The following is a 243,793-nucleotide window of genomic DNA, read 5'->3' on the forward strand; positions in this document are numbered from 1 at the left end:
AGACTATGGTGAGAGAAACCTTTGCTTTGAATTTACTTAGCTTGTTAAGTTAGCTATTAGTTGCATTTTACTTTTATTTTCTTGTAACCAATTCTGAATTTTATGCCTTGTTACTTGTAGTCACTTAAAATGTACCTTTCTGCTGATAATAAACTTATTTTACTGTTTTATTTAAACCAGTGTGTTTGGATTGAAGTGCTTGGGAAACTCCACATGAGATAGAAAATGATATGCACAAATCTTGTTTATTAATAAAATGGCAGGCTTTATATGAGCTTGTATTGACCAGGAGAGGGCTGGGCAGCGTAAGACACCTATTTCTGGGGGAAGGTCTGGAACTGAAAATTTGCTGGTGTTGCTCTGCAGTGTAATTCATGAATGGCTGGCCATAGCACTTGTACAGTACAATTGGCAGTAACTTAATGCTGGAGGCTGTGAGTGGGCAGACCAGGAGTGGTAGCTCTCAGAGAAAAGCAGTGGAAAGGGCACTCCAGGTTGGATAACTGAGGGGATATAGCTGTTCATTGGTCCAGATTGTACTCTGGGTAATGTCACAGCATCATAGTCATCTAACAGTAGACGCTTCATCGGTGCATTCTACCATGATACAAATTGGTAGTGACTAGGAGGCCTTTGTGAGCAAGGGCATGTGATGGAGCGGTCTGGAGATGGCAGTGAGGTGCTGCATCCCAATTTCCACAAGTGCACATTCATCCAGTGACGTAACCATGAAATAAGGCAATGTATGTCACTAGTCTGTTTCTCCATGGTGTTCAGCTAATGCACCTCAGATGCTCAGCACCACTGAGAAACAGGCCACAAATATATACAAATAACCAATGCGCTATTCTGGATTTTTTTGAACAGTTTTACTGTATTCAGCTTGTACCGTACAACTGGGGTGGGGCACAGTGGTTTGATCCAACAATAAAGGTAGTTTATATGTTCTGTCTTTTTTTAAACTGTCCTGTGCCAGTTACTTAAGCTTCAGGATATCTGCAATGTTTTCACATCAAATTTAAGGGGCTACGACAGAAATACATGATGCTTTAGAAATTACTTTGTCAACTCCAAGCACTTAAATTGACTTATCTATGGTCTCATAGTTGTGAATCGTTAAATGGCATGTTTGTAAGCTGTGCCAAAATACAAAAGCATCTCTCATGCAAGTGATATGCCCTAGATGAGTCCAGAACTGGATGCCATTGCTGATAGTTATTTTGAGAAATCAAAGGGACTTTTGGAAGTAGAAGACCAGCGGCGTGTTCATCATATATCATATAATGCAGGCACCATGCATATGCTGCTGGTGGCACCAAACAGGAAAGCCTCCCGTTGCATGTTATAAATTATTTATTGTGCTGCAACTGTTGCTATTGGGAAGAAATAAAGATATCATGGAGCTGAACCCATCACGGCAATTAAGAGACTAGATTTATTCAATGCATAATTCAAACAAGATTTTAATCAGATGTTTTAACAAACCAATAATTAATTTCAGTGGGCCTGTTTCATCCCTCGTATGATTCCATTTACTGAATGTTCCCACGTATGGAAGTACATTTGTACTACAGTACACACTTAAGTATTTCAAAGTACTTTACTTGTATTACTTGTATTGTCAAGAACATAAATAAAGGCTGGCTAACCTAATGAGGAGGGCTTTAAACTAGGTTTGATGGGGTCAGGAGACAAAAGCCCAGGGGGAAGTTTAAAACATGGAGATCTGGGAGAAGGGTCAGAATCTGCGAGGAGCATGGCAAGTTATAGCAGGGATAAGTTGAGATACAAGAGAGAATACAGGGGGAAATCAAATCAGTATTGTGAGAAGTATGGGGAATAAGCAGGAAGAACTAGACTTTAGTTAATTAACACATTTATGGAAGGACAGGCAAGGAAAAAGGAGGAGGTGTTTCCTTATATCAAAAATATATAGACTTGGACTGAAGTTGAGATGGAAATAGAAGACAGACTTGTTGAAAGTCTGTAGGTAAGGATAACAGGGTTAAAAAACAAGGGTGGTGTCATGGTAGGGGGTCTACTACAGACCACCTAACCGGGAAGAAGTGGATGATGCTTTTTATAAAAAACGAACAAAATCACAGGAGTTGGTGATGGGAGACTTCAACCACCCAGACATCTGTTGGGAAAATAACACAGCAGAGCTCAAATTATCCAACAAGTTCTTGGAATATATTGGAGACAATTTTTTATTTCATAAGGTGGAGAAAGCTACCATGGGAGAGGCTGTTCTAGATTTGATTTTGACAAATAGGGTGGAATTGGTTGAGAATTTGAAAGTAGAAGGCAACTTGAGTGAAAGTGATCATGATTCTAAGGAATAGTAGGATGGAAAAACAGCAGACTAAAGATAGTGGATGTAAAGAAGGTAGACTTTAGCAAACTCAGGGAGTTGGTAGGTAAGATCCCATGGGAAGAAAGTTTAAGGGGAAAAACAGTTCAAGAGAATTTACAGTTTTTCAAAGAGACATTATTAAGGGTACAAGAGCAAACTATGCCACTGCTTAGGAAAGATAGGAAGAATGGCAAGAGACCACCCTAGCTTAACCAGGAGATCTTCAATGACCTGAAACTCAAAAAAGAGTCCTGCAAAAAGTGGAAAGTAGGTCAAATTACAAAGAATGAATATAAACAAATAACACAAGTGCGTAGGGACAAAATTAGAAAGGCCAAGGCACAAAACGGGATTAAACTAGCTAGAGACATAAAGGGTAGCCAGAAAACATTCTACAAATACCTTAGAAGAAAGGGGAAGACCAAGGACAGGGTAGGCCCGTTACTCAGTGGGCAGGGGGAAACAATAACAGAAAATGTGGAAATGGCAGAAGTGCCAAAACACTTTTTTGTTTCAGTTTTCACCAAAAAGCTCAGTAGCAATTTGGCATCTAACTTAATGAATGCCAGTGAAAATGAGGTAGGATCAGAGGCTAAAATAGGGAAAAAACAAGTTAAAAATTACTAGGATATGTCTACAATAGAGACCTTACAGCAGCTGTGCCCTATAAGGTCTCCTGTGTAGCCGCTCTATTTTGACAGGAAAGAACTCTCTCGTCAACATAATTAAATCATCCCAACGAGTGGTAGTAACTATGTCGGTGGGAAAGCATCTCTACCAACATAGCGCTGTTCACATCGGTGCTTCTGCCTGTGAAAATTATGTAGGTCAGGGGGTGTGGATTTTCACACCCCTGGCTATCAAAGGTTTTACTGACAAAAGTTCTAGTGTAGACATAGCCTTAGCAAGTTAGATGTTTTCAAGTCACCAGGCCTTATGAAATACGCCCTAGAATACTCAAGTATCTGTCAGAGGAGGTATCTGAGCCATTAGCAATTATCTTTGAACAGTCATGGAAGACGGGTGAGATTGCAGAGACTGGAAAAGGGAAAATATAGTGCCCAGCTATAAAAACGGGAGTAAGGACCACCCGGGGAACTACAGACCAGTCAGTGTAACTTCAGTACCTGGAAAGATAATCCAGCAAATAATTAAACAATCAATTTGCAAACACCTAGAAGATAATAAATTGATAAGTAACAGTCAGCAAGGATTTGTCAAGAACAAATCATGTCAAACCAGCCTAATACCTTTCTTTGACAGAGTAACAAGACTTGCACATAGGAGGAAGCGGTAGATGTGGCATATCTTCACTTTAGTAAGGCTTTTGATACTATCTCGCAAGACCTTCTCATAAACAAACTAGGAAAATACAACCTATCAGGTGGGTGCATAACTGGTTAGAAAACCATTCCCAGAGAGTAGTCATTTGTGGTTCACAGTCAAGCTGGAAGGGCATATTAAATGGGGTCCTGCAGGGATGGGTCTGATTCTGTTCAATATCTTTATCAAGGATTTAGGTAGTGGCAGAGAATACGCTTATAAAGTTTGTGGATGATACCAAGCTGGGAGGGGTTGCAAGTGCTTTGGGAGATAGGATTAAAATTTAAAATGATCTGGACAAACTGGAGAAATGGTCTGAAGTAAATAGGATGAAATTCATTAAGGACAAATGCACAGTACTACACTTAGGAAGGAACGAGCAGTTACGCACACACAAAATGTCAGCTACTTGAGTATTCTAGGAAGTATTTGCCCTTTTCCAGAATCTGGAATCTTCCCTGCCTAGGAAGTAGTACTGCAGAAAGGGATCTGGGGGTCATAGCAGATCACAAGCTAAATATAAGTGAACATTGTAATACTGTTGCAAAAAAAGCAAACATCATTCTGTGATGTATTAGCAGGAGTGTTGTAAGCAAGACATGAGAAGTAATTTTTCCGCTCTACTCCATGCTGATTAGGCCTCAACTAGAGTATTGTGTCCAGTTCTGTATGCCACATTTTAAGAAAGATATGGACAAATTGGAGAAAGTCCAGAGAATAACAAAAATTATTAAATGTCTAAAAAACATGACCTATGGGGAAAGATTTAAAAAATTGGGTTTGTTTAGTCTGGAGAAGAGAAGACTGAGAGGAAACAATAGTTTTCAAGTACATAAAAGGTTGTTACAAGGAGGGAGAAAAATTGTTCTCATTAACCTCGTCGGATAAGACAAGAAGCAATGGGCTTAAATTGCAGCAAGGGAGGTTTAGGCTGGACATTAGGAAAAACTTCCTAACTGTCAGGGTAGTTAAGCCCTGGAATAAATTGCCTGGGAAGGTTGTGGAATCTCCATCATTGGAGATTTTTAAGAGCAGGTTAGACAAACACCTGTCAGGGATGGATGGTCTAGATGATAATTCGTCCTGCCTTGAGTGCAGAGCACTGAATTAGATGACCTCTTAAGGTCCATTCCAGTCCTACACTTCCTTGATTCTATAATATCGTAATTTGTATATATGCATGCATACACATATAAATATATAATGGAAATGAAATGTATACATTTACATTTATAAGAGATTTAATTGTTATTCCATGCTTATTTGTCTATAAGAATAAAATGTACTTGTTTCTCTTTTTCTTTCCCTTTCAGTATGTGCTTACATTATTTAGGTAATTGTCCATATATTGACCAGACAATGGCACAGAATAAGGGAGCTGAAAGTATATGCGCTTATACTTGTACTTTTAAATACATAAGTAATATTTCCACCACATACTTGTACTTATAAGTATTTCCATAATTGGGTGCTTGCACTTCTATTTATGTCCTTTTTATCAGTAATTATGACTCACTGGCTTTAATGTAGTTACATCAAGGATTAATTTAGTGCATAAGGATTCCTTTTAATACAGTTTACTATAGTTGGTTCTTCTGTCTTGGCTTCCATGATCAATGAAATGAAGTTTTGTGTGAGCATTTTAAAAAGGTTTAATTTTCAAAATGAAAAAATAACATGGTATAAAAGGGTCATTGCTAAGGAAAAAGATAACTTTCCATAGCCGTAGAAGGAGAGAATGGAGACAATGAGAAATTCTCTACATATGTATGAGTAAATATATATAAAGACATGTCTACATACATACACATTGTACATACAAATAATCTGGCAGGAAAATAGAAAAAAAAATAGAAAATGCTTCAAAACCAAAACAGTTTTCACAGAAGTTTTCACATTTCTTTTTCCATTTTCTGAGTAGCTCTAATTTGTCTGTGCATGCGTGCATGTGCACACACAAAAAACCTCACTAACTCATATTTTGCTAAACTGCACCCTATGTAATTTGCATGGAAAATTGCCAGTCTCCTCACCTCCCAGCTAAGATTTAACAGCAGATTTTTGGGGGAGGAGGGGAATCTAATGTTACTAAGACTTTGTTATTTTTATAAGCTATACTATATTCACTATATAAAATGGTGAAATTAAATGGCAGTTGACAAACTAAATTCACATAGTACATTTTGGGATGCATTATCCTTGTTCTCTTATTGTGTTTATGTACTTACTGATTTGCAAAATTTAACAATATGCAAAGGGTATTCCAGATCCAGATAATCTCCTCAAGACTGTACCTGTGCAGTGGCTCAAGTGGCCCTTTGGAGTATCACCCACAGAGGTGGTGGCAAGTAGCAATCCTATGCATGCCTGAAGGAGAGTACAGGGACTCTGATTGCAGCCTGTCCCTGCACTGACTCCTTGTATCCTCCCCCTCCTACACAAACCCATGGAGGAGCCAGCTGCTATCTGGCCTAAACTTCCATTTTGGCATTTAAAGGACCTCTGATATGTATGGGTGTCAAGCTTGAATTTGCATCGACCCACACAGGATTTGCTTGCACAATCGGATAGGTACATGCTCATTTCTGTTTGCATGCACAAATGCAGGATTTGTACACAACTCAGAAACCTTTAGAAAATTTTACTGTAAAAAGGTTTTGTGTTTGTTTGTTTTTGAAGGTGCAAATGACTTTGTGGTTAAGTCCGTGGACTGGACCTCAGGAGATTTGGCTTCAATTCCTGGCTTTTCCATAGACTTCCGGTATGACCTTGGACAAGTCACTTAATCTCTCTGTCTCTCAGTTCCCCCATCTGTAAAATGGAGATAATAGAACTTCTCCAATCATTTGTCTGTCTTGTCTATTAGCTAAGAAGCTCTTCAGGGCAGGAGCTATCTTTCACAGCATTTCACTGCCCAAGCACAATGGGGCTCTGACTTCAGTTGGGGCCTCTAAGTTGTGCTATATATTTCAGTAAATAATGACAGCAACCACAAAGATTTTTGCCTGCATCTGCACCTGCAATTGAACTGCAAGTACAAATCTCACTACTTTTGCCTGGACCTGTTAGTGGACACAAGTCAGGAAGTTAAAGGCTCACATACTTATTGCTGCTACTAATTTTTGCAGGTGCAAATTTTAAAGGTACAGATTATAGCCTCAAAGAAGGGCTTAGGTCACAGACCTTGGAAAATTTACCCCATAAATGTCTAATTACAAGGAGCAGCTAATCAATGTCCCTGTGTAATTTGTTTCTTTTGTTTTTAAAGCAGTAAAGATGGAATATATTGACCAAGAAATTAAATTTATTGGAATTCAGTGAGTCATGTGACACAATACATCATAGCTGGAAGAGTGAAAAGAAAAATAGGAAGGAAGAAAGAGAGAGTTCATTCACTGGTTAGGCTAGTTCTCCCCTGCTAAGAATCAGGCCTGCGGTTGAGAAAAAGGGCTTAACAACTGTATTGCATTGTAGGGACAAAATACTTCATATATTCCATAATCAGCAGGACAGGGGGAAGAGCCACTGTTCAGGAAATTGGTATGTGAAAAGCCATTGCTTCCTTGACTATACACAGCAAAATTCTCTGTGGAGATGGGGACCAAATTCTTCCTTTTATAATCATCATAATCCACCAGAAATAATATATAATTCCTTGTAGCTGTACGGCTGTCCCACAGATGGATGGTGTAATGTGTCCCTACCTTCCCTTATGCCCCCCCCCACCTTTTCCTCCACTCATTGGAAGTTCCTGTAATTGTCACTTGGTAATGTATATTCCAGCACATGGCCTTACAGAGGTAATGCTGCATGCTCATTTTGCACTATAAATGATGTGTACTGCCTTATGTCACAAACAGTAAACCCTTTATACCAAAAGCCTGCTCATTTTCACACCATTCGTTGGTTCAGTAACAGTTGTCCAGATTTTTTAATTCAGCCCTTTACACTAATCCAGCAACTGCTGGTCTTAGACAGGTGCAGGGATCAAACGGGCTCAATAAACTAAAACATCTGGCCTGAAAATGATAATAGGCCCTTTTACTCTCCAAGTCATAGGAGGAATGTGAAGTTTTCGAATGTTAAATCATGCAATTAGCCCCTGTAATAGTCAGTTCCAGAAAGAAAGAAAAAGAAAGAAAGAAATCACATTTCCACTTTTCAGTTACGTTCAATGGTGTTGCTTGGTCTCCTCACAGAATCGTCAGTCTAAGATTTAGAAGACTGCAAGCTGACCAAATAAAGGTGCAAAATGATTCTGTACTAAAAATGGGACCTTGCCTTAACAATATTAGGGCTCAATTGCGCCATAGACACAGCCCAACATTGGGGACCAAGGACCGACGAAAGGGCAGCTCCAGGAAGGATTTGTGCTTCAGGAAGGCAGATTTGCTGCATGAGCTTGCTCGTGCGCAGAATACACCATTCATTTGGCCAGTGCACTGACCCTCCCTCAGCAGGCTCTTGTGGAGGGGCAGGGCTGTGCCCTGCCACCCCACTCTCTAATTTATAGTCATGTGTGCCTAGAGGGAGCAGTCACTGTGGATCCCCCAAGCATGGGGAGTGCAATCAGAGCTGATCAAAAATATTTCAGACATCAACATTTTTCAGCAAAAACAAGGAACAAATTTTTCACCAAAAAATGTTCCCAATTTTTGACCTGCTCTAACCGCAATTCTGACTGTACAGGATGTGCAGAGTGAGGCAACTCCTTATGTGCTCCCCATGCACCAGGGCTGGCCACCAACCTGGTTTGGTGAAGAGTGGGAAGAATTTGGCCCTAAATCAGTATGGACCAACACTACAGCACAGTGTTAGCAGTCACTCTGCTTGGCGCTGCTTTGAAGGTGATGTATAAAATCGAAGTCATGGCTAGCGCTGACCAGAGGCCAAAAATTCCAGTTTTGCAGCAACTTTCAAGATTGCAACATTGGTTTTTGTTCAACCTTGGAATGTTCTCAAATGTTTTTGTGAAAATGTAATTGTGTTTGAATCCTGGAAGAAATAGATGCATGTGTATAGCCTGGTGGCTGGGGCACTGCAATGGGTTGTCATAGACCCATGTGCAAGTCCCTGCTTTTCCTGATTCAAAGCAGGGTTGTTCTATCCCAGGTCACGCCTCAACCACCAGGTTACAGAGAGTCACAGAATGTGCCTCAATAAATAAACAAAACAAATATATTTTGGCTTCTATTACATTTCATTTCATCAAAAATATTCTGATCAGCTTTAGCCCTGATCCCCTATAATCATTGACCATCCCGGGGCATATTTTGTAAGAATAAGTGTCTTAACCCAGTATCCTAGCCCAATTGTAATTTGGGTAGCTCTGCTCTGTCCAAATGCCTCCTGTCAGTTACTGTTGAATATGGCAGTCTTCTCTCGGCTAGAGAAAAAGGCTCATTTTGTGGATAACACACAGAACTGGAAGCCAAAAGACCTGGATTATATGCCCAGCTCTGACACAAACTTTCTGTGTGACATTGGGCAACGCATTTGCCACCAGGTTTTCAAGAGCACTGAGGGCCAGATTTGCAATTGTTTAGTACCCACAATTGGGCCAGATTTTCAAAAGTCCTCAGCTTCCCTTCTTCAGCACCTGAAGTACCAATCTCTTTTGAAAATCTGACCTCAATTCCAGATGCTGAGCTCTTTTGAAAATGCTGTCCTTAATCTCCTTTTGCCTCGGTTTCCCCATCAGTAAAATGGTGATTATAATACCGAGCCACTGCATTGTGAAGGACCCAAAGGAAACCTTAAAGCTGCTGATTTAAGATAAAAAAGAACTCCACCTAGAGACGTGTCTGGGGAAGGGGACTACACACAGGACATATCCTTCTTTGACTCCACTCTTTCATGTGTAAATCATGTCTGTCAGGAGGGAAAATGTGTCTTCCTTCCCCCACTCCCAGTATTACAGGGACAGGCAATCCAACATTAAAAAGTCAGTGTTCACTCAGAATGGCATCATCTGAAATGTGTGTTCTAATTCCGGTCTTTAAATCAATTTAAAATCTGCTATACCCCTGACTGATAGTGTTCCCTCTGGCACTCCCTCTGCTTGTTGGCATGGTACTAGGCTCCACCTTAGCCAGTCTAGCACTCCTCAAGTCAGGGCTGATAAAAGGGATTTATGTGCCCGGCCAGAGCTGAAGCAGGGCCTCAGCATTCACAGAGTCTGGAATTTCCCCAAATTTCTATAGCTGATTTCCCACCCACTCAGGTATGCATGGCAATGCCAACAGGGGTCTACTAGCATATGCTAAATTGTCATTCATAGACGCGAGTGACATCTGCATGATTGAAGGGAAGTGATAGAAATGGGGGAGATTTTAGACAAGTTTAGAGTTACCTCAGTAACCAGAATGACCTCAAACAGCATCTTCTGGATAAGGGGCACAGGGCAGAGAAGGTGAGGGGATCAGACCAAATTTCTCATATGCTGGACTGAGGTACTCATCAAGGATCTTAACTCCCTTCCAGGTAGATTTACTTGGCCCCCAGTCCAGCCAAAAGGGTTCAGTAGTGAGAGACACACTGTGGGTGTAACTCAAGCTGTGGGTTGGTAAATGCTAGGCAGCAGAGGATCTGAGTTAAAAATGCAGGGACCTCTGGCAGAGATCTAAGACGACAGCAGCTGAACTCCTTGCTGCTGTGGGATGGGGTGAATGCAGAACAGTAGCTGAGTGCCTCAGAGCTGACTCCTTCCCAAGCATGACATGGTTTTGACCACCACCCTGCATATCAACCATCAGTGGGCTAGGAGGCAGAGACATCAATCAGATGGAGAGTGAGGTTTCATGAGCTGATAACACTCAGGACATGCCCTTGTTATTTGAGCTTTTTCTATAAATCAAATAAAATGTTGGAGGAGGACCTGAGACCTCAAAATCATGTCAGAGAGAAATCTCTTTGAAATCATGCACAAGGGCAGATGAAGGATGCCTTGATCTTATTTACTGTCTTTATCTACCTTTAGCACTGGAGGCTAAGAAAACGCCTGTGATCATTGGATGAAAGACACAAGTATAAGGGCAAAGTGCTATATTATTATATACATACTTATCTGAATAAAACTAAATCCAGGAAATGTTCTAAGGCCAAGATCCTCAAATTATTTACGCATCTAGCTCCCCTTGATTTCAAATGGGAGGTAGGGGCCTAAATAACTTGGAGGATATAGGCCTAAATGCCTTCCTGGCGATATGTTTGCTAACAATAAATGTTCCTTTAGTTTTATATTCATTTGTGGTGATATTTTTCCCCACATACAGATAGGGAAGCCAGAGTAGGTTGCACACAGCTTTTATATTCCATTTATACCATGTACTCAATCAAGGCTGCGCTGATATGAAGTAAAAAATATAACTCTGAACAATTATCACTCACTTGTTTTTACTACTGCAGATAAATGCTACTCTAACATGTCATTTACACATATCACCTCAGGGCCAGAAGATGAATGTGGTGTGCACATATTCCAGATGTGCACATATGAATACGGTATGCACATGCTAATTCCAGATGTGTTCTACAGTCAGAACTAATGGCTTGAGGTTTATTTACGAATTTAAAGGCATTTGTGGCACTCTCCATCATTAATGAAGGAAGCCTCACAACACCGTTGGCATGTTGATACCATTATACCACACAAAGGTTACATGGCTCAAAGAGCATCATGCAGGAAGTTTGTGGCAAAAACCAGGAATAAAACATAGGTCCCCTCACTCCTAGTCAGGGAAAAGGACCCTATTTTGCTCAGACAAGCTATACCTTCTATTAATATCTGATTATACAGAAGTTACTGTATATGTTCACAAAACAAAGGTATGACAAGAAATGAGCTGATATAAGCACTTTGGAGGAAAACAGGACTATTGGCTTCTGATAAATTACAGAAAAATGAGAGTGTGCCTTGATTGTGTAGCACTTACTAGAAACCACCAATACAGACACCAATCCTGCAATTTGAAACATGCATGCATCCCTCAGAGACCACTTGATGTCACTTGGGCTCTGCATGGGTGCAGTAGAGACCATTCACACGTTGCATATTGTGAGATCTTGGCCTGTTTTAACACTGGCTACTAGTAGTGGAGGTAAAAGACAATCAAACCAAGGATCCTATCTTCTGTTGCTAATATAGAATAAAAGCTATTATTTTTCTAATGTTCTGTATGTATTTTAGAGTCTCCTCATTCATCCTGAAAGCTCTCCCACTCTGTTACTGTCTTTTTAGAACGGTGTCCCTGGCCTCATGAATCTTTCAGTTCAAATGCTTACATTTAGTACAGTAAAATCCATCCTATATGTCTCTGTTATAAATAGAATACTGCCACCACCTCTTGTAGGAGCACTTTAAATAGCATGCCTTTTCTCACATATATTTAGCTCTTCAGCCACAGTAACATATCGTCACTTCATTACATGCCAAAGGTAATGTCATCCAGGATGACATCACCAAATATAAACATTGGAGTGTTGCAGAGAAGGGTTTCTCCTGTTGCTCAGCTAAAACATGCAGAGTTTATGTTCATGGGAGAAAGAAGAGTCCTTGCATTTGCAAGTGCTACTTTGCAAAATTCACATGCACTGAACCCTAACAATCCCTCTCTATATCATATGCCCTCAAACACATTTTCAAGCACTAAGCACCCACAGCTGGGTAAGATTTTCAAAAAAGCCCAGCTCCTTTTTAGGCACATTAAGTAGCAGGCAGATTTTCAGAAGCACTCAGCATGCTGTTTTGAAGATCTGGCTATAGGTCACAATAGGAGCTGCTGAGTACCTTTGAAGAACTAGCTCCAATTGTAAGTACTGAGCACTTGAAAATCTGGCCCTGAGCTGTTTTTGAAAAATCTTGTCTCTATTGTCTTGATTTTGCTCTTAGTTACACTGATGTAAGTCAACAGAATTACATTGGTTTAAAATTAGTATACATGAGACTGGAGTCTGGTCCCATTTTCTAAAGCATAGTCTAACAAAAGTTAGATTTCTATGTGGCCTCTTTCATGAAAAATCTATATTTCTCCACTCTGAACTAGAGCCATTCCATTCTAGCTTCTGGAAACCAAAAAAAATCTCCCAAACACTTAAGAACCATGCAATTAGCCTCACCTCCAACTATGAAGTTTCAAGTACAACTTATAAAGTTGTCTTTAAATTTTTGTAGATATCCAGAGAGTACAAACATTTCCTGCCCAACTCTAATGAAAATTTTGCTGCAACTTTAGCTGTTGAGTAACTGCCATCACTCAATGAATAAAGAATGAGGTTATAAACAGTTTGTTTGCATTTTGACCACTGATGCACATTAACCTGTTGTTTTCATGGAGCTGTCCAGATACACATCTATGTCTTTTTTCCTGGATGATTAAGTTTAATTTAGAACCTAACAATGTGAATGAGTAGCTCAAATTATTCCTGCCAATATACTATACTTCACCTTGCACTTGGAAGGTTGCCTCAACATTGGACCATGTGGGTCAACAGTAAATTTTACCTGCCATTGTGCTGCTCATTCATCTAGTTTTGTGAAGTGCCTCTGTTGTTCCTCACAGTCTTTACCAACCTAAATAATTTTGTGCCTTCTCCTAATGTTGCTACCTCAGTGTTCAGCACTTTGACCAACATTCATTATAGAGGGGAACCTTGGGGTGCTGCTCACTCTCAACCTTTTGATAGACTGAAAATTGACTATCATTCCACTTTTTGTCCTCTGTCTTTGTCCTTTGTCCACTGGCTGGGAATGGCGAACCGCAGCCACTGTGAGCGGCCGTACCTGCGGAAGCTCAGGTAAACAAAAAGAAAAGGAGTACTTGTGGCACCTTAGAGACTAACCAATTTATTTGAGCATAAGCTTTCGTGAGCTACAGCTCACTTCATCGGATGCATACTGTGGAAACTGCAGAAGACATATACACAGAGACCATGAAACAATACCTCCTTCCACCCCACTCTCCTGCTGGTAATAGCTTATCTAAAGTGATCACTCTCCTTACAATGTGTATGATAATCAAGTTGGGCCATTTCCAGCACAAATCCAGGTTCTCACCCCCCCTCCAAAAACCACACACACAAACTCACTCTCGCAGCCCATCAGGGGCTTACCCTGAACAAGCCGTGAACCAAGTTTGGAAACCCGTCTTAGAGAAATGTATCTGTCTCATCTGGCCATGAATTAAGAAGCAGGAGAATAGGTCCATCAAGGGCTATTAACCAAGATGCTCAGGGACGCAGCCCCACGCTCTGGGTGTGCCTAAACCTCTGACTGCCAGAAGCTGGGAATGGACAAAAGGGGATGGATCACTCAGTAAATTTCCCTATTCTGTTCATTCCCTCTGATGTACCTAGCACTGATCACAAGGCTAGATGGGCCATTGGTCTGACCTAGTGCGGCCATTCTTACGTTCTTCACCTCTGACCTAGCCAGGTCCCAGCCTACGGAGGCTCTGAGGGACTGAGAAAAAAGAGTCTTGAATTGACACCAGAAGTAAACTGGAAGCAAGTGTTAAGTGCACAGCACTGGTGTGCTGTGTTCCTAAAATGTCAGGTTTAGGATGTTGAGGGTATTCCATCAAGGTGACAAAATATGTATGATTGACTGTGACATGATACCAAAAAATCTGGACATGAGAAGATTAACAAATGTTAGCTCAGTCATACAATGAAAAAGGAAAGATAATGTCTTAGTTGCAGAGATAATTATTCTTGACAAAACTTTGTAAATGAGATTGATTTCTTCCAGTCACCTAGTATTATTCTGACAGTTTTAACATATTAACCTATTCATTACCTTAAATAATTATTCATAAAAATATCTTCCATGTTTATAGCTATTTAAAATCCATTGTAGCATAAATATAATTGCAGGGGGTTCAGGATTTTCAGATTATTAATATTAACAGGTTTTCAAAAATTGTTCCTCCTCGACCAAAAGAGAGCAAATAAAACAAGAATTTTGGAAGTCAATTACTGTTTGGATTTTTTCTGTTTCTTTCAGAAAAGGAACCCACTTTAAACAACTGATAGGACCTGGGACAGCCCTGCCAACCCATCTGTTCCCAACAGAGTATTCACAGCATACTCTCAGAGTTGGATACCAGCCTTCTCTAGAGAGCAACAGATATAGCATTCCAGTTATAATATTAATCAACACTCAAAGGTAGGCATTTTCTGTGGTTCCAGCCTCTCTCCTTCAAAAATGTGTTGCAAAATGTTAATGCTCACACTGTGGGTTACACTAGTAACCCCGAAGTTTACCAGCAAATATGGCTTATTCGTTATGCTTCTGATCCTGCTTCCATTAAATCAATGGTGAAATTCTCATTGCCTTCGAACAGAGCTAGATCAGGCCCTCTAGATGCAAATCCTGCCATTCTTATTCAGAATAAGAACTGAGTAATAATGACAGAACTGGCAGCCATGTTATCCATCTCAGCACCTAGGCTAAGAATTGGATGGACATGGAATTAAGCTCCCTAATCCCTCTAGGGCACATCTGCACTGCCATCGGCAGGTGTGACTGGAGCACATGTAGGTGTACTTAAACTAGCTTTGATTAGCTAGCCCATTTAAAAATAGCAGTGAAACTATGGTAGTACCACCTAGTCATCAGAGCGTATACCCAGGGTTCCAGGAGGGCTAGTATTTGGTGGCTAGTGCATCCTGCCATGGCTTCACTGCTATTTTACGCAAGTTAGCTAGATCAAAGCTAACTGTGTTATTCCTACATATGCAGCAATTCCTCAGCATGGATGCAGTTGTACTGGCATAAAGATGCTTTATACAGGTGTCATAAATATAAAGGGAAGGGTAACAACCTTCCTGTATACAGTACTATAAAATCCTTTGGCCCAGAGGGAAATCCTCTGTTTTTTAATCTGATTGCCCTGTAAGATTATATTCCATTCTAATTTTACAGAGGTGCTTCTTTTATCTTTTTTCTTTATAATAAAGTTCTGTTTCTTTTAGAATCTGATTGGGTTTTTTTTAAAGTATCCTAAAAAACCCCAAGATTGTTCTGTGCTCTTGTTTATTCTCAAGCGTCCCCAGGAAAGGGAGTGTGGGGGCTTGGGGGGATAATATGGGGAGTAGGAACTCCAAGTGATCCTTTCCCTGAGTTTGTCGAAATCACTTGGTGGTGGCAGCATTACCTAATCCAAGGTACAAGGGAGAATTGTGCCTTTGGGAGTTTTTAACCTAAACTGGTAGAAATAAGCTTAGGGGATCTCTCATGCAGTCCCCATGTCTGTACCCTAGAGTTCAGAGTGGGAAGGGAACCCTGACATGGTGGCAGAGCGGTGGGATCATTTTGAACCAGAGATCATTTTGAATCAGAAGCACAAACCTTAGGAATTTTTTTTCTTCTTTTAGGTGCTTGGGGAAAGCAGGAACTGAGAACAGCTGGAGAGTTTTTTTTCCCCTTCTCTCTCTCTTTGCCTGGAGGCAGAGGTGTTAGGGTTTTTTTTAACAAAGGTGTTAGCTACAGCCAGGAAATTTACAAGCAGGTTTTTTTTCTTTTTAGCTCTCAGGTAAGCTAAGACGGCATTTCCAACTACAAACCGACCATGCTGCGCTGAAGTGGCTTCATACCATCAAGGATAATAACAAAAAACTTCTTCGGTGGAGTTTAGCTCTCCAAGATTTTGATTTCGACATACAACACATTTCAGGAGCTTCTAACAAAGTGGCTAATGCACGTTCCCGTGAAAGTTTCCCAGAATTAACTGGTTAAAATTGTCCTTGAAATGTGGAAAATATTGTTAGTTTTTATATAGTCAGTAGTATATCTAAAGGTACATGTGTCTTATTAACTCTGTTTTCTCCTAAAGTTCCAGGAAGAAATCACAGCCAGTGTGGAACCGGCTGTCCAACACTATCTGTGATATGGGGGTATGTCATAAATATAAAGGGAAGGGTAACAACCTTCCTGTATAGAGTACTATAAAATCCCTCCTGGCCAGAGGCACAAAATCCTTTTACCTGTAAAGGGTTAAGAAGCTCAGGTAACCTGGCTGGCACCTGATCAAAAGGACCAATAAGGGGACAAGATACTTTCAAATCTGGGGAAGGGGGAGAAGATTTTGGTCTGTCCGTTCTGTGTGCTTGCCGGACACAGATCAAGGAAGCAAGCAATCCAACTCCATTAGAATCGGTAAGTACTAGCAAGGGAATGCGTTAGCTTCTTTTTGCTTTGGATTGTGATTTTCTCTGTGCTGAGAGGAAGGTGTATTCCTGGTTTTCTTTTTGTAACTTTAAAGTTTGTCCCAGAGGGAAATCCTCTGTGTTTTTGAATCTGATTGCCCTGTAAGATATCTTCCATTCTGATTTTACAGAGATGCTTCTTTTACCTTTTTTCTTTATAATAAAGTTCTGTTTCTTTTAGAATCTGATTGGGTTTTTTTTAAAGTATCCTAAAAAACCCCAAGGTTGTTCTGTGCTCTTGTTTATTCTCAAGCCTCCCCAGGACAGGAGGTGTGGGGTTTCGGGGGATATTAGGGGGAAGTAGGAATTCCAAGTGGTCCTTTCCCTGAGTTTGTCGAAATCGCTTGATGGTGGCAGTGTTACCTAATCCAAGGTACAAGGGAGAATTTGTGCCTTGGGGAGTTTTAACCTAAGCTGGTTGAAATAAGCTTAGGGGTCTCTCATGCGGGTCCTCATGTCTGTACCCTAGAGCTCAGAGTGGGGGGGGGACCCTGACCAGGTATAACTATTTCTGTTCAGTAAGGGGAATAACTGTATTGGTATAAGACACCTTTATTGGGCAAGGCACATCATCGCTCTGAATTACTTTCCCTTTATGTAAAATGGAGATGATACTGACCTTCCTTTCTAAAGTGTTTAGAGGTCTACTGATTAAAAGACCTAGATACTATTCATATACTAGTATCACTGCATCTCCACTAAAGGAGTTTACTGGTATAATTATATTGATTAAAAAAAATCAACCGCCTCTCTGAAATATTTTTACCAGTACAAGAACCAGTCTCAGTTTCCTAAAAAGAATATTACTGAGCACTAATAAAACCACAGATCCCATCCTAAGGACAATAAAGTTTTAATACCTCCTTAAGTACTAGGCTGCTGGGCCAACTAACAAAGAATCATAGAACCATAGAATATCAGGGTTGGAAGGAACCTCAGGAGGTCATCTAGTCCAACCCCCAGCTCAAAGCAGGACCAATCCCCAACTAAATCATCCCGGCCAGGGCTTTGTCAAGCCTGACCTTAAAGGCTTCTAAGGAAGGAGATTCCACCACCTCCTTAGGTAACGCATTCCAGTGCTTCACCACCCTCCTAGTGAAAAAGTTTTTCCTAATAGCCAACCTAAATCTCCCCCACTGCAACTTGAGACCATTACGCCTCGTTCCGTCATCTGCTACCACTGAGAACAGTCTAGATCCATCCTCTTTGGAACCCCCTTTCAGGTAGTTGAAAGCAGCTATCAAATCCCCCCTCATTCTTCTCTTCTGCAGACTAAACAATCCCAGTTCCCTCAGCCTCTCCTCATAAGTCATGTGTTCCAGTCCCCTAATCATTTTTGTTGCCCTCCGCTGGACACTTTCCAATTTTTCCACATCCTTCTTGTAGTGTGGGGCCCAAAACTGGACACAGTACTCCAGATGAGGCCTCACCAAAGTCGAATAGAGGGGAACGATCACGTCCCTCGATCTGCTGGCAATGCCCCTACTTATACATCCCAAAATGCCATTGGCCTTCTTGGCAACAAGGGCACACTGTTGACTCATATCCAGCTTCTCATCCACTGTAACCCCTACGTCCTTTTCTGCAGAACTGCTGCCTAGCCATTTGGTCCCTAGTCTGTAGCGGTCCATGGGATTCTTCTGTCCTAAGTGCAGGACTCTGCACTTATCCTTGTTGAACCTCATCAGATTTCCTTTGGCCCAATCCTCTAATTTGTCTAGGTCCCTCTGTATCCTATCCCTACCCTCCAGCGTATCTACCTCTCCTCCCAGTTTAGTGTCATCTGCAAACTTGCTGAGGGTGCAATCCACACCATCCTCCAGATCATTAATGAAGATATTGAACAAAACCGGCCCGAGGACCAATCCTTGGGGCACTCCACTTGATACCGGCTGCCAACTAGACGTGGAGCCATTGATCACTACCCGTTGAGCCCGACAATCTAGCCAGCTTTCTATCCACCTTATAGTCCATTCATCCAGCCTATACTTCTTTAACTTGCTGGCAAGAATACTGTGGGAGACCGTGTCAAAAGCTTTGCCCAAGTCAAGGAACAACACATCCACTGCTTTCCCCTCATCCACAGAGCCAGTTATCTCGTCATAGAAGGCAATTAGATTAGTCAGGCATGACTTCCCCTTGGTGAATCCATGCTGACTGTTCCGGATCACTTTCCTCTCCTCTAAGTGCTTCAGAACTGATTCCTTGAGGACCTGCTCCATGATTTTTCCAGGGACTGAGGTGAGGCTGACTGGCCTGTCGTTCCCAGGATCCTCCTTCTTCCCTTTTTTAAAGATGGGCACTACATTAGCCTTTTTCCAGTCATCCGGGACTTCCCCCGATCGCCATGAGTTTTCAAAGACAATCGCCAATGGCTCTGCAATCACATCCGCCAACTCCTTTAGCACTCTTGGATGCAGCACATCCGGCCCCATGGACTTGTGCTCGTCCAGCTTTTCTAAATAGTCCTGAACCACTTCTTTCTTCACAGAGGGCTGGTCACCTCCTCCCCATGCTGTGCTGCCCAGTGCAGCAGTCTGGGAGCTGACCTTGTTCGTGAAGACAGAGGCAAAAAAAGCATTGAGTACATTAGCTTTTTCCACATCCTCTGTCACTAAGTTGCCTCCCTCATTCAGTAAGGAGCCCATACTTTCCTTGACTTCCTTCTTGTTGCTATTATACCTGAAGAAACCCTTCTTGTTACTCTTAACATCTCTTGCTAGCTGCAACTCCAGGTGTTATTTGGCCTTCCTGGTTTCAATCCTGCATGCTCGAGCAATATTTTTATACTCTTCCCTAGTCATTTGTCCCATCTTCCACTTCTTATAAGCTTCTTTTTTGTGTTTAAGATCAGCAAGGATTTCACTGTTAAGCCAAGCTTGTCACCTGCCATATTTACTATTCTTTCTACATATCGGGACGGTTTGTCCCAGTAACCTCAATAAGGATTCTTTAAAATACAGCCAGCTCTCCTGGACTCCTTTCCCCCTCATATTATTCTCCCAGGGGATCCTGCCCATCAGTTCCCTGAGGTTGTCAAAGTCTGCTTTTCTGAAGTCCAGGGTCCGTATTCTGCTGCTCTCCTTTCTACCCTGTGTCAGGATCCTGAACTCAACCATCTCATGGTCACTGCCTCCCAGGTTCCCATCCACTTTTGCTTCCCCTACTAATTCTTCCCGGTTTGTGAGCAGCAGGTCAAGAAGAGCTCTGCCTCTAGTTGGTTCCTCCAGCACTGGTACCAGGAAATTGTCCCCTACACTTTCCAAAAACTTCCTGGATTGTCTGTGCACCGCAGTATTGCTCTCCCAGCAGATATCAGGGTGATTGAAGTCTCCCATGAGAACCAGGGCCTGCGATCTAGTAACTTCCGTTAGTTGCCGAAAGAAAGCCTCGTCCACCTCATCCCCCTGGTCCGGTGGTCTGTAGCAGACTCCCACCACGACATCACCCTTGTTGCTCACGCTTCTAAACTTAATCCAGAGACACTCAGGTTTTTGTGCAGTTTCATACCGGAGCTCTGAACAGTCATACTGCTCCCTTACATACATGCCTAGTAATGATATTTGGCCTGCTAGAGAGTGGTCCGCTGGCTCCAGAGACAGAGATCGCATATGCGGTCCTTTCACCAGCAGGTATGAAGAGTGCCACTCCTAATCATGCTGAGCAGTATCTTACTCCATGTTGAACTCAGTAATTCATTTTTTACCATTTCAATTTGAAACTGAAAATAGAGGAAAGATATTCTCCCTCTTCTCCAGACTGCTTTGTGTTTGCTGTCATTAGATCCATAGGCCAAGGTTTTCAAAAGTGACTAGTTATTTGGAGTACCTCAACTTTCAGGTGCTCAGCTTGGGAGAATTCAGTACAGAATTCCTTTCGTCATCTTTCACACATCATGGACATATGAAATGTTGTAGTTAAAGCACAGGACCTGGAGTGTAAATGAATAGTTCATGCTGTGTGTCTTTGAGACCTACTATTTTGGGAAAGTCACTTCACCTCTCTGTGCCACAATTACTCCATCTACCCAATAGGAAAAATAGCACATACCTAGTCCATGTGGAGGCTTGATTCATTAATGTTGGAAAGTGCTTTGAGATCTTTGGATGGAGGGCACTGGAGAAGTGTCATGGGATTACTACTGTACTACTAAGTCATTGTCTCGTATTTAATGAAAGCGTCTTTGAGTAGTAATGCAGACCTATTACTGGAATTAACACTCCCGCTCAAATTTGATAGTGCCCTTTATACAGGATTTTCATTTGTATTCACAGAAAAACGTAAATAAGTGCTCAGGCTGGCCAATCTATTTCCCCTGTAACTGGCAGCATTCACAGTCACTTTATTGTATGAAATAATGTCTTGTTTTCTCCTCCCTTTATCTTGCTTGTGCCTGACCTTCCATTAAAAGTTGCCTGGAAACTGCTTAGAGAACAATCAGTGGTGCTACTTATTGATATCTTCCTTTTGTGCTTTCTCTGCTATGCTGTCTTTTTTATTCCTTTCTAGAAGCTTTAAGCTAAAAGAAGATGAAAAGAAGCCTAAGAACCAAAGCCTAATTTTTTTTTTGCATTAAAAGGAATGAAAAAAACCAGCCTCCCTCTCTATACACACTGACGCATTAGAGGAAGAAAGAAATACACTCCTAATAAAGGTTCCAGCAGGTCTTTTCCTCATATGTTTTCATGAAGTGCTTTACACATTCTACTAAGCACCCTGGTAATTTAAAATTGGAGCTATAAAGTAAGTCATTTCCCCCTAAATCTACCTCACAATCGCTCCTGTACATAAGTGTCAGACAACAAATAGCTATATAGTATCCATTTTAGCAGACAAGCATTGTAAAGTCAGTTTACACTCTTTACTAATAGAAATATGTAGTCTCGAGGACTCAGAGGATTGGCAATAAGACAATAATGTATATACTTTGTATATGAAATAACACCTGAAATACAGATTAGTGGTAACTGCTGGTAGATGATGGCTTTTTAAAGGCAGATACTGTAGATGAAGATGTCAAGGCATATACCCAGAAAATCAGCCATAGGCATCAATTTTGTGGGTGCTCCAGGGCTCAAGCACCCACTGAAAAAAATCAGGGGTTCTCAGCACCTGCAAGGCCCATTTAATCTTTTGTGGGCCCTGGCGCCCGGACCATGGCCCCACCCTCTACTCTGCCCACACTCCACCCGGAGGCCCTGCCCCCACTCAGCCTCTTCCTCCTGAGGCCCCGCCCACTGCTTGCATGGGGAGGAGGCGGCGGAGAGGAACACCCACCAGCAAAAACAAAAGTCAGGGCCTGTGAAGTCAGCTCAGAACAGTGTTGTGATTTCAAGAATTATGTAGTGAATGATGAGAACCCAGCTTGGCTTGCCTGGGTAGTTAGGCAAAAAAACAAAGGCTGAGTGCTGTCCCCACATGGGAAGTAATGATACCCCAGCACAATGTGATCATAAAGTGTCCCTGTACAAATATATAAGGCCCCGTCCTGCATGCCCTTATTTTCACAGGTATTCCGTCTTGGCTCAGGATGGAGCATTGCTGTGACTTGTAATCTTAATGAGCAATACCACTGTACTGAAATTGAAAAGAGCTGGTGAAGTGGAATCTATGAAAAATTAAAGGCATCCCTGGAGATCCTCTCAAGTTGTCAGTGTGGCCCTAAACTGGGCAATGCTTGGACGTGCTGTTTGTTTCTTTTGCTAATAAAAATGCTCCTCAGTAGAAGGGCTTAAAGCATAAGGGATCTTTTACACACATGTGCATTACATTTTTCTTTACCATTTCTACAATAGGTCTTGTATCTTCCCCAGGACAAGGTACAGGTGCAGCTTGATTTGTTTTTTAAACCGTCAGCACTTAAGTTGGGAGTTCCTAACCCACCACGTCCCCAGAGGCTGTATTAGGAAAATACTGTACTTTAGTTAAGTATTATATTATCTCTGTCTTACTAGCTTACAGGATACTACAGTGTAAAATACTGAATTATCTAGTCTGATATAATATAGTTACTCATACTCTACATTGTGTAAAGTATTATTGCAGTCAGTGCACTTGGCAGGCACATCAAGTAAACTATCCTGCGAGATGCTAAGTGCCTCCAGAAAGGTACTGAATAGAGCTGGGGTTTTTCTAAATGTTGAAAAAAATGGGGGAAATAGATTGTGTGTGTGTGTGTATTGTGCTGAATGTCCTGTGCTCCCATTTAAGATAATGAGAATTGAGTAAACACACCCAGGATAAGACCCCATCTATCTACAGTGTTTGATCTAATTGCTGAAACTACCACTACTGTTAAAAATACAAAACAAAGTAGGGCAGTAAGAGAAGCAGGAGCCTATTATATTATCTACTTTCACAGGGTACTCTGTTGTTATTAAACCAGTTACAACGAGCTATCAAAATACTCAGGCTATGTCTGCACTACAGCCGGGATTGACACTCTGAGATCGATCCACTGGCGGTCAATTTAGCGGTTCTAGTGAAGTCCCACCAAATCGACAGCAGCTCACTCTCCGGTCAACCCCTGTACTCTACCCCCGATGAGAAGAGTAAGGTAAGTCGACGGGAGAGTTTCTCCTGTCGACCCCCCACAGTATAGACCCTGCGGTAACTCAAACTAAGGTACGTCAACTCCAGCTACGTTATTCACGTAGCTGGAGTTGCGTCGCATAGGTTGACTTACCATGGTAGTGTAGACATAGGACAGGCTTTCTCCTACTGAATTAAGTGGCAAAACTCCCAAAGATCTCAATGAGGCTAGGATCAGGAACTCAGTATGCAGCAATAAACACTACAGTACCTCCCCTATGATGTTATACTATGAGAGCTTCTTCCATCAAGCTGTTATGTGAACTGTGCACTTCCTATTATATTTATTTGTCAACCTCATCCCAGCCTGGCCTGCTTGTTTGCCACATCCATGTTACACCTTGTCTTTCAAATTGTAAACTCTTTGGGGCAGCGACTATCATTTACTCTATGTTTGTACATCATAGCCATCATTTGCTATGGGGCAAGGAGGGCAGTTTCCCCCTCTCCAGACTTTTTGTAGGTCTATATGCTTCATTATGTCTTCCACTTCCTCTGACACCCTGCTCCTTCTCCCCCGCCCCCATCCCGACTTTGGACTTGGTCACTAGGAAAGCAATAATTGCCTAGCTTTCCTCATTCGTGATGCTATTTGGGACAGATGTAGCCTTATCTATAGTTATGGGTTACTTTCACCAATTACCCACTCCAGAGTGAGCATGTACACCTTAATCTGTGAGAGTTCAGCCCCCAAGACTGACTACCGTAGAGAGGTTATGAATGGAAGGTGACCCCACAGGGCATAACAGAGACTACACAGTACTCTTTCTATAATAATTACTTTTACTAACTAACCAAACAAGCTTGTAAAGGAAAGAGAGACCAGTACAGAATGAATAATATTTGCATTACTTACACCATGCCTCACCATCATCAACATCACTTCTACCAGTAGCCATCATCCTGGCATCTCCCTTACCCCACCACCACCAAAGCAAGCAGGCCAGGATAAAAGCTTTTATAACGTGTTAGGCAGATGCCCACTGGGGTTCATACATATTTATGACATTTTTAACTCCTTTTCCTTAGTTGAACTTCCACACCCCACTACTTTTGGGGTGTCTTGTTTTTCATAGGCTGAACTCATTAGTTCCCCTTAAAGTCATTAATATTTACGTCACCTTATCACCATAGTAACATTTCACCCTCACTACCAATGGTCATCTTGTGATGTCTACGGTCTATGTGTAGACATTATTATCCAAACTCGGCAGTTATTCTAAACATCAGCATATCATTAAACAAATACAAGCTCAGCAGATTTATTATTACCTTACTTATGCGAATTGATCCTAAATCCTAAACCCTAACACGTCTAAGCCCTGTGGGGACTGTGTTACAACATTAATTAATATTTATATTTCACCTTATATCCTATATATATGATACCTTTTATCCTACGCAGAGAATGTTCTATACACTGAGACTTCTCCCCTTCCCCTGATTTTTTTATGAAATGACATCCCTGTTTGCATAGCACGTAGAGGCACTACCAGGCTGTAGCCTTTAGGTGCTATCACACTATCAAAGTTAAATAATTATTATAATATGCAATATATTATGATCATATCAAATGCTAAATTCACAGATTATTCCTTTCCAGTTTTCATAATGAAATGTATCAAAAAATAATTCCTCAACCTCCTACCTAAGCATGGAAAACGTAGCAGCATTTTTGGGTGTGGCCTGAGAGTTTCCAAGTAGTGGGACTTCATTTCTGGGAACTTGGCACGGAATATTGGCCCCTCTGAAGTCAATGGCAAAACATCCATTGGCTTCAGTGGCCCAGAATTTCGCCATGGGGTCTTTTTCCCTTCTACCCAACCTAATGAATATGTAAACACAGTCAATGATTGAGAAGCATGGATTCTTGAAGCTGTTTTGTATTTTGAAGACATTTACCCCTCAAAATTCTGAGCTTTTCATAACTTTCCCCATTCTGCTCATAACACAACAGAAACATTATAACCATGACTGGCAGTTCTTTCAATATTCTCCTTTCAAAACCATGATACTTGAAGATTTTACTTGTCCTATCAATATGTCCTGATTTCTGTCCTCTCACCACTGATCAAATCATTTGCAAGGATGGGCGTGACGCATGGGATAGCGGCAGGACAAACTAACTTTTAACCCATGCTTACACTTCCATTCCTGTTGCAACTACAGCCATTGCCTACATAGAAAGTAAAAACATTTACTACATTAGTTTTTCAATATGATTTAGTAAGTGGAAACAAGGAGGAGCCAGTACCATGTGATCAGCCAGTTCTCCTTCCACATATTACCATCAACTGTTCTTCAGATCAACAGTGACCAACACGCTTGATCTAAAGCCCTTATAATGAACACCCATTTTTGCTTCTTCTGATACTAACATAACTGATTCTCCAGTCTTTGAAAGAACCATTATGAAACGTCTGACTGGATTTCTCACTGTCACGGTCTGACAGGCTTGCAACCTGAAGGTCAGTGACAAGATACATTCAAACCAAAAGACATAATCATCTGGGATCAGCTTCCAGTCTGTCTCAAATGAGGAGTTCTGCAAAGGAACCACATGGAGTTCTTCGCATATCTTTACATAGCACTATTCCTTGGACTTATCCTCAAGATAGGAGTCAAGGTTAGACCTATCAGTGTTACAGAACCTATTTCTGGGTGAGGAATTCCCCAATTCTTCTGACTCTAGCTATTTTATTTTATTTTTAGGATGACTCTATTTTTGCTCTCTTCATCTTCCATCATGCTGCTCAATCACTCAGCTTGCTTAAATCAATCTGTAATGTCTCACAATCCTACTTAGCTTTGACTAGTCTAAACAAAGTTGTATTTTGTTGGAAAATTTCACCAGCTTACTGGCCAAAATTATTTAGAATCAGAACCAACCACGACTTGAGCTCAGCTAGAAAAAGAGCTTTTCTGTTATTTACAGAGGACTGAACTGAAATTCTCCTGAAAACACCAGCAATGGAGCCCCATTCTTTTTTCTATTTTTCCAAAAACCTCTTGACCTTAACACAACGTGCAAATGCTGTTTTGGTATATGTCGCCTTATGGAGAAATGTATAGATCCAGGATCTGCTCCTACGTGTGTAACTGGGAGCATTGCTGTTGGTCAGGCCCAACATATAGATAAGTTCTGGATCGCAGTTTTAATGAAAAAATAAAAATCCAGTGCAAAGTACATTAGCTGGTTTGCACAACATTTTGTATGTATATGTATAAAGAAGGGGAAATGCTTGGTTTGCACTTTGCAGCCTTTATATTCATTTTTAAATGGTTTCCTAAATATATTAGATCAGATTCTTTCAGGGATCTGAGTCAGACCTTGTCAGAGAGACCCCACCTTGCAAAGGAGGAGTTCCACCTTGCAAAGGAGGAGTTGCTGCAGTGCAAGGTGTCCAAAATCTCTCCATTTGAGGGCCCAAAGGCAGACACCAAAGCCTCTGCCATGTGACTTCTGTGTATCCCCCCAAAGACAGTCAGACTGCTCTCCTCCAAGGATAATTTCCCCAAATCCATCCTACAAGGCAGTAGACCAGTCTGGTACAAGAAGATACAGTTTGCACCTCATTCTGCAGCCTGAAATGAATCGGACCCAGTGTATTTCTAACTCATTAACAGAAATAAGGGATGGCATAGGAGAAAGGAAGTGGAAACATCCCCGGGAGCACACAGAGGAGGAGAAGGAATGGCAGTGGGAAAATAGCTCCCTGCACCTAGATTGGTATAATCTTTCCAGGTAGTGACAGACTTTCAGTTGTTTTGCAGGATTACTTTAAAAGCCTGTGCCCAAGGGAAGTCATATAGAAGCCAGTTAAACTCATTTCTTTAAATTTTTATATACACAAAAATAAGAAAAGCCATGCTCAGCAGAATGGCAGACTTCTGTTCTGGTGCATGTCCTCAAGTTTGAGATCTGGCAATTTTACTGTCAGCTGCTGGACAGTTCTTTCTCCACGCAACTCAGTACCTCTGAGCTTCACTACATTTCTCGCTCTGTCACCACATTTCTGCACTTTCAGCTTTCATCACAGTGGTGCCAGACTCACTCTGAGCTGTCAGAACCTCTCAGGTTTTTTTCAACCAGGTCCCTGTTTCTGTGTAATGCAATTTCTAGCTCTGTGGTGCCAAGAACGGTTGCATGCAGAGTTTGGTATGTGCAGCCAGGTGACCTTTGGGCAACAGCCTCAGGTTTTTAGCCTGTTCTCACACAAGCTGGCAGGTGCTACCCCATGTATTGTTGTTCACTGCCCTCACTATCCTCTAGTTCCAGGAGTTAGTGCACTCTCAGGGACCATCAATAGGCATGGCCCTGGATGCTTTGTGCAGCCATGGCCAAGACTGAGCATGCAGTCATTTGTGTGGTACTTGGACTGTGCCTGCTCTCACTGGAGCAGGTGGTTCTATAATGCCGGCTTGATGTGTCCCATGGCATTTTGGATGGCTGTTATGAGGTCAGAGAATGTTGCTGCTGGGTCAGAGTGGGGACTGTCCTTCAATACACAATTGCTTAGGAACCCTCCTCTTGCCTTCCACTTAGACCACTAATGAATGCGTTGAGTTTCGTTTTGGTCCCCTTATTCTATAAACACACCAAATTTCTGATTTATGCCCCCCACTTTTGCCCTGCCTCAGATAAGACCATTTGGACCTACCTCAGAGCTTCACCCACTCACACCACAGGGGTACCTAGTTGCACCTGTCTTACTTATGCGGATGCCTTTTCCAGCTCAGAAACATTTGGCAGAAAAAAATGTGGGAAGGATTAAATTTAAAATCAGCCCCTGTATTTGGAAACAATAGTCGTGGGTTTCTGTGCACCTGTGTGTATTACAGAGCCATAGTTCTGACACAGGCCAGTTCAGATATACAGTCTGTCTTTTCTGAGCTAAATGGAAGTTGGAAAGCACACTGGCTAAGTCAGTGAACAGCCTTGTGAATCAGTCTGCATACTCCATGCTTCTATTATTTGTTTGAACTCCAAATTCAGGTATCCCTCCTAATTAATGATCATTTCAAGCTGTTTTCAAAAACCCATTGGATTTTGATTAGCCAGCAAATAAAGATGGCTTCATTTTCTCCTCTGGGCACATAGTTCCCCGTCTCCTTAGCAGTTAATTGAGTAGGTGAATAATAGTGCCCTCACATTAACAGGCTGCACAGGGAGGGTGATGACTGTTTGGTCACCAAGAGAACTTCACTGACATTAAACAACACTCATCAAATACGATCCAAAAAGGAGAAGAGAATCCACATCAGTGTTTCCTGCTACATCCAGACCTGACATTTCCTAGGCAGGTGGTGCCATAAAAGCACTACGCACAGCCTTTCTTTGCAATGAATACTCCAGCTTTTTCCTCTTCCCATATCTTGTTGATCAAGTGGTTACAATAAGGAAACACAGACAAAAGCTTTTTGTTTTTTCTTAACTGAATGAGCCAATTTTTGCCCTCATCTACACCCACTATATCTCCACTGAAGTCAATGGAGTTGCTTGAGCAAAGCTAAAGGTAGAACTGGACACAACATTGAGATCTGTCCTTATTTTTATTTGTCATCAAAATGATGATGTGCATTTCCTCCCAGCTTCAACAACTTTATTACCAGATGTGTTTATGTTTCATTCCTTTTGTATTTATTGTTCAGTACATAAAAATTACACCTAAACAACATTACAGTTGTAAAGTTAAATGATCTAAAGTCAGGAAATATTTTAGTTATAGTTGCATGCACAACCTTAACTCTGCCCCCTTGTGCATATGTATTATGATTTAGTACGTGAACATGTGATAAAACATGTTCTTAAATAATACAATATTATTTTAAAAAATAAAGCCTTAAGATGCACATTTGTAGCATCTTGTAGTAATGGGTACAAGTCTGCATACAGGAAGGAGCACGTGGTCATACAATCATGCTATTTCTCAGAATAAATAATGCAATATAGCATTTTTTCCATAACTGTAGATATTCATGTGTAGTGTATTGTAGTTACACTGCTAGAGCAGATTTATTAGACATGCTTACACAGTATTTGTCAAATAATTCAGAATTATTCTATTTAAAAAAAAATCTATTCAGTCTTGTAAAATGCATATAATACAGGGTGAGATGGGTTGCCCCCCATCCAGGGTGCCACCTGGTGTACTGGGGTACCACTGAGCCCTCCTGTTCCACCAGCCTGAGCTCCCTTACTCTGACCTGCTGAGATAGGCCTTCAAGCCTCCTCCAGCACACACACAGGTAGGGACACACCCAGCTGCAGAAAGATGCAGACACTGAAATCATCTCCGCATGGGAATTGCCCAGTACTCAAGTGCATACCCCCTCTGGGGTGCAAACCCAAAATGATAACCTCTTGCGCTGCACAGACAACTGTACAATGTAAGCTCATGAAATTTGCTCCCTCCCTCAACGTGGAAGAAGATATGCACAGCTTTTTGCCCCACCCCCTCCCCAGTTATGAATTCCACAAACTGGTTTTAGAGAAAACAAAAACAAGTTTATTAACTACAAAAGACAGATTAAGTGATTATAAGGGATAGCAAACAGATCAGAGCAGATTACCTAGCAAATAAAACAAAAATGCAATATAAGCTTAGATACTAAAGAAACTGGTTATAAATAGTAATTTCTCACCCTAAATGTTGTTTTAGGCAGATTGCAGAGGTTTTTGATGGCAGACTGCTCTTGCTTGCAGCTTAAAACTCCAGATATTTCTTTCACAGGCCAAACACCTTTCCAGCCTGGGCTCAGTTCTTCTCCCCTCCCTTTGTCTTTGTTTCTCTGATGTTTTCAGCAGTCATCCTCCGCGGGAATTCAGTGAAGAAAGAACCCTGATTAAGTCACTTCCCTGCCTTAAATATGGTAAGAACCCTTTGTTTTCCAGTGTGGTTCCCCCTGACAGTGGAAAAATACTAGTATTCTATCATGGAGTCCAGTACCAGGTGATGTGATCACATGACCCTGCAGTGTCAAAGTAGCCATGAGTCAGAGGTTCTTTGTAGCATCCCAGGGAACCTTTCTTAGGAAGGTGGGAGATTAGCATCTTCAAAGACCTACTCTTCTCCCTAATGGTCCATTGGCTTGTCCCCAGCTAACCAGCCAGACTGATTGCATTCTGTCTGATGGGCGTTCCCCAGGTGCAAACACTTTTGTAGTACAGATGTATAGTCAATATTCCTAACTTTAGATACAAAAATGATACATGCATACAAATAGGATAATCACAGTCTGTAAATCATAACCTTTCCAGCAATACCTCACATGACCTATCCTGCATAAAATACATCCTGATTAAGACACAATCATATCATAATATTACTATGAAAAATGTGGGGAGCAGCGTCACACAGGCTATATGAGATAAATGATTATGCATTACTTGTTACATTATATGATAATGAAGTATAGTGTATTTTATAAGATTAGATAAACAAACACAAAAGGGTTTCGAACACAGTCAAATCAAAACATGTTTTTGGATGTGACCATCTAGGCTTGGAAATTTTTTTCTCACTTTTTTCAATTCTAGCTGAGACCATCAGACTAAAGGTGTGAGAAACTTCTGTAATAAAATCAGGCAAAACAAGCCTGGTTTCAAGTTTTGTTACAATTTTATGGAAAATGTGGACCATATTTCATGTCAATCTGGGCTGATCTCTGCTTTCAGGTGAAAGCTATGAGGTAAAGTTCTTAGTTTAGCCTGGGTCTCATTTGAACTCAAAACTCAAAGCATAACTGAAGGAATGAAAACTCACACAAGTTGAAATTGAAAGAAAGGTCAATGGAAAAACAAGCGTCCCAAAGCTCTTCATATAATTTATCATGCCTAACCTCCTTTTAAACTAGAATTTGGCCCTTGGTTGCCAGAAGTGACCACCAGGTGCACTATCCCACTGAATCATCTATTTTTCTTTGTTGGGCTGTTTTAATTCTGAAGATTTATCATCAAAAAATAAAGAAACATTTGAAAACAACATTCTTCACCCTACCATTCAACTAGCAAACAAATGAATGTTAAATAATGACTCAGTTCTTTAAAGATGCATGCTTTTATCAATATACGATATAGGTAGCAAGAACATAACATTGATACAAAAGTATATGTAATGTTTTTTGACAAGCCAACAATGATATACAGGAACAGAAGCTGATATCACTTACTCCAATGTAAATCTATTGACTTCATTGGCATTACTCTGGATTTACACTGATGTAGTTGAGATAAGAATCAGGCCCAGAAAATGTTTACAGTTTTTATTCTATACAGGTTCTTATCATGATGGGAACATCCAAGCCTACAGTCATTCCATGCAAACGTTGCAATATTTTGGCATCCCTAGTGCAGCGGTTGGAAGACTTGTACTTGGAAACTGTGTGGTAACATTCTAATCTCTCCTTTGGTTTAATATTCCGTATTTTGTCTGGTGTGTGTATATGGGAGTTGAATTTGTCCTATAACAAAGTCAGTGGGAATTGAGGGTGTTCCGTTCATTTCAAAGGACCCTTAACATTACACAGGATTAAGTCCTTACTATTTAGTTCCTTGGGAAGAAACCTGTGTGCATGCTGGAGAAAAGGGATCAATGTGTTAAGAGGTGGAAGGCAGATGCCTAAGCTAAAAGAAGGAGGATTTGTCTGCATGTGCTGCATTTGAGTTCCCTTGGCCTTGGAATGTATTAAATAAGTCATTGTAAACAGAACTGCCTACATAAAGGACTGAGTATAACCAAAGTGTGTTCAGTGTGCTTAAGCCAGCTCCTCAGCCTTTCAAGGGATGAAAGGTGTTTTTATCACTAGCTCCAGGCAAGATGCAGATACCAAAGTATTAGAACCTGGTGGCTTAATTTTGAAAAGCTAACATGTAGAATTTGGAGGCATTCAATGGGCAAAAATATTTTTAAACACACTATGGATTTCTTTTATTAGTTAGTTATTTCTGTTTGGTGAATTGCAATAATTTCATAGCATCTAACCAGAAAAGCTCTGGACATTTTCAGGGAAGCTAGAGGACTGGATGAAGCTATAGTTTGTGATGCCTATGTATCTGTTCAAAGGTATTAAAAGATCAGTAAGCCTACTATATAAATATTTTTATTTGGGCAGCCCAGCAATCTTAATAAGATTGCTGTACAGGGATCTTAGACTAAGTCCTTGCTTTCTCACCCTGGGGGAGTAAAAAAGGACCTTGCATTACTTCCTAATGACTCTCTACCAAATGAAGGAGCAGAATTGACAGGCTCCATAGGGAGCTATCTCCAACCCTTCTCACTAGAAAAAGGAGCACTTTAGTATGGGCAGCTGTTGATGAGGAATAGCTAGAGAGCAATATCTGGAGGAAATAACAGAGGACACCACTTGCAAAGGAATATTGTAAATTAAAATAGACATGATGGATATACTCAGCAACATGCTTCAACTACCAGAGTAATTTAGCTTCGTGTGTGAATGTTGCTACAATCATGAATTAATTTGATAGGTATTGCTTGAATAATGGTTTTAGGATTTGGTCTCTTGTTTGTAGAGCATGTTCTTCCCTCCCCCGCAAGCACAGATATAAGCTGCCAGCCCCCATTTACATTGTCAGTCATCATTTCCCTCACTCTGTCTCACAAACTCCTTCCCCATAAAACAAGATATACACACTACACAGCATACCACACAAACCAGAAAAATAAAGCTTTTGGATTACATTACACAAATCTGTAAGCATAAAAACCACCCACACGCAGGAGTATGAAGCTCAGGTTACAGGATTTCTCCTTTGCACAACATAACGAAAAGCATTTTAACCTCTCTTTGCAATGTGTGTACATTCATCAGTCCCCACCGTGAGACAGAACTAACTGACACCTGTCAACACATCACTTTTTCACAGCCACAAACATCCTCCCTTCCTTTCACAGATTCCCACCTGTACATCCCCTGTGCAGACTCCCACTCTTACGTTTCCTTACATCATGATCCCAGTCTCATAACATTTAAACTATTTTCTCTCCTCTTACAAGGTATAAGAGAACAAATCAATAACAGCAGCCCTGAGGGCAGTATCTTTGCCTGAGGGAGAAAAATATCTTGTGTTGTAATTTATCTCCCACTCTACAATCCTTCCCCTCTAGGAAGCGACTGCCCTAACAAAGCTGTGGGTGCCTGTAGCCTTCTGCGACTCAGGACCAAGACGCCCCCTGTCAGATGGCCTGGCTGGTGGTTACACAACTGCACAAATGACAGTTCAAACCTCCTGGGTGAGAGTTCAACAAATAAGCAGGCAGTCTATAGCTCCAGCCTCCTGGCCAAGGACTGCGCAGTCAAACTCTCGATGGCTCTGGCCTTCTAGGTGGGGGCTGAGCAATTAAACAGTCTCTATCTCAGGGCTCCTAGCTGGAGCAATCAACTATGGTCTTTGGTCCCAGCCTCTGGGTAGGACACTGCACAGTTAAACAGTCTATAGCTCAGACCTCCCAGGGAAAGGCAGATTAAGTAACACTTCCTGGATGGGCTGAGCACTGAAACAGTCAAAAGCTCCAACCCCCTGGCTGGAGCAAACAACAATAGTGTATGGCTCACGCCTTCTAGGATGAGGGCTGAGCTGGCCACAGTCAATGGCTCGGGCCACTTGGTTGAGGGCCAAGCAAATAAGGCCAATATTTCTGGCCTAAAAGTTAGTGCACGTCCAGCCCCATGTGCACTCGGCCCACCCTGCTCCACCAGGTCCCTGGTCCTGTCGTGGGTCAGCAGGGGGAACGTGGAGTTGCTGTCTCCCTCCCTGGCAGCACAACAGGAGCCAAGTCTCATTTCCCTGGGCTATTTCCTACCGGCTCTTGGGGGCGCTGCTCCATCGTCCATGGGGCCTGGCTCCCAGTGTCGCTGTCAGACAACCCTTCTTCCACTCCCTACGATGTGTCATCCACCTCCCAGGGCAGTGGCTTGCCTTTTCTCCCTGCTGCCGCTCGCGGGCTGTGCTGCTGGCCAGCTCCCTGGGAGGGACATCTGCCTTCTTCCTGATCCAACCCCAACTGAGCTGCAGGGCGCTGCTTTATGCTTCCTGTCCTGCCCTAGCACTTCCTGCGAAGGGAGCTACACCCAACCGGGTGAGTTAACCCCCTCTGTACCAGAGTGAGGCCACTCTGCCTCACTACAGTGCTTTTGGAGCATTGTTTGTGAAATTTTGCCTATACTGCTCTTCTCTTGATGGACATGAATAGCCAAAAAACTTTTAGACCCCAATTCAGAAAAACATGTAAGAATTTAAGACAATGGGATTTAGGCATGTGCTTAAGTGCCTACAGAATAGGGATGGGATTGCTCCCACGCTTGAAGTTCAGCACATGGTGAAGCCTTTGCTAGATTGGGGCCTTAATATCCCTATTCATCCAAGGCAGACACTTGTGCTCACAAGCAACTTTACACATGCAGTTAGTCCCCAGAGAAGTCAAAACAGGTAAATCAGATTTGGGGAAGTTGAGGGAGCAGTGTTAAAAAGTTTAGGACGCAGTATTAAAAAGTTTCAGCAAGAAAAAGGCAAGTTTTCTGAGTTTTGTGATATTTGAAATGGATTGTCTATATACTAGTATGCAGAAGTGCCTTCTACTCACACGCATGAAATTAAGCATGTGCATAAGTGTTTTTGGGATCAGGACCTTAGACTGTAAATGCTTCAGGGCAGACAGAGTCTTTGTTTTGTGTCTTGCACAGCACTAAGCATACTGTCATCAAAACAATACAAAAATCAGAAACAATGTCCTGTAACATGTATCCAACAAACACCTGCCAACATTTGTTTAGATAAAAAGCATTTTTATACAATAATCATGCTAAGGATCACGTTATGATAATGTGTGATTTTTGTACCATGAATAAACCATTGCTGAGCATGCTCTTAAACATAAGCTTTGTCCTGTATTTTTCATACAGCATTTATTTTATTTATTTTATTGTTACAGAAGTGTCTACAGACCACAACTGAGATCAGGGACCATTGTGCTAGGCACCAAGCTTGCAATCTAAATAGACATGACCGACAAAAGGTGGGAAAGAAAACAGAGGCCCAGAGAGGTGAAATAACTTGCCCAAGGTCACAGAACAGGTCAGTGACAGAGCCAGAAATCAACTCCAGGTCACTAGATTCCCAATTAAGTGTTTCACCCACTTGACACCACTAGCTCTCTGAGACACAAATGACCAGCTTCCCAGAGTAATGCCAGTAGTACAGTAGTACTTGTGTGGTTTTTACACATTAAAATGTCTCACCTCCCATTGACTCCAATGGGATTTGGATCAGAAACTTAATGTGTGAAAGGTTCTGTTGAAGAGCAAATGATACCTTAGTGTAAAGATTTTATTGCAATATTTTCTATTCAATATGAAATGTTTGATCACATATAAGAGCTAGGTACTATTACTATTATTGTGTAACTATAATCATTTCTAAATTTATTATGCATCTGGCATAAACCTTTCTCTGAACAAGCTATTCCAATCAATCAAGCTCTTATTTTCACAGTATATTGATCTGAATTACATACCTTTAGGTGCCATTAGGCCACTGTGAAAACCATTTCGTTTTCCCTGAGGCAACCTCAAGCTGACCTTTAACTGGAAGTGCAAATCACTTTAGTCCACTGCAGGCTAGCAGTAATCCTTGCTTAGTTGACGTTGCTTTTGGGCATCTATTGCTTTGATTTAAAAGCCTATATCTCTGGGTGTCTCCTTGCCTCATGGATTGTAAAAATAAATAAATTAAATAAAAAATCATCATAGCATTAGCATAGTTACCAGCAAGTTTGGAAAATGATGATGTATTTTTTTCCTAAGCCTTTCTTTTAAACATTCACAGCTGTATTCTTAAAGAAATTCTTAGCAAATACGAAGATTTGTATTAGTAGAAGGGAAGAAAACAAAGATAAAAAGTGTCCTAATGGAACAAACAGGAAGTGTTTGCCTTTTCTTGTTAATAGTAGTATTAACAATGGATATGCAACACTTGCACAGCTTTCCCATCTTCAGAGCACTTTAATTATTGTTAAGCATGCTTGGAGAACCACCGTTTCACTCCCCTGCTATAGTGTTGGGCCATTCTCTAGAGTGACCAGTACTTCGTTCGTACCAGGGCTTGCCAGGGGCTGAGCCCTGGCACCTCTAGCGTTGGCCATTCATACCCCCAGCACCTGAGGGCTCACCACATCCGTTATGAAAGTAAAAAAAATTGTTTGAACCCCAGCACCTAATTGCTTGAGCCCCAGCACCTCTTTCATGACAATTTAAGCATGGAGAGTGACACTTACTGCTTCATGTTTACACTCAACTCTTTTGTTAAGATGAGACCGAGGCATTTCACAAAAATCTTTTTAAAAATGTATACAATCACCTTTAATATTTCCTAAGTGTTTATTGTTCTCAATATGAGAGAAATAATAGTATTGGGGCTTTTATACCATTGAAACGTGAGAAGGTTATAAAAGTCTCAGGTTTAATTGCATTTGTTGGACTTTAAGGACCACATTTTTAAAGCCAACTTGCAGGCACACATACTCCCACATGTGTCTCCTCCTCCAGTCTTAGGGTATGTCTACACTTAAAACACTACAGTGTCACAGCTGCACTGCTGTAGCACTTCAGAGTAGATGCTACCTATGCTGAAGGGAGGGATTCTCTCATCAGCGTAGGTCAGGGATTGGCAACCTTTGGCATGTGGCCCGTCAGGGAAATCCGCTGGCAGGCCGGGATGGTTTGTTTACCTGCAGCGTCCACAGGTTCGGCTGATTGCAGCTCCCAAGGGCCACGGTTCGCTGCTCCAGGGCAATGGGGGCTGCGGAAGCGGTAGCCAGCATATCCTCAGCCCGCACTGCTTCCCGCAGCCCCCAGAGGTGGTAGCTAGGTCAGTGGAAAAATCCTTCCACCTACCTAGTGCTGTCTACACTGGGGGTTAGGTTGGTACAGCTACATCTCCGAGGGGTGTGGATTTCACCCCAAGAGACATAGCTATAGATGTAAGTGTCTAGTGCAGACCAGACCTCAGACCTCCCTCTCTCTGCTATTGCAAGCTAAGGTTGATGGAACTCCCCTTGTTCCAAGAGAGATTCAGGGGTCAGGGAGGTGACAACCCCTATCTAGTCTTTTCTCTCTATGACTGGCAAAGAAGTTTTGGGGATGGTGCAGACAAGATGGGCTTGTGCTCTCTCAGCTGCTGGAGAAGGAGTGAGGTGCACAGCACTCAGGACTGGATTCAATATAATGTCATGCAATGTTTCTACAACCCTAGATACAAATGTGCATTATTTCCTTCTGCAAAGTGCAATTTCAAAGCTTCATTACTCAGCTGGATTTTAATCAGTTTTCTTTGGAGGCCTCAAAGCACTCTATTCCTGTCATCCAAAGTGCGGTTCTTTCCCTGATACATTTAACATTATGCCCCCCAGCCATTCCAGTTTTTGAACTATTGAAAAGAAGAATTTTTTATATTATGGGGAGAGTGCATGAATAGGTGTTCATAGTGGACACTCTTCCAACCCTGGCTCTAGGTGTTCCATCTAGCTATATAATGGCAGCCAGCTTTGTGGTAGCACTCCAGCTATAAGATGGGTTAAAATGGTTTGGAAACTTCTGAGCATGACCTGGTTAAAGGGAGACTTTAATTGCTGCAAACTGCTTTGAACTGTGTTCCAGTGAAATGAGTTGGGTCACTCAAGAGACAGGAAGCACCACCTTTTGTCAATCTGTTTCGTAGCCCCTTCTTAATGCTGTATTTTGTTGCATAGATGCTTACCTATGTAACTATGCAGTGGCAGTGAACTTAAGTACTGTGCAGAGTACACAGGATGGGGACGAATCTACAGGACTTACACTAAATAGGCTGGATAGCACAGTACATCTTGTCAGAATAATGCCAGTCATCTGGGAGGAAAGGCTATTATTGTTTGCACTGGCCTTGCAGCTCTTCCCCTACTGAAGGATTTGTGGGAAGACTAGGATCAGACATCAGTCTCAAAGTAAGCTGCTCATCTTACTCAAATGCCAAAGCAAAATTATAGGTGCCACAAAAGCCAAGAAGGCTAGAAGTCAATCTACAGAGAAATTTAATAACCATTTTAAAAACATGCCCAAGGTTTCCAGTGTAACGCTGTCCATCCAACTAGGTGACTGATTTTGATGGTCTCTTGAGAGCCAGCACGTCGAGTAAGTAAAACAAAGTATTGAGTGTCAGAAGACCTGGGTTCTACTCCTGACTCTACCCCGTTGACTCTCTGCATGGTCTTGGGCAAGTCTGTTAACCTCTCTGTGCCTCAGTTTCCCCAGCTACACATTGGGGATAATAATGATCAACTTTGCAAAGTGCTTTGAGAGCCTCATGTGAACGGCACTTTGACTCATGTGTTTCACTCATGTGAAACAAAATAGAGTGTTGTTTCACTGCAAGTAGAAATGGCAGCTCCAAAGCAAAGGGGGTGACCAGCTTGGATAGTGATATGGGTGACAGTGAAAAATAAGCTGGATAAACAAAACCATTTCAACACCACATTATTTCAAGAAACTAGAAATGACAAAGTAAGAGATAAGAGTAACTTTCAGTGGAGATAGAGTGTATGGGCCAGAGGCAGGCTCCTTATTCAGCTCGGCTAGGCCTTGACTCAGCAAAGCAGTTAAGTACATGCCTAAGTGCTTTGCTGAATCAGGAGCTTATTGGACCCAATGCCTAGGGGCCACATGGATGTTGGTCTAAATCTCACTCGTGGTAATTTTCAGGCTGCATGTACACTCAGAGGGCGTCCATCCCCGGGAGACTGTGTGCTGGTGAACAACTGGCGTAAACACCAGCACCGTAACTGAAGAGATCAAAAACTGTGAAGTGGCAGGGGAGACTGAATAACAATGTATTTGTTCATCATTCACTTTCCACAACTCTGCTCCCTTTTTTGACACACTTCAAGCGAGTGCAAGTTAAGTTCTTTTGGGGCTCATAAAAGTAGGGCACCCAGCAAGAGATTTTAAATGGGAAGTGAGACTCCTTGTTGGCAGCTTGGTTTCTCCATATTCTTCCAGCCATAAAGATCACATTGTTGCATCAACTTAAGAGAAATCTTTAGACTGTGGTGAACTCCATATTCTCCTAATATATGCGGGGTGTATACACACACACACACACATACACACACACACTCTAAGATTGTAACACTGGAAACTGTCCCCTACTCCTGGGCTTGCAGCCTGGCTAAGATTTAGCTGGCCCCCTGCTGATGTGTCTCTGTTTTCTTCTCAGCTGTCCCATCCAGCAGCCACAGTTCTAGAGTTACAGGACAGTTTCTAACTTTGTGCCTGTCCCAAGGCATCAGGATAGAGGCACATGATTTGTAATTTATGAGGACACCCATAGAGCTGTCACTTTCAAGGCAGGTGTTGTGAAACTGGCAAGCAGCCTGAGCAGAGAAAAAGACTGACCTCACCCTGAAATAATGGTGGCTAACATGGTCACAGGACAGAAAGCATTGACATAAGCAGACTTTAAAAATAAATAGGTCATCCTGCTAGACTATGTCGCTGTCTTATACAAAGAAGTCCTGAGGTACCAATTTATAGTAAAAGCGAGAGAGTGAATGGATATTCACTGGATTTAGAAAAGAGCAGCATGGTAATAAATAATTTTTTAGCCTTTACATAAGTATTTCCATTATGCACCACAACCAAAATTGTAAGTTTTCTCACGTATGCAGAAGTATAATATCATAACAGACTGTCTTTCGATCTGCATGCTCAACCTGCAGCAAAAGCAGTACACACAAGTATTTCAAGGCATAGGAAAGTTGCAGGCTATATGGTATCAAAGTCCCACTTCAAAAGAAGGAGCTGCAGAAAGGCAGTAACCATCCTAGTGACTTTAGCCAGCCTTGTTCTTCAATTTGTCCAAATCTGAGAAGGCCTGAACACCTGCAGCTCCCACAGAAGGGCAGTCACAGTATCTCGCAGGAGGCATTCAGTACCTTATGGGATCAGGCCATTTTGTGGGTGGGTAGGGTGAAATGGGATTTGTGTTAGATTATTCAGAAAGCACAAACTCCTAAAGACATTTTTTAATATATGAAGAAAAATCTTAAGTATAAGATTAAGTATAAGAATTCACCACAGTGATTTCATGGGGTTGCATTCGTCCAAGTGTATGCAGAATTTTATCCTCAAGGTGCATTTAGGGTGCTAAACTGAAAGTGACTTGTAATTTAGGCCCAATCCTCCCTTGTGTGTCCTGAAAAACTAAACCCATACACACTCATGCCCCACGGGGAACACTTTCTTCAGAAATTACACAGTTCCTAGGCCAGAGTTAAGAGCCAAGGTTTTGGTTTGGACCCTATCTCTACTCATCCTCCATGTCTTTTTAATACAGATTTACCAATCAGGGTAGATGTGATGGGGTGTGCACCCCACACAGGACTGGAAGGGGTTAAGGTGGCCAGATGGACCAATTAACTCCACAGGCTGCACCTGGAGGAGAAGCCAGGGAGCAGGGAACTGATTGGAAGCAGGGTCAGCTGGAGGGGCCTATATATGCCAGAAAGCTGGCACTAGAAGAGGCTGCATGGAAGTAAGTTGCAGCTACTCTGTGGAGAAGTGAGGTGTGGCAGGACTATACAGGGGCAGTCCACTGTTACTCTCTGGGAGGATGGAGTTGGGAGGCTGACAAATCCAAAGAGTGGGGAAGCTGGGAAGGTAGGAGAAGGCTCAGGGGAAAAGCAGCAAGGAGTGCAGACCCTGACTGCTGCTTAGAGGGTTCCTGAGCTGGAATCCGGAGTAAAGCACAGGCTCAGGTTCCCTTATCAGCCACTGGGGATGTGGCACATACCAAGCAGAGGATAGTGGACTGCCTGGGACAATTTGTTCCTGGGAAGACTTTGTTCCCTCCTCCCCCAGAAGTGAGAACTATGCAGTGATCTGGCTGGAGGGTCAAGTCCCAAAAAGGAGGCTGCAGTTCCTGGAGTGGGAAGTGCCTGCAAGGTGTGAGGGTGATGGGAGAGACACCATCAGAGGAGAGTGCAATATCTGGCCAAAGCTAATCCCCAGAGTGATAAGGAGGATGCGCCACATCCAGCGAGTGGACTTTGTGACAGGAGGCCAATAGTAACCCTATAGTTTCTTGGCATCCATATTCAGCAGATGAATAAAGCTTCTAGGGACAGAATCCATAGCAGGTCCTTAAATGGAAACTATAGAAGATACCTCTCAAGATCCAGCAGGTCGAAAGCGATGAAGAGATGTAGGGGACATGTGTGTGGACGGCAGCTCAGTGCAACCTGTTTAAAAAAAAAAAGCTTACCTCCAACTGTCCAAAGTATACAGATGATATTTATTCAAGATTCAGTACTCAGAAGAATCGAAAAAACATTCTGCAAGGGATAGGCAGATAACGGGACAGTATGCTGCCTTCTTGGAATGAAGGCACAAGACGTCACTCGAAGACTGGATAGGTTCTGAAGTCAACAGGCAAGGAACTATTGTTTCATATTAGCACAAATGTTACTGCATCACTGGATATCTCACAGATAATAGATGACTTCAGGGAATTTGGAAACCTGTTGAAGAAGAAAAATATCCAAGCCATCTTTTCTGAGATCCTTCCTGTCCCAGGAGCAAAGGAAGAAAGAAGGCAAAAGATTCTGGAAGTGAATCACTGGCTAGGTAAATTGTGTAGGCTGGAGGGTTTTGGTTTTGTGGAACATTGGTCTACCTTTCATGGGGATAGGGGTCTGCATAGTTTGGATAGCCTCCACTGCAGTAGAAGGGGGACCAATCTCCTTGGAACAGGCAGGCTAGAGTAGTCAGGAGGGGGTAAAACTAATAACAAAATGGGAGGTAAAAAGAGGGAAGACATGAGCACTCAGCCCAAAATCAAGATGTTGAAAACAAAATTAATCAAGGAACCAAAGGACAGAATGTGAAGAAAAAGTTTTAATTGCTAATGCTAGGAGCACAGGTAATAAACAAGAGGAATTGGAATTGCTCATTTATGAGCATAAATTTAATCTAGTTGGCACTACTGAACCTGGTAGGTTGATTTGCACAACTAGAATATTAGAATCAATTGTTATAACCTTTTTAGGAAAAATTGAGGGGGCAAAAATGTGTGGGGTAGTGGCACTCTGGCATTACCAGTTTCTTAGTCACTGATAACTCAGAAGAAAATGATCTTAACTGCTTAGGAATTAATGTCCTAACAGATAAAGCACAAGATGCAGTACTGGTTGGCATTTGCTACAGTCCAGCAAATCACACTATGGAACAGTGTGACCACTTCCTTTCACACCTATCTGTAATGCGTAGGAAAAAACCTGGATAATTATGGTGGGGCTTCAATCTGAGTGACATATGCTTGAGGTCTTAAATTTCTAAACATAATAGATGACCATTTCCTAACTCAAAAAGTGTGGCAACCAATACAGAAGAAGTCTATATTAGACTTTGCCCTAATAACAAAGAACTGATCACAGAACTAAAATTTAATGGTAGCTTAGGTACAAGTGATCATGACTTGATCACATTTATAATGTTCAAGCAAAATAAAGTCCAGACCAGTAACATATACACTTGGTACTTTAATAGGGCCAGTTACATGAAGCTGAAAACAATTATGAGCCAAAACAGCTGGGAGGCAGAACTTAACCAGAAAAATGTGAATGATAGTTTGGACTCATTTCAGAACATCTTATAGATGCCCAAAAAAGGCACATGGAAAAAAAAGGCGGCTGTGATGGTTAAAAAATGAACCTAGTTTAGAGGGTAAGTGAAGGCAGCTGTTAAATAAATGGGAAGATAACAGTAATGAATATAAGTCCGAAGTCAGGAATTATAGAAAATCAATAAGGGAAGCCAAGGGACACAAGGAGAAAGCTATGGCCAGCTAAGTTAAGGACACTAAGGAGTTTTTAAAATGTATTAGGAACAAAAGGAATCCTGAGAATGGTATTGATCCGCTAGTAGATGGAAATGGTAGAATTATCAATAATAATATAGAAAAGGCCAAAGTGTTGAGTAAATATTTCTGTTCTGTATTTGGGGGAAAAGACGATATAGTCTCATCATCTGGTGACGATAACACATTTTCCATTTTACTAGAATCTCTGGAGGAGGGTAAACAGAAGCTACTAAAGTTAGACCTTTTTAAATCAGCGAGTCCAGATAATTTGCATCCAAGAGTTTTAAAAGAGTTAACTGAGGAACTCACTGAAAATCAACATTAATGGTCGAGTAAGTCTTGGAGCACTGAGGAAATTCCAGGAGACTGGAAGAAAGCTAATATTGTGCCATTTTTAAAAAAAGGTAAAAGGGATAGCCCATGTAATTATAGGCCTGTCAGCCTGAAATCCATCCTAGGCAAGAAAATGGAGCGACTGATAAGGGACTTGATTAATAATGAAGTAATGTGATTAACGCAAATTAACATGGAATGGCAAATAGATCCTAATATTTTAAATGAGATTATAAATTTGGTTGATAAAGGTAATAGTGTTGCTGTAATATACTTAGACTTCTGTAAGGTGTTTGACTTATTACTGCAGGACATTTTGATGAAAAAAACTAGAAAGATATAAAATTAGCACAAATTAAATGCATGTAAAATTGACAGGTCTCAAAAGTACTGTAAAAATGGCAAATTGTCAATAAGCTATTTCCAGTGGGGTCCCACTAGGAATGGTTCTTGACTCTACACTATTTAATATCTTTATCAATGACCTTAAAGAAAGCATAAAATCATCACTGGTAAAGTTTGTAGATGACACAAAAATTGGAAGAGTGGTAAATAACAAAGAGGACAGATCATTGATTCAGAGCACTCTGGATCACTTGGTAAACTGGGTGCAAGCAAAATATGCATTTTAATATTGGTAAATGTCAAAATATACCTTTACAAACAAAGAATGTCCACTTTACTTATGGGATGGGGGACTCTATCCTGGGAAGCAGTGACTCTGAAAAAGATTTGGCAGTCATGGTGGATAATCAGCTGAACATGAACTCCCAGTGCAATGCTGTGGTTAAAAGAGCTAATGCTATCCTGAGATGCATAAACAGGGGAATCTCTAGTAGGAGTAGAGATTGTTTTACTTCTGTGTTTGGCTCTGGTGTGACCGTTGCTGGAATACTCTGTTCTATTCTGGTGTCCACAACTCAAGAAGGATGTTGGTAAATTGGACAGAGTTCAGAGAAGACCCATGAGAATGATTAAAGGGTTAGAAAACATGCCTTAAAGTGATAACTAGATTGAGCTTCTTGAGTTTAGTTTAACAAAAACAAGATTAAGGGGTGCCTTGATTACAGTCTAAGTACCTGCATGGGGAACAAATATTTGATCATGGGCTCTTCAATCTGGCAGATAAAGGTATAACTCGATCCAATGACTGGAAGAAGAAGCTAGGCAAATTCACACTGGAAGTAAAGGATAATTTTTTTTTAGCAGTGACTGTAATTATCCACTGAAACAATTTACCAAGGCAGTTGTGGTGGATTCTCTCCATCACTGACAATTTTTAAAACAAGACTGGGGTGTTTTTCCAAACAATATGCTCTAGGAATTATTTCAGGGAAGTTCTATGGTCTGTGTTATACAGAAGCAGACTAGATGGTTACAATGGTTCCTTCTGGGCTTAGAATCTATTAATCTATACTTAGCTGCATCCAGCTAACCATGGGCAAAGCAGGAGGACCCATCGGGGAGCTGGATTACTGCTCCCTCACTCTTCAACTCCTCAATGGGAGGAAGGTACTCTCAGCAGGAGATTTTTCCACTCCCTTTACACCACCTGAGCAGTGCAAAGGGAAAGGAGCAGAGCCAAGAATCTGGCATTAGCGCTCAGCAGGAAAATATGGTGTATTGAAAACTGTGTTAAAATTGCAAGCCATCACTTTGAATTCTAAGATGTTTCCTGGTCCTCTTTGCAAGCCAGGGGACTTTGTAGGGAACTGTGTGATCAGAGTCCCTGCAGTCAGTCTGCAGCAAGGCAGGTTGAGCTGTGCCTCTCTCCCTTAGTTAGCAGCCTGCTATGTCTCTCTCTGTAATTGTTGTGTGTTAGAATCATAAAACTATAGGGTTAGAAGGGACCAAAAGGGTCATCTAGTCTAACCCCCTGCCAAGATGCAGGATTTGTTGAGTCTAAACCAGCAGACCCCAAAATGTTGAGGGTCATGCCCCCCTCTTACTCCTATCCAGTCAGGACCGGGGCCACAGCTCGAGGAGAGCCCAGCAATAAAGGGGCTGAGGCTGGGTTTGCAGCAGCTGGTGGTGGGTCTCAGGCCAAGAGCAAGGTGGTGGCCAAGGGCCAAAGCTGGGGGCTGGAGCCACAGCCAGGCTGTGGTGAGGACGAGCAGCTGGGCCCGCAGCCAGCTGTGGCTCCATTCCCAGCCTCATCCCCAGGCCGGAAACAGAGCCATGGCCGAGACTGGGGTTGGGGGCAAAGCCATGCCAAGGCTGGGGACAGGGACGCGTGGGGCCAGGAGCCATGGATGCAACTGGGGGCAGGACTGGAGCAGGGCTGGGTGGCTCTCCATCCCCCCCAACCCCTGTGGGGGCTGGCCTGGGCCCTGCCACACACACCCTGGACGGTCCTCCACACCCCCCTCAGGGGGACGTGCCCCACAGTTTGGGGCCCTCTGGTCTAAACTATCCAAGACAGATGGCTATCCAGCCTCCTTTTGAAAGCCTCCAGTGAAGGAGCTTCCACGACCTCCCATTGTCCTACTGTTCTTACAGTTAAGAACTTTTTCCTGAGATTTAATCTAAATCTGCTGTGCTGTAGTTTGAACCCATTGCCTCTTCTCCTGCCCTCTGTGGCAAGAGAACAACTATTCTCTTTTTCATGGCAGCATGTCAGGTATTTGAAGACCACTATCATGTCTCCCCTTAATCTCCTCTTTCCCAAACTAAACTCACCCGGTTCCTTCAGCCTTTGTTCATATGGGCTTGCACTTCAACCCCTTTCGTCATCTTTGTCACTCACCTCTGAATCCTTTCCAGTTTCTCCACATCCTTTCTATACATTTGTTGGATTTCTGGATTCTAAGAAATAAAGAAGTGTTGTTACAGCTTTTCAGGAAGAGTATTTATGTTTTGTTTCCAACTCTTCTCTGTGTATGCTATGAACATAAAAAAATAGACATTTGCATTTCTGGTCATGGAAGAATTAAGTTCACCCGATGGCCAGCATTACAGTTTTCTACCAGAGGTGCAAGTTTACAACTCTCTTTTCTCAGCTCTTGATCCCAATGGCGAAGCCATCCCTGGAGGTCATACCTGCATTAGCAGAACTGGTTTACTTGGCCAGGAGAATATAGAAAGTATTGCCCAAACAACTGTTGTCCCAGGTGCCTTTGATTCACCTCATTGTTCATTCTTGGTCACATGGTGAATGACCTTAATCTGGGTAACTAACTACCCTAAAAAGCCCAGTCTCATAGGTATTAAAGTTTTACTCAGGCCTGTGAAGTAGTTACTCAGAGCAAGACGTCATGTTATATGTGGCTAACATATTGCTGTCTCACTCTTGCCTAGCTCCATGCTACATCTTAAAAACATTATTAGATCACAATTTCCAAGATAGCAGCTAACCATTAATGATGTCAAATCTTTCTTGTGCAATTTAGGCACCATTTCTTGTGCCTTTTGTTTTAGCTTGGGCCAGATAACCTTGCACTTCTCAGAAGCACTGTGCTTTCCTCTTATGTTTTGCTTTCCACCTGATGTTTGCATTAGTTCACCACTCCTAAACTTCCTCTCTGTTCTGCTCAGTCTTGCTAGCTTGGTTTTGAAGATATTAAACTGCATAGCAACAGCAGATAAGATCACAGCAGGAGTCAAAAGACCCATAAGTAGTTTAACATTCTCAGTAAAGGAAAGCTTGTCTCTCCTGGTAGCCATTTTGTAAGACAGGCCAAGACAAGCGAAACAGCTGTGAACAATTTGCAGCATTTCATGCCCTAAGTAACATTTCTAATTGTGATTGACAGGCCAATTGAGGATGAAAAAATTCCCAACAAAGCAGCTTCTGCAAATACAACTACTGTATCATATTAAAGTGACAGATCACCTAATTATCTTTAATAGAATTAGGAATTCATACCCAGTTTCTTCTCTGCTAATATGGCTAATTATCCATGCCCCACTACAGTAGCTTCAACTATATTTACCTTTTCTACATAATGGAACAACACTTGTGTTTACCAATGCATTTCAAAACAAATATGAGAAAGCCAGGATGACCACACGCACACACGAGTTCTGAACTGGTACAAACCCAGCTCTCTTGAGGGTTTCTTTGTCAAACTAAATCAGTACAACTCAGAATTATAGCTCCCCCTAACCAACTGAGATCCTTAGGGACACTTATTTCTAACTAGGTAACTAGAGAGGGGTCACAAGTCACAGATCCTTTGTGCATCCTAGCACTAACCTCAGCCGAAGGGCTTGTCTATGCGCACGGCAATGTGAACCCAAAGGGTGTGAATTATAGAGCACTCTAACTGCCCTGTGTAGCCCCTGCTGACATGCTCTAAAAGGTACCAGGTGCACACAGATGGGGTCCCAAAGTACTATGTTAACACACACTAGGAACCTTTTAGAGTGTGTCAGCAAGGTCTACATGGGGCATTTAGAGTGCAAAGTTTTAGAGTGCTCTAGTATTTACACCCCTCTGGTGCTCATTGCTGCACTGTGTAGACAAGGCTTTAGGTGCCTAAGTCCAAGCTTTTGGTGCCATTGCAATCCACAAAGCTTCTGTTCACTGCTGCCTAACCTTGCAGGTGCCTAAACTTACTCAGTGCCTACATTTTCAGAGTAAAAGTTCCCCAAGAGCCTGAGTTTCTGCTTCTGAGCATGTGTACTGCTTCCTCAGTCTGAGCATCCAGACACCTATCTCCTACCTAAGCCCCAGTGTGATCCATGAACAGGGAGAAGATAGGCAGAGGAGCCCTAATCAGGGCCCAGTCAGGTAGGCAGCCTCTGAGCACACCTACCCAATCAGGTCCCATTCAAAATCTGGCCATTGGTGGTGCTGCCAACCTTATAACTTTTAGCCTAGTTGTTAGAGTGCTCGCATGGAATGTGGGAGCCACAGGTTCAATCCGCCCCCCCCTTCCCTGAGGGGGAAAAAGGATTATGAGCAGGGGTCTCCCACCTCTCAGGAGAGTGCCCTAACAACTGAGCTATGGGATATTCTGATGTTAATCTCCCTCAGTCTCTCCTGCTGAAGCTGTTCCACTGTGGGTAAATACTTAAATAATTGTAGCAGGGAGACTGGACCCTAGGTCTCCCACCTCCCAGGTGGGTGCCTTACCCACCAGGCTGCAGAATAATTCTTACTCATGCTCTCTCTGGCCCAGAAACACTTTAAGTATTTATCCACAGTGGAATAGCTTCAACAGGAGAGACTGAGGGAGCCCCATATCTGACTATCCCATAGCCCAGTCATTTGAGCGTGCTCTTCAGAGGTGGGAGACCCCAATTTTAATCCTCTCTCCCACACTGGCAGAAGAGGAAACTGAACCTGAATCTTCCAAATCTCAGGTAAGTGCTGTAAAGTGGGATTTAGGTGGTTACCACAGCCCTGTTTGGTGTAGAGTGACTTAGGTGCCTAACTCATTCCCACAGGAAACTACTTGGGCACCTAAGCTGCCTGACTCCAGGGGAGGAGTTCTCAGTTGTGAATCACTAAGCAGAGACAGGTGCAGCCCTGCAGCTAGACTTAGGTGTCTATCACCATGAGAAGAGTGAGACAAATCCCTCCCCTCCACATCTCCCATTGGCTAATTTAGTCGGCTATGTACCTTGTGTGCTGGCTTTTGTGGATTGCATTCTTAGGCACACATCTCTCCTCATGCATTGTACAAGGAGCCCAGGTACCTAACTCAGGCTTTGTAGATCTCATTGTTGTGTCTGTGATTTTCTTGGTGCCTAAAAGTTAGTTGTTGCAATTGCAATGCTTAAGTCCCTTCATGGATCCTGGGCATATACTCCCAGGAAAAATGTCACTTCCAAAGGGACTGCACATATAACAAGATGCTACAAAACCGGTTTCTTCAAGTGGTGACCAAACAAACTCTGAGACATTTATGGACAGTCTGAAGGTTCTTTCCATAATATCTGTTCTGGATACGTATAAGCCAATGATCTTTTTCCATTCTGTTTTCTCCCTATTCTGTATCTGTTTTACTTTTGTATCATTGAAACTAAATTGAATTGTCATTATTAGTCTGAGAAAATTACTGGCTGGTGGTTTTCACCCAACAAAAGGATCAGAGAGAGCTTAAACATGGAAACCTATGTACTGATCAAGAATACAGAGAAGGCTGTGGCCCTTTCTCTAAAGCAGTGCCGCATAAGGCCTTGATGATAGCAGAGTAGGTACAAAGCTTCATTATAGTGCTGCATCCTGGTCTCGATGATATGTACAAGATCCAAATGTCATCCCAGGATAAAGTCCTAATGGGTGTCACTTTTATTCACCGCTGTTCTGTCATTATCCAAGCAAAGTCTCAGGCGGGAGATATTGGAATGATTAATTTCATCCGGGCTATTTTGAAATGTAACATTTGAAACCACAGGTATGCAGAGCTGATAGCTGCAGATATCTATTTCTTCACATGAATGCTTTTAACAGAGTCGCTGAAGTATTAGAGAAGGCACCATCCTGCAAGCCACATGTCTGTGTAGAACTTTTGGGAGGCTGATAAGACAAGCAAGGTCTGGCTCAGGGAACTCAGCCTATAGTTCTTCACTATAAAGAATCAGGGATGGAGATAATTTGGGAGTGAATGTGACTAAAAGTTAGATTTTTTCAAAAGTGCCTACGTAATTTAGGAGCAGAAGTCCCACTGGCTTCTGATGAGACTTTTGCTCTTAAATCATGTAGGTGCCTTTGAAAATCCAAATCTAACTGATCAGAAGTCTGCAGGTTGGAGGAAATTAAGCAGCTGTGATGAGAAGTGTGGAAAGTTTGCCACGGACAGGTAAATTGAAAAAATGCAAAGAAGGAGTATGGTAATCTGCTCACTGATTCATTAAAAGTAGAGCTATGCTGAACTTTGCTGTTTCAATTCTCAAAGCTATGCATGAATCTTTTCTTTATCTCTGATCTATGTGGATTCCCACCAACTGAAAACTGAAATTCAGTAGGAATAGGTGTGTTTAACCTGCTTTTTGATCAGCACCCATAGGCGCGTGGAGGGGGGGGTGCTGCAGCACCCCCTGGCTGAAAGTGGTTTCCATCATATACAGGGTTTACAGTTTGGTTCAATGGCTCTCAGCACCCCCACTATAAAAATTGTTCCAGAACCCCTGTCAGCACCCATAAATCAGTTTAGGTTTGCTCAAAAATAGAGTCAGTGTCACTCAGAAGGACCATGAACCTTAGTAACCCTTTCAATAAACTGGCCTGAGTTTTGAGTTTGTAATCAAACCACAAGGAAGGTGAGATTTGCATGGCTTGGAGTCTTATACCAGAAGCCAAACCAAGCTTTCACTAAAATGAATGGAGATCTCCTAGTGACAGACAAAGCTGCTGGAACCTCCTTATAGCTCTGCAGATATCCTGACTCTACTATAGGTTAAGTAAGTTGGATGTTTGTAGGGATACCTACCAGCACACAGATTAATTAGATATTTCTGGGATATCATCCCCACGTCTGGCTTTTTGAAATCTAATTTCATGCAGTTTATGCATTATTCCAGTCACATGAAAGCATTCATTACAGAGATGCCAGTCATGGCACAGTGCTTAAGGTTGCATAATTTTTGCACTTAAAGCAGGGATTCAACTTCTTTGTATCCCATGAAGAATACAGCACACCCTCCCCAACATTATAACACTTGCTCTTTGCATAGAGAATGAATTTTAAAATGAAGGTGCTCACAGATATACAATATTGATTGACAGCAGAAGTAATTTCCGGTAGAAAAATGGCTGAATTATTTCAGGCACACTTTTAGTTAAACATTATATATAACTTCTGTACGTGAGACAGATTAAAATATGTGTGAAAAAAGCAAGGTTTAGAAAGGGGATTTGGTACGCTTGTGCTCCATTTCTAAATAACTTAACAAGTCAGTGGAGGAATGGGTATGGTATTGTTTCTAACCATAAGAATGTAATATTTCCCGCCTTGTTCTTAAATATTTTAGCTTGCTAAAATTTAGTGAATGAAAAGGTATCACTGTTTTCCATCTAAACTCGTGTTACAAAAGCCCCCTGTGAAAGCATGACCATAAATTCTCCATTCCCAAACATTATCTCCAAACTGCTTTGTCACACCCTCTCCACATTCTTTAGAATTTGCAGTACCACAAGTACAGAGTTTACTTTTACAGCCATTGATTCATAGTACTTGAGCTGTTTAGTAGTGAGGAGGTGCTTTTAATCACTAAAGTTCCCCCTTTCTATGGTATAGTACTTTGTTGTGGAACTATAAAGCAGATGTCTTTATTCTTCCATAACCCTGCTGCCAAGTGTGTTTATAGCTCAAATTTTAGCAGGAGAATATACATGAACATCTAAGGCACAGTAAAGAATCAGTATGCATATGCACAAACTTTTCTTTGGGGGGCTGTTTCTCACTATTGGGTCAGCTCCTTTCTACCCAGCTGGGTGGCCAAGAAAATAATAAATTTGATCCATGCAGAGCAGTTGGTTTGGAATGTCTCATTACTGGGAGTCAAACACGGAATCAAATTGACTAAATCCTTTTGGAATTCCACAAGACAGCAGTTTTCCTTAAACTCTGCTCAGTAACATTTGCAATTCTTTTTGGTTACATTAATGTACCACACATTTTCCTATTCATTTCCCTTTCACCTCATCAGGAGTTTAAAAGATTTTCTTCTTATCAGTGTGCGGAATTCCTTCTTCCAGTGTACTCTCAGGGACTTCTCTTTTAGGAATCTTTCCCTTGATTAGACTGAGCCTCGAACAGCAAGATTCTGAGTAACTTGACTTAGATTGGCACTGTAGCAATGGGCACTCATACCAGGCTTGATCTGAAGTTAAAACAGAACCAGAATCTTGTAAATAAAACATATTTAAAACTATTAAATGCTGGTGATTGCTACAGACACCACAACACTCTCTGCCCAAATTAGAATTTTGAAAACAGCTACAAGAACGTACGGAAGAATGGAACCTACTCAACATTCTCTCACTCATTTCTAAAGTCCCTCTTACCTAGTAGAACGTGAGTAGCTTAGAATGAAGCTTTAAAGCCTGTAGTCAGTGTCCTCCACCAACTTTACGACCTGTTTAAAATAACCTTTTAAAAGGGCCACATCCGTTCTCCACAAGAATATGCTGTTTTGTTCCCTCCACAGAAAGCTCTTCCCAAGATAACTTTGACATACTAATACCTGCTCCTCCCAGTAAGATCCTACTAAGGCAAATGTCACTGAAGTCTACCGTTAAACCATATTTTATTTTAAAAAATCATAACATTTGTTATTGTTTTCATTAGGATAGTACCTAAAGGCCCCAGTCCGGTTCGAAGTGCCATTGTGCGTGGTGCTGAACAAACGCAGAGTAAGAGACAGAGCTTTCCATCTATCACATCTTACATCTAAAGAACCATTTAAAACACCTACTTGTTTGTAATATGTGAAGTCCCTGGCTCTCAAGATCAGACCTTAATAAAGAAAACACCATGGTGCTGTAATTACTTGCAAATATGTTAATATGACCTTTTTTGCTTTAAAAAGAAACAAGAAAACATAAGGTCTCTGTGAAGTAAAGCTTGGGAGGACTGAGTGGAATGGATAGCTCTCAGTGGAGACCTTGTGGGCTCATGTTTCACAACCCTGTCTGTCCCCATTAGCTCCGGTTGCTAGAGTGTTTGACTGTACTACCCATTAAAATTTTGCACTTGGCCCATTCCCTCACCTCTTGTATGCAGCTCTCACTTCAATGCAGCACTTTTCAAATTTCTTAATTTAGAAACACACTGTACCCGTCATTTACAGAAGGACTAACTCAGATCACTTGGAAGACAACTTCATCTGACACAGATATGAACTATATGCAAGAGACCCTGCTTATTCTTTGATTTGGCCACAAATAAGATTTGTGAGTTGCTGAAATGAGAGTCAAAGTACAAAGAAACCCATGAACTACGATAATCAAAATAGTGACTGAAATATACAGAAAAATGTGATTTGGCAAGTTGGCTTAGAAGATTAATGAACACTGAAAGATATAATTAAATATTTGTGAGCTATAATTAATCAGAATGAACCCTCTATTCTCAGTGCTCAGTATTTCACTGATTTTTGCAAATCAAGTATCGTTGTAATGGCCTTACATTTAATCCCTTTTATTTTGCATATAAGAACAATTCTGAACTTTTAGGTTTAGGTCACAAAGTTGAATGACTAATGGGTCTGAGTACTCTGTTGACTAAGACCCTAATTCAGGGATGCACTTAAGCAGGTTCTTAAGTCATTCCCTATTCAGGAAAGCACTTGCTTAAGTCCTGTTGATTCCAGTGGGTTTTAAGCATGTGGTTAAGTGCTTTCCTGAATCAGGGTCTAACAGTTTAGATTTAGAGAAGCTACTCTGCGGTACTTTAAAGCCCATTTTGTTCAGAGGCAATTAGTGGCTCACAAGAAGCAGTGACAGCGTAGTAGCAAGTATGGAGTTTAATTTAGCTAATAAAACAGAGTAACACAATCAGAGTAACACAATCAGGTTTACAGGGTTTGGCTGGGAATGAACAGCTCAGGATATTGGTAATTAGATACAAAACCTTTCACCTATAAGCCACGGGTTAGAAGGAGGCCCAGATCGGTAGTCATCAAAAAGCTACTGCCACTGATGGTTGTTCTCTAATATGTGAAATGAGTTGGTGGTCTCAACCCAGGTGTTCACATAGCAAAAATCCCCATCACTAATTGGCACCCTTAACGGCCAAGGACTGATTGAGCATAGAAATGTCACTAACAAGAACTGGACTATTCTTGACTCTCGGGGTGGCTCTTCTGAAACAAGACATACAGATGGCACAGCATGTACAAAATTTGTATTGCCAATTAGAACTGGATGAATCAAATATTTTTTTCAGTTTGCTGGCAATTCGGAAAAATCAGGGGAAAATGTGTTCCAAGTCAAACTGCAAACAAAATCAAAAAATTAAAAAAAAAAATTTAGGTCAAACAAAATGTTTCATTCGAGCCAGAATGAAATGTTTTGGTTTGATACAGAAACATTTAAATTTTTTTTTACATAAAATTAAAGAGAATTTTGAAATGAAAAGTCATGTTGTACCAAACCCACCCCTCTCCCCCTGCAATTTTTCATTTGGAAATAATTGAAATAAAATGCTTTTTTCACAAAATTTTAGGTTTCTGTTTACTGAAACAATTTGGAAAAACCAGCACAAATTTTTGAAATGTTTGTTTTGACAAATATGCATTTTTCACACACAAAAAAAGTCTTCTATGAAAAAATTCATACAAATCTACTGGTGGTATCTGTGCTGTACACGTTGCACAGACAGAGGACTTTAGACTCCAGGGGTGAAATCCTCATCCTATTAAATTCCATGGCAAAATTCCCCTTGACTCCAGTAGGAGCAGAATTTTACCCCAGGACTTTAAGACCACCTTGTGCATGCATGAAATAACACTAAGCTCAAAGGAAAAAGAAAGACTAATGCACAAGGCTGAGTATCTGCCCATGCAGTATATACTTAGCAGATAGTACTCAGCTACTTCTGAGATACCAGGAGTGGATAATCTGGCTCATTATTTCTATTTTATACATGAGTAAAATGAGGCTCAGTGTGATTATGGGACTGCCCAAGGGTGACCCAACAAGTTTGTGCCATACCTGGAAATAAAATGAAGGCATACTGATTCCCATCCCCCTCCTGTGATCCTTAAACCACACATACAACCAAACTCAAACAATGTTATCTCAGATTTTTTTTGGTCAAGATAAGGAAATGGGAAGAGGCAGCAAATTTCCCATCCCAATAAAAAAGAAAAAAAAACGAACATAAGAATCAAATATTTTTGACTGATTGTATAGAGCTCGTCAAAAGATGGAAAATGGCATCCACTGAGGAATGCTCCAGCTTTGATCCAGTTGAAACTCATGTTACCAAATTGTCTCGTACAAATTCTCAGCCACCACTAATTTGTTACTTGCAGGCCCTCTCCTTCTCCCTAAAAATGACAGATGCTAGTGTTAGCATAATAATCTGCACAGATGAATCCCACCGCCCTCCCAGCCTCTAACTTGCCAGTCCTGCTGAAGGCTTCAAGGCATGGTGAGTTAAGCTTAAGATTCTCAAGATTCCCCACAACATAGCAGCAATGCTTTCGAGAGTTTCTGCAGCTTGTTATGAAGGATGCCATGCATGATTACTGGAGGGTATATTTGCATTGAGTCTGAATGCTTGGCACACTTGAATCATAAACAGAAGGCGAGGTAGAAATAGATGGAATAATCTGTTTACACTTGGAGTGATGAAAATGATTAATCAATTAATGTTACTAAAATACAGTATCTTATTAGACAATAAAATGTCAATAAATAAAACTAAAGTGGCCCATGGGCATTTAGGTTGAATTATGGTAAAATATGACAAGTATTCAAATTATGAGGGACTCCTTTTATGTTTACATTTGTGCATTTTTCTCTGGCTATTAGTGGAGCTGTATATAATTTGATCTCATTGACACAAGCGCATTCAGTTTGGAAACATATTCTCCATCCCCACGCCCAACTTTCAGTCACTATAACAAAATTGGAATTTACTCCTGTATGGGGGTTAAGTGTTAGTCAATATTTTTAAGAGGAAAATTGCACCTAAAATGAACCATGACAGCATACAGTGATCACACAAAAAGGGCCAGGCAAAAAAACCTGTTTATAACATGACAGATTCAATTAGTTATTCGATTCACTTAAGCAGTTCAGTTAGACAATTATAGACAGCTACAGATTCCATTACATAACTATGAAGCAATGTCCCCAACAACTTCTATTTGTGCATCCTTCTGTCTGTCCAGAATCTCTAACCTGCTTTTCAGTCTCCTTGCAAACACAACTTGCTCTCCTTGTGCAGGATTTTCTCATTCCTCATCTGTGTTCTTTGCATTCTGGAATGGGCTCTGCTATCTCAGCCTCTGATCCTGCAGTCAGATCCTCAGGAATAGCAGACCCTCTCATCAATGTGTAGCCCAATTTAAATAAATAGGGCTCTGTACAGACATTAGGGTCCATCCATGGGGCTCTGCTTGCAGGATCAGGAGCTAAAGTCACCTGTTTTAACTGTGTAAGGGCCAGATCCTAAAGACCTTACTCAGGGCTAAATTGTCCCAAAACCCTCAGGATGAAAATCCTGGAAAGAGTCCCTCTCAGAGGCTCTCTGCGATTGTTACATTGGCAGGGACAGGGCTTGTGCAGGAGGCCAGGGCCATATGTGAAGGAGCCTCCTGTCTCCAAACTGGCTCTGGGCCCTTGATGTCCTCCCTCTAGTCCTAAGTAGTGCAGCTCCTTTGGAGCTGTGCTAGCTGGGCCTCCCCAGGCTGAATCACTGGTCCCTGGAAATCTCCACAGGGACAGTGAGAGGATGATGAGCATCTTCTTCAGCTCCACCACCATGCTGTTCCACTGAATGTGGACCTGCCTTCTCCTCTGTGGACTGTTCTCTGCAAGATACCAGAACGATTGGAGGTTGTGGGGAACAGTACCAGCGGGAGACTGAAAACCCCTTTCTGTGTAGAGAGGGATGAGGTCTTGATATGGCGGAGCCCTCCTCACATGGATCTCTGAGGCACAATCAAGCCCTCATTTCTTAGTAAAGACTCCTATCAAAGTCAACAGCACTTTTACCCGAGTAAGGACTGCAGCATGTGAACTGGCCCTCCGGGACTGAATTCTCCATGCTCTTGACTTCAGTGGGAGTTTTGGGTGCGGAAAGAATCCAGGGACCAGACCTCACACAGGATAATAGTTTTGCTTTCACAGATAATTTTCAATCTCTGACAAACATCTTTCAGAACAAATTCAGATTCTTTAAGATAAAGATAATCGCTTTAGAGATCCAGACTAGCAAGCTCCAAGTTAAGGCTGATGCAGTGTATAATAGAAGGAACAACTTGTCTAAACTTGCCTGTGTGCCATTTGAACAAGCCACATTCATTGCTCCTCTATCTAAAGAAATATCAAACAGCTTTGATCTGTACAAAGTGCAAGCTGGTCTCCATATTGGAAGAGAAGATTGAAGGTCTGGAGCAACAGATAACGACCCTGCGTTGCATACGAGAATCTGAGGATTTTCTGGACAAACGTCAGGATATGCTTCTACAGGCGCAAAGCTCTAAAGATTTAGAGCAGGTTGCACAGCGGAGCCAAGAGGCCAGTGAAGAAGCTTGGCAACATGTGACCTCCAGAAGAAGAAGGGGGAATGTCCGAGTTCCAGCAATGCAGACACAGGTAACTAACCGCTTTCATGTTCTCTCCACAGGTACCATTGCGGAGAGTGGACCAGACGATACGTCTGGGGGGAGAAAGCAGAAGGAGACTCCGCTGGTTGGAAGGCATGAGATGCGATGTCCTGAGGTTGGGGGTTCCACGACCACCACTCCCAAGAGAAGGAGGCGGGTGGTGGTGGTCGGGGACTCTCTCCTCCGGGGGACTGAGTCATCTATCTGCCGCCCTGACCGGGAAAACCGAGAAGTCTGCTGCTTGCCAGGGGCTAAGATTCGCGATGTGACGGAGAGACTGCCGAGACTCATCAAGCCCTCGGATCGCTACCCCTTCCTGCTTCTCCACGTGGGCACCAATGATACTGCCAAGAATGACCTTGAGCGGATCACTGCGGACTACGTGGCTCTGGGAAGAAGGATAAAGGAGTTTGAGGCACAAGTGGTGTTCTCGTCCATCCTCCCCGTGGAAGGAAAAGGCCAGGGCAGGGACCGTCGAATCGTGGAAGTCAACGAATGGCTACGCAGGTGGTGTCGGAGAGAAGGCTTTGGATTCTTTGACCATGGGATGGTGTTCCATGAAGGAGGAGTGCTGGGCAGAGACGGGCTCCATCTTACGAAGAGAGGGAAGAGCATCTTTGCGAGCAGGCTGGCTAACCTAGTAAGGAGGGCTTTAAACTAGGTTCACCGGGAGAAGGAGACCAAAGCCCTGAGGTAAGTGGGAAAACGGGATACCGGGAGGAAGGACAGGCAGGAACGTCTGTGAGGGGAGGGCTCCTGCCTCATACTGAGAATGAGGGGCGATCAGCAGGTTCTCTCAAGTGCTTATATACGAATGCACAAAGCCTTGGAAACAAGCAGGGAGAACTGGAGGTCCTGGTGATGTCAGGGAATTATGACGTGATTGGAATAACAGAGACTTGGTGGGATAACTCACATGACTGGAGTACTGTCATGGATGGTTATAAACTGTTCAGGAAGGACAGGCAGGGCAGAAAAGGTGGGGGAGTAGCACTGTATGTAAGGGAGCAGTATGACTGCTCAGAGCTCCGGTACGAAACTGCAGAAAAACCTGAGTGTCTCTGGATTAAGTTTAGAAGTGTGAGCAACAAGAGTGATGTAGTGGTGGGAGTCTGCTATAGACCACCGGATCAGGGGGATGAGGTGGATGAGGCTTTCTTCCGGCAACTCGCAGAAGCTACTAGATCGCACGCCCTGGTTCTCATGGGTGACTTTAATTTTCCTGATATTTGCTGGGAGAGCAATACAGCGGTGCATAGACAATCCAGGAAGTTTTTGGAAAGCGTAGGGGACAATTTCCTGGTGCAAGTGCTAGACGAGCCAACTAGGGGGGGAGCTTTTCTTGACCTCCTGCTCACAAACAGGGAAGAATTAGTGAGGGAAGCAAAAGTGGATGGGAATCTGGGAGGCAGTGACCATGAGATGGTCGAGTTCAGGATCCTGACACAGGGAAGAAAGGTAAACAGCAGGATACGGACCTTGGACTTCAGGAAAGCAGACTTTGACTCCCTCAGGGAGAAGATGGGTAAGATCCCCTGGGGGACTAACATGAAGGGGAAAGGAGTCCAGGAGAGCTGGCTGTATTTCAAGGAATCCCTGTTGAGGTTACAGGGACAAACCATCCCGATGCGTCGAAAGAATAGTAAATATGGCAGGCGACCGGCTTGGCTTAATGGTGAAATCCTAGCGGATCTTAAACATAAAAAAGAAGCTTACAAGAAGTGGAAGGTTGGACATATGACCAGGGAAGAGTATAAAAATATTGCTCGGGCATGTAGGAATGAAATCAGGAGGGCCAAATCGCACCTGGAGCTGCAGCTAGCAAGAGATGTCAAGAGTAACAAGAAGGGTTTCTTCAGGTATGTTGGCAACAAGAAGAAAGCCAAGGAAAGTGTGGGCCCCTTACTGAATGAGGGAGGCAACCTAGTGACAGAGGATGTGGAAAAAGCTAATGTGCTCAATGCTTTTTTTGCCTCTGTCTTCACTAACAAGGACAGCTCCCAGACTGCTGCGCTGGGCATCGCAACATGGGGAGTAGATGGCCAGCCCTCTGTGGAGAAAGAGGTGGTTAGGGACTATTTAGAAAAGCTGGACGTGCACAAGTCCATGGGGCCGGACGAGTTGCATCCGAGAGTGCTAAAGTAATTGGCGGATGTGATTGCAGAGCCATTGGCCATTATCTTTGAAAACTCGTGGCGAACGGGGGAAGTCCCAGATGACTGGAAAAAGGCTAATGTAGTGCCAATCTTTAAAAAAGGGAAGAAGGAGGATCCTGGGAACTACAGGCCGGTCAGCCTCACCTCAGTCCCTGGAAAAATCATGGAGCAGGTCCTCAAGGAATCAATCCTGAAGCACTTAGACGAGAGTAAAGTGATCAGGAACAGTCAGCATGGATTCACCAAGGGAAGGTCATGCCTGACTAATCTAATCGCCTTCTATGATGAGATTACTGATTCTGTGGATGAAGGGAAAGCAGTGGATGTATTGTTTCTTGACTTTAGCAAAGCTTTTGACACTGTCTCCCACAGTATTCTTGTCAGCAAGTTAAAGAAGTATGGGCTGGATGAATGTACTATAAGGTGGATAGAAAGTTGGCTAGATTGTCGGGCTCAACGGGTAGTGATCAATGGCTCCATGTCTAGTTGGCAGCCGGTGTCAAGTGGAGTGCCCCAGGGGTCGGTCCTGGGGCAGGTTTTGTTCAATATCTTCATAAATGATCTGGAGGATGGTGTGGATTGCACTCTTAGCAAATTTGCGGATGATACTAAACTGGGAGGAGCGGTAGATACGTTGGAGGGCAGAGATAGGATACAGAGGGACCTGGACAAATTTGAGGATTGGGCCAAAAGAAACCTGATGAGGTTCAGTAAGGATAAATGCAGGGTCCTGCACTTAGGACGGAAGAACCCAATGCACAGCTACAGACTAGGGACCGAATGGCTAGGCAGCAGTTCTGCGGAAAAGGACCTAAGGGTTACAGTGGACGAGAAGCTGGATATGAGTCAGCAGTGTGCCCTTGTTGCCAAGAAGGCCAATGGCATTTTGGGATGTATAAGTAGGGGCATAGCGAGCAGATCGAGGGACGTGATTGTTCCCCTCTATTCGACATTGGTGAGGCCTCATCTGGAGTACCGTGTCCAGTTTTGGGCCCCACACTACAAGAAGGATGTGGATAAATTGGAGAGAGTCCAGCGAAGGGCAACAAAAATGATTAGGGGTCTGGAACACATGACTTATGAGGAGAGGCTGAGGGAACTGGGATTGTTTAGTCTGCAGAAGAGAAGAATGAGGGGGGATTTGATAGCTGCTTTCAACTACCTGAGAGGTGGTTCCAAAGAGGATGGTTCTAGACTGTTCTCAGTGGTAGAAGATGACAGGACAAGGAGTAATGGTCTCAAGTTGCAGTGGGGGAGGTTTAGGTTGGATATTAGGAAAAACTTTTTCACTAGGAGGGTGGTGAAACACTGGAATGCGTTACCTAGGGAGGTGGTAGAATCTCCTTCCTTAGAAGTTTTTAAGGTCAGGCTTGACAAAGCCCTGGCTGGGATGATTTAATTGGGGATTGGTCCTGCTTTGGGCAGGGGGTTGGACTGGATGACCTCCTGAGGTCCCTTCCTACCCTGATATTCTATGATTCTATGATCCCTTCTTGATGTAGCCTGGATCTGATCCCTGCCTTGGTGTAGCATGGTTACCCCGCTCTGGCCCTGAATGGGTTAAAGCAGCCCTGGAGAGGGCTGCAGCTTGGGAAAAGCTAGGCTGATTGGGGGAAGCAGCCACAGCTAGGGCCACGCCCCAATCAGGCCACAGCTGGCCCTATAAGAGGGCTGTGGGCCAGAAGCTGGGGGAGTCTCACTCTAGCCCTGGAGTGGGAAGGGCTAGCTGCTTGAGAGCGAGGTACCTGAGCTGGAGAAGGGCAAAGGGAGCTGGGGAGCTCCAGCCTGGTAAACCCCCAGGCTGCAGGCCTTGATAAAGGTCCAGAAAGGTATTGGGGCTGCAGAAGAGCAGCCTGGGAATAGGTAGAGGCAGCTAGTCCTAACCACTTGCCAATGATGAGTGGCATTACAGACTGCAGTCTGCCCCAGTGAGCGGGGGCTAGATGATGACTGGCAGTAGCTACTGAGGCAAGGTGGGTTTAGAGGGTTGGGGGTTCCCCAGGGAGGGGAGACCCAGAGTGTGTAGGTACTGCTGGGGCAGAACCCCAGGGTAAAGGGCACCGGGGTCTGGGAGGGACATGGGGCCAGTGGTAGGCAAGACACCAGCCTGCAGAGAGTGCTCCGTAAGCTGGAAAAGAGCTAATTTCCCAGACAACCGGCAGGAGGCACCATGCTGGTGAGTCATTGTGTTGCTACACTTGACTTTATAAGGCTGCCTCTAATCTTTCCCACAGTTGCTACCACCCATGAGCATCCTAGCGCAGACAGGGATCTGGGCAGCTGCTGGTACTTTAAGCATGTTTGTCTAAGATATTAGAGCAGGTCTATATGACATGGCACACAAAATGCAAGAGGTTTATTAGAGCCCTCGGTGCACCAGTACTTTTACCTCTGATGGAGTTGGGCCAGCATAAACAACTATGGGAGTTTTAAAGAAATAGGCAGAGTGTAGAGAATGTCTAAAAGACATTACAATTACTTATGTCTCACTGCATAGATGTTAATAGCGTTTGATGCAAAATTAAGGCCATCTTTGTCCTGCAGATTGCAGTGATGTAAAAATGTCTAAAACTGGAATAAAGTTTAGTGGCTGTAGATGAGTGTGTGTTACATGTCCCCCTGTGGTTTGGGTGTCCCCCCCCCCCAAATTATTCCTGATTCACAGAGAATTTGAGTCTGATACAGCCCACATGTGGAGGTCTGTACATTTCTACCAAATTTTTAGTACAGCTTTGGTATTACTGCACAGTAAAAAGTTATGCTTGTGTACCCTGCTCCAGACCCAAGGAGCATAACAGGAAAGAGGAGAAGATGGGGAAAGAGAGAGGAGAAGATGAGCTAGATATCCCTGAAATTCTCACTGAGGGTCAAATTTTGTTCTCAAACATATGCATGCGGAGATACACATGGATATATTACAGAGCAGAAATTGGAGCTTAGTGTGGCTTGAAGTCTAATATTGTGTGTACATAGATAGGACTTGATTCTCAATTACACTAAGGCCCCTCAGAGCTATTCTGGTGCTGTAAAGGGCCCTTTGAACGGACAGAAACAGAATATACCCTGCACAAACTGTCCCTGGACCAGCTTGGAGCCTATATAAAGGGTCTATGCTGGTCCTGGTCCCAGCCCCCAGACATGAAGGTGTATAATAGAAGGCAGGCTAGGGGACAGGAGAAGCCTGGGCTGGAGCACACTCCACTATGTCAATTCTCTGCTTCCTATGGCTTACAGAGGCCCTGGGAAGCAGACCATAAGCTAGACCAGCCCCAAGGCTGCTCTGACTTATATTGGGAGCCAGGCAGACCCTTGGCTGCCCCAGAATGCACTGGGAAAGGTGGCTTAAAGCCCATCTACCTCCCTGCCCATTAGGGCCATACTGTAGGATAATATAGTTTTAGATAATGTCAGGGCACCTCCCTGCTACCCTCCTGTTTTGAAACATGCCAGGATAAAGCTGAGTTGAAGAGGCTAAGAGTGCTGCTCAATAGGGTCCAAACCTTCTGGGTGAGAAAGCAGTTGAGACGATTTTGGCTTTTTGTGAGAATCTGGGCATCCCTGCAGGGGCACATAACTTATTATCTTGGCATAGCAGAATACTCTACTCAATTTAAAACTCTCCTTTTTTAGGATAGCCGTTAATTTGCCAGTTCCATTTGGAAATAACACACATCAGGTGATTTTTTTACTGCAGCCACTTTCAGGAAAAAATTAACAGCACAACGTATAAAACTGTTCAGTAAATTGTTTTGCCATGACAGAGTTGGAGGGAGTGGAGAAACAAATACGGTGGGAGCAGGGTGTAATACTGCAGGCACTATAAACATTCAAGGAGGAAAGCAGTTGCAAACTGATAGTCATTTGTGACCTCGCATAAAGACAGGTGACATATGTTGTGCCTTTGTAGCTCTTTATTGAAAATTGAAGAATGGGAAAATTAATGACAGATGAGAAGTCAATAGTGGGGCTGGGCATGCAGGGATCCAGCACAACTGGGAGAGGAGAAACAGCAATGGGGCAGGAAAACGACAGTGAGGAGCTGAAGGATGCATGGGGCAAGGGAGACTAGCAGGAGTAACTAGACAGAAGTGGGAATGATAGCCAAGGAACAAGCAGCAGGGGGAAGCAGAGACAGTGGGAACAGATGCAGGTAAGCAAGGGAATAGGGAGAAACTGGGCAAATGCAGGGCAGGGAAGACAGGACATGTTGTGGGAGAATTGATGAAGCAGTGGGAAAATCAGGATTGGGACCTTGCATCAGTGTAACTGAGAAGAATTTGGCCCCCACTTCGGAATGAGAGAAAAAAAGAAACATTATTGGAAGGCAGCAGTGGGGAAGGGCAGGTGATTGCAGTAGAAGCAGGGCAGTATGGAAGGGGAGAAAAAAAATTTTGTACTTGGATTGTAATATTACTTTAAAAATCAGCATTTTAGCAAAACAGGGCTCTATAGGTACGCAGGTCTTTCTGGTGTTGCCAAATCCATTTAAATCTATTCCCATATAGTTGCATTGAAAACCTATTGGAAATCGATTCCTGTATAGTGGTGTTTGTTATAATCCCCCCCTGCTTGACTTATGACTTGTAAGTTGCAAGTAGTATCTGGATATATGTAAGAAAACAGTGACAAATACGAGTTCAAAATCACAAGAGTAGAAATGTATGAACTTCACAGGCCTTTGTACTTCAGGGATGTATACAGACTCTAGAAGTCAGCTAAAGCCTGTGCTGTGACGGGGCATCTCTTCTCTGTGTCTCCAATAGAGCTAGAATATTGTTTAACGATAAAAGCGCGAGGCTCACGGTTCTAAGGAAGATCTTACAGGTGGAGCAATTTTGTCAACACTTGCAATTTTAACACAAGTGTTACATGTGAAGTGTTTCTGAAAGCCTTAGCTTCTAAAGTCCTGGGATTATGTGAGCATTTCAGCTTTCTTTTCTTTTGCTTTTTTAAAGTAAGTTTCTAGCTCTCATGGTCAGAGCTTGAAAACGTGACTCAAATTTGTGTATTGTACAGCAATAAAAATATAATTAAAAACAAAAGACAAAGAACCCAACATTTTTTAAAAAAAAAAATAACAATTTTAAAGCCAGTCTCATGATTTTGATGGCCTGCCACCAGGGGTGCTGGAACAATTTTTATAGGGGGGGGTCCTGACAGCCATTGAAGCAAAATGTAAACCTTGTATATAATGGAAACTACTTTAGGCTGGAAGTGCTGCCACACCCTTAGTTCCAGCCCGTATGCCTGCCACTGGATTTTTGAACACCAGGGGTTGGTGATAGCCCATAAGGGCTGAGTCAGCCTTTTTGCCAATTTGCTTTCTATTTAGTTTTTTTAAATGCTCACTAAATGTCCCTCTCCTTAGGCATCTTTCAGTGAACTGACCTCCTTTAATGTGACATTTTTTTTTATGATAACTGACAGACCCAGACCAGTGGGATACAGGAGTCTGGTAGAAGGCAAATATATTAGCCATTGGATGAACAAGTCTGAGTGACCAGAGCAGGGGCTGCCCTAGAGCAATCAGGAACCTGCCAGAACCAATTAAGACAGGCAAGCTAATCAAGACACCTGGAGCCAGTTAAGAACTTTCTAGATTAAATTATGGCAGGCAAGCTAATCGGGACACATGGTTTAAAAGGACCTCCCATCAGTTAGTAGGGGGGTGTGCCAGGAGCAGGGAGTGAGAAGGCGTGCTGCTGGAGGAGTGAAGAGTTCAAGCATGATTCGGCTTCAGGAGGAAGATCCCGCAGTGAGGATAAAGAAGGTGCTGGGGGGAAGGCAATGGGGAAGTAACCCAGGGAGTTGTAGCTGTCACACAGCTGATACAGGGAACATTGTGAACAGCTGCTATCCACAGGGCCCTGGGCTGGAACCCGGTGTAGAGGGTGGGACCGGGTTCCCCCGCCATCCCCCCAACTCCTGATCAGTTGCAGGAGGAGTTGAACCTGGTCTGTGAGAAACACCAGAAGGGAAGGTCTAAATTGGAAAGGGATCTGCCTTGTCCCTGACCCACTAGGTGGGACACAAGAACTGTGGGGATTGTTCTCCATTTCTCCACCCCCCCCCAAGCTGGCCAGTGATGAGGTTCGCTGAGTCGATGGCAGGTTTGAGCCACTAGCAAGAGTGGCCAAACTGAGGGCTGCTGTGAAATCTCTGAGGCAAGCAAATCCGCCAATAAGCGCAGGACCCACTGAGGCGGAGGAGGAACTGTGTCACATAACACAACACTATATGTCAACCTCTGTGATAAGTAAAAATGTACTTAGAGCAGAGACTCTCCACAAGGCTTAGATAAATGCTAGTTCTGACCAAGCTCTTTTGTTGCCATTACCCTTTTAGTTGCCACATTCTCTTTTAGCAATTAAACCCTGTATTGTGTCATATGTGGCCACATGGACATAAAGGTTCCATGGAATGTCCATGTGCTGCTCTGTTCCAGTGTTCATGTAACTGGTAATGTACGACAGCAACATTGTACTAGATACACACACACTTCCAGGTCTTTTTAAAGGACATGGCCAAAGGTTATGTGGCTTCAACTATTCAAAGTATTTGTTTCCCTTATCACTTGACTGGGTGAAGTGCATAATCGCTTTGAGAAAATGGAAAAGGAGTACTTGTGGCACCTTAGAGACTAACCAGTTTAATAAACTGGTTAGTCTCTAAGGTGCCACAAGTACTCCTTTTCTTTTTTCTTTTTACGAATACAGACTAACACGGCTGTTACTCTGAAACCTTTGAGAAAATGGTTTGTTACTTTTTTGTGGCAATTGCCTGAATCTCAGCCTGGGTGTCGCAATTGGATTCCCAGATACTGAACCAGAGCCTCAGACATCTGCACCCCATGGTCAACAGCAGCAATCAAAACTGTGACTTTAAGCTCCTGTACCAGCAGCTTGACTTTGAGGGTTGCTTAGCACCTAGAGCACCATTGACTTTAGTGGGAATTTTGGATTCTCAAGCAAGTCTAAGAAATCAGGCTGCAAAAGCCACAACCTCTGTCATTTGAGCGAAAATAATAATTCTGTAAGCACTTACTAAGAAGCAGGCTCTTCTTCTGCTATCAGCGGCTAGACACTAGAGAAAGATAATTGCAGGCAATAAGCCGGTATGTTATCTATACAGTCCAAACCTTCATCAGCCAATAAGATGCTTCCTTTCATAAAAAGTCTCTATCGTTTTAAAAATAAAATTATTTGTGGTTTTAGAGAAAGTTCATTTTGGAGAATGCTCCAGCTTGAAGAACATCTTTGGTCCTCTGGAACAATGGAATTCTGCCCAATAAGGGTAAATCTTGTCTGTGCAGGGGACTGAGTTTTCTCAGGGACTGATCTAAGATCGTGGAATGAACTGCCACAGGTACTAAGGATGATCATAAACCTCACTACCTTCCACTCCAAGTACAAGGCACATTTCAATGACCTTATATAAATACACAGCAATGCACACATTTAAAAATTGGGAAACAAAACAGTCTACTCCACACCCTTCTCCTCCTGGGCAGAGGCTGAGAGAATGTGACAGATGTTAGTCACATTGCTTAATGCACTATCGGCAGACACTCAGATACTACAGTGATGAGCATGGTGGAAGAACCAATATAGACTAGAATTTTAGAATATCAGTACATTTGAACTGATGAAATGAAGGGCTGTAAAACAAGGCCAGACGTGCCTGGTGCCCAGAATAGCATTTTGCCAAACAAAAAATAAACTGTAATCATTTCTTTTTGGTTACACATTGTATGACACTATTTTGTCCATGGCTGGTTATTTCTAAAGATAAAGCAACTGCAATGAAGGTTTGTGATCCTTTTCATTATGGCCCCAGGTCAGCAGACTATTGAAGTATGTCATAATTTAAGCATACACTTATGTCCTTTGTCAAACAGGAATGGCTTGCTGAATTGAGGGGTGTGGCAGCCTGATGATGTTAGTGCAAGAGATGGAGAGAGCATGAAGCCTAAGAAATGCACTTCCATAAAACTGCAACTTTGCCGGGCAGCAACAGGCACTTCTCCTTTTACATGGGCAGCTGCTCCAGAAATACTCACTTGTTTACTGTCTACAGCACATGGGTGGTGAGAGCATGCCTCTGAGAGTCCACCAAAATGCATAGGAAAATGTAATCCCGGAGCCTGTGACTGGTATCCTGCTGTCAAGTGATCCTTTCATTTTCATTGATTCTTTGCTAGTTTATGAACTCTTGTCTATTTTTTCCCACGTTATAAACACTGGAGCCTGTAGAAATGAGTGTCATTCTCCCCCTGCCTGTCATACACCTTGTTTCCAAGTATGGTCACTATGAGGGAGCTGTCACTTGGAGCCTTTGTGGAAAATTAATGGCAGACAGGGAAGGGCAAAAAAGACAGGACAGATGGCTCTGTCACCACCAGCAGCCTGATGCTATGAAAGAAGTTCAGTGTCTGGGTAAATGCCACTCTGTTCCATACGCTTATTCTTTCATTGATCCAATTGCCCCTTCAGCAGCTGTCTGGCTTATTTTTTACATATTTTTCCTTGTTCTTCTGCTTATCCGTTAAATGCACTTAGCACATTTAAGAGGTCAAGTTTTGAGTCAGCAGCTAGGTGCTGATGGCCTGAAATGTTGTTTCATTATAAGCATATTGTAATTCTGCTAGAGGGAGCTGGTGCTGAATACTTTTGTTCTGAGTCTTGTTTACTTGCTGGTCACCATCTAGATCGAGTCAGCTGGAACCTGAAGGGCAATGTCTAAAGTTCTAATTACGGAGGCTAGCGGTGCAGTGATGTCAGCTCACTTTATTCTTTAAGTAGCGTTACCTCTGGTTTCACTTTCACAGTGAAACACCTGGTGTTAAATACTGGGTGTACTACCGGAGTATTTAAAAGGCAGTTTATCTTCTCATTATATGAGTGGTGCCAAATGGCACATGTTCATTTTATGCTCATAATCAAGTGGAAATGTAGTTAAGGCACTGTACCTTTAAGATGGGGTGAAGCCTATAAATTAGTAAATCAGGATGAGACATCTGACTGTGGACAGGGGTTTACAGGGAGACAGCATTAGATTCCATCCTCTGGAGTAGCAGAGCTATAATCTGAATCCCCTTAGTTATGTAGTCATAGTCCGTATTAACTGTCATTATAGTTAAAGTTCTACACCGTCTGCATCTCTACACGAGTCAGGTTAGAAACTATTTGCCTCATGACTACTCATGTGCAAAAACTGGTACTTTGGTGATACTTTTCCTAATTTGATCCAGAATGAAGATTTGTTCCTTATGCCTCAAAAAATCATGTGGAAATGACAAAATTTCCATGTCTGGATGAAGTTATGTAACTAGAGAATTACACTCTTGCAAGTTGAACTGGTGAGAGTGAGCTAATGCAAGCTGGGTGGTGCAGTGTCCTAGTTGATGAATGCAGTACTGCCCATATACAGCATTCCCAGTGTAGTCCCTCATTATGAGGGATGATGGGAGATCCTGCAAGTTCTTTTGGGTACCCAAAGGAATTCTAGGTGATGGGAGTTAATATACCATAACTCATCAGGAATTGCTGCCATTCCTGCAATGTGGAAGGCACACAGGGGGGGAAGATCAGAACAGTTTCTTTGTAGTGAAAGCTTCATTTGTCCTGAAAACTAGAGCTGAGCATCTGGAGAGACCCAAAGGTGGTGGTGGGTGGTTTTCCAGCAAAGTCTGAAAGCCACTGTAGAGTGAGAACTACCACTCTTGAAGACAGGTACAGAGAGCTTCCTCCTAACCAGCTCTGGACCCTGTTTGATATAGACTTCTACCAGGATGAGTTTCACTTTTACACTAGGACCACAGCCACTGCTTAGTTCAGTCCCACTCTGTGAAGTTCTTGTTCCAGGATTGCAGCACCAGACTGCCAAGATGAGAGCATAACTTATGTGAAATACATTACCAATTATCCTATGGAAGCTGGCTACCCCAGAGGTAGTTAATTCAGGCAATATTCTAGCACCAGGGATCACACGCTACCCATTTGGTCCATTCCTGTGTGGCCGTAAGGGCTTGATGGCCCAAGAGTCCAACATCGGAACAGACTTGATGAACTCATGTAATAGGGGGTCTGCCTCTGAAATGCCCACCCCTTGGTTGGTGGAATTTTATCCCAGATGTTACAATCCACCCAGAGAACAGCATTCACCGGAACATCTTGTGGCATTCTCACTACAGCGAAAGGCGCCGTCTGCAGATAATGGCCCCAGTAGTCTGTAGACTAGAGCGACCATAAACATCTGCATTACAGATGAAGTCATTCCACTTTATGCTCAACATATGATGTTAGCATTTAGTGTGGAAAGCCTCCAGAATTGTCCAGTCTGAGGGGCATAGTGTCCATGTTTCGCCGCCATACAACAGTACAGGGAAGATACAGCTCGAATAGATCCTGAACTTGGTTGTCATGCAGAGATGATGTTGGTTCCATAGTCATTGTAAACAACTCATGGCAGATGCCGTGATGCTAATACAATGGAGAACCTCCATGTGAGAGTTGGAGGAACTGGTGAGTATAGAACCCAAATAGCAAAAGCTGGAGACTGCTTCGACAGTTTCATTATTATTCAGCTGGCAGTATTTAAAATATCAATGTTAAAGAGTGGTTACTATTTATTTGGGAATAATAGGCACATCTTATTGACCTGGTATTGTAGAAGTGAATTTTCTGTTAACTTCATGTGCTCTGCTTTGTGCTATAATTGAAGACTCCTTGGAGACTTCAGCTAGTGCAGAATGTCACGGCCTGCCTCCTTAGCAGTGTTTCCTACAATGGATGTACTACACCAGTGCTTTAGAGCCTGCACTGACTTCCAAATACATTCAGGATGAAAACTAAGGTGTTGATTTTTAACCTGTACAGACCTGAGTAGTTTGGGTGCTGGCTATCTGAGAGAACTATCATCTCAGTAGGAGAGATCAGCATTGGCATAGGCACTGACTCTGGGTGCTCTGGGGCTGTAGCACCCACGGGGAAAAATTAATGGGTGTTCTGCACCCACCAGCAGCCAAGGTCTCCTCCCCTGAGCGCACCGCATCCCCACTCCTCCGTCTCCCTCCCAGTGCTTGCTGCCACAAAACAGCTGTTTCACAGCGTAACAATTTCCAAGAGGGAGCGGGGAGAAGCAGGAACACAAAGCGCTTAGGGGAGGAGGTGGGGGAAGTGGCTTGGCTGGGGTGGGGATTTGGGGAAGGAGTTGAATAGAAGCAGGGAGGGTGTGGAGTTGGGGTGGGGACTTCGGGGAAGGGGTTGGAATGGGGGTGGGGCAGAAGCAGGAGGGGGCAGGGCAGGGGTGGACTCGGGGCGGGGGGGGGAGGTCGAGCACCCACCGGCATCAGCAGAAGTCGGCTCCTATGAGCATTGGGGCTTTAGGTCAAACAGTCTCACAGATTAAATGAGAGGGGATTAGTGGCACAGTCCTTTCAGTGAGGAGCCATCAATTATGGAACTCATTCTCTTCCTTCATGGGACAGAGCCCAAGTCAGTGACCTTTAGAGGATCCTATAAGGTCTATCTCCTTTCCTAGGCTTTCTGTAAAGGACAGGGGTGGAATGGGGGGGTGAAGTGAATGGCCAGAGGAGGAGTTCTCAATGTTTAGTGCAAGTGGAATTCTAATATGGGTAGGGCCATCGGTGCTGCCTGGATATCCCAGGATCTGGGCTGAGCAACACATAGAAGCTTTGTCAGAAAGTCTCTGCCTGCAGAGTTTGGTAAGTCTGCTAAGGAGTAGCTCTGCCTGCAGCCCCTAGAGCTTGTAGACTGCAGAGGAGTCTTGGACTTGGTGAGTCGGTCTATCCTGCACATTTTATAAGCTCTACAGAAGTACCAACTCCAGTGAGTCTGTCCTTTCCTGTGTATTTGTAGTTTCTGTAGGTGTTCTGGCCCTGGACTCTAAATGATCCTGTAGAATTTATAAATCCTGAAGGCCCAGAGATGGCTGGAGGGGTTGGGGCCAGATCTGTAAAACCAGCACAACTCTTGAGCCTGGTGACTCTCTGAATTGTGGATTTATAATATTTGTAGGCTACCTGAGCCACAATGGCCAGTTAAAAGAAAAGGAGGACTTGTGTCACCTTAGAGACTAACCAATTTATTTGAGCATAAGCTTTCGTGAGCTACAGCTCACTTCATCAGATGCATACTGTGGAAAATACAGCAGATGTTTTTATACACAGAGACCATGAAAAAAACCCAGTTAGTACACTAAATCAGTGGTTCTCAACCTTTCCAGATTACTGTACCCCTTTCAGGAGTCTGATTTGTCTTGAGTACCGCAAGTTTCACCTCACTTAAACTACTTGCTTACAAAATCAGACAAAACTACAAAAGTCACAGCACACTTACTGAAAAATTGCTTCCTTTCTCATTACCATATAATCAACTGGAATATGAATATTGTACTTCTATTTCAGTGTATAGAATATAGAGCAGTAAACAAGTCATATGAAATTTTAGTTTGTACTGACTTCACTACTTTATGTACTTTTTTATGTAGCCTGTTGTAAAACTAGGCAAATATCTAGATGATTTGATGTATCCCCTGGAAGACTGTTTTGTACTCCCGGGGTACACACCTTTGGTTGAGAACCACTGCTCTAAACTAAAGCACTTCTTGTCCTATCTGGGCCCTGATATGTCGTTATCCTCAGCTTTAGAGCACAATTCAAAAATTTTTTGTTGATCCACATTTTTTGCCGTTCCTCTTTTACATTTTTCTGTGCTAGGCTTTTAAAATTCCTGTTTACTGAGGGGTATTTCTATGTCAATCTTTCCATTTCTTGCAGCCCTTTTAGTTGTGTTGTGCACCATTTCATTCCCTGTTATCCCAACATGCTCTGGGACCCACCCAGGCGAGTGCTACATGTATCCCCATCTGCACTAACTCTGTTAGTGGATTTAATCAATGACATATTTCACCTTTACATAAGAAGATGACACCCTTTTGTATTGCCGTAAGGCCTGATATGAGTCCAAAAATAAGAGCCCCACTGCTAGGCCTTCCATCCCAGATCCAGTTTAACACTAGCATTATTGCTACTAATTCGGCTGTCATGACCACTACAATATCAGATGTTCTTTTAGACATGCTAATTCCTAATTTTGGTATAAATACGTTGTCTATGCTCTTCCTGTTTTTCCTTTTTTTGACCCACCTGCATATATTTGACAAACTGCTCCACTTTTCATCTTTATACTGGTATAATTCATTTTATACCTATTCTCTCCTTTTTGCCATTAAGTTTTGACTTAGCTTTTCCTTGTCTTTCAACTCCTACATCCACAGTTTAACTTGAACAGCATGTGGAGTTCTAATACTGTGTGCTATAGTTTGCCTATTAAATTCCCAAGAGTCCATGTATATTTGGTTGATGTTTTCATCATTACAATTCCCATTAACTTTGGCCCAGGAAGTTAGGTCCAGTAGTTTCATTTGTAGTGTAACTAGCAGTTCTAAAAAGTGCTTTATATAGCTGCGTGACCGGTCCGGCACTGCAGCACCCCTTTGTGGCAGGGGTGGATGTGGTGTCAGGGGCTCACCACTCTTAAGTTCCCACACCCATCCCTTTAAGGGTGTCCCGATGTGGCCCAATGGCCGGTTTCCCTGTGCTCACCCCTTTGTTGGGGTAGCGGGCCCTGCCGGTCAGAGTCCATGTGTCGCACCCCGCATATCAGGGCCATGTGGCTCAGCAGCCAGAGTCCATCCAACTCGCCCCTAGTATCAGGGCCGTGTGGCCCAATGGCCAGTGTCCATCCAACTCACCCCGAGTATCCGGGCAGCATGACCCAAGGGCCCGAGTACATATGACTCGCCCTGAGTATCAGGGCAGTGTGGCCCAGCTGCCAGAGTCCATATAACTTGCCCCACGTATCAGGCCGGTGTGGCCCAGTGGCCCGAGTCCATAGCCTTCCCCCTCTCAGGTGGGGAAGTGTAGCCTAATGGCCGGAGTGGTAGGGGGACCAGGGCCTGCCCTCTCCACTGGGTCCCGACCCAGGGCTCGCCTATTGGCGGGGTTCCCCCTTGCGCTTAGCTCAGTGGGGATCCGCCCAGAACACGCCAAGTGTCCCTGCGTCTTTAACGCTGCTTGTCTCTAAAGTTCCGCTGGGTCACTTCCTACCCTCAACATCATGTTCCCCGGTGCGGGGGTGGTCCTCCGGTCCATCCCCTCCCGTTGAGACCTCCATCTGGGACACAAGGTGCATCCCAGCTTGGCTGGATCCTGGAGCATTGGCTGTCCCTCCTCAGGAGCTGGCAGTGTGCCTCCTTCTCCTCCAGTGGTCAATCTGGACTGAGCAGCTTTGCAGGCTTTTATACCTAGTCTCCAGCTGGAGCATGCCCAGCAGGGCTTCCGGGGCGGGGCTTCCTCTGCCAGGAAGGAAGGGTTAACCCCTGCGGTACCAGTGCGGGGCCACTCTGCCCCATCACAGGCTGCTAAAGTGTTGTAATGTACCACATGCAATTTGTGCTTGTATTAAATCTCATTTTTTAAAGTTCTGATTTTGATGCTGACCCAAAAACTTGGCAGCCATAGTTGATAACTGGTGCTCTTCAGGCTCTGTATGCCATCAGAAGCATTTTCTTATCTGCCCCCCTTCCCGCCCTGCCCTCAGTTAGACTCGGCAATACTTTTAAGCAGGTTGATCCTTCCTTTGTATTTCTCTCTAACATAGTCGATATGACCTTTCTAAAGTAATTTAATATATATTACCATTAGGCATTTAAACCTTTTAGCTATATCTATTTGTTCCCCATTCAGATATAGTTTTCATTCCTTTATAGCTTTCCTTTTTTGTAAAGATCAGTCCTTTGGCTTTAACAGTGGCAAACTTGGAACCCTATGCATTTCCCCAGTTAGAGGTCTCTTGTAACACTTTGTTGATTCTCTCTTCTGCCACCTCCGTATTCCTTCTCCTAACCCACAGAACACAATCCTCTGCAAATAGAGAAACACCCACCCGGGCCCTTATTTGTTTTGGAAGATAATTTACCATAATATTGAATAAGACCAGGCTGATAACTCTTCCCTGAGGTGTCAGCATTCGTCTGCTCGCCTTTCCTCCTTTTAAGTCCCACATCCTGGACAGGTGTCCCATGGCAAGGCTAACTGAACCATGCTGACTGGCCCAACCTCTCCTGAGGGGATCACCCTGTTGCAGAACCCGTCTTTAGTTCCTTCTGCTATTCTGCCAGCTGTGCCCTGATGCTGCTGCCATTCTCCCCACAGCCTTGGCTCCCATTCGGAAAGCTTCCCCCAGCTACACAAAAAGCATGCCAGGTGCTCTACCCCATGACACCCTTCTTAGATCATTTGATGGAGTGGAGGGCAGACATTTTACACACACACACACACACACACACGTCTAGTGCTGGGTCTTAGGTGGGTTGCTTTGGCCATAGATTAGAGCAACCTCGCTGATATAAATACTAGAAATTTCACTGTCACTTTCTGTTGAGTCTCAGTGTTTTTCCAGGAGATTCAGGCACATGAGAGGGCACCAGAAATTGGGATGCTCCTGGGAAAAGCAGGGGACTTAACAGGGTCTAATCAGATGCTGTCCAGACACATATGAAGAAAATCTAAGAAGAAAAGAGATATAAGAAGCATGGTGGAAGAGGAATACAATCAAATACAATGGTTATATAGAAACATTCACTTTTTTAGTTATTATTAATTAATTATTATTATAAATAAACAATGTCAGCTATCCCCATTGGTACCTCAACCACGCCATCATTCACCAGCGGCCTTCTTTCAGGCATTGCAGAATGTGTGTCTTGAGGAAGGATTTGAAGAAGGAGAGGGTAGCAGCCTTAGGGGTCAGTTCTAGGAAGGCATTGCATGCATAAGAGGCAGAGTGGGGGGAAAAAAAACACAGATGTTTTGTGAGACCCTGACACACCAGCAACAAGGCTGGTATCACTGAAGGAAGAGATGCAAGTGAGGTGATAGGAGATAAGCAAAATAACTGTTAGAATAATTCCTCTGACAAAGCCACTTTTTAGTTTCCCAGACACAGAAGAAGCATCTCAAGGGACTCAAATCTCAGTTATTACTTTTTAAAAATTGAAACTCACAGTTGGTAAACAAGGACAAATGGTTTATTTCTAAAGTACTAATCTGCCATCTGAGGTTTCACTAGGGAACAAGCTTTCGCAGTCAAGTTACAAACCTGTGGAAAAACAAAGGTCATGAGTCTCCTCTCCACTTCATTACAGCAAGACGGGGTGCCACACTGGCTTAAAATTAGCATGGCCAGGTCCCAGAGATTCCTACAATGGAAATTGTATCATCATCTTAACTTTAGCTGCTGTTCTAATAACACAAGAAGTCGTAGGAAGGCCATCTAGGTCTGTTTCCCTGAATTAAAATGCACCTCAGCTGACATCTGAATCATAGGAGCCTAAAATGATAAATTACACACAGCTCTGACACTGAACCTTGGTGCATCTCACTCCTTTTGGTTTTTAAATATGTCTACCCTTTGTTGGAAATAAGCATGTGTTGTCACAATTTGGCTGCCTAATTTTAATGACTAACGGGGTTTGCTTATCCCCCAGGATCCAGATCCAGGCCAGAAATAGGAGACAGAGGGATGGTCATGTGTTTGACAAGGAGCTGGGCAGCAGGCCAAAACACATTTGAGCCGGATGGAATTTCTTGCCCCTGTGAAAATGCAGTGCTAAATCTTCCTCCCCCTCTCCCCTCTTTACACACAAGTGGATCTCTCTAGTACAGTGAACTGTCACCCGAAACTAACAAGGAGGATGTGTCTCCCAGCAATCTGAGCTTCGGTCAAAAGTTCATGACTTACCAGCCCTATGCCAACTTGGACCAAGATTTCTGGAATGGTTAGAAAAATATTTTAATGTATTTCACCTTGCTATGCTAGTTCATTAATAACCTCTAAAAATGCAGAGAGTGCGGCCTTAACATTCCTTGACATCCTCAGCATATGACTAAGAATAATGAAACTTTTTTTACTGACAGTGGAAGCACTCTGTGAACTCTCTCTTTTCCCTGGAGTTTCATGGAATCTTTGGCAAATGTAGCACATTTGCCATGTCCATTTTTACGAGGTAGTAACTGCTGCTTAGCCATTCTTAGCTGAGGCTAGCACTTTGTCTATGTAAATCAGCTGTGGTTCCCTCCCTTTCCCACCCCACCCCCTGGCTCCTGTCTATTTTGGGGGATTATTCTCCCATAATATTTTGTTCATGCAAAGCATAGACATGTGCATGATTTCTTATATTTCCTTTTTACCCACTTTGTTTCAAGTCTCTCTATGGGCTCCTAATATGGAGACTTGGCAAAGCACTGAGTTGTTTCCATGTGAGGATTTTATGGACTGAATACTGCATTGAGTGGAAAAGCTCAGCAATCAGAAGGGGGTACAGAATGCCTAACGTGCCATTATATAATATAAAACTAGTGTATAAAAATCCACATCTTTAAATGAACATTTTATGGAAATTCCTATCTTTACTTTTTGCTTATAGCATATCTTTTTCAAATCATTCTCTAGACACACACAGTGGACCAAATTCTGCTCTATTATATCAATGTAAGTCCAGAGTAACCACATTGCCTTCTGTGGAGTTACTTGAGATTTGCACTAGTATAACTGAGTTCAGAATCTAGAGTTATTCCTGGTTTCCATCTGTAAAGAATCCAGAATTAAACTAATGGCCCACATGACAGAAGAGACAGGACCAGTAGTGTAGCTAGGGGGGGAGCGGGGCAGCGGCCACTCTCCCAACGGGCAGAAGTGGCACCTTTTTAATTCTTTGGTGCCTTTTTAATTTTTACTCACCCGGCAGCACTCTGGGTCTTCAGCGGCGGGTCAGGCGGTGCTCCGGGTCTTCAGCAGCACTTCGGTGTCAGGTCATAGAATCATAGAATATCAGGGTTGGAAGGGACCTCAGGAGGTCATCTAGTCCAACCCCCTGCTCAAAGCAGGACCAATCCCCAACTAAATCAGCCCAGCCAGGGCTTTGTCAAGCCTGACCTTAAAAACTTCTAAGGAAGGAGATTTCACCACCTTCCTAGGTAACGCATCCCTAGGTAAGGTCCTTCACTTGCTCCAGTCTTCAGCGGCATTGTGGTGGCCGGGGGTGGGGGTCCTTCAGTGCCGCCGAAGACCAAAGTGAGTGAAGGACCCAACGCCGAAGTGCTGCTGAAGACCCGGAGCGCTGCCGGGTGAGTACTAGTGGGTGGTGCCTTTTTTATCTCTGCTCCCCCTGTTTTCTCCACCTGGCTATGCCACGGGACAGGACCAGATGTTCAGAAATGTTCAGCACCCAGAAGCTACCAAAAGCTGGACAAAATCGGATGACCACTATTTTACATTGTGATTTGATGAAGCTATGGAAAAGAATACTACCCCTACATCACAGCGCCCTTCTTTAAAGTGTGAAGTGAAGGGCTTGATTCTGGTCCAGATCATTCCCCCCACTCCATAGCCCTGGGCAGTAGTTGTCAGGAATCGGGGCCTACAGCAGAGCCAGTCTCTGGGCAACCTAATGAGTGCAGCTGGCTTGTAATAGGCTGCCTGAGAGGCTACATCCCCTGATTGGTTGGAAGAGTCAGCAGACCGGCTCTTAAGCAGCAGTGGCTGCTAAAAGCATTTGCCCATGGCTGTGGTAGTGTCTGCCTGGTTCTCAGTCCCGCTCCTGCCTTGTTCCAGCCTTGGACCCAGCCTTGTCTCACTCCAGGTGACCTGGCTCTCACCCTCAGCTCCAATTCCTAACGGCTGACTTCCACTCTGGCACCTGGCCTCTGACTCCAACTCTGACCCTGGGCTCTGATTCCTAACTATCAACTCCTGCTCTTACCACTAGGCCGGACTGCTCACATGCTGGTCACTGACAGTAGTGACCCATCACACCAAATTCAACCCCACTGCATAGCAGAACCCCAGAGCTGCTCTAATTTTTACCACGAGTCAGTTCACCTCCAGCCAGCCTCAACACTGGAGAAAGGGAAAGGTGGCTTAGAGCCATCTTTTCTGCCTTTAACCACTGTGCTGAGCATCCAGCCCATTGATTCTAAATTGTCCCTTTTCATAACTGAATTTCATCACTCCTAGCAGTATCCACCACTCACTCCAGTTAATTATACTAAATAATTCCTTTCTATCTTCAGTATTTACACTTTCCAGACATTTCTAGTGGCAGTGAAAAAGATTTTCTTCACTTTTTTTTTGGAAAAAAAAAAGTAAATGTAGATCTCGTGAAAGGTACAGGATTCACCTTGTATTTCTTTCCAATGATCTCACTATTAACAATTTAGCCTCCCAACTACCCTGTGAGGATAGCAAATATTAGAGTTTCTTCTTTATCCTCGCATACCTTCAAATGCACATGGTGTGCACCAGTTTATACCATTTATTCTGGTTTTGTGCTGGTCTGTTCAGACCAGTGTCATGGTGATGGGGATTTGGCTTCTTTCTCTCTTGTTCTGTGCAATGTTTTCCAAGGTTGTCCTCTTTTTCTCTTTCACAGTGGTGTCCATATGCCAGGAAAGTCATGTTGGTGGCATCCTTAAAATGTGTCTGTCATAAATATAAAGGGAAGGGTAACAACCTTCCTGTATACAGCACTATAAAATCCCTCCTGGCCAGAGGTACAAAATCCTTTTACCTGTAAAGGGTTAAGAAGCTCAGCTGGCACCTGACCAATAAGGGGACAAGATACTTTCAAATCTGGGGAAGGGGGGGAAGATTTTGGTCTGTCTGTTCTCTCTGCTTGCCAGACACAGATCAAGGAAGCAAGCAATCCAACTCCATTAGAATCAGTAAGTACTAGCAAGGGAATGCGTTAGTTTCTCTTTGTTTTGGCTTGTGATTTTCTCTGTGCTGAGAGGAAGGTGTAATCCTGGTTTTCTTTTTGTAACTTTGAAGTTTGGCCCAGAGGGAAACCCTCTGTGTTTTTGAATCTGATTGCCCTGTAATATTATCTTCCATTCTAATTTTAGAGGTGCTTTTTACCTTTTTTCTTTACAATAAAGTTCTGTTTCTTTTAGAATCTGATTGGGGTTTTTTTTGTCCTAAAAAACCCCAAGGTTGGTCTGTACTCATCTTGTTTATTCTTAAGGCTCCCCAGGAAAGGGGGTGTAGAGGCTTGGGGAGATATTAGGGGGGAGTAGGAACTCCAAGTTGTCCTTTTCCCTGAGTTTGTCGAAATCACTTGGTGGTGGCAGCATTACTTAATCCAAGGTAGAATTTGTGCCTTGGGGAGTTTTTTAACCTAAGCTGGTAGAAATAAGCTTAGGGGGTCTCTCATGCAGGTCCCCACGTCTGTACCCTAGAGCTCAGAGTGGGGAGGGAACCCTGACATGGTGACAGAGCGGTGGGATCATTTTGAACCAGAGATCATTTTGAATCAGAAGCACAAACCTTAGGAATTTTTTTTCTTCTCTTAGTGGCTTGGGGAAAGCAGGTGCTGAGAACAGCTGCAGGTTTTGTTTTTTATTCCTTTTCTCTCTTTGCCTGGAGGCAGAGGTGTTCGTGTTTTTGTTTTTGTTTTTTTTAACGAAGGTGTTAGCTACAGCCAGGAAATTCACAAGCAGGTTTTTTTTTCTTTTTAGCTCTTGGGTAAGCTAGGCAAGCAGAAGCTAGGATGGCAAAAAACAAGGTCCAACAGAAACTAGAATTAGCTAAATTTGAAGCTGAAGAGAGACAAAAAGAAAATGACGGACGGATAGCCTTAAAACACTTGGAGTTGGAAGCAGAGGAGAGGAAAGAGGCGAAACGCTTGGAGGCAGAGAAGCACCACTTGGAGACAGAGTTAGCAATGAAGCGCATAGAGCTGGAAAAGGCTAAGCTGAATTTCCAGCTAACCCTACCAATCCTTCTCTGGGTACCACTCCCCACTCAAGGAAATTTCCCACCTACAAGGCAGGCAATGAGACAGAGGCCTTCTTAGAAAATTTCGAAAGAGCCTGCCTTGGGTACAGCATCTCTATAGACCAGCACATGATGGAGCTGAGGCCGCAGCTCGGTTGATCCTTAGCAGAGGTGGCAGCTGAAATGCTTAAGGCATTCATGAACAGGTATGAACTTTTTAAAGACAAGGCCAGGATTCGAATGGGGCTAATGCCCGAGCAGGCCCGTCAGCGGTTCAGACCCCTAAGGTGGAAACCAGACGTGTCATTTACCCGACACGCCTACCACATTGTGAAAAATTGGGATGCCTGGATATCAGGAGTAAGTGTTAAATCTCTGGAAGAGTTGCCCTTCCTAATGCAAATGGAGCAGTTCTTAGAGGGTGTTCCTGAGGAAATAGAAAGGTACATCCTAGATGGGAAGCCCAAAACTGTAATCAAGGCGGGGAGGATTGGAGCCAAATGGGTGGAGGTGGCAGAAAAGAAAGAAACTAGTAGCAGTTGGGGCGAATATCAGAAGGGGCAACCTGAAACAAAACTCTATCACCGGGGGCAACCCAAGGCCCCACCTACATCCCAAGGAAAATCCCAGACACCTTATTGTCCCACTAAACCATTCTTCAGCAATCCACCTTGCCCCAGTGACCAGTCAACTGGGCGATGTTTTAAATGTAATGAGCTGGGGCATGTGAAGGCCAACTGCCCCAAGAACCCCAACAGATTGCAGTTCATTACACCACAATCACACTAAAGGTCCCCAGGCCCAGATGCCACCCAGTTGCCTCCCAGATACCCTCAGAGCAAAGGGAAACCGTGAGTGTGGGCGGGAAGAAGGTTGTCACGTGGAGGTACACTGGAGCACAGGTGTCAGCTATCCACCAGTCCTTAGTGGACCCCAAATTCATCAACCCAGAAACCCAAGTGACAATTCAACCCTTCATGTCAAACTCTTTAAACTTGCCTACAGCCAAGTTGCCTGTCCAGTACAAGGGCTGGTCAGGAAAGTGGACTTTGGCAGTCTATGATGATTATCCCATTCCCATGCAGCTGGGGAAGACTTGGCCAACCACGTGAAGCTAGCAAAGAGTGTGTGGATGGTCACCCGCAGCCAGGCTGAGCAAATCTTCACAACTAGCTCTGTTCCTGAGCCTTCTACAAGGGCCCAGTCTGTGTTACCAGAGACTCAGACTGAGGTGGTGGAACCAGACCCCATGCCAACATCTGCAACAGTAGTAGTGGATCCAGTCACAGAGACCCAGCCAGAGCCAGTCCCAAAACTGGATCCGGCGGAGCAACCAGCACCAGAACCATTGCCAGCACTTGCAACCCCAACACCAGAGGGCACTACTGAGCCCGCACTGGCAACAGCAGCTAAACCTGGGCAAGAGGCTCAACCAGAGCCTGAAACACAACACAGTGCACCAGCGGAGAGCGGTTCACAGTCAACAGAAACAGCCCCATCCCCTACATCGCTTCCAGAGGGACCAAGCCCAGGTCCACAATCCAGTGAGGAACTGATGTCTGCAGCATCAAGGGAACAGTTCCAGACTGAACAGGAAGCAGATGAAAGCCTCCAGAGAGCTTGGACAGCGGCATGGAGCAACCCACCACCTCTCAGCTCTTCTAATCGATCCAGGTTTGTTGTAGAAAGAGGACTTTTATACAAAGAAACTCTTTCTGGTGGACACCAGGAAGACTGGCATTCTCAGACAGTTGGTAGTTCCAACTAAGTACCGGGTAAAGCTCTTGAGCTTAGCCCACGATCATCCTAGTGGCCATGCTGGGGTAAACAGGACCAAAGATCGTTTCGGGAGGTCATTCTACTGGGAGGGAATGGGCAAGGATGTTTCTACCTATATCCGGTCTTGTGAGGTATGCCAAAGAGTGGGAAAACCCCAAGACCAGGTCAAAGCCCCTCTCCAGCCACTCCCCATCATTGAGGTTCCATTTAAGCAAGTAGCTGTGAATATTCTGAGTTCTTTTCCAAAAAAAGACACCCAGAGGAAAGCAGTACATACTGATTTTCATGGATTTTGCCACCCGATGACCATAAGCAGTAGCTCTAAGCAACATCAGGGCTAAAAGTGTGTGCCAGGCATTAACAGATATTTTTACCAGGGTAGGTTGGCCCTCCGACATCCTGACAGATTCGGGAACTAATTTCCTGGCAGGAACCATGGAAAGCCTTTGGGAAGCTCATGGGGTGAATCACTTGGTTGCAACTCCTTACCACCATCAAACGAATGGCCTGGTGGAGAAGTTTAATGGAACTTTGGGGGCCATGATATGTAAATTCGTAAATGAGCACTCCAATGATTGGGACCTAGTGTTGCAGCAGTTGCTCTTTGCCTACAGAGCTGTACCACACCCCAATTTAGGGTTTTCACCATTTGAACTTGTGTATGGTTGCGAGGTTAAGGGGCCATTACAGTTGGTGAAGCAGCAATGGGAGGGGTTTATGCCTTCTCCAGGAACTAACATCTGGACTTTGTAACCAACCTACAAAACACCCTCCGAACCTTTTTAGCCCTTGCTAAAGAAAACCTAAAAGATGCTCAAAAAAATCAAAAAGCCTGGTATGATAAACATGCCAGAGAGCGTTCCTTCAAAGTAGGGGACCAGGTCATGGTCTTGAAGGCACTCCAGGCCCATAAAATGGAAGCATCGTGGGAAGGGCCATTCACAGTCCAAGGGCGCCTGGGAGCTGTTAACTATCTCATAGCATCCCCCACCTCAAACCTAAAGCCTAAGGTGTACCATGTTAATTCTCTAAAGTCCTTTTATTCCAGAGAATTAAAGGTTTGTCAGTTTACAGCCCAGGGAGGAGATGACACTGAGTGGCCTGAAAGTGTCTACTACGAAGGAAAAAGTGACGGTAGCGTGGAAGAGGTGAACCTCTCAATGACCCTTGGACGTATACAGCGACAGCAGATCAAGGAGCTGTGTGCCAGCTTCGTGCCAATGTTCTCAGCCACCCCAGGACAGACCGAATGGGCATACCACTCCATTGACACAGGTAATGCTCACCCAATTAAAGCCCAACCTTACTGGGTGTCTCCTCAAGCCAAAACTGCTATAGAACGGGAGATCCAGAACATGCTACAGATGGGTGTAATCTGGCCCTCTAACAGTGCATGGGCATCTCCAGTGGTTCTAGTTCCCAAACCAGATGGGGAAATACGCTTTTGCGTGGACTACCATAAGCTAAATGCTGTGATTTGCCCAGACAGTGCCTCGGACAGATGAGCTATTGGAGAAACTGGGATGTGCCCAGTTAATCTCTACCGTAGACTTAACCAAGGGCTACTGGCAAGTACCGCTAGATGAATCCGCCAAGGAAAGATCAGCCTTTATCACCCATGTAGGGCTGTATGAATTTAATGTGCTCCCTTTCGGGCTGTGAAATGCACCTGCCACCTTCCAGAAACTTGTAGATAGGCAACTGCAGATTCTCCCAATCCTGCTAGGAGACTATCTTGACGATGTGGCCATATTTTCTGACTCACGGGCAGAACACCTGGAGCATCTCCAGAAGGTCCTAGAGTGCATACGAGAGGCAGGACTAACTGTTAAGGCTAAAAAGTGGGCCTAAACAGAGTGACTTAGGCCTAAACAGAGTGACTTACCTTGGACACCAGGTGGGTCAAGGAACTATCAATCCCCTACAGGCCAAAGTGAATCCTAGCCAAAAGTGGCCTATCCCAAAGTCCAAGAAACAGGTCCAATCCTTCTTAGGCTTTGCCAGATATTACAGGCGATTTGTAGCGCACTACAGCCAAATCGCCACCCCACTGACCGACCTAACCAGAAAGAACCAGCCAAATGCAGTTCAGTGGACTGATGAGTATCAGAAGGCCTTTAACCAGCTTAAAGCGACACTCATGTCTGACCCTCTGCTCAGGGCCCCAGACTTTGACAAACCTTTCCTAGTAACCACAGATGCATCCAAGCATGGTGTAGGAGCAGTTTTAGCACAAGAAGGACTGGATCAAGAATTCCATCCTGTCGTGTTTCTCAGCAAGAAACTGTCTGAGAGGGAAAGCCACTGGTCAATCAGTGAAAAGGAATGCTACACCATTGTGTACGTGCTGGAAAAGCTACTCCCATACATTTGGGGGCGGAGTTTCCAACTACAAACCGACCATGCTGCGCTGAATGGCTTCACACCATCAAGGACAATAACAAAAAAACTTCTTCAGTGGAGTTTAGCTCGCCAAGATTTTGATTTTGAAATACAACACATTTTGGGAGCTTCTAACAAAGTGGCTGATGCACGCTGCTGTGAAAGTTTCCCAGAATCAACTAGTTAAAATCGTCCTTGAAATGTGGAAAATATTATTAGTTTTTATATAGTCAGTAGTATATCTAGAGGTACATGTGTATTATTAACTCTGTTTTCTCCTAAAGTTCCAGGAAGAAATCACAGCCAATGTGGAACCGGCTGTCCAACACTATCTGTGATTGCAGGGGGGGGGGGAGAGGCATGTCATAAATATACAGGGAAGGGTAACAACCTTCCTGTATACAGTACTATAAAATCCCTCCTGGCCAGAGGCACAAAATCCTTTTACCTGTAAAGGGTTAAGAAGCTCAGGTAACCTGGCTAGCACCTGACCAAAAGGACCAATAAGGGGACAAGATACTTTCAAATCTGGGAAAGGGGGAGAAGGTTTTGGTCTGTCTGTTCTCTGTGCTTGCCGGACACAGATCAAGGAAGCAAGCAATCCAACTCCATTAGAATCAGTAAGTACTAGCAAGGGAATGTGTTAGCTTATTTTTGTTTTGGCTTGTGATTTTCTCTGTGCTGAGAGGAAAGTGTATTCCTGGTTTTCTTTTTGTAACTTTAAAGTTTGGCCCAGAGGGAAATCCTCTGTGTGTTTTGAATCTGATTGCCCTGTAAGATATCTTCCATTTTGATTTTACAGAGGTGCTTCTTTTACCTTTTTTCTTTATAATAAAGTTCTGTTTCTTTTAGAATCTGATTGGGTTTTTTTTTTTAGTGTCCTAAAAAAACCCAAGGTTGGTCTGTGCTCATCTTGTTTATTCTCAGGCCTCCCCAGGAAACGGGGTGTGTGGGCTTGGGGGGATATTAGGGGGGAGTAGGAACTCCAAGTTGTCCTTTTCCTGAGTTTGTCGAAATCACTTGGTGGTGGCAGCATTACTTAATCTAAGGTACAAGGGAGAATTTGTGCCTTGGAGTTTTTAACCTAAGCTGGTAGAAATAAGCTTGGGGTGGGGGGTCTCTCATGCGGGTCCCCATGTCTGTACCCTAGAGTTCAGAGTGAGGAAGGGACCCTGGCAGTGTCCTAAATATGTCCATCTTCTTCTTATCATATCTGATCTTTAGATCGGTTTGCTCTACTTACAATTTCTGATGTTGCAAGAAACTATTTCAAATGGACTCTGAAGATCTTCCACAGGCATTTACTTTGGAATGAGTTTATCTTTTTATTGACTTCTGTTGTAGATTTCCGTGATTCTGTTCCACAAAGAAGGATAGATGTGACATGAGTGTTAAAACTCGTATTTTTATGTCACTGCCAGTCTTGCTACTTTTCCAAACCTTTTCAAGTTTCTGAAAGTTGTTTGCTGCTTTTGATATTAGTTACTTGACATCTAGCATCATGTCACCATCACTGCACATTTCACTCTCTAGATAAGTAAAATTACTTAATACTTCTAGTGTTTTTTCATCCACTCTACTGGTTACTTTGGGGACATGGATAGCCATATATTCTATCTTCCCCTTGTTGATGAACAAATAAATTTGTTTTGCTGTGTCTATCAAAAGCTGGGTCTTTTCTTCCAGTAAGTGATGTGTTGAACTAAGCAGAACAATATAATCAACAAAAACAAGGTCATCCAATTGTGCCTTATCATTTGTCCATAAAATTCCTCAGTTCCCTTCTGTGGTTATTTTCCTCATGACACAATCAATACTCGGGACACAATACACCCTTGCCTTACACTCGCACCTTTGGAGTGCCTTGTCACTGCAAACCATTGGCTGATGTTGTCACCATCTCTGACTGCACATTTAGCATTGCCATATAGATCTTTGATTCTAATTATTTTTGCCTGTGTTCTCTAGTATGCCAGTCTGGGGAAATTGTGGCAAAAGCCTTCTGGAAATCAATATTAAGTTTGCTGTGAGGAGTGGGGGGAATGGTGAATTTTTTTTCAAAATATTTTCCTATATTTTTCCCTAAATTAGAAAAATTTTGGAATTTGAAACATTTCAACCTGCAGGTCAAAAACTGGGGGCGGGGTTCCAAAAATGTGTCCAAAATGTCTTAAATTAAATTTCAAAATTCAACAAAAAATTGAACAGCTCTAGTGAGGATTGTTAGCCCCTTGGGCACCCTCCTATGCTGGAAAATAGACAGTGAAGGCATGGGACTATGCAGCCTGGGAATACCTTGGTCAGACAGGAGAGGGACATGTGTTGTCCCTGTGAACTGTGACAGGGAAGGTTTCAAAAATGTCCCAAGTGTAGACAGGGAGCACACTTCAAATGGTGCAGAACAGTGCAGCAGCAGGCTTAGAAGAAGCCTGCTGGGAAAGGCCCTCAGTAACCTGAAGAGAACTAGAGAGGAGGAGAGCGGGAAAAGACTGACAATGAAGGAGGAGGGAGAGGAACATTAGTGCCCCTGTGTCATGGAGGGGGAAGCATTCAGTTAAGAAGTTTGATTACATCAAGGAAATTCCCTGTGAACACGACAAAATTCAAAATGATAATGAGCTCCTACTACCGCCTGAGACACCTTAAAGAGGCCTGATTTTCGGCACACTTTCTGGAAATCTGCTCCCTTTAAGTTATGTCTATTTGGGCACCCCAAAATTGACACAAACTTAGGCTCTCACCTGAGTGTTAAGTTCATAATGGTGATTATTCGTATTACCGTAGCACCCAGGAGCACTAGTCCAGGACCAGGGCCCCCATTGTCAGGTGCTGTGCACCCCCCCCCACCCCAAACAAATAGACAGTCCCTGCCCCAAAGAGTTTAGAATCTAAATATAAGACAAGACAGACAGAAAGAAGGGGGAAACAAGGTGACAATACTGTCTAACTGGACAAGACAGACACAGGGTGGCCGAAGTAATAGAACGCACCAGCAAAGTGAACAACGTGATAATGGCAATCATGTTACTTCTACATTTTGGGTGGGGATCTGCTAAATGGGAAGGAAAAAGGGTGAGGGGGACAGGGCAAGGGAAAAGATGGGGCAGGTGTAGAGTGAGGCTGAGGTAAAGAGACTGGGAGAGTTGAAACAAACAGCCAAAACAACATAGGGCAGAGAAAGTCATCAAACCCTGTAATTCCAGTGGAGAGGAGAACACATACCACCAATGGCTGTAAGCAGAGGAAGCATTTGTGCCCATTCCTATGCCTCACAAGACTGAGGGAGAGCTTCAAGGAGCTTCAGGAAAATGGGGATTATCCTTATCAAAATATAATCTACATTGATGGCTCCAATCACTGCAACAGCACTAAGCTGTGTTCTGAACTGCTGTTGTGGAATAGTGTTGTGCTTGTGTAATAAAGGAAACCCTTCTCCCGCACCTGAGAAGATGCCCACTAGGAACACCGTGCCATTAATTAAGCTGTAACTACTATCTTGTTTCCTTTCTGTGCAACAGCAATCTATGCTTCTTGCTGAAAGAGGCCTGAGAGCTGTGTACGGAACTGCAGGAATGTGTGGACTGTGGAGTTTGCATGGCGTTGGAAGGCGAGAGACTGAAGTATGGCTTGGCAAGCGCATGGTGGAAAGGAGATGAACGTACTGAAAGACATGTATGTGTACTCATGGGTTCAGAAGGCTGGGACATAACAGGGCATGTGGGAGAGGGAAAAAACCCCACAAAGGAATTCCTAAGGGGTTCTTTTCTCCTTTTGAAAGAGGAGTTGATGGCCGACTCTTACCCCCATCTTCTTACCCATTTCTGGTTTCACTGGGACAGATCCTTAGTCCCTGCTCCAACTGCTTTGCAGAGGCCACAAAATTGTTCTAATGTGGCAACCCAGATACAGGGGAGTCCTTAGATTAGCGGAAAGCCAGCATGGCCAGTTTTATGCCACTCTTCCTCTTGCCCACAATGTAGGGACAAGAGGGGCTGGGACTAGAGTGCCTGGTGAAACTGATCCCATGATCCCCTGCAGCCAGGATAACACAGAGCAGCCCTTAAGCTTCGTATTACTACTTGAGCTGGGGGCTGTGTTAGCCCCAGCAGCTCCAGGTTGGGAGGGACCTGAAAGTTAACTTTGAGCCGCCTTCCCATCCCCTCTGTATTTGGCCCTCTATTTTCAACTTTCTTCTTCCTCCTGAAAAATGCCCCCTCCTTTTTGATTAGTGAGTTGTTTATTAACCAATCCCAATTTCGACTCTATGACAAGTAGTTTTGATGAATAGTTTTCAACTTATTGGCTCTTATGAACTATCAGCTCTAAATATTCATTAATATTTGTGTTATGCAATTGGTCGCTTACGTCAAATAGCATTTTCCCCCTCTTCCTGCCTAGATGATGAAGCATTGGTGTTGTGGTTTAACAAAAAATAAAAAGGAGTTGGTAAACTAAATTCCATAGTCCACAAATGAGGAGTGGGTAAACTCAGTTCAATCTCTACTACATAACTGCGACTAGGTTTTAAAAAGAGGCTAAAAGTGAACGGTGAACAGCAAACCTCTGGAAATGAAATTTGAGATGAATAAACTTTCCTGTCAAATGTCAACAATTGCAAAAATTCTCTGCTACCCAGAGCTCATCTGATTACTCACAGCAAATACAGTTCATGAGCCCTGATAAACTGCACTTGCCATCTGTATTTACAAAAAAAAAAATCACAAAACATTTTTAATAATCAACCAGCATTAATTTTAATGTTCCCCCAATCTGAACACTTTTCATCATTATTCTTTAGTAGCAGGGATATTGCTCCACCTAGATACCAGAATGAAAGGTGCATTCCAGATACCCAAGAAACTGGTTGTAAACGCTATTTTAGTTGTACAGGACTAATTCAGACAGGTAATTGGACATATTACATTGGACAGGGAAGTGGAAGGTTGGACATATGACCAGGGAAGAGTATAAAAATATTGCTCGGGCATGTAGGAAAGATATCAGGAGGGCCAAATCGCACCTGGAGCTGCAGCTAGCAAGAGATGTCAAGAGTAACAAGAAGGGTTTCTTCAGGTATGTTGGCAACAAGAAGAAAGCCAAGGAAAGTGTGGGCCCCTTACTGAATGAGGGAGGCAACCTAGTGACAGAGGATGTGGAAAAAGCTAATGTACTCAATGCTTTTTTTGCCTCTGTTTTCACTAACAAGGTCAGCTCCCAGACTGCTGCGCTGGGCATCACAGAATGGGGAAGAGATGGCCAGCCCTCTGTGGAGATAGAGGTGGTTAGGGACTATTTAGAAAAGCTGGACGTGCACAAGTCCATGGGGCCGGACGAGTTACATCCGAGAGTGCTGAAGGAATTGGCAGCTGTGATTGCAGAGCCCTTGGCCATTATCTTTGAAAACTCGTGGCGAACGGGGGAAGTCCCGGATGACTGGAAAAAGGCTAATGTAGTGCCAATCTTTAAAAAAGGGAAGAAGGAGGATCCTGGGAACTACAGGCCGGTCAGCCTCACCTCAGTCCCTGGAAAAATCATGGAGCAGGTCCTCAAAGAATCAATCCTGAAGCACTTACATGAGAGGAAAGTGATCAGGAACAGTCAGCATGGATTCACCAAGGGAAGGTCATGCCTGACTAATCTAATCGCCTTTTATGATGAGATTACTGGTTCTGTGGATGAAGGGAAAGCAGTGGATGTATTGTTTCTTGACTTTAGCAAAGCTTTTGACACGGTCTCCCACAGTATTCTTGTCAGCAAGTTAAGGAAGTATGGGCTAGATGAATGCACTATAAGGTGGGTAGAAAGCTGGCTAGATTGTCGGGCTCAACGGGTAGTGATCAATGGCTCCATGTCTAGTTGGCAGCCGGTGTCAAGTGGAGTGCCCCAGGGGTCGGTCCTGGGGCCGGTTTTGTTCAATATCTTCATAAATGATCTGGAGGATGGTGTGGATTGCACTCTCAGCAAATTTGCAGATGATACTAAACTGGGAGGAGTGGTAGATACGCTGGAGGGGAGGGATAGGATACAGAAGGACCTAGACAAATTGGAGGATTGGGCCAAAAGAAATCTGATGAGGTTCAATAAGGATAAGTGCAGGGTCCTGCACTTAGGATGGAAGAATCCAATGCACCGCTACAGACTAGGGACCGAATGGCTAGGCAGCAGTTCTGCGGAAAAGGACCTAGGGGTGACAGTGGACGAGAAGCTGGATATGAGTCAACAGTGTGCCCTTGTTGCCAAGAAGGCCAATGGCATTTGGGGATGTATAAGTAGGGGCATAGCGAGCAGATCGAGGGATGTGATCGTTCCCCTCTATTCGACACTGGTGAGGCCTCATCTGGAGTACTGTGTCCAGTTTTGGGCCCCACACTACAAGAAGGATGTGGATAAATTGGAGAGAGTCCAGCGAAGGGCAACAAAAATGATTAGGGGTCTAGAGCACATGACTTATGAAGAGAGGCTGAGGGAGCTGGGATTGTTTAGTCTGCAGAAGAGAAGAATGAGGGGGGATTTGATAGCTGCTTTCAACTACCTGAAAGGGGGTTCCAAAGAGGATGGCTCTAGACTGTTCTCAATGGTAGCAGATGACAGAACGAGGAGTAATGGTCTCAAGTTGCAATGGGGGAGGTTTAGATTGGATATTAGGAAAAACTTTTTCACTAAGAGGGTGGTGAAACACTGGAATGCGTTACCTAGGGAGGTGGTAGAATCTCCTTCCTTAGAGGTTTTTAAGGTCAGGCTTGACAAAGCCCTGGCTGGGATGATTTAACTGGGAATTGGTCCTGCTTCGAGCAGGGGGTTGGACTAGATGACCTTCTGGGGTCCCTTCCAACCCTGATATTCTATGATTCTATGATTCTATGAATGTCTTTAGTTCCTGCCTAGAGCCCTGATTCAATAAATTACATACTTAAGTCCAGCCCTATTCAGGACAGCACTTCAGTACATGATTAACTGTAACCATGTGCTTCAGTCTCATTGACTTTTCAACAGGATTTCAGCACATGCTTAAAGTTAAGAGAATGCTTAAATGATGTCCTAAATAGGGATATTTTCTTGAATTAAGCCTAAGTTTTTATGTTATTTATAAGAAAAACATCTAGAACATCTTGATGTGCAAATTGTATGTGCTTAGCTGAGGCTTCACTTTGGGGTCACGCCTCCTCCAAAGTGTTAACTCACAAACTTCATGCTCCGTAGCATGTGCGGGTAGAGGATTCTCTCTTAAAGCTGAAAATCACAGTCCTGGTACAGAGTGTAGATTATAGTCTGGGGTTTGACACATGTATTACACTGTCACTGTATGGCATTTGACACATTACATTGCACTGTGTGTAGTTTGATATATAGATTACATTTCCACTGTACAGGATTTGGTGCACATTACACTTCCATTCTGAAAGATGTGGGACACAATTAATTGTGAACAATTGTCCAGGACATTTACCCCTTTCTCTGTTCATGAATCATCCAGCACACAATCACAATTTTTTACAGATGTGTTTGTTACTGGCGATTCTTTGACAAATAATTCAGAGTACATATCAGCTGATGAATAGTATACAAACTGTATCCCAAGTTTGATAGTCATGGTTCAGTATTCCACATATGGGATTGGCCACCTAATTTATATGATATTTTTCTGTTCCCTGAACAGAGGCCAAAGGAGGAGGGAGAAGAATATATCTGGAATAGGAGGCTGAAGGGACGCTGGAGATAGCCACAATGTTGCCTTTATTGCTTCTCATAGGCAAGCAACAGCACAGGGTACAGAACTTAAACAGCATAAGCTGAAATTGCTGGTGCAGAAACCCAGCTGCTGCTCAAGCTGATCGATTTTATGTGCTATGGGCCTGATTCTCCTTTCACTTGCACCACTGTAAACCAGGAGTAAGTCCAGTGAAGTAAATGAAGTAACACCACTGTAAATGAAATTGGGCCCAGCTTTCCTGTTCCTGTCCTGGTTTTCAGTAATGAGGAAGGCAAGGCTGCTCATGGAAGTAATAAATGAGAGAGAGCCCCAAGGCTTGGGAGAGTTCAGGAGCCAGAGTTATTAGAGGGAGAGAAAAGGGCTGAGGACATCTAGAAAAGGAGAGCAGAGCTGGGCTGAGAGCTTCATGGGTGGGATGCCACTAAAGGAGGGAGTGGTGAGAGTTCTAGCTGGGCGGTGAAGCCAGATCAGGCTGGTGAAAGCAGAACATAGGAAGTCAATGGAGGGTCACCTACAAACTTCCCCAGGCCAGTAAACCATGGGCAGAGGGCTGAAGGCTGAGAGCAACAGAGGGAGATGCCTGCTGGGTCTAAGCCAGAGAATTGAAGCCAGAGGGCAGGGTGGGCTGAAGTCTGGGGAATGATGGAGGGCATGATACTGAGTGAGAACTACAACCATACCAGAGAAGGAAACAGAGAAGAGAAGCACCCCAGGTAAAGTGGCTGGGGTGAGGTGCGGTAAGAAACCCTGAGCCATACCTGAGAGGTGAGTCATGGTGAGAGATGTCAGAGCTGTATCTGAGACACTTAGTGGGTGGGAGATGCTGGAGCTGTACTTGCTGCATCAGACTGTTGGGATTTGAAGTACTGTTTGGACTGTGCTGAGGAATTCTGGGTTATGGTTGGGGGACTTCTGTAATAAATTAACCCCACAAAGGTTTATTTACATTCAGAAAGCTTGCATGGAGTTACTGGGTCCTCTGGAAGAAGAAAACTGAGACAGGAGCCTGTTTGCTGGGCTACCCTGTGGCCAAAAGGGAGCGCCCTGGAGGCAGCAACTCTGACAGGCCAATATAAGTGAGAAGAAAATCAGACCATTTTTTAGTTTCTAACATTTTGTTACAAAATAACCACAGTGGCTTATAGTGCACATTGTTTTCATACATACGTATTAAATGAAGGTGACAAATATAAAAATAAGTACAGCAGAGCTGAGGCTGTATAGGTTGAGTTACAGTAAGTACAAATGCTAATATAAAAATTATATCAATGACATTTTCTTTATCCTTTTGTCCTATTTGACCCATCTTTCCTCAAATAGCTCAGCTATTCATCTTCAGGAGGTAACTCCTTCTATTCCTCTTTATTCTTATTTGTTTTTTCTTGTCAACCACATTTCCATAGATAGCATTTAGTTCTACAAGCATAGCGACTAGGTGATTTTACTGTCTGAAGTCACAAACATTTTAAACAGAATTTGTTGACCTTTGTGTAATTTCAGTAAATTAGGATATTTTCCTAACTCCATAGTAGGAGGAATTTAGGGGGACGTCTGTCTGAAATCACATCAGTGACCAGAAGCTATACAATTTAGGACAAACCCAGACGATAAAAAGATGTTTCACTATCCCATGGCACCCTCTCCAGTATTTTCTTATGAAATTTCTATCTATTTTATTTTGCAAGTCTAGTGTGTAAAAATATTTACCCATCATTTTCCACTGGCATTCTCTCCAGGCCTAGACCAAAGCCCACTGAAGTCAGTCAATCGAAAGACTGATTTAATTGAACAATGGATCAAGTCCTCCATGAAGGGAAACATGTACTGTTCATAATGGATAGTATTATATTAAGGCTGTCAATTAATCACAGTCAACTCACGTAATTAACGCAAAAAAATTAATCGCGGTTAAAAAAATTTATCACAATTAATCGCACTTATAACAATTGAATACCAATTGAAATTAATTAAATATCTTTTGATGTTTTTCTACATTTTCAGTATTGATTTCAATTACAACACAGAATACAAAGTGCACAGTGCTCACTTTATATTATTATTTTTATTACAAATATTTGCACTGTAAAAATGATAAACAAAAGAAATAGTATTTTTCAATTCACCTCATACAAGTACTGAAGTGCGATCTCTTTATCGTGAAAGTGTAACTTACAAATGCAGATTTTCTTTGGTTACATAAGTGCACTCAAAAACAAAACAGTGTAAAACTTTAGAGCCTACCAGTCCATTCAGTCCTACTTATTATTCTGCCAATCACTAAGACAAACAAGTTTGTTTACATTGACGGGAGATAGTGCTGCCTGCTTCTTGTTTACAATGTCACCTGAAAGTGAGAACAGGCGTTCGCATGGCAGTTTTGTAGCTGGCGTTGCAAGGTATTTAAATGCCAGCTATGCTAAACATTCATATGCCCCTTCATGCTTCGGCCACCATTCCAGAGGACATGCTTCTATGCTGATGATGCTCATTAAAAAAATAATGTGTCAATTAAATTTGTGACTGTACTCCTAAGGGGGAGACTTGTATGTCTCCTGCTCTTTTACCCACATTCTGCCATATATTTCATGTTATCGCAGTCTCGGATGATGACCCAGCACATGTTCATTTTGAGGACACTTTCACAGCAGATTTGACAAAACTCAAAAAAGGTACCAATGTGAGATTTCTAAAGATAGTTACAGCACTCGACTCAAGGTTTAAGAATCTGAAGTGGCGTCCAAAATCTGAGAGGGACGATGTGTGGTGCATGCTTTTAGAAGTCTTAAAAGAGCAACACTCTGAGGTGGAAACTACAGAACCCATACCACCAAAAAAGAAAATCAGTCTTCTGCTGGTGGCATCTGACTCAGATGATGAAAATGAACATGCATCAGTCCGCACTGCTTTTAATTGTTATCAAGCAGAACCCATCATCAGCACAGAAACATGTCCTCTGTAATGGTGGTTGAAGCATGAAGGGACATATGAATCTTTAGCGCATCTGGCACGTAAATATCTTCCAACGCCAGCTACAACAGTGCCATGCAAATGCTTGTTCTCACTTTCAGGTGACATTGCAAACAAAAAGTAGGCAGCATTAGCTCCTGCAAATTGTAATCAACCTTGTTTGTCTGCGTGATTAGATGACCAAGAAGTGGGACTGAGTGGACTTTTAGGCTTCAAAGTTTTACATTGTTTTATTTTTGAATGCAGTTTTTTTGTACATAATTCTACATTTGTAAGTTCAACTTTCATGATAAGGAGCTTACAGTAAGGTACTTGTATGAGGTGAATTGAAAAATACATTTTTTTTACAGTGTACATATTTGTAATCAAAAATAAATATAAAGTCAGCACTGTGCACTTTGTAGTCTGTGTTGTAACTGAAATTAATATATTTGGAAATGTAGTAAACATCCAAAAATATTTAAAATAGATGGTATTCTATTGTTGTTTAACAGCGCAATTAATCTTAATTAATATTTTTAATCATGTGATTAATTGCGATTAATTTTTTTAATTGCTTGACAGCCCTATAGTATATCCTTCCAATGCTCTGGAGAGATTTGCTGGCTCATTTCCTTTTCCCAGGCTAACTTCATATTGTCAATATTACCCTGAAGTTCTGGGGAGGGAGGGAAGTCCATACAACTTACCTATTTGTGTTTTCTTATAATTATCTTATTGTTTCCTTACATTAAGTCACTCACTTTCTCACTCTCCAGTTTATCCCTGCTGTGATGGATCAGGATGTAGGCAATCTTGCCTAGTAGTCAGAGCAGGAGTCAGATATAAGGGGCAAAGCAGGCATCCAGGTTGGGGAACAAAACCTAGGGTCAGTACCAGAGTCAATTGCCAGTTACCAGAGCCAGGCATCAAACCTGAGTCAGAACCAGAAATTGAAGCTGAGGGTCACAGCCAAGGTCAGAGGCCAAATGGCAGAGCCAAGGGTGAAGCCAGAGTCAGGGTCAGAAGTCAGAGGCCAGGGTCAGAGCCAAGTATCCATACAAAAAAGCCCCTCATCTGACTGCTCACACTAAAGTATTTCAGAAGTGTTGTGAACATGATCAAATTGGAAAATAATTCATAATTTGATTAAATGCTTGTGCATATTTTGTTCATAATATTCATCCAGCTCTATGGGCCTGTTATAATATAATATAACATAATGGGATCTGGTGCATGCACTATGTTGGCACTGCATGGGATCTGGTGCATTCATTACATGGTTACTGCATGTGACCCACTACAGTTTTGTGTTGTACTTTTTCCATTACAGCAATAAAAAAGGAAAGAAAACAGACAATATTTTTGCACTTACTGGTATAGGTGTCATAGTTATTAAAACATTTGACCTTAAAGTCCCCTCTATCTGACAATGAAAATATCTGACAATCCATAAACGTTCTGTGTATGTATGAGATAATGTGCCAAATTCATGCCTGTGTTATTTCACTGAAGTCAATAAAGATGCACATCAGTTTAAATCAGATCTGAATGTGGCTTAGTAATCTGGAAAGAGTGGCCAGCTGTATGTATAGGAGCTAAGGGTTTAAATCTGTTCCTATTAAAGTCAATGGAAAAAATTCCATAAGGTTTATTGGTGCAGGTTCAAGCTTTATATTCAATGTGTTCTCACACATGTTTATATATTCCCTCATGACAACCCTAGCTTTTTCTTCCAAGACTGCAGAATGATTTCTTCATCTGCCACAATCAGTAGAGGAGAGACAGGTGATCCATCCAGCCCACTAACAGACATGCTCTGTTAGGATTGGATGGGGAAAGTGATTGACATGCACCAGGTGCTGCATTTAGTTCCAGGCTGTATCTCTCAGTTTAAATACATCATTGAGTAAAACTCAGCACGTACATTCCAGCTGCTTAATAGTGTAGCACTAGAGTAGACATGTCACATATACAAACATGTGCACCAAACAATATGGTGTGTGATTAGTATGAAGCTAACTGTTAATGACTAGATTCATTGTTCCTATAACAAGAACATATGCACTTAATGGAAAGATGTGACTTAACCATACATTGTTTCTGAAACTAAAGTAAAATCAAATAAACAAAAAACAAGTTCAGACCCTTAGAACACTGGAGGAGACAACAGAGCCAGTAAGAGACCTCCTCAGCATTCTACTTGACCACGCTGCATTTTAGCTTTCATTTCAATTAATTTAGTGATCATGAATGGTGCCACACTAACAGTCCTTGAGTCTGAAGTCCTTTCTGAATCCAGATATATTCAGAGAGTGAATCTAAAAAAGTGCCCCAGGAACACAATGATAACATTTGCCAAAGCCTTAAAAAAAAAAGTTGTAGAAACAGCTTCCAGGAGAACTGCATGCAATGCTTATTGAGATGGGAGAGTAGAATGATAGTAATATTGATCTTTATTCCTGTCATCAGGATTGGGTTCAGTGGATTAGACCCCAATCCAGCAAAGCGAATTTAAACACATGAGTAGTCCATTTAACTTCAATATCACTACTCACACACTTCAAATTAAGCACATGCTTAAACATATTGGGACTTTAGAAAATAAACACCATGCAAAAATGGAAAGCCCATTGAAAAAAATTAACACTATACTATTTCAATAAAGCACATGTGAAATGGACAAAGAACTAGTTAACTGACAGATCTCAAAAAGTGATCATCAGTGGATAGAATAGTGAATAGATAGTGAATAGATAGTGAATAGAAGTGTCTCTAGTGGGGTTCTGCAGGGATCAGTAGTAGGCACGATGCTATTTAATGTTTTCATCAATAATCTCTGTGTAGAGCAGGGATTCTCAAACTGGAGATTGGTACCATTCAAGGGGTCACGAGGTTATTACATGGGGGGTTGCGAGCTGTCAGCCTCCACCCCATACCCTACTTTGCCTCCAGCATTTACAATGGTGCTAAATATATAAAAGAGTGTTTTTAATTCACACTCAGAGGCTTGCTATGTGAAAGGGGTCACCAGTACAAAAGTTTGAGAAGCACTGGTGTAGAGGCAGTAGTCCTTGCAGAGGAAGCTGTATGAGCAGCAGGAGAGTTTGTTGTCTTATTACAGTCAATTCTTGAGGCAGAGTTGCTCTCTGGGAAATGGACATTGGTGTTGGGCTGGGATTCCTGAAAGAAAGGCTTGCCTTGCATGCTGTTTAACCATCGCTGTTTCAGACCTGGTGTACTTATGTAAATAAACCAAGTAACGCTTAGAATATACCCAGACTCGGCATCACTGATTTCTCCTTCTTTGGAAAGCCAACATGCAAGGCCCTGGACATTTGCTACCACTCAGTGCAGAGGCAATGCAGGTGTCAGAATGGGATATCTGTGTCGAAGATATAACACTATTATAATCATGCTTGCAACATCCTAATGCAGAGAACAGAGGGGCTTTCCCTTGTTGACAGAAGTATTTTGAAAGACAGCCACAGAGGGACTGTGCATCCCAAAGATTACCTCCCTCCAGCACAAGGGCTATCATGGAAGTGAAACCCCTACAACCCCTTCCACACCCAAGAAATAAAATGATAACGAGTGAGAGAACCTATGCACTCTTTTTTAAAGGGTCTAATGCCATCAATCCTTCTTTTCTGCTCCCACGGCCACCTATCATACACATCTACAGCTATTTTATCGATGGGGAAACTAGGGAGCAGAGAGATAAAGTAACTTGCCCAAGGTCACACAAAAATTCAGTGGTTTACCCTGGAATAAATCCTTCCCAGTCTTTTGACTCCCAGGCCTGTGCTCTGGCTACTGAGCCCTTTAGTGTTAATTTTATTCCCAAGTATGGAATATATTGGTCCTTAATGGAACAAAGGGAAGAAGTAAAATTAGCATAATTGAATAATTGTAAAGGGTCATAGTCAAAAAATTTAGATATAACTGTCTTTAATGTGATTTTAGCTGGGGGTTGGCTGTCAGAACAGTTCCTGTCACTTGGAACTGGATAAAATCATTTGTAGCAAAATTGACAAATATACATTTTTCAGCTATCAATGTTTGGTGATAAAATTCACTTTGAAAATGCCAAACATTTTTAAATACAAAGTTTCCATTCTTTTTAGTTAATATGTGCAAATTTGTCATAATTTTGTGAATGTTTGGTAAGATCTACATAATATTTTTTCTTATTTTCCCAGGTGTGGAATTCTACTTTTTGATTGATTTCATATGCTTGAGAAGCCGCTAAAAGTTCATCTCTTTTCACAAACCACAATATGAACTATTCTAGACGACTGGATGTTTCAGGGGATTGAGAATGAGATATGGTATCATTCACTTCTGCATCATAGATTCATTTCCCCATCAGATGAGTAGTAACCAACAGTTGTTATCTTCCATTCTTCAGGTTAATAGTTATGAAATGTAAATGTACATAGTCTTCAACTTAAAGCCAATGCAGCTACACTTGTTTACACCAGTGGAGGATCTGGACTATTCTTTTTGCTCTCCCCTTTAAATAATATTAAATTTATAGGTATCATCTTTGCTGGAATTTAGAATTTTTTAGTATTATTGGAAGGTTTCACCCTTCCTGTATGAAGATTAACCCTTTCCCCTCTTTGCTGATCCAGTCCTTTGGTTGTTGTTTCAGTCATCTTTAAATTAACAAATGTCTGATTTTGTGGTTGAAACTATCCAAATTCCTAAGTATCCTAAGAGTGTGAGTCTGACTCTGTTCTTCTTTTGATTTGATATTATTTTTCTTTAGTTAAAACATGTGGAATGAAACATTTCAGTCCCAAATTATTTACAAAGAAAATGGTTAGAAACAAACTTAAAACTAGAAGGATCAAGATCAGAGGATGACTTCCAGCAAATAAAAAACAGGAACAGTTCCACAAAGGGAGGGACAAATTATGTGGCAGACGATTCAGTGATGGTTTAAACTACATGACCAAACCAAAATATGAGTAAAGGAAGAGCAATCAGGGATTTTTTTTAAAAAAAGAAGAGAAAACTGGAAAAACAAACAGATATTTGGGAAGAGAGACACACAAACGATAAGAGTCAAGGTGGTGGGCGGGACAGTCATCACAGAATAGAGCACACAGCAAGACTAACTAGAAGTGTAGATGAGAGGAAAGGATTCAGTGTTCCTGCTGAATGATGATGGAATGGAAAAATCAAGGATGGAGTTAACAAAAGAGTTTATTTTCTGATTGCAGGTCTGCAAAGTGAGAATAGGGGTGGGGATGCAATGCAGGAAGAATGAAACTGACACAGGACATAGATCCATCTAGCTTGGTTATCTGCATTAGGACAAAAAGATATGAACCACAACTGAAACTAGGCCTTGTCTACGCTGAGTTTTTTTCTGAAAATCTCCCACTATTGCTGTCGCACAAGTATAGCTCTACTGATGCGAGTACCATAATTCCCAAAAGATACAGGTGCACCAGTGCACTATAGTCTAGGCAGGACTCAGGCATTTTTACCACTGGTCACAACATCTGAGGCCTGCCTACACCACAGCTTCCATCCGTGCTACCACCTCTGGAGAGACGCTCATTAGGAATAAGAAAATGTCCTTTTTTCCAGTAAGAACATTCAGAGTTCCTCAGAAGCAGGTGAAAGAGGAGGGGTTGTCACAAGCAGGAATAGTTTGAGGACAGTGGGTGTGAGAGAGTGTGATGAGTGATCAGGACAATTTGAGAAAGATGCATCTGTTGCAATCAGGAGCAGTTGGAGGGGAGGGACACAGTCAGGGGCAATTTGGGGAGTATTTTGTTTGTGTGTCACAATCAGGAGCAGTCTGGGGAGGGGTGTCACAGACAGGGGTAGTTTGAGGAGGGTATTTCCCTTGCCCATTATCTGGGCTACGCACTGTTTTGTCATATTTTACACAATTTTCATTGCAGCAGGAAACGGCTAAAAATCAGTTCCCTGCCCCGTCAGCTTGGGCTGGAACCTGACTGGGCGATGTCTTTCCTCCCCCGGCCTGCCTCCTCCTGCTCTCCGGAGCCGCGGGGGGTGCATCCCCCCCCAATCCAACAAACACACCCCGGCCGGCGCGCAGCATCCTGCCTTAAAGCTCCTCTGGCTCCGAAAGCCTGCGCCCCGCCTCGCTTTGCAGCTTGATTTCCTCTGCAGTGTCAGCGGCGCCCAGGAGCGCGGGACCTGCCCTCAAAGCCCCGGGCGGATCCCTGCTGCAGGGGTCGCTCCCGCCACCCCATCCCCGTGGGAGAAGGGGCTGCTTGCGAACAGCTGGGCTGGGGGAGCCGCAGGCCCGGGCTGAGCCCCCCGGGGCTGCGATCGTGCTGGCTGCTGCCCTCCTGGCTTCGGGGCTGCTCCAACGCCAGCTGTCCCGGCGCCGCCCCATATTCCTCGGGCGGCTGGGAGCTGAGGGGCAGAGCTGCCCCTGTAAACCCAGCCCCAGGCTGGGGAGAGTCCGGGGCAGCCCCGCAGCGAGCCAGGACCAGAGGGAGACCAAGAGGACCAGCCAGAGTCCTGCAGTCACCACGCGGGAGCTCGCCCTCCCATTGGTCCCTGGCTCCCCGCCCCTCGCCTGACGCGGGGCATGGGGTTTAAATGCCTCCCGGCTGGAGCCCGGCGAGCCTCTTTGCCCCGAGCTCATTTGCTGGAGTTTTATTACTGGACAAGAGCGACAGCTCTGGGAGGGGAAGGGGGGGGTCACCTCATCCCCTCACTCGCCCTGCCAATGACCAGTGACTCTCACCCCCAGGAGACACCCATGAAGCATCACTTCACTTTGCAGAACAAGAGTTGATGATCCAAAAAATCAATTCGCAGCTGCCTTTAGCCATGAGCTGTTTGGATGTTATGTACCAAGTCTATGGTCCTCCCCAGCCTTACTTTGCAGCAGCCTATAGTCCTTATCACCAGGTATGTGTGGGGCACCTGGGCGGAGAGAGCCAGAGAGGGAGGGGTGTCCTCTGGGAGAAGCCTCTCTGTGGCAAGGCCAAACCAGACCGAGCTTCCTGGGAACTTAAACTGTTCTGACCCCGAGCAGCATCCCACGCCGCGTAGCTGTATGCTGGTCTCAACACCGTTTGTATCCCGTGTCGCGTTTTAGATTCATGGGCCATCGTTGCAGGGTGAGTAAACGTAACTCACCAAACTTCGTGTAAAGAAGGAATCGGCGTCCCTTCTTGTTCGTTGACCTTGCATTGCTCGCTGTGTCGGTGTGGTGTGTTGACATGTAAATGCTCATTGGAAGTTGCAGGGGGGGTAACTGTATCCATTCCGGCTCAGCGTGGTCACTGCAATCGAAGCAACTGTAATTAGAAGAAGACTTTGCCACATGTCACTTTCGACAGCCATGTTATCGTACAGGTTCTGCTTCTAGTGGGGCGGGTGTGGTTTTGTTACAGAGATGTGTCTGCTGTGAGGGTTCTGCACACTGAAGCGTGGAGGGAGGGGCTGTACGGATTATTAAACTGTCAGGGTCCTATAGCTGGTTGTGGAGGAAGCTGAGAACACTTGGAGTGGGGAAGGTTTCCGTTTAGTTTGTTGGAGGCAAAAGGTGTTAGGTCGCAGGTGACGCTGCACGATTTCACGTCGGGTTGTACACTCTGTGTCTTTGCTCCTGTTTCAACTAAATCAAAAAAAAGTGTGTCGGGGGAAGAAGGCAAGCAATTTTCTTTTCCAAACCAACCGGCCTCAGCTTTTAGCGCAACGTTAAATCAATTCCTTCCAAATTGTAAACCGCGGGGTTAGTTTATTTAGAAAAACAAACGTGGGCGTGGTAGTGCTTGTAAATAAACTGTTGCTGGCTAGTTCTGCACGGGCCAGATTATCATTCGTGTCAAGTAATCCCCGTATTTCAATGCAATGACACTGCCAATCACTGAGAGATTGCGTTCCAAATGAAGTCCGCCTTGTAAACGGAACTTTTCACCCCGAGCCATAGACTATTTCATTGTGTCGGATAGGATCCGAGATTCCGAGCTCACTTTACAAGGGGACTGCACCTGTTCAACAACCATCTTTCTTTCTTTCTTTCTTTCTTTCTTTCTTTCTTTCTTTCTTTCTTTCTTTCTTTCTTTCTTCTCCCCCTCTCTCCCTCCCTCTCTCCAAAAATGGAAATCCCCACCAACGAAAAAATGGCCAAAAAACACCAGGGCTCCTTTCTGCCCTCACGGACAGACACCATGGAGTCCTGGGGTGCTGTGCTTGCAGTCCTGAGGACAGGATCGGGCCCCTCGCTCGGGCGATGCATTCAATCTGCTTTGCTTGCACGTGCCTAGGGAAGGTTTAGTTGATCCGTCTTTGTTCAGGCAGAATATTACACACGTCTTCCTGATTTACCTGCAGCTTACTGCAGGAGATCTAGAATACCGGATAGAAATAACAGCTGGTATTTTCCCCCTTCTCTTTCTTAGCATTAACATGAGGGGGACTCATTAGATTCAATGGCTGCGTTGGAAGCCAAGCTGAAAGGTGGTGTCCATGAAGATGTGACATGCTGAAATGTGTCCCGTGTCTTGGCCAGGGACGCTGAAACAGGCCTCTGTCCTGCCCGGAGTAGGTGGCACGAAGCGAGAAGGAGCCTCCCTTGGCCTCCCTTCATTTCTCCCCGTAACCCTTATCTTCCATGAGTTCTCCATTGTACCCGAGTCCCAGCTGAGAAAGCCCCTCTGTCTGCAATATCCGAATCCAATCATTCATGTCTAAAGAAACTGCCCTTAGCAGCTGCAGACACGCTAGAAAAACTTGGAAAACATTTAGCACACTTTCGAGTGAATTCCAGTTTTTAAAAGAACCCAGTGAAAACAATCCAGTCTTGTAGGAAATACCGTGGGTTTCTTTCTGCTCCTGCTTGCCAAGTACGTGGTTTCCCCCTGAACTGTATTTGAGCTGCCAATCTTTTTCTCCAGTTATAATTTATAAGACCCTCGTTGGGAACATTTTTTTCATCAGTTACACTCCTGCGAGCCCACTGACTTCAGCGGGGATCTGACTGAGAGCAGGGCCGACCCTTTTATTTCTAATGTTTCCTCTCTCTATATATAGATATAATAGATGAGAAACGATTTTCTATGGGTAACCGGGCAGGCTTGGGTTGGCACAATTACATTTATTGAAACGATGCACGTTCCCACCTCGCTTCATTCTTCTGCCTTCCAACGCAAGATCCAAAAAAGTCTCCAAGTTGGATTTGCCCGCGGCTCCTGTGGTGTTGTGTTTTAAGGTTATTCCCTCTGGTCTCCGGGTGAGATACATACACCCCTGGATTCTCTGCATTTGTTAATTTCCCCTAGCAGTTTCTTGGAGAGGCGTCTGTCTATACTGCAAAGCAGGCTTCATTCCCGCATCGCCTGTCTCTCCCCCTCCATAGGTCCGCATACATGCCATGCATTTCGGTGCGATGTATATACGCCTCACGTAATCAGCTACTTCTCCAGACATTTCGCTAGCGCTAGGAGTGGGAACAAGGGGGCTAAATCCAGGGATAGGGGGTAACTAGCGGGCTTCAGGCAACCCTCCTGTTGCGTATCGCTGCTGGAAGCTCTTGGGGGCGAATAGGGGGTTTGCTCTGAACTCCTTCGGAAGGTATGTCGTGGCTGGTGGGGGTAATGCGCGGTATCCATGCCGCATGGCCCACGCCGGGCATGGATTTAGCAGGCGGTCCCGGACCCATGTTCGTCGCCAGCTGGATCTGACGGCACTGCACCGCGTTACCCCGCTTTGCGTGACTGGGTTTATTTTCTTCCCCCCTTCCTGACAGAAACTAGCCTTTTACTCGAAAATGCAGGAAGCCCCGGAAAGCGCCAGCAGCGCCAGCACCAGCAGCAGCTCCTTCTCCAGCCATGCCCCTGCCAGCATCAAGGAGGAAGACTGCAGCCCCGAGAAGGAGCGCCCCCCCGAGGCCGAGTACATCAACTCCCGGTGCGTCCTGTTCACCTACTTCCAAGGGGACATCAGCTCCGTGGTCGATGAGCACTTCAGCCGGGCCCTTAGCCAGCCCAGCAGCTACTCGCCCAGCAGTGCCAGCGCCAAGCCGTCACGGAGCACCAGCTCTTGGAGGGGTGAGCACGGGGGGCTCTTCCTATTGGGGTTCCCATAATGCCTGGCTAAAAAGGGACGTGAACAAAACCTCCACCAACCCAACCGAGAGGATTTTCGCAAAAAGGCTCAGGGCATCCTGCAGCATTTGGGTCTCCCGAAAGGAGCCCTGCACCCGCCGGCTTCCAGAGACCACCCCCTCCCCCCCGGCAGGAACAGCACTTTCCTAATGCAAAAATGATTCCATAAAAAAGCCAAGGGAAAACGACCCTCCAAGGGTCTCCTCCAACGACCAGCCCGCGCTAGCCCACCCATGGGAAGTTTTCTGCTCTTGCCGCTGAAACCATGTCAAGCAGAGGGGTAGCGGGGCGAGAGGGAGGCTGGTACAATGCAATGAAGTTGCCAAGAAAAATTCCCTGACCAGCTGGGAATAAAACTGAAATAAATGGCGTTAGATATGCTGTTCCCTTACAGAAAAATACCCAAATAACCTGTATTAAATTGGAACAGGATCGGATTCCATGGTTTTGTTTTGCAAACCATTTGTAACGTAAACTATACAACGAATATTCCCAGCTGTGGGAATTGAAATTGGTTAGTTTTAGGCTTAATAGGAGTAATTTTTTTTTTTTGCGAGGGCAGAGCCTATAAATTCTACTGAAGTCCGTAAGAGTTGTAGGTGCTCATAAATCTCTCTCTCTCTGACTGAGAAATGACTGTCCAGATAAAATAGCGTTGATCTGTATGTGTGCTCGTAGGAGTTGTACAAATTCGGTCGCGAAAATTTTGTGCCCTGGTTAGCAATCCCAGCTCTTAAATGCGTTATGTTAGCTTCTCCGAAAAACTTAAGTCGAGGTACAATTATAGCGACGTATTTTCTTGTTTTACCAAGAATCAGCTTCTTGTATGTTGCCTCTCGACGCCTCCCCCTCCCACCCTCCTCCCTTCCATGACACTGAAATGCAACTGACTGTAAAATGTTGCTGAAATTGGTGTAGGGAATTTAAACAATGGCCCCGAAATTACTATGTGATTCAACCTGCAGGAACTGGAAAACCACAGAGGTTCCCCACAAGGAACTAGTCTTATTTGATTTTTACCATGCGTTCTTATTTTATTTTTTACCATAAGACTTTAAGCAGAAGTCCCGGTGGATACCATTGCATTTCAGAACGGGTAGCACCACCTGGCCCTTGGTTTTTAGTTTAGTACATTGATAAGAAGATTTTTTTTAATGTAGAAACATTTTCACTGCTCCCGTCCCAGCGCCCCAGATAGATTATATATTATCTATAGATCTAGCTCAAGCTATATAATAGATTGCCATATCTTTTGGGGCTGGGGGGAAATAAATAAAAACAATAACTTATTTAAATCCAGAATAGCAAGACTTCAAGATATCCGTCCAAACCTTTCAAGTTTGTGCCTATTCCCCGTCCGTCCTATGTGGGGAAGAGGGAAACCCGCAGTGCAGCTTATGAAAAAGTTAACTAAAGGGCGCTTTATGAGTTTATAAGGAAACAAGAACCAGACACGCAGAGAGGAAATTCATGAGCAATCACATTATGAAGGATACTGTTTTCTACAGCATACTCAGCAACACGTGCGAGAGAAGGCGATCATGACTAAGCCAATAGCTAACTTTAAATGTAAGGCTTCAGCGGCCACTTACTTCCCCCTCCCGCCCCCCACCCCCAGAAGAATAAAGCTTGTAGCATTTCCCAGTAATGCATTCCATCCCAGACCTTCTGAATGTTTTCTTGCGTTAACAATATATTTTACTTCAGAGCAGGTATTCTGTATTTTAGCGTCCAAAACGATAAACTGGATCGGGTTAGGTTTATAACAAGGTTGAAACCCTGATGACAATTACAAATTCTTAGGCACCCTGGCCCATGCCGTATACTGGTAAAATTGCCAGTGAGTTGTTCACTTCAGTGGGAGATTTGCTTGGGGAGAAGGACTTGAGTCCTCTGTGTTATAAATCTAGCCAAGACTCTGCTTCAAGATTTCCCAATCTCGCCGTGTATTTCTGTCAGTGGTTTATAAAAATGAAATACTAGTTGAAATTTGGCAGGGATGAAAGATATTCCGTGCTGGGGTTGCCTGTAGTGTGCTACATCCCACTCTCTGAATACAGCTGAAGGATCCTTGCCAGGGATTCAGAGATAACTTACCTCTGGCTCACACTTCTTTAATGCACATTTTATTCACAACATACATACACAACATACCATATTAATAATACTTAACGTTGCTGTCTTCACTATTGGTAAATATTATTTCATCCTGCATATTGCTTGATTGGCAAATAAACTACGGAGTCCCTGCCCTGAAGATCTTACAGTCCTAAGCGACCTGCAAAACGCATTACAAATGTTAGCAGCGCACCTCTGAGACAGGCAAGCATTATTAGCCCAACTTTCCAGGTGGGGGAATTGCCCACGGTCATTCAGAGAACAAGTGACCTGACTCCTAATGCCTCCTCATTCCAGACCTGCCGGCCTCTAAAGAGTATGGGGAGGAGAGATGTCTTTATATGCTGAGTATGTAAATGCTAAGTAAAAATATATACATGTTGCTAAAAATCATTAAGGTCTTTATTCTCCTCCCCTGGGAATTATTCTATGCAGAACAGAAGTGACTTGTTTCATCTACGGGGGGGGGGGGGGAGGAGGAATCCCATAGATCTAGGACTTTTTCCAAGAACCACAAAAAACTTGGACGCCACAATTGTTTTAACTCACAAGGAAACAGAGGCCTGGATCTGTCGGAGGCAGAGATCTGACAGGCAGTTGGTTAGAACTGTAGGTGGTTAGCCGGAGAAGGATCTGTTTGAGGATCTACAGGGAGATTAATCTCTGATTGAGTGTGTGAGAGCTGTCTGGGGATCTGTTGGATGGTTAGCTGGAGGGGATCTGCTTGGGGATCTACTGGAATGGTTGGCTGGGGGATCTGTTTCGGGATCTATTGGATGGTTATCTGGAGAGGGTCTATTTGGGGATCTGATCTCTGATTTACTGAGTGTGTGAGCTGTTGGGGTCTGTTGGATGGATAGCTGGAGGGGCTCTATGGAAGTTGATCTCTGGTGGTTTATTGCGTGCGTGAGCTGTTGGGGTCTGTTGGATAGTTGGGGGGGGTCTGTTGGGGATCTCCGTGGGGGTCGATTCAGGGGTGCCCCGTTTGCAGATCGATTGGGGTGCCGGGGGCACAGAGAAGGGGAGGTTTCTCTGTGTTCACGCTACTCCCCCCCCTCTCTTCCCTTCTCTCCCCAGACGGCTCCTTCCCGATGAGCCAGCGCAGCTTCCCCGCTTCCTTCTGGAACAGCGCGTACCAGCCCTCCTCAGTCCCGGCCTCCCTGAGCAGCAGCCTGGGCAGTCCCCTGGCCGCCGCCGGCCACAGCGAGCTGCCCTTCGCCGGGGCCGACCCCTACTCGCCAGCCACGCTGCACGGCCACCTGCACCAGGGCGGGCCGGAGCCCTGGCACCACCCGCACCCGCACCCGCACCCCTACCTGGGCGCGCAGGCCTCCGCCTACCCCCGGCCCGCCGCCATGCACGAGGTCTACGGCGCCCACTTCGACCCCCGCTACAGCCCGCTGCTGGTGCCCGCCGCCTCGGTCCGCCCGCACCGCCTGCCGCCCGCCTCGGCGCCCGCGCCCGGCAGCCCCCAGTGCGAGCTGGGCAAGAGCGAGCCCGCCAGCGCGGCCTGGGCGGCGCCGGGCCCTTTCCCCAGCCCGGCGGGGGACATGGCCCAGGGCCTGGGCCTCAATGTGGACGCAGGTAAGGGGCGCGGCCAGATGCGCTCGTGCCGGGTCTGATCCCGCGCTCTCCGGGGCCGAGGAGAGGTTTGAGTTGGGAGCAGGCTCCGGACTGCCCCGCCTGGGCGTAACGGGAAGGCTGCTGCCTAAGGGCCCTGCCTGGCCCCAGCACAAGCTGCTCTCCTGCGAAGGCCGCCTGCAGGCCCCAGGGAGATGTTTCCAGGCTTCACCTTCCCCCCCAGCCGCTCTTCTCCACTGGGTGAGGGGAAGCACGATTGCTCTGCTCAGGGAAAAGTGCAGCGGTTTCCCCTCCCCCAGGAAAGCTGATATTTGGTCTTTTATGTGCGATCAGGTGCTCAGGAGACGCTTTTTGCAGCTATGTTTTCACTGGAAAGGTGAGACAGATATAGCCCTGGTTTCTAGGAGGGTGAGCACACAGAAATAGGAAACGGTCTCTGGGAACCATTTCTCAGTACTGGGCACATGGTTATTCTGACCACAATGAATGATCCCTCTAAGCTTTAGAGAAAACAGGGATCCACACTTTTCCCTGGCCTAGTTTGGTTTTTTTTCTCTTTGCTTCACCACTGCCTTTCATTCTGGGGAGCCTCACTTTAGATCCCTTCTCCACTCTCACAAGGAAATAGTGGCGTTTGGCTTTCTCTGTCCTTAAACATCTTGTACCTGTTTTTCTTCTTTCCCCCTTTTTTCCCCTTCTCTCCATTCTCAGGTTTGCAGCCTCAGGATAAAAGCAAGGATCTGTACTGGTTTTAGACCTGTCCTTCACCTCTTCTTCCCCTGGGCTCTCCCCCAGTAGATCTCTGCCTAGTAGAATTGGTGACATTCAGAGCTGAAATCGAGTGGGTTTGTAACAGCTTCTGATCTTGGTTTTCAGCTCGCCGTTATTCCTTCTGTGGTGGATCTCTCCTGAGCTGATCTGCTGACTCAAAGACCCCTGAGTCCCCTTCCTCTCTTCCTTCAGACAAGCCCACCACGGCTCAGCATCTATGTCAGGCATTTCAAGGACAAGAACACCGGGAAGGCAATGGGACTTCATACTACAGTACTTGGCATTTCAGATACAATACTTAAGACATATTGTGGAGGATAAAATTCCTTCTGTTGAAAGAGAAGAGCCAAAGACACTTTTATTTAAACTAACTCCACACCCAGAACTGTGGTCAGACTGCTTAAAAAGAGTTAAATTATGTGGACAGTGATGTGAAATCACTGGCCTTCTTAAGGAAGGGGGAGGGAAAGGTGGGGTTTTTTTGGTGGTGGTGTGAATATTTTTTATGCCAATGAGAATTATTTCTTGAAAGCAGGTTGGGAAGATACTCAGTGATTTTGAACTGGATTTGTACTTTACATTATAGAAAAATGAAAGGAAAGGAAATTTTAACTCATGAACACTTTTGGACTGTTAACAAAACCGGACAGATCTTTCAGCCTGGGGTTATGAGTGGCAAGTGGCTAGCTTGGGCCACCTGCCCTGGGCTTACAGAAATGCAGCTGTTCCAGGGACAACTGTTCAAACTCCAGAAACTTGACAACCAAGGTGGCACTTCTCAGAGTTTGGCACAACAATTGCATTGGAGATATATATATATATATATAATATATATATATATATAATTTTTTTTACAAGGAATGTTTTATGATGAAAGAAGAAACCCTTAAAAAAATAAACCTGACAGCCTTCATGGGGAACAACTGGAGCACACCAGAAGGAAAGGCATATTGTGGACAATTGATATCCATTGCCTCTAATATTCTCTTTGTCTGTGTGTTGCTGTCATTCTGTCACTTTAATAGTAATTTTTTTGAGGGTGGGAATAAGGGATGTTTTTAAATGTAGAAAAGCTATATTAAAGATGTCTCCTTTCACCCAGCATGTGTGTTTGTGAAGGATTAAAGCTAAACAAATAGGGTGATGTCACAAACTGGAAACTTTAGGGTGGAACGGGGGAAAAAAACACCTGTAACGTGGACAAAGCAACCCATTTTAGTTACTTTGTATTAAAGCTAAACAGAAATCTTGATGTTGCAAAATATTTTCTTATGTGAGTCTTAAAAGAAAGTGTGACAAATACAGAAGATAAGGGGATACAATAGTGCTTAGCCCCTATATGTTATAGGTTACAGTATCCTTGTATGATGAACGAATATAAAATAAGCAAGGTGTCGTTCTGCAACAAAATGTCCCACTTCAAAAAGCTGAGAAAAGAGGGGATTGTAAAACCCAGGAGTTCCTGTTAGTCTTGTAATTCAAAACGCTTATACAGTCATATCAGTGTCAACTAAAACTTCCTCATGCTGGATCAGGGACACTGAGAATTGGATCTTGCTTCTTCTGGATTTCCCTTCAGCACTGGCTATAATGTAGCTAGATTTATGGAGGAGCATAGGAATCTTAGTAATGAGAATTAAGGAAAGCACTGGATATAACCACTGGCTGAAAATTGATTTGAGAAACACTTTATTTGAGGACTGTCTTCACTTAGTGCTTTGCAGAAGGTGGTGCACGGTGATTATTTTAGCCCAGGGCACCCACAAGAATTTTCCTCTTAGTCTACAGTAAACCAGGACCCAGACAGGCTGCAGAAAGGCAGACTGTGGAATTTATTTTACCACTTAAACCAAAATGTTTGCAGGATCCTACATAAGAAAGAGGCAGCAGCTCTTGGAAAAAACACATATTAAGAAGAGTTAGTCAAAAAGTGATACTTTGGGAGGTACAGGGGGTAGGATTTTGTCCAAAAATGCTGCTTTTTTGAAATTTTGAAAATTCAAAAAATTTCAACCAGCTCTAATATGAAGTGCACTTCATTGGGAATGTTTATTTTCTCCCCTGTTCCCTATCCTCGCCCCCACTTCCCACCCCCGAGACTAATACTGAGCAGGCCTGGGTGAATTCAGCCAAACTGTATTTGTGAATGTTCTTGCAAGTAAAACCCAGCCATTCACTTCACTGTCATTCACAACAATGATTCATGAACTTTAATTCAGGAGACTGAAAGTTTATTTGCAATAAGGTTTGCACAAATACAGAATCTGTAAATACTGGTATAAGTATTTGTACTCAAAGAGCTCCTGTTCTTATTTATTGCTGGTACAGTGGTGGCACCCATGGGCCCCACATCAGAACTGGGGGCCTCATTGTGCTAGGTACTATACAAACATAAAGTAAAAAAACCCACCACAACTACTTCCCCAAAGAGATGACAATCTAAATTGATATAAACCCTGATCCTGCAAAAAGACATGCTTAACTTTATACACTGTGTGTCATTCGTTGACCTCAGGGGAACTACTTGCAGTGCATAAACTTAAACACATGCAGGATTGGAGTCTTAAACTGTAAGATCTGAGAAGAAACTCTCTTTTTATGATGTGTTTATACAGTGCCTAGCACAGTGGGACTCTCGATGCTACAGCAATAATTTCTCTCATGGCCATTTTTAAGCTGTTTCACTACTGTTTGCACACCAAATTCATTGAACAAGCATGAATGTTTGCAGATAATCTGTAACTATGGCACCATCACTTCCTACTTAAGTCCAGTGCAGTGGCATGAAGAGAGAATAATCACAGCAATCATTTTGTGAACAACCCATAGGGTGTTTGCAATGTCTGGTTGCAGAACAACTGAGCATAACCAAGAAACTAATTCAAACCACAACCTGTTCACAGAGATTTCCAGAAACAAAACATAAGTTAAATTCACTTAAACTGTTTCCTGCAAATAGTTTATCCTGAGTATAATGCAAGTAAAAACAGGGTTCAATGTATGTAATTTTTAAGGGCTTGAGGGTTTATATGCTGAGTATCTTCAATAAGGACTTTTCCTTTTCTTTTTTCTTATGAAAATTGTGGACAACCTGGTTCATGCCAAAAGCAAAAATAATTGCTCTTCAGGGATATTTTTACCAGCTCCAGCCTTAACACTAGTCCCCAGCAGGGATACTTGAGCAGCATCCAGAGAGGGGGAGAACTGCATTTAAAACAAGAAAATTGCACCAATCTCTGCTTTGGTTTTGGTGGTGGAATTTTAAAAGGGGCTCCTGGGAGCTGTCTCCAACAGAGGTGAGTCTGAGAACAAAGCAGACAACAATTGATGTTCACACACAGCTACCCTTGAATTTAGAGTTGAAAGGATTTACCCTAACATTGGGTTTGTATTAGCATAAAGATCCTTGTTGCCTAGTGGGTTATTCATATAAACCCCGGGGGAGGGGGCGAGTGAAGTAGATTCTGAATAATCCCTCTGCCCCTCACGTGAAGCCTGTGTGGCCTGTCTCTGGGGAATCTTATCTTCCCCGTCTCCACCTTAGGTTGGGAGGAGCTGCTGTTCCCTCTCACTTTTCCTTTGAAGTTCTATTTAGAATCCATGACGAGTTCTAACATGGGCTTAGATTGATCCCTGTCTGGAAGGGAGTGAAATGCAGTGGATGTTTTTGGACACACCAGTGACCACTTACTGGCTTCTCTCATGCATCTCTTTCTGGCAAGTTTCTAATTAACATGTTCTTTTGCTCTGCAGGGAAGCAAACCAGCTCCTCTGGAGGGCTGTGGTGTCCTGATCAGTGGCTGTGGCCTGCCACCCAGAGGAGCAGTTGCTGCTAGACAGGGAGAGGGACTGGCTGTTTGTGGGTGTAGTTGGTTGGTTGGAGAAGGGGTCTCTTAGATAGTTTATTGTTTTTCAGGGCAAGGTGAACAGGACTAAAAGAGTGGGCAGAAATATATATCCTAGCAGCGGTCATGAATTCGGTGCAATGAGTCTCAGGACCCAAGTTGTATCCTTGGTTCCTGCACAATAATAGGCTTTACTTAAACCTCCTCGGTCAGAACACATCCAAAACTGGGAGGATGTAACTGCTTGCACCCATCTGTAATATTATATATGGGGTTAATTCAGCTATCTGGAAAAGTAGCCATCACTTGCTCTCGGTGTGACCCACAGCCTATCTGTGAATAAAACACACAAAGCATACAGCTCCTGCTTTATAACTCTAGAAGGTACAGTGCAAATCGACAAGGGCCTAGCATGCCATTGGGAGTACCCCCACCTTCTCCAGCGGCGGTATGCTGCATATGTCACATCCACACCAAGTCCCTACAGGAGAAAGTGAAGGGAATATTGGTGTGTCCACCACAAACACACACATGACCCAATTGAGTATGAGCACAGTATTGATCGAAATGGCCTAAACCCTGTGTTGTCTAGTCCTCTATTGCCATACCCAGCAGCGGGCTGACTCGACGGGAGCCATTGCTCTCTCTCATAGATGTCTGTGTCTTCCTTTGCTTTAGTGCATTTACAGCCTCAACGTACTGAACAACTGAGAACCTGGGTGTTTCTTTTAGAATTTCTCAGTTGCTCAGATCCTATAGTGAGAAGAGCAGGATAAATATCCAGAGAGCTAGATGCCCTTGTGCGGGTCTTTGTACCACATCCTGTGACGGGGCCCTGTTTCCTTTGAGGTATTTTTCATGTTTGCTGTACACTTCAGCAATTAGGGCAGAGGAATGAAAGTAGTGGTGACATTATCGTTTGCATAGTTGCTGTTTGCATGTAACTGAAGCACTGGTATATATGTAAGTAGGAGAGTTAGACAAACACAAATCTTCTTCAGAAGAGCCAACAGGTTGAATCCCACCCCTACAGCCTCCCCCCCCCCCCCCAGCATTAACTGACTTCTAATCCAGTGAAACATCTCTCTTTTTCCACCAGTGAAGCCCTAAAGAGCTGTGCCCATCCCAGTCACACACAGACACAAATGATTATTCTCGCTTGACAGACCTGCACAGCTCTCTCCCTGTATTTAACTGCAACCCCAGTGAGCTGGATCAGGCAAGAGACACTCGATAGCTGCTGTTTCCGTGGTTGAAATATTTGTGAAGTTAACGCATAATCTGAAAGCAGAAGCTAATAAATTATAGGGTGCTAATTGGGGCCGGAGTGGAGCCGTCAATCATATTATCCTAAACACACAGAGACCCTCATAACCTAAAAAGGCAAGAGAGACGCCAAGAACAGCTTCCAGTTGTCACTGGCCATGACCTCCATTTCAGTGAGAGCATAGAGAGTCAAAGCAGAGGGTGTCTGAAAACTAATTCTGATAAGAAAATGCTAACAGTGTACTGGGAGCGTGTGCGTGTGTCTTCCTTTGCCTTCCTTCAGTATTTATTCCCTAGGCCGTTGAATTATTTTTGCTTTTAAGTTGAGGTTTCCAGACCTTCAGTTTTAAAGTTTTTAAAACATACATAAGTACTAGTAACTCACATGTTTCCACAGCCCTCAGTGTGATGCTGACCAATTTCTGACTTCAGTCAGAGCCTGATGAAATAAAATACAGTTTCAGCAAAGCCATTTTATCGATTGCAATTTTTTGTTTCTTGTGCCTCAAAAACACAGCAGCGTATACACTTCCTTCTTCAACAATGTCACCAAAAGTATGCACTCTGTCCCAGTGCTGCTACTTTTTATGTTTTTATTATTTATTTGTATTTCTGTATCACCGAGGATACTCGGATTGTGATATTCAGACTGTGGCTCGCAAGCTGCAAGTGGCTCTTTAATGTATTTCCTGCGGCTCTTTGCAGCACATGATAGTAAAACACTGTGTGATTTAATTATTACTCAGTCAAAGTTATTAACCAATCAGGATGCTTTTACTATGTTATTAACCTATTAAGTTGTCAACTTGCACTAAGTTAACAACTTATTCGGTGTGAGACTAATATATATATATAAACTAAATATTTCCCAATCATACTGTTTAAATATGAACAGTGCTATAGTAAAAAAACCAATTAATTCACACTACTGTGCCTCTTTTGGATAATGTTTATCGTTAATTTGGCTCCTGAACCACTGAGATCTGACTATCACTGGCCTAGGAGACCTAGTCATAGAGTATGGCTCCCCTGTGCGAGGCCCACTACAAAAACAGAACAAAAACACCACCCGTCCCAATCACTTTGCTGTTGCCCTCTCAAGTTGTGTCCATATGGTTCCTCAAACGGATGTGTTTTAAGTGTGTAACATAACATTTACTACAAGAGGGCTGAATGAATTTGGTTATGCTCCCCTCCCCACAGAAATTCACCTCTGGAATGGCGCAAGCATGAGAAATTTCAGCCTGAAGGAAAAAACTTGAAAAAATTAGGAGCTACCCAAAAAGGGAAGTGGAAATCCTTTATTTGAACCATAGGATGGCTAGTAATACACAGACATTGACTCATTTAACTATTTTAGTTGCAAATTCTGCTATCGTTGACTCCAATGTCAATCTGAAATAACTGGATGTCAGTGAAGTAATTTCAAATTCATATCAGTGTCACTGAGAGCAGATTTGGCTGACGATAACCTGAAAAAATGATGTATATTTATTTTGACTTGTACCTTTTCCTCTCCATCTTTGATATTGGTACTAATCTTTCACAGTTATAGGGCAAATTCTGCACTGGCCAAGAGTGGGGGCAGCAGCGCCTCTAAGAAAGACAAGCATCTCTTGCTGAGCAGGTGATAGCTTTACTCTTTTCTTTGTCTATTACCAGCAGCTGCCTCCAGGCATAGACAAGAGGGACTATTTGCACACCTACTGGCCATCAAGTTGCAGTTCTGCACAGGCTGATGCAGGATCAGCACCTATCGATCAGTTCATCCTTATATTTTTTTAAACTAACACCCCCTCGAGCATGGCGGTGTGAACGGGGTAGAACACAATCTTATCTCACCTTTCTGTTAGCATTAAACCTGATGGAATACAAAGAAAGCCCCAGCATCTAAAGATAGGTACCCAGGAGTTAGGTGTCTGAATACCCTTGAGGGTTTGGGTCAAAAATTCCTTGGACATTTTTAGGCTCTAACAGCATGTAAAAGTGGAGGGTCAGACTATCAGAATTAGGCATATGCCATTCTGCACATGTGATTGTTGGCTCCTAACCTAGGCATGAAAATAGCCAATGAGCACATGCACAAATCAGGTATTTTGCTGAGGCTTGTGTCCAATTAAGCATTGTGGGCTTGACTGTCTTTCCATTCAGTCAATGGCAAAACTCCCACTGACTTAAATCGGCACCTGATCACACTCAGTGTGCACACCTATTGAATATCTTCAGATGTGAGTGAGGTGTGCATGTGCACAATATGCACCACCTTGTTTTGAAAATTTGGCCCAAACCAATTGTTGATAAGAAGGGTAAGAGAAAACAAGTGTGTCAACAGTCTGCTTTCCCCTTTTCCCCCCATTCAGCCCCAGTTTAATAGAAAACTATAGTTAACACATTGTAAAATGCCTTATTTTTCACTCTAAAATCGGTCATGTCACTGGGAATAATGTCACTATTGTGGCATCATCACTTGGCTTTGAAGCTCAGAGTTCTGGTAATTTATTAGCATTAAAATACAACGTCAGGTAGCCATGCCAGCTGTCATTGTAAATAGAACTGTGATCGTTTGAACAATCCGCCCGGCACGCACGCTCCAAAGTGAGATACAGCAGCTAACAGGTTCCATTGTAAACACATCCACATGTTATCTTATATAATTACTGTCTTTTATAGTGTGATAGAACTGAGGTGAGAGCAGTTTTGTATGGAATGGAGGGAAGTTTGCCTGTCCTGCACAGTGTAGTTTAAAAATTAATGGGCTAGATTTCAGTTAGTGTAGCTTGGCATTGCTCCATTGACTTCAGTAGAGCTATGCTGCCTGGGGATATGCGGCAAGATAAGAGAGGAATCAGTGTGGCAAATGGTTGAAGCATGGGAATGGGAGAGAAAGGGTGGAATCCTGCCCCCACTGAAGTCAATGGGAAAAGTCCTATAGAGTACAATGGGTCTAGAATTTCACCTGAGGGACCAAGGGGCTTTGCCCTGTAACCTTTAGTAAGTCTCTTAACCTTTGTGCCTCATTTTCCCAATCAGGAGAAATAGTGCCACTACCCATGTTTTGAAGCATCTTGTGATTCTCAGAAGCAAATATTTTATTTGTTAGTTAAGAGACGATGGGGCTGAGAGGATTTACCAAGGAGCATCCGCTGTCCAATCTCTCACCCTGGTGCCTGGCAGGATGGTTGAGATATGTAAGGCAGGAGGAAGTACAACTGGTGCAGCCTTTATCCATAATGCTCACTAGTCATTGGAGTTAAATAACTTCTAACACCACCAAAGAGTTTTAACCAGTCCAGCTAAAAACCCTCTGCCCCTTTCAATTGCTCACTTTGTTTCTTGTCTCTTCTGATGTCATAATTTTACCAGTCATCATAGCATTTTCCTGAGTACACAAGATGTAAATTTCTAATGTAAAAAATAAACCAAAATAAACAGCAAAAGTCTTTTATGTAAAGACAGGTTCAGAGTAGCAGCCGTGTTAGTCTGTATTCGCAAAAAGAAAAGGAGGACTTGTGGCACCTTAGAGATTAACCAATTTATCTGAGCATAAGCTTTCATGAGCTACAGCTCACTTCATCGGATGCATAAAAGTGGAAAATGCAGTGAGGATGTTTTCATACACACAGACCATGAAAAAATGGGTGTTTATCACTTCAAAACGTTTTCTCCCCCCACCCCACCTGCAGGAGAGTGGGGTGGGGGGAGAAAACCTTTTGAAGTGATAAACACCCATTTTTTCATGGTCTGTGTGTATGAAAACATCCTCACTGCATTTTCCACTTTTATGCATCCGATGAAGTGAGCTGTAGCTCACGAAAGCTTATGCTCAAATAAATTGGTTAGTCTCTAAGGTGCCACAAGTACTCCTTTTCTTTTTATGTAAAGTTCTTCTTTATACATTGTAAAGAAGCAATAAAAGACAAAAGACAATAATTTCCACTTGCAGATCGCCTTTAAAAGTCCTTTTCTATATCTGTTTAAGTTCACTCTTCAGAGTTTGTGATAACTAGCTTGTCTTAGCTCTAATTTTAAATCGCAGAGGTCCCAAACCTGCAAACCTTATTCACATAGATAAACCTTAATTATATGAGTCAGCCTATTGAAATCCAGGGGATTACTGATGTAAGGATTACTCACAGGGTTATTAGTTGCAGAATAGGGTCTTACCTCTTTGTCACCCAATAAGATCTTGTATTTCTGTCATTTAAAGCATTTATTTCATGTTCTATAGACTCTTGATAGTGGTTACAGATGGAAAGACCCAGAGAATCACTGGTTCCTGAACTGGTCTTTGAGCCTGTGGTAGTCCACAGAGCATTTGCTGGTGGTCTGCTGAGAGCTGGCTGTTCAGGTGGTGCTGTCCCAGAACACACCCACACCTGCCCCCGAAATATCCACAGGAAATAGAGGGAAACAGAGATCTATGTTGCTGGCTGGTGCAGAATAATCCATTGTCTTGGACTGATTGAAATTAGCGTATCATAGAATATCAGGGTTGGAAGGGACCTCAGGAGGTCATCTAGTCCAAAGGCCCTGCTCAAAGCAAGACCAATCCCCACTTTTTGCCCCATCCCTAAATGGCCCCCTCAAGGATTGAACTCACAACCCTGGGTTCAGCAGGCCAATGCCCAAACCACTAAGCTATCCCTCCCCCCTTCTTTAGGAGTTAGGAATTATGTCATTTAAATTTTACTGTTTAACAATTTCATCACAATAGCTACAGATACTACAGCACTTTTAATTTAAAAAGCAATTTACAGACATTGGTTAACTACCACAACGTACTTTTAAGGTTGGCAATCATAAATGTTATTAGCCACACTTTCTAGATAGCAATACTGCAGCAGAGAAATTAGGTGGCTTGCCCAAACCCATACAGTGAATCCTTGTCAGAGTTGGGCTTAGAACTGATTTGTAGCCCAGTGCTTAATCTCCTGAACAATACTGCCTCTCAGTGTTTACATGTTTTGTTAAATGTAAAGAAAGGAGGCAATGGAGAACCAGGCCCAGATCCTCAAATGTATTTATTTGCCTAACTCCTATTGAAATCAATGGGAGTAGGTGCCTAAATATCTCTGAGGATCTGGACCCAGATCCCTAACTCAAAGACGGACTTCTGTCTGGCACAGCTACCTTGGACTGGAAGCTGCAGGTAATGAAAGCAGGTGTGTGGGTAGGTGCATGGGCATCCAATAATTCCTGAGCTATAAAAACTTAATTCATTCTCCTCCTTTTTTTGGAGTTCTTTCCATAGATGTCCAGGTTCTTCATTACAAAAGAAAAAGCTCCTGGATGCCTGTAAATGCACCTGGAAACAATGAAGAAGCAGTATAGGTGCTTCCAGAAAAGGGGATGGAAAAAGGAGATGTGTTCAGGAATGACATCCACCAGTGGAAATGGAGCTATCTGCCACCAGCAGGAAACCAGAGGAGCCAGCGGAAAAGGGAATGAAACAGCCAGCCAGGGGAGAAGATGGACAACATGTCTGGGGAAGCAGAAAAAACAAGTTGTAGAGAAGCTTGTTCAGGGGGAGAGGAAGGGGACCAGGCCAAAGAGACGCATATGCAAAGGAGCATAAGGAGAGGTAGGCACAGAACACACAGACAGGGAAAATTAAATGAAGGGCAAAATGAGGCAGCATAATAACAGTTAAAAAAGGGCAAAACACTTATCACAATAAAGACACCTTCACATACTTTTCTAATGTTACTTTTTCACATAAGCAACTTCTTCAGTTGCCATGGGGATCACTAATGGAAACAAGTAGGTGACAAGTGTTCCACAAGACAACATGGCTATTAAGACATGATACCTCTTATGACAATCTGAGAACCCCTTCATCCACACCAAGGGTTGGGGATTGCCCCAGACACAAGATGTATCAGATATTGATTGATAATGCTCCTGATCTTAGCTGAAAGGCTGGTGGTTCAGGAGAGAGTTTAAAATTGGACTTCAATGAAGTTGGGAGTCAGAATATAGTAACCCTGTATCAGTGTTATCCTTCAGAAGAAGAATCTTGGTCAGAGTGCACTGGTTAGACAGAGCAAGCCCCAGGGGGTTCCCACAGGTAATATGGCACAGCTCTGGCTCTGCATCTGGGGCAGTTATCACACCAGAATGGCTATACAGAGTGTTATGAAACATGGCATGATAGTTCAAGTGAAATTTTTAACAGTGAAGGCAATTAACTGTTGGAACAAACTCCACAGGAAGTGGTGGATTTTCCATCTCTTGATGCCTTCAAAGCAAGACTGGGTGCCTTTCTGGAAGATAGCCTTAAGGAGCTCAATCTATTTAGCTTAACAAAGAGAAGGTTAAGGGGTGACTTGATCACAGTCTATATGTACCTACATGGGGAACAAATATTTAATAATGGACTCTTCCATCTAGCAGAGAAAGGTATATCATGATGCAGTGGCTGGAAGATGAAGTTAGACAAATTGAGACTGGAAATAAGAATTAAATCTTTAACAGTGAGAGTAATTAATCACTGGAACAACTTACCAAAGGCTATTTCATCACTGATTATTTTTAAATCAAGATCAGATGTTTTTCTAAAAGATATGACCTAGGAATTATTTGCGGGAACTTCTATGGCCTTTGTTATACAGGAAGTCAGATTAGATGATCACAATGGTCACTTCTGGTCTATGAATCTATGAACATAAGAACAGCTATACTGGGTCAGACCAAAGATCCATCTAGCCCAGTATCCTGTCTTCCGACAGTGGCCAATGCCAGGTGCCCCAGACGGAATGCACAGAAGAAGTAATCATCAAGTGATCCATCCCCTGTCGCTCATTCCCAGCTTCTGGCAAACAGAGGCTAGGGACACCATCCCTGCCCATCCTGGCTAATAGCACTGATGGGACCTATCCGATATGAATTTATCTAGTTCTTTTTTGAACCCTGTTATAGTCTTGGCCTTCACAACATCCTCTGGCAAGGAGTCCCACAGGTTGACTGTGCACTGTGTGAAAAAATACTTCCTTTTGTTTGTTTTAAACCTGCTGCCTATTAATTTCATTTGGTGGCCCCTATTCCTTGTGTTATGAAAAGGAGTAAATAACACTTCCTTATTTACTTTCTCCATACCAGTCATGATTTGTAGACCTCTATCATATCCCCACTTACTCATCTCTTTTCCAAGGTGAAAAGTCCCAGTCTTATTAATCTCTCCTCATATGGCAGCCATTCCATACCCCTAATAATTTTTTGCTGCCCTTTTCTGAACACTTTCCAAGTCCAATATATCTTGAGATGGGGCGATCACATCTGCATGCAGTATTCAAGATGTGGGCATACCAGGGATTTATAGAGAGGCAATATGATATTTTCTGTTTTATTATCTATCCCTTTCTTAACAATTCCCAACATTCTTTTAGCTTTTTTGACTGCCGCTGCACATTGAGTGGGTGTTTTCAGAAAACTATCCACAATGACTCCAAGATCTCTTTCCTGACTGGTAACAGCTAATTTAGACCCCATCATTTTATATGTATAGTTGGGATTATGTTTTCCAATGTGCATTACTTTGAATTTATCCATGTTGAATTTCATCTGCCATTTTGTTGCCCAGTCACCTAGTTTTGAGAGAGCCTTCTGTAGCTCTTCGCAGTCTGCCTGGCACTTAATTATCTTGAGTAGTTTTGTATCATCTGCAAATTTTGCCACCTCACTATTTACCCCTTTTTCCAGATCATTTATGAAAGATATGTTTTAGTTAAAGACAAGTTATTGGGCTCAGTAAAGGGTAGCTGGATGAAATTCAGTGAACCATGTTATGCAGGAGATCAGACTAGATGATCTAATTGGTTTCTTCTGGCTTTAATATCTACAAATCTATGAAGCAGAATTATAGGCAAAACTTTTTTAAAAAATATCACTGGTGATTGTTTTTAAATCCTCTTTTTCCTCTTATGGAAATATGCCCATGTCTGCTAGTGGTGTCAGAGGAAGGGGAGATCTTCATCCTGCAGCATACTGGACATGGCTGCAGTTGACCTCTGTCAGAGGCGAGGGTGTTGGTATCAAGTGAGTCTTGCTACTAATGCAGACTGCTTTAGGGTGCAGATGTTTTGTGTGCTTAGCACCTCTTTGGACCAGGCCTCATGTTGCAGGACCCCAACTGCAGTCTAAAGTACTGAAATTGCTGGGCTGGGGTGTGAAGGGAGGGTAGCTGCTTTTGGAATTTCCTACTCAACAAATAATTTTCAGGGTATTTGCTCATTAGAAATGAGACAATGTTAATGGTGTCACGGGGTAATTTGTCTACAAGAGCTCACACAAGTGCTGTCCGCCCACAAGGGGACCACCTGTACTGTACTTGTCAGAACACTTAACCAGATCTCTGAAGTCTCCTATTCTGGTCGGGAGGTTTACACTCCTGATCTGGAGAACTGAGGAGACACTTCAGGCTGTCTCTGGATGGCTACAGCTGCTTTAGGCCTGATCTCTATGGTGAAGACTCTAATCACAGACACCCACCCAGGAGGATTAACGTCCTGTTTCCATACAACTCTGGCTAAAGCAACACTAGACAGTGCTCTCCTGACTGCAGGGACCTAGAAGAGCTAGACCCAGAGGTGCTCCCGCTCATCAGCTAGGGAGCGACGGCCTGACTACAAAGTCCTCCCACCAAGGGGCAAGGAGCAGCCAGAACTAGACACCCAGCTAGGGGCCAGAAGTCCAACCAGCCATAGCAAAAAGCAGCCAGGCCCAAGCCCCTTTCCTGACCAGGGCAGCAGCAGCCAACAGCAGGAAATAGCCACCCAACCATAGCCCCATTCTGGAATGGAGAATATGTTTATAAAATTTTCAGTTGACACCAAGCTGGGAGTGGTAGCAAGCACTTTAGAGGACAAGATTAGAGTTTTAAAAGACCTTGACAAATGGGAGAATTGGTCTGAATTCAACGAGATGAAATTTGGTAAAGATAAGTCCAAAACACTGCCCATAGTAATGAAAAATCAAATGTACAACTACAAGACAGGGAAAAACTGGCTATAGAATCATAGAATAACAGAGTTGGAAGGGACCTCTGGTGGCCATCTAGTCCAACCCCCTGCCCAGAGCAGGACCAATCCCAACTAAATCATCCCAGCCAGGGCTTTGTCAAGCCTGACCTTAAAAACTTCTAAGGAAAGGGATTCCACCACCTCCCTAGGTAACGCATTCCAGTGTTTCACCACCCTCCTAGTGAAAAAGTTTTTCCTAATATCCAACCTAAATCTCCCCCACTGCAACTTGAGACCATTACTCCCTGTCCTGTCATCTGCTATCACTGAAAATAGTCTAGATCCATCCTCTTTGGATCCACCTTTCAGGTAGTTAAAAGCAGCTATCAAATCCCCCCTCATTCTTCTCTTCCGTAGACTAAACAATCCCAGTTCCATCAGCCTCTCCTCATAAGTCATGTGTTCCAGACCCCTAATCATTTTTGTTGCCCTTCGCTGGACTCTCTCCAATTTCTCCCCATTCTTCTTGTAGTGTGGGGCCCAAAACTGGACACAGTACTCCAGATGAGGCTTCACCAATGTCGAATAGAGGGGAACAATCATGTCCCTCGATCTGCTGGCAATGCCCCTACTTATACAGCCCAAAATGCCATTGGCCTTCTTGGCAACAAGGGCACACTGCTGACTCATATCCAGCTTCTCGTCCACTGTCACCCCTAGGTCCTTCTCTGCAGAGCTGCTGCCTAGCCATTCGGTCCCTAGTCTGTAGCGGTCCATGGGATTCTTCCATCCTAAGTTCAGGACTCTGCACTTGTCCTTGTTGAACCTCATCAGATTTCTTTTGGCCCAATCCTCCAATTTGTCTAAGTCCCTCTGTATCCTATCCCTACCCTCCAGCGTATCTACCACTCCTCCCAGTTTAGTGTCATCTGCAAACTTGCTGAGGGTGCAATCCACACCATCCTCCAGATCATTTATGAAGATATTGAACAAAACCGGCCCCAGGACCGACCCTTGGGGCACTCCGCTAGATACCGGCTGCCAACTAGACATGGAGCCATTGATCACTACCTGTTGAGCCTGACAATCTAGCCAACTTTCTACCCACCTTGTAGTGCATCCATCCAGCCCATACTTCTTTAACTTGCTGACAAGAATACTGTGGGAGACCGTGTCTAAAGCTTTGCTAAAGTCGAGGAATAACACGTCCACTGCTTTCCCTTCATCCACAGAACCAGTTATCTCATCATAGAAGGCAATTAGATTAGTCAGGCATGACTTGCCCTTGGTGAATCCATACTGACTGTTCCTGATCACTTTCCTCTCGTCTAAGTGCTTCAGAATTGATTCCTTGAGGACATGCTCCATGATTTTTTCTGGGGACTGAGGTGAGGCTGACTGGTCTGTAGTTCCCAGGATCCTCCTTCTTCCCTTTTTTAAAGATTGGCACTACATTAGCCTTTTTCCAGTCTTCCGGGACTTCCCCCAATCGCCATGAGTTTTCAAAGATAATGGCCAATGGCTCTGCAATCACATCCGCCAATTCCTTTAGCACTCTCGGATGCAATGCATCCAGCCCCATGGACTTGTGCACGTCCAGTTTTTCTAAATAGTCCCGAACCACTTCTTCCTTCACAGAGGGCTGGCCACCTCCTCCCCATGCTGTGCTGCCCAGTGCAGTAGTCTGGGAGCTGACCTTGTTCGTGAAGATAGAGGCAAAAAAAGCACTGAGTACATTAGCTATCTGGTAGGACTGCTGAAAAGGATCTGGGGGTTACAGAGAATTACAGTTTGAATGAGAGTCAATAATATGATGCAGCTACAAAAAAACCTGGGTTGCATTAACAGGCGTATTGTACGTAAGACACAGGAGGTAATTGTCCTGCTCTACTTGGCATGGGTGAGGCCTCAGCAAGAATATTGTGTCCAATTCTAGGTGCCACATTTTAGGAAAGATGTAGACAAATTAGAGAGAGTCCAGAGGAGAGCAACAAAAATGATAAAAGGTTGAGAAAAATCTGCCCTAGGGGGAAAGGTTAAACAAAACTGAGCATGTTTAGTCTCAAGAAGACTTAGGAAGGAACTGAGATATGTGAAGGGCTGTTATAAAGAGGATGGAGATCAATTGTTTGCCATGTCTACTGAAAGTAGAACAAGAAATAATGGCCTTAATCTGGAGCAAGGGAGATTTAGATTAGATATTAGGAAAAACTTGCCAATTATAAGAATAGTTAAACTCTGGAATAGGCTTCCAAGGGAGGTTGTTGAATCCCCATCATTGGAGATTTTAAAGAACAGGTTGGACAAACATCTTTCAGGGATGGTCTAGGTTTATTTGGTCCCGCTACAGCACCAGGGACTGGACCTGATGACTTCTCGAGGTCCCTTCCAGCCCTACATTTCTATGATTCTGTGCTTAACCTTAATTATGTAAGGAGTCCTACTGATTGCTGGATTGGGCCAGAGTGCTCAGCACCTTGCAGCATCAAGCCCTAGGATATTTGTACTTGCAGATACCCTTTTGCAATCCTTTAATTTCAAGACAATTTTGATTTGAATAAAAAGTGCAGATATTTAAGGCCAGATTTTTAAAGCTATTTAAATGTGTAACTCCCATGGAAATGAATGGGAATTAGGTGCCTCGTTAGAAATCTGCCCCTTAGTCCATAAAGTGGTCTACTATCTAAAACAGCCCAGATATTGAAAGTCAAAGAAAGTGGGAACTACATATGTTCATCAAGTACTTCTCCATAATGTAATTTCTACTGTGTATATTGTATTTTATGCCAAGCACACTGGAGTGTCTTAAACAGAGGAGGTCAAGAGAAACAGTAATTTGTGTTTGGAGACTGAACCTCTTCTACCACTATAGCACATAATGGCTATCCCAGTTCCTCTCTAACTTAGATAACAAGCATCTCATATGTGCCATGAAGGATTCTTTTCCTCCTTCAAAAATAGCATTTGCTTAAAAGCTCATTAACACACTTAAACTTACTTTGACGTTTTGATTTCTAGCCTCAAAACCCAATACATTTAGGGTTAAGGTTTCTACTCCATTTTTACCTTCCTCTCTCACAGCTGGAGGTGGTACAGTTCAGAGACAAGTACAGCACCGGCAGTGGCAGTTTCCTCCGCACCCAGATAACAAGCCAGGAGTGTGGCTCTAAAGCTAAGAAGATAAATTATTCTCTTTGCCCCTCTGATGATTGTCACCAACGCAGTCTATAGTGTCTTTGTAACGTAGATAGCTATGCTGTACGAACGGGACTGAACCACCAATTTAGTTTGCATAGGCCACTGACCAGTCATCCAGCAGCAGTGATTTTCAGTCCCAACAGACATTCGCTAGATTTGAAGCAGCACACTGTACCGTTGGGGAAAATGGCACTGAGAAGACATTTTCATCTGCTAGGACACGCAGAACCATGGATTATTGATTATAGATCTTTCTTTCTAGCTTCATTCAAAGAAAATCCATTCTTCTGCACCTCTTCTCAGAATTTTTGCTTTACTCTACTGAAAATGTGCACTATACAAACTCCCTATGCCGCCTATCAATTTGCGTTTCTGTAACACGTCACATGTTCAAAGCCCTGTATAAATATCAAGGAATAAAACCTCATCACATCACTGTGAAATAGTTCAGTTTTATTATTCACATTTTACAGATGGGAGAAGTGAGGGAAAGAGAAGTGAAGTGACTTGCTCAAGGCTGTGCAGCACAACTTCTTGTCACCCAATCCTGCACTAGTTAGGGAATTAATCCTGCTGCTGCATAGGTCCTAGGGCATCACCAACCAAGTGGACACCATGGGAGTGAGATGAGCAGCCAGCAGAGCAGCATGCAGTCCAAAGACAGCCCGCACACAAGGATCTGCCCACACAGCAACGGATGCCCATGCCACAGAGAGGCACATGGCTTCAAAACAGTGCAGCAAGGGGGATTGTGTCTGGGGTCACCGCTCCATCTGGCTGAGATAGACACACCATTGGTTGGCCAACCTTCAGATACACTTCTTCTCCAGCAGAGCTACCTGGGCTTGGGGCCATGGTGCTCGTGGTGCAACAGCTGGGTTCCTGCAGTTCCCTGTCTGTATGGTTGGCCCCTACACTTTCAGCCAGTAAGCACAGGGGAATTTGATTTTGGATGGTGGGTTCCATGTCCTGCCTCTACCCTCTTGCCCCACCCCTTCTGTCCTCTGAGCACTCCTGCAGAGCAGGTTGGGGGGTGGTCAAGTGTGCAGAGCTCTCCACATCAGGGGCAACTAGGGATCCTCAGTGATAGGGTCACCACACCATGCTCGGTGCTTCTGAGGATCCCATCTGTGTAGTGGTACCCCTGGCAGTGTCCTGCACCACTGGCAGGGTCAAGCCCTGCTCCTCCAAACCAAGCCCCCCAATCCTGTGAATGCCATATTTGTGAATAACTTTGGGCCTGAAGCAAAACCCACTGACATCAATGGGAGATCTTTTCCATCAATTTCAATGATCTTTGGCTCAGGCAGGCCCTTGCTGCATTTGAGTGATGCTATTGAATGAAAGGGAGTTATTCCTGGGCGTTAAGTTACCCACATGTGTTAGCAGGACTGGCGGCGGGGGACTCGCTGTCTACACTTTAGAATCCTAATGTAAAGATTCTATTACTTATTATTTCAAGGTTATCCAAATGGGAGCAATGTATATAAAATGCTCATCAGCCAACATATTAAGAGAAAGCAAAATATACACTTTTCTTATCCAGTGAACATAATCTGGAAAAAAGTGCTAGAAGTTTTACAGTTTTCTGTCAGCATCACCAGGTCAGGGTTTCAAGTTTAGTTGTAATCACCTACTCTTAACGATCATTTATAGTGGCTTTGACAGGTACTTTAAAAATAGATTTTCTGTATTTATTTTGTAATAATCTCTTAGAAGGCCAGAATTTTAACACCTTGTTCTACTCACTTAAACATATTGGGCCAGACTTCAATGGAGTTACACACTAGCTGAGGATTTGGCTCTTTGTTTCAAAAGAACTCTGCCCATATACCATGTTTTCTTTATTTCTCTCCTGTGTCCTTTATTACTAAATATATTTGCATGAAAACAGGATATTGTAACCGCTAATAGATAAATAATGCAAGAGATGCCATTTAATAACTCTGTCTAACTCATTCAATTATAGTTATGGTCCCAATTGACTATCCACACTTTTTAGTCAGTACATTCCATTTGGAAAACTTGTCAAACAGTTTGGTTTGATTTCCAAATACAGAAAAGGATATTGACATCTTCTGATCTAAGGTCTTGCATCAGGGTCTGTTAACCTGATCTGTTGTACCCCTGCATTGTCCCAGTCCCTGCATACCCCATTGGTGCTATCCATAGTACAAATACATTGTAAGAGACAGCCTCTGTCCTGCAGAACTTACAACCGGACATGAAACAAGACACACTAATTGTGACAAACAAAAGGAGGAGGTAACAAAAATAGGATCATGTAGATTCACAGAAAAACTATTGCACAACTTAATGGTTCCAAAGTCTTTTCTTTTAAATTAAGAAATAAACTAAGCTATACCCAATGATGCACAGCCAGTGGGCTGATCTCTGATTGCAGCTGTTTCAACTGGAATTTGAAAAAAATAAATAAAAACAATGACATTTTTCTTATATTTTGCAAAAGCTTGTTTTTACAAAAATCTAAATGTGGGCCAAATTTCAGGCAATATTGTTGCCATAAGCCATAAGCCAGCAAGAACCAGCTTTATAACATATCGGGGTGGCCAAACTTACTGACCCTCTGAGCTGCATACGATAAACCTCAGATGGCTGAGAGCTGGGTGCACCTGCCAGGGCTCAGGGCTTCCGCTCTGCAGCAGGGTGGTGAGGCTATGGGCTTCAATCCCGCTGCTGCTGGAAGGTGCCTCCTTCAGGGTTGAAGCCCCGACCCCCAGCAGGCACCTTCTGCGGTGCTGAAGCCCTTAGGACCCCCTCTCCACTGGGCAGAAGCCTTTAGTCCCCCCACCCCACCACAGGGGAGAAGCCCTGAGCTCCACTTTCCCAGTCTGGTAAGCAGAGAATGGGAGCTATGGGGGGTCGGGGAGGGGCTGCATAAGCCACACTTTAACTGTAAAAGAGCCAAATGTGGCTCGTAAGCCGCAGATGGCCACTCCTGTAATATACGAAATAGCACATCATTGCTCTCTTTCGAGCCTGATTGCATGTGTGCCAAAATTTCATTTTAAAATCACTTCTCATCTGATTACATGTCCAATTAACCTAGTTCATATGAAATACCCAAGGGGCCATAAAATTCAGGAATTCTTGATCCAAGAACTCCTATGTCACTGGGTTACTATTCTGTTATATATCATTAATTCCTTTGCAATATTTTCCAGTATTTTTAGTCGTTACAGTTTTTTAAATAAAACCCCAGATGATATCTCTAATTTTGACAAGAGACACATGCTTGCAAGGTACTTAACCTGAAAATAAACCTATCAGATCACTCGTCATTATCAGAGGCATAGTTCACACCTTCAGGACTGCTGAAAATATGGCAGAGTGCAGGATATTTTCCTTTGCTTATTTCTTCATCTGCACTGGTGCCTTCTCTTCTTTCCTCAGACTGAAGGAATCAGATTTCACCCAGCTCATTTGAATCTCTGTTTTCTTGATCTTGTTTGTTTTCTGTGACTAGTACCAAATAATTTAAGCCTTCGATGTTTCTGGTTTCCATTAATGCAGCTGAAAGAGTACTTTCCGAATCTGTACACGGAGCATCATCATCTGCATCTGAAAGAAAGGCTGCTGTTTTACTACCAATTCAAATGCACCATTAGAAGGCAAAGAGAGTCAAGCAGCAGGTAGAGAAAGTGAATCTAGCGACCACAGAAGGAGTGACAGCTTGCATTTATTCTCTACTGCAGCATGCCTGGATTATATCCTGAAACAAAAAATTCATCACCACTCATGCTGAAAAGGACAGTAATACAGTTATAAATAAGTGATTTGCCTTTCCTGGTAGGAAAGACTGTGTGCATATGGCAAGAATGTTCGAAACCTCTTGGACCCTACTTCTAACCAAAACTGTCCCACCATTTAGGCAGGTTCTTCCCTACTGGCAAAAGGTCAAGTAAAGTACAGATTGATGCATTCTCTACTGTGCTTCTAGGGGCAGAAACATATAACTTAATAGGTTTTGTCCATTTCTGATTACTTTAATTTACAGTTTTTATTCCAACTTTGTATTGCTTACATTTGCACATGTGCCCAGAACCAGGGATGGGCATATCTTTTAAAACCTGAAAAATAACTGAATAACTAAAAGGCTTGAGTTATCATTGCTGTTATTCTGGGTATTTATTCTTAGTAACACATACCCTTTTTTATTAGATACCTACTTACTTTATTTCATTACTGGAAAATAAAGCATATGACACCCAGGTTCATCTATATGAAAATGAAGCATGTGACATCCAGGTTTATCTACACTTCAGAACCACAAGCATTGCGCTGTTCTACCCAGAGGACATTTAATTATTCATGTTGATTCACCAGCTTTTTTTAATCCTTCTCTGTACTATGAAGAACTCAGAAGTGAGTCGGGTCCACATGATACAGTCAATTCGGAAAGATTATCAGAAAAAAGAAGTTTAATTTAAGAACCCTACTGAGAGGAGGAAAGTTTGGAGACAGATCAAACTATGTTGATGTACTGTGATGACTGACAGCTAAGAACAATCATTTGATACACTCTTTGTCAGTTCAGGGTCATTATGGCAATATTTAGTAAGCCAATCCTCATTGAGATTTCACCCACCAATGTGGCTCTTCTTTGTATTTGGTTTTTTGCTTAATAGAGCACCTAATGGAAACCCTCAGGGGCAAGCTGCCCTGGAATAGGCATGTTGGCTACACACTGAGGGCATATTCTCAACAAACTCTTAAGAGGGAAACCTTAAAATAAGGACTTCCAAGTACAACCAGGTATTTACGGACCAGACATATGCCGGCTGACCAGCCTAAGTATAGAACACTAGAGGAGCATTCGGATTTGTTTCCTGTATAAGTATCTGGAGCTGATGAGGTGATGGTTACAGAAATGTGAGCATGAAGTCACTGGGATATTTTTACCAGATATATAGATACATTACTAATTCTTTCCCCATCAGTCCTGAAGGATCACAGAACATACAAAATATAATTTTCTCCTTAGCTGACATGCCACTGTGACTCCCATTAAAGAAAAAAAAAAAGACATCTTGCAACTAACTTCTTGCCTTGTTTTTAATCTTTTAGCTTTGGAGACAAAATAAGAAGAAACACTATTTTGCAGAAGCATTCAATATAGTGTACAAAGCCAGGGAAACAATACAACCCTGTTAAATATACCTTACTTTATGTCATGACAGCAACTAGTTACAAAACCACTACAGAACTGATGCTTTGCCATGTTTACACATTGAAGTTTTACACATGGTTAAATGTGTATGCTCTTTCCATTTGCCTCTATTTATTCTTCTGTTGGCACAACATTCCAGGTGAAGACACCAATGAAAACTTTGCACCTTATACACTAATGTACAAGCTGAGAAATATATGCTAATATGTCAAGTTACTGAGTCCAGCGGTCACCTTTTGCATAGGTGAGCTTAGCAAGGCAAGAAAAGCTAACCTGGATCATTACAGCACCAACAGACCAGTAGAGGATACACAGATGAACAATTACAGGAATGAGTGAGTTTGTGGCGGGGGGGGTGGGGGGGGTGAGAAAACCTGGATTTGTGCTGGAAATGGCCCAACTTGATTATCATACACATTGTAAGGAGAGTGGTCACTTTAGATAAGCTATTACCAGCAGGAGAGTGAGTTTGTGTGGGGGGGGGAAGAAAACCTGGATTTGTGCTGGAAATGGCCCAACTTGATTATCATACACATTGTAAGGAGAGTGGTCACTTTGGATAAGCTATTACCAGCAGGAGAGTGAGTTTGCGTGTGTGGTTTTTGGAGGGGGGTGAGGGGGTGAGAGAACCTGGATTTGTGCAGGAAATGGCCCAACTTGATTATCATACACATTGTAAGGAGAGTGATCACTTTAGATAAGCTATTACCAGCAGGAGAGTGGGGTGGGGGGAGGTATTTTTTCATGCTTTGTGTGTGTGTATAAAAAGATCTTCTACACTTTCCACAGAATGCATCCGATGAAGTGAGCTGTAGCTCACAAAAGCTTATGCTCAAATAAATTGGTTAGTCTCTAAGGTGCCACAAGTACTCCTTTTCTTTTTGCAAATACAGACTAACACGGCTGTTACTCTGAAACCTGTAATTACAGGAAAGTCATGGCTGGTTAGGAAAGCCTCAGGAAATTAGAGAAAAGGCTGTGAGCACCCGAAGCAGCACTAGAGGCCAGAAAAGCCATAGACCAGCATCTGAGCTGAGTTTGGATAAGCCTTGGGAGGCAAAAGAAAACTGCTAGGTTCTCAAGCGAACAAAGAGGGAGGGACATATGGGTGGGGGCTGGTTTATACCTGGGTCTTGTCAGATTTTTTTGTTAGTTTCAACATTGTTAACATTAGATGTTTGATTTATACCCAGGCTAGGTTATATGTGAGTAGATGCAGCCATTAAATTTTGTTTTGTGATCGCTTCAGATTTCACATGCAAAGCCTGGTTGAGCCAGTTAAACACTCAAATCGGAGACCTCCAAGCAACGTCTGAATGCTATATGTAGTGGTGTGGGTGATTCACCAGTGGGCGCTTACTCCCTTAGCACTTTTCCCAAGAAAAGCATTGTTAAATGCAACGCCCTGGCCAAACTGCAGCTGAATTAATTACATTGGGCCTCTCCTAATTCACCCTGCACTTTCCACTGCCAAATTTCTGCAGTATTCTTCAGTTACCTCCTGTTCTAAATTGATATGCAGTGTTGTTCAATGCTGTTAAATAGCTACTGCATTCCACCACAGTGGTGGGAGAAGCAATCGCTAGGCATATTCCCTAACTACCTTGTGGGGTGTTATGCAATTAGTTCATGTAAGTAAATGTTCCGAGATCCGGTGTGGAAAGGTGCAAATAGTTATAAAGTTTATATAAATATCTTCTGTGTACTTTCAGTATAGTTTTATTTAAAGAAACTTTTGATATCCTTTATTTTCAGAGATGACAAAATTATAAGAGGAAATCAATCAGCAGAAGGGGTGATTGGTGACGAAGGAGCAAACAGAACATTTTTAAAGCTGGCCTAGAAATGTTACTTTTTCCATTGAAACTATTTTTAGGGGCCAGATCCTGAGCTGGTGCAAATCAGTGCAGCACCAGCAAAATCAGTGCAGCTATATCAATTTACACCAGCTAAGTATCTAGCCCTAGTTGTTAATGATTTTGTAATAAAGACGCAACACAAGCTGTCTGATATCGTACAGTTTTTATATGGTGACTAGCACTGTTTCCCTAATTGAAAGTTACTTTCCTATTTTCTTTTTAATAATTATTTGAGATGACATCTCTCGCCCACCACCTCTATGCACACCAAACTATTCATATGTTGGGGAGCAAGAGATGCTTCTAGAGAGAGCATAAAGTTGAGTATATTCCAGACAAGTATTCAGTTACATATCTTTATTCAAGGAATATTAAGGGTAAGAATTTGATTACGGGACCTTGGATTTCTCGGTCTCAGACATGTATGATAGTATGAGGGAGTATTTCCTACAGATAAAGTATTATGCTGATACCTATGGACTACCTGGAGGTGCAGGTACTGTATTTCAGTAACAAGTATTAACAGAACAAAAATATATCTGTTATAATACTTCACACTGTATTATATATCAGTGGAGATCCATCTGTGTCTCCTGTCTAATCAAGCATATCATCTCACATGTTTTTAGGATGATTCACTAAGCTTTGCTATTCTGTCATCCTAAGGACGCTAAAAGTGAGAATTTTGCTTAGCCAAGGGACAACTGTGCTGTGCACCCATTTATATAGTGTTTAAAAAATAAAAGCAACACTTAAAAAGTTAAAGTCCATTTTTCAAAGAGATGTTTATCAAGAGAAACCTCTGTATGCAAGAAGCACTCTTGGTAAACGCAATGTGGGCCACAGTCAAAGCAGGGATAGATGCAGACTGGTTTGCTAGACTAAAATGTATTGTCATCTAAGAATTCCTAGCAAGGATCAGGGCCCCATTGTGCTACGCACTGTACATACCTGTAATGCAGAAGACAATTTCTTCTCCTGCTTTATAATGACTTATTGTAATTATCACTTTTTGTATTTTTTCAAAATCTAAAGGAAGATGTGACTGTTGTTTCCCTAACCAAGTAGTACCCATTATTTGTTCTCTCTGAAATGAAAGAGTAATTGGCAAGGAAACAGAGATGAAATGACCGTTCTGTGCTGTACTGTTTTTGCATGCAGTGTTGTAGCCATCCACCTTTACAGCAAAAGGGCTTGAAATAAAAGCCTACTGAAATCAATGGGAATCCTTCCATTGACTTAATTTGGCTTTAGGTCAGACACTAACTGAACTAAATAGAACAGAGGATAATGGAATTTCAGAAGCCTGCACAGAAGGCCAGATACAAGGTTTAGGTGATGTAGTTTATCAGCACACCTGTTTTAGAGAAACTTCTGCTTGTCCAAGTGATTTACTTAAACACAGGCAGGTGTGCAGAATAGCAGGTAAGAGTGATTGGTTTTAACAAGGTACATGAGTTGAAAACCATTACTAGTCATCCAGCAGATGCTACGCTCTCTAATCCCAGATTTTAACACTGCAGAGAAGTTTAAATAGATCTGATCATTCCTCTGAACAACAGAGAATTCAGGGGAAAAAAGACTTATGACATACACCCTGCAGGTTAGTTTATTACTCTTTTTTTTTTTTTTTCAAAATGTGAATTGAGCATTTAAGAATGGTGGTGGCTTGCCAGCTCTAAAGACAGAAAATAATACAGCCACAAAATAATTTACCATGGACAGTGGCATTGCTGCCTTCTTCAAACTTCCCCACCCTTGTGTCTGATCTGTCTGGAAGGACCGTTTCTAGACGGGACAGAGTAGCAGAGGCTCAGACTGGCACTTTGAGCAACTAGAGATTTGCCTGATACATCCAGCTGGAGCAAGAAGTGGGCGCTGAGTAGAGCACTGATCAAAACTAGTGCTGCCCAGCAGACAGACAGATACTTAGATATTTGATTACCTTCTATTCAATACTCCTCAGACAAAGTACATTCAGCTGCAAAAAGAGCCCAGCACATTTGTCCAATGTTTTTGAACATTAACATTCGGTAGACACGCCTGGTCTGTTCAGTGGGTACACAGAGCTTTCACTCCATTTAATAAAATCACTAGAAAAGACCTAGGGGGTGTAATGATGCTCAGTCTGTAATATGGTAACGCCCCATAAAATAGATCTGCTGACCATATTCCAGTACAGGGTCTCTATAAACAAAAGCCAACTCTTGTAATGATTGTTTTGTTTCTGGCAAGGATTTGTAAACTTGTTAAAATGTCCCAAATAAATAAATAACCAACTAGTCCTGCCAGGTCTAAAAGGCAGGGAGCTGATCAGCTCCCTCAGCTTTGCTAAGTATCCAATCCAGCAGACTGAGACATTGGCAAACCTACAATTGCACTCGTAGGTATAAACTCCATGTTTGCATCCACAAATGAAGCAGTCTGGGAACGGCACAACCAAACACCCAGCTTGCATGTGCAAATGCAGAAGGTTGTTCTGTAAATGGATAAACCTGACAATTCTACAGGTACATTTCTGGAGGCTGACAGAAATTTGGGGCCTTAATGTTAACATGGTAGTTAGTGATACTTTTCATTTAGGCTTTTTGAAATTGGAGGAAGGATGCTCTTATGTTTCAGGCACTGAACTGGGTCTCAGAAAATTTGGGGTTTGATCCTGGCTGTGCCTATGTGACCTGGGGCAATTCACTTATTTTACTCTGTACCTCAGTTCCCCAGTCCAATGGGATAACCGTGCTTCCCTGTCTCACAAGGGTGTTGTGAGGATAAATTCATTGTTTGTGGGCACTCAGAAACTACAGTGATAAAAACCATAGAAATAACAACTGTGGGAGGGAAGCTATCCACTCACATTGGTTAAATTATCGAAACTGCCACAGTGCAGTGCACTCGCAGTAGTTGTTGGAAAGAACACAAAGACTTTGGTTGTGGATGACCAGCGAAAGGCTACAGACTAAAGGCTGAATCTCAGAGTAATGGAGCAGAAAGAAGTTCTCTCTTCTGCACCTTTATAATGTTCACACTGCCGTGCTTACTCTAGAGTTGGATATTCTACAGAGTCAGATTCATGTTCCCCTCTGAAGAACAACCCCTGGTATTTGGTCATTGTTCTTGGTGCATCACTGCCATGCTCACATCAATATTTTGGTGTCACCAATAGGATGTTGTGTGACATGTAAAAAAGGACAGGTTGCGTGTACAATAGCTGGCTTTCTTAGCGGTCACCAGTGAGGCAGGCAGGTAAAGTGGCTAGCTTTCCAGGAGCTACAAGCCGCTTTTTCTGCAGGTGTGGAGACATTTATACAGTTGGACTGGGAGAGAGATCAGGCGTCCAACAGCTATCCTCTTCCTCACTGCTCCTCTTCTTTGAACTCTGCTTCCTCCCCCTCTTCTAATTAATTTCTTGCCCTGCAGATTGGGGAACTTTGGCATAGAACCTTGTCTCCTGAATGTGTCTGTTTTAGATGTCATCCTTCTGTATAGTTGTATTTTAAGAGGCTGGATATTTGCTGGGGTCTTTATGTCATTCACACTTCTCTATTACATATATTCTTATTTCTCCTAAGAGTCAGGGGTTATAAAGTAGCACTCATCTATCTCCTTCCCCAACAGCAGGCTTCTCTTTAGATCCTACACTGTGCCCTTCACTGTGGTACCTGCATGCCTAATGTCCTCAATGTCCTTCGGGTATATGGTGCATTGCAGCCAGGGCTGGGAATGGCAGGTTGTTTAGATATACCTGCTCTAGCTATGCTTTAGTTAGCTCACTAAAAATAGAAGTGAAGATGTCACAGCCCAGGCTTCAGCATGGGCTGCACTAATCCTCCTGACACCCTGGATACATATTTGTTTGTGCATCTAGTATGGATACATTCACATGAGCTTCCCTCCACAGCCCCGGCTGTAGGGTTGATGTAGTGTCATTACAACTTCAAAGATAAGTTCTCCTGTCAATGCAATGTGCAAGTAGGTCTCCTGATTTTCCATGGATCTCTGTGCCCAAGGTCAGTTCAAACAGTTACCTGTCTGCAGTGTAAATCCCCTGAAATAGCATTCACCCAAATATTACCTCCATATGTGGGGCTGATTTAAGAAAGAGGTGGCAATTCAATTCGGGATCCTGAACTAAAATGAGCACTCCTTAATTACTCTGTTGTAAATTGTTTTGGGCAGGGAAAGTGTCTCAGTCTATGAATGTCAAACGCTCCATAATATCGAAGTGATTTTTAATAAGAATAATCCTGAGTTTACACATGCTATCATTTTAGCTGTGACTAAATTAAGCACATTTATGTTAGCGCTGGTAAGACCAAGGCCAAATCAAATAAACCAAAGGTCTGTTCCATGACGAATTATCCGAGACCTGTTTTCCAAAAATGTTACATGACCGTTGGCCTTTGTGTGTAATGAAACTCCTGTTACAAATCTCCAGCCAAGAAATGCTCACTGTCACCAGGAGATTTGGTTCCAAGAGAAAGAGTCACATGCCGAGGGAAGTGAAGTGATAGGCCTAATAATAATAATACCTAGCCTTACTTGGCGTTTACATCTTCCAGATGCTCTAGAATTCTTACCTAACTGATTCTCCCAACACCCCAAGAGGCAGGTAAGAGTTAGTATCTCCATTTTATAGATGGTCCAACTAAGGCACACTAGATTTTCTAGGATCTCCGCCAGTGTACTAACACGGGTGCAGCTCCACCAGCAGGTAGCAAGAGAGGATGCACTTGTGTACACAGGGCACTGGCATTTTTACCATCGGGGCGTCTAACCCAACTCAGAACAGGTAAAGATGACCCAATAAAGCTGCTTACTGTCACTAGTGCCCTGCCTACACTTGTACTTCCACCATTGCTATCCACCAATGGAGCTGCAATGCTGGTAGCACAGTAGTGGAAGATTTCCCTCCAAAAAGATAGTGTAAACCGACTTAAAATGTTAGTGACCTCCTTCACAAAGGTGCTGAGCAGTCACAGGGTATGTCTACACTACGGAATAAGGTCGAATTTATAGAGGTCAGTTTTTTAGAAATCGGTTTTATATATTCGAGTGTGTGTGTCCCCACAGAAGTGCATTAAGTGCATTAACTCGGCGGAGTGCTTCCACAGTACCGAGGCTAGCGTCGACTTCCAGAGCGTTGCACTGTGGGTAGCTATCCCACAGTTCCCGCAGTCTCCGCTGCCCATTGGAATTCTGGGTTGAGATCCCAATGCCTGATGGGGCTGAAACATTGTCGCGGGTGGTTCTGGGTACATATCATCAGTCCCCCCTTCCCTCCCTCCCTCCCTCCGTGAAAGCAAGGGCAGACAATCGTTTCGCGCCTTTGGGGCTCTGACCCGGAGCGGCCGTTCGCCTCTCTGGTTTTCTGGTAGGCTTGCCTCAGCTCCTTCAGTTTCACGCGGCACTGCTTCGGGTCCCTGTTATGGCCTCTGTCCTTCATGCCCTGGGAGATTTTGACAAAGGTTTTGGCATTTCGAAAACTGGAACGGAGTTCTGATAGCACGGATTCCTCTCCCCATACAGTGATCAGATCCCGTACCTCCCGTTCGGTCCATGCTGGAGCTCTTTTGCGATTCTGAGACTCCATCATGGTCACCTCTGCTGATGAGCTCTGCATGGTCACCTGCAGCTTGCCACGCTGGCCAAACAGGAAATGAGATTCAAAAGTTCGCGGTTCTTTTCCTGTCTACCTGGCCAGTGCATCTGAGTTGAGAGTGCTGTCCAGAGCGGTCAAAATGGAGCACTCTGGGATAGCTCCCGGAGGCCAATACCGTCGAATTGTGTCCATAGTACCCCAAATTCGACCCGGCAAGGCCGATTTAAGCGCTAATCCACTTGTCAGGGGTGGAGTAAGGAAATCGATTTTAAGAGCCCTTTAAGTCGAAATAAAGGGCTTCATCGTGTGGACGGGTGCAGGTTTACATCGATTTAATGCTGCTAAATTCGACCTAAAGTCCTAGTGTAGACCAGGGCACAGTTCCCACTGATTTCAACATATATTTTAGCCAAGACTGGTAGCACCACCTATTATTAAGGTTGCTCGACACTTCTCCCAATAAGACCGTTTTTCAGCGGCATATAATTTTGCCAAACTTCAACTGTTTGGGCTGAAATTTTCCATGCTGGGTGTCTGCCTCAGGCTGAATTGTTTTGGAACATTTCAGCCAAAATGGATGAGCCATTTCGTCTGTGCAACCTTAATTCATCCCTCTTGTGAGTATGCATTATGACTATGGTAACGATCGCAATAACAAGAATACCTCACCCTTTCTTTTGGTGATCTCCTCTGCAGTTTACAAATATCATCCAATTAATGTCCACAAGCCCACTGTGAGGGAGATAAGTAGTACTGTCCCCATTTTGTCACTGGTGAATTTGAGGTAAAGAAATCACTAAGGGTATCAGTGTCTGTCCATCTGAATTTGTATGACAATGAATTCCTGAATCCTATTCCTTTTCTCAGAGCATTAGAACACGCTGTTCTCCCACTGCTCATAACCTTGGACACTTGTTCCATGTGAGATAGCATTTTCTGGCTGACAGACTTGTTGGGCCACAACCCGATCTCATTTACACTAGATGAAATCTGGAGTAACTCCCTTGATGCCAACGGAGTTACCCCACATTTGTACCAATGTGAGATTGCTATGTGGCCCATTTAAACAAAATATTTTTCATGTCTAAAACACCTGCAACATTATGTTTTGTAACTACATCACTATTTTACAGCTACAAGAGCATTTACCTATTCTGCTTTGTATAATCATACACAGAATGCCAGTTATAGAGAGAGTGATAAGCTACTAACTAAAAGCTAAGTTGTAAATAATATGGAATCAAGACATGATAATGAAAGAACAGAAGGAAAAGCTGAACTACAATGTTGCCTACTTTAAATTATCCTGTACCTTGTCAACAGGGGAAACAAGTGGGACTGAAGGCATTGTCTCAAACTCACCTTCAAAGGCATGGTTGAGGACTCCAGTAGAAAGCATTCTGTCCTCACGCTGGAGAGTGCAGCACGTCGGAGAGTTTCTCAGTTCTTGCAGTTGGTCCTGAATATAACAGAACGTAGGCCTATTGTGAGGTTCTTGGGCCCAGCATTTTGTCATTAAATCCCGTCTAGAAAAAAATAAATGATAAAATGAAAGAATTAATTCTAATGTAATTATAGCCACCATTATAATGAAGCTATGTTAGTGGATCATTAAATTCTCACCACCAATAACTTTGAGGGCCAGATTTTCAGCTGAGGTAAACTGGCATATCTCCATTGACTTTAATGAGTCTATGGTGACTTACACTAGAATGTTTCATTAATGAACACATAGATGAACACGATAGGCTGGGGAAGAGTCAACACGGCTTTTATAAAGCAAAACCATGGCTCACTAATCTATTAGAATTCTCTAATGGTGTCAACAAGCATGTGGACAAGGGTGGTCCAATGGATATAGCATACTTGGACTTTTACAAAGTCCCTCACGAAAGGTTTATAAGCAAAAGTAAGGAGTCATGGGATAAGAGGGAAGGTCCTCTCATGGATCAGTAACTGGTTAAAAGATAGGAAACAAAGGGTGGGAATAAATGGCCAGTTTTCACAGTGGAGAGGGGTACATAGTGGGGTCCCCACCAAAGATCTGTACTGGGACGAGTGCCATTAAACATATTCAGAAATGATCTGGAAAAGGGGGTAAACAGTGAGGTGTCAAAATGTGCAGACGATACAAAATTACTCAAGACAGTTAATCTCTCTGTCTGTTTTTTATTTAATCAAGCCTTTTACTGGGGAGGAACTCTCAATATCGGCCAGTGTTACAAGTACAACTGCTTAGTTACACACGTAATCAAAAATGTTTCTTCACCAAACTCAGCAGCAGAACTTTCATGGATAGCGAGGGGTTATGTGTGGAAACGATGGCCTCATCTACATTCAGGGACCACCATAATTCAGCTATTGGGGTAGCTGTGCTGGTACACACTCCTTCATGTAGACAAGAGCCTTTTGGGGTTTGCATTGATTTAGCTCAATTGTTCAAACTTTGGTTTGCCTTTGTCTACACTTAGGGGTTCACGCCAGTGTAGTTATGCCAACTGATGGCCATCAATTACTATATCAGGGTTTGAGTGTCGATAAAGTCAATATTTACTTAAGTGTAAATGCTTGTAGATCACATAGTCCCTGTCCCAACTCAGTACTAGAATTTACCCTCTCCACTCCTACAGGGAAAGTGGATTATTATCTTCCTGGATTAACATTTTGATAAACAAATGGTGTGTGTGGGGCGGGGGGGGGGGCATTCACATCCTCCTTCCTACCCATACAGTCCCTGCCCCTTCAAGGCCTTTTATGTCCTAGGCTTCATGTGAGTTCTACTTGTCCCTGCAGTGAAAGCCTACCACAAATTCCTAAACACTTCTTAATTGAAGTTGTTTGGCCTTTGAACCCTCTTCCTATCGGTGACGGTTTGTTTTGTAAAATGACAGTGAGCGAGCTGAAGTGCAGAGGAGACGATTAATGACTGCTGATGTCCAGTGCAGGTTCAATTGGGAAGCAGGAATGCCAAGAATCTAGGCATTCCATTAATAACTGAGCAAAGCAGCAACAAGCGATTTACTTTACTGACAGAATCGGCGTGCAGGTGCTGAGTGGTTGGCCAATGAGATAAATGAAGGTACAAGACTTAAAGAGCTAATTCAGACTCCTAGCTTTTAAAGATCAGGTTATTGATCTTAGGCCCTCATCCTACAAGTTACAACGTGTGAACGACCCCCACCACCTCCGTGCAGTCCCCCTGAAGTATGGATCTCTGCAGGGGTCCACCTGCACATTGTAAATTGCAGGACTGAAGCCTTAGAGGGTTATTTCAGCTAAAACAGATTTTCCTTGTTCCTTTTGAAGGCCTACTTAATCTTTATGAAGACAACATAGAGCCTTGAATAGCTTCCTACTAGAAATAAATTTCATGTGATGTATTTGTTAAATACTCTCCAGCAATGATCCATGAAACTCATGCTGCTATTCACTAACCCCCTGCCATAGAGGGCAGGGCTCACCAATTCTTCCCAAGCCATTTCTATAAAGCAGACGTTTGTGGGACTTTTACACCAGCAGGGATCTTGCATGTCAACTGGTCTCTCTTTCCATTTTTTGGACTGAATGCCAAATGCCCTGCTGTGACTACTTAGATGATAATAGAAACTTTGAATATAAGTCCTCCTCAGAGAGTTTAAAGGGTGAAATGGATTTGCTCCATCTCCCTCAAGCGACAGGCATATTGAGCCATTCTGCACATCAGTCTTTTTAAAAAATTGCATTTTAATGTAGTGCTTAAGATAGCCCGGAAAGGTGCTGTTTTTATCCACAGATATGTACAGAACAATCAGAAGAAGAATAAACTTCTCTCTTCTCACTTTGCCTCAACCTTTCTCTGTAGAGAGTACTTCTAGGGTGAGGGGGTGCCTGGTCTCCAAATACATTCCATCTATGGCTGGTTTTCTGAAATTGCCAACAAGGGTGCTAACCATTATGGTTACATAGGCACCTGTACACTAGGAACTAGACTGAGACTAAAATTCTTAAAGCCATCATGACTTCTATTGACTACTGAACTGGCTGCAGTCAAACCTGTGACCTATATAAGTGAAGGCTACATAGGCCATCACCAGTCCACACATCTTATGTTTAACTGCTTGGATGTGATACATTCTGTGAGTGGCAATATAATGCACAGACTGAGAAAACCCAACTTCTGCACTCAAGTGATTAAATTTAAGGGACAGAAGATGAACTCTCTGAAATTACCACTGATTCTGATTAGATACATCTCTTGCTACAAGATTCATTCCCAATGCTGAATGTCCAAATTATATCTTGGTTCCTGCATGTACAACAACAAATACACACCATTTAATTTTAGGGCTGAATTTTCAGCCACAACCGAAGCTCTACACTCACAAACTGGGCCATTGGATGAGTAGCTAGCCAGCTGGGGCATGCAAATGCAGATTATTTTGTCTGCCAAAAAGAGAACACACTGAATGCTGCAGGGGAAAGCTACTGCATGTGCAAAAGTTCCCAAGCAAAATGATGGGCAGGTGGACACGTGGCCCTCAGTATCTCATTAATGTTCATGATTCTATTCAAACAAAATTAACTTACAGATCATCCGGACAATTGTTTGGCAACTCCAGCCTCCCTCCTGTTTGTACATGATGTAAAACATCAAGATTGGAGTAACCTGGATATGGCTGATGACCCAGAGTTAAAGTTTCCCAAACCAAGACTCCAAAAGCCCTAAGGAAGGCAAAGGGAGAATTTTAATGAGCATAATGGATGTCATAAATAGACAATTATGTCTACTGTTATTTAACCTAATTTTTGCTAACCTCTAAATAAGCAAAAACAGAGCTAAAGGGTTTTAATTTCATATGAACCAGTTCATACATTCTTAACCAGGTCTCTAGAGCTCCTAGAAAAAACTACAGGAAGTAACCTATTATGCCACCTATCCTTCACGCACGTTGGGATCAATCCTGTAAGGAACTGAGCACCCTCACCCTCCACTGACACCTTGTAATATACAATTGTATCATATTTATTTAAGCAGCCTCTAGTGGCGTCAATGGGAGTTACACTTGCTTAATATCACTCGGGAGGCAGTCAGCACCTACAATCTGGGGCCTGGACTTGAAGCACTATACATTTCCCTTCTGTAAATAAAAAGAGTGAAAATTAAATGGCTGCAGTGAAGTACTGTTGAAAATTCTAACTGTGCTGATGCTAGGATCCAGACTGGGACAAAGGTCTAAAGAAGTGTATTAAAAACTTAAGGTCATTGCGGAGCTTGGGGAAATAGTGCTAAGGAGAAAAGGTTTGCCTCTGTGGAGGATGCACCATTTGGTCTAATGGAAAGTGGAGTGGGAAGAATGTGATGTCAGCAGTCAGTTCATTGACAAAAAAAAGCAAAATAGACACTTTGTGGACATACATATAAATTTGTTTTGGTCATGTGACCCTAGTTACTTCCAGCTGGACTGAAGTGAGACTCCATGGCTTTAAATAATGAAATATATACATGCAGGTATTTGTCAGAAGGCGGGACCTTTTATCAACTCAGGAAAACATCAACAAGCAGACATTATTTCCCTCAGTATAAAAATGACCAGAGATGGCACTATAAATAACACACCATTGCTACTGCAAACTGATTTTTCCCTGCTTTACTATTTATTATTTTCCCCACCTCTTTGTACCCCCAGGAACTTACCATACATCAGATCGGTTAGTAAACACACCATCAATAAGACTTTCAGGTGCCATCCATCTCACAGGGAGAAGCCCTTCTCCTCTTTTCCTGTAATAATCGTTTTTATAGACATCCCTGGCAAGTCCAAAATCCCCAATCTTCACTATTCGGGAGAGGCTGGTGTATTCCTTCACTGACACAAGGCAATTACGAGCTGCCAGGTCCCTAATATACAAGCATAAACAATGATGGAATTGTAATAATTTTTGCCAGGCAATCATTTTCAGTTTAGTTTATTTGCTCCTACAAACTGTAGGTAACAACATGTAAGAGCTACAAGGAAATTAACCTTGTACCTATGAATGAAGTGCATTTTCTCTAAATAGACACAACCTTTGCAAATATCCAGACAGATAGCCAGAAGGTCAGCCACTTTTAGCAAAGGACCGCAGAACTAAAAGAAAGAGAGGCAGTGATTAGCAATGTCTTCCATCTTTACAAAGGCAAAACAAAAAAGACCACTTGTTATGACAAAATTTATTGCTTGTCTCCTTTTGAGATTACCAGAGATTTTCAAAAGTGCAAAAAGCAGGTAGGTGCAAAATCTCTGTATATTACCAGGACAGACAACTCTGGGTATTCATGATTCAAGAACAAGGGGATTCTCTATTATCTAAGTAATATCAGTGAGAGATAGCAAAACAAACCCTATTTGCCGACTTCAGAGTAACATAATACTTACTGACATCATATATAATGACATATATAATGGGAGATATATGTATCATGTAGTGGGAGAATTGGGCCCCTGGAAATTATCCCCCACCTTTAAGGCATTATTGAGGACAGGCTAATTACTCAAGAGCTAATCACTAAACACTCTCATCAGGCCAGAGACAAGCAAACTTTCTGTAGTATGGATCAATAGCTAAGATCAGTACACTGGATCTGGACTAGGCATAAGAATGGCGGTGAATTAGGTTGTTGCTACAATGCCATAAAATCCTGGCTTTAAGTCATCCTTGCCAGTGACTTTATAATCCATGTTATTATTCCACATACTAAATATGAATCACCCGAGTAAGAGATTTATCCCTCCTCCCCAACCTCTCATTAGTTAGTAGATCTCCCCTAGCATATAAACTCTTTGAGACAGGGACAGTGTCTTCCTATATGTCTGAGAACTGCCTTTCCATTATAGATGCTTCTGCAATACAAATCATAAAAAGAGAAAATATTATCAGCCTTATTTATGCCTATTTGGGGTACATGATTTTACTAGGTAAATTCAATGGGCATTTTAGGACTAAAAATGTTTTTTGAAAATATAGTCCTAGGCCTATTGGCAGATCAAGCTACTGCCACACAAGAGACCTGAAGCTGGTTATGAGCTCAATGTTGAGTTCCTGGGCTGCTATGAAGAAGCCAGTCCAGAGACCTTCAGATGGAAAAAAGGGTTGGACAGACACAGGGCCTTTCACCAAGGGGAAAAGAGGAAAACGGTGGGATCCTTCAGGAATGCCACCAGCAGCTAAAAATAAAAAACATACCTTTTGGAGTCCACTGCCTACCTTTTGCCCTCTGGCTCCTCGTAAATAGCTGAGTAGATCTCCTCCTTCCATCAGTTCCAGGATAATGTACTGGGGTTCATTCAACAGACAAACTCCAAGTAACTTCAGGATGTGGGGGTGATCAAATTTGCTGAAAAAAAACAAAACATATGTAGGAGGAAAAATCCAACAAAAATCATGGACTTTACTAGCTAACTGGACTTGCACCCATTTCCTGCTACCAGTACTGTACTAAGTGTTTCATCTCTAAAATCCTGTCTGTACCAATTGTAGGCTTTTGACACTTGCAAAGTTCTGTATCTCCTCAACCTTAAAGAGAGCTCAAGTATATATACCAAAAATGTAGCTTTATGTTATTCTATGGGTTAGGGTGGTTAGGCATGGGCTCTTCAGAGTGTTCCTTAGGGTGACCAGATGTCCTGATTTTCTAGGGACAGTCCCAATATTCAGGGCTTTGTCTTATAGAGGCGCCTATTACCCCCACAATGTCCTGTCCTGATTTTTCACACTTGCTATCCAGTCACCCTAGTGTTCCTAGAAAAAAGGAAGTGTGCAGAGGAAGAATACCTATGTGATTGTCTCCTCTTGGTTGAAGTTAATATGAACTGCAATCTGTCCTTGATATTCTGGAGATTTACTACATTTATAGTGTTTTCTGCAACATAACATTAAATGAGAAAAAAGAGGACATTTTACAATTACTATTATTAGAGTGGAATGACTCACCCAGAGAAGTCCATTCCATCATATAGTCTGTGGGGCAACATATCATCTTAGTGCAGAGGAGCTTCAGCAGCTTTGCCATAGCTTTGTGCTCGTGTAACGCTGACAGACCCTGGTCGTCAGCAGGCAGGATCGAACCTGCAGCCTCTGGAGCTTAGTGCATGAGCCTCTACCACATGAGCTAAAAGCTAACTGGCTGTTAGCTAAGGCTGTAGAGCAGACTCGTTTTTCTCTCTCTTGCTTTAAATGGTCTCGGTGCCACTAGATGGGACATAACACCATAACCTGGAGGTGTGTGGGTTACATACTTCCCCTAGCCAAGGAAGTGCATCCTGAGCTTCAGAGACTTCCCAGTTGGAATCGTGGATGAGCCCCCACTTGTAACGCCAACATACCCCGGTCATGGGCAAGCGAGATCGAACTTGGGGCCTCTGGAGTCAACTGTTGACCTGGGTCAACTGGCTCTTAGCTAAGGCTGTAGAGCAAACGCATTTAACTCTCTCTCTTAAAGTGGTCTTGGTGCCACTAGATGAGACAGAACACCACACCCAGGAGGTGTGTGGGTTACACTAGCTTGTCATGAATTTCGACTAACCAACAGTCTAAAGAAGACTCTGATTATGGCACAAGGTGTGTTGGCTGCACCAGAGATTTCAGTAGCTGACACCATACTAGATATTGTGCACAAGTTCTGCTATCTAGGATCATCTGTCCTGGAGAACTTATTGCAAGATGACAAGCTTAATTCTTGCATCAGCAGCCGCCATATTCAGCCAACTAACCAAGGGCATGTGAGATAACAGGAAACTAACACTGAACACCAAGATACACATCTTGGCTTAATGGTGAAATCCTAGCGGATCTTAAACATAAAAAAGAAGCTTACAAGAAGTGGAAGGTTGGACATATGACCAGGGAAGAGTATAAAAATATTGCTCGGGCATGTAGGAAAGATATCAGGAGGGCCAAATCGCACCTGGAGCTGCAGCTAGCAAGAGATGTCAAGAGTAACAAGAAGGGTTTCTTCAGGTATGTTGGCAACAAGAAGAAAGCCAAGGAAAGTGTGGGCCCCTTACTGAATGAGGGAGGCAACCTAGTGACAGAGGATGTGGAAAAAGCTAATGTACTCAATGCTTTTTTTGCCTCTGTTTTCACTAACAAGGTCAGCTCCCAGACTGCTGCGCTGGGCATCACAGAATGGGGAAGAGATGGCCAGCCCTCTGTGGAGATAGAGGTGGTTAGGGACTATTTAGAAAAGCTGGACGTGCACAAGTCCATGGGGCCGGACGAGTTACATCCGAGAGTGCTGAAGGAATTGGCGGCTGTGATTGCAGAGCCCTTGGCCATTATCTTTGAAAACTCGTGGCGAACGGGGGAAGTCCCGGATGACTGGAAAAAGGCTAATGTAGTACCAATCTTTAAAAAAGGGAAGAAGGAGGATCCTGGGAACTACAGGCCAGTCAGCCTCACCTCAGTCCCTGGAAAAATCATGGAGCAGGTCCTCAAAGAATCAATCCTGAAGCACTTACATGAGAGGAAAGTGATCAGGAACAGTCAGCATGGATTCACCAAGGGAAGGTCATGCCTGACTAATCTAATCGCCTTTTATGATGAGATTACTGGTTCTGTGGATGAAGGGAAAGCAGTGGATGTATTGTTTCTTGACTTTAGCAAAGCTTTTGACAAGGTCTCCCACAGTATTCTTGTCAGCAAGTTAAGGAAGTATGGGCTAGATGAATGCACTATAAGGTGGGTAGAAAGCTGGCTAGATTGTCGGGCTCAACGGGTAGTGATCAATGGCTCCATGTCTAGTTGGCAGCCGGTGTCAAGTGGAGTGCCCCAGGGGTCGGTCCTGGGGCCGGTTTTGTTCAATATCTTCATAAATGATCTGGAGGATGGTGTGGATTGCACTCTCAGCAAATTTGCAGATGATACTAAACTGGGAGGAGTGGTAGATACGCTGGAGGGGAGGGATAGGATACAGAAGGACCTAGACAAATTGGAGGATTGGGCCAAAAGAAATCTGATGAGGTTCAATAAGGATAAGTGCAGGGTCCTGCACTTAGGATGGAAGAATCCAATGCACCGCTACAGACTAGGGACCGAATGGCTAGGCAGCAGTTCTGCGGAAAAGGACCTAGGGGTGACAGTGGACGAGAAGCTGGATATGAGTCAACAGTGTGCCCTTGTTGCCAAGAAGGCCAATGGCATTTTGGGATGTATAAGTAGGGGCATAGCGAGCAGATCGAGGGATGTGATCGTTCCCCTCTATTCGACACTGGTGAGGCCTCATCTGGAGTACTGTGTCCAGTTTTGGGCCCCACACTACAAGAAGGATGTGGATAAATTGGAGAGAGTCCAGCGAAGGGCAACAAAAATGATTAGGGGTCTAGAGCACATGACTTATGAAGAGAGGCTGAGGGAGCTGGGATTGTTTAGTCTGCAGAAGAGAAGAATGAGGGGGGATTTGATAGCTGCTTTCAACTACCTGAAAGGGGGTTCCAAAGAGGATGGCTCTAGACTGTTCTCAATGGTAGCAGATGACAGAACGAGGAGTAATGATCTCAAGTTGCAATGGGGGAGGTTTAGATTGGATATTAGGAAAAACTTTTTCACTAAGAGGGTGGTGAAACACTGGAATGCGTTACCTAGGGAGGTGGTAGAATCTCCTTCCTTAGAGGTTTTTAAGGTCAGGCTTGACAAAGCCCTGGCTGGGATGATTTAACTGGGAATTGGTCCTGCTTCGAGCAGGGGGTTGGACTAGATGACCTTCTGGGGTCCCTTCCAACCCTGATATTCTATGATTCTATGATCTAGCAGACCTGCATTTTGAGCACATTGCTGTTGGGTGGTGAGGCCTGGACCACCTACCACAGACATGAAAGAAGGCTAAACATCTTTCACACACCTGCTGTCTTTGCCGTATTCTAAATATCAAGCAGGAAACCAAAGTTCCTGACACTTGAGAAAGCAACATTGCCAAGTCTAATCACTCTTCTCAAACACAGATGTCTCCGTTGGCTTGGTCATCTGCACCCAATGGAAGATGGACATAGTCCAAAGGATTTCCTGCATGGAGAACGTGCAAATACCCTGAGGCCACTAGACTGACCTAGGGTCAGGTACAAGGACGTTTGCAAGAGGGACTTGAAAACTTTCAACATTGACACCATAAGCTGGGAAAGGTGCAGCTAGCAACAGGCTGCTCTAGAGGCCTGCACTTTATCACAGAGTCAAAGAGCTGAAGGGAGTGGCTGTGAGAGAGGAAAGTGAAGAGAGCGAATAGCAAAGTGCAGCAGTTCTCAAGCGCTAGTAATGAGCTGACTTCTTCCTCTGGCCCTGTACCTTACGCCTGCGTTATCTGTGGCAAGGACTGTCACTCAAGAATTGGACTTTTTAGCCACTTGTGATGCTGCCGAATGACACACAGTAACTGAACTTTTTTGGCACTTACACCATCATTTTTTGAAACAGATGGTTGCCATCGTATAGTCTTTAGGGGCAAATGACCATAGATTCATGAGAGTTAGAGATGTAAAAGACCTATTAGGTTACCCAGGCCAACCACTTGCTTATGCAGTATTGCTTCCTATAGTACATTTTCAAGGGAAATCTAAAACTGTGTGAAGAATACTTGCAATCGCATCTGTTTGCATGCATAAACCCATTAAACAGACTTTTATGTGTCCAAACAAATAGGGATATTATAGGGACGCTCTAAAATCTAGTACATTTCAAAGAAGGAATTAAAAGCAGTTCCAGATTCTGTCAGTTTCTGTGTTTCTACAATCACAATTTCTTATGATTTAAAATGGTTTTCTCTCCCCACTGCTGCGTGAAAGATTCTAAACAATCTGGGAAACTATCCAGGGGATAGAGTGAAAATGACTTTAGTCAAAGTGCTGTCAAATGTAAACAAACAAATAAAACAGAGAAACTTTTTTCCTCTAACCTCTTTCAGTTCCAGGAATCTTAGGTGTTGCTTGTAACAATAGTAGGTAAAAACTTTTCCGTGAGAAGTGTGATTTTTAAGTTGACAGTTCCCTTCCCCGGCCTGGCACATACCTCTCAATCATACATAAACTCTGGCTCTCAAGAACAATAGTAAGAGTAGGAGCACCTGGTACTTCCCTTACAAGTCTCCAACAGTTTCTCCACAGACTTGTCATTCTTTATCTCCTGAGATTTTGCAATATATTTTTGAACACAAGAGACTCAGTTACCAATATCCAATATCAAATGGTTGTTTGAAAACAGAATGTAACCCAAGTATTTTATCACTGGTGCATAATAATAGTAACAGAAGCAATGTATACTCCTTGTTTAAACACAACAGTGTGCATAGCATTACAGTCTGCATTGCAATATTCATTTAGACAGACAAGCAACAGAAAGGTTATATTTAGATAAAAAGCACATCAGGATTTTTTAAACAGCTGCAATTATGTTGCCCAGTCAGTCCTCAGCTTCAATAATTTATGAGACCTAACAGATAAATATCAAGCATCTACCATTAGACCTTCTCGACAGCTTATGAAAATATCTCCCATTTTGGTAAGTGCCTCACATGAAAATTCAGTAACAAATGAAACACATGAAAAAGTTCCTGGTTTAGTGAAGGTTAATGGGAACAATGAATTTTTAAATTTTGTTTCATATTCTGCCTATCTCTAAGTCCCATTGTGTGTGTTAGTGTGTGTAAATTTAATTGTACTAATTTTCAGGGGTCTCTGTTTCCAGGAATTTTGTGTTTAAATTATTTATCTGTAAGAAATAATGCAGTAAGTAGGGATGCATAAGATATTTTGTCTACAGATATATACCATATTCATTTTACCTAGAAAAATATGTTTGTAGTATCTTAGTGACAAGCAGACTGGTTTTAAGTTAAACTCTTATTAGGAACAGTAACGATGTACAAAACTAAGGTAACAAACTTTCCTAAAGTCCTCCAGGAAGTGAAGAGTTGTCACGCTTTTTGGAGAACTTATTCTATAGCACAATGTAGCTGGAACTTAAGGTCGCAAAGGGAAGGCTACTTACCTTACAGTAAGTGGAGTTCTTAGAGATGTGTTCTCCCTGTGGGTATTTGCTGTAGGGTGTGCATCCGCTATGTGCGCCCAGGACCAGAAATTCTTCAATCATAGTGTCAGTTATGTAAGAACATAAGAACGGCCATACTGGGTTAGACCAAAGGTCCATCTAGCCCAGTATCCTGTCTTCCAACAGTGGCCAATTCCTGGTGCCCCAGAGGGAATGAACAGAACAGGTAATCGAGTGATCCATCCCCTGTCGCCCATTCCCAGCTTCTGGCAAACAGAGGCTAGGGACACCATCTTTGACCATCCTGGCTAACAACTATTGATGGACCTATCCTCCATGAATTTATCTGACATTTATATGACTGGAAAAAGGCTAATGTAGTGCCAATCTTTAAAAAAGGGAAGAAGGAGGATCCTGGGAACTACAGACCAGTCAGCCTCACCTCAGTCCCTGGAAAAATCATGGAGCAGGTCCTCAAAGAATCAATCCTGAAGCACTTACATGAGAGGAAAGTGATCAGGAACAGTCAGCATGGATTCACCAAGGGAAGGTCATGCCTGACTAATCTAATCGCCTTTTATGATGAGATTACTGGTTCTGTGGATGAAGGGAAAGCAGTGGATGTATTGTTTCTTGACTTTAGCAAAGCTTTTGACACGGTCTCCCACAGTATTCTTGTCAGCAAGTTAAGGAAGTATGGGCTAGATGAATGCACTATAAGGTGGGTAGAAAGCTGGCTAGATTGTCGGGCTCAACGGGTAGTGATCAATGGCTCCATGTCTAGTTGGCAGCCGGTGTCAAGTGGAGTGCCCCAGGGGTCGGTCCTGGGGCCGGTTTTGTTCAATATCTTCATAAATGATCTGGAGGATGGTGTGGATTGCACTCTCAGCAAATTTGCAGATGATACTAAACTGGGAGGAGTGGTAGATACGCTGGAGGGGAGGGATAGGATACAGAAGGACCTAGACAAATTGGAGGATTGGGCCAAAAGAAATCTGATGAGGTTCAATAAGGATAAGTGCAGGGTCCTGCACTTAGGATGGAAGAATCCAATGCACCGCTACAGACTAGGGACCGAATGGCTAGGCAGCAGTTCTGCGGAAAAGGACCTAGGGGTGACAGTGGACGAGAAGCTGGATATGAGTCAACAGTGTGCCCTTGTTGCCAAGAAGGCCAATGGCATTTTGGGATGTATAAGTAGGGGCATAGCGAGCAGATCGAGGGATGTGATCGTTCCCCTCTATTCGACACTGGTGAGGCCTCATCTGGAGTACTGTGTCCAGTTTTGGGCCCCACACTACAAGAAGGATGTGGATAAATTGGAGAGAGTCCAGCGAAGGGCAACAAAAATGATTAGGGGTCTAGAGCACATGACTTATGAAGAGAGGCTGAGGGAGCTGGGATTGTTTAGTCTGCGGAAGAGAAGAATGAGGGGGGATTTGATAGCTGCTTTCAACTACCTGAAAGGGGGTTCCAAAGAGGATGGCTCTAGACTGTTCTCAATGGTAGCAGATGACAGAACGAGGAGTAATGGTCTCAAGTTGCAATGGGGGAGGTTTAGATTGGATATTAGGAAAAACTTTTTCACTAAGAGGGTGGTGAAACACTGGAATGCGTTACCTAGGGAGGTGGTAGAATCTCCTTCCTTAGAGGTTTTTAAGGTCAGGCTTGACAAAGCCCTGGCTGGGATGATTTAACTGGGAATTGGTCCTGCTTCGAGCAGAGGGTTGGACTAGATGACCTTCTGGGGTCCCTTCCAACCCTGATATTCTATGATTCTATGATTCTATGATCTAGTTCTTTTTTGAACCCCTTCAAAAACACAACATCCTCTGTCAAAGAGTTCCACAGGTTGACTGTGCGTTGTGTGAAGAAACACTTCCTTTTATTTGTTTTAAACCTGCTGCCTGTTAATTTGATTTGGTGACCCCTAGTTCCTGTGTTATGAGGAGGAGTACATAACACTTCCTTATTTACTTTCTCCCCACCAGTCATGATTTTATACACCTCTATCATATCCCCCTTAGTCGTCTCTTTTCCAAGCTGAAAAGTCCCAGTCTTATTAATCTCTCCTCATATGGAAGCTGTTCTATACCCCTAATCATTTTTGTTGACCTTTTCTGTACCTTTTCCAATTCCAATATATCTTTTTTGAGATGAGGCGATCACATCTGCACGCAGTATTCAAGATGTGGGCGTACCATGGATTTATAGAGAGGCAATATGATACATTCTGTCTGATCCCTTTCCTAATGATTCCCAACATTCTGTTAGCTTTTTTGACTGCTGCTGCACATTGGGTGGATGTTCTCAGAGAACTATCCACAATGACTCCAAGATTTCTTTCTTGAGTGGTAACAGCTAATTTAGGCCCATCTTTTATATGTACAGTTAGGATTATGTTTTCCAATGTGCAGTACTTTGCATTTATCAACATTGAATTTCATCCGCCGTTTTGTTGTCTAGTCAACCAGTTTTGTGAGATCCCCTGTAACTCTTCACAGTCTGCTTTGGACTTAACTATCTTGAGTAGTTTTGTATCACCTGCAAATGTTGCCACCTCACCGTTTACCCCTTTTTCCATTGGTCCACATCTGCAATGCTATGCCTCCTCATGCCACAAACCGAGGGCATAAATGGTGGTGCCAACAGTCTGCCCCTTCAGTTCCTATTCCACAGCGAATCACGTGAGGATCCAAATCAGAAGGGAAGGAGAGCAGGTCAGGAATACCCACAAGTACCACACATCTCAAAAAAATCCAGTTGTTATAAGGTAAGTAACCTTCCTTGCTTCTTCTAGTGCTGGTCGCTATCTGTGTTCCCGCTAAGCTGCATGATTGGGTGGCTGACCAGGAGTGATTCAACTGCCACGCACTTGATTAGCAGAGCTGCACACATCTGGCAGCATGTGTTCAGGTACCCCTCCCCCTGCTACTTTGCAGCCATGTTGCTCCTGCCCTCTACCTTGGAGCCCCTGGCCAGCTGCAGGCTGTGCAGAGTGGGGGGACGGGGGAGGCACTGATGTCAGGGTGTCCCCCTCCCCCTGCCCTTGTACCCCATCTCTGCAGAGCAGGGGAGTGGGGACAGGGATCGGGAGCAGGAGAGCTGCTGCAGTCTGAGGTCTGAACGAGCCTTCCGGGCGGTGAGTGAGTGCCTTAAAAAGACAGCCCATGGTCTCTCAGAGATGTCCCCAGCAGCCAGCACACACACACACACACACACACACTCTGTCATAAATATAAAGGGAAGGGTAAACACCTTTAAAATCCCTCCTGGCCAGAGGAAAAACCCTTTCACCTGTAAAGGGTTAAGAAACTAGGATAACCTCGCTGGCACCTGACCAAAATGACCAATGAGGAGACAAGATATTTTCAAAGCTGGAGGGGGGGGGAGAAACAAAGGTTCTCTCTGTCTGTGTGATGCGGGAACAGAAAAGGAATGGAGTCTTAGAACTTAGTAAGTAATCTAGTTAGCTATGCATTAGATTCTTTTTTGTTTAAATGGCTGATAAAATAGCTGTGCTGAATGGAATGGATATTCCTGTTTTTGTCTCTTTTTGTAACTTAAGGTTTTGCCTAGAGGGATTCTCTATGTTTTGACTCTGATTACCCTGTAAGGTATTTACCATCCTGATTTTACAGAGGTGATTCTTTTACTTTTTCTTCTATTAAAATTCTTCTTTTAAGAACCTGATTGCTTTTTCATTGTTCTTAAGATCCAAGGGTTTGGGTCTGTGTTCACCTATGCAAATTGGTGAGGATTTTTATCAAGCCTTCCCCAGGAAAGGGGGTGTAGGGTTTGGGGAGGATTTTGCGGGGAAAGATGTTTCCAAGCGGGCTCTTTCCTGGTTATATATCTGTTAGACGCTTGGTGGTGGCAGCAATAAAGTCCAAGGGCAAAAGGTAAAATAGTTTGTACCTTGGGGAAGTTTTAACCTAAGCTGGTAAAAGTAAGCTTAGGGGGTTTTCATGCAGGTCCCCACATCTGTACCCTAGAGTTCAGAGTGGGGAAGGAACCTTCACACACACACACACACAGAGTCTCTCCCCTCCCCCCTGCCCATGTAACCCATCTCCACAGAGCAGGGAAGGGGGCAGTGCTCAGAAGCAGGAGAGCTGCTGTGGTCTGAGGTCTGAATGAGCCTTCCCACGGTCAGTGAGGGTACCTTAAAGAGACAGTGCACAGCGTCTCTCAGAGACTTCCCTAGTAGCCAGCACACACACTGTCTGTGTGTGTGCGCATGTGTGTGTGTGTGTGTGTGTGTGTGTCTGTCTGTCTGTCTGTCTCTCTCTCTCTCTCACACACACACACAGTCTTTCACCCTCACTTCCCAAAACATACTTGTATTATTGTTGTTGTTACTTCTTGGTACTTCCTGCAATGCACAGATATTCTCTGTAATTTTATTTTTTCAAAGTGTTATTTGAGTTTTTTGACTGGTCTATGCATTTCATCATTTTTATTTCTCTCTTACACTTTAATGTAATTCTTTGAGTAGTGAGTTCTAAAATGCCTAACCTGTGCTGGCTGGAGTAATTAGCCCTATAGTAACTTTTTAAAACTATGTATTTTATCTAGGTTTTTGGTTTCTACTGGTGGTGCACATCCACACATACTTTGGTGCACATAACAAAATTTATTCCGCACATGGATGGAAAAAATTAGAGGGAACATTGGTACTGTATTAACTATGGGCGATTCCCAAACCATGTTTATTTTGGAGAAGGGTGCAAGAAGGTACCTGGCACCACAGACTCTGGGACTGCTGAACCAAAGGATGCATCATCTGCCAAGGCATAAGTCAGAGCGTAGTGCCAAGTCAATGTACTGACAGAGCTCCAAGTAGTTGCCCTGCAGATTTTGGAAAGAGGGACACCTTGCAGTGATACTACTGGGGCAGCCTATGCCCTATGTGAGTGACCTTTGGTACCACATGGAGGAGGAGGAATTTCTTCAGGCTGATAACAAAGGAGGATGCAGCCAGAGATTCACCTCAAGAATCTGTGGGAAGATATGGCCTTGCCCTTCATTCCAGCAAATGAAATGTATAGTCGAGAAGCTCCTCAAAATGGCTTTGTCCAATCCAAATAGAAAGCCAGGGAGAGACTTTCATCTAAAGCAGGTCATCTCCTTTCATCTCTCAGATGGGGCTTCGGGTGAAATACAGGTAGATGAATCATTTGACTCAGATGGAAATCCGACAGGACCATAAGAACAAACACAGGATCTAGGCCACCGTCAGCAATAAATACAGGAAGAAGCATGAAGCCAAGGGCTCAAAGGACAGCCTCATAAGTGCTTCTAGTACTAAATTCAGATCCCAGAGAGAGCAAGATACCAGAGGGGAAATGCTAACAAAGCCTTTAAGGACTGGACTGTCATGAGATAAGTGCAAACTGAGTAACTCTCTCTTGGAGGGTGAAATGCACTGATAGCCACGAGATGCACTCTCAGTGAGCTGACTGGAAGTCTTGATACCTTTAGGGAGAGGAAGTCATGCAGGATACTGGAAAGTTAGGACTTTTCCAGAGAGAGGTGATGTTGCTGGTACCACAAGGAAAAGCACTTCCATTTAGCAACATAACACTTCAGTGTAAAAGGTTTTCTAATATTAAGCAAGATATATTGCACTCCTTTTGAGCAGGTTCATTCAAAGTCTGTCACCCAATCACCAGAAACCAGGCTGGGAACTGGAGGGAAGCCTGGCTGGGATAGGTTTCAGAGTAGCAGCCGTGTTAGTCTCTAAGGTGCCACAAGTACTCTTTTTCTTTTTGCGGATACAGACTAACAAATTTATTTGAGCATAAGCTTTCGTGAGCTACAGCTCACTTCATCGGATGCATGCATCCAATGAAGTGAGCTGTAGCTCACAAAAGCTCAAGCTCAAATAAATTTGTTAGTCTCTAAGGTGCCACAAGTACTCCTTTTCTTCTGGCTGGGATAGTTGGTTCTGCCCCCATACTGAGAGAGAAGTGTTGGGGATGATTGTAGGTGAATGCACATATGAGGGGTCATTTGTAGGGCCAACATAGGCTATTATAATTACTGTTGCTCTGTCATTCTGTATTTTCCAGAGAACATGAGGTATGAGGGGAATGGGAAGGAAGTTATACATTAATGGTTTTGACCATGGAAGCAGGAAGGTATCCCCTCTAGAGTCCAGACCCTGGCCATTGAAAGAGCAATAGTTTGCCATTTCTTGTTTTCTTGGGTGGCAAAGAGGTCCCAGAATGGGTACCCCCATTGGTGGAAGATTTGCTGAACCACTGAAGAGTTGAGCTCCCACTCATAGTCCTTGTTGAACTGCCTGCTGATCTGATCTGCCAGGGAATTCATGAATCCCGAAAGGTGCAATGCGGAGAGGGTGATGTGATGGATGCACCAGTTCCATAGCTGTACCATGTCCCTTCAGAGCGATCTAGCCCTGGAAATAATGTCCACAACACATTTGCCAAAGGTTCAGATTGACCATCATGGAAGGAAACGGGTTAGGTGAGTGCCAAATGGGGGTGATGGTGGTGACAGAACAACTGGTTAATGGCTCTTGAGCAATCCATAAAAGCACCGTTTTAGAGGGCTGATGAGTTTGGAGGGAAGATATTAATGGAGCAGTGTATCTGCCTTGTTGCAGTCATGAGAATCTTTCAGTGTGTGGAGTTCTTCATACATCTTCTTGCTGAAGAGGGTGTTCCCTTCTAAAGGGAGGGCCTCCTTTGTTGTTTGTACCTTAGGGAACCCAGATGTCTGTAACCAGTAAGCTCATCTCATGACCAGCAAGGTTGCTATTGAGCAGGATGCCATGTCCACTAATGATGACCTGGCCTTCCCCTCACCAGGTATGGCCTGAAATTGACGCTTACTCAATATGGACATTATGGTCATTCACAATCCTGAAGAGCAAGCTGACTGAAGAGAAGTTCTTCGTACCAATGGTCCAGCCTCTCAGCCTCTTTCTCTGAGGGGTTGGATTTTTGGGTGATGGAGTCTACTGCATTCAGGGGCTATCCAGACTACCAGCAAGTTTGGGTGATAATATAAGTATTTTGTCCCCAGAGGGGACAAAATATCTATTCTTGGCTCGCTCTTTCTCTCTCTCTCTCTCTCTCTCTCAGGTGGCCAAGGTCCTCCAAATGGCCTTAGCCGGGTCCAAGATGGCTTCATTCATGGATGAAGGATGGCTAAAAGCTTTGCATGTAGGTCCTGCACTTCCTCCAATGGGATTTGGAGGGTGTCAGCTATCCTCCTAAGCAGTTCTTGGTATAGCCTGTAATTGTCAGGCAGAGTGGGGAAGATTGGCAATACCACCTCATCTGGGGACGAGGATGAAGCTGTAGAGGGTTCTGGCCGTACCAGCTGCTCCAGCTGTGTCTCTTGATATTCTGCCAGAGCTTTCTCTCTAAACGCTGGAGGCTGAGGTTGGTATCTGAAGTATTACGATTCTGGGCCCAGTGGCAAGGGTTCCATGCACCCTAATGTGACCACATAGGGTCATATGGGTAGGGAGGTGGACCATATGTTGGTACCAGTACTCCTTTGGGGGTGAATATGGGTCCTGGGCAGGGGAGGGTCCCCATGAAGCCCTGTCAGGTCTAAACTCTTATAGGGAAGCCCTTGTCATAACTGGTTTACCATCTCTTGTTCTCGGAGTAGAATTTCTCTGATTCAAGAGGCAGTGCCATTGGTGTCACCTGGGTGAGGGTGGTATGGCTGGAGGTGGGACAGAGACAGCATCCTGATATCATAGCTCTGTTGGAGGTGGGGTTGGGGAAGAGATGGTGTTTCAATGTGTAACACCGACAGACCCCGGTCATCGGCAGACAGGATCAAACCTGGGGCCTCTGGAGATTAGTGCATGAGCCTCTACCGCATAAGCTAAAAGCCTACTGGCCCTTAGCTAAGGCTGTAAAGCAGACTCATTAACCTTTAAGTGGTCTTGGTGCCACGCGCGGGGACAGAACACCACGCTCAGGAGGTGCGTGGGTTACAAATATCCTATACTAACACTGGTTACATGAGGACCAGGGACTCTGGATCCAGGTAGGTTGCCAGAACATCTTGAAGGGCGCATCTCAGTTGAGCTGTAAGAGAACTGGCTGGAGTCTTTGGTTTCAGGACCGATGGTGCAGGCTTAGGCGCACAGTATGACACTGCCAGCGAAGAGGGTGTGCACTGCTTACTATCTTTGCACCACTAGAGGACAGTTTTGGAACAGCAGAAGCCGCTGGTATCATCGATGCCTGCCCAATCTCACCATGAGTTCTAGGTGAACTCTGTATGGGGCGCAGAGTCTTGTCCAAACCTGAGAGAAGGAGTGAAACTGCTCTCCTGTCTGAGGACCTATGAACAGACTTCTCTGCTCTTTTGTGCTTCTTTCCCTTGTCATGCTTCCACTTGGTCTTTCGGCTTGGTGGGACAATCTGCCAGTGGAGCCATGCTCAGTGATTCAGGTGAAGAGTTGGAGAACGGGATGGCCCTGGATCTGATCTAGGTCTCATGGTTAGCTCCATAAGAGGTTGGCAGACCTGGAACTCCAAGAGCCTGCCTGGTACAGGGGGAGACAAGTGGATAGAATGCATGACTCCCCGAAGCAGTGGGGGCTGGTATTGTGAGGGTCACTCAGAAGGAGATTTAGGGACAGACAAGGCAGCTTTGAAGCGAGGAACCCTGGGCATAGGGGAGACAGGTTGGGGGAAGGAACCTCCCCAACTCTAACTAACTAACTAAACTAGATTTAAGCTAACCAACTATGTAAACGTAAGAATGAAATAACTATTTACAATTATTTACAGGTAAAACATCAAGTGAAAGAAAAGAATACAGGTGGATTCTGTCCCAGACCACGGGCAGTAGAAGACAAACCAAAGAGGCACACCCACTCTGAATACTCAGAGAGACCAACACTCAAAGAAGAAGGGAAAGGATGCATTCAAAAGTCAGGAAATGCACATAAAACCTTAACTCCTCTCCTTTATGAAACTGCATTTTGATCGCCTTTAATTACGTAATCACATATAAGTATTTTCATAGGAGCCCTGTCTCATTCCATGCTCGGTTCAGCAAATGAGCAAAGGAAATGTGACACTGATTTTTAAAAAACTTCTGGAAACAGAAGCAAAGAGAGAGTATGCACACAATATAATTGCTATCTGTCTATTATAATTCAATAATATTATATTTTCAGTATGGGAAATTAAATTCCAAATTTTCAATACTGGCTTCTTATTGTGAGTGCCCAAATTTAAAGTCAGAGAATTGCAAGTGCACCTCTGAAAATTAAGCCTTATTCATATTCTTATGCTCCTAAGTGAAGTTTTTATCTCAAATCATGGCACATTCACTGGGGACTCCAGAGAACCTGGATTTCCAGCTCAAACACTGACGTCTTCATGTAAATTCATTCTCAAAGGACGTGTACATATATCATATATTTGCGCCCTGAATAGGTAAAGATATGTGGCAACCTCTACCGGTGAATGTGCACATATTAAAACCAACTTTCAACAAGGAATTAAAACTTTGGGGCCTATTCTTATCCTGATAAACTGGGACTGTCAAATACCACCCCATTATTATTAATATTGCTATTGTTACTATTATATTAATTGGCTCAGAGGGAGGAGCAGCGAGGCTGAAACATCCCAGTCCAAAGGTCCAGTCAATCCATGAAATTAGTGCAATAAACTTTCAATCTCCATCTACTCTGCAAACAAATTTTGCAGCTTCATTTTGGTATGATTCATTAGGGATGCTTTAATTCTTTAGCAAAAATAAGGGACACAAAAAATACCCACAAACCCCATTCAGATGAAAGTGATTCTCTAATCCCTCCTGAAGGCCAGAGCCTTCATTTAGATCATTCTTGAAAGAAATTTTGTGGCAGATCCAGCATTACCTCATCAAGTGTGCCTCCTTCAGGAACTCACTCTTCTCATAATCTGTCGCACCCTTCTTCAAAGTCTATGCAACACAAGGCCAAAACAAGTAGTTAGCACAATTCGATCACTGCCAGTGTAACCCATGTAGCACTTATATCAGAAAAAATTCAATGGGCTGCTTTCCTCTTCTAACACACACACACACACACACACACACTTTTCCTATTCTATATTTCCAGGAGTGGCTACAATGTAATAGGCACTTTCTAAACAGAAATAGGCATCTATGCCCTCTTCCTACTCTGAGGAGCTCACAGTGTAAGGACAGACTAGTAAACCGAGAGCAGGGTATGGGGAAGGGGGTAACAGCTGAGGCTAAAGACACTTAGGAAAACTGTGTTCCAGCTCAAAGGAGTTGCCTATAGTTGCGCAAGACGGTTTTAACCATGTTTCACATGCATCCCGTTTGTTTTCAGCTTTCCTCTTCTGCAGCTGTTCAACATGCTCCTGATAAAGGTAAAGCTACATATTCAGTGTTCCTGAACATGCTATTACACCTCCCTGCTCCCCAGTTCTTGTTTTGACTGACAGTTAAACAGGAGGGAGATTGGTTCATTCTGTCAAGTTACATTACTGGGGTATATCTACACTGCAGTTGGAAGCCCACCTCCTAGCCTGGGTAGACAGACTTACACTAGGTTTGCTTGAGCTAGCGCACTAAAAACAGCAGTGTGGATGCTGCAGCATGGGTGGAGGCTCAAGCTAGCCACCCAAGGACTGATCCAGGGGACTCAGGTGATTAGCCCAAGCTGCCATCTGTGCCACGGCATGCACACTGCCATTTTTGGTGTGTTAGCGAGTCTGTCTACCCCGTCTGGGAGGCACACTCCCAGCTGCAGGGTAGACATGCCGTGGGTTGCCTAGTGAGTTCGTCTCACATTCCAGGATTTGGAACTGAATGTAGAGTTTGTCTTAGTTTAGTCACTAAAGGAGGGTGATCCAGAATTTAAATATGTTAAAATGTTTAACGTGATTGACTGTCTCAGTTAAGGAAAGGCCCAAGACTGGACATTAACAAGTGTTATGAGGGGAGCTCAACCCTTAGTGATTTCCACAAGGTCATGAGTGAATTAGTGGCAGGGACAGAAATAGAACCCATGTTTCTTGGCCTCCATTCCTATGGCCTAACCACAAAGCCATGTTTGCCCACCTTAGACCATGCTGTTGCTGGGGGGCTACACAACTGAAATTACCTTCACTGCCACTTTGGATTCCCCACTTCCAGCTCCTGTGGTATCTACTGCAGTCCCTTCGTACACCTCTCCAAAGGCTCCACTTCCCAGCAGATTATGCAAATTCAGTTTGTCCCGAGGAAAGGCTGGCAAGCATTGAATCTCAGCCCTAGTGGGGAGAGTGCTACAAAACAGTATGGCTTGTTAGACCTTTCAAAATAATCATTCAAATAAATATGTGGTTGAGGAATATTCTCAACATTTTGCCTTAAACAAATTTGGTACAGTTTGTCTCAAACACAGTTCACAAAAGACTAAAGTGATGCACAGGATTTTTGCATGCCCTCTGCAGAGGAGGGAATTACACCTCTTGTGTACCTAGAGCCAGATTTATATACGTCACAGCACAGAAGATGCTGAGAATTCATGGACTGATATTTCACGGTGTCCCAATGGGAGCAGCTGGGTCCTACGCTCTTTTGAAAAGCTGGACCTTATCTAGGTGCCTAGATGGAAGCTGAACTCTTTTAAAAATCTGGCCCCATTTGTTGGCATTGAGTCACTTTCTCTGGGCCTGATTCTTTGAGTGCTGAGCACCCACAGCTCTCACTGCCTTCACTCATAGTTTTAGGCGCTCGGCATCTGTGAAAATCGGGCCCACGAAGGTCGGCTAAATTTTCTGCTCTGTAAGTAGCTTTTAGACGTCACAATTACATACCTCACAGCGTAGCAAGCATTAGACAATCCCACAGCATCAGCCAGCCCCCTAAGTTGATCTAATTCTTTATCTTCCCTGACGAGCACTATCTGCCCATTCTGCGCAGACTTTCTGAACTTCCATATTCTGTGCCAGACTGGAAGGGAAAAGCAGAACACAGGAGATTGCACTTTGACATCCTTTTACACAAGTAAACTGAATAATTACATTTGTTTTTCCTCTATATCATAGACCCTTTTCTAGTCCCTTTCCTGCATTTGGGTTTATACATATGATCAGTGACATACCTGACAAAACGATTATTAACCATACCAGTGTGAGTTTACAATGCAAGAATGCAACTACACCCTCAGTGTCCCTCTACTCTCCCTGCAGAGAACTAAAATCATTACAACAAAACTTGCCACTGTGAGCATAACTGGTAATCTCTGGTGACCCAAAACATGAGCATTCCCAGGTCCCTTCTAGCCCCAGGTCTTCTGCATGGGGGCTATACAGCACCATCTAGCAGAGATCCAAGTTCGTACTGTGCTGAGTGTTGGAATCAGCCAGGGCTAAGGCCATGAAATGTGCTCCAGTGATTGCTTGGCACCTCACAAGATCTAGCTCTAAAATACCAGCTGGTCCTTCTCTTACATTTCTGATTTGTTTCCTTTTGTTGTGGTCTGGCAGACCCACAAGATGTATTAAACTTCATAATCACATACCAAAAGCAAACAGTGCAATCACAATGAAGATGAACGCAATCACTCCAGTCACAACAGCTGTGGTAATGGTTGCCTCTGGGTGGGGCATAGCATCTGTTAAGGAAGAAACGAGTCGTTCACTGACAATGCAATGTGGGTGAGCAGTACTGAGCTAAGCAAAACTGTGGCTTTTTCTATACTGCACTTTCGTGAAAAATGACAAAAGTTTTAATGACAAAAAGCGCTTGTTTAGACAGCGCTTTGTCAGCGGGAGCCGCCCTCCTGTCGATGAAGCTACTGCCCCTTGTTCAGGGTCATTTGATTTTGTTGCCGGGAGAGCTCTCTCCTGGCGACAAAGGGCGGCTATACTGCGCACCTTACAACGTTGTAAGGTGTGCAGTGTAGACAGAGCCTGTCAGAACTCCCGCTCTGTGCCATTCCTCTACCCTCTGACTGTTGTAAATGAAAGACGAGCGCAGAGCCGTTGAACAGTTAGGATGGGATTTTCAAAAGCCTCAGTGCATGCCTATGTCTGCTCCCACTGAAGTCAACGGTAAAACTCTCATTGATGTCAATGGGAGCAGAATTGAGCAAACACTGAGCTCCTCTGCACCCCACCCTTACTTCATTCCATATCCCACGGCATCTCCAGACAGTGTAGAGAAACATATCCAACCCAGTGATAACAAGTGCAGATAGAATTTGGCCCCAGTGTTTCTTTGAAAAGAAAGTTAGCCCTAGCACTACCAACTGGGAATCTTCACAGAAACACTGCTATTAATTGCCACGTACACATTGTACACTATAGATGTGACAACATCTTCATACAAATAGCTGTCTCTGTTCATAAATCATTGGGATTGCCCTGACTAAAAATGATTTGTGTTGGTGATCGACCATTTCAATGTTAGCTTATTCACCGAACAAAAAGTACAGCACATACCTTTAACCAACACGACCTCGTCACTGATGCCACTGTATGCACCCAGTCCCAGCATATTTGCAGCTGCTGCTCGAAACTGGTAAGTTCCTACTAGGTTCTTGGCCTTCCATGTGCATATATTGCTGCAAGAGCCATTGTAAACCACCTCCCAAGAAGGCTTCATTTCGCTTGTGTTCCGGGACCCCTTCCTACAAAGCGCACAGCAAAACAACAGAGCTATATTAGCTAGTATGTGTTATTTACAGCTTCTGCCATACATCATTTCAACAGCATGGCCTACGAGAAGACTCTCTTCGTGCACATGTTCCACACTCAGTACCATTCCATTCATGTGGGTTTGGCTGCAGAAACACAGTGATATTAACATGCCGTTCCAGTAACGCAGGAGATGACACCTCTTTAGCCTGGCATAGAAAATGAAATGCCAGCATGTTTTGGACATACACGGCGAGGGCATCCTTTCTGCTGTTTTAATATGCAGCTCATAGCTAGGATCTCAAAACATTGTTATTTCATTTTAGGCAAAACTCTTCATTTATTCTTTGTACTATTAGAGGTTTTAGTTCTCTCGGGCCTAGAGCAGTTCAGTGCCCCTTGTGTATCAGGTTTCACAAGCTAATAAAGAAAGCATGTCATTGGCAGGGAAGACACAATCCTTTAGCTAGCCAGTTTCCCACAGTATCTGCTGGCTGCCGGGCATATTGCTTCCTTTTTAAGTTGGCTTTGATTGGATCGCTTAACACAAATTCAGAGCAGATTATACATCATCTGAAAGAAGGAGCATATATTAGATTTGTAGGGCATGTCTGAATCGTCATTTCATGTTACATGATACAGGTATACTTCATGTGAAATGGCCTTGTACTGTATGCCAACAAACCCCACAACTCACTCTAAAGCAGAACAACAGAACAAAAACTTCTAGCCCAGAAAGCCACGTGGAAGCTAAATGTATATGTTATTGGGTTATTCATGTTACTGACAGAGCTCTGTGAAAATCAATGGGTATCCTCAAGGATATTATGCAAATAGTTTCTTTGGTATTGATTAGCTGGGTTCACAGTTACCTAACTGGGTTCAAATGAACCTTGGACACATTGCAAAACTCAGTTGAAACCAGTGACTTTCTCCTGGTTTTACATCAAAACCACATGAGAAAAGTAAATTTCACAGAACTGATGAAAAATCAAAAATGAATTGTGGATTGATTATGGGCTGCTTTGGAGCCAGGAGAATACAAAGCTTGTGACTGTGCATAACCCTTACATGAGATAAGGCTCCTCATCATGCGTTTCCTCACCTTGGACTCCCACACATGGGTCAGGTGCAATCTGGCCTTTAGCAGATCAAAATCTTCAGGTCTCATCTATCTCAGTTATCGTATGCAGTTCAGTCCTGCCGTGTACTCACAGAACTGTGGTAGAAGCTTACAACACCAGGAAGATATGCCTGGGTGAAAGCTTATGCTGCTGCAGTATGCCAGCCTCTGGCAGTGCTGTCAGTCTTTCGCTATCATGAGCACAAAATTAACTTGGGAAAAACAATGCACTGAGTTTTATTTTTTGGTTCTTTCCCTAACCCCTAATCTACAAAATGTCATAGAAATATCCCAGCAGAAGAAACCCCTTTGATATTATGCAATGTATTAATCTTCAGGAGATTTAATACTTACATTGACTCTGGAATGCCCTGACAAGATTCCCCTCCAGATTCCTTATCAGGAATTGGAAGAACCAAAGACAACTCTTCCTACAAAAAATATCCTAGGCTATACAGTTAGCCCATCTGATCCCAGAACAAGACTTTTTAAAGTTTTAGCTACTGCTGTGTAGATGCCTATGAGTATAGATAGACACGCTCACTAAAGCTAACCATTTGCAAGAGGATTAATTCAAGGAGTTCCCAGTAACCTGGAACATTTAATGCCCTTGTCTGACAACTAATTAACATTTCCCCCCAGATTCCTCTGGATAATGAGGTATCTATACTTCAATTAGTGATGAATATGCATTAATTGATTCAGAGGTTTGATTTGGAAAAGCGTCCAAAACTTCATCTGATTAACCAGTTTATCCAAACAGATCTATGTATCTGGGAAATGGCCTGAAAATCTTATTAGAACTAGTTTTCTTATGAGATTTCTAGAGCTTTCTGGTTTTGTCTGAGTTTATCAGAGTCAGAAATACTGAGAGGATAGCCTTTCCTAAGACATTTCTTAAGCCTCAAGGAGCTGACTGAGGAGATATTAGAGCCATTAGAGATTATCTTCAAAAACTAATAGAATATGGGACAGATTCCAGAGGACTGGAAAAGGACAAATTTAGTGCCCATCTATAAAAAGGGGAATAAGGACAACCTGGGGAATTACAGACCAGTCAGCTTAACTTCATTACCTGGAAATATAATGGAGCAAATAATCAAGCAATCAATTTGCAAACACCAAAAAGATATAAGGTGATAAGTAACAGTCAACATGGATTTTTCAAGAACAAATCATGTCAAAGCAACCTAATAGCCTTCTTTGACAGGGTAACAAACCTTGTGGATAGGGGTGAAACATTAGATGAGGTATATCTTGACTTTAGTAAGGCTTTTGACGCTGTCTTACATGACCTTCTCATAAACTACAGAAATACAACCTAGATGGAGCTACTATAAGGTGGGTGCATACTTGGTTGGAAAACCATTCCCAGAGAGTAGTTGTTAGTGGTTCACAGTCAAACTGGAAGGGCATATCAAGTGGGTCCCACAGGGATTAGTCCTGGTTCTGGTTCTGGTTCTGTTCAATATCTTCATCAATGATTTAGATAATGGCATACAGAGTACACTTATAAAGTTTGCAGATGACATTAAGCTGCGAGGAGTTGCAAGTGCCTTGGAGGATAGGGTTAAAATTCAAAATGATCTGGACAAACTGAAGAAACTGTCTGAAGTAAACAGGATGAAATTTAATAAAGACAAATGCAAAGTACTCCACTTAGGAAGGAAAAATCAATTGCACACATACAAAATGGGAAATGACTGCCTAGGAAGGAGTACTGTGGAAAGGGATGTGGGGCATAGTGGATCATAAGCTAAATATAAGTTAACAGTGTAAGACTGTTGCAAAAAAAGCAAACAACATTCTGGGATATTAGCAGAGGTGTTGCAAGAAAGACATGAGAAGTAATCCTTCCACCCTGAGCTGATAAGACCTCAGCTGGAGTATTGTGTACAGTTCTAGGTGCCACATTTCAGGAAAGATGTGGACAAACTGGAGAAAGTCCTGAGGAGAGCACCAAAAACGATTAAAGGTCTAGAAAACATGACCTGTGAGGGAAGATTGAAAAAACTGGATTTGTTTTGTCTGAAGAGAAAACTGAGAGGGGACATGATAACAGTTTTCAAGTACATGAAAGGTTGTTACAAGGAGGAGGGTGAAAAAATTATTCTCATTAACCTCGAAGACAGGACAAGAAGCAATGGGCTTAAATTGCAGCAAGGGAGGTTTAGGTTGGACGTTAGTAAATACTTCCTAAATGTCAGGGTAGTTAAGCACTGAAACAAATTACCTATGGAATCTCTGTCATTGGAGGTTTTTAAGAGCAGGTTAGACAAACACCTGTCAGGAAATGTCTAGTTATCATTTAGTCCTGCCTTGAGTGCAGGGGACTGGACTAGATGACCTCTCGAGGTCCCTTCCAGTCCTACACTTCTATGATTCTATTATTTCAATATTATCTTCACATACATAAGGAAGACTTAGCCATAAGAAAGACTAAAAGCTCCTTGGGTCTCTGGCCTAAATTTTCAAAATTGATTTTGAGTGTTTTAGGACATTTTAATTTTTGGAAGCCTGAGACACCTCAGAGGGGGTGATTTCCATAATGAATTGAGCAGCAGCCCTCTGAAAATCAGATCCCTTAAAACTGTGTCAAGTTGAGTACCCAAAAAATTGAGGGACCTAACATTTCTAGTCACTTTGGAAAATTTGGAATCTCATCATGAGCTCCTCAGCCTACCTCTTCTATTAGTAAGCACAGGTTAGGAATAAGCTGAAAGCCCGAATTCCCCCCTTCAGCCACAAATCATATGGGTGATCTTCCTTCCCATCTTGCCTGAAAACAAGATGTGCAGGGGCATGTAAATACAATTTCAAAACCAAGGATATTAAACATTTAGAAATTTCTAAAATGGCTTGAGTTCAATTTGGGATTTGGGCCGGAATGTAGGTTCATTAGTATTTAATCTGAACCTATTTCCTACTTTGTTACTGTAAAACATTCTGCTGGATACCCGTATACAAATGAACCATCGATCGTTTGCTAGCAGGAGCGTGCTCTGCAATTCACTTACCTGCTTTCTAAAATGTGGTAGGTAAGATTGCTTCCATTGTCTTCAGCTTTTTCCCACTGTACAAAATTTTTATTCTCCTCCGCTATTTTGGGGATTCCTGGTTTACTTGGAACTCCAGCTATTGTGCAAAGTGAGAAAATGGAGAATTCTGAAAAGACAGTATTTTACTACACACATTTCATATTCTGAGAAAAAAGTGACAAGAGCAGGGGCTAGAGCAAAACTTAAACATGCACCAGGGTGTTGAGACCTGGGAAGGAACTGAAGACTTGCAGACTCTGGTCTAAAAGGCTACTCATGGAAAAGGAACCTTTGGACTTTTATTCGTGATGGAAAACTTCATAAGGTTCTTTCACACACACTCAGACTTCTGCTTGGATTCATGAGTTCTTATAACATTAAAGTAGTTCATTTCAATTCCACTCTCTCCTTCCCCGTCTTCCACCTTTGAAAGAGTCCTCCAATTTTATTTTTGGCAGATATTTATTTTGTGCTTTTTTTTTTTTTTGGAGTTCACACAGAGAGAAATCAGTGATTCTTATAAGATGATTATTATGTGGCAAAGCACCCTGAAAATGTTTACTTTCACCCTCAGAATAGTGTTAATCTAGGATCAGATGATTTTAAGGGCTTACCCCTAGTTTTAAAGCTTCCTGGAGGTGAGGTGCTTTTTGCTCCGGTTATGTAAATGACTGCTGCTCGCACAAAGTAGTTGGTGTCAGGACGAACTCCCGTGAGATGACATTTATACACGGGACCTTCCGTACACGTAATGTTTGCAGGACAAAACCAGCCGTTTTTTGTTTGCCACTAGAAAAATAAAATATCATCTGAGTCAATAGTCTCACTCTGTGAGGGCCTGATCCAAAGTCCATTGCAACCAACAGAGTCTTTCTATTGACTTCAGTGGCCTTGGCATGGGGCCCTTAAAGGAGTGTGTATACAAACATAAGTATTGAGAGGCTCTTGATGCTGGAGAGCATGAACTACAAACCCTCTTCCGACAGACCAAGGCCACCCAGAAATTTGATGTTATTCTTCTGAGATCTACAAGGCCTAGAAATCACATGGGACAACAGAGTGGGTGGCACCTGCATAGGTGTGCCAGTGCAGGAGAGACCATAAGCAGCCTGCCCCTTCCACACCTGTGTTTGGCCAGTACCTTTGGCTTGCTGTGAGCTTTGCTTGCCAGGCTGATCCTAAGTGAAGCCATCACGATTATGATCAGCTCTGTTAAGACATTCATGCAGTCTAGTAGCGCCTATGTTATTTTCTGACTATCGTGGTTCAGACATTAAACCCGAAGTTGCCATGTATATTGCTACCGTTGTAGCATTTACTTCATAGTGCACGCTGCAGAACTGATTTGTTTCCCCAGCAGTTTCTTTCTAGGCCTGCCCCAGGTAGGAGATGAAAATAAAATTCATAGACTGTTTTAAAAAAATTATTTCAACATTTAAAAAAATTGGAGCCCACCTATTTCTTTCTAACCATGGCACACGCTGGAGAGTGCATAAGGGGGCTATTCCTTCCCCAAGAGGTTCTGGATGACTCAGCCAAAAATCTTTTGGATCTCCTGGAGAATGCCTGCTGCAGCGGGAGTTCTCCCTTGTTCCTGGCCAGTGCTGCCTTCACCTTGCCCCTTGCTGGGGTACTACTACTGGCAGTGACATTATGGTGCCTGAATTACCCGGTGGGACTCCCTGCAGCCTTCCCTCGTTCCCCACCCTCTACAAGGCTGGGCAGAATCTGGCCTTTCATCCGAAAAGAAAAGGGTATTTTTTACCTTCTGCACTTCAAACCAGAATTTGGTTATGTTGCCATGCAAAGGAGACCTCCATTCTAACTGACAACTGGTGTTTCGGGCAATTATATTCACTGGGACAGGTGGAGTCTCAAACGTTGCTGCAAACACAGGGGCACTCTCAGAAAACCAGTTCTTCTCTGGATGAAAAGCAAGAACCTAACAGGAGAAACAATGAAACATACAGTCTCAAGCCACTCTGAAAACTGCATTTGATTTGGTTTTGGTGGCTGTGTTATGGCAATGTGAATGCTCCCTTCCATCATTCAAGTACCTTGGCACATTACTTAACTACTTTAAACAACATTGATACTCAGGGGAAGATTAAGACTATGTCTGGCCTGAATCCAAACATTCTGGGCCTTCCCACTAACACTCTGGGGACCCTGAGACAGAACTCCTCTTGGCCACGAGCCCCATCCAACAGACTCTTCTTAGCTACCCAGTTCATCTTTCCCACAGAACTGCTCCCCTCATATTCTTTCCTTGAGGGACACAAGCATTCACACAAACCTTTGGATGGCGTTTTGACACCCACCGAGTCTTCTCCCTAGGTTTAAAATCACCAATTAAAATATCACCTATTCTGTCCATATAGGTCTCATTCCTTTGTCTGCAGTCTGCCTGGACAGTGTCATGAATAGCATCACACTTCAGTGGAATTCAATGAGCCACAAGGAATTGCGGCATTTTTACCAACTAGATGTTAAGGACCATTCCCTGCACTCCTCTCTCTGAGGCACATCCTAATTTGAGAGACGTTTTTCTCCTAAAATCCACCAAACAGCCAACGCGCTGCACGCATTTTTAAGACCCTTGTTAACCTGTCCTTGCTAATACTAAAGAAATACCAGAATTTGTGTATTGTTCCTCCAGTTGCAGTATGCTTTTTTTAAATTTTATAAACTGCTGAAAGGTGGAATCCACTTTTATGAGTTTGTCAACTTTCAGTGAAATAATCAAGTATAGTTCTATGGAAAAAAACAGAAAATCCTGGATGCCACAAAGGGACTGAGGCATTGCGATGCTCAGCTTCCCAATGCTTAACGTTTAGGTGACTAAAAAATCACAGCAACAACACCATGATGCACAAAGCCTGAATTAGGTGCGAAGGCTAATATGTGTGAAGAGTCAAGCACCTTACAATGAGAGCCTCAAAAGCCAGCATGCTAAGTGGGGAGCCGCCTTAGCAAGCCTGTAGGAGATGCTGTGGAGAGGGGTATGCCCTAAAGCCCTGCCCTTCTCTCCGAGATAGGCTCCTGAGTTCATGCTGCAGGGAGGCACCTATCTCTGCTTAAAGAAAAGGAGGACTTGTGGCACCTTAGAGACTAACAAATCTATTTGAGCATAAGCTTTCTGCTTAGTGATCCACAGCCAAGAACCCTCTCCTAGAGTCAGGCAGTGTAGCCACCTAAGTCATTTTTTGTGAGAGTGAGACAGACACCTGCTTCACTCCACACAAAATGCATGGGGAGGTCTGGTGACACCTTATACCTTTTACCCCAGTCATTGGAGCACTCACCTGGGGTGGGGAGACCCAGGTTTAATTCATTCTTCTGTCTGATAGGGGGAAAGGAGCCTCCCACACCATTCAGGACAGTGCACTAACCATTGAGCTATGGGATATTCTGATGTGGGGCTCTCTCAGTCTCTCTGTTGAAGCTGTACCAAAGTGGATTAAATAATGAAAGAGCTATTGGGCCAGAGAGAGAGCGCAAGAGAATGATTCTGTAGCCTGGTGGTTAGGGCATGCATATGGAAGACCTAGGATCCAGTCCCACTGCTCCAGTGACTTTACTTACACACAGTGGAAGAGCGTCAACAGGTGAGACTGAGGGAGTGCTATATCATGATATCCCATAGCTCAACTGTTAGAGCACTCACCTGAGATGTGTGGGAGACCCCTGTTCAAATCCTTTTTCCCCCCCAAAGGCAGAGGTGGGAATGGAACTCAGGTCTCCCATCTCCCAGGTGAGTGCTTTGGCCAGGGAGCTAAAAGCTGCAAGGTGAGTACCACCACCGACCAGATTTTGAAAGGGTCCCAACCCTGCAGGCAGCCTCTGAGCATGCCTACCAAATCAGGCACCACACACTTATCCTTCATTTATCTCCCTCCCAGTCATGGATTGTCCTGGGGCTTAGGCGGGAAACAAGCTTCCAAATGCCTAGAGTGAGGCAGCAGAGTGCATGCTGGGGAGGAACTCAGGCACCAAGGGAACTTTTACCCTGACAATTTAGGCATCAAGTGAGTTTAGCACCTACAGTGTTAGGCAGAAGTTTTCTGGATCTCAGTAGAGCCCAAATGCCAGACATAGGCACCTAAGCCTGGAGTTCTTGGTAAGTACCTCGGTAGATCTGGATCAAACAGCTTTTTGGAAGAACTAGAAATTTTCCATTTTTCATTGAATAAAAAATATTTTAACAATAATAACAATAATACTAATAATAGGCCAAAGACCTGATCCTACTGCCAGTGGAGTTAATGGAAAGTCTCCCATTGACCTCAATGGATCAGGATGGAAGTTTTGCAGTGGGACTTCACAATTTGACCCAATAACATTTTACATTTATATAGCTCCGTTTATCCCATTTGAACTCAAACTGCTGCATATACAATAGGACTGAAAAACTCTATGTTGCAGGGGGAAGGTTGGCAGCCATCTGATGAACTCACAGCATGCTGTATTACAGTGTCAAGAGGAGAAGTACTGGCTAAAAATATCACAGCCAAGCATTACACATATGCATGGGGTCTTAAGCATCCACACAAAACAGAAAGGCCCCAGAGCTCAGTTTTTAAGATCTCATCTGAAAGACCCACACAAGGAGAAATGCATGAAGTTTGATTTATCTTCCTCAGAAAGCTGAAGGACCGAGACAACTCTGCCAAGGGTCTGAACCCATGTTTACAAAGTGTAAGTATGCTTTTACTTTACAAAACAGTGGCTTGGTCACTTGTTGGGTAATAAGTATATCATATTTTCAGGCTTCTTGAATAGACAAAGTCACTTATAACTATACCTTGAATACGTTTTTTGTTCCACCATTGAGGCCGTTAATAGACCAGGCAAGTGATCCATTTGGAAATTCATTTTTTCTCAAAGGAGCTGCAGGAATTGGGGGTAAAAAGTTGACAGTAATTTGATAGCGGACAGAGTCTATGGGTCCATTTGGCTGTGAAGGCTCACTCCAAGATATATTGATGGTGTTATCAGACATAACCAGTATCTCAATGAGGTTAACGGCCTCTGGTACTGAAACAAAGGGGAAAAAAACAAAAATCTTGTAGATTTGGGGGGCAAGGGTTATTTTCAGGGAAATCAAGAAGAAAGTATCAGTATAAAGGGCTTTAAATATACACAAAAACATGTGACGTGTGATCCATTTTTAATAGTTACACTCTATCCCTACAAACCATACACATAAAATCTACATTCTTGTACATCAAAAACTGTGCACTGACTCAAAAATATTTTGAAGTGCTTAATATGTCTTTGGCTATGCCACAGTCCCAGCAGGTACACTTACAACTGTTCTTCTTTGCCAGCCTGGCAGTGGTGCTGTAGAATTCATGCTCTTTGCTAGACTCCTACCCGGGATCTCAGATATGCAATTTACTCGAGGCATGCATTAGAAAAAAAATGTCCATATACTGAAATCAGAAATGTTGCACACTGATAATTCAACAATGTCTGAAGGTAGAAATGTGAAAGTTAGGCTTGTTAAGTTGATCTTCTTGAAATATAAGGAGTAAGTCAAGTTTGAAGAAAGAAAGTTCAATAGCTTAAATTTTATAAAGTGTGCATATTTACCCCGGGAGTCAAATGCTGTTTTAATTTTGCTTTGCTTGATCTAAAAGCTAGAAAGTTAGAATGAGGCTTCATGCAAGGATAGCAAGATCTAGAAAGCCTGGTTTTAGGGATGTCTGTGTTTGAGAGGTTCCACATTAAAGAAGATACAGTTTCTGTACATATCTTGTTTTGTTACTCTCTCTCTCTTTTTTAAAAAACAGAGCAAAATGTCAGATGCTTTGAAGCACTATAGATTTTTCTTAACAGTACAAGAGTGTTGCCTCTTGTGATCTTGAGTTGGCCTTTGGCACATATCCTAAGAACATATGAAATGATACTCTGTTCATGATCTGTCAAGAGAAGCACAGCCATCCATATATAAGGAGAAATATTTAATAATGTATCAGTCATCCTACTCATTCGCTCATTTTGACATAGAAACAATGGGAAGACAGAGAGGATCCACAAAAGTTCTGATGCGTTGTTAAATAAGCTAGGAACACGAAGAAGCTTTGATAGCAGCTGATTTAATTCCAAGCTTTAATAAAACCGTTAATCACATGTCTAAAACTAAGAGAACAAAAGTCAGGAAACATACACATTCCAACAGCAGTGTAGAAGTTAGATGCCTGGGGGAAAAAAGACTTCATATTGCACACACATAGGGATCACTCCCTATGGACTCAGATCTTTCATAGGTTATATACAATGAGATTTTAAACTGAGCAGATGCGCTGCACTGATATTTTCTTTAGTGAAAACCATCATATTCTTCCATCTCATTCAAATGAACAATTAGCTAATTTGTAAAAGAAACAAATAAAATATCAGCTCATAAGTCATGGAATCATAACACTTAGAAATGGAAAGGATTGTTAGGCTAACCAAGTTCCTGTATTGTAGGAAGTTTCCTATTGTAGGAAACATCTAGTATTGTTTCCTACAATATATTTTTCAGTGCTTTGTTCTGCCCAGTTTTAAGTTTATCAATAAATGAGGCTTTCACCATTTCTCTCGAGAAATGGTTTCTTAATCCAATAGATCAAACTGTTAGGAAGTTTTCCATACTGTGTTTTCTATATTGCTTATTTTGATTTCATTCCATTTCTCCCAGCTATACCTTCACACTATGGAATCCATTCCAAGCCATTTCAAATAATAGAATATGGGCATTTTAATATTAATACGGATGCACACAGAATTGTAACTAGAGCTGTGTGGTCGTTTTATGTATTTTTCTGTGAATATTCAATAACATCTTTAAATAAGTTTATTACAGCCAAGCTTATAGATTTCTCCTCCACTTCCTTTCCTATCCATGTCAGTTGGTTACTTGATGACCATTTTGAAAAACTAAATCCTCTTTTGACATTTACAGATAAGCTTTGAACTGATATATGGTATGTCCATACTGATTCAACAGGAAAATAATTTTATAAATGGAGAACTAGACAGGCAAATGTCCGTATTAGGTTTATAACAAGGTAGAGTCCCAAACACATCAGAATGAGGAGGATGTGCTTTGTAAATCATCATCATTTACTTCTATGGTTTATTTAATTTTTATATGTATTTTTCCCTAAAGTACACTAATGTTTTGGCTGCAATATCATAGATTATTCAAGTGAAATTTGCATGAGTTGTGTTGATAAGGAAAACAGATTTCCTGCTAAGCAATATGTGGAGTAAGAGTGACACTCAGTGGCAAGACCAAAGCATTTATTTTCTTAGCCCTATTTCCTTTGATTCTCCCTGCTCTTCTATATATGCAGAGATGTAAAGGTTGATTCAAGCTTCGCTCATTTTGACATAGAAACAATGGGAAGACAGAGAGGATCCACAAAAGTTCTGATGCGTTGTTAAATAAGCTAGGAACACGAAGAAGCTTTGACAGCAGCCGATTTAATTCCAAGCTTTAATAACACCATTAATCACATGCAGAAAACTAAGAGAACAAAAGTCAGGAAACATACACATTCCAACAGCAGTGTAGAAGTTAGATTCCTGGGGCGGGGGGGGGGGAAGAGGGAGGGAGGGGGAGACTTCATATTGCGCACACATAAAATTATTTTGAAATGCTGCCTCAGTCACAAAGAATCACTGCAGTTTCTTAGCTATTGCTTTATGCCTTCTCAGGAAGTCAACAAGCCAGATCACTCCCTATGGACTCAGATCTTTCACAGGTTTATATTTAGGGCTTCAGTTTTTCAGGGTTTACTAATTTCATTTTTCAAGGGTTTTTTGTTTTAGCAATTTTTTAGTTTTATGTAGATGTCCACAAATTGGGGTTTTGAGGACTTCCTCTTGTATATACCACAATGAGTAATTATATATATTACTCATTACAGTAGTACATACCAAAATAAGTAATCCATTTGTAATGTTCCATACTGTGCTTTCACACAGTATACTGCTTAAAACAGTACTACATTAAAGCACTCAAAAGAATCTTTAGTGCTTACCAGCAGAGTCTACACAGACCAATTAACGTGCAACATGTTCATGCACTTTGGAAATTACATCCCCTTAGCTCACAGTACTGCTTTACGTAGACAAGCCCTTAGATCCAAGTAACCATTTCCGGCGTTTTTCTGGTGTCTATTGGATAAACACCGATTTTGGGTTTTTACTGTTGTTATAGCAGTGTGTTTTATCGCTGTTTATTGGTTAAAACGGAAAATCAGAAACCCTATTTATACTGTTAGGCCTCCAGGCTTTTGTGCAGGTCTGAGTACATTAAATTTTGACAGACACTTCCAAACTCTCTAACAGATGATACATAATTAAAGATAAAAGGCCTGATTCTGCTCTAGCTTACATTGGTGTAATTCAGAAATAACTCTAACTGAAGTCAATAGAGTTACATTTGCCTAAGTGAGATTAGATTTAGGCCCAAAAGTCAGAGTAGAGCTTAAAACTCACCTCCATAAAGAGTTGTGCCAATGGTCTCTTTTCCCAAAGGTGGCTGCTCAGAAGAATCTGAATAATAGTTTTTCACAGCAGCTTGTATCACATAACTTGAAAATGGCTGTAGGCCTTCAATAAGTGCTGTATTTTCCTGAAGTTCCTGTAATTAAGAGGCAGAATCACAGACAATAAATACTTTTAGAAAATAAAGCACTGGATGTCCAAACAGGCATCTGGCAATGAAATGGGAACATATGATTTAATTACATAGGAAGAAAAATCAAAATATCGCAGTACTTTTTCCTAAAGTAAATTTAATGATCATGAAAGATGCCAGACTGACCACATTAGAATGTTAACATCTCTAACAGATCAGGCACAAGACAGGTCATGGTCCTGCAACTGACCAATGTACTTTAATCCTGATTTTGGTGGGTCACTTCTAGGAATGAACTAGGGTATGTCTGTTTTTGTGCCATTTTAATCCTTGGCCTCTCTACTGAGATTGCCAACAAGGATTTCAGTTAATTAGTGCCAAGTGTAATGATATTTTTGAAACTGAGACCTGCAACTCATTTCACGTAAAGTACCAAGGAATAATCAAACTGTATCGTTTTATGCACAGAAAATGAACTTCTTCCATCCCAGAAAATGTTTTGTCATTTTCATGGTATAATAAAGATGTGAGCTAGGGATCTTATCCAGCCTCCACTGAAGTAAATGGAAATCTTTTCACTGATTTCAGCAGGCACTGGCCCAAGAGCTAGGTGCAGTAATTACAGTTACAAAACCATATTGTTCAGCCACTGTCAGAGGGATTAGAAATAGCAACTGCAAAAAAAAAAAAAAAAAAAAAGTAAGAGCAAAAGGACACTCATTTCCTATGGGACACACACAAAGATACGAAATCAAACTGGTCTCAATGGTTATTTAAATAGATTAATAAGAGCCACAACCTACTTTTGAGGAGTAGAAACTGAAGGGTCCCTTCAAATGAGCTTTAGCAAGGAAATGTTAAGAAAGTAGAATGTCAGAGAATCATCTTGTGTGCAAAATATGCTACAGAAAGCCAGGGAAGCTGCCATTTATGGCAAGAAGAGTCGTACAGAAAGGGTAGCATGGTTTTATGGAGTGGGAAATTAACACATAGTAGTGTCTGTCTGTGGAAACAAAGTTTCATAATGGAATATCAAATACTTAGAAGTGTCATGGAATCACCTTTTCATAAACGATGCCATGCAAGTTTTTGCTCCAAAATAGTCTTACCATTACTGTACAATGTAGGCCAGACAAACAGTGGGCTGAGCTCCTGCCATCATTAGTAACTTTTCCATAGTATACCAGGTACGTTGAAGTAGGGAGGGTTATGCCAGTGCACAGAAGTTGTGTTTTGACAGGTGGTAAGCTTACTGTAAAACTGGTGTTCGTAATATTAAGGATAGTAGGTTTCTCAGCATTTGAAGCTAGAGTCAGGCATCCTTTATCTAGAAGGGATGGGAGGGAAAACATTCTGAAGTATAACAGCTGTAGGGACACTCCAAATTTTAGATGTGATCCTACTGCCTTTAGCAACAGAAAGTATAACTAGCAAATACTATCTTTTCACTGGTTTCATAAACAGATAAAGAAAAAAAGTCTGAATTTAATAGTTTGGGTTCATTTTTTGCATCCAGTAAAAGTAAATTTTTTCAAAGTGAAGGATTTGTTTATTTTCTTGAAAGTCACTCAAGGACAGATTTCTAAAGGTATTTAGGTGCATCCTTAGGCACTGTAGGAATATAGGCCCACATTAGATTTGGGTGAACTACAGTATTAAATTGAGTTGGGATATTAGCATGAGCAACAGGCCCAAAGCATTTGACCAAAGAGAATATGATCCTGAGAAAGAAGAATTGTTGTGTTGAAGTTTCAGAGTAACAGCCGTGTTAGTCTGTATTCGCAAAAAGAAAAGGAGTACTTGTGGCACCTTAGAGACTAACCAATTTATTTGAGCATAAGCTTTCGTAAGCTACAGCTCACTTCATCGGATGCATACTGTGGAAAGTGTAGAAGATCTTTTTATACACACAAAGCATGAAAAAATACCTCCCCCCACCCCACTCTCCTGCTGGTAATAGCTTATCTAAAGTGATCACTCTCCTTACAATGTGTATGATAATCAAGTTGGGCCATTTCCAGCACAAATCCAGGTTTTCTCTTCTCCCCCCCCCCCCCCCAAGTGGTGTTGGAGAGCTGCCGAGCAGCCTCTTGTTCATATTCAGACCTATTCATGATGACAACAGCACCTCCTTTGTCAGCCTTTTTGATTATGATGTCAGAGTTGTTTCTGAGGCTGTGGATGGCATTGTGTTCCGCACGGCTGAGGTTATGGGGCAAGTGATGCTGCAGCTCTCCAACACCACTTTCTACAAGCCATTACCCTCTGATCCCACTGAGAGTTACCAAAAGAAACTACAGCATTTGCTCAAGAAACTCCCTGAAAAAGCACAGGATCAAATCCGCACAGACACACCCCTGGAACCCCGACCTGGGATATTCTATCTACTACCCAAGATCCATAAACCTGGAAATCCTGGGAGCCCTATCATCTCAGGCATTGGCACCCTGACAGCAGGATTGTCTGGCGATGTAGACTCCCTCCTCAGGCCCTACGCTACCAGCACTCCCAGCTACCTTCAAGACACCACTGACTTCCTGAGGAAACTACAATCCATTGGTGATCTTCCTGATAACACCATCCTGGCCACTATGGATGTAGAAGCCCTCTACACCAACATTCCACACAAAGATGGACTACAAGCCATCAAGAACACTATCCCCGATAATGTCACGGCTAACCTGGTGGCTGAACTTTGTGACTTTGTCCTTACCCATAACTATTTTACATTTGGGGACAATGTATACCTTCAAATCAGCGGCACTGCTATGGGTACCCCCATGGCCCCACAGTATGCCAACATTTTTATGGCTGACTGAGAACAACGCTTCCTCAGCTCTCGTCCCCTAACGCCCCTACTCTACTTGCGCTATATTGATGACATCTTCATCATCTGGACCCATGGAAAAGAAGCCCTTGAGGAATTCCATCATGATTTCAACAATTTCCATCCCACCACCAACCTCAGCCTGGTCCAGTCCACACAAGAGATCCACTTCCTGGACACTACAGTGCTAATAAACGATGGTCACATAAACACCACCCTATACCGGAAACCTACTGACCGCTATTCCTACCTACATGCCTCCAGCTTTCACCCTGACCACACCATATGATCCATTGTCTACAGCCAAGCTCTGCAATACAACCGTATTTGCTCCAACCCGTCAGACAGAGACAAACACCTACAAGATCTCTATCAAGCATTCTTACAACACAATCCCACCTGCGGAAGTGAAGAAACAGATTGATAGAGCCAGAAGAGTTCCCAGAAGTCACCTACTACAGGACAGGCCTAACAAAGAAAATAACAGAATGCCACTAGCCGTCACCTTCAGCCCCCAACTAAAACCCCTCCAATGCATTATTAAGGATCTACAACCTATCCTGAAGGATGACCCAACACTCTCACAAATCTTGGGAGACAGGCCAGTCCTTGCCTACAGACAGCCCCCCAGCCTGAAGCAAATACTCACCAGCAACCACATACCACACAACAGAACCACTAACCCAGGAACCTATCCTTGCAACAAAGCCTGTTGCCAACTGTGCCCACATATCTATTCAGGGGACACCATCACAGGGCCTAATAACATCAGCCACACTATCAGAGGCTCGTTCACCTGCACATCCACCAATGTGATATATGCCATCATGTGTCAGCAATGCCCCTCTGCCATGTACATTGGTCAAACTGGACAGTCTCTACGTAAAAGAATAAATGGACACAAATCAGATGTCAAGAATTATAACATTCATAAACCAGTCGGAGAACACTTCAATCTCTCTGGTCACGCGATTACAGACATGAAAGTTGCGATATTACAACAAAAAAACTTCAAATCCAGACTCCAGCGAGAGACTGCTGAATTGGAATTCATTTGCAAATTGGATACAATTAACTTAGGCTTGAATAGAGACTGGGAGTGGCTAAGTCATTATGCAAGGTAACCTATTTCCCCTTGTTTTTTCCTACCCCTCCCCCCAGATGTTCTTGTTAAACCCTGGATTTGTGCTGGAAATGGCCCAACTTGATTATCATACACATTGTAAGGAGAGTGATCACTTTAGATAAGCTATTACCAGCAGGAGAGTGGGGTGGGGGGAGGTATTTTTTCATGCTTTGTGTGTATAAAAAGATCTTCTACACTTTCCACAGTATGCATCCGATGAAGTGAGCTGTAGCTCACGAAAGCTCATGCTCAAATAAATTGGTTAGTCTGTAAGGTGCCACAAGTACTCCTTTTCTTTTTGTGTTGAAGTTGTAGAGAGCCTTCAGAATACCTGTGTTATCTTATGTCAGTTTTGAGCTGAAGTCATAGAAATAAAACACAATTAACTGGGTACCAGGTGCAGTAAATAATTGGCTACATAAGAAACTCCTTCATCTGGCCTTAGCTAAGGTCCAATAACTGGCAATGACTTCACTTGTTTGTTAAAGGGTATAAAAAAAGTAAACCCTTTCAAGGGTTCATTGCTAACACCTGCCTGACGAAGCTGGAGCCAGCCAACATGAGTCTAAGCACCCTGGGTCAGCCCTTTTGTAAGTATCTTGATCAAATGCTTATAAATGTTTTGTTACTGCTTGGATGCAGTAAATTGCTTATTATTTAGCTTTTTAGGCTTGTTTAGAGCAATTGTAGCCTTAGGATTTAATAAAAGAATTTATGGTTAAATTAGTGTCGTGGCAATACCCTGCATAAATAATAATTCCAACAGAAACCTAAATACCTTTGAACAACTGGCCCTTAGTTACGAGTGCACTATAGCTAGATTAGACTGAATTTGCCTGTCATAGCAGAAGAGCTGCCATGCAAAATCTCATTTTCATTTGCAGTGATGTTTTCTCACACTACCTTTTTTCATCCCTCTGCTCACTAGCAATGTTCATGCTCGCAAATTAACTCTCACAATTCTACTTTGAGTCATCATACTGTCTTCAGGATGCCACACTTACAGGTTTCCTGTGGTTCCACTGTAAATCACCTCTTTTCGTATGACATTCAGGTTCCAAATTCTTTTAAAGAGGTATTGTCCACTACTCACATCCCATGCTCATGGAATGTATGCAGCATCTATTATCATGATGCACTCTAACACGATGTAACATGCGGCCAGTTCTTAGCTTTCATTCTACCTTCTAAAATTGGCATTGTATTACAGTCTATTGCACTGCCCTATCTAAATCATTTTCCTCTGAAATCCATCTGCAGTCAGCTGGTAAATTTTAGATAAACACTTTTAGAATAATTTACAATCCAAATAAATTATTTTAAAAAGATGTGTTAAAATTTTAAAAACCTGCTACCTGGGTAGGGCTGCATGGCTGTGCTGTAGGCTAAGATTTGCACCTGTTTATGTGCTCTTTCCTGAAAGAAGAGGATTTTGCTTTCTTTATTTCCTTGATAAATTGTCGTGTAGTCCTTTGTTACAACACTCCAGTATATAAACTGTCTGTCGACAGTCAAACTACCATTGGTCATATCTGTAGAAAAATATTACAGAGTTAAGTTTCAGAATAAAAATTAAGGGGGTGATTTTCAAAGGCAAAAGTGCAGTTAGATACCCAGTCCCACTGAACCTCAAAATGAGTGAGCATTTAACGGGCATCTGAGTCTTTGGAAAGCTCCTCCTAAAAAAAAAAAAAAAAAAAAGACTTCTGACATGTCTCATAAAGGTGAAACATTTCCCTCTTTAACAAACTGTAGATTTGATGCCTTCTCTTCTTATCCAATTATTATGGTTAAGATTAATTACAGGAAGTGTAATTCAATGATGATAAACCCCAGTAATTATAGAACACAAAATTGTAGCTTATCATTCACCTTGAATGGAAACCCTCACTTAAGGAGGAGATGACCCCTCACTTCTGAGATGAGATGTTAAAAACCAGCACCCGCTCTGTGCAGCAAGAACACTACGCATCCCATAGATCCTTTTGTAATAGGACAGTTTTAGCCAAGTCTCTTTGGCTACAGTGTCTAGGACCAGGCTGAAAACAGAGCCTGGATTACCATCATAGAGTTATCAGGGTATGAGTCATCCTATAAGGCTTTTTGTGCATGGAACACCTTTACCACATTCAAGCCATTCCCCTGATGGGGAGAAGGGAGACACTAAGGCCTGTATTACCCTCTGGCATATCTTTTTGGTTGTGGGAAGGAGACACACAAATCCTATCAACAAATAGATATTTCCAATATTAAACCCTCTCTATGTAATGTGACAATGTGGTAGATACAGTGGCATCCATTGACAAGCAGCAGGAGTTGATGCAACACTGTGTCTATCTGACTGATGATTTAATGGGAAACAATAATTCCTGCACATATCCCACACTGTTCCTTCCCCTGCTCTGTTTCAATGGCAAGCATATATAATACTCAGACATAGACTTCTTTTTTCTGTCTTCACTTCAAAGTGGTTAATGTTGTGGAGAAAATCCATGGTAAGTATTGCATTATTTTTGCTGAAAAGTAAATTCTTTGGAACAGTGAAAAGTATGGAACAGACTGAGAATTAAAAAAACGCATCAGAGCAATCTCACCTTGAAGACTAGGAACATTGATAACCCTCCAGCAGTGGCATCCATCTAAATCTGAGGCCCAGATTTCATCCCTTCCTTTGATAAAGAAAATCTGGGACTTCTTGGAGTCCGACATATCTATAGTCATTGCTCTTCCGAGGTCTGTTTCTGTCACATTGCAACTGCAGTAGCTTCTTCTTGTCTGATGTTGTAAAGGTGTGTGTCCCAAAATGTGGTGCATGGTATTATTCACGATATCATAATAAAATATCCAGCAGCCTGAATCAAAGGCTTCCATCCAGTACAGACGACTATCAAATAAAATGTATCATTTACAACAGAAAACCTTGCTCCAGGCAACCTACCTTAAATATAGTCTTATGAATTAATACAGCCATAGAATCATTAAAGTTATTGTAGGGTAAATGCAATTCCCTCAGAGTGGTGTCAGGTTTTTTTGTTGTTTTTTGTCTATTTGTTTTGGGGTTTGTTTTATTTGTTTTTAAACAGAACATCTTTAAACAGAGGTCCTCTATGACCAGAACTGCAATGTGCAGATTGCAGAAAATTTTAATTTAGCTACTGACTTCCATTTTGTTTCACTATAAATGGATTTTCATGTCAGTATAGCCATCACTTGAAGTCTTTAAATCAAGAATAGATGTCTTTCTAAAAGGTATACTTTAGCTCAACCAGAAGTTGTGGAGACAGAGTTTCACCCAGTAATTCCTATGGCCTGTGTTATGCAGGAGGTCACACTAGATCATCACAATGTTCCCTTCTGGCTTTAAAAACCTATTAATTTATTTAAATTGCTGTATTTCAACTAAATTAAAAACAAAAGTTATCAGTCATTTCATACCATACCTTAAGAAAGGATATGTTGAGAGACATGATATAGTCAAGTATTGGTTACGTGACTGTATGTTCAAAGTTTTAAGGGATTTTGCCTTGAGTTCTAGATCCATAATAAATATTTGAGTTCCTTTCTGTGATGTTTTCAAGGCAACAAAGAGGTGTCTTGCAATCCAGTCAATTGCAAGAGCTGTGACATTGTGGAGAAATCCATGTTTGAAAAGCTTAAGGGAAATAAGAAAACAGTTAGTACAGCAATTCAGAAAGTAGAATATTTAATCCCCTGGGAAATGCAGACATTTAGAAATTAGTTTCTGTTTCATTTCATAACAAAAAGTCAAAATACCAAAAAATCATCAAATGAGAAATTTTGACTTCTTTGACAGAAGCAAAAATTGTCATTTCAAATCAACATTTCAACATAACATGTTGTTTTGGTTTTCTTAAATCAAAAAATAAAATAAAATAAAATAAATGCCATTTTATGTTGAAATGAAAATTTGTTTTATTTCAAAATGTCAATACAAAATGAAAATTGTCATCAGGACATCTCTTGTTGGAAAATTAATCTTTTTTATCAGCGTTGATATTTTCCAGGAAAAACTTTGTTTCAACAAAGCCATATTTTCTATAGGAAAACTTTCCACATAAAACTTTTCAACCAGCTCTAACAGCTACAGATAAAATGGATTTTTCCAGACTGGATGAGGATTTTTATCATATTATTAGAAATCAAATAACCCAGTCATCTACAACTTGAACTAAGCATCTCATACAAGCTGGCAATAATTAAAGCAGAATGGGCCATGTTTCTAATGCTCTTTTCCCCATTATAAGTGATTTGTTTGTCAGGCTTCTCTTTTCAGTTTTTAAACTATAATTGGGCTCTAATTCATGACATAGCTGGTCCCAAAATAACTGCAATAATATGCATATTTTACATGCGCCTTTCAAACAAGGAAATACACAATAGAATACCTGAAGCCTGGAATTATTCTGTATGTTCAGAAGAAAAAGGGAATCTTCCTGGCTATAATACATTGTCTCGTCATTAGCAGTGTAACAGACACCCTTTATATCTCCTTTTGCTGAAAGACTCTGGATGGTCTGATTTCTGTCTATGTCAGTAATGACCATCTTGTTGGCAGAAATAGTTATAAGACCTGGAACTGGAAAAAGATCTGGAGGGGAAAATGATACAGAACAACTGATACCAAACTCTCAAACAATAACATTCATTCATCATGATAAAGCATATTTTTATCATAGTTTCGCATCATGGCCATCCCCCCATCCTAAGAACCATGTTCTACAATAATTTCCTAGACTACTTCAGGAGATAGCCTAGAATGTGATTCAGCTAGTACAGTTCTCAGAAAAGCATCCCAATTCACAGTGCCCAGGGAAACTGTGAGAACTGCCCTAACCACTCTGGAGTTTAACACAATTGTTGCTTGCATAATTTCAACCAGAAGGAGAACTGGGACTAAATGAATAACAATATCTACACAGGAACTTTTACAGCTGAGAGCTGCAAGTACACAAAGGTGCCATTCAAGGTAACATTTATATTAGTTTCAACACAGTATAATGTGCTGACTGGTGTATGTATTATACTGCCTTTTACTGGATGGAGTGCTCCCAGCTGCTCATTGTTTGTGATTATGTCATCCTTTAGTGGACTGTGTACAAGTGGATGTAAGCCTTGATACTAGCTACAGCTCATGGATAATCTCTGTTTGCTCAAAGGGTAGAGATTTAGGATTTTTGATGCGGGTCATGGGTTCTAATGCCCCACACTGCACACATGCTATTAAACTGGCAAAGTGTCTGTTGTTTGCGGCTATGGATTTTTTTACAACAGCCCAGTGAAAAGTTCAAATAATTGTCCTAGTTTGTTACAATGGGAAGTGGCCAGGGCTCAGTATGTGACATTTGCCTTCATACACAGAATGTAAATTTGTGGTTGTTTGAACAAATCATCCATGGCCACTGCCAATCTGAGCTATATTTGAACCGTCATCCTAGTAGTAAAAGGCTCGATATCTCATTACCAAACACCTGTATTATTGAGTCCACCATGCAGTAGCATTTGCATTGCAAGGGGTGGTAGCTGAATATTGATACCTGAGGAGTTAGCTTCTGCTATATTAGATAGCGGTCCTGGACCTGCCGATGTGAAGGCTTGCACCTGGAGATAAATGGAACAGGAGAAACATTCAGGAGAAATGTCCACTAAGGCCCCAGTTCAGAAATCACTTAAGCATGTGCTTAACAATAAGAACATGAGTAGTTCCTCTGACCGCTCACATGTTTAAATTTAAACATGCGTCTAAATGCTTTGCTGGTTCAGGGCCTAAGTGGAGGGGGGCTTCCAAAGATGGTCTGAGCAATGATAGTTCATCGTGTGTCTACCAACCACTTCTAGGTCCCCAAGTAAAGGAGACAGGCTTTTCTCATTTCAGAGAGAGGTCAGGAAGTATTTCTCTCCTGCTGCTTCATGTTGTAATTCTCCAGCAGGCCCAGCTGCTTCATTCTTGGACTAGGATGCAGCACAGCTCGCCTGGCGCCTGGTGTTTTGAATTTAATGCATTACCAGCTCTGTGCATTATGGGTGGGGGGGTCCTCCGTTCTCACCTCATAATGAAAACCACAATGCCACGCTAGATTGAAACATGAGTCATCAGAGGCTAGCTGGTACCAGGCGTCACCTGAATCCTCACGCTTCTTCCGTGGTGGGGCTGTCCTTGATCTGTGGAACTAAGTTCTGTTGGGTCTTTGACTCTCAGCCAGCCCAGGATTCAGAGCTACAATAGGATCTGTACCTAACCTGCTGCTGCTACCAGGGGCTTTGGAAAATGGGAAATTTTCCTTTAGGCCACTCCACGCCTGTGGAATAGTTATGAGAGGTAAAACACTATTGCTCTCCACATCACACTGACAGGCACAACAAAGCACTCCATCTTGTCACGGTTATAACACCAAAGAACCAGATCATCACCTTATTAATTTTCCATACCTGAAACCTCACTGTCAACCTGGGAAGCACATCCTTGAGCGAAAAGGACATCAGAGAGGGTGCAATGTTGCTTATAGTCCATTCTGTAAAAGTCTCATTGGTGCCACTTTGATTTACTATTTGATAGTAAACTCTGAACTTTGTTAACGCTCCGTTTTCTCTCCTAGGTTTATTCCACCTAAATTCCACTACGGCTCTCTCTTTGCCGCCATCTGTACCATTATGTGACACATATATTCTGGGATTTGCAGGGGCTGAAGGAACTGTATTAAAAATACACACAAACATAGCAGAGAACTTGTGTTAAAATATGATGTTTGATAACCCCTGCTTTTACCCCTGAGCCTGGGCTCTACAGTTAGTTTATGGCAGCTAGGCTGCTAAAAAGAGAAAAAAAAACATTCAGACTTGTATTAATTCATTCTTCAGCCTAAAATTGTCCTTTAAAAACAATTTGATTTTAAGGTAGAAATGTGAATATTTCATTAAATAAATAGGTATGTGAAGGCATGAGCGTGTGTTCTAATGGTAAGACGGTTCCACTAGCTACTTCCAAAACTCCCTAGCTATGACTGTGACGGCTATGTGTTTTTCCTTGTCACGTGTGTATTTGATTTTAGCTTGATCAGCAAAAACCCACACAACTGACACTACTCGATACAATGGAACTCAGCTAATGTCAGTGGAGCTGTCGTTATTTACGTCACTTACACCGAGCAGAGCATTTGGCCCACAGTCTTTCAAACTCTGTGAAATTGGCATATTGCACCAAACAGTTTTTCCCTGTGCTTTGTTCACATGCGTTAATTCTACAGTAATTATATTGCGGTGTCCCTTTAACTGATTTATCTTTGACCTGACCTGAGTAAAATAAGACACCTATGAAGTAAAAAATAAGTACCATTTCTAAAAACCCAAATAACCGTCTAAAGTATTATACGCAGGATTTTACTGCTCATTTCATAATAAATTTCAGTTAATCCATCTTAAAAATCACAGGAAGGGGAGTGGATATCACCATGTATTGTCTGTTCAAATGTCTGCATGCATGCACATGTGACAGTGGATTGTCAAAGACATTCAAGAATGTGTATCTGCATTCTCTGTGATTCGTCTCAACTCACAGTGAGCCAACCCTGGAAGCAGCTTAACACCTCTTAAGAAAGGCCCAACCTCCTGAAATAAAGTAGGCCTTACTGCACCCATTAAATATTAGGAATGAGATTTGAAAGTCCGGTACCTTCTTCAGGGGCTCGAAGGGATATGGATGTCGTAGGTCCCTCCCCCCAGTACGTATAAGGAGTCACAATAAAATCAAACTGCATATAGGGCTCCAGCCCTTCAACTTTGTAGGATGCTACAGTCAGATTCCAAGGAGGCAGGCACCGTTCACTATCCACAAACTAAAATAAGCACAAAACATTTTTCTCCTCTCAGAAAAAAAAACTTTGTAAACATTCCTGATCTTTAACTTTGATTTTCCAAAAAACCCATACCAAAATGAGAATAAATTTGTTTTGAATTGTCATAGCTCCACTGATTTTTATGGACTTGTGACCATTTACACCACCTGAGGATCTGCCCCTTTGAATCAAATGTAACAATAGTTTATCAAATGTGCTAAAATCAAGTGCAGATGACGTTTATAACTATGGTTCAGGTAGTCAAAGACATATTATGGTCGACATTGATTGGTTGTTAAATCAAAGTCATTCAAGCAAACTTCAGAAGAGTTAGAAGATCTGTCCATATATCTATAAAAGAAATACATAAAGGCACAATATGGCATAAAAGAACACAGACTATATGTCTAATTTTTAAAACTGTCAGTGTCTAGGAGCAATAATTCCAGATAATGGGAAGGAATCTCATCAATACCCTGGTCTGTAGAACCTTGGACTCCACACAGTAGAAGACAGTGCCCCATTCCACAGTTGTGGAAGCCTTCCAAAGGATGTGAAAATGTGAAGAATTCCCTTCAATCCTAAAGGAAGACTCCAGAATTGAATCTGGAATCACTTTGGGTGGAAATGAAAAGTTTCCTGTGGTCCAGAAAATGAGGAAAAAAATAAGAATTATGAACAACGGGTGGAATTTACAAATCTGCCTGTGTGATTTATGAGCACAAGTTCCATTAACTTCCATTAGTATATTATTAATAATAAAATGATTTTGTTTGTTTAGGCCACATCAGTATCATTTGGTTCTGTTTCTACTGGTTTATATAGTTACAAGTTACCCATCTCTATTCTGATCATTGTATTAACAAGATATTTGTATTCACATCTTTTCCCACTCAGATGTTAATAACCAAGAATGACAAGCTGAGAGTGGATACATTTTTAAAGTTCTGTCGATCAGAAAATCAAATACCTGGCAGAGGTTTAAGTGACCTCTGAGCAAGTGTAAAAGCTGCAAACTCTGCTGGTTGCGAAAAGGGGATGCTAACACTCTGATTGACTTCTTGTGCTGTAATGAACCGGTAGCCATTAATCCAGAACAGCCGTCCACTGTAATACAGCAGTGCACTATGGGATACTTCTGAAGAACTCCATTCTGCAAATTCAGTGACTACAGCATCACCACAACTGTGAAAATAAATATGGCATTACCTAAGCCTCAACTTGCTTTTTAAGGAAAAAAGGATCTATGCAATAAACTTTGATAGCTTCAACTTTATCCTTCGAGTTCTCCTTCCCCCTACAGAAATAATAAGAACAAATAAAAAGGTTCTTTCAGTTCCTGCCCCTCCCCTTCACTGAACATTCCTTAGTCTGATGCACCACTGGAGCACCAAACACAATACTTTGTTTCTTCAGCTCTTATAAGAAGACACCTTTAAAATGAAGTAAACATTTATGCTAAAATATTATAATTTATTCAAAAGGAGACCGTATGTTATAATTTATTAAAGATATCCCTGTTTTTCTGTATAACTGAAAACGATTCTCCCACTTTGATTGACAGGGGCCTCTAGATTAGTGTGCCATTGTCCAGAGGTGACCTTTCTTGTCCTTCTCTCTCCCTTTAATTTTCTGCACTGCAGCCTTTGCACTCCACTGAAATTCCCCGATGGCCTTGTAAGATATACAGACAGTGACTTCAAGTTTAAAGAGTGTTAGATCAGGTCCTATAGCAGGGGTGGGCAAACTGTGGCCTGGGGGCCACATCCGGCCCTTCAGACATTTTATTCCGGCCCTCAGGATCCCACTGGGGAGTGGGGTCCAGGGCTTGCCCTGCTCCGTGGCTCCGCGTGGCTCCCAGAAGCAGCGGCATGTCCCCCCTCTGGCTCCTAAGCATAGGGGCAGCCAGGGGGCTCCACACACTGCCCCTACCTCAAGTGCCACCCCCACAGCTCCCATTGGCCAGGAACCGCAGCCAATGGGAGCTGCAGGGGTGGCACCTGCAGTTGGGACAGCGTGCAGAGGTGCCTGAGGGGGGACATGCCACTGCTTCCAGGAGCTGCTTGAGGTAAGTGCCACCCAGAGCCTGCACCCCTGACCCTCTCCTGCACCCCAACCCTCTGCCCTAGACCTGATCCCCCTCCTGTCCTCTGAGCCTCTCGGTCCCAGCCCAGAGCACCCTCCTGCACCCCCATCCCAGAGCCTGCCCCCCAGCTGGAGCCCTCACCCCCCCACACACACCCCAACCCCATGCCCCAGTGCGGAGCCCCTTCCCACATCCTGAACTCCTAATTTCTGGCCCCACCCCAGAGCCCTCACCCCCTTCTACACCCCCCATTTGTGAGCATTCATGTCCCGCCATACAATTTCCATACCCAGGTGTGGCCCTCAGGCCAAAAAGGTTGCCCACCCCTGTCCTATAGGCTGGCCGAAGGGGTTCTCCCTTTCGCTCACTTGGTATAATTGCTGCCAACAGAGCACACAGAAGTACCAGTCCAGATGCCCACTCAGTGAGCCCAGCCAAGGGATGATGTCTCCACTAGCTAGAAGAAGTCCACTCTAACATCAGGCATGTCACAAAAGATGCTGCATTCTCCTCAAACCCAACTGCAGGCTCCCCTCCCAGTTGAAGGCCATGATGACTCCAGGATGATGATGATACCCACAAACAAATATGAAAGAGGGTAAGAGCAGTGAAAACTTAACTAAAGTTGCTGAACTAGGCCTGGCTTTTGGTGCCACAACAGAGTGGTTAGTTTCCCAACCTTCCTCTCTCATGCTCCTAGCAGAGAAAACAAATATTAAAGATACAGTGATCCATTCAGGACAAACGAGACATGGCTTTCTGCAAAGATCTGTGTGTGCACCTGGCAGAGTAGCTCAGTACAAACCTCCTCTGTCACACAGTCAGTTTCATATTCATTGTATGGGTTAGGGCCAATGGTAATGGAGACTTGATGTAAATGTCCCTCATCGACCTTGTTCAGCCCTCTGGGAAAGGCTCTTATTAGCATAGACACTAATTTCTTCTTCATTTTCTTGCTGATGTAATAAAGTTCACCTAGTCCTAAAAAGTATAAATAACTCACAGGCAATCCGCAACCAGCCAATCAGCAGCCACACAAATAATTTGCTGGAAAATCTCCAATGCACTGCCACATTATTTCCATATGAGAAATGCAACTCTATGCTCAGTCTCTAAACTTGGGAGCCCAATTCAGAAGCTCGGTCCCACCAGATGGTACACCAATCAGTACCTACCTATGCTCATTTTAGAACTTAAATGCAGAACTGAACATTCTGAAAATTGATCTCCCTTCCCTCACAGTTCCAGTGACAAAATGGACTTCCCGCTCACATTAGGAGCCCAATTCTGCTCCCACTGAAATGAATAGAAAACACGCCATTGGCTTCAATGGCAACAGGATCAGACCCCAAAGCTGATTGTCTTCAGGGTAATCTGCTCTTATTTATTAAAATCTATTAAACTTTCTTTCCAGCTGTATTAATGGTGATTTGATCTATCATGCTACTTCTAGGTATTCTCTGATCCCAATTTATCTTCTGGGCAACAGATTAGATAGATTACCAACACATCATTTTACCACCTTAGAAATATCTTTCAGCTTTGACACATGCTATCCAAAAGAGATTTGAAAGGCTCAGACATGCTGTTTGGTCCATTAAGATTGATTACTCCTACTCTCTCTGCTCTGGAATGCCAAAGATGATGATGTATGCCTTGCAGTTGGTTCACAACTGAGTTGCAAGTACAGCCCCTCACACGCAATCTAATCAATGTATTTTGATTGTTAGGTGTTCACAGTGCACTGGCCACCAGTGAGTCTGGGATCAATCTTAAAATTCAGTTGATTGCATACAGGGCTGGGTCTACAGTACAAGCTGGGGTTGTGATTCTCCTGCTCAGGTGCCCGTACTTGCGCTAACGGCCACTGAGCTAGCGCCAGCATAAATAGCAGCGTGGCAGCAGTAGCACTGGTAGGGGCAACCGAAGCACAGCTGAGCTGTGCCAAGTACTTGCCCGCTGGTTTCAGGTGGGTTTGTACTGGGCACGGCTCAGCCATGCCTCCCACGGCCACTACCAGTGCTGCCCCAGCCACACTCAATGAAAACTAGCACGAATATGCGTAGACAATCCGGGGGATTGCACCCCTAGCTCGTAGATTAGCTACAGCATAAAAGACTCCACATGAAATTTGTAGAGTTTCACTCTGAATCCTGTACAGTTGGACTTGCAGTAACTAAGAGAAGCTTTACATATGAAATGAATATAATTTAAAACCTTTGTAAGTAGTTTTCCTGTGCATCCACGGCACATGCAGAATGCATGATAAAGTGATATAAAGGGCTGACCAACACTCGTCTGACGTAATCTATGGAACTCACTTGTGGCTTTGCCATTTGTGAATAATGCAGCCATCTTATATTCATGGGGGTCAAAGGGACTACCATATGACTACTGGTTGCTCATGTGAGTAAGGGTTGCATATTCCAGGGCAAGGGCAAGGAGTATTAGTTGCTGCCCTTGATATTTGAGAAATGTCAGGTTTTTAAAATGATCCAGATTCAAGATAATATGGAAAACTGTAACAACTTATTTTCTAATGTTACAAGTCCAACATGAAGAGGAGTATGACCTCAACTGAATCAAGTGTCCATATCCATGCTGTTTCTATCACCATGAAAAATATGAATAACTTCCTGGTAACACAACACAGAGTTATCCATTAGCTACAGGTGACCATCAATTCTTCCTGTTTATTATTTGTTTAGCACAAACAATGTGTTCAGCATAGTACAATACACAAAAAATAAAGAGTTCCTGCCTCGAGGCAGTTACAGTCTAAAAAGCAGAAACACAGAAGAAAGGATGCAGTGAAATTCTGATTGCTCAATGTATTTGAGAGAGAGAGAGAGAGAGAGACACACACACACACACACACAGGTACCTTTACCTCTCTCCACAAAGTGATACTCTGTACAGATTTAGGCACAGGCTGTCTTGCACAAGCCAGTAGAGGAAGCTGTCACTGAGATCCAAGGTTAGAGCAACTACCTACAAGATAGAAAAATCCAAACAGCAAAGTGAACAAAATGAACACATCCTGGAAAAAACCCCTTCAATTCTGAAAGATATGTTGCATCATTATTGTTTGTATTATACAGCACCACGAAAAGAATGGCTCTTTACCAGAAAACAAAAATGACAAGTCTCTATCACAATGATTTTTTGGTCCAAATTAGACATAATATAAAAAGGGATAACAATAAACAATAAGTTAGTGTAAATCAGCATCATTCTATTGAGGTTAGCAGAGTGACACCAATTCACAGCAGCTGAGGATTTTATATAAAGTGTTTAATTATATTTATACGCATCTGCTATGTTGCGCATCCCTGTAGCACCTGAGGACCTCAGATATTACTGTAGCAGTATATCAGTTAATTAGTGAACCGTCCATACCTAAGGTTGCATAAACACCTCTGGCATTTTAATGTCCTTTGTCCAAAACAGTTTGTTGGTTTCCAATCTGAAAAGCAGTATCACTCTTTAGAGTAATATTTCACAGTCTCCAATTGTGTTTTTACAATTTGATTTTACATAGGCTATATCACTTCTGGGCAATCAAAAGAAGGGCATCTTGTACAGCGTCTGATCTCATTATTTATGGAAAATGATATGCTAATTAGTTGAAAAATGTTTAATTAAGGTTCACATTCAAAATAGCTAACTTTCAGTTAGAGCAGAGTGCCATCATTTTTATTTAGTAGTAACCTGAAAAAAACATTAGAGGACTCTTCTTGGCCCTTATCCCTACTCTCACCTACACGGCAGAAAAATAAGTTGTTGGTTTTTTTAAAATTAGACCAAATGTTCCAAACAAATCATATAATTTCGTACCTGCAGTTAACAGCGTGTGCAATACTGTATGCACAAACGATAGAAATAAGAATCTACTGACCTGGTTTGTGAGTGAAAATAAGATCTGCATCCACAAATTAGGTAGCTGAATTCTATCATATGAAACCTCAGCTAATTGTGCCTGCAAGTTGTTCAAGGTACAAAATTGCAAGTGCAAAATTAGAGATAGGTTGACACCACTCTGAAATTTTGCCTCAACATTTCCCAACCTCTACTCTCTTGTCAAATAATAGATCTACCTCATTTTTTAAAGTTAAGATTTAACTATGGATGTGAATGGAGCATCCATTCTTTTACTCTTCACTAATCAGATACAAAAAATGTTGGCATTAAGGAGAGAAAAACAAATGCCGTATCACGTACTCGGATCTCTGTTGGCCCGTATGCAATTCCCATCACATTCCTGTTGATATTGCATGTCAGAAAATCCAGGTTTGAATTATTGCTCTGGTAGGTTTCCTTTGTAAAAACTACTTTTGGTGTGTAGTCAGATTAGGATTATATACATTATTCCTTTTACCTGCTCTCACTGACATGTTCTACATCAAATTTTGTCTTCCTGTCTCTCATGAGCACCTCAGTCCCACATCTACGTGCTTTAGCCATTTTGGGCTCCTCTTTTCCCCTCTCCTTCTCTTTACCACTACTACCTTCTTCTACCAATTCAGGCTTGTCCATCTCCCTCCATCAATACTTACATTAAAGCAAAGAAAAATGTGTACTATTCATATTCAGGGGTCATGCAGTAATTTAACACCTCCCCTTTCATGTGCTACAAAAATAGACAGATTTTTTTCCATGGTGTGACAGACATTAATCTCTGAACATGATGTATAGTTGTTATCCTGCAATGTAACCCTATATCATAAGATGCAACATAAATTTAGCCTCTTGAAAAAACCTTTGATTTACCATATGTCATGAGGCAGTACTCAACAGGGTTCTGGCACATACTGCATGCAGCATGCTTTGCTGCTCCTTTATAATTTACTGACCTCACAAGCATATTGTAAAGATTAACTAATCAATGTTTATATGGCATTTTGAACATACTGGGCCAGATCCTCACAGCCAGTGTAAGTCAGAAGTCAACGGAGCTATGCCAAAATACACCACCTGAGGGTCTGGGTTACAAAGTGTTACCTAAGTGCTAAGTTTTGGATAAAATAGTTAGCCATCTCAGCCCTGCACAGTGAAATAGCAAATCAGAGATGTACTCCAAGACTCAGGTTTAAAGCCCAAAAGGTGAATAGTTATGGATTGTTGAAGATCTTGCAATGACCTATTTAATAATCTATTAATTTTGTTTTTAAAAAAGCTTAGTAAATTTCAGCAAAGAATTAGTTATTCGTAGAACTAAATTTACCATCTGCAGTTACAATAGCTAGAGGACAATAATAATTCTTATTGGCTGTTATATTGTTTGCATTGCGGTAACACCCAAAGGCCCCAATCACAGAAATGGTGACCGGAGTGACACGACAACAGCTAAGCAGGCAGCTGCAGAGTTGTGGCAAGGGCCTTGAAGTTGAGGATGAGAAGCTTGAAGTGGATGTGGGAAGCTATTGCAATGATTCAAAGAAATGGATGATAAGAAATGGAAAAGATTATTTTTTCCATTCAAAGAAATGGAAAAGATTATTTTTAATGTAGAAATTATCAATCCTTATGCGTCAGAGCAGAAGCTGATCACCAGGGAAAAATCTGATACAGCTAGGCATGGGAAATTGACATCTTCCATTGAAGAAGTCAGCACTGGCCAGCATCCAAGGTGGGGTGTAAGGCAGGTGACTGGATGGACCACTGATCCCTTGCACCATGGAAATATTTTTCTGTGTGACAAAAACTTCTTAATTCTTCAGTATTTAGGCTTATAATATGGTTGTTTTACTATTAGAATTTGCCATTTGATGTACTAGCTGAGACCTCTCACACAGAGTGGATGTAACAAAAAAGACCTATAAGATTAACTGACCTTTTGAATTGCTAGTCACTTTTAAAGGACAAACCCATTCTGCTCAGTATTTACGTTTTACATTCTAGAAACCCTGATGGTTAGTGGTTACTCTCTGTGGAGAAGAAAAATACTTTTAAAACTTTGAGGATTCCAGGAACTGTGGTGAAGGTAGCAGGAAGAAGTCAGTGGATTTGGAAACATCTGGAGTTCAAAAAGGATCTTTGATAATGAGCAGTATCTGTGTAAGACGGGAGCACATCTTGTATAATCCTAAGGAAAAACCTGTATCAGGAAGGGATGCATTTTAAAGAAAATATTTAAGATGTATGCTACAGCAGGTTGCCTTTTTTTGGTATTCTTGAACTCTTCAACAATAATTTGGCTATGACTAATCCAAGCTTTGAGAACAGGGACTTTTTCCCAAGCGAGTGATTCAGTACATGTCATGAAAGAAGACAGCTTTCAGCCAAGTGCTGATGAATATTCATGGTGCTGGACCTAAATGAGACTGCTAGTTCGCAAAGCCTTTTCATAGGGAAAAACAGTGCATTTAAAGATTTGCCCCATATCCTGGGCTGCTCCTGAAAAGTGCCCAACGCAGCTGAGAACGGGGTTGGAAAGGTAGCTTTGAGCCAAATTTGCACTCCCCTAATCTTGGGAGTGATGAGCATGGGCCAGTCCTCTGGCTGCATGGACTGCCAGTGTCCCCCAGGATCCATTCCTACAGACAGGGTTTTCACAGGGTATAGGGTCACAATGCCTTTCCCCCAGCTACCTCAGTGCTGAGAGAGCAGGTGACACAGAAATGGCTACTGTGGCTCCATATCAACTGACAATCCCTTCAAGAAAAAGGAATCCTCAAATGGCCGGATACATCTGCTGGGGAAATGGCAGAAAGCTGCCTTGATGCAATGGAGAATCGGGATCTTCATCTACTTTTTAGGTAACAACTTGCTATGATAAGACTAATTTGTTTGCAAGAGTCAAAACCGACCACTAGAGTAATTCTATTTTGGAACAGATGGGAAACTTTGGATACCACGTTGTCCATCTTCTTGCTTACAGACAGGTAAAATTCATGGGAGTGATAGCCTAGTTACTGGTTGTGACACAAAAGCCAAACAGTGGGTACAATGTGGGTAGAGATGGCAAAATGACTAGCAGGAAACAAGTAATACAATATTTTGCTCTAAATGTCATTTTAAACACTCAGGGCCAGGATTTCAATGGAGCCAAGGTGATTTACACCAGCTGAGGATCTTCAGGATCTACAGCGGTCATTATTAAAATGTCAATAGTTGCCAACAGTTGCTGCTGTACAAGGCTATTTTGTACAAGGTTATTTTCATTTTTGTTGCCCTTCATTGGAGAGAGTCCAGCGAAGGGCAACAAAAATGATTAGGGGACTGGAACACATGACTTATGAGGAGAGGCTGAGGGAACTGGGATTGTTTAGTCTACAGAAGAGAAGAGTGAGGGGGGATTTGATAGCTGCTTTTAACTACCTGAAAGGTGGATCCAAAGAGGATGGATCTAGACTATTCTCAGTGATAGCAGATGACAGAACAAGGAGTAATAGTCTCAAGTTGCAGTGGGGGAGGTTTAGGTTGGATATTAGGAAAAACTTTTTCACTAGGAGGGTGGTGAAACACTGGAATGCGTTACCTAGGGAGGTGGTGGAATCCCCTTCCTTAGAAGTTTTTAAGGTCAGGCTTGACAAAGCCCTGGCTGGGATGATTTAGTTGGGGATTGGTCCTGCTCTGGGCAGGGGGTTGGACTAGATGGCCTCCAGAGGTCCCTTCCAACCCTGATATTCTATGATTCTATGAGATACCACAGCTCTGTCCAAATGCAAAATAGCACACATTCTATGTGATAGCAGTAGGTAAATGATCACTTTCTAATGGCAGCCACTGAAATTTAAATTTAAAACTCAGTTAACACAAATATTGTTAAATACAGTTATTCAAACTTGTACCTCCATGATGATTACTCAATAAAGTAATAATTGTATGAATTAACCATTACGGTGCAAGTACAAGTTACACCAACTAACAAATGAAAGCCATATTGTTATATTTGATGTGACAAGTATTAATACTGACTGTACCCTATGCAGCTAGACACTAAAACACTCCTTTTAAAAGATCAGTCACCTGTTTACCGGAAAACCGTGGCTGCTCTTGTAATATAAAGTAGTGCTCTCCATTCAGTCTGGTGCTTTCCACTGTGTAAGTTGTAGCCCAGTACAGATAGCCATTGATTGCATCGACCACAAGATCCTTCACCAGGAACACAACATGCACCACAACATCTGTGTGTCCTACCAGCAGTGATTTTCTGTAGATCTGGGGGGGGGGGGGTGGAGAAAATAGCATAACACCTCACACATTATTTATCAGCCTAAAGCATCTGAATACATGTATATGACTATTTCACAGCTATTGATTTCAAGTGTTTAAAGTGTCAAATAAAAAATTATGCAAAATTAGTATTTAGGATCTGCTGTTAAGGGACAAAATCAAAAACTAAAACTTCTAATCCCTCTTATCGTTCCTTGTTTCACCAGCCTTCTGAGCGGATAAGAGTTCACATCCAGTTTGCACTCACTAAGCACAGCTGTAAATTAGGATGCAAGGTAGTGGAGAATCTAACCCTATGGTTCTCATTTTCAGAAGGGCCTCTAACTTTGCACTCAAGTAATTACAGGTACAATTTTATAGCACTGCATAAATTAGCACTCCATTTTTAATGCAGACCTATTTTATACAACTGAAATGGCTAAGCAACTGATTTGTGGGTGCATAGAGTGCATTTACAGTTTTGGGGCACAAAATATCAAAGTACTACATCAGAGATGACTTCTGAAAATCCACCCCTATATTTAACAAAACACCTAAAATTTGCTACACAAGGATCTAATGCGAGGATAAATATAAATGTACATCTCTTCATGAACTGAGATTCAGTTGGCAATCTTTAGCTGAGCACTAAGACTATGAAACTATTGTCAGTAGATTTTATTTGTATATTTTGCACCTGCAGTTCAGTAACCTGGCTTTAATTAATAATTACATTTTACCTCAAGCCCTTTCATAACTGGAAAGGGAAATATCTCAATGGAAAGAAAGGTGCAATTGCTACAAGTTGATCTACTATAGAAGTAAAGGGTCAACAGCAACTCAAGTTATAGGAGGTAGTAAACACCTTCCCAAATATTACTGAATGATCTTTGTTATTTATTAATTGCTTTAGTTTATCCTTAGTGTAACACTCTTACATACCGTATTTGCTTTGCCAGCCCAGTACAAATACTGACCCAACCAATCAAAGGCCAATATCCTTGCTTTTCTGATGTCAGATATATGAAACTTCGCAATGGCACCAGCTCGTCTGGTCAAGGACCACATATGAACTTCCCCCGCTGAGCTGCTCCAGTAGAGAGTGTCATTATACCAGTCCATGTCTTGAAGCAAGAAAAAGGACACTAGCAGCTATTTCTCAAATACGTCAATAAAACTACAATTTTTCAAGAACAATTAAAAATATCCAACCAACCAAGACCTTGTCTACATTAGCGGCTGCATGCAAGATGCCTGTTGCTATATGCCACTGTAAAAGGCAGGCTGCATCCACAGTGTGGTGTGTAGCTAGATGTGGCAGTGAAAGGCTCTGGCAGGGGGACGCAGTGGGGAAAAGTCTGGGGGCAGAGAGCTACCAGAGCCTTTCCCCACTGTCTCCCCCTGCCAGAGCCTTTCTCTGCTGCCGGAGCCTTCCACTGTGGTGTGGAAAGGCTTTGGCAGCAGGACATTACACTGCTGAAAATAGCCGTGTAGATGGGGAAGGCACTGCTTGGGCATGCAGAGAGCTGTGTAAAGTATATACCCTGGGGTACAGGTGTGTCTTTACTGACTCAAGCTGTGCCTCACTGCCTACACTGCTATTTATACCCATGCTAGGGGTCGTGCAGTGTCTGTCCTCTGTCTACACTTACGGCATTGTGTCTACCTTAAGATTGAAACAGGGCAAACCTGCTACAAATGCAGGAACAATGTACAAAGATTGATACAGCTCAGCTCTAAAACTCAATTGATAGCGAGATCGTCATCATGATCTATCTTACGTACAGCAATCACCTTACCACACGGACCTCATTTTCATGAGTGCAGCCCCACTGATTACAATACCACTGCATTACTTTGTAACACTGGGCTTACCCAGCTGTAGAGCTTAATTCATCCCTACTGTAACTCACACTCATGGCGTTTCACCAGGGATGAATTTGGCCCAGGGAGTGCAAGGAGCTCCTGCCTCAAGACTCAGTTCAGTTCAAACTGTTTCACTGCACATTCAAGTCTAGTCAGATGTGATGTGGTGACACAGGGAAGAAAGGAGAGCAGCAGAATACAGACCCTGGACTTCAGAAAAGCAGACTTTGACTCCCTCAGGGAACTGATGGGCAGGATCCCCTGGGAGAATAACATGAGGAGGAAAGGAGTCCAGGAGAGTTGGCTGTATTTTAAAGAATCCTTATTGAGGTTACAGGGACAAACCATCCCAATGTGTAGAAAGAATAGTAAATATGGTATGCGACCAGCTTGGCTTAACAGTGAAATCCTTGCTTATCTTGCTGATCTTAAACACAAAAAAAGAAGCTTACAAGAAGTGGAAGATTGGACAAATGACCAGGGATGAGTATAAAAATATTGCTCAGGGATGCAGGAGTGAAATCAGGAAGGCCAAATCACACCTAGAGTTGCAGCTAGCAAGAGATGTTAAGAGTAACAAGAAGGGTTTCTTCAGGTATGTTAGCAACAACAAGAAAGTCAAGGAAAGTGTGGGCCCCTTACTGAATGAGGGAGGCAACCTAGTGACAGAGGATGTGGAAAAAGCTAATGTACTCAATGCTTCTTTTTGCCTCTGTCTTCACGAACAAGGTCAGCTCCCAGACTACTGCACTGGGCAGCACTGCATGGGGAGGAGGTGACCAGCCCTCTGTGGAGAAAGAAGTGGTTCGGGACTATTTAGAAAAGCTGGACAAGCACAAGTCCATGGGGCCGGATGCGCTGCATCCGAGAGTGCTAAAGGAGTTGGCGGATGTGATTGCAGAGCCATTGGCCATTATCTTTGAAAACTCATGGCGATCGGGGGAAGTCCCGGACGACTGGAAAAAGGCTAATGTAGTGCCCATCTTTTAAAAAGGGAAGGAGGAGGATCCTGGGAACTACAGGCCACTCAGCCTCACCTCAGTCCCTGGAAAAATCATGGAGCAGGTCCATAAGGAATCAATTCTGAAGCACTTCGAGGAGAGGAAAGTGATCAGGAACAGTCAGCATGGATTCACCAAGGGCAAGTCATGCCTAACTAATCTAATTGCCTTCTATGATGAGATAACTGGCTCTGTGGATGAGGGGAAAGTGGTGGACATGTTGTTCCTTGACTTTAGCAAAGCTTTTGACAAGGTCTCCCACAGTATTCTTGCCAGCAAGTTAAAGAAGTATGGGCTGGATGAATGGACTATAAGGTGGATAGAAAGTTGGCTAGATTGTCAGGCTCAATGGGTAGTGATCAATGGCTCCATGTCTAGTTGGCAGCCGGTATCAAGTGGAGTGCCCCAAGGGTCGGTCCTCGGGCCGGTTTTGTTCAATATCTTCATAAATGATCTGGAGGATGGTGTGGATTGCACCCTCAGCAAGATTGCAGATGACACTAAACTGGGAGGAGAGGTATATACGCTGGAGGGTAGGGATAGGATACAGAGGGCCCTAGACAAATGAGAGGATTGGGCCAAAAGAAATCTGATGAGGTTCAACAAGGACAAGTGCAGAGTCCTGCACTTAGGACGGAAGAATCCCATGCACCGCTACAGACTAGGGACCGAATGGCTCGGCAGCAGTTCGGCAGAAAAGGACGTAGGGGTTACAGTGGATGAGAAGCTGGATATGAGTCAAGAGTGTGCCCTTGTTGCCAAGAAGGCCAATGGCATTTGGGGATGTATATGTAGGGGCATTGCCAGCAGATCGAGGGACGTGATCGTTCCCCTCTATTCGACATTGGTGAGGCCTCATCTGGAGTACTGTGTCCAGTTTTGGGCCCCACACTACAAGAAGGATGTGGAAAAATTGGAAAGAGTCCAGCGGAGGGCAACAAAAATGATTAGGGGACTGGAACACACGACTTATGAGGAGAGGCTGAGGAGACTGGGATTGTTTAGTCTGCGGAAGAGAAGAATGAGGGGGGATTTGATAGCGGCTTTCAACTACCTGAAAGGGGGGGTCCAAAGGGGATGGATCTAGACTGTTCTCAGTGGTAGCTGATGACAGAACAAGGAGTAATGGTCTCAAGTGGCAGTGGGGGAGGTTTAGGTTGGATATTTGGAAAAACTTTTTCACTAGGAGGGTGGTGAAACACTGGAATGCGTTACCTAGGGAGGTGGTGGAATCTCCTTCCTTAGATATTTTTAAGGTCAGGCTTGACAAAGCCCTGGCTGGGATGATTTAGTTGGGGATTGGTCCTGCTTTGAGCAGGGGGTTGCACTAGATGACCCTCCTGAGGTCCCTTCCAACCCTGATATTCTATGATTCTCCGATTCTCGTCTTTCACTTCCTTTCATCCACTGTCAGGTGCTCTGATCAATGCAGACAGGTCTGCTACAGGAACACTCAGCCTGGACAGTATTTACCTGAGACATTTCTTATATTAGGAGAGAAGAATTCTCCTGGCCCCAAACTATCCAACGGCTGCTTCCAAAGTCCGTCGTCCCCCACAGCCAAGATATAAGGTTCTTCTTCAACTGAGAAACAATGAAAAAGTTGTAACTATGCATTATTCCTGTTCCAGCAACCAGTATCAGAGGCGCATTGTGCTAAGGGCTGTACGAAAACATAGTAAGAACCAGCCTCTGCCCCTAGGAACTGTAAATCTCAATTCGCAAGAGAGACAAAGGCTGACAAAAAAGAAGTATGTGACACCCATTTTTAAATGGGGAATGGAGGCACAGAGAGATTAAGTGCCTTGCCCAATGCCCAAAATCTGTGGTGAAGCCAGGAACTGATCCCAGACCTCCTGAGCCTCACTCTTAACTATGAGCCCCTCCTTTCCTTTCCACATATGTTATTCTACATAAGCTACGTTTAAATAAATATTTCAACAGTGTACATGTTACAGCCATTGTACACATGCTTGCCGAGGGCCTTTTGCATTTCCCCAGCAAGCCACTCACTCCCATTCATTACATGGTGACGGGGATACTCAACTGTTTCTGACGGTGCGCCCATGCTCAGCCACCTGCCACTGGTGGTCTTCAGATGCCACCCTTTGCACTGGTCCCCAAGCACTTTAAAGGAGGTCCCAGCTGCTCATGTCACTTCAAAGGAAGTACTATGTGGAGAGTAGGCACAGCAGAGGATTGAACCCCTGGTGGAGAGTATGCACAGGACAAGTTTCTCCTTACTGCTCAATAAAGTAGTTCTTACCTTCTTTTAAAGTGGTGCCCCTAAAAGACTCTGTCCAGGGTCCTTCTCCAGCAGGAGATAGAGCTCTCACTGACACCTCGTATGTTGTGGAGTAGGTCAGCCCTTTCATTGTAAACCTAGTGTCACTGATACTGGAGACAACCCGATCCTCATCAGCACCATGTTGGGCTGATACCTTCACAATGTAAGTCCAGTTCTGCCAGGCGGAAGGACCTGAACGGCGCAGACAATCACATTATTGGACAAGAAACTACTTCAACAGAAGCCAGGAAAACTGCAGTTTTAGAGACCCATTTCAAAGCTCCCAATATCAGAGATATCAGCCAGGGAGAAAATTAAAAACTAGTACAGCTTTAGTCCCTGGTGCCATGGGGACAGCATGCCCTTCCCAACAACCTAACCGGGAGTGACAGGCAATCTCCACAGCACTAGCTATGTTTCGCGCACCACGGTACAAACACACTTGCGTGTGTGGTAGAGCTGATAGCAGACTTTGCCAGCCAGCAGCCACCATGTGTGACTCTCCGTAGATGTGTGACAGTACTGTGATAGCAGCAGTCAACACTGCAGTCATTACACACCATGATTTAAGATGCAGCCTTTTTTAAACCCTGCAAGACAGAAAGACTGTGAGTGACTCACTCAAGTAAGCCTCCATTAATTTGGCCAGATGTGTTCTTTATTTTATCTTTAATCTTTGCTTAAAATTTTGGCAGCTTTATCATAAACTATTGGGCCTGGTTTTTCTCTCGCACCTGTTTCATATTGATGTAACTCCACAGATTTCAGTAGAGTCACTTCTGATTTACACCAGTGTTAGGGAAAGGAAAATCAGGAAGATATTTCCATTAAGTACACTTGAACGTGGACTGGACCTGTAGGATGGAGTAATTGAACTTACTGGTTCCAATAGTAGGTTCAGGTGGTCTCCAGCAGACCACAGCTTGGTCTGATCCAAACAGCACTGTGACAAGCTGGGGATGAGTTGGCAAAGGATAAGGCTGCGTTGCCGCACCATAAGAAAGCAAGTTGTTGTATCCAAAATAATCGGCCTGGGTAAAATCGCAATCCACCACAAATTCATTAAAGGCTTTGATCCCAGTTGGAGACAACTCCTCGCGGAAAACTGCCCTGCCGTCTGTGACAACGAAAGTATTATTCTCATAAACAAAGCTCTCTATGTCTCTAAATGAAACTTGAGGTCGCAGGATATTAAATTCTGAGCCATCCAGAAAACCAGACACAAAGGATTGATTGATTTTGTTGAAGTAAATTAGTCTTTTGGACTGGAAGTTTATCACAAAGTCTTTCAGAGTGTCGCTTCTCACAATTGGCAAAGCTTCAGGGACCTGACCAGGATAGACTGGGAGGTTTGCCCTGTAAATTCCATCCTCCAGCAGATAAAAGATATACCTAGCAATGGAACAAAACAGCCCACGGTAGTTACACCATAGAACACAGTGTAGATGAGTCACTGATATTTTAGTGGTCTATTGGCTCAGAGACACACCTGTCCTTCTAAAAAAATATAGGGAAATTATTTTGGTTCATATTTATTTATATCCTATGAGAATTAAATACAGGAAGCCCAATTCTCAGCCAATATAAAATAAAACTACATTGATTTACACTGGCTGAGGGTCTGGCCCACCATTTATATAAGAAAAACTTAGCAAAACTTGACAACAGTCAAGCTGGTGTGCTGAGCCTATCATGCTGATCAATATTGCCTTCTTGTTTCCTTGTGCTCCCACCCCCCTCTGTCGGTAACCATCTGTTGTCTCTTGTCTTATACTTAAATTATAAGCCCATTGGGGCAGGACTGTCTTTTGTTGTGGTTGTACAGTGCCTAGCACAATGGGGTCCTGATCCACAACTAGAGCTCCTAGGTGATAACAGTTATACAAATAATAATGAGAAGAATAATGAAAAGAGCACTCATATAATAGCTCCAATGTTAGACACAGATATTTAAAATTCAAACAATTGTTTTGATGAAAGAATTCAATGTCTTTAAAAAAAATACAATGCCTCCAAAGCCTTCACACATTGGAAAGACTTCATACCCTGAAACAAATCGAACACGATGAGGAGTGAGCAAGCTGAAGAACAACAGAGGAGCAAGCTTGGCAGTCTGTACGACTGGGGCAGGAGACGGCGTGGGGACGGTTTCTGAAGAAATTAGTAACTGGATAGCTAACCAAGTGAAGACGATTGCTGAAAAGATCAACAGCACATCTGACACCAAGTCGTCAAAGGAGAAAAAACTTACCCATTATATGGATCAGCTACAATTTTCTTAGGGGAGGTAATGGAAGGAAAAGTGATATCTTCAGCTACAGTGCAGTTCTCTAAATTACAGACACATACCTAGGGAATCAGAATAAAGAGAAAGGCTCCTGGGTATCAGTAGGATGTTTACTGATGAGCAGCAACATGACCTGAGCATTCTACAGGGAACCACAGAGACAGACACTAACCTAAGGCACTTCCAAGCATCTGCATTTCCAGTCATTCAATTACAAGGCTTGCTCACTGTGCCAAGCCTGAATGCATCCGTTAATGCTTACCATGAAGGAACTGTCCATTCACTCTGCACTTACCTTGCTGTCTCCAAGCTGGAGGAAAACGAAGGACCAGATTTTGGGGTCCAGCCAAGCTATGCTTTTAGCAGGACCTGACAGGGGCGGGGAAGAGGTGGTTTACAACTACCTTTGTGCTGATCCTGTGAGCAGCCTGGGACAGGTTTGTCCTCATAACTTTTTTAACTTACCTTAGCTGCAATGGACTCCTACAGCCATTGTTTTAACCTAGGGCTACCAGAGTGCAGACATCTCTGGCCACATCTCATCCTGTACCTATAAGCACCCTGGGCAATAAGTGGAGAGTGGAGTGGCATGGCATGGCACTGGCACAAGGAATCCCTGTTTATGGCAGTTTTCTCACCCTTTGTCTCATATGCATGAGAGGAGCAAAGGAGCCAACCAAGACCTCACCACTAAAGTCATTAAAGTTTCAAGACTGAAGAATTAAATGCAGGGCTGCCATCTATTTTTTCTCTCAGGACAAAACAGCTGTGATCCTGCATCACTTTCATCATCACAAGAAAATATTGAGCACTTCAATCTCTCGTATCACTTTCATTCTATTTGGTAACTAACTACTTCTCGCAACACCCCTGCAAGGTACAGTAAGAAAGCACTGTACACATGAGGAACTGAGATCTAAAGGTTAAATGACTTGCCACCGAAGGCATGAGCCACGAGTGGAGTCAGTCTCGGAAATGACATGACTTTTTCTTTCATGAGGATAAGAATTAGCTAAGAAGCTGGAATTCTAAGACGTCAGTTTACTTTTAACGTGACCGGAGATGCCTATAGACCCCAGTAGAGGCAGATGTTACTATTTTGTTCTATTCCTTTGACCAAAAAAAAATGATCACATTAAAAATAAAAACGTTATAATAATCAACCGTATGCCATACACCCCTACCATAACCCCTGAGCTCTTTATTGCTATATATAAAATAGGGCACACATGCGTAGTTCATGAGTATTAAGAAAATAATTAAGCTCCGGAGCCCAACCTTTCCATTCATGACAAAGTACATCCGCTGGTAAAGCCAGTCGACTGAGATTGATGTAATTTTCCCTGGGCCTGCATAAAAGAGCTTTAAATCGGACACCTCAGACATGCTGGCAGCTCCTTTCACCCAGATCGAATTTCCCTCTGAGAAATAGACAACCCGCTGGTAAATATTCACAGAAATCCCTAGAAATAGCAAAAACAACACACACACACACACACACACGGTTAATATGAGAAACACATTTAGATTTTTCATTACTTTTTAAAAATAAGGCCATAGAATGTGGTGAGCAGCTCTCAGTCTGAACCCTTACGTGACCTGAAAAAATATTAACATTTCTCTCCCCCATTTCTAGTATTTATTCCCATACTATACAATATTTCCCACAGTCCTTGAAAGTGGCACGATTGTACACAACGGCCCTTAGAACTGATACTACAGTGGGCACTGCAGAAAACCCATGAACAGATTAGCTAGAAAGACAAATTAGTGGGTAGACAGACCAATCGACAGCAATTCACCCTACCTGGGGCCCGAAGACGCAATTTGCATCCCACCACACAAAGCACAATTCACTCTGCTCCAAGGTGGGGGCTCATCCCCTGAGAGAGAAATACCGGTCTCTGCACCACCACCATGTGATGGGCGATTACTGCAGCCTGAGGCAGCTTTCATTTCTGCTGGGTACAGCATCCCAAGGAGCCCTGTTGGCACCCTTGTTAGGATAGGAGCCCAGATACCTGTCTTATGTCTCATGCCCAGACAAAGCATCAGTGGACACACGGGTGTTACAGCAGCGTGCAGCTATAAACAATTATGCTCTAAACAGTTATGCTACCGTGCACGGACTAGCCCATGATTGCTTAGCTCCTGGTTAACCAGCAGTGACGACAACGTAGCCATATACTGCTGAGGCAGAAGGGGCTGAATCAGCACATTCTCCAGCTCTCCTGGCCACATCCTTTCCCCAGCAGTGCTGACCATTTCTAGGTGGTGCAGGCCCCCTCATGCATTCCACCAGGTCAAGGGAGGCTGTGGCCATTTTCTCTCCCTCTATCTACACACACCCCTAAAGGACATTCTTCTGCCAGAAATCAGAATAAACCAGGAGTGAAACTGGCCCAATATGTCGATATCCCTGAGAGCACACTCCCCTCTACTGTCTTCCTTTCTGGTTATGGCTCAGTGAACATCAGAAAGTTCAGAGATTTCATTTGCAAAGGCACAACATCTTCAGCTGTTGAGCTGTACCTACACCTGACCATTGCGAGATTTCTCTCTCTCCTGGTTCCTCCTTCTTCACTGAGTCCCTCCACTGCCTAACAAGCCTGCCACCCATAGCAAACCTCCCTCCACATTGCAGTATATCTCACCCACCAGATTTCTTTTTTGCCTCTCTTTCCACAGTTTCATTCAACAGATTCCTGGTGCCCCTTGAACTCCTTCAATACATACAATTGGTATCTAAAATCATTTCAAATGTCTGGGTAAAACCGGTAAGAGTTTGAGATCACCCACATTGCTACAAAGAGGAGACTGCAGCTGCATGGAGGAGTGGTGGTCTTGTAGTTATAAGGCATGAGACTGGGATTCAAGAGATCTTACTTCAGTTCAAGGTTCCACCAAAGATCTCTTGGGTGACCTTGGGAAAACCACTTAATCTCCCAAAGATAACATTTTCAAAAGCACTCAAGTGAGTTTGGATTTCGTTCTACTGACTTGCAACGAGCCTTATGCTCCTAAGTGCCCAAGTCACTTTTGATAGGCTCTTTTGATAACTCTGCACTTTGGCTCAGACAAGCTTCCTACCTCACACTGGTGTTTGGGAGGCACTTGCATAATGCAGTAGTGGGAGCTGTATCAGTACCTACAGTGGAGAGAGAAAGAGAGAGAACTGACCTGTAATATTGTGGTGTATGATGTCATTCTGAAGGCATTGTGCGACTTCCAAGAAAGATTCCGTGGATCTCTTTCTTAGAGATTGGTTTCTGGCTAGAAAGAGCCATTTCACTTTTTCCTTAACTGATAATTAAAAAGACAATTTTAAAATCAAGCTAGAAGACAGAAATGAAAATCAGAGGGCAATTTTCCTAACTTGTACATCATTAATCCACAATTCACCATTTGCATGCCCACACACATCCACAGACACAAGGCAGTCCACCACCACATCCAGCAAAAACATAATTCCTGAGTGCTGCAATGATATGCAAAGTTACTAAGGCTAGACAACTTTTGCGAAATATATACTTTCCTGCTACACAGCTTATCATCACTGTTTCAGTGATTCACAGGGGACAAAAGGCATTCGGCCACATAAATCGTATGTGGGGCCCAATCCAGAAGGCGCCCTCTGAGCACACCTACTGGATTGGTCCCTTCAGGAGAGTTCACACAAAACAGCCGGGACGGGGAGAACCCACCTCATAACTTTTAGCCCAGTGGTTAGGGTACAAAGTTGGAATGTGGAAGACCCCTGTTCAAGTCCCCCCTCTGCTTGAGGAGGAAGAGGGCTTTGAACAGGGATCTGCAACCATCCCTAACCATTGGGCTATGAGATATTTTGATGTGGGGCTCCATCAGTCTCTCCTGTTGAAGCTGTTAACTGTGGATAAATAATTAAAGAGTCATTGGAGCAGGAGGGACTGGACCCTGCAGTGGAAGCTTATGTTCAACTGGTTATCTACCATGACCCCCAAGTCCTTTTCAGAGTAACAGATTTCCAGGATACAGTCCCCTAGCTTATAGAAACAACCTACATTCTTTATTACTAGATGTACAACTTTGGATTTATCTGTGATATAACACATGTTGTTCAAATGAGCTCACCTTACCTAGCAACCCAGGAGAGTGAGACAGGAACTTGGGAGAGAAAGGGAAATGAGGTTCTTGCTGGGGAAAATATTGTGATGAGAACTATGATCTTTAGCTAGATCAGAAGCAGTGGGTGAAATAAGGAGCAAAGATCTTGGGTCTGATTTGCCACTGTGTTAACCTAGTTTTACACTGGTATAATTTAATTCATTTCAAAACTAGGGTAACACAGGGGAAATCAGGCCCCATGCCTTCATGTACAGGTAAATTCTGTCTTCCAGTACAGGAAATGTTGCCGAGTGATTAAAGAAGGGGAAGCGCAGGGACAGCAATTGCACCTGGCTTCTGTGTTGGGAGCAGGGAGGAAGCAATTTCCTTCTCTGTGAGATTTATATAGCAACTACCACTGTTATATGTAAGCACTACACAAAATTGCCCAAAAGTCCAAAATGGAGGGGTTTTTTTCCTCTCTCCAGTCTTCCGGAGCAGAGGAGAATGGCTTTGTGATGCAGGGTTTGTAGTTTGGTTTGTTTGCATCTTTCAGAATTGTTATTATAATATTTTTAAAAAGAGTATCAGTTCTGTGGGCTATATCAAATGGCGTGTTTTGAAGTTTGATCTGAACGCAATCAGACTTGGATTCAGTCTGATTCCTTCTGGCAAAGAGCTCCATAACCAGCATCCCAACTCTAAGAATGCTCTCTTCCCACTGCTTGGTATTTGGAACCTGGACCTATTCAGCTACATCATCCCCCAGGAACACAGTCCTCTCAGGTAGTTTTGAAGGGAAAGGCAGCCTTTGTGGTGGTTAAATCCCTATACTTCTGCCCCATACCTATATACCTGCACAATGGCCAGACACAATCTTTTTAATGTATGGGATTCAAATCCTAAGTACTCAGAGATCTTCCTTTATGTAAGAAAAACCACTGAGGTCACATACAGGGTGCTTGTCACTCGCTGTTCAATGCCTCTAGGAAGGTCAGGAATTGCCGTTGCAGGGCATCACCTGCTGCAGATGAATGAGTTACCGGCTATGTTGGGCCCTGGGTGTGGGGCGAATTGGTCAGGAGAAGCTAGAGGAAGGCCCCTAGTGGATGCCCAGGCCCCTCACAAGGGTTTGGGACAGACTCATGGCTGGCAGCACCAAACACCATTCTGTATTTGACATAGGCTTGAAGAGGTCCAAGTTATATCATCATGCAAATCATATACATATTGTTAGAATTCAAATACGCAAATGGACAAACTACAGTCTGATGTGGCAGCTACTGAGGGTTTGTTTAACACTAGAAATTTTTTAAATTAAAATTAATTGGTTGTCACTTAACTCAAGTTAACCAAACCATTGGTGCATCCTAACCTGGAGACTCCACAAATGCTGGTTCCAGGACACACATTTTTGTGATCAGGGCTCTGTTAACCCTGGAACAAATGTTAATGGAGTGTCCAGTCCAGCATGTACCAGTGTATTAGCCAACTTGAGTCAACTGGCAATCAACTAACATGAGTTTAAAAAGCACTAATGTAGACACAGCTTCAGTGTCTGCAACCCACAGAAGGTGGATGAGGATACAGGAACAGAGTTAAGGCTACTGTTGTAACCTTCATGGAGAATTTCCTGAGTTTCTAGCATTTAGTTTTTTTAAGTTTGGTAACAATGCTTTTATGACCATCCATAACTCTATCTTAATATATTTCTCCCTGGGAATAAATTAATATTTGTAAAATATCTTACGAGACTCAGATAGATAGGTGGATATGATGTATTGTTTTTTGTATAGTGAAATGCCATTAGTGGGGGGGAAGAACAAAGGAAGAGAAATAGCCAAAAAAAAAAAAGGATATGATCTGATGTTGTTTTGCATGAGATCATTCAGGAATTTTTTACTTGAAAGTCTAATGTGAAATTTGTTTGTGATGCTTGGTCAGAAAGGGTTAAGCATCCTGCAGGATAAATGACTCAAATTCAACCCTTAAAGACATACTGGTAGATAATGTTTGTGGTTTTGTGTGTTTACATATATAATGGTAGAGGTTAACAATGTAATCAAACAGTCCCTGTGTATACTGTATTCTGTTAATTCAGAGATCAAAAGGACATCTTAACATTTAAATGAACTGTAAACATAAGATATCGCTGTATTCATCTCTCTTTGAAATGTATAGCAAATCACCTGAGAATGATGGAAAACGAACAATTGCCTTATGTTAATCTGTGTAGATAATTACTGGTGATGCTTAGGAAATGGGTCCACTTCAAAGTCCCCATAAGTGCCTATCGTTCACCTAAGAACTGTCACAAGAGGGCCTAAAACTGTATATAAGACCCTTGGGGCCTGATCCTGTCATCTCAATCTGCTTGAGGCTTCATGCAGGGGAAGCTCAAGCCATAGGGCTGAGATCCCAGTTCCGACTGGATCACCCTGAATATAAATATTGGACTATAACCTATGAACTAATTTTGTGATTACAAAGCTCACCATCTCTGCTATGAATCTGAACCTCAAGAATTGTACTCATGTCTGAATGAATACTGATCTTTTAACCAATACTCACTCTTTTCTTTTTTAATAAATTTTTGTTTAGTTAATAAGAATTAGCTGTAAGCGTGTATTTGGGTAAGATCTGGAATATTCATTAACCTGGGAGGTAATATGTCCGATCCTTTGGGATTGGTAGAACTTTTTTATATGATGAATAAGATTTTCAGTAATCCTCATCGTGTCTGACTTGGGTATCTGGGTGGAGGCCTGAGGCTGGGTTACTTTAAGGGAACTGTGTTGTTGGCTTCTAGGTAACCTGTGAGGTATTGTAGAAGCTGTTTTGTGCTGGCTTGGTAAATCTAAGTATTGGAATATCCACCAGTTTTGGGAATTGGCCACCCCATTCTTTGCAGTTCACCCTAATTGAGTGACCTCAGTTGGCTCCCCTGTGGCCCTGGTCACAGTGTTAATATTAACATGAATTCCCCACATGCTGCCACTGATACCATGTGTTCCAGAAAATGAAAGCATCTTCTGTTAAACACTCATTCACACCCATTTGATACTGGTTCACCTTTTTGTCACTTGTACCAGCCTGTGTTTTTGTGCCCAACAACCAAGCTGTTGTTGTTACTACATTTATTACCGTAGTGCCTAGAGACCAACCAAGAACAGAGCTCCATTGTATAGGTGCTGTATAAACCCAGAGTAGAAGACTGTTGCTTCCCCAAAGAGCATACAGTCTAACTATCATTCTTTTCTGCTGTACACCCCATAATCCAGGTGAACCAGAATTAGTTACCAGTTACTAGGAAATATAAGGAATATGTTGCATGTGTACCTGTGGGTTCTGGAGTAGTGATATTAGCTTCTGCAGGTGGCCCGTCACCAACCTCATTTACTGCTACGATGGTAAACCTAAAGTAAATCAAAGAGAGATCTTACGGAACGTTATAAATGCTCGAAAAAATGCCTTCTCAACTAGAACTTACTTACTCACGTACTTTATCATGTTTCTCCTTCAGTGAAAAAAGCTGCTGAAATAAAGTCATTCAGGGACAAATTCTAATACAAATATAATCACATGAGGATTTGAACTCACTAGCTTTGCAAGATAAGGTAACACAATCTAATAAATTACATAGCTACCCTATAGCTATAGCTCTGCTGCCCTCAGAGTTATGTGGGCAACTCAGTTTCATCTCAAGGGAAGATCTATAGTCACCTTTGAGAGCAGAACGTGGCCTTTGGAGTTTAACTAAACTGAAGGGAAATTTACAAATGCTAAATTAATTAGAAGAGGGCTCCCCTATAATTCTCTGAATACAACAGAAATGTGCACCAAGAGGGGGGAAAATAAGAATATAAAGGTTACTGAATTCAAAATTCCACATTCTGGCACTGCATCAGATTGTCACCCCACTCCCCAAATTGATTTGCTTTTGCCTAAGTTCTGATCTCAATTATACATGAAGAAATCTAAAACAACTCCATCAATTTAAATTTGAGATATGTCAATTTTCACAATAGCACAACAGAGAAGAGAATTTTGCCCACTGATTCTGCAAAAGCAGTGTTAACGTGCACTCTGTTCTGTCAGTCAGAACCACTCTCACCCCACATACACACACAGATTTCTGAATTGTAGGAACTCTACTGCCCACTTTATGACACCAAGGGCACACTCTGTCCAGCTGATCACCTTTTCTTTTGTACCTGTAAGTGGTGTTTGGAAAGGTGGAGTAGAACTGGAAACTTTGACCTCTGGATGCTGTGCGCAGTTCCTGCTTTTCACTGGTTAACAGTAAATTATATCCAACAATCAATCCACTGGGGAAAAGTGGTGGAGACCAACTGACTTCCACGGTTTCGGGCCCTGAACTTTGAATATCTTTAATGATAGGAGCTGAAACAGGAACTGTAAAAGACAGAAATCGTTTACTGTAGACATGGTTTTTCAGAAGTGATTTTTTGGGGATGGCTGGGAGAAGATGTGGGGGATGAGTTAATATAATAGTCCATTCTTGCTGGTGTTATATGCTGCTGAGAAGTTAAATAGTAGAGCCAGGATCATGTCCTGGAGTTTCATGCATGGAAGATGCCCTCCATGCAGCATCATGGAAGGTGGAGAGTGCCAATTTTGTGTGACATTCTTCCCCTTTCCTGGCCTTTTATGCCTGCCCTTCACTGACTGTTCCAAGCAAAAGGGGCTCTGCAGAATTCTAGGAACTGGGGCAGGAAAGGGTCAGCTCTATGTGGCACCAGCCTCTGCTCAGTGCCTGTTTTTCCATGCTGGACCCTTAGATTCCTTCTCAGATGTTTATGGGGTGATCCAGCTACACAAAGGAAAGGGAGGCAAGAACCACATTGCTACAGGGTGGCTTCTGATTCCACACAGAATTAGGTTCCCAGACCCACAGATCCTGAAATCCAGGGGTCTGGTGGGCGCTTGGCCTCCAACATCCACAGCTCCCCCAAGTCCCTCCCACCAAAGGGAAAATATAGAGAAGTCTCCATGAAGTACATCTCACAGAGTTTTATTCCTTCCTTTAAATAAATCCTGTGGGTTTTTCCATGGGAGGATGCAAACTGGCCCAGGAAAATTAAAACATCAACATTTCATTTAGGGACAAAAAGCACATTCAAACCTTTTATGACATTATATAGACATACATAGTTTTCCCCCCACATGTCTCAGTATTTCTTAGTTTTGCTCCAAGGGGAAAGCAAAAAAGTATTGCAAGGAAAGCACTAAATGGGGTAGAATAAATCTCATATAATCCATAGACAAGTTTCTGATACATCATAAGACCCAAACGTAACCACGGAGATGCCCCAGTAGTGTAAACGTCAAGTCTGGAATGCTTACACTCAGTGATGTTATGGAGAGCACTGACAGGAACCCCTATTTTTAATCTTGCCAACAAACTGAAAGACTGAGGTGATCTCTCTGCCTGTAATGAATCACTTTCCATCTTTTTTTTTTTTTTTTTAAAGATCTCATGGATACTGTTGAGTTATCACTCTCACAGATGATTCATCCCTAGGATTTATAAAATACATATGAAGAACAAGGTTCCAGTGAGGTGTACTTAGTATAGATTTGTTTCTTTGTCACCTTCCCTTCCTGTGGCTGTGAGAAATCATCTCTGTTTAATTGGAAAAACATATGAATAGGTTTATCAATCCCACACTCCTCTTGGTAGTATGATGCACTCCTGGGTCACAGGGTTTATCATAAGCCAAAGAAGGAAAATTTTGCGGGAACCTTTGTTGTTTTGTCAGCACATCACCTGAAGCCACGGGTCAAAATCCCAATAGTCAGCCCATCCTTCCATCGTTCTGAGGTAGACAAATTAGAACCACATAACTTTCTGCGAGGGGGCTTCGGAGGGGACTTTAAAAACTATGGGGCTATCTGCTGTGACTAGTTACTATAGATCCTGAGATACATGTTCTTACAAAAAGTATGTCCTTAGCCAAAATTGCCCTCCACTCCATTGTACAAAGTGCTGTGCACCCATTTGGTTGTCGTCCTACCTCCAGAATGTAGCCTACACCCTTGGTTAATTTTAGATAGTGCTGCCTTTAGTTCTGAAAGCATTTCCCCATTTCCTTCAGCATGAGAGGCGCTATATAAATCTAAATTCATTATTACTATTAATGTCTAAACTTTTAGAAACTTAGCCACTTAAACATCTAAATCTTTTGAGGTTCAGCCACGTCTAATTTAAATATAACCTAATGATTTACATAACAGGCTCACAACCAGCGCAATACAAGTGAATGCAACAAAAAGGAACTTGAACAAAGATTCTTTTTATGTCTCAAATGAAGGGTTTGCACTAACACTTTAGTTATAGTTGCTTAAGGGTCTATCCTTATCCAAAGCCCAGAGAATAGAATGGAAAGACTCACATTGATTTCAATGAGCTTTGAAGCCTAAAGCCTAAAACGAGTACTATTTCTCCTTTCCCCTACTGAACACCAGTATCAGTTTCTGCAAAGGGGAGCACAGATCAGTGTTCATGTCGCACTCCCCGTTAGTACCCAGCCCAAGCCAGGGAAGCTAATGATCCAACCAGCGGACCAAATTTTTGTGATGCATCCTGGTCATGTGCCACCTGAAGCATGTTGTGCATACCCTAGGAAGAAGACTTCTGCAAATACAGGGAACTTTAAATCTCCGGTGACTTCCAGTGTTACCACAGGATGAGATTTAACATGCAATTAGATGTGAGTTAAAAAAGTAACAAGGTGTACCCTCACTATGTCTTATTGATATATATAAGCATATTTCCTATCAATGTGAAGCAGGCTCTACATCACTAATAGAAAGAGAGCTCATATCCTGAAGCTGGTTCTATCTGAACACTCCAGTTAGTGCATCGTTTCTTATGTCCATTTTATGACAAACTGATAAAGTAGCCATTAAGTTAAATGGTTACTTAAAGCCAAATTGCAGACAAATATTGTGAAATTTGCTTAAACTAATATTGCTTCTTTCCATAGCAAGAATGTTACTAAATTGATAGTTTCTTCCTGCCCTGGTGCTCTGAACCTCACCTAAAAGTCACTGGTTTCAGAGTAGCAGCCGTGTTAGTCTGTATTCGCAAAAAGAAAAGGAGTACTTGTGGCACCTTAGAGACTAACCAGTTTATTTGAGCATAAGCTTTTGTGAGCTACAGCTCACTTAACCAATTTATTTGAGCATAAGCTTTCGTGAGCTACAGCTCACTTCATCCGATGAAGTGAGCTGTAGCTCACGAAAGCTTATGCTCAAATAAATTGGTTAGTCTCTAAGGTGCCACAAGTACTCCTTTTCTTTTTACTGTAAGAAGAGTGATCACTTAAGATGTAGGTTTTCTTTCCCTGCTCACCCCCCCCCCCACTCTCCTGCTGGTAATAGCTCATCTTAAGTGATCACTCTCCTTACAGTGTGTATGATAACACCCATTTTTTAATGTTCTGTGTGTATATAAATCTCCTCACTGTATTTTCCACTGAATGCATCCGATGAAGTGAGCTGTAGCTCAAAAAAGCTTATGCTCAAATAAATTGGTTAGTCTCTAAGGTGCCACAAGTACCCCTTTTCTTTTAGCTAAAAGTCACTGTGGATTTTATTTGGTGGTGGGTACAATATATTTTGTACCAATTTTTTTTCTTGTTTTATAAACCTTGGATATACATGATAATATTCAGATGTACAAGAGACTTGGCATTTTCCCTATGTATCTCTACAAGGGCAAGAAGATGTGTTAAAAATGCAATCACTGTCAATGTTAAAGCCCAAAAAAGTCATTTAGAGATTACATTTGAGAATCATCTGAAAAATTACATTTGAGAACAAAGACACACGACTTTCACACTGCAATGGTCACAAGCTACTGAAGCTCACCATGCAAACAGGTGGAAATTTAATTGTGTAAGAGATGTGATATTTCTGAATGCACAATGCCTTCACCCCATGAGGCAGTTAATAACATCTACACCTAGCAGACCATAAAGGGGAAAATAAACTACAGACAGCACAGGAAAAATGGTGAGACACACTAGCAGCATGTGGCTCTCTACACGGGCATACAAATGGATCAAGAGCACTTCTTAAAGGTTAGAAAATATACATATAATATCTTCTCCCTCTTCTGCCCACAGCCCTTTCATTTAAAAAGGAATGTTGTAAGTATACGTGATTAAAGCTACATGTGTGAAGGAGAGATTTGCAGTTTTTCAGATTGGTTTAGCCCATTCCTACTCACGTAGCTTTTCCTCTTTTTCTTTCAACCTTATTGTTGTAATCTTAAACCTCTGTAATCACCTGAAAATAAATGTTTAAAATGGAAACCCATTCAGAGGGTCATTAGTGACGCTTTGAGTCAAACAAATGGATTATGAATCATCTTTGTCTCACTACTGCAGAGACATGTAAGATTATCGTGCTTTTTCCATTCTATTGCTGCAGTTAAACACACTTTAACTTGAACAAACTTTAGAAATGCAAACTAGCCCATCAAGGCCAAAGTTTCAGCCACTGTTAAACCAGCCATCAGTTTTGTGTCTTCAAAAATAATCATCAAAGTATTTGCACTCACAGATTGTGTGAACACAGATCAGGTAACTGAGCACCCAACGACCCAATCTGCCCTCATATTTTTGAAGAAGCAAACACTTCCATATGCCTTTTTGTGGAGACTAAGTAGGAATCATAACTGAAAATTCAGCCAAAACTCTTTCAGATTAAGCTAAAGATTCTTTAGTAATATTACCCAACAGTCTGCAATTTTACAGCATATAATGAACATATGCTTCTGAAAGGGATAGATAAGACAGAAAACATCATAATGCCACTATATCAATCCCTGGTACACCGACTCCTTGAATACTGCATGCGGGTTTGGTTACTCTGTCTCAGAAAAGATATATTAATATTGGTGCAGAGGTTCAGAGAAGGGCAAAGAAACTGATTAGGGATATGGAACAGCATCCATATGAGGAAAGATTAAAAAGACTGAGACTCTTTATCTCAAACCAGAGATGATTAAGGGGTCTACAAATATATTCCGTAGACCATAACCTTTACAAAGATATGTTACATGGCATATGTAGCATAAAACATATTCCAGTTATGTCATATATACTTTCATAAGTATATTCCCATAAAGCATTATGGGGTGCAACTTCACACTGGGAGTCACCCATGAATCATAGAAATATAGGACTGGAAGGGACCTTGACAGGTCATGTAGTCCAGTTCCCTGCACTGAGGCAGAACTAAATATAATCTAGACAATCCCAGACAAGTATTTGTCTAGCCTCTTCTTAAAAACATTCCACAAGTAATTCCACTCCCTAAGTAATTTGTTCCAGTGCTTAAACACCCTATAGTTAGGAAGTTTTTCCTAATGTCTACCCTAAATCTCCTGTGCTGCAATTTAAAACCCATTACTTCTTGTCCTGTCTTCAGTGGATAAGGAGAACAATTTATTGCTCTCTTCTTTATAACAATATTTATGTACTTGAAGACGGTTACCATGTCCCCCCTCAGTCTTCTTTTCTCCAAACTAAAGAAACCCAATTCTTTCAATTTTTCCTCATAGATCATGTTTTCTAGACCATTCATCATTTTTGTTGCTCTCCTTTGAGCTTTCTCCAATTTGTCCACATCTTTCCTGAAAGTAGTGCCCAGAACTGGACATAGTACTCCAGTTGAGGCTTAACAGTTCTGAGTCAACTGCAAGAATTACTTTACATGTCTTGCTTACAACACTCTTGTATTTAATATATCCCAGAATGATGTTTGCTTTTTTTTTTTTTTTTTTTTTTTGCAAGAGTAGTATATTGGTGACTCATATTTTGTTTGTGATCCACTGTAACAAACAGATCCTTTTCTGCAGTACTCCTTCCTAGGACGTCTTTTCCCATTTTATATTTGTGCAATTGATTATCCCTTCCTAAGTGGAGTACTTTGCATTTTCCTTATTGAATTGCATCCTCTTTATTTCAGAGCATTTCTCCAGTTTGTCCAGATCATTTTGAATTCTAATCCTGTCCTCCAAAGCGCCTGCAACCCCTCCCAGCATGGTATCATCAACAAATTTTATCAGTGTTCTCTCTGTGACATTATCCAAATAATTTATGAAGATATTGAATAGAACTGGACCCAGGACAGATCAGGGGTACTGAAACAATTTGTATAGTGGGGTTACTGAAAGCCATTGAACCAAACTGTAAATGCTTCATATGATGGAAACCACTTCAAACCAGGGGGTGCGGCAGCACCCTCGGCATGCTTATTTTGAGAACCTATGGGACAGGTCTCTGTGAGACCCCACTTGATATGCCCTTCCATCTTGACTGAAAACCTTTGATTACTATTCTCAAGTATGGTTTTCCAACCAGTTGTGTACCACCTCACAGTAGGTTAGTCTAGGCTGTATTTCCCTAGTTTGCTTATGAGCAGGTCATGTGAGACAGTATCAAAAGCCTTTCTGAAAAATCAAGATTTATTGCTTCCCCCCATCTATAAGACTTGTTACCCTATCAAAGAAGGATATCAGCTTGGTTTGGTATGATTTGTTCTTGACAAATACATGTTGACTGTTATTTATCACATTATTATTTTCTAGGTTTTTACAACTTGATTGGTTATTTGCTCCATTTTCTTTCTGGGTACCCAAGTTAAGATGACTGGTCTATAAATCCCTGGATTGTCCTTATTCCCCTTTTTATAGATAGGTACTATATTTGGCCTTTTCCAGGCCCCTGGGATCTCTCCCATCCTCCATGGATTCTCACCCAGTTCCTTAAGTGTTTTATGATGTATTTTGTCAGGCCCTGACAACTTAAAGACATCTAACTTGTCTAAGTAAGTCTTAACTTGTTCTTCCCCTATTTTAGCCTCAGATCCTACACAATTTACACTGATGTTTATCGTCCAATCACTGCTAACCTTTCTAGTGAAAACTGAAACAAAAAAGGCATTTAACATGTCAGCCATTGCTACATTTTCTTCTGCTATTGAAATTAATAGACAGCAGATTTAAAAACAAACAAAACAAAGTACTTCGTCACACAACACACAATCAACCTGTGGAACTCATCCACATGAAATGTTGTGAAGGCCAAAAGTATGATTCAGATAAGAGTTAGATAAGTTCATGAAGGATAGGTCCATCAAAGACCAATAGCCAAGATGGTCAGGGACACAGCCCCATACTCTGAGTGTCCCTAAACCTTCCACTTCCAGAAGCTGGGACTGGATGACAGGAGATGGATCACTCAAAATTACCTTGTTCTGTTCATTCCCTCTGAAGCATTTGGCACTGGCCATTGTCAGAGACAGGATACAATATAGCTGTTCTTATGAAAGTCAATGGTAAGTAGTTTTCTACTTTAGAATCATGACATCAAAAGAAACTAAAACTTTTTAGCACTGCCCTTGAACTGTGACCAACAGTGTAATTACCTCCAAATGCATGAGTCCTGTAACTGGGACTAGATGGAGAATAGAGCTGCATCTGAGATGTGATGATCCAAACTACTCGAAACTCATATTCTGTGAAGGCTTGAAGGTTACTCACTGTGTACGAATGCTCAGATACTACCTAGATCAATACACATACATATAATCATTATCACTGTTCCTCTAGCTGGAATGACCATGTAGGATCTCAGTCTAACCTGATATGACAACATAAAACAATATGTACATATTAGAATGTCACAGACCTAACTCTCTTATAAGCAGAACAAGTTCTAGGTGATTCATTTTCCTAAAACAGTATGTACTGATTTCTCCTATAACACTTCCTTCAAAACCCACTGCCAAATTTCATCAAATATTGGATGGATGGAACACAATATTAGGTACATAGGACATAGGCCTGGAAGAGATACCCTGGGTCAGATCAAATCCCCTGCTATCGCAGGCAACCCAACATATACTCCTGCTCCTAAAGTTATCAAGCTCCATCTTAAAACTAGCTAGGTTGTTTGCCCCCACTACGCCTATTGCTCCAGAACTCACTTCTCTGATCATTAGAAACCTTCTAATTTCCAGCCTGAATTAATTTTAAAGAATATTCTAATTTTAAGCAAATAATAGCTTAAAACAGTAAAATATTAAATATATTAACATCAGTAAATTTTAAATTGTTGTCACTCACCCACAGGCTTCGGGGTACTTAACAAATACACTTAAACGTAACATAATAGTCATTTTACCAAAATAAATCCAAGAACAAAAACAAACAAAAAACATCCCCAACAATCCATCACCAACATAAAAAAAATACACAAAGAATCCCCCAATGCTTTACAATCTTAACAAAATTATACGCAAGAATCATGTCATTCACCACTCAAATGGAGCCACTTCTAGTGTGAAATGTGGCAACTATTTTATAGAGTACAAGAATAATAGAGAATAGGTGAGGAGAGGAAGTGAAAGAACACCTTTCCAATTGAATCAAGACTGGATTGTAAATTAGACTAGGTTGTTTTATTAAAAGATTAAATTTAAAAAATAAGTTGGAACTTATTTTGTCCTCCCTTACCTCAGCATACCTCCAGTCTCCAGGGAGCTGACTGTACTTCCACTGAATAATATATGTCACCCCAGAGATATTAGCCGACTTCCATCTCAATGTCACATTGTGGCTTCCAATGGTAGATGCAAATGGTGCTGTGGGTGAGTTCAAATAATCTGAGGGGAAAAACCAATAAAACATGAACAGGGCTTAAGTCATTAATCCTCTCCCAGTGGTATTCTGTGGTAGCTTCTGGGCAGTAGGAGAATGCGGCAGCATTCTCTGAAGGATTGATGTTCAGCTGGAATACACTTTGCTGGTGACACACCTAGTACATTGGGTAAAAGTAAAGTGCATCTTGCCCCAGGGACCTGGCACATTCAGCAGTTGTGGAGCTGATAAAAACATGGAAAACATGCATATCAGGAAAAGAGTTACAGAGTGATCCACAGTAATGTTATAAGACAATTGATATTAATATTAACTGGGCCAAACGCATCACTGGTGTAAGTGGGTGCAGCTATACTGAAGTCAATGGAGATATACCTATCTATGTTAGTGGTGAATCTGGCCTATTATGTTAAGCTATATCTCTTAATTGGAAGCTTTGGGAGATCTGTCCATTTCTTTACTGTCCTCACTTCCTTCTCCACTCAGTGATGGGTAAAACTTTGAAGGGAAACCCCTTCCATCAAAACATTAAAGCATGTGCTTAAGGTTAAGCACATGTGCAGTCACGTACATGCTTCAATGGGATTACTTGGATGCTCAAAGTTAAACACATGTTTTAAAATACTGGTCCCCAACCAGCAAAGCACTAACGCATGTGTTTAATTTTAAGCACATGCATAGTCCCAGTGAAGTGTTTTACTATCGCATATGCTTAGTGTTTTGCTGGATTGGGGACCAATATTTAAATGATCCTGTGGAAGGTCATGATTGGATGACCTGTCAAATGATGAACTTGCAGATAACAGACACTACAGAAACTAGACATGGAATAAAGAATAGGACATCTTCCATTTAAAATGTTGATACCATTCTACTTAGAATTTTGCAACCAGGATGAAAGTACTATGTGTGACAAAATCAGAAATACTTTCTTAATTGGTTTGGTTTGGTTTAAGTGAAGTCCCTAGTCCATAAACAAAATCAGGGCTGCTTTTCTCAATGCATATTTGTGGAATGCCAGAGTTATACTGTAACTTAAAACCATCGCAATATGGCTCCCTCCCTATGTCCTGTCATAGCTGGGAAGATCTGATGTGGGGCATTCATGCTTTTAGTCCCTCCGATTTACCTTTCTGGGGCTGACAGCAAAACTTTTCAGAAGAACGCAACCAGTTGTGTCACTTGCTCTCCGACATCTTGTCAGAGACAGGGTTTGATCGTATTAGGACACAAAGTAAAGTGTACCTGTTCAGTCATGCCTTTGAATATATTTCCATTCAGGCAAAGCATGGGTGTGCTGTGCAACTTTATATAAATCTTCTTCCCCTGGTATCACCCATATTTAGTATATACATGCTTGTTTTGAAACTGAATGTGAGGCACCAAGTTCCCAAAGCAATGGGCAGCATGCGAACGCTTCAATATATTTTTATTATGATACAGCGCTCAGCAAAGCTTTTACTATAAAGCTTTGCTGAATGGAAATCCCTAAATTTTTCCAGTCAGATAGGGTAGATCCACAGGTGCTGGAAGTAGGGGTGCTGAATCTGCTGCCGCACCCCCAGCTTGAAGTGGTTTCCAACAAATACAGGGTTTTCAGTTTGGTTCAGTGGCTCTCAGCACCTCCACGAGACAAATTGTTCCAGCACTCCTATGTAGATCAGTCAGGGTGGGATTCAAATGCACTAAGCATTGGCCTAATTGCTCCCATGGAAATCAAAAGGAGTTTTTACCATTAATTTCAACAGAAGCAGAGTTGGGCCATAGCTGAGTGCATTTGAAAATCCCACCATAAACTTCTGCATTTATATCCAAAAATTCCCAAGTTTCTGGAAGAAAAAGCCTACTTTTGTAATACAGCAGCCATCTCTTTACTTTTAAGCTACACTAGCTGTGTAAGAATCAGAAAAGGAACAAGACTTTCCTGGCCCTGTTCAAAGAAAATCATATAACAAAAGCAAAAGGATACTCCTAGAAATGAGTTCAACAGACCCTGGGTTACTACACAGCACTATGTCCATGCTTACCTTGTACTTCAGCACCATAAGCTTCCTCTGCACAGCTGCAGCCAAACTTACAGGAAACTCTCTGTATAAGACAGAGAGCTTGCCAGTTAGAAATGCTTCAATGGGATGTCTTGTTAGAAGCATCCAGACAGATTTCTAATACACAGGAATACCACAAAAGTAGTTATATTCATTCTAAAAACATTGGCACTTTAGGCTCATTCCAAAAATCTATTGGCATCAGTGGCAGTCTTTCCATTAAGAAAAGGAGGACTTGTGGCACCTTAGAGACTAACCAATTTATTGGAGCATAAGCTTTCGTGAGCTACAGCTCACTTCATCGGATGCATTCAGTGAGCTGTAGCTCAGGAAAGCTCATGCTCAAATAAATTGGTTAGTCTCTAAGGTGCCACAAGTCCTCTTTTTCTTTTTGCGAATACAGACTAAAACGGCTGCTACTCTGAAACCTGTCAGTCTTTCCATTGACTTCAATGGGCATTAGATCAGGCTCTGTATTCCCTATATTGCCCATTTGCTGCAATGCACAAATCTGGGGACAATTCCTGCTCACTTTACACATTTAAGACTTCAGTGAGAATATCTGAGGAAGGGAAGCAGAATATAGCCCATTTAACTTACTATTGATGAGAAGGCCTGAACACTGAGCCCAGCCCTTCTTGCTCCACCTATTTCTCACAAATGCTCCTTGCTCTTGGTCAATACGCTGTATTAGAAGTTTTTTTAAAAACACGTCTACCATCTAACTTCTTGTTATTATTTTTTGTCTGTGTTATAGTTGTGTCTATAGGTCTTAACCACCCCCGGAGCCCCAATGCAGCCCACACTGAAAATGTATATAGTAAGTAGAGAGCCTCTGCCCCAAAGAGCTTACCATCTAAATAGAGAAGACAGACAAAGGAAGCCTCACTAGCTCTATTTTACAGCTCCACTGAACTGAGATGCGGAGGGTAAAATTTTCTAAGGCACCCAAATGACCAACAATCCTAAGCCTACTTTTAATCGTGACTTAAGCACATAGGAGCCTGAGTCTCACTGAAAGTCGATAACTAAATAAGCAATGACTCCAGCTTGCCTTTCTGGCTGCTAGTCAGGAATGAGAGGGGGCTCAGGCTGGAGGGGCAGGATTTATATACACTCCCCCAGGTGTGCAGGGGCCAATCGCTTACCTGAGTCCCACCGGCCTGCCCATCAATTCAGGTGATGCCTTCTCCTCTCCCCTCCCCCTCCCAATTCCCAAAGGAGGGGAACCCTTAAAGGAGCTACTATCCTGTTTTTTATGCCAGTCCAGACAAAGCTCCCCCACCATGAGAATGCATTTGCTTTGCTGTATTTTATTTAGGGTCATTTACACTGCAAGATTGTCTGGCTTACAAAAGCTGAAGAAGATAAAATGTCCCAGCTTTATAATCTCTGTTCATACAGCAAACAACTCTCAAGTAATAATTAACTTTGGGGTCATTAAGGTGATGTGCTATATTAGGTGGCATTGTTTGTCTTGGTAACGTTCAAAGATTCAACTGTACACACTTCCTGCAGCTCACTGAAACTGATAAGAGAAAATTGTCCTAGCACAAAGTAGAGGTTTATTTCCCAAGTTCATGCATTAAAGAAGTGGCTCTTTGTGTTTTAATATTATTAGCAAGGCACAATGTTTCCAAGAGAAATATCTTGGTAAAGGAAAAGCAAACAGTACAAATACCAATCAGTCATGCTTCTGTGTGCTGCTAGGACAGCGTTGAATTGGGTGACCAGTTGTCCCATTTTTAAAGGGACAATCCCATATTTAAGCCCTCTTGTAGGTGTCCAGACTTTTTCTTAAAAATGGGAAAATTGTCCGGTATTTTCTTCCCCCCTCCCCATCAGTACTGGGGGGTCCTGCTGCTGGCCAGATCCAGGGAAAGCCCAAGATCCTCTGGCCCAGGGTGCTGGCTAGGAGGAGCCAAGCCCTGCATGTGCCAAAGCCCTGCACAGCGCAGTACGGGGAAGCCTCTCTGCCACTCAGGTAAGTTCTGGAGTGTGGGGGTGGGGGGAGAGGAAGCAATTTCTATCCTGTGCCCACCCCGAACCTGCAGGCTCCACAGCAGCCCCTGGGAGAGGGGCATAGTATCCTCTTCACCACCACCCCCGCCCTGTGTCCTGCCCCCACAGCCCCAGGCACCCTCCCCTGCTGAGTCACCTCTCTGGCCGGCTTCCATGAAGCCCCTGCAGTGAGGTTCCCTGGGCCCTGGTGCACAATGCATCGTTAGGGCTCAACCCCTTCCAGCCCGCACTGCAGCCAGGGCAGCTGGGATATGTCGGTGGCCAGTAGCAGCCTGGACGTGTTAGCTGCCTTTCAACACTGTGCAGGCAGGAAGGGACAAGCTGCTTCCAGCCACATATGGGGCGGGGGGAGGACGAACAAAGTGGGGAAAGCAGAGATGAGCTCTGCAAAGACATGGGCCAGGTCATACCTTCCAGCTCCCGTCCCCTCCCTCCCACACAGTGCCAAAAGGCTGCTCCTGGCCACATTCTGGTGTGAACCTGGCAGAAATCTGGGGAGGGGGGCATGTGATCCTGTGTCCCACCCCTCCTAGCACCACATGTTGCCTCAGGAAGATACAGCACGAGGTACCAGGAGAGGTGGGTCCATCCCGGGGGACCAGCCAGGCATGGAGGGCAGAGAGAGTCGGATTGGTTTGTCGCCCCTCCGACCCCGTGAGAGAGGTGTACGGGAGTGGGGGGGGGGGGTCACCCTTCCCCGTGTGAACCCTAAAGCCTTGAAGATAAGAAGGTAAATAAAAAGAATCCAACTACGCAGTATTTCTTTTTAAACAGGGGCTCAGTCAACTTGATGTGAATTTGAATGTTTGTACTGCATAGTTCTGATTGATTGCCATTGAACTCACTTGAATATGAGTAATTTTACCAGGTGTCCCGTATTCAGCATAGGAAATATGGTCACCCTAGTGTTGATCCTTTACAAACTGTCAGCTGCAGGTCTACATAATGTCTTAATCATTGACAGTCAAGAATGTTTAGGCTATGGGCACACCTTCTCTTTAAACATATGCGCATCAACTGGTTTGTACTGCTTTGAAGAAACTGTAAAGTGCTCCATTCAACAGACATATTTCATGTCTTTTTTCTTTATTTCATGTTTTCCTTCTTCCTTTTCCTACTGAACATTAATTGCTACAGCCCTAAACCTGATTTTGGCTCTTGCTGAGAAGAATAATAAAAAAAACTTTTCCCTGGAGGTTTTTAAAAGCAAATTTGCCATCTATTCCCCATGAAACCAAGAAATCCTTATTGGTGGAAGTTCCCCCTTTAAGTGCCAGATTCTGGCACCCTTATTCATGTTGAGTAGCACCTTATTCCATTAGTGCTCCCACTAACTTTAATGGGACTACTCTTGGGAAAAGATACTATTCAACAGCTGTGAGAATATTGCATTGTTTGTTTATAGGCATTTTCTATGGCAGTACATGGCAGTATCTGAGCAACTCACATACATCAATGAAGTAGCCTCATAATGTCCCTGTGAGGAAAATGTGTACCCCATTTTACAGAAGGGACACTGAGGCCCACAGAGATTAACATGTTACCCAAAATCACACAGGAAATCTGTGGCATAGCCAAGAACAGAACTCAGCCCCAGTCCAGTCTTTAGCCACCAGACCATCTTTTCTCCTTCACAGGCTTAAAATTAAAAAGAAAATCTATGCCCCTGTTTGAAAATCTCATCCATACACATCTACATTCAAGCTTCACTTCTGGGCCAATGTACACTGTGTATCTTATGTTTTTAACAAGAAAACAGTGATGTAATGCCACAGGGTTTGCACAACACAATCAGACACCTGGATTTAAAATTTTGGGAATCTTAGCTGTGTTTCATTCTGCTGTGTGAACTGAAGTTATCATTTTAGGGTGTTTATACTGGTCTCATTGGTATTTAACTTACCTCACATGCTCTGACATAGGTCTGATTCTGTAGAGAAGCAAACAAAAAGAGATGTGCTTAGCAGGAATATAGTCCTTCAATAGTCCAAATAAGGTAGTATCATCAGACATTTCTTACACACAGAGAGTACACAGCAAAAGCTTTTCAGTGACAAATGGCTAAAAAGAAGAAAATCCAAATTCAAAACTGGAAGGCCAGCATTTGAATTACGCCAAGTCTGACTGAGCTCAAGAAAAGGAACCCAGCTCCTCTCAGAGAGAAAGCGACTTCAAACTTTTCCCTGGCAACTGTCCCAGAACCTGTGCTAGTTCTTGTCCAGATACTATTGGTTAACAGCAGGAAACATGGTGATAACATGGATTGTACAGATAGGAGTCTAACAGGGCCTGGTGCAGAAAGGTGTTGAACACTGACAATTTAACGGACTAAAAACCCAGCAGGGGAGTTTAATTTTCATTGAATGTTAGTGTTCTCTGTTCCCACCACACTGTGGCAGACATAATGCAGGTTTGTATTGTGAAGGTACCCCCTTGCCAGGAACTAGTGGTTCCCAGGTTAAGGTACTCTATTTCAAAGACTTCTGAACTAATAATATGATGTTACATATTCCAATAAGAAATATATCAACTTACTGGGGAAAAAATTATGGCTATTACATTTTTTATTATAAAAAGACTAGTTGGTAGAATACTTTTGGATAATTTATCAGACAAAATCAAAGCATAGGAAGTGGAACCATGACTAATACAGTACTTACACATTGCAGTGAGCAGCTTTTTTGTACTGTTGCATTCCAAAATCGACATCCCTGCGTGCACTGCAAGAAAGACAGTGAATAGTTAGTACTTTAAAAGAGCTGCAGTCAGACAAACAAGGAGGAAGGATGGTCCAGTGGTTAGGATGCTAACCTGGGAAACCTAGGGTCAATTTCTTGCTCTGCCACAGACTTCTGATATTACCTTTGGCAAACATGTAGACTTTCTATGCGTCAGTTCCCCATGTGTAAAATGGGGTAACAGCACTTCTCTATCTCATGAAGATAAATACGTCAAAGACTTTGCGATGCTTTGACACTGTGGTAATGGGGCCTAGACAGACAGATAAAACTCCTGAAAGTTTCCCCTAAAAATTAATATAATGAATAAACATAGAAGTTTGTGTGAGTGATCCACACAGCCACTTCTAGACAGGACCTTGGCACAGCCATCCTGACTGAGGTTACTGTAATGGCTGGTGTGCAAGTCCATCGTTTTGGTCTAGACTGCAGCTTTACACTCTGCCCTGAGAGAGGGATGGTATCTGCTGCAAAGCTCCAGGAACAAAGCAAAGAATGAATTTTGGCCAAGGGAGCCCCAGTTCCTCTTTTGCTCCAGGAAGGAAGTAAATTAATTAATTCACCCCCATCATAAAGCTCTTTCCTTGATCTGGCCAGGGTGGAGCAAGTGGTCCTTTCAAGTCTACTCCTGACTCACTGATAGAGAGAGAAGGAACAAATTTGCCATAAACAGCCCGAAACATTCTAGGCCCAGAGTCCGGAAGCATGGAGCTTGGCCACTCAACCCCAGTCCCAGCCACAGAGGGCATGGAGCTTGTGGGGGTCAGCCCCAGACATCATCAGCACAGGGCTCGGGTGCTCAGCCCCAGCCTGGGTGGCATGGGGGGGTGGGAGGGGGAGTCAGCTCCAGCCCCAAGTGGCAGCGGCTCTGTAAAGCCCTGCTGGCCGGGAGGATGGGGGTGGGGGGCAAGCTCGGGCAAGCCCTGGGCCATCCCGTTTATACTTTAGGAAATATGGTCACCCTATACATGGAAGCACTGATTCTGATGGGGACTCAAATTATCTCAAATATTTCTTCATTCTGAATTTTGTAGACCCTGAATTGAAATAGGAGCCTGAATAGAGACCTATGCTCCACTATGGCAAATTTACTTTAAAAAGACAGAGGTTATTTTTTTAAAGAATATATGCCAAATTCAGGCCTGCAGTAATTAGATGTAACTCCTCTGTAATCAATGGAATTGCCCCCACTTACGTCAAGTCTTGATATGATCCACCATGTTGAAAAAGCTCTAACCAGATAATGTGACCATTGCACCCTAGTTATCTATACAGAAATAATATAAGTAACAATGCAAACCATTACTCACAGCTACACTGATGTCACTAACATTGCAAGTATTAATGCCAAGCTCTCCTTCCTGTAAATGAAAAAATATATGTATTTATAAGTTAGTTTAGATATTCAGTACTTCCTCCACTAAAAAAAAAATAGCAAAATAGCAGCATTTTCCTTCCTTCCTTCCATTTTTTCCCCCCTCACATGAAACTTTTAAAACCATTACTGAAATGTCAATTGCTTCTTGCTTGCTTGAATCATAGACTCATTAGGATATGGAAGTTGGTGGAGTCAGCTGGAGCCAATTAAGTTTTCTCAAGGAGGAATTTGGCCCTTTGTCTCCTGATTCATAGATTCTGAGGCCAGAAGGGAATACTGTGATCATCCAGTCTGACTTCCTGAAGGCCACTGAGCTTCCCCAAAATAATTCCTTTGAACTACTGCATATCTTTTAAAAGAACATCAAATCTTGATTTAAAAATTGCTAGCGATGGAGAATCCACCAGGACACTCTGTAAATTGTTCTACTGGTTAATTATCTTCAGTGTTAAAATGTTATGCCTTATTTCCAGTCTGAATTTGTCTAGCTTCAACTTCCAGCTATTGGGTCTTGCTATACCATTGTCTCTAAATTGAAGATCCCATTATCAAATTCCCATTCCCTATGTATTTATATACTGTGATTAACCTTGTCTTTGCTAAGCTACATAGATTGAGCCCCTATAAGGCATGTTTTCCAATCCTTTAATCGCTCTTGTGACTCTTCTCTGAGCGGTCTCCAATTTATTCTGATTTACTGAGACAATAGTAAATGCTTCATAAACAAACCTGGAACACAAATGGCACAAGTCCAACTGGGTCTGACCTCCAAAATGCATGTTATAGATTTTGTTTCTTTAAAATAAATGCTTTTCTTCTGGCCTCCTTCTGAAATGGCTGTACCTAACCACATGGCAACTGATTCTCTTCTGGTACCAAAAGTGCCTCAGAACTATGGTTCCTATTCCCAGAGCACGTAGTTTGAAGTGTGCGAGACTAGGCACCTCTTCAGAAGTGCCAATGATTCTGGGATGCATCTAACCAGCTTTGAGTAGGTGAATGTGGGGTCATAGGACTTGATCCTACAAATGCTTTCGGCGTGTGCTGAACTCTAAGCATAGGACTAGTCTCATGAGAGAAGTTGAACATGCACAAGTATTTGCAGGATAAGAGGTATATAGAGTGGCAATGGTTAAGAACCCCTGTCTGATGCAAAACAGTCCCACAGCAGGTGTGATCACACATGTACCCTTTCGATGGGGAAATGGAAACTTTGAACTGTACTGACCTTGAGACCAGCTTTTTCTCATTTCAGTACCTGTCACAATATTTTTAAGTGGCATATGGAACATGGATGCCACATGTTTGGCTTTTAAAGAAGAGTGCTATGAAGAGTGACAGAGCATTTCTCATCAAGAATTTATTTAAAAATTAATCAGAGAATCCTTGTTCGGGATATTATTACATCCTAAGCTCATAGCAGGAAAGATGAGTAACCCTTTCACTGCTGCCAGGGCTCTTTTATGCATCAGAAACAGGTTTTAAAGACTGGCCATTTTAATAAGATCGTGTACCTGGTACACCCATCCTGTACATTTCATGTCCATAATCAGTATATTTTTCAGTACTGACAGAGCTAATTAGTCAGAAGACACACAAAATCATTTCTACAGAGCACAAGTACATGGTCTTCTAGACAAGATCAGTCAACATAGTAAGCCAAATAAAAATGAAATTTGAAGCATAATTATTGATCAGGTTTCAGTAAGAGTTTGGGCTTATTATCTTTATGCATCAGCAGAAGGAAAACAAATAAATTCCACTTCACTACCCAAAGGAACACTACAAAAACATAAGATTAAAGATATAACAACCCACTCTTCTACTTAAAGGGACACCAACAACTTGAAAGCTAGACAGTTTTAGATACCACATCTGCACTTAAGTCCCCTGCCAATTGTTGTGATTTTACAATTACACTTTCCTATTTTTAAAATGTTTTATTCTTCCATGTTCCTGTCTGAAAGACCCATACAAATAGAAGGCTATATTGACTAGCTAATTTTACAGCAAAAGCTGTAGATTAGATAGTCTATTAAAAAAGAAACTGAAAAAAATAATTTTTGTTTGTTTTTTTTCCTGTAGTCTCTTCCAGTTATAATAATCTGATGTGTCATTGTAACAGAGGGGAAATAAAATTCAGATGGAATATGATTATTTGGGTTTCCCCTTTAATAGATACAATATCCATTTTTCCACTGCAAACTCAATTTTAAAAACATCATTTCAGCCCCCAGTTTTGCTCACATAGGTTCTTTACGTACAATTTCAAATAAAGTGGTTTGCATTAGAAAATGCTAATTGTGGTAACAACCATCATATATCTAAGAGTTAAGTATAATTTTTTCCAAAACTTACCAGGCCACCTGTACATAAATTCTGACAATTAATCAAGAAAGAACAATATACTGTAGAAATCCATATGCAGTAAACAGAAAGAAGACTGACTATCTTAGGCTTCCACAGGTTAAAGTTCCTCATAGTTTCAACAACAGTTTCATCTGGCAGTCTGCTACTTTTCTTGTCTCAGCCTCATAGATTCCTTGGATTTTAGATGCCAGATTGAAATGCGGAAGTTTTCTATGTTCTAAGTGTTAATAAAATCCTTGTTTATAATCCATCCATTCTATGGCTTTGGGGCTTCCTGGATCACTTGTCTTGAAATTGCACAACATCTATTTAACAGTTTCTTATTAAACCACTCAGACAAAGGTGCCGACCAATGCAAGGGCACATGACTCCTTATCATTGAAAAGAAAACTAAGTGGAGTGATCTTATCCTGCTATTATGGTGAATGAGGAAGAGTGAAAGAGAGAGAGAGAGAGGAGCCCTGTTTGTATTTTCTCTTATGATGAAACCATTTTTAATCACTGTTTTTAAAAATGGCTTCAGGTAACACAGCTGTGCTGATTGGTGTGGTGGAGAATAACTTTCTTAAAACATCTTTAACAAATAGTCCACACTGGCCAGCACAACCATGTTAGCTGAGACCGTTTTTAATAACTGTTTCCAAATATGGTACATGGGGCCATATAAGTAGGGCCCTACCAAATTCACGGCCATGAAAAACGTATCACGAACCATGAAATCTGGTCTCCCCCTGTGAAATCTGGTCTTTTGTGTGCTTTTACCCTACACTATACAGTTTTCATGGGGGAAGACCAGTGTTTCTCAAACTGGGGGTCCTGACGCAAAAGAGGGCAGTGGGGGGGTCGGAAGGTTATTTTATGGAGGGGCCGCGGTATTGACACCCTTATTTCTGAGCTGCCTTCAGAGCTGCATGGCCGGAGAGCGGGGCTTTTGGCCAGGCGCCCAGCTTGAAGGCAGCACCCCACTAACAGAAGCACAGAAATAAAGGTTGCAATACCATACTATGCCATCCTTACTTCTGCACTGCTGCCTTCAGAGCTGGGCAGCTGGAGAGTGGCGGCTGCTGGCTGAGGGTCCAGCTCTGAAGGCAGCAGCATGGAATTAAGGGTGATAATACCATACCATGCCGTCCTTACTTCTGTGCTGCTGTTGGCGGCAGCTCTGCCTTCAGAGCTGGGGTCCCTGCCAGCAGCCACCGCTCTCCATCTGCCCAGCTCTGAAGGCAGCACCACTGAAGGAAGCAGTACTGCAACCCCACACAATAACCTTGTGACCCCCCACCCCACAACTCCTTTTTGGGACCTCCTACAATTACAACACCGTGAAATTTCAGATTTAAATTTCTGAAACCTTGAAATGTACGATTTTTAAAATCCTATAACCGTGGACATTGACCAGAATGGACCGTGAATTTGGAAAGGGTTGCCAGGTGTCTAGTTTTCAACTGGAATGCCCGGTCAAAAAGGAACCCTGGTGGCTGCCGACCGGGACGTTGAATGTCCAGTCAGCGGTACAGCAGGGGCCCAGGGCTAAGGCAGGCTCCCTTCCTGCCCTGGCTCCACGCGGCTCCCGGTAGGGCCACCAGGTCCCTGCAGCCCCTAGATGCACAGGCAGCCATGGAGGCTCTGTGTGCTGCCCCTGCCCCAAGGGAGGCTCCATAGCTCCCATTGGCTGGGAACCATGAATAGGAGCTGCAAGGACAGTGCGCAGAGCCTCCCTGGCTGTCCATGCATCTAGGGGCTGCAGGGACCTGGTGGCTTCCTGGGAGCTGCCGTAAACACCACTGGGACCCAGCATCCCAAGCCCCTCATCCTGGGCCCCACCCCAGAGCCTATACCCCCAGCCAGAGCCCTCAAACCCCCTGCACCCCAACCCCCCGCCCCTTCCGGTTTCTGAAGTTCAGGGCAGATCTCTCAGAACACTTAAAAAACTCCTCTGTGAAATAGTGAGGAACACAACACTCTTTAAAAAAGAGTGAAAAAACTGCGTTTTGGTTTTCCGCTATATCAGTTCGTAGGAAGTATGACGGATATCCTTGAACAAAGTACTTTGATTCCACCAATTTAACTTTAACGTTAACTTTCCACCAAGGGCCAACCAATGGAAAACATCCAACCACTTCATACGTCTTTTGGGATCTTTCATCCTCTCCTGCAGCCCTCTCCTGCACCCCAAACCCCTCATCCTGGGTAGAGTGAGCGACGGAGTGAGGAGGGATGGAGCAAGCGGGGCCGGGGCCTCGGAGAAGGGGTGGAGCCTTGGGGAAGGGGCAGGGAAGGGGTGTTCGGTTTTGTGCAATTAGAAAATTGGCAACCCTAAGCCACATACAAACCCAAAATATCATCTGAGTTGAAATGCTTGGTTAGGCTATACATGAAATGACAATAGATTGTCTACTGATCCCATTAACTTTTAAAATTATTGATGTTATAATTATCACTATTTTAAAAATATCTATATTTGGTAGCACCAGGAAGCCCTAACATACATTTTGCTAGGTACTTTACAAACACATACAAAGGGCTTGCCTACTGTGAAGTTGCACCAGTTTAACTTACACTGTGACTTTGTACTGCTGCAAAAGGTTGAATGGACACATTTTTCAGTTTAAGAGTGCCTTATTTTGATCTCTCTTATATTTATTAGGAAAATATTTAAACTAAACTGAAATAAGCCAATCAGACTAATATAGGAGTATCCACACAGGGGTTTACACTGATTTAACTAAACCAGTTTCATTAAACTGATGCAAGCCTGCATGTGGACAAGCCCAAAGACACAGTACCTTTCCTAAATAGCTTACTTAAACAAATTCTAAGGAAGATCAATAGATGTTAAATTTTAGGAAGCTCAATTTTCTAAAATGGCCTCCAGTAACTGGGGGGTCTAAAACTGCAGATTCAATTAATTATCCCTGCAATGTCATCTGTGTAGACATCTAATTAACTGTAGATAATCAGGCACAATCTGTTAGTTGAGCACCTAAATTGGTACAATTGAACTTGTAACTTTGTGTCCACAATATCGGAAAAGGCTGATGAAGCCCCAGACAGAAATCAGGGCCGTGGTATTTAATTTAAAAAGAGACAGAGTACCCTGAATATACCAACTGAAGCCGTTTGTGGAACAAAACTCACTCCTTCCCTTCAACAGCTCCTCACCGCCTGACCCTGGAGCTGTTCTGGAATATGCCAGCATCAAAGTCCTCAGCATTGGTCAAGCTGGTGCTTGTTACCTTCACAGTATAGTCACCAAGAAATTAGATACAACGCATAAAATACTCTTACTGGAAGCTTGCAACACAACCCTGCTTTACTGCTTAGACTTTAGAAGCCAGATACACAAGAACCCAAAAATAGAGACACATGAAGCTGGATGCTTCCTCAAAGAAAGACAGCTCCCCCACCCATCTTACTCTAAGCTGCTCTTTGAAGACTGACTGCTACTGTTAGGCCCACCTCACACACTTCCCTGCAGAGTTCCGTAGCCTGCAAGCAGGACCAGGGGAAAAAAACGGAACATCTAAAGTAATAGCTTATCATTTTAATACAGTTTTCAATATGCCACAGTGCTGAGCTCCCTTTCATGAGCATAAGGAGCTTGTATGCCCCTCAGGCAGGGCTGTGTACAAAGGCGGGAAAGCAGGGGCACGCCCTTCTCTCCTCCCCTCCAGTAATCAGCAGGAGCACAGAACTTCTCCGGCCCCAGGGCTGCAGCGGGGAGAGCGAGCTCCTCCAAGGCTGCAGCAGGGGCACAGAATGTGCCCATCCAAAAGCAGCCAAATTTAAATTCCTGCACACGCCCCTGCCCTTGGGAGTTGGTGCATAGGTACGCACCAGTGTCTAAGTTCAGGAGAAAAAATTTAAAGTCCATAATATAGTTATTTTTTGTTTATATGGGGTGATTCTTATATATTAATGAATTATTATTTATTATTTGTATTGTGTTGGCACCTAGGAGTCCCAGTCATGGACATGTGCCCCATTATGTTAGGTGCTCTACAAACACAAAACAATGCATGACATATACACTGAGTTGTATACACAGAGTAAATTTCACCTCTGGTGTAACTCAAGGGATCAATTTGGCCCATTGTATTTTGAAGGAATAAAACTCTGTACATGATTTCAAGCAGTGACATACACTTGAAGGTTTCTTTTTAAATGTAATTATCTATGTAAATATCAATAAAGAAACATTGTACGGGTGTACGCTCACACCCATACAATGCACAGTGCCTAGCACAATAGGCCCTGATCCCTGACTGGGTCTTCTATACACGACTGCAATACAAATATAATAATAAATAATAATAATAATAATAAAGGCTTTTGTTTCCAGAAACAAGTTGGCAGTGTAAGAGAAATCCTTACTAAAGGACGTATTTTCTTTTCCACCAGGTGGCACTGTGACACACCACAAATCAAGCTGGAGAGAAAACAAAGGTAAATACTTTTCTTTCTTGTTGTTTGAGCTAATATAGTATAATACATGTGCCAAACAAGTAATGATATTCACCTTAGCACAGGGGCCTTTGGATTTATCATCTAAATACCAAGAAGCGCCTACAGATAGGAAATTATTTATGGGTTTTAGAGACTGGAGTTCAAGAGAGGAAACTGTCTCTTGACTAGAGTTCACAAATGGTGAATTTCTATATACAGGTAACTCAGTTTTTGCTCCGTTTGATATGGCTACCTATTGGCCCAGAATTGTGAATCCCAATCCTTTTGAAGTCCATTAATAAAATTTTACCTTTATAACGCAATGCGGAGGGGACAAAACACTTTAACTGGCTGAGAACAGCAGATTCTATTAAAATTTTCAGTTTGCACACGACCTTCACTCTTTACCTGTTTCATGTATTTACTCACAAATGTCACTTAATTTATCCTTACGACACCCCTATTTGCTGGGGAAGCACGGTCCCCATCTTACAGATAAGGGGTTTGAGACACAGAGAGATTGAGACCTGATCCAGCAAAGCATTTAAGCATTTACTTAACTTTGAGCACATGAATAACCTCACTTAAATCAGTGAGACTTCTCACGTGCTTAGAGTTAAGCCTATGCTTAGCTGGAACAGGGCCTAAGTGATTTGATCCAAGTCTCACATGAACTCTGTGACAGAGTCAGTAGCAGAACTCACATCTACTCTGTTCCAGTCAAGTGCTTTCACTACAAGACATCCATCCTGTCTTTGAAGCACTCTCCCGTCTCTGGTGCCAAACAACCTGACTTCATTCAAATCCCAATTTAAGACGGGGGTGGAAGGGATCTCCTTAAAAAGCTGCACCACAGTAAAACTGAACCTGAACCCTGTGCCTGAACTGCATTGTCTGTTTCTGATTTAGATTGTAAACTCCTTAAAGGACAAAAATCTTCCGAGCCTGTCTTTCAGGGGGCTACCAATCCCACAGCCGCAGTCCAGCCAGCCCAATTTGTAGGGCCTAGAAATGAAAAGGAGAATCTCCACTTTTACCGAGAAGTTCCTAAGCCTTTTTCTTGTGCAGATAGCCTTGAAAATGTAAAGTGATGCAAAGAATCACTGGGCTTGAAAGCTTGTCACTGTTTCCTAAAGATCAGAGGTTATTCACATGTACCCTCCAGCAATGATCTCTCATTAGCTTTGTGAATTTCTCAAATGAAGAAAGTGAACAAGAACCATGGGGGTCTTGAAACTTCCTCCCCTGGGCCTGCTTTTTATTTTTCAGTGTTACCTCTAAGCTGTTTGCTTGGCAATGACAACCAACTGGTTCAAGAACACTTTGCACAAATAGGGAAAAGAACACGCAAGAGAAACCCTATGGAGTTTGGCTCAAGATTTATATCCATCTCCCCAGATTAGGGATGTAGTAAGAGAAAACCAGACTGTTAAACTGGATCAGATTGGAAAGACAGTCGTGTGTGAGATACTTAGTTAAAGCAGTCAGGAGACAGGGATTTGCTTCCACTGATCTGGAATAATGATGACTGGAGAAATGTCTCATTAAATGATGTACAGCAATGTACTGACTGGGGAAATTCAGGCTGGGGAGATTAACAATGGTATGAAAACTGAAGGCATCATTAAGAGCTAAGGCTAAGCCTCCCCTAACCCAGGCCGGGGGTCAGGGCGGCTGGGCCAGAGCTCGGGTTGGCCGGTGGCCTGGGGCGGTTCGGCTGGAGCTCCTCCGGCCACGGGGGTGGGACGGGATGGCTCGGGGCAGGGCGCAAGGGCTCAGGGCTCCGGCAGGTGACAGGGGGTGGAAGGGGCAGGACCTCAGGAAGGGGCACATAAACCCCTATTCTCACAGCAGTTCTGCGTGCAGAGCTAGATTCAGCCTGTAGGCAGCATACCATGCTCCCAGGAGCAAACAGTCCACTCAGATGGTGATTGTGGTGGCATAAGACACCTACAACATCCACTTTGATTGAGGGGGCCTGGATTTGGTCACTGAAGTCCCCAGAATGGCTGGTACATGTCAGAGAAGGATGTGGTTAGGGTGCTGGTGAGATGCATCAATTTGCTACCCTTAGGGTAGCCTCCATGGGGTTTCAACCACAATTTAAAACTGACCTCCCCCAGCAAAACCACCATCTGCCCTCCGCTGGGCATGAAGTGCCGGCTTGCGGTGATGCAGGAGGGCAATATTCTTCTGCTCCACCAGAAGGGAATCAAGCCCTAGTATAAAACAAACCAAATGCCTTCATGCCTGAGGTGCAGGAAATGCAGAGGTGCATGAAAACAAAACAGTTAATAAAATTCAGGTTCATTTCAAATGCTGAGAGAAGTGTTACATCATTTCTCATTTGAAAGGTAGTGTGGCCTAGGGAACAGGATACTGGATTGGGACTCCTTAGACTCAAAGTTGCACAAATAGCAGTTTACATTAATACCTTACCTTATTCCAGAATAATTTCCCCATGTAGACAAACCCAGAGACTCTAGTTTTTCCATAGCAAAGGATAAGCCACATACCACCCAGTTCTAGTAGCTGCCAAATCTAAATCAATCCACCTGAAGTCTCTCACGTATAATCTTCTGACAGAGGAGGGATTTGGGTTTTTTTGAGAAATGTTGCAGGCAACCAACAAGAGATCTGTTAAATGCAACCATTTTAAATTGTGGGCTTTTTCACTTTTGACAACATTTTTTAAGAATGGCTGATCTCAAAAATGACACAGCCTGGAAATCCCAGATTTGGTCTGTTCTGTTGTCATTGATGAGAACTGATTTAATTATTTGTAGAATGTTTGGTGGATTAGTTATCTGCTA

General features: G+C 42.8%; 2 protein-coding genes across 3 annotated transcripts; one reads left to right on the forward strand and one right to left on the reverse strand.

Moving 5' to 3' along the window:
* The first annotated feature begins 102,402 nt into the window (after positions 1-102,402).
* Positions 102,403-111,161, forward strand: VGLL2 (vestigial like family member 2). 2 transcript variants are annotated; one of them, XM_074946924.1, is made up of 4 exons: positions 102,403-102,688; positions 105,534-105,834; positions 109,087-109,593; positions 110,467-111,161. In XM_074946924.1, the coding sequence occupies exons 1-4, from the start codon at positions 102,572-102,574 to the stop codon at positions 110,505-110,507; spliced, it is 966 nt and encodes a 321-aa protein (XP_074803025.1). In that variant the 5' UTR covers positions 102,403-102,571; the 3' UTR covers positions 110,508-111,161. The 2 variants fall into 2 exon arrangements, with proteins under 2 accessions (XP_074803025.1, XP_074803026.1); XM_074946925.1 differs by lacking the exon at positions 110,467-111,161 and adding an exon at positions 110,302-110,345.
* Positions 111,162-130,510: 19,349 nt separating this feature from the next.
* ROS1 (ROS proto-oncogene 1, receptor tyrosine kinase) lies at positions 130,511-243,443 on the reverse strand. Its single transcript, XM_074947578.1, has 44 exons — positions 243,420-243,443; positions 234,097-234,147; positions 232,709-232,768; positions 231,952-231,978; positions 228,009-228,069; positions 225,838-225,986; positions 224,748-224,886; positions 217,499-217,700; positions 216,624-216,700; positions 212,382-212,504; positions 210,480-210,664; positions 209,166-209,263; positions 207,795-208,306; positions 206,894-207,106; positions 206,101-206,211; positions 202,703-202,884; positions 201,575-201,766; positions 196,494-196,594; positions 192,488-192,702; positions 191,993-192,156; positions 191,355-191,517; positions 190,115-190,377; positions 189,223-189,286; positions 188,074-188,276; positions 187,108-187,319; positions 186,262-186,551; positions 185,023-185,199; positions 180,824-181,041; positions 179,573-179,717; positions 175,881-176,113; positions 172,842-173,018; positions 171,691-171,865; positions 171,056-171,173; positions 166,721-166,908; positions 165,799-165,891; positions 165,092-165,227; positions 164,395-164,557; positions 163,159-163,223; positions 147,501-147,630; positions 146,286-146,383; positions 145,951-146,154; positions 144,843-144,977; positions 141,639-141,802; positions 130,511-131,209 (listed from the first exon to the last, which is right to left on the reverse strand). The coding sequence occupies exons 1-44, from the start codon at positions 243,441-243,443 to the stop codon at positions 131,052-131,054; spliced, it is 6,858 nt and encodes a 2,285-aa protein (XP_074803679.1). The 3' UTR covers positions 130,511-131,051.
* Between the last annotated feature and the right edge of the window lie 350 nt (positions 243,444-243,793).

Source organism: Natator depressus, chromosome 3 (genome assembly GCF_965152275.1).
Source record: "Natator depressus isolate rNatDep1 chromosome 3, rNatDep2.hap1, whole genome shotgun sequence".
NCBI lineage: Eukaryota > Metazoa > Chordata > Testudines > Cheloniidae > Natator > Natator depressus.

Excerpts from the sequence above, each read along its gene's own strand:
- ROS1 (XM_074947578.1), bottom strand. The coding sequence starts at position 243,443 with ATGGGGAAATTATTCTGGAATAAG. Across the intron at positions 217,701-224,747 it reads CAGGACTCATGCATTTGGAG|TTCCTGTTTCAGCTCCTATC; the intron begins GTAATTACACTG and ends TGTCTTTTACAG. Across the intron at positions 190,378-191,354 it reads CCTTCGAGCCCCTGAAGAAG|TTCCTTCAGCCCCTGCAAAT; the intron begins GTACCGGACTTT and ends TTTTTAATACAG.
- VGLL2 (XM_074946925.1), top strand. The coding sequence starts at position 102,572 with ATGATCCAAAAAATCAATTCGCAGCTGCCTTTAGCCATGAGCTGTTTG. Across the intron at positions 102,689-105,533 it reads CCTATAGTCCTTATCACCAG|AAACTAGCCTTTTACTCGAA; the intron begins GTATGTGTGGGG and ends CCTTCCTGACAG. Across the intron at positions 109,594-110,301 it reads GGGCCTCAATGTGGACGCAG|GTTTGCAGCCTCAGGATAAA; the intron begins GTAAGGGGCGCG and ends CTCCATTCTCAG.